We start from the raw sequence: 288,358 nt of genomic DNA on the forward strand, positions 1-288,358 counted from the left end.
GACTGCAGTGGCTGGCATGCTTTTTGAGGGCCATCACACCTTTGTGGTGCTCCATGACTGCTGCTAACTGGCTAAGGGGACTTGGACAATCATTTCACAGTGTAAGCCTCACTTGCGTCTTCAGCAAATTTGGGGAAATTAGGACAGGATGCATGTGACATCCAGCCTGCAGAGCACAGCACCAACAGCTCTACAAAGCTTTGGGCCACTCTGTGTTGCTCTTAACTCATGAGGGTGGGCCAGAGGAGGGCGGGTGAAGGATCAGGAAAGTCTTTCCTGTCGTCAGTCCATGGGAAGATAGGAGCCTACTCCCAGGGTCTGAGCCGGGTCTGTGTGACAAAGCTGGTTGACCCTGCGACAACCCCTGCCCCAACCCCATCCCCAGTTCTGTCCCTGACTCTGGTTTTCTCAGCGTGACCTAATGATTTTGTGTGTCAAGGACTGAGGATTATCAGCAACTTTTTGGTTTCCTTTTGATCACATTCTGCATAGGCGGCGGGTGGTGGCACTGGGAGCAGATGGGGAGAGACAGGGAGATAGTGGCCTGCATGCGGTCATTGGTGTGACCCTCTGTGCCTGACACGCAGTGGTCACTGGATGACTGTGAACATGGGTGACTGCCCTGATTTTAGCAGAACTGATATGGAGCCTGCTGGGAAACCTGGGTATGTTAGTGACAAGATACCTACTAAGGTTTTAGGTGACTTGCCCCAATGTCCAGTCCAGGGCCGACTGCAGCCCTGTGTGGGCCCTTTCCAGCTTCTCTGAGGCTGCTCCCTACACAGGCAGGCAAAATTGGCCACATAGCTTCACCTGCACCCCATGGGCATTTACCTCCCAACACTCTCCCGAAGGTGGTTTGTTACTCCTTTACGCCTCATTGCTGGAAGGTACTGGAGTGCTGTTTACCCACACCCTGGCCGGTCACACACAGGCTCCTGAGGCCACACACTGCCCCACAGCAGGCCCACCATAGGCCAGCACCACTGTTAGAACACAAGGAATCACTGAATAAGTGAATATTCTCTTACTACCCATGCCCTGGCCTTTTGCTTCTGTACCACCCACTCAACATTTCATTGAATTGTCTGTATTTTACTAAAATAGCGCCTTCTGTTTCGGCTGTGTCATCCCATTCATTATAAGCGGGTTTCACGGTTGGTACTCTGTTTTACTGGTCAACATTTGATTTACTACTTCCTATCTGTGTCTGTAGTGGTAATAACTGGCATTTGTTGATAGAAGCCTCTTCCAGGCACAGGCCTGCATGTGAGCCTCACGCTGTGCTTGAGGCAGGCAGGATAAGCATTTGAGGTATTTTACACATGTGAAAACTGAGGCTCACAGAAGTTAAGAGAGGATTTGAATTCAAGCCTGTGTTTGTTTGGGTGGAAAAAAAATAGAATTGTTCTAAGACAGTTTTTGGAATTGTATCCAGTGCTTATTCAGAAGGTTCTGGCTGGCTGGAACGGGTACCCCACTGAGTGGCTTGGTGGGGTAGTTATTAGGTTGGTGCAAAAGTAATCGCGGTTTTTGCAATTATTTTTAAGCTTATAAACCATAATTTTGCATCAACTTAATATAACACATTCAGTCCAGGGAACTGGGCTAGGAGTTTCCATCCCACAGACCCCCTGGGGCCATCACATTCTCCTGGTGGGTAATTTGTTAGAACTGTTGTTAACCCTTTAATAGACAGAGTTTCTGTCTCCAATGTCCAGGCCTCCTTTCATCTCCCCTTACCTTCCTCATCTATTACAAATGTCTCCAGAAGAGCTTATGGTGGATGGCAGCAGTGATTTTAATGGCTAATTGAAAAATCACGGGCTTTTAAAGCTCAGAAAGGCTTTCAGAAAGATTGATGATGGCCCATGGGCCCGGAGCTTGCCTGCCTTCTGCAGCTCTCCCCTCCTCCCCCGACCCCACCCCATGTCCTTGCCTGTGGGTTCAGTAATTGTCCCTTCTTTCCAGTTGTAAACTTTGGAGATAATAAAGCCTGGAATATTTTGAGCTTGCTTTTTTTTTCAAGGTGGAACTGTGACTGTAATTTATTCCACATCATGCATGGGAAATATACCTTCTTTCCCTAAGGGGTAAAGAGAGCCCTTTAAACAATGAAGTGTCATGGTGTGTACATGATGGTGATGTCATCAACACCCGATAAATACAATAAGATTTTACATTTGATGCAGTGCTTCTGCTCCCCCAAATCATTGAGCCATAGCACAAGTTGGTGCTTCTGAAATAAAGCCAATTTGAATGTGGCTGAAAATCAATTAAGGAGTGGGAAAGTGGAGCTTCCTTCCTAATTGTCACACTGTTATGGAGAGCACCCCAGGGTGTCCTCAATTTCCATAATGTCCTGGGAAGTAGTTCTGAGACTTGGAATTCCAACCAGCAGTAAAATTCCCCCAATCATCAGAATACCCGACATGTTTATCAATTTCTAATTTTGCTAAAGAAAAAGAACATTAGAAATATAATAAACAAGCCCAAACCAAAATCAGACCAACAAAATCCTACCTATAATCACTGCATCTTTCATAAAAGCAATAAAATTTCAACATCAAATATTTTAAAAGATTAGGGCCTTAATCTGTTAATAAACGAGTCTTTCAAATGGATTGCATTTGCATTATGAAAAACTCACCCAATTTTTCTTATGTTATCATACAAAACTTATTTTTCAAACTACTGACAAAGGAGGGACCAAAATATTTCATAGATTAAATATGTCTAGGTAAATGTAGGAAAAAAATGTCTACCAAAATTATAATATTGCTCTGTCTGGCAAGTGGAGCCAAAGGGATGATTTTTAATTTTTCTGCTTATGTGTGTATTCTAAAAGTTGTAAAAGGTATTTAATATTATTAATAGTAACAGAGTAACTTGCACTATATTAGGTCTTCAACCCAGAGGGGCGGCTATAATGGGATATTATTGCAAATGTCAGACTCACACCTCTAGTGTTTCATCCCTTAGTGGTAGGCAAGGTGGGTGGTCCCCTGCCATGTGGTCACTCCAGTGTCACATCTTTGTTTCTGTTTGTGCCTCTCCTGCTGCCACCACCACTGCTGCAGCCCCACTCTGTCCCTGGCTTCTGCTTCCTGAGGATTTCTTCTTGGCCTCTCAAGGTCCTGCTGCCTCACACTTTTGTCCATGAGGCTTTGCAACCTCCGCATCCTCTGCTGGGAGGCATGCCTCCTTCCATTCCAGCTCTAGTTTAACTTCCTGGAAAAGGAACGTTGGCTGGGCCTGCTGTGTATCGTGCCCATGTGTATATAGAGTTCGTTCAGGACCCCATGGAGACTGATTCCAGCCTGTTCATTGGCTGCTGTTGGGACTGATGCCTGGCTGTGGGCCAGCTAGCCATGTCTTGGGGCATGTGTCCTGTAGCAGGCACCTCACATGATTATGGACTTTATTGCTCTTAGATACCTGTAGTAAGTAACAATGTTGAACTTACCTGAGCCCTGTGCCCTGGGGAATACAGCCCTGGTTATGAAATCCCCTACCCTTTGGTGTTCCCGACAATGACTACCTACGAAAGACAACCCTGCTATCTCATAGTCTCAGATAGGACCCAGCTCCACCCTTCCTCTGTGAGTCCCATAACACTCGCCACGACTCTCTGATTTAGTCGCCTTCATAAGCCCCCTAAGTTTCTCATTAATGGATGTCCTTCCTACTACCATAGCCTGGATAAAATCACCACTTAATTCTTTGGTGCATCTCGTCTTTCACATAAGAATAATTTTTTCCATTTCTATTCCTGAGTAAACTAAAACTTGCTCCAAACCACAAGACAAAAATGGCTGGTGTTTGGTTCCAGGAGTAGCTGTGGAACCAAAAGCCGTGTCCACTTACTCGAGACCCTTGTCATTATGTCTGCCCTGGCAGGATGACTGAAGGCTTTTCCAAGGAATGGCTGTGAGGAGAGCAGTCCACATGTCCCAGCGATAGGGGTCCTCATGCTTCATAAACTCCAGAGGACCTTCTTTCCTCCATGTCTCTGAGTCTCTAGATTTTCAGAGAAAGCACTTGGGGATTGCCCAAAAGCATTGGGGTCATACACCATTCCTAGAATGAGTTCTGGAGTCCTGGCAAGAAGCTGGAAGTATTCGGATATGAAATGGGGAGCAGGCTTATTGTGAAAGTTACCAGTGATGGGTTGTGTGTCTGACACCATCTACGGAACTTGCCACAGTGATGCCTGAATGTGCTGGTCCCCATGACTGGGACCCAATGGAAGAAGCATTTGCATTTTTTGCTGGCTCCTTATGCTGGCTCTGGATTTTATGTACAGGCTACTAGTCTAGGAGACAATGTCCTGGAACTTGTGTGCACTGGATAGAAGAGATAGTGCAGCCCACCTCCACATGTGTCCCTGACAGGCGGTGCAGGCTCCGGCTGCTCTGTGAGCTCATGGGCTGGGACAACAGTGAATGCTCTGGCCTTTCTCCGCTTCAGCTGCCAAGTCAGAGGAGGTGCCTCTATATGGCACAAAGTCTTGCCCCCCAAATGTATTTTGTGATTCCTGAGTAGAATTTATTATATACATACAGTGTATATGATAAAAGTCTCCAAATTTGTTTCCTTTAATGACTTTTCCCTTTATTTTCAATATCAAAGTACCCCAGTGTCTATAAAGAACCAATAAGGAACTTTATGAATTAAGTTTTGCTGATGTCAACTTCCTTCCTGGAGGACGACTAGCCATTACTTCAGGAGAAGGTGGGGTGAATACCCATGCTGCCCCTGGCATCTTTGGCAGCTTCAGCCTGTCCAGCTTTTGTCACAGGGGACAGATGACACAGAGTGAGGGCAAGGAGCTGGCTCTGCATCACAGAACCCAGGTGTCAGACTGCACTTTATTCCTGTTTTTTTTTTTTTTTTTTACTACATACACACACCTCAGAATAGATAATTCTAGAACGTACTAATTTTCTGTTTTTGAAGTGTTTGAAGTTATTTCCATTTTATGGCCAGCAATCTTCTTGTTTTTATAACATGACACTGTGGTTTAATGTGAAAGTATAATGCATTATTTGTCTTGTTCTTTTGTTGTTTTTGGTTTATATTAGATGATGTAATACAGAATTGTACACCTGAAATCTATGTAATTTTACTAACAATTGTCACCCCAATAAATTTAATAAAATAAAATTAAAAAAAAAAAGAAAGTATAATGCATTATTTCAAGTCCACTTGAACCATACACACAAGCAGAGCATCAATGTTCCCAGAGTGCAAAATTAACAAGATTAATTCCTGCTGTTGCTTTTCCAAGGCTGCAGTCAGAATCTTAAGCGCTAGCTCCATTTATAATCTGCATTTAGAAGAAATAAAAATAATAAGCCACATCCTTTATTTCAAACATCCTGAGACTTTTTAAAAAAATGTAGTTACCCCAACAAATTCCTATTAAATAAGAAAATGGTGAGCGATGGAGTTTAAATTGTTAAATGATATGGTGGCAAAGAAAGCCAAATAGACACCTGCCAACCCTGCTGTTCTTTTCTTATAAAATCAGGGCCTCTGGAACTTCACTGCCTGGCACCCAATCCCTGTCCTGACACTTGTAAAATGTATGATTATGTTAGGTTATCTGTCTTAGTGTGTTTGGGCTCCTGTAACAGGATACCATAGACTGGGTAACTTATAAACAAAAGACATTCATTTCTCACAGGTCTGGAGGCTAGACATCTAAGATCAAGGTGCCAACAGATCCTGGATCTGGTGAGACCTCTTCCTGGTTCATAGACTGCCATCTTTTATGTCCTCGCATGGCAGAAGGGCAGAGGAGGGCTCTCCCGGTCTATGTCATAAGGCCACTACTCCCAGCAGAATGGCTCCACCCTCATGACCTTTTCACGTCCATAAAACCCTGCCTCCTAATAAATACATTACGTTGGGGGTTAGGTTACAGTATATGAAGTTTAGGGGGACATTCAGTGTATAGCACTAAGCAACCTGAATTCTGAGTTCCTTTGCTTTGAAATGGGGATGCCTACCATATAGACTTCTTGGGGGCGTGGGGTGGAGGGAGCGAGATTCTTTTTTTTTTGGGGGGGGAGCGAGATTCTAATGAGAAAATGTAGTGCCCTTGTCTAGAACAGCTTTGAACTTACTAAGGTTTGTGGTTCATGTTGTACCAATCAGTGTTTCTGCTCTTCCTGACCACAGGTACACTCAGGGTTTCCGCCTTGTTTTCCTGTGGTGAGCGCAGAGGACCCAGGCTTTCCACACTGGCCATTCTGCCCCGTCGCCTCCCCGCACTGTCCAGAACGTGGACCACGAGCACGGTTGCCCTCCCTGCACTCGCCTGGCCGGCTGCATCGTACCCGCAGCATGTCCTGGCCTGCATTTATTTCTGAGTTTGGTGCTGGACGACCAGGGCCCTGTGGTGAGTGTATGAGGAAGCATTCTCTCTCAGTGGTGGCATCACTTTACTACGTAGGAAAACGCTGGACGATTTAAAGCAAAATTCGACTTGCTGGTGGCATCATCGTTCGTGTCCTGATTTCCGGAGTTGTGGGGAGGTCCTTCAGGCCCTAGTTGGCATCCCTGGGCGGGCTGAGGGCAGCAAGGCTTCACAGAACACTCCACAAATAAGTGCAGGGAGACGAACGCTGCCGTGTTCTGGAGTCAGCGAGCCAACATCTGGGCCAGCGTGGAAACAGCCAAGTGTGAAGGCAGTGAGCTGTTCTCTGAGAGGGTCAACAAGAGACTCAAATTAATCCCAAAGTCAGAACGCTGCTTCCGGTCGGGGAGGACACCCAGGAAGCCATGAGCGGCTGAGAGCAGACGCAATAGAGCACCAGGGAGAGGTGCATGTGCACCTGGATCAGAGCCTCGTGCATCGCCTCTGCGGTTTAACCCTGTGCTGCCTGGACTCAGAGGGATGCTGTGGCTCTATTTCTGAGGCACTTCCGGAGACCTTGTTATGGACAGGACATGAGCCTTGCTCCGCAGAAGAGGCCAAGTGGGACATTCTGTGCACAACCTGAGCTCCTCCTGGTGTGTGGGCCACCTCCTAGAGCCTGGGCTGCTTCCGTATCTGATTCAGCTGGGAAACTCACAGGCTGCAGATAGACCTTCGTCATTTGGTGGGGGTACCTAAGGGCTCTAAGCCCACCTACGTATTAGTTTACATTCCATATTTTCACACAGGAGTTGCACTTTGTTACTTTTTTCAATTAAACATGAAATGCACAGTGTGAAAAGCTCATCACAATGACCCGTAAGTTGAACCTTCGTATAGCTGGCAGAGCCACCTTTCTGCAGGTAAGTAAGATCCCTGCATTTTACATTGGGGATCTGTAGAGCCAGAGAGATCAAATGACTTCAGTTCCAAGCAACACCTTCCACGGTTACGAGAAGCTTGACCTCAAGCCATTTGCCTTTGAAGTAATGGGATATGCTTACTCATCCATATGCATGACATCAGTCTATCAGAGTGGACATAAAAATGTGGATTCTGTTTCATCCTGCACATGCACGCGCACGCACACACACAAAGAGCTGCTGTATGAGTTTTCATGTTCTATGAAGTAGCTACCTCTGTGTTACTTTACCCCTCTGGAGGGTCAAGGTGGCTTTGTCACCACCATAAACTTGGTGCTAGTAGTTGGGCATACATGAAACAGTTTCCAGAACTAATTTGTGGTATTTGAAGTATTGCTGGAGTGCTTGTTCTTTGGACATTAATTCTGGCGATTCTGCTGCTGTCCTGTGACCAAGGTGTCTCTGAACAAGGACATGTTCTAGCTTTAAAAATCTCATCTGTTGACCTCTCTTGATAGATGTCCTATCAGGATGTGTGTGGTCACTGTGAAATTTTATCTGATTGTCAGGCACACTAAAGATTTCCTTTTATATATATATTTTTTTCTTTTTTTTAATCAAGGTGTTTGCAGTCAAGCCAGATCTTCCAGAATGGCCTTGAAATTCAGGGTATCTCTGTCATGCACTTGACAATTGATGTGAGCCATCTTGACATTTTTGAGCTTGAAAATTTCCCAGAAGGAGAGCAAAAGAGAAAGTTTTATAGCTACAGCGACCTTGAAGTAAAAAAAGTCACTTCACTTTCCTGCTCTAGATCTTACCATGTGCCGGTTTGAAACTCAAGAAAGAAAAGGCAGTGAAGCTGTGAAACTTGAATCCATCCTTGCCAGTCTCACCGGGCAGCTGTCACTTAGCAATGAGATGTGTTCTGTGCCTGTGGTAATTCACTAGACAACTGGGTGAGTGGTTAGCAAGGGTCTCAGGGGTTATAATATTTTCTTTTTAATTTTAAAAAAGTTTTTTGGTGGACTTTAAGCATAAACATGAGCCCAGAGCAACGTGTCATAAGATGTAAGCATAAGGGAAGAAAACATGCCTGGGGACCTCAGGCTGCCAAGTGAGGCACCAAGGGGGATGGAGAAGGTGGGAGGTTTAGGAAAATGTGGAACAGCTTGGAGCTGAGGTAGACAGTGTTTGTATGGGGCTTTAGGGGAACAAAAACATGAAAAAAAAGGGCTACATGAGACAGACAATATAATTATAGTATGAGTGGCCCAAGCAGCCTCTCACTTATCCACCAAATCAGCACATCGCACCAGGGTCCACACCTAGCATGTGTGTCCTCCCTGATTCTTCTCTGTTTCAGGCTGTTTCCTCATTTTCAGGCAGTTCTCCAGCCCCCAGACATCGGTGTGTACGGTGAAGGGGGAGCTGGCATGCTGAATCTGAGGAATCCAAGTAAAAATGAAAAACTTCCAAGAAGGAAGTGGTAACCTGACATGGTTTGAAAAACAGAGAAAATACCAATGGATAAAATACTTAAAAAAAAAATAAAAACAAAACAAAAACCCTTTCATTTATTTATTCAGTAAATACGTAATGACCACCTGGTCATCTCAGGGAAGGTGTTGGTGCTGAGGGTGCAGTCAGGAATAAAACGGGCACTGTGCCCTTTCAGACTCGTGCCTCAGCGGGAAGACAGAGAGATGAAATAGCCCCAAACATGCAACTGTGACGCATGGTTAAGAATTAGCTTTCTGTTCTTAGATTTCACAGTGAAAAGTGTTTCAACGTACAAGCACAAGTTTGTCATTTGCCTCTTTTTGATTAATTTATTCACTAATAAATATTGCGGGCTGCCATGTGCGGCACCATTCTGAGCTCCTGGCTGCTGCGGAGGAAAAGCCACGTTCCTGATCTCATCACTTAAAAACTAATTTGGAGATACAGATAATGACACTGGCAAGTACTTTAATACGTTCTTCTCAGTACCTCCAGTAATTAGGTAGGTGTCATGGTCCCTGTTTAGTGGATGTTCAAGCCGAGGTCAGGAAGCATAATGTGCCCAAGATCACAGTGTTACAAAATGAAAAGTCAGACTTTGAATCCAGCATGGTTCCAAAGATGGTTCTTTCCACAACACTGTGACCGATGAAGCAATCTAATGTGTAAGAATACACAATTTAATAAAAAGTAACCATTGGGCAGCTTTCATAGTGCTTCTGTCTTGAGAATGGGGTCTGGTTTGATGCTCCTGCTGAAGAGGGAGGGACCTCCTCACAGAGCCATACAAGACCGTCCTGGTGTCCCCTTGGCTCTCTGACTGACAGTCTTTCTTTGCGCTTAATACGATGGCTTGCCTTTTGTTCAGAATGTGGACAGCCCTGATAGTCCCTCCAGGCAGCAAGTCCTATCCTAGAAGCGTATCGTTTATGCTTATTGGCAGAATTAATATCGAGGAATGCAGTTTTCTTTCAGCCTTCTAAATTAACGCAGTAGTGATTCAGGTAAGAGGTGGGCTCAGGGGTGGACATGGACCCGGCAGAAGCTAGATCAGCTGGACACATAAACAGCCCAGGCAGAGATGGGGACAGGGTCGGGAACACAGAAAGCCACCACCTTGACATGATAATGCTGTGTGCCTTAAGCTTTTAAAATAGCTTTTACAGATAATATGTACTTTTGTCATCTCTGCAGTAATACTCTGAAGCACGTGAGGATAATCGCTATTCTCATTTTAAGTAGGAAGAAACTAGAACAGAAGACTAGGAACAGAGAGGATGGGTGACTTTCACAAGAATTACAGATCAGGTGCTTGTCAGAGCCCAAGGTTGTCATCACTGCTATTGTCTTTAATTTTACTTTTTGAAAGGAATTTCCCCCCTCAATATAACAGCAATATATACTCATGGCTGACAATTTTGAAAATGCCCAAAGCATCAAGAAATAACATCAACATGTAATTCCATTACTCGGAAGTAGATAACATTTTGGTATAAATTCTTCCAGCCTTTTTTCCTGTATGTACACACATTCATTTTCCAAATTAGGACTCAATTTAATAAGCTAAATTTTTCATTTAAACTGTGAATTTCTTACAGGTTCAAATGTTTTTTGTAATATCATTTGTAATATCTATGTATTATTGTTGATGGAGGTCAAACTTGATGTAAATAATCCCTTATGTTGGCAGTTCAGTTGTTTTCATGAGCATAGTTTATACATGTGTATTTTCATCAGAAGTTGACTTGGGAGAAAAGAGAACTGTTATCTTTCTAAAAATACTAAATTCTCCTTCCAAAAGTATCAGACATAGTTTTAATGAATTCTTTGATTGGGGCATAATTTATGTATTGTGACATGCACATGTTGTAAGTGTGCAGTTTGATGTTTGACAAATGCATTTATCCCCAACAAGTCACAGATGACTCTCACTGTCACAGAAGGTTGTCACAGGCCTTTTCTGAGTCCATCCTCAATTTCTCCAGCTGAAGCTGCTGACCTGACCTCTGTGAACATAGATCAGTATTGCCTATTCTAGAGTTTCTTATAAATTGAACTATGCACTTTTGGCATCTCGTTTTTTTCGTTTGTTTGTTTGTTTGTTTTTCTCTAAACATCATGTTTTTGATTCATCCTGTGGTTGGAGGTACCAGTTGATTCTTCTTTTATTGCTGAGTGGGAATCTTTTATATGTACATACCATGATTTGTTTGTCCATTCTCCTGTTGATGGACATTTCAGTTAGTTGTTTCCAACTTTGGGTCATAATAAATTAAGATTTTATAAACATCCTTATACAGGGATTTTGTTTGTTTGCTTGTGTATGCTTCGCTTTATTTTTTTTTTTAACATGTGTTTTAATGGGTAAATACCTAGCAGTAGAGAAGTTGGGTCCTAACATAGCTGCGTGTTTAACTTTATAGGAAACTCCCAGTTTTCCAATTATTGTACCAACAATGTGTGAAAATCCTAAGGTCCAATTCATGAAAACATTGGTTGTCAGTTTTTATAACTTTAGCCATTCGAAGGGATCTGTATGGGCATTTCTGTATGTCCTTTTTAGAACAATGTCTCTTCATGTCCTCTGCCCATTTTTTAGTTGGGTTGTTTGTTTCTTTGGAGTTGAGTTGAGTGAGTTTTTTATAAATTCATGATATTAACCCCTTATCAGATATATCATTGGCAAATATCTTTTCCCATTCAGTAGGATCCCTTTTTGTTTTATTGATGGTTTCCTTTGCTGTGAAAAAACTTTTTAGTTTGATGTAATACCACATGTTTATTTTTTTCTCTTACTTCCCTTGTGCGAGGGGATATATCAGTAAAAATCTTACTCCAGGTAATGTCTGTGAAGTTTCTTCCTATATTTTCTAATAGGAATTTTATGGTTTCAGATCATACATTTAAGTCTTTAAGCCATTATTAATTTATTTTTGTATATGGTATAAGGAGGTGGTCCAGTTTCATTTTTTTGCATGTGTCTGTCCAGGTTTCCCAGCACCATTTATTGAATAGACTGTCTTTACCCCACTGTACATTCTTGCTTCCATTGTCATAGATTAAATGGCCATATAGGCATGGATTTATTTCTGGACTCTCTATTCTGTTCCATTGATCTATGTGTCTGTTTTTATGCCAGTACCATGCTGTTTTGATTACTGTAGCCTTGTAGTATAATTTGATGTCAGGTATTGTTATACCTCCCACTTTGTTCTTATTTCTCAAGATTGCTGAGGCTATCCGGGGTCTTTTATGGTCCCATATAAATTTTAGGATTATATGTTCTATTTCTGTGAAAAACGTCCTTTGTAGTTTGATAGGAATTGCTTTGAATATGTATATTGCCTTAGGCAGTATGGACATTTTAACTATATTAATTCTTCCTATCCATGAACATGGTATGTGTTTCCATCTATTTGTATCTTCTTTCATTTCTTTCTTCAGTGTCTTATAATTTTCTGAGTACAGATCTTTTACTTCTTCGGTTAAATTTATTCCCAGGTATTTTATAGTCTTTGAAGCAATTGTAAATGGGATTGTTTTTTTAATTTCTCCTTCTGATGTTTTATTATTGGTATATACAAATGCAACTGATTTCTGAATATTAATTTTGTATCCTGCTACTTTACTAAATTCATATATCAGCTCTAATAGTTTCTTGGTGGAGTCTTTAGGGTTCTCTATATATAGTATCATGTCATCTGTATATAATGACAATTTTACTTCCTCCTTACCGATTTGGATGCCTTTTATTTCTTTTTCTTGTCTGATTGCTGTGGCCAGAACTTCCAGCACTATGTTGAATAGAAGGGGAGAAAGTGGGCAACCTTACCTTGTTCCTGATCTTAAGAGGAATGGTTTTAGCTTTTCCCCATTGGGTATGATGTTAGCTGTGGGTTTATCATATATGGCCATTATTATGTTGAGATATGATCCCTCTATTCCCACTTTCTTAAGGGTTTTTATCATAAATGGCTGCTGGATTTTATCAAATGCTTTTTCTGCATCTATTGATATGATCATGTGATTTTTATTTTTCATTTTGTTAATGTGGTGTATCACATTAATTGATTTGCAGATGTTGAACCACCCTTGCATACCAGGGATGAATTCCACTTGATCATGGTGTATGATCTTTTTGATGTATTGCTGAATTCTGTTCGCTAATATTTTGTTGAGGATTTTTGCATCTATGTTCATTAGAGATATTGGCCTGCAGTTTTCTTTTTTTGTGGTGTCTTTGTCTGATTTTGGGATCAGGGTGATAGTGGCTTCGTTAAAAGTGTTTGGGAGCTTTACCTCCTTCTGGATTTTTTGGAAGAGCTTGAGGAGAATAGGTGATAATTCTTTTTTGAACGTTTTGTAAAATTCACCTATAAAGCCATCTGGTCCAGGGCTTTTGTTTGTTGGGAGATTGTTGATTACTGATTCAATTTCCCTGGTGGTAATCAGTCTATTCAGGTTTTCTGTTTCTTCTTGAGTTAGCCTTGGAAAGTTGTATGCCTCTAGAATATTGTCCATTTCTTTCATATTGTCAAATTCGTTGGCATATAGTTGCTCATAGTAATTTCTTAAAATTTTTTGTATTTCTGCGGCGTCTGTTGTCACTTCTCCTCTTTCATTTCTGATTTTTTTAGTTTGGGTCCTCTCTCTCTCTCTCTCTTTTTTTTTTTTAATTTTATTTTATTAAATTTATTGGGGTGACAATTGTTAGTAAAATTACACAGATTTCAGGTGTACAATTCTGTATTACATCATCTATAAATCCCATTGTGTGTTCATCACCCAGAGTCAGTTCTCCTTCCATCACCATATATTCGATCCCCCTTACCCTCATCTCCCACCCCCCACCCCCTTACCCTCTGGCAACCACCAAACCATTGTCTGTGTCTATGAGTCTGGCTAAAGGTTTGTCGATTTTGTTTATCTTCTCTAAGAACCAACTCTTGGATTCATTGATCTTTTGTATTGTTTTTCTGGTTTCTATTTCATTTATTTCTGCTCTGATCTTTATTATCTCCTTCCTTGTACTCCCTTTGGGCTTATTTTGCTGTTCTTTTCCCAGATCCCTTAAGTGTGAAGATAAACTGTTGATTAGTGAATTTTCTTGTTTCTTTAGGTAGGCCTGCAATGCTATGAATTTCCCTCTTAGGACTGCTTTCGCGGCGTCCCATAGATTTTGGGTCATCGTGTTTTCATTTTCGTTTGTCTCAAGATATCTTTTGATTTCTTTCTTGATCTCCTGTTTGACCCATTCATTATTTAGTAACATGTTATTCAGCCTCCATGAATTGGTGTGTCTTCCAGTATTTTTCCTGTAGTTGATTTCTAATTTCATAGCACTGTGGTCAGAGAAGACAATTGGTATGATTTCAATTTTCTTAAATTTATCAAGACTTGTTTTGTGGCTTAACATATGGTCTATCTTGGAAAATGTTCCATGTGCGCTTGAGAAGAATGTGTATTCTGCAGCTTTGGGGTGAAATGCTCTGAAAATATCGATTAAATCCAAGTGGTCCAATGTGTCATTTAAGGCTGTTGTTTCCATATTGATTTTCTGTCTGGAAGACCTGTCCCTTGTTGTCAGAGGTGTGTTGAAGTCCCCTACTATGATAGTGTTACTGTTGATCTCTGTCTTTATGTCAGTCAATATCTGTTGTATATATTTAGGTGCTCCTATGTTGGGTGCATAGATGTTACTAAGGTTATGTCCTCTTGTTGGATCGATCCCTTTATTATTATATAGTGCCCATCTTTGTCTTTTAATATGTTCTTCATTTTAAAGTCTATTTTGTCAGATATAAGTATTGCAACTCCAGATTTTTTCTCATTTCCATTTGCATGAAATATCTTATTCCAACCCTTCACTTTCAGCCTGTGTGTTTTTTGATTTGAGGTGAGTCTCTTGTATACAGCATATACAAGGGTGTTGCTTTCTTATCCACTCAGCCACCCTATGTCTCTTGATTGGAGCATTTAATTCATTTCCATTTAAAGTGATTATTGATAGGTACATAGTTATTGCCATTTTTAAATTTGTAGTTAGATTGTTTTCATCTTTCTTCTATTTACAGAAGATCTTTTAGTATTTCTTGCAATGCTGGCTTGGTGGTAATAAATTCCTTTAGCTTATTCTTTTCTGGGAAGCTCTTTATCTCTCTATCAACTTTAAATGATAGTCTTGCTGGATAAAGCAATCTAGGTTGTAGGCCTTTGTTTTCCATCACTTTGAGTATCTCCTGCCACTCCCTCCTGGCCTTCAATATTTCTGCAGAAAAGTCGTTTGATAGTCTTATGGGAGTCCCCTTGTATGTAACCCTCTGTCTTTCTCTTGCTGCTTTTAGGATTCTCTCTTTGTCTTTAACCTTTGCCATTTTAACTATGATGTGTCTTAGTGTGGACGTGTTTGGGTTTATCCTGGTTGGAACTCTCTGCACTTCCGGGACTTGTATGTTGGTTTCCTTCATCAGGTTAGGGAAGTTTTCGGACATTATTACTTCAAATATGTTCTCAATCCCTTGCTCCCTTTCTTCACCTTCTGGTATTCCTATGATGTGCATATTGTTGCACTTGATGTTATCCCATAGGTCTCTTAAACCATCTTCATTGTTTTTTATTCTTTTTTCTTTCTGTTGTTCTGTTTGGGTGATCTCTGCTAACTTGTCTTCTAAGTCGCTGATTCGATCCTCTGCTTCATGTAACCTGCTGTTAATTCCTTCAAGTGAGTTCTTTATTTCAGTAATTGTGTTCTTTAGTTCTAACTGGTTGTTCATTATGATTTCTCTATCCTTCTTTATGTCGTCTCTAAGCTCCTTAAACATTCTTATCATCAGTGTTCTGAACTCTGTCTCTGATAGGTTGGTTACCTCTGTTTCATTTGGTTCCATTTCTGGAGGTTTCTTCTGTTCTTTTATTTGGGACATGTTTCTTTGTTTCCCCATTCTGGCTGACTCTCTGTGTTTGCTTCGATGTATTAGGTAGATCCCCTAGAGTTCTTAGTTCTTGCTGGGTTATCTTATGTAGTATGTGTCCTTTATATTTGACTTGCACTACTTCGTTCTTCTCCTCTGCGTGTGCTCCAAAGGTGATTCTTGTGTTGTGTATATTGTCCTGTTAAAGAAGATCTTTAATTGCTTTTGGCTTCTGAGTAGGTGGGGTTAACTCCTAGGCTGACTAGTTGTGAGACGTGGCTCTACCCACCGCAGGGTGTTCTGCTGCGTGAGGGTTGACGACTTAAATGTGGTTTGGCCTCTATGGGCTCTTGTGCCTGTAGAGAATTCCCTCTAGGTGTGTCACTTGTACGTCAATTCTGGTAGTACTCTTGGTTGGTCTGGATTTGGCCTCTGGGTATGTTGAATCTTGTGCCTCTTAAGCTGGGCCCTGGTAGGGCAATTTCAGAACAAAGCAAATCACCAAGCACAAAAACAACAATAACAACAACAAAGAAAAAAATCAAATACATTCACATGTAAAAACAACCGACAACCCACTCTCATCACAGGCAAAGATATCAAACATATAAAGACAAAACAAAACAAACAAACAAACAAAAGCAGCGCCAGTCTTGGCTTAAGCCCACCAAGTAATCTCCAGGTTGTCCTCTGCTGTACCAAACAGTCCTCTGTGTATTGTGCAGGCAGAGCCGGTGCCCAAAGTGACGTTGGGACTAAAGATTTAGATGAGTGGGGCTGAGGGGTCTGGATGGTAGTTTCTACTAAGTCAGTGCAGTTTCTGCCCTTGCCTGCACATATGCGCACTGAGAGTAGCACCACCAGCCCTGTGTCCAATTCTCCTGAGTCTTAGGGCACTTCTTCCGTGCGTGAGTGCGTGTGTGTGTGGGGGGGCAGGCGGGAGATTTCTGAGCTGCTGAACGCCCAGAGCTGTGTCTGCCGCCTACTGCTGATCCCTGGGAGTGTCTCCGCAGTTGTAATTGCCCTGCCCTAGGCAGGCCAGAAAGGGTGGAGGCTGGGGATGGAGGGGTCTTCTCTCTCCCAGCCCAGCCGTGTCACACTCTTCCCACAGGCCAGAAAAGGTGGTGGCTGGGGGTGGAGGAGTCTCTTCTCTCCTAGCCCAGCAAAAACCACACTCTTCCCAGCTTCTTCCCTGGGTCAGAGCTGCACGCCGGTCTTCCCAGAGCCTGAACACTAAGGCTCCTCTGTAATCTGACACTGCTCCTCAGTTCAGGGGCCAGTTTAAGTCTCTGGAAGGGCGGGGGTAGAATTGGAAGAGAAGGGGGGTGAGGGGCCCAGGTATGGAGTTTGTGTCCTTTGTCTGACCTAGGGCCCAGCTGGAGGTCTCAGCTGAGATTATTGCCTCAAATGCTGGATATGCTGCCCCCTCGGCAGGAGAGATCAGCTGTGAGATGCAGGGAAATATCCCATCTCCTGGCTTTTGTGTTCTCTGTTCCATCCTGGGATCCCCTGCATCTCTGCAGCTGCAGATGCTGGCGGCATTTCCACAGCCGCAGATGTGGGCCACGTCTCCACAGCCCAAGGTGCGGGCCGTGTCCCCACAGCCGCAGATGCGGGCTGCGTCTCTACTCCGCCTCCTTCCCTCTTTCCCTGCTTGCCCAATTTGCCCACCTTCAAGTAATCCTCATATGAGTCTCTTAGCTGTTCTGTGTGATGACCAGAGAGTCCTTTGATCTAGCCCATTTTTAATTGGGGGTATTTGTCTTTTAAATGAGTTGTCATAGTTCTTTTATGCATTTTAGATAAAAGTCCTTTGTTCTTTTTATTTGTTTTTTATTTATTTTTATCCCCCTATGCCTGTATCCTGCTTAGTTTTTTGCTTACTGATGTTTTTGAAGCAGATGAAGTCTGTTTTTGTCCTTAATGGTTAATGCTTTTTGTATTATAAGAGCGCATTGCCAACTAATAGTTGAAAATTCCTTTTTAAGAATATTTTTATTAATATATAATTGACATATATTAGTTTTAGGTGTACAACATCGTGATTCGATATTTGTATAGCGAAATGATCACAATAAATTTAACATTCATCACCACACATTGGAGGTGTGATAAAAAAGATGGTGCATTTTTAAATAAAAAAACATATTACGGTAAAAGATACATTGCTGTTCATCCCCCTCAAAATACTCCCCCTCGCTTTGAACACACTTATCCCATCATTCTTGCCACTTTCTGAAGCAGTTCTGGAAGTCCTCTTTCATGAGTGTCTTTAGTTGTGCTGTCATGGCTACCTCGATGGGTGTCCTGAATCGATTCAAAATGTTTAGCTTTCATGGTCATTTTGACTTAGGGAAAAGTAAGGAGTCACATGGTGCCAGATCTGGTGAATAGGGTAGATGAGGACACACTGTAATGTTTTTATTTGACAGAGATGCCGTACCTGAAGTGATGTGTGACATGGAGCGTTGTCATGATGGAGAATGACTTACCGCACACTTTAAAACATACCTCTCAACTGTAGCTCACACCCAATTGACTGCACTGAACAACTTGAAACTTGTCACAAACTATAACTAAGGTTCGACGTGCCACTTCCCGTATTGAAGATCCCTGCCTTTCCATTGGATGGCACTCGGCAGCAGCATTCACCATGTTTTGATCACAATGGAAAGTCTCCATGTCACACATCACTTCTGGTACAGCAATTTCTGACAATTAAAAACATTATGACGTGTCCTCAGTCACCTTAATCACCATGCAACTTCTGGCTCTTCCCCAAAGTCAAAATGACCATGAAAGATAAACGTTTTGAATCAATTCAGGACATCAAGGCAGCCATGAGAGCACAACTAAAGACACTCATGAAAGAGGATTTCCAGAACTGCTTCAGAAAGTGGCAAGAATGATGGGATAAGTGTGTTCAATGCGAGAGGGAGTATTTTGAGGGGTAATAATGGCAATGTGTCTTTTACTGTAATATATATATTTTTCTATTTAAACGTTCACCTTATTGTTTGATCAAAACTCATAATTACAATTTTCTTTCCTTGTGATGAGAACTTTGAAAAGCTACTCTCAGCAACTTTCAAATATGTGACACAGTATTATTAACTGTAGTCACCATGCTGTATATCACATACCCAAGACATACTTTATAACTGGAAGTTTGTGTCTTTTGATCCCCTTCATGCATTTTGTCCACTCCTACCCTTACCTCTGGCAACCACCAACCTGTTCTCTATATCTATGAGTTCAGTGAGATCATACAGTATATGTCTTTCTCTGTCTGACTTATTTCACTTAGCCTAATGCTCCCATGGTCCATCTGTGTTGTCACAAATGGTGAGATTTCACTCTTTTTATGGCTAAATTACATATATAAATTATATATATATAGATATGTCTATATATATCTCACATCTTCTTTATGTAGTCATTCATCGGTGGACACTTAGGTTGCTTCCATATCTAACTATTGCATATAATGCTGCAATGAACATGGGGTACATGTATTTTTTGAATTAGTGTTTTCATTTCCTTTGGATAAATACCCAGAAGTGGAATTACTGAGTCATATGGTAGTTCTATTTTTTAATTTTTGAGGAACAGCCATACTGTTTTTCATACTGGCTGCACCAATTCACAATAGCTCCAAAAGTGCACGAGGGTTCCCTTTTCTCTGCACCCTCGCCAACACTTGTCATATCTTGTCTTTCCTTTTTTAATTGTTTGTACTTGGCTTCTCTTGTTTTATTTATTTATTTATTTATTTATTTATTTATTTATTTTTATTTACTTACTTATTTATTTACTTATTTATTTAAAATTTATTGGGATGACAATGGTCAACAAAACTACATAGATTTCAAGTGTACAATTCTGTAATACATCATCTATATATTGCATTATGTGCTCACCATGCAGAGTCAGTTCTTCTTCCATCACCATATATTCGACTCTCTTTACCCTCATCCACCACCCCCTCTCCCCTTACCCTTGGGTAACCACTAAACTGTTGTCTGTGTCTATGAGTTTTTGTTTGTTTCTTTGTTTGTCTTGGTCCTTTGTTCCCTTCACTTTCATATCTCACATATGAGTGAAATCATATGGTTCTCAACTTCTTCTGTCTGACTTATTTTACTTAGCATAATAATCTCAAGATCCATCTATGTTGTCGCAAATGGCAGTATTTCATCTTTTCTTACGGAAGATTAGTATTCCATTCTGATTATATATATCACATCTTCTTGTCTTTTTGATGATGGCCTTTCTGACAGGTGTGAGGTGATATCTCATTGTGGTTTTAATTTGTGTTTCCCTGATGATTAGTGATGTTGAGCACCTTTTCATGTGCCTATTGGCCATGTGTACATCTTTGGAAAAATGTCTATTTAGTTCCATTACCCATTTTTCTAAATTAAAGTTTATTGGGTGACAATTATTAGTAAAGTTACATAGATTTCAGGTGTACAACTCTGTATTACATCATCTATAAATCCAATTGTGTGTTCACCACCCAGAATCAGTTCTCCTGCCATCACCATATATTTGATCCCCCTTACCCTCATCTCCCACCACCCCGTCTTACTCTCTGGTAACCACTCAACTATTGTCTGTGTCTATGAGTTTTTGTTTCTCATTTGTTTGTCTTGTTCTTTTGTTGTTTTTGGTTTATATACCACACATCAGTGAAATTATATGGTTCTCTGCTTTTTCTGTCTGACTTATTTCGCTTAGCATTATATTCTCAAGATCCATCCATGTTGTCACAAATGGTCCTATTTCATCTTTTCTTACCGCCGAATAGTATTCCATTGTGTATATATACCACAACTTCTTTATCCATTCATCTATCGAAGGACATTTTGGTTGTTTCCATGTCTTGGCCACCATAAATAAAACTGCAATGAACATTGGAGCACACGTGTCTTTATGGATAAATGTTTTCAGATTTTTTGGGTAGATACCCAGGAGAGGGATTGCTGAGTCAAATGGTAATTCTATTTTTAATTTTTTGAGGAACCTCCACACTGCCTTCCATAGCACCATTGCCCATTTTTTTAATCAATTTTTTGTTGTTGTTGTTTTTTGCTGTTGAGTCATATGAGGTCTGGCAATTAAGTTCGCAAACTCATCCTAGAAAAGGTGCTACATAGCTCATTGCCGAATATCACTCTGGTCACCTTCGAAGGACTCCCCTTGGGAAGCTATGCACTGATGCCAGTGCCTAGTCCACCCTTCAAAGCAATTTTGGAACTCTTTTTCTGGAATGGCCATCAGAGTTGTCATCATATTACCCTTGATATCCTGAGTGTCATCAAAATGCCTTCCTTTCAAGATTTCCTTTATCTTCAGTTAAAGAAAGAAGTCATTGGAGGCCAGATCAGGTGAGTAGGGAGGGTGTTCCAATGCAGTTATTTGTTTACTGGCTAAAAACTCCCTCACAGACAGTGCTGTGTGAGCTGGTGCATGGCTGTGATGCAAGAGCCATGAATTGTTGGCGAAAAGTTCAGGTCATCTAACTTTTACACACAGCCTCTTCAGCACTTCCAAATAGTAAACTTGGTTAACTCTTTGTCTAGTTGGTACAAATTCATAATGAATAATCCCTCTGATATCAAAAAAGGTTAGCAAAATTGGTGCAGCAAGTTTGCGAACTTAATTGTCAGACCTCATAAGGGTTCTTTGTATATTTTGGATATTAACCCCTTATCAGGTATATGATTTCCTAATATTTTCTCCCATTCAATAGATTGTCTTTTCATTTTGTTGATGGTTTCTTTTGCTGTGCAGGAGTTTTTTAGTTTGATGTAGTCCCACTTATTATTTTTGCTTTTGTTGTCTTTGCTTTTGGTGTGAAATCTAAAAATTTGTCACCAAGACTGATGTCAAGTTTACCTCTTATGTTTTCTTCTAGGTTTCAGGTCTTATGTTAAATATTGAATCCATTTTGAGTTAAGTTTTGTGGTTTCAGGTCTTATGTCAAGTATTGAATCCATTTTGAGTTAAATTTTAAGTGTGGTGTAAGAGACTGGTCCAAGTTTATGTTTTCTTCTATAAGTTTTGCAGCTGTAGCATCGACATTTAAGTACGTGGTCCATATTAACTTACTTCTTGTGTAAAATGTGAAGCATGGCCAGTGCTTCATCTTTTTCACATAGATACTCAGTTGTTCTAGCACCAATTGTTGGAATGACTTTTCTTTCTCCATCGAATTACTTCAGCATGTTTGTTGAAAATTAATTTACTGAGTGTGAGTCTATTTCAGGCCTCTCTGTCCTTTTCCAGAAATGTATTTGTTGATCCTTATCTCAATTCCGTATTGACTGGTTACTGTTGCTTTATAACAAGACTTGAAGTCAGAGAATGTATTTCTTTGAACTTGTGTTTTTTTTTCCCCAAATATGTTCTGGTTATTCTAATTTTCCTTTTTTTGGCATATCATATAAATTTTTACAAAGAACTTGTCAATTTCTGTAAAAGAGAAAGTAAAAGCTTGCTCGAATTTTGATGGAGAGTGTATCAAATCTGTAGGTGAATTTGAGAATTGTCATGTTAGCAATACTGAGAGGGTCTTCCAATTCCAAAACAGGTATAGCTCTCCATGTTTTTAAATCATTTGTTGCTAGCATGTAGAAATACCATTGATAGTTTTTGTATTTACCTTGTATGCTGCAACTTTATACTTACTCATTCTGGGAATACTTTTTTTTTTTTTTTTTTAAATAGACTTTTAAGGACTTTCTACATAGAGACTCACATTGCCTGTGAATAAAGACAGCTTTATTATTGTTATCCAGTCTTCATTTATTTTATTTCTTTTTTGCTTCATGCACTGAGATCTCCAGGACAATAATGAATAGAAGAGATGGGGCATTCTTGTCTCACTCCCAGCCCTACAGGAACAGAGTTCTGTGTTTTATTGTTAAGTATGATGTTAGTTGCTGTTTTACATAGATGCCCTTTTTGAGATTGAGGGAAATTCGTTCTATTCCTAGGTTACGGAAAGTTGTTATTAAGTCATGAATGGGTGTTGAATTTTGCCAAATGCTTTTTCTGCATGTATTTTGACAATTTTACAGCTTTTCTTTTATAGCCTGATATACCAATACTATCTTCTTAGCCTAAATTCACTTGATATATTGATATCATCATAATATACTATCATTTTAATATATTTCTTGGTTTAACTTAATTTGCTAATATTTTTGAGTCTATGTTCACTAAGTATAATGGTGTCTTTTGGGAGGAGAGGTAATCTTTTATTTGATTTTGGTATTAGAATAATGTCAGCTTCATAAGACAAGTCAAGAAGTGCTCCCTCCTTCCCAATTTTCTGAGTTTGTGCGACATTGGCTGATTTACTCTTTCACTGTTGGTGGATTTCATCAGTGAAGCTACTGGAGTCTTTATTTTGACTCTTTTTTGAAGAATGTTTTTGCTAAACATTTTTTGACCATTTTTTCTTTAATTGTTTTCCTATACCACCTCCCACTTCTCTTTTTCAGAGAACCCAATGGCACATGTGTTAATTAGGTCATTAGTGTCATTGTCCAGGACTGACGGAACAAAGAAGGGGGCTGTAGGTATCTGTCAGGGGCTCAGTGAGACTGTTCTGGGGATGGACAGAACACTGCAATCAACTTTTGCAGCTATTTCAAAGATGTGTTTCTGGGCCATCCAGACAAGGATCAAAGGATAAAAACGGGCACGTCCAAACGTGCTTCCCATGCTCTGCACCCGTGCTGTCCAGTCTCCCTGTAGGCCTCCCTTGGCAGAGCCTAGCTTGACGGAGCTGTAGTGGGCAAATAGGAAGCAGGCCTTGGAGAAGCTTAGCTCCGGCATCCAGACGGGCGTTTTGAGGCAGAGAGACAGCTGCTGAATAATGGGCATAATCGTCTTCCAATGCCGTCTCTATGGAGCAGCCATGGCAATCTTGGAAATCTATGATGTTTGCCATTGCACGTTGATAAAATGCAAGTCTTAGGTGGCCTGTTGGCACTCGAGGATCTGCCCCTGGTCACCTTCATAGTCTCACATCTGTTCCTTCTTTCCTTCCTTCATTGCATACCAGTGTTTTCTGCCCTGAAACCTGCACATGGGCTCTTCCGGGAGGTTCGGTTCTGTTCTTTACCTGCTAACTCATACTCAGCCTTCATTTTCTAATCAAATGAACTTCTTCACAGAGGTCTTTCTCATGCTCCTTGTGGACTGGGAGCCTGTCTTACAATCCACACAACTTGGCCTTCTGAGCACGTGACCAGGTGTAGTCTCACATTTCTGCACATTGTTCTCCATTTGGGTACCTTGCTGGACTTTCAGCCCATGCTGCTCTGTCCACCATTGGAAGCTGAGTGTCCAGCAGCGCTGACAGCAGTCGGTGTCAAATCATTGGTTCACGAGGGAGTTATTATCTTGGTTACTATTTATCCCCGTAAGATGTGCTTTAAAACATTCTAGTGTGAGTAGGAAGGATTAAACGAATGAGTGACTGGACAAGAGGCAGGAACAGCCCCTACATTTTGCTCAGGTCTGCCCTGCAGCTCCTTCCTTGCAAAAGTCCGCAGCCTCTCTGGTGACATCTGTGAAGCAAGCGTCTTCTAGTTTCTGGGAGAAACAGCTGCCACTTTGGTCGTTTGTTGGCATCTCCATCTGACCTGGTGACCCTCACAGCAGGTCATTTAGATGGATCAGCACACTGGCTTCTTTTCAGGAACCCACAGAAGACTTGGAATGGAGATAGTCCAGAAATGCACACTTGTCCACATTTCCCAGTCTCTGGAAATGTCTATTTTCAAGCAGCATCAGCTTGTTTTCACTCAGGAAAATTTCTACCTCGTTATTAGAGAGTTGGATGTATTCAGGTTCCCATCTCCTCACTGAGATGTCTTGAGGGAAAGGTACGGTTGTTTTCAATGTAGTACAAAATTTGAGACAGGAAATGTGCCTCTGATGTATAGACTCTGAACAAAATTTCCTTATCAGTTCGATTCAAATTTCACTTCTCAGAAAAAGGATTTTTAAGGATAGGTTAATGAAATTTGTCAGGCAAGTCCAAAGTAGACTTAATTTAAGCAAACACAAAGTGTTTCGTAACTGTTTTCTAAGCTTTATGATTAACTCCATGGTTCAGCAAAGTTGCTAACGGCTCCACTGCGAGCGACACATGTGCTGAGGCGGGGAGCCCCCGAGACCAGTGACACCAGTAAGCTGCTGTCGCCTCTGCAGAGAAAACATAGGTTCACACAGCTGAAGTCAGGGCTTCCATGGTGAGGGGACCCGGAAGAGGGGATGCAGGCCTGGCTGTCATGAAGCCGAAGCTGGCGGTGACCGTCTGGTCTTTGCCCTCGGAGGGTCAGGGAGACTCTCCTTCGGGCAAACAGCAGGCCCGGTGCTGACCTGCTCCTTCTTTTTCTCTCCAATAGGAAAAGGAGAATGTTCAGTCGAAGGGCATGTGAGCTGTGTTGTCCAAGTGGCGTGACTGCCAGGGTGGTGGTGTTTCTCTCCCTTCCTCCCCAAACCCAGAGGTGAGGCCTGAATTTCCTTAATTTTCAGCTCTTTAGATGAAAGCTTGGCTCACTGTTTCCATGACAATACCCAGTTGGAGACTAAGTAGGTCAAATCTTACCTATCAGGCCCATTTCCTATGAACAGGTTTTTCCTGTCACTTCCTCGGAATAAAATTTGGATCCACAAAACAGGTGAGTTCTCTGGGACTCTGGTTTGTGGAGGGGTAGAGGTTGGGACAGGTGGGAGGGTGGGAGGTGGAGCAGGCCTTTGAGACGACTTGTGGTGGAGCTGAGTAAGAGGGCTGCATGAGTGGTGGGAGTGGAGTTTGGAGGCACAGAATACCTGCTCCTTAATTTTTCAGTGTGGTTCTGTTCACAGGATATTACATTATTATTCTTTTAATGGACGTTAACATTTCTTACATAACACTGTCCCCAACTGAAACCCATTCACTTAGTTCTATGAAGGACGTGTTAGTTTAGCTCAAGTTTCAAGATCCTGGAAGTAAATCCACCAGCCAGTGCTCATAGCCTTGTGGAGGGGGCTGTGTGGAGGCCGCCCTCTCTTGCTCCTTCTCCGACTGTCCACCACGTTTTCTGTATCGCGCATGTGCTGCTCCTGATATCACCTGAACAAACTTGACAGGACCTTCGCAGCACTTGTATTTTTCCAAAGGAAAACTGAAGATGGATTTACTGTGGTCAGTTTCCCAAGTGCCCTTGAACAGCACGTCCACAGTCCATTCACTCCCTCAACAGCTCTTCCCAGGCCTGAGCAGGGCTGCAGGAGACCTGGGGGAGTAAGAGGCTGAGCCTGCCACCCCCAACACACACTCAGACACACACACACACACACACTGACACAGACACACATGCTCCACAGACACACACAGTCACGCTCCACAGATACACATCCACACAGACACACACACACAAACACTCACAGACACACATAGACAAACACTCAGGACCAGCAGCAGGGCCCAGACAGCGCATCCTGCAGTGCTGCCACGGTGGATACTTGTGGAGCTGAGACTGGGTGGAAGGTCATGGAGCTCAGTGGAGGGAGGGTGGCAAGAGGGCTGTTGGGAGTGGCCTTCTGCCTCCCGTGCTGTCTTTGCACCATCTGTATCCTCCCTCTGGTGGATCCATCTTTCTCAGGAGCAGGCACTGTAGGTGTGTGTGGGTAGGTGGGGCGGGGCGCTTCCTTTGCTCCATGTTTCACAGTTGCCCTAGGACCCCCGCCGTCAGGCACTTTGACATGTTACTGAGGCACAAAGAGGAGAGTGGCTCCAGCAGTTCCCTGAGCCCCACTGCCTGGAGGCCCACGCCATTGGGGTGTTATGTTCTCTGCTTCCGGAGCTGAGTGCCCTGAGAGGGGAGCATGTGCAGAGAAAACACAGCTTTGGGCTGGAGTGCTTTCCTGTGTTACCCTCAGCATGCCCCACCCCCACCCTGGTGCTAGGCCAGGTCACCCAGTTCACAGAGGGGGTGCAGCACACAGTGTAGCAGTCATTGGACATCCCCTTTCCCCCAAGCAGCCCCTGTGCTGTCTGAGACCATGGCTGTCCTTGGTCCCCGTGCTTGGACCCTCCCTGGAGCGCGGGAGGCCTGTCTCAGCCTAGACACCATGACAGCATGAAGACCCTCACCGTTCAGGGGGCTCCTGCCGCTTGCTGCAGCCCGGATCACCACCTGCGCTCTCTGGCTCCTGCTGTGAGCAGGTCCGTGGGTCCCAAGGCCTGAGCGCTCGGCCGCACTGTGCCTTTCACAGTTATGCACTCATTGAATTGCTGTTTAAAATACACATGCATTTTCCTGTTGTTTCCAGTTTCAAAAAATGCTTTCTAATATGATCCAAGTGCCTGGGTGCTCCCACTGGGGCCGCAGGTGAGCAGCGGGGAGGCTGGGACAGCTCTCAGCCACTTCCCTGTGCTGCTGAACCTTCCTGTTGTCACTTCCACATCGAAGACTCACTGTGGGCTCAAGTCCACACTGGACAGGAACCTCCCCCAGTGATGTCTGCATTGGCTTCTCTCTGGAACCCCTGCTCCTGGGCAATACCCGGGACACGGCAGTGGTGGCGGTGATGGTGGCGTCCCATGGTATAAGGAGCAGGCAGGCGGAGCCGCGTCTCGAGGGCCATGTGTGCCTGCAGCTAAGGCTCACAGCAGCACTGTTGTTAGGTCTGCTCAGGATGCACCGCTCAGGCACAGTGCCAGCTGCCTGCTTTAGGGCGTACGCTGGTGGGTGGGGGCACATGAAGAGGAAGCACCGCGCTGGTGGTGCCCGAGCGGCCCTGGACACGAGAGCAGATGTTGGGGCTCAGATGCTGTTTCTTCTGCTTCACTGTGCAATGGAGGTCGCCACCATCATGGGGCTGTGTGTGCTTTTACATGCCTGGCGTCCCCTGCCCCTGGCCATCCTGGCTGTCAGTGTCCCCAAAGCCTGGGGCACTGAGCGCGACTCATCCGTGCAGCGCCTTGTCTCCTACCCTTTGTTCTGATGGGGCCTTCCAGCTGCTGTGAGTGACACCAGGAGCTAACAGAGTTGAAGCAAATAGCACAAACTCTGCCAGTGATCTAATTCTAGCCTCAACCACCAACAACTGTTTAGAGAAAAGACGGATGAGCTCAGAATGGTCCCGGTCACTGTCCGGCAGTGGGCGTCTGATGCAGCAGAGCCATCTCCCCAGGGCTCTCCTCTCTGTGAGGCTCTCACACTTCCCAGGCCTTTCCCACGTGACTGTGGGACATGCACCCACCTACCTGGGGGCATGGATACTGGGACCCACTGCAAACCATTCAATGACTGGTTTCCCCCAAGTGTTCAGACCTGCTGTCCTTCATCTCCTCTCCTGCTTTTTCTTTTGAATTCCCAGCTGTCACCCTTTCTGGGGGCTCTTGGTTCCACCCTCCCCATGCCTCTTCCCAGAGTTCCACTCTCTCAAGGGGCAACCCTGCCAACCCCTGACCCGCCAGCCCCTGCCATGCCATCCCCTCACCCACCTCTGCAGGGCAGTGTTAGGCAACCTGCTGGCCATACACTCGCTGCCGCAGGACGTGTAGGCGGCTAGTCCTGTCAATAGGACGGATTTCAGGTTTTGTGTTCAGATGATCCGTCTAAAGTAGACTGTAAGTATCTCACTTCTAGTCATCTTGCTTCCTTCTTGAAGCAGGAAATATAATATTGACTATTAGTGGGTGGCAGTTTCACTACGTCAATAAGGCATTACTTCAGTAGTTAAATGGTGACATAATGAGTTGCATCCAGCATGTGCCGGGCTATCATATTCCACTGTGTCATTTGAAAACAGCATTTCTCTACTGTAAAAATTACAAGACATTAGAAAGCAGCAGTAGTCCTTCAGGTATCACGGCTCTCTGTGCATCACATCAGTATGGGGTAAAGTGCTCTCATTTTGGTTAGGGTACCTTAGCTGTAATGAACCCACTGGGACTGTTAGGGTGTGCCTGGCCTCTTGCGTTTAACCTACAGAGATGACCTCTGGGGACACTTCACCCCGTTCACATTGCAAGCTGCCAGCCACAGTGGACTCAGTGCTGTGAGCAAGTTCAGAATCACCACTATCATGTCATCTTAGGCTTGGAAACGGACTGTGTGGCCAAGGCCTGCCCCTGGGCGAGCAGGGACATTGCTGTTGTAGGGCCCACAACGGAGCATCACCCAGCAAGGTGCTCGTGCCCCAGGAGGGGAGGTGTTGCCCACGGACCACATGTGGTTCTGAGCACAGAATGTGCTGGTCCAAGCCGAGATGTGGAGCAGCGTGTGAGATGCACACCACATTTCAAAGAGAAGGTGTGGATGGAAGAGTGCAATTCTTGACTCTCATCAAGAATGTTTAAAATTGCTTCCACCTTTGGCTATATTAGGTGACATAAAGTACATTGCTAGACTTACTATCATCCACTTCTTTGTACTTTTTAAATGTGGCTACCAGAAAATTTGAAATTACACATGTGGCTTGTGTTTGTGTCTCACATTAGATTTCTAAGGCACAGTCCTGACGTGGAATCTAAGTAGTGGCCCTGAGTTGCACCCAGAGGCTCATTTTGTGCGGGAGGCAGAGGCAACTGGGAGAGAACTGGGCTGGGAACCAGGGCATCTCCGTGGAACCGAGCCTTCCCTCTGCACAGCCTGTCAAACGAGAGACTTAGTCTAGCGCTGGTTTCTATGTGTTGTCCAGCCCTATAGGAGTAGTTGTGACATGGTGCCTTGGCTTATTCCCAAGCACCTCCACCTTGGGGACCAAACTCTGCACCAGGGAACGGAAGCCTTCATTCTGGTTCTTTAGGCAAATCAGGCAAGTCGCTGGGGCGCAGATGTGTGCACCTTGTTATTCTTGGAGGGTACAGGGACATGTGCTGTGAGGGCCACTGTGTGAATTGGGGATCAAAGGGGACATAGCTTTTATCAGAACATCATGAGCAGAGTCTGGCAAATAGTTCACCCGTTTGAGGGGAACTTGCAGTTTGAGTGGAAAAATCCAATGGGTGCATCTGCTGTGCAGAGCTAAGGGGAGTTCTGTGGGGTCTTCTAGAGTCAAAACACCTCTCCCAAGACGCCTCCCCATTCTACACTCAAGTCTTATGTCTGGTTTTTGTCTGGTTGAACAAAAGTGGGGCCCCATAACCGTGAGTAAGAGGTTGTAAATCCCGCGTGGGTAAGCTCTGTGCATCCCTTAGGAAGGGAGCAGTGACGGCGACATTGCTCAGCTAGGCTGCTAGCATGGGAATGAGAAAGACACTGTTACTTCCTAGGCAGTGACAGCCACCCTGTTTGACCTCCAACTGGGCCTGTTCTTAGTGGCACAGCCTGATAGGATGTTGGCCGTATAAGAAAAGTAGACTAGAAAAACAAAAAGGAGAAGAAGGCACCGGGAACTGACGGGAGACAAACTTTTTAAAATATGATCAGGGAGGAAATATCAAGCGAATGGTTGAGTCATTGACAATGGAATGCATGAGCTGCTAATTGAAAGCTGCGACAGAGGAACAGGCGATACCAATACGATTTACTTGACCAAATTACTGTTATTACTGAGGAACAACGACGAAGAGTTACCCAACGTGCACACATTTAATTTTGGTGATTATTATTTACGCATGATTTATTACCCTCAGTGCAAAGCACAGCTGGAGGGATCACAGGGATGAGTCATGATTTCCTGAGGCCAAATTTTTGTTTTGCCAAAATGATGGTTTTATCGAATCCCGGGATGACAGTCTGCTCCTGATATGTCGCTAGAGCCAAACGCATTGGAGGAAATGCAGGGGTACTGAATTATAACTTTGTTTCTAATGAGCGGTTCAACCTTCCCTTTGTTCTTAAACAAGAAACTCTAACCAGAGATCTTGAAAAGGATACAAGTCTAAGACTTTCTTTAAGACAGTGGTTATGGACTACAAAGAGGACACAGTAACTCCATGTTACATTCAAATCACTTGAAATGATATAATTATAGCATTTCTATCATCCCTAGGCAGGCTGCTTTTCTAGGCCCACGGAGAAATGCACATAGCACATTCTCAAGCCTGCACAAAAGAATTTGTGTAATTGTTATATTCAGGGGGCAGTGGAGCAGAGAGGGTCACATCCTTGTCCCTGTGTGTAATTCTGTAACAGGCAACCCCAGTCCCCTTGCGGGAGACTCCCCCTGCCTGTTTTGGGTGGAGCTGGGCAGCAGTAGGCGACATACATGGAAACATATGTATTTAAATAAAATCCTCTTTTATGCAAAACTTTCAAAAAGGGCAAGCCTAGCATATATCAGATAATAAGTCAAAGCACCAGTAATTAGCAATAAACATGGATGGTCTGGTTGACACAAATTAAAAGTAGTAACTAGCCTCCCAAAAGGTCATGATCTCCAATCTCCTAGATTTCCACGTGTGCTTTGGCACCCGGAAGGGACACCCAACACTGGCTGGAGACACCTTTGCACACCTGTCTGCTGGACAGTCCACTCCATCTGGCATTCGGATTTTTTTTAAAACTTTTATTTATTTTAAGTGTGTTTTTCCAGGACCCATCAGCTCCAAGCCAAGTAGTTGTTTCAATCTAGTTGTGGAGGGTGCAGCTTACAGTGGCCCATGTGGGGATGGAACTGGCAACCTTGTTGTTAAGAGCCCCGCGCTCTAATCAACTGAGCTAACCGGCCGTGCCCTGACATTTGGATTTTAAATAGAAAGCCCCAACTCACAAGCACAGGGGACCAGAGGAACATTTGTAGGCTGTTCTTTCGCTATGAATGAAATGAGAAGACATCCTAGATGTGACGCAGAGACAATTTACATTATGGTCTTGAAAGAATTTTGAGGTCTCAGGATGAGTGCAATTTAAAAATTTGCAGAAAACTCTTGTTACCCCCATTCTACTGACCCCAAATCTCCAGGAACCTGACCTTTTTTTGTTCCTTGCTAATATAATTGCTGTTTATAGTGATATCTTTGAAATGCTACAAGATTCCAAAATGCTTTCTGAATACCCAAAGATACATTCAGAATGCATTCAGGAAAGTTTTACTATTAAGTATTTAAAATTACATTCTAGGTATTTGGACAGGCAAGGGATGGCATTAACTCTGTCAGTCAAAATTCAATGACTACAAACATGGTGGGAGAGTTTGTTCTCTGTAACAAAGACCCCCCTCCCATGTGTACACACTGTTCCATAAAGACAAGCACAAACATCCAATAGAGCAATATGGCATAGGCCAGAACTCTGTGTTGCCCTTGCTTCCTTTCTCTCCATCCTGACCCTAACAGACCGATTTTCTCTGTTCATTTTGGGATGGATGTTATTCAACAAAATCTTATATGGACACAGAAGACCTAATTAACACAAATTGTGTGTGTGTGTGTGTGTGTGTATATATATATATATATATATATATATATGGCATATGCAATATATATAAAATTGTATGTCTTATAGTTTATATATATGATACGTAAAATGTGAGAAATGGCATTGTTATCATTAAAAAGTAGGAATTCCATGTCTTGACATTTTCAGCCCCAGCACCTCCAAAGGCTCTTGCTGAGCATGTGTGTAAGGGACATGAACTGTGTATTACAGCTTATGATTCTTGAATGGAGAATGGCTTTTAGCTTATGAGTTTCTTTCAAGTAAATATGATTTTTCTTTGCTAAGAAAATTAAGTCTCGAAAATAAAGGGCTCTAAAGTGTGTTATAATTTTTAGATCTAAACTTTGAGTCTAAATTTTAAAATTTTAAGTTTATGTTTGACAGAGTATAAACATATAGACAGAAAATGGAGGGAAAAGAGAGGGGATACTGGTAGGGGGGTACTGGTTCTGGTAAGGGGGGTACTGGTTCTGGGGACTCTACCTTCAATTAGCACAGAGCACTCGACAAATATTGTTAATGGTCATATCCCATGGCCTCTCCCCCCCCCCCCCCCCAGCACTTGATAGTTCAAAGGACTTCAGGACAATGTGGAAGGAAGAAGAGGCTGCGAGGAGATGCAGTGCAGGCTCCCAACATGTCCGGGAGTACATGTTACTTGTACATTGCCGATTCTGTGGCAATGTCTTCCTGTCACTCATGCTGTAGGACTGGGTAAAGTACCCGGTGTGGCTACCATGAGACACACTGACCAGAGACGTCCATGCGCCCTTCCTCTCTCTGATCCTCTGTGTCCCTGTTGTCTGTGTAGAACGCTTCAACAACAACCACGTGGCAGCTTTGAGAAGCCCACCCCTGCTCCACACAGAAACACCCGTTCGCATTCCAGGTGCTTTAGGAGACACTGACTAGTCCAAATTCAGCTCACACACAGTCCCGTGTTGTCACAGGTGGGGTCTTCCCAGCCCTCCCTCCGTCCTCACCCCAGTGTCCTCAGTTAGCTCATGACCTTGCATTTTTGTATGCATTCATGTGTCCTTCTCTGTTCAAGAGGCTTTTTTGATGCTGATGGTGTTTCTAACAAATTATTTTGGTCTTCACGTCAGTCATTACACTGAAGACAGCGATTTGCACACGGTCGGCACTTAGTAAAGTTTCACTGCTTTTAAGTAATTGGAAATATTTGTAAGCCTCATTGCCAAGTTGTTTTATGAATTCCAGAATGAGAATAATGATTCCTGATGCTTTTCTATATCTCAGATCGCTCCTTAAACATTGACAGTCCCCACTATCCCCACCTAGGGCTTGTTGTAGTCTCATTCCATCTGCTGCGGGGTGCGGATGTGTGCTTCCACTTTAGACCTCCATCTGTTTTCTAGTGAGCCCCTATTCTGAGCCTTTGGCATCCCCTGTGTCCAGCTCTCCACCAGGCACCTCCACATGCGTTCCCCAGAGGCCATGTGTCCTCCACGGCTTAGAGACACATCCCGAACCCCAGATCTTCCTAAAGATGTTACCAAATACCCAAATAACTGCAGTTATTTTTCATTCTTTCTCTGTTTCTCCATCCCAAGAATTGTGGCTGTTATCTCTTAAATACCTCTTGAATCTATCCTTTCTTCTCTAGTCTCTATTATTCTGAATGCAGAATGAGTTACCAGCTTTCCATGGAAGACTCCTTAAAGTGCTGAAGATGAAGTCCATATTTCTCAGGCAGACATCCAGGACCCTTCATCACCGGTTCCCATCACTGCACTTATACACGCCCTTGTGTTCGGCTACTTTCATTCTTCTCTCTTTGAGCACAGCTTGCTCTTTTGTCTTCCTGTCTCTCACCTTGTAGAACATCCTTTCCACTTAAGTCCAATTGGCACAACTCTGCTCATACAAGATCCAGCTCAAGTAGTTCTGGGTGTGCGTATGTGTGTGAGCATGTGCATGTACATGTATGCACACATGTATGCATGTGCATGCATGTGAGTGTGCACACACATGTGCATGTGAGTGTGCCTCTGCATGTATGTGCACTGTGTATACATGTGCATGCATGTGAGTATGAGTACATGTGTGTGTGTGCTTGAGTAGTGCAGGAGAAAGGCATGGAGGAAAGACATCCCCCTGTTCACCTGTCGCCTGTGGAGGATGTCCTTCTCTGCTCTGGGGGCAGTTGGCTCTCCCTGCCATGGGGAGAGTGCTTCATGTGGACGTGAATGCGCGGTGAGTACGCGCCCAGCCTTGGACATCACATGTCTGATGCATTTGGACCTGCCTGTTTCTGTAATGAAAAAAACATGTTTCTTCTCAGGGATAATAACTTTTGACTTCCTGGACAGCTCTTTTGTTTTGTTTACTTTATCCTAAAGTATTCCATCCTTTAAAAATATTTCTCTCTTTTTATCTGTTTTATGGTATTAAATATACATCAGTGTGTTTATATTTAAAGATGGGAAATGTCAAAAACATTTTTATAGGATCTCTCTTTTAATCTTTGTTTAAAGGGCCAGGGATGTGTGGAAGGGCTTCTAGATTATGTTTAATTTTGTCCCTTTCTGAATAGGTTGATGAAGGAGCCCAAGCCTCTTGTGTTGGACAGATGTTCGGCGATCTGGTCATACTGTTTTGTAGTAGATGTAAATACAGCATCAGAATTCCTGGGCGGAGTTTTGGGTTGACATTTAAATTTTTAAATAGCATTCAACTTGAATGCTATGAAAGTTGGATGATGCTGTGTTCTGACACACGTTTTGTCTTTTGGCTTTGGCTATTGGAATGCAAGTTGCAACACTGCATTGCCGGACCCAGAATAACCAAGACTGAGTCAGAGGCACGGAGGGTGCACCCCAGAGCTGCTGAAGGTGCTTGATGAGTTAAATCCCCCCTTCCTGTGCCAAGTGGTGAAAATACTTCTATGTGTCCTGCGATTTGGTGACATGGATGAGAAATGCTCTTTGCTGTTGGGAACTTCAGACTGCTGCTGACACAAGCAATGACCACATGAAAAGTTTTTCAGTTGTTGACAGTATAAACAGACAAATACGGGAGAAATAGAAATTTTACCCTTAAAAGAGTTGAGAGTATATATATTTTTTTCATTTGGAGGTAATGAATCAAGCATGTCAGGGGGTTCAGTTTGTACAGAACTTATACCTTATAGTTATTTGTGTGTGTGTGTGTCGGAGGGGGAAGCGTTTATGGCAATTATTCTATGTCTTCATTCTATAGTTTTACTCTCTCACAAAAGCTTATTTAAAAAGGTAAAACCCTGTGATACTATATATCCCATGAATGCCAAAGTGACTGAGATGAAGTGATAGGATTTGTGATGTGTTAGGTTGGTACATATTGAGAGTCATTTAATCAACTAGGATACACAGATATGCCTACTAGACAGTCAAGTTAATATCAGCAAAAAAGCTAATTATCTGCTGTTAAAGTTACCTCATGCCTGTTGTAGGTGATGGATTTGTATATTTCTAAAAGGCTGAAAAAAATAAAAATAAAAATCATCACAGGTTACTTGGCTGTCATGCTGTCTGTTCCCTGGAGGGTAGAGGACATTTCTTCTATAAATATATTTCTTTTTAATTTTTCAATTACAGTTGACATTAAATATTATTCTATATTAGTTTCAGCTGTACAGCATAGTGGTTAGGCATTTATATAATTTAAGAAGTGATCTCCCCCAATTAGTCTAGTACCCACCTGGCACCATACATAGTTATTACCATATTATTGACTATATTACCTATTGTGTACTTTACATCCCCATGACTATTTTGTGACTACCAATTTGTACTTACTAATCCCTTCAACTTTTTTACCCAACCCCCAACCTCCCTCCTATCTAGCAACCATCAGTTTGTTCTCTACATCTATGAATCTATTTCTGTTTTCTTTGTTCTATTTTTGTTTTATTCTGTTCTCTAAATTCCACATATAAGTGGATCACATGGTATATGTCTTTCTCTGTCTGACTTATTTCACTCAGCATAGTACCCTCTAGACCTACCCATGTTGTCACAAATGGTAAGAGCCGTTCTTTTTTATGGCTGAGTTGTATTCCATTTATACATGTACCACCTTTTCTTAATCCAATTGTCTATTAATGGGCTCTTAGGCTGCTTCCGTGTCTTGGCCATTGTGAATAGCCCTGCAGTAAACTTAGGGGTACATATATCTTTTCAAGTTAGCGTTTTGGATTTCTTCGGATCAATACCCAGAAGTGGAATTGCTGGGTCATAGGTAGCTTTATTTTTAATTTCAAGTTTTCTTCTGTATTTCTGCCCAATTTCCTTGCACACTGTCAGAGCCATAATGCAGACAATAATGTTATTTGGATGGACACATTTGAATTCATTTTCTTAGTTGTATCATTTTCTCCTGTTCAGGTAAAATCCTCCAAGTGTTGTCATGATGCTCAAGGACAGCTGTCCAGCGTCATGTTCCCCCCTTCAAACCAATTTCTCTGTAATGCTTTCCAGTGAAGTTTCTCTTACCTGTGGTGTTTACTATGCTGAAGACAATGGAGAAAGGGCCCCTGTGACTACCATCCATGTATGCCTACTTTTGTATTTGTATTTCTCATCTCTAAATTTGGTTTGTCTTCAAAATTGAGATTGCAGTAGCTCTGACATGCTTGAACCAGAGCAAAGACATTGCTCATGCCTGGTAATTAATTAATTGTCCCCGAAGGCCAGTTGCACTTAATGGGCTATGCTGTCCTGTCCATCTCTGTAAACTAGTTCCAAAGCAAATTAGGAATCAGAGCTAAGGCCAGAAATAGATGGAATTACTCGCGCACTCATTATTTCAGCCCTGTACCCTCCTGCTCACCCTCAGCACCTTCTGTCCCTCTGCCATGATTGCTGCTGAGGCGCTGGGCAAGTGAGGAGGGAGGAGGCCATCTAGACCTCACTTCCTGTGTGTGCTCTTTGCAACGCCTATGGCTATGACATTGTGGGTATTACTGATGTGCTAAGTGAGACAGTGCCTGCTTCAATTCTTCCCTAACCCCAGGCAGGTCATACTGACTGGATGTTCCAAATCTCACCTACCTACACTCCAGTTGATTAGGATATTTTTTCAGCCTGCTGAATCCTACAAAAATTCACACTATTCGGTAAGATCACCCAATTCTTTTGAGTATGCACTAATTAGTAAACTGAAAAGAATATTCCTTAGGATTCAAAACAAATACCTTTATACCAGCCAGATATCTGAAATGACACATTCTCTTAAAATGTCAAAGATTGTGGGATGTTTTAAAACTAGTATAAAAAGGTCTACCTTTTAAGTCCATGGCTTGCAGTGTTGCGTAACCTCACAAATGTGAAAATGCACAACATTGGACCATCAAAGCCAGTGCCACCCATTTGTCCTGACAGAGTAGGCGGCCAGCACACAAGTCCACTTCTCTCTGATGCCTATATTGAGTGATGGATATCTCACTAGAACCCATAGCAGAGTAGCCACCACTCAGCCAGAGGCAAGAGCTTAGTATATGAAGAATCAGATTGGGCAAACCCTAACTCCAAAACAGCCATTCAAATGCCAACAAATGCTGACAACTGAGACTCAGGCTTGTGAGGGAGAATTTAGCACCAAGGGACATAAGAGTCCTTTAATGCTGGAGGTGTATTTGCTGTTTATGATCCAGAGAACTCACTTGTTTCTTTACAAGGTGGTACTGCTCATCTGCATCAAAGGATGACTCGTTGAAAACAAAAACAAGACGGTTTGAATTGCAAGCGACCCTTCCTACCACATACTTTACTGAGGTATGTAGATTAATTTTGTTTGCTTTGACTAGGGACTGTCACACCCCTCTGTCTAATTCCTTTTTCATTCTTTCAACCTAGTATTCACATCTCTAGGACAATCTGAACATGATACAGATGACTTAACTCTTGGCATTGGGCTATAATTCTAATTACTATGCACACACACATGCCTACCTCTTTTTCTTTCTTACTCTATAATTCTCTCGCACACAAATCATGCATATGTCAAAAAGATTGGAAGGAAATTGGCCAAAATAATTAAGAATAGTATGTTGCATTATAGTAATTTTTATTTTTTGTGTTTTCCTTTTTTTTAAAAAAGAAAATCTGTAATAAACATATGAGCTGTGATCAAAAGAGACAGTGAATGTTTAAATTCACAAAAATTTACAAAAATTATTACAGTAAAAGACACATTGCCATTATCCCTCTCAAAGTACTCTCCCTCACTTCGAACACACTTATCCCATCGTTCTTGCCGCTTTCTGAAGCAGTTCTGGAAGTCCTCTTTCATGAGTGTCTTTACTTCATCCTCCATCATGATAGCACTCCATGTCACACATTGCTTTCTGTCAAATAAAAACATTACAGTGTGTCCTCATCTACCTTAGTCACCAGATCTGGCACTGTGCTACTTCCAGCTCTTCCCCCAAATCAAAATGACCATGAAAGATAAACATTTTTGAATTGATTCAGGACATCAAGGCAGCCACAATAGCACAACTAAAGATACTCCTGAAAGAGAACTTTCAGAACTGCTTCAGAAAGTGGCAAGAACGGTGGGATAAGTGTGTTCGAAGTGAAAGGGAGTATTTTGAGGGAGATTAATGGCAATGTGTCTTTTACTGTAATATTTTTTAATTTAAACATTCACCGTATTTTTTGATCATGCCTCATAAATCAATTTATTATCAGAAAGCATTTTTGAAATGGTTCTGGGGAAGCAGAAATCCATAAATTGTAAGACTATATATATAAAGTAAAAAAGGCAAGATTTAAAGAAATATTATGTAAAAAAGATATCTGAATGATCAATAAGCACACAATATTGTGCTCGGTATCACAACATCAGGAAAATGCAAATTAAATCACAATGAGATACCACTTCCCACACAAGAAGTGGTCAAAATGAAAAGATCGAAGTTGACAAAAATATGAATCAACCAGAACTTGACACATTGCTTGTGGGATTGTGAAATGGTACAAGCTGTTTGGAAAATATCTATCTATCTATCATCTATCCATCTATCTACCTATATATCATCTATTTACGTCTATCTATCTACTACCATCAATCTATATCTATCTATTATCTGTCTATCTATCTACACATATCGATCTATCTTATCTATCATCTCTCTAGCTAGCTAATCTGTCTACTTACCAATCTACTTATCATCACTCTACATCTATCTGTCTACCTAGGTATCTATTATTTATCTATCTACTTATCTATAATAATGTACTCTATTTATCTATATTTATGTATGTACACCAGTTCTGACAAATAAGAATTAATGAGCAAGCATGGACTTAGAGAGATTTTTCCTACTGCTGACCTGTACTGCATAATACCACATGGCAAGCGTTTGGTAGGAGGCAGACCTCAGTATAATCACGCTCTGGCTACTTATTAGCTGTTTCCCTCAGTAAGTTACATGAACTTGCTCAATCATGGTGTTCTCACTCGTAAGTGGTGGTGTTAGTGCTCCCCTGCCAGGGCTGTCATAAGGAAGCAAGAATGTGCATGTCGGAACAGTGCTGGCTGCCACTGAGGTGGGGAAGAGCCACACCATACTTGTACTTCCTCTGCCGGGATATTCTGATCCTCCCTCTTTCTTAATTTCCTAGTGATTTTTTACTCATTAAATTGTGACTCAAATGTCCTTCCTTCTACTCTGCCTTCTGCCTGTTCCCAGGTTGAGTCAAGCTCAGTTTTCTCTTGCACACAAGTCTTGCACACTTTTCAGAACACAGATCACACCGTGTCATGATTGTCTGTTTTACCCACATTCCCATCAGGTGTGAGCTTCTGCACTTCAAGGATTGTGACATCTCTGCCCCAGGGCTTGCTCATTTTTGTAGAAGTGCAACCCATATTCGTAAAATTGAGTTAGATTCAGAGCTCTTACACGTGCTTCCTTGTATCAGCTGAGCCACTTGTGGCTCTCTGAGGTTGTCTTATGTTACCTAAGCTGTTTAATAGTCTAAGTTTTAGTCCTTCAGCAATTACAATCTATCCCACATATGGGAATAAGGGCCCTGATTAACAGATGCCATTGTCGCCTCCAAGCATTTCTGTTGTGATAAAATGTTATATGATAGTACATTAATCAATCATACTACAATTTTTTTCCTCAGTGAGAAATATACAAATTCATAATATATATTGTAAGAATTCAGGTAACTTCTGATACTTTCAATATTTATATTTGTAAAACTCTAAGTTATTATAAGAGGTAATATTTCCTTCAAGAGTTATTTTAAAAGGTGAGTTCAATATTGACAGCACTATACTCAATAGGGCAGAATCCCAAACCTGTGAGAGAAATTTTTCCACAGAGTTGAATCAGTTAGGGATTTTCGTTAGTTCTCAATTGGCTAGATAATTGTCATAAGCACACTACTGCTTCCTGATAATGGTGTTTGTCCTCTTGATTCTTTCTTATGGCCATGAAGTCTCAGAGAGTCCCTACAAAACCATTTCCTTGTGTTCCATTGTTTCCTATGCAGCACCTGGGTACTGCTGCCTGTGCTGAGCATGTGTCTCACAAGAGGGAGAAAAGCCCCTGCCTTTCATCAGAGGGTGCAGGTGGGGGTAGGTGGATGTCCCCGTGTGACATCCCGTTTCATTGTGTCATCGCCATGGTCCATCATGGGTGGATAGGAGGTTTACTGTGTCTTCCTTTAAGGAATTGAGAGTACAAGTTGTATACAACACTATGCTTTCTAATATTCTTCAAAAAAAGGGGAGAAAGACACTGGCTTACATATTGTGGATGAAGAAACTAAGACAGTGAAAGAAGGAACTAGTGGATACCAAATTCTGAGCATCATACAGAATTTGTGGAAAATGGGGCAATCCACCATATTGTCCAAAACACTGTGAAGTCGCATTAAAATTTTAGAAACCTATATTTTTAAGTAAACTTCATAAGCACCTTACTTGAAATGTTTATCATGAAAGTAAATATATGAATTTAAAAATGTCTATTACTAATCTGCATGGACAAGTCTATTGTATCTCTCTAGAGCCATACCCAGAGCAGACTGGGGATGATGTAACTGACACGAAACTCTTCACTAACGTGTTGGAAACCCCTAGGTCCCTCCATAGTTTAATCAAGACCTATTTCAAAGATGGCCTCATAGAATTCTGACCCTCAGCCTTTTCTTTGCTGAAGCAGAACTTCGCTCCCTCTGGGGATGGCATCAACGAAGTCATGTGGCGCCACCATCCCTGCACTGCTTTGGAAAGTCCTTACCCACGAGCATCAGATGATCAGCGTTTTCTTGTTTTATTGCTCACTGCTCAGACTGGGTTATGTGAAGACTGGCGTGTCAGGTCCCTGGGAAAGGGGAGCTGAGAGGCTTTGTAAACAGTGACTATGACGTTGTAATGTGAGAATTTAACAGAAGAGGATGAAAAGTTAGCTGTGACTTAGTAGACACAGTGGGCCCAGGAGATAGCCAGAGCTTGTGTCGGAGGTCCTGACATGAGGACGTCCTCTTTTCAGGTGCTTGCTCCAGGTCATCCCTTGGTTTCCAGAAGAGAAGAGATATTATCGCTCTGAACAGATGGAAAGCACACGACTACAATTAGAGAAGGGTGATTGCTTTTAATAAAAGGGTACATCAAGGTAATGTAGCTTTTAATATGAGGTTTACATTTCCTGATTCATTTCATTAGCCCCCCCACTGATTCAAACTTACCACAAAGGCACACTGTCCAAAGCAAGGAAGCCACTTCTCCACAGTAGGAGGCATGGTGTTCGCCATCCAGCCTGGGGATTATGTGTTATCTGCCTCAGTTACTGCCGCCATTCCAGCTAGAGGCCAAGAGGGTTTTTACTCTTCGTTTGGAATGGGGACAGGGCTTTGTCCCCCTGCTATGAGGCAGCTACCTTCCAGTTTAGGGCACCTACCCAGTGCGCTTTACCTTACACATAACAGCTGGTCTGAAGCACTCCCCCTTTGGTGGGCATCTTATGGTGTTGTGTAGTTCAGGATGCTGGAGGATGATTCAAGAGGTGGTGGCAACTCCCCTCCCCCTCAACAAGTCCTCATTAATCACTTCTAGAGTATTGGTAGGGCAGCCCCACAAGGCAGTTACACATCTGGACACTTGCGTTTTAGGGGACATTGTGCTCTTTTGTTTTCTCTGAGGGAACGAGGGAGGAGCAGTACTTGTGACAGTGAGGCTGGGCTGGTGGTGGCAGTGCCATGACCATAACATCAGGAATCTGCAGGCGGTGTGCAGCTACAGGGCCTCTGTGTGAAATGCTTTGCAAAGCACAGAAGTCTGCTCTGCTCATGTCACCTTCCCCTGTCCGTCACCTCATTTTCTGTCTCAGCAACATTCCTGTTAACCAAACAGCTACAGAAGACTCTAGAAGACTCCAGAAGATCTGGGAGAAGAGAAAACAAGAAGATTGAGTCTGACTTCTTTCCACGTTAACTAGTTGTCATGCTGAACACTTTGGAACAGCGTGAAAGGATGGGCTCTGGGACAGGCTGACTGCTCTGTGGGAGGAATGGCATGGACCCTGCTGTTCATAAGCCTGAGTGGCTGGGGAAGGAAGTTCAACACTGAAGGAACTCTGAGATGTCTGTTCCCCAAGGTGGAATAATCTCGAGTGCTCCAATCAGACAGGTTTTCTGGAAGAAAAGGGCTTCAGAGGGGGTGGCTTAACACTTGGAGGTTTGGGTCAGGCTTACGCCAAAGCTGAACCCAGGTGAACAGATCCCAAAAGTTCTGGCCAAATGGACATTTCCAGAACAGATGGATCAGTAAAGGGCAAATGAGTTGAATTTTCTGGAGGGAGCAGAGGACACAAAGACCAAGGCCCAGGACCCAAAAGGTGATGACAGTCCAGGTGCAGATCAATGGTGTAAGGGAAGCCAAATCTGACGTGCCGAGGCCGAGGGCTGTCAAATGACTGGAAGCCACTTGATTTGATAGTGGATTTGAAATGGTGCAGCTTTTAAATAAAAGAACACGTCATCCTCCAAAGTCACTTACTTTTCCTTTTGGGAGCACATTCAGAGTTTGATGAAACACTGTGGCAGCCGCTCTAGTGTTGGCCAAGGTGTGATTAAATGGCTTCTTCAGGTGGGTTTTGTCTCTATGAGCATCCAACTCATCTTAGCTGAGTTTCATGAATGCTCACTGTGCTGGGGTCTCCTCCTCTCACTCTCAGCAGAGCCCACTCTGCCTGTTCTGGTCACAGAGTGACTCCCATCCATCAGGGGACGGTGGCTGTCTGCTTTAAGGGACCCTGACAATAGAGTTTGGAACTAGAGCAGCTCAGCATTTGGTATCTGTGGTTCAGGGACTTTTTGGCAGATGTTTTGGGATCTTTCCACCTGGGTTCACACTCTAAAGCCTTTCCTTGAACACAGCTGTAAAATTCCACCTTCAGTTTTGCTGCCAGCTCAGAGACACTCAGCGTTTCCATTAGAAGTGGCCAGGTGAGTGCGTTTCAGCTACAAGCGCTCCATTTCCTCTGTCCTCAGCTCCTGCTGGAGTCAGAGTTCATGGAGTCTCACCTGTGGGCCACTGTGAGTTGCCATATCTGAGCAGGTAGGGTGGGTCTCTCTCAGAACTGGAGTGGCTTGATGCCCTATGGCTGAAACAATTCACATATAATAATTTAAAATTCCTGCTTGGTGTGAGGCCTCGTATAGAATGCAAAGACATTCAAACATGGCACTGCCCTACATTGCTGATGACCCTTGTGGAAGGCACTCCACTTACACTGAGAAAGATGACCATCTCGAGTGGTTATACTGAATGCCAAGTGAAGGGGAGCCACAGAAAGCTTCCTTGTTTTGTTGGAGGGGACGGTCGCGGTGGCTGGGATGTTTACAGAAAGAGGGAGGACGTGTAAAATGGGTAGCACAGTGATGTCTGAACAAATGGGGAGGGAGCGGAAGACAGTGCCCTCAGGGTCGGGCAGGAGCATTGTTGGAGATGGGGTCAGAAGCCCCTGTGGCTCAGTCTCTCCCCTAAGACATGAAGGCAAGTAGGAAGGGAGTGGCTCTCAGAGCCCTGGGACTCCACAGCACCTTCAGAATGGGGGGGCGGGGGCTACACAGGGGCGCAGTCTCAGGTCCAGCATTGGTCCTTGGGGCCATTCAGCCGAGAGAGCCCCTGAAAGTCCTCCAGCAGGTGAGGGACTGGAACACAGTGTCACACAGGACAGCTTGGAGTCAGGATGCCAGGTGGGTTCTGCTCAGAGACCTATTAGAAGGCCCGGGGGCCATAACTCCAGTACCAGCCACAGGGTTACAGCCTGACTGGTCTCCACAGACCTGTTTCCTTCACCCCTCCTCACAGATATTTGGGATTTTTTTGTTTGCTTGTTTGTTTTTTGGTCTGGGCTGAGCCCCTTCCCCAGGGGCTGCCCAGCAGGACCCCCAGGAGCTAAATGTACTCTCTCCAGGACTGGCATCCAGGGGAAGCCAGCACACCCTGGAAGGTAGAGATTCTGGGGATTAAAAAACAATTTTCCTTTTGAATCCACTATAGATAAGAAAATAAAATGGGATTTTAAAAATTCTACGAAGGTGAATAATGTGATAGAAATTTGACTACTAGCTTTAATTATGAAATGAAAGTCAGGCTTACTAATTATAAACTAGTCCATCCTTCACTGAATGTGAAGCAGTTTATTTTCTTATATGTATTTTTTTGCAAATTGATCAGATTTATTGTCATGTGCACTCATTTTTTAATTTTCATTTTTAAATGAAACATTATTTAGCTTTGCTTGAATTGTATTTATTTTTATAATTACCCTCCATTTATGGGAGCTGATCCTGTTTTCCGTTTTTCATAATGGTAGGAAATTGCCTTTTGAAGTACATTGAATTACTCGTAAACTAAACATTAGTCGAGTTAGGGAAAATTATTGAATACTAGAGCCTGGCAAGTAGCATATGGGTGTGCCAAAATTGTGACATGCTTAAATGACTGGTTTATGAAATATTGCTCACGAAGAACTAGCAGATGCTCTTCTCACTGTCTGCTATGGAAGATGGTGAAACTGACTGGGTCCTGTCCTTCCACCAGTAAGACTAGGTACGTATACTGAAAACGCAAGAAACCAGTAGTAAGGATCTGCTGACTCTCCTTGCTTTTATGGGTCTCACCACTCGTACCTGCTGTAAGCAACAAGGGGAGAGGGATGACATCTCATTGACGTTGATGTCTGTGGTCTATAGCACAAAGCCTGCACATACTGAGCACTTAGTGTGCTTTTGCTAAATGAATGAACCAGCAGCTTTGCATTGCATTGAGAATATCTCTAGAAGGATTAAATTTTTGTTTGCTTATTCTAGATATATTGGGACATAATTACATAGATGTGGCCAAGGTATCTAACTCTTCAGATATTTCAAAAGACTGAGACAACCTCTGCGCATTCAGCAAGGGTGGGCTTTGAATTCCCAGCTTCTAACATGCTGGAGTGTGTGTGAGGAACTGTGAATAAGGGCAAATTGAGCTATTGGCCAGTTCTTACATATCTAACATTTTCTTTCTTCTTGCAGAAGAAAAAGATTCTTGGAAAAGAGACATAGCTGGTTCTTAGTTACTACTGGAAAAATATCACACCAAGCCCTGGCCGAGAGCCACTATTTCCAGTGGAAATACTGACTTGTAGCACCAAGGCCTATTGTAAAATCTAGTGAAATGTGCATGAAAACCTTGTATCTGGTTTGAGATTTATCTCTGGTACCAAGTCCGTCTGTCTGTGTGTTTTACTCTGGATGGCTGTTCATCCAGGGGTGAGGGGCTACCTTGAAGGGAAAAGGATTTATTGGAAGCAAAGTTACAGAATGAAATTTTCTTTTGTTATCGCAATGGCTTATTTAAAAATCTTGCCTGAGCAAAGGATAAGGTAAGTTTGAACTTTATTGTAATGACTTTCAGGCAGTCGCTTTTTGGACGACATTGCCTTGCCTTTCTCACAATGAGATTCATTAAATTAGGCTTTGGTATAATACAAGTGACATATGGAGGATGCTCTAAGAAGCAACTTTGCAGAACCTATGTATTTGCTATTGTGATACTGTTAAGGACATGGTTTACTATTTCTCTGTGTTGCTTTGTGAAGCCCACAGTTAAAGTGAATGCTGGGAGAAACTTTATTCTCTTTGAGGAATCGGTTTGGTTTTTCTCTCCTGAAAAATTGCTTGGCGATTATGTTCTCTGTGTTCACTCACAGCTCCACTGCTATCAATATAGGGGCTGAAGGCTGTGTCAGGCAGGAGATCCTGCTCGCTGTGCCATTTGTTGTGCGGAGAGCCCTGCGGGGTCTGGTCCCACTCCCCATACAAGAACGCAGGATATGGTGAGGCCAAAAAGGAACACCCACGGAGCCATAGGTAGGGGAGTCATACCACTACGGTCTCACTGGAGGCTGGGTTCACTGGACGTGTGACCTGCTGTCCGTTTTCTCTGCAACCGACCGACGACTCTCCTCCGCTCTCCTCAGCTCTCCTCAGCTCTCCTTCGTAGCCGCAGCAGTTATATTAGTGGCCAATGGCTCAATGGCCACAGCTGACGGCCAATCAGCCACAGCTGACGGCCATCTACTACCTGAGCCAGCACCCCTCCACGTGAGGCCGAGAGCCTGTAAACTACTTTCTGGGGCTCTCACCCCCACACTCCACCCCTTGCCAACCCAGCCGCCGTCTTCTTGCTAGCCCCCATTCTTCTCTCTCCTTCTGCTAGTGTAGCCACAGCAGTTATATTAGTGGCCAATGGCTCACTGGTTACAGCTGACCGCCAACTAACCACAGCTGATGGCCATCCCATCACAGTTGCATAGAAGCAATTTCCTTTTCCTCTGGTACTGACACTATCCTGAGTTCTCCTGGTCCTGATTTCTTATTTTAATTGCTAGTATTTCTAGTTAGCTGCTACATATCTTTTGTGGGATGAAGAGAGACATCTGCTGTGCTTGAGTGTGGCACTCAATTCAAGAACATTTTTTTATTCTGGTAATGAACGTTGGAATCAGTTATGAAATGGATGTATTTCCCTGATTTAAATAATGGCATAGTATGCGTATTAATGACTGACTTGGTTGTGAGGCTGATAAGAGTCTGGAATACCCAGTCTAAATGTCAAGAAAACTGCTGTGAAGTACCTACCTGCCTCATCTAGAAAGCAAGCTTGGTGTGGGAGATGGTTCTAGCATTGGGTGGAAAGGTAGAGTTAGGAAATACTTTGGGACTTAGCATGCAAGCAAACATTTCCAGTGTCTGGGCTGAACAGGCACTTCCGGCCCGTTGTTCACGAGCAGGCATTTCTGGCCCCTGGAGCTGAGCAGGCACTTCCGGTGGTCGGAATACTACCTGCAGGCTGGAGCAGCTTCCAGCAGGAAGGCCAGGTGTGTGTGGTGGCGCTGATGTTCCTGCTGCCTTTGTTGGAAGCCGAAAGGCTCCAGGCCTTGTGGCTGTGACTGCTCTGCGGTGATCCTGCAGGAAGGCCAAAGCCCAGTAGAGCTCCTACAGCCCTAGCGAGGTGGAGGGGATGTAACAATGGCGCCACTGGTCCCTCCGGCTGGAGAGTTCCCGAGCTCCCTGTCTTCCCAGTTTCTCTATTCAGTCTCTGTGAGGACAGAGCCCCAGAAAGCAGTTTCCAGGCTCTCGGCCTCACATAGAAAGGTGCTGGCTCAGGTAGTAAATGGCCATCAACTGTGATTGCATGGCCATCAGCTGTGGCTAGTTGGCCGTCAGCTGTAACCATTGGCCACTAATATAACTGCTGTGGCTATGCTAGCAGAAAAAAATGGGGGCTAGCAAGAAGATGGTGGCTGGGCTAGCAAGAGCGGATTGCAGAGAGGCAGATGCCGCCAGAGAGAATATAGTGATATGACTCCCCTACTTATGGCTCTGTGGGTGTTCCTTTTTGGCCTCACCATATCCTGCGTTCTTATGAGGAGAGCGGGAGCAGAGACCCCGCCAGACGCCCCGCACGACAAATGGCATAGTCGGCAGGATATGGTGCCGGCCAAGGCTCTCCGAAAGGCAGTAGAGCAGTTTGTGTGTATGAACACTCAGTCTCAGGAAGACCAGGAGGAGCAACTGCCGGAGAGCTGGACCCCCGTGGAGGGGTGGGAGGACATGGACGGTTCTCCCACCAGCACAGGAAAAGCCATGCAGCTGCTGGAGAAATGGAGCCCTGTGGAGAGGTGGAAAGATGTAGATGGTTCCCCAACCAGCATAGGCTGGAGAAAGCAAAGGTCGTTGTGGCCCTGTGGGCCGGGAAGTTCCTACTCAGGAAGCCCGGATGTGGGACTTGTCCCAGGAGGAAACACTTGCTGAGTCCTCCATGGGAGATGTGGGTGAGGTCAAAGTCATCCCTCACCCCCAGGACAGCCCTGGCGAATGACTATGGACTATGGGGAATTGCCTTCCATTCCTAATTTAATGGACCGCTTGACTGTTTGTTTGGGAACATACCACCATGTAGTGGAACTGGGGGATATTTGCTTTTGTGTCTTGACTGGCCGCCATTGAGAATATGTAAGCACCTTGACTGTGAGTCACTGTTGTTCCAGCAGGGTACCTTGAGAGGCCCAGAGAGAGTGGCGGTGCCCTGAGAGCCCTGGCTGAGTCCAGGAAGTCTGGCTGAGCCCTGAGATGCCCTGGTTGTGCCCAGGAAGTCGGGCTGTTCCCAGAGAGAGTGGCAGTGCCCTGAGAAACCCTGGCTGTGTCCGGGGAAACTAGTGGTACCCTAAGAGGTCCAGGAAGTCTGGCCGTGCCCAGAAGTACTGGTGGTGCCCTGAGAAACCCTGGCTGTGCCCAGAGAGCCTAGCTGTGTCCAGGATATTGCATTCACCTCCAGGCTCCTCACACATGGCCCCTCGTGGAAGACGCTTGTTGCGTAGATTGTGAGGTGAGAGCCTGTAGGGGTGGAGTGTGGGGACAGAGCCAGGAGTGCTGTTTCCAGGCTCTCAGCGTCACATAGACAGGTGCTGGCTCAGGTAGTAAATGGCCATCAACTGTGATTGTATGGCCGTCAGCTATGGCTAGTTGGCCATCAGCTGTAACCAGTGAGCCATTGGCCACTAATATAACTGCTGTGGCTACGCTGGCAGAAAATGGGGGCTAGCAAGAAGATGGTGGCTGAGCGAGCAGGAGCGGATTGCAGAGAGGCGGATGCTGCCAGAGAGAATATAGTGGTATGACTCCCCTACTTATGACTCCGTGGGTGTTCCTTTTTGGCCTCACCATATCCTGCGTTCTTATGAGGAGAGCGGGAGCAGAGACCCCGCCAGACGCCCCGCACGACAGTCTTTCGTTTTTTGTTGTCAGAGCAGTTCATCCAGGGCTTGGTAGTCTCGGCAGGAGAACTCGCTACCCGCATACGTGTGTATTTGAGCTTGCTCGCCGGAGGGGACGAGGTCAGGGTTCTCCTATGCTGCCACCATCTTGACCTCCAATACCAAGTTATTCCATTTTTAATTATTTGAGGAACCTCCACACTGTTTTCCAGAGGGGCTGCACTATTTTAATTCCCACCAGCAGTGGACAAGGATTCAAAATTCTCTACATCCTTGCCAATACTTGTTATTTCCCAGTTTTTAAATAATAGCAATCTTAATGGATATGAAGTTGTATCCCATTGAAGTTTTGATTTGTCTTTTCTTAATGTCTAGTGATGCTGAGCATGTTTTCATTTGCTTTTGGCCATTTGTATATCTTTGGGGAAATGTCTACTCACATTCTTTATCCATTTTTGTATTGGTTTGTTTGGGTTTTTTGTTGCTGAGTTGTATGAGTTCTTCATATATTCTGGATATTAATCCCTTATCAGATATATGATTTGCAATTATCAATTATTTTCTCCCTTTCTTAGGTTGTCTTTTCATTTTTTTGAGAGTGTTTTTGGTGCATAAAAGTTTTTAGTTTTAATGAAATATAAATTATCTATTTTGTGCTTTGGTGTCATATTCAAGAAATCATTGAGAAATTCCATGTTATTAAACTTTTTTCCCCTATGTTTTATTCTGGGAGTTTTATAATTTTGGTTTTTACATTTAAGTCTTTGAGATTCATTTTGAGTGAATTTTTGTATATGGTATAAGGTAACAACTTAAAAAGATGTTCTCTGATATTTTGCCTCATGGAGAGCCACTCTGTGAGGTAGTGCTCAGTCCTTCTGGATATTTTTTACAGCTGAAAACAAGGGAGAACAGGAAGGTGAGTGGCTTGCCAAAATTTAAGCAAGAGTGGCTAGAGAAATTAGAATCCAGACCTTAGAATTCCATGTCACAATTTTCTCTTTTTGGGGTGTGGGCTAGTCTAGGGTTCCAAGATATAAGCATATTTTCAAGAATAGTAAATTGCTCTATGAATAACTGTGTCAGCACTTTGCATTAGGCATACTAAATAACTCTCTTCAGATTATGTTAGATCTGCTAATTCACATGCATTAGCTCAATTTTTCTATAATATTGTGCTTACTTCGCATGGTGATGTTCATGATGACTTTTATGCAAGTATCTTCCCCCTTCAACAAGTTGTTAAAAGCAGTTCACCAGAACAGACTTTCTATTCATCTTATAATTGAAAGCTGCTTAAATCTGTCTGCTTGATAGCTCAAGGATATTTCAAGGCACGTCAAACTCAGTGTTTCAAAATAAAACCCCAAGCTCATCTCCCAGGCTCAGTCCTCTCCCTTTAATAAATGGGAGCCCTCATGTGCAAGACACTGTCCTCTGGTCAATGAGGATATCACCTTCCACCCAGCCCCACAACTAGCATGCTGAGGGTCATCTCCAACACCTCCCTCTCCCTCATATCATCACCAATGCTCTTCATTTTTCTACTAAATATTTTTATATCTTCCCAGTTCTTTTCATTTCTACCCCTAACACAAAACCGCTCTGGTCTAAACTGCCATGGTCTCTCACCTGGACCAGGAAAATTGTCTCATAGCCTGCCAATAAAAAGTACTGATTGTATAGTGCAGTTAGATGAGTTTTGACAAATGTAACCACCCATGTAATCACCATGACAATGAAGGCATAGAACTTCTCCTTCATTCCGTACATCTTCCTAGTTCCCTTCTGCTGTTGTATCTCACAAAATTACTGACCTGCTTTATGTAACTGTACATTAGTTTGGCTTTTTAAGAATTCAATATAAATAAAATTATACAGACATACTTCCTGTTTCTGGCTTTTTGTGCTCAGCATCATGTTTTCTTGACATTCATCCATTTTGTGGTGTGTATCAGTAGTTCATTTCTTTATACTGCTGAGTAGTATTCCATTGCATGAATATAGTATAATTTGTAAAGCATATTCATTCACCTGTTTCAGATGTGTGGGTAGTTTCTAGTTGAGAGCTAGTGTGAATAAAGCTGCTAAGAACATTTGTGTAAAAGTCTTTGTGTGGGGAAATTATTTACTTTGCATGGGAAAATACTTAGGAGTTGGATTAATTGATTTTAAAAGAAATTGAAAAACTGTTTCCCAAAGTTGCTGTACCATTTACATTCCCACCAACAATGTACAGTATTTTGAGTCGATCTGTGTCCTCACCAATACTCAGTATTATTAATATTTATTTTTATTTTTTTATTTTTATTTTTATTTTTTTATTAAATTTATTGAGGTGACAATTGTTAGTAAAATTACATAGATTTCAGGTGTACAATTCTGTATTACATCATCTATAAATCCCATTGTGTGTTCATCACCCAGAGTCAGTTCTCCTTCCATCACCATATATTTGATCCCCCTTACCCTCATCTCCTGTGGTATATATACACAATGAAATACTATTCGGCGGTAAGAAAAGATGATATAGGAACATTTGTGACAACATGGATGGATCTTGAGAGTGTAATGCTGAGCGAAATAAGTCAGACAGAAAAAGCAGAGAACCATGTGATTTCACTGATATGTGGTATATAAACCAAAAGCAACAAAAGAACAAGACAAACAAATGAGTATTATTAATATTTTTAAAGTTTGGCTATTCTAGTGGATATATAGTGCTCTCTCATGGTTTAGTTTGCATATTCCTCACGATTAATGAAGTTGAACACTTTTTCATGAGCTTTTGGGCATTTGTACATTTATCATGAGTATCTTTTAGACTGCCCATTTTTAAAATTGGGTTATTTGTTTTCTTATTAAATTTTTCTGGAAATAAGTCCTTTGTCAGATACTTAAATTGCAAATATTCTCTCTGGCTTGTCTATTCATTTTCTTGATGGTGTCTTTTATAGAAAAAAATGTTTAATTTTGAACTTTGATGAATTTTTCTTATATAGTCAACTGCTTCTTTATCATATCAAACTAAACTTTGCCGATCCCAAGTTTGTAAAGATTTTTTTTTTTTTGCTGTTTTTTTTCCTAAAGATTTTTAGCTTTTGGGTTTAGTTCTATGGTTTATTTTGAGGTGTGTGTGTGTGTGTGTGTGTGTGTGTGTGTGTGTGTGTGTGTGTGTGTAATATAACGTAAGAAATTAGGTGCTTTTTTCTTTCTTTCTTTTCTTTTTTTTTTTTTGTTGCCATACAACTATCTATTTGTTCCAGCATCATTTGTGGAAAAGATTATTAGTTGTTCATTGAATTTCATTGACATCTTTATCAAAAATCAAATGTCCATATATATGTGTGGGTATTTTCTTGACTCTCTATCATGCTCATTGATGAATGTGTCTGTCCTTACCAGTGTCACTCTGTTTTGGTTATTATTGGTTATTATTGCTTTGTTATAAATCCTTATGTACGTATATAATTCCTCCAAATTTGTTTTCTTTTACACAGTTTTTTTTTTTTTTTTTTTTTGGTTCTTTTTGGTTGTTTGCATTTTGAAGATCCTGCTAGGATCCTGTTTGGGATGACATTGATTATCTGGATCAATTGGGGTGAATGGACATCTCGACAATACTGACTTCTAAACCTTGAGCATAGTATATCTCTCCATTTATTTAGGTCTTTAATCTCTCTCAGAATTTTTGTTGCTGTTTTCAGTGTCTTTTTTATATTTACTAAGTATATCTTAAATACATAATGGTTTTGAACATTATTTTGTTGCTAGGATGTAGAAATATAATGGACTTCAAAATATTGACTTTAATCTTGCATCCTTGCTAAATGTACTTATTTCAAATAATTTTTAGTAGTCTCCTTAGGATTTTTCTCCATCTCTAACCATGTCATCTGCAAATAACAAAGGCTTTACTTCTTCCTTTGAGATCTGAATTCCTTTTATTTCTCTTTCCTGTCCTGCTGGCTAGAACCTCCAGTACGAGAGTAGAGGTGTTGAGAGTGGAAATTCTTGTGTGTTCCTGATCTTAGGAGGAAGGTATTCAATCTTTCATCGCAAAGTATGATGCGAGCTATAGCTTTCTCATAGATGCCATTTTTGAGTTGAGGAAGTTTTTGCCGTTTTTACTTTTCTGAGAGGTTTTTTTTTTAAAAAATCATAAATGGGGTTAGATTTTGTTAAATGCCTTTTCTGCTCCAATTGTGATGCTAATACGGTTTTTCTTTGAATATGATGAGGTAAGTTGATGAACTTTGTAGATAATTTCTTTGAACATAGGATTCTGAGGAAAATAGCTTGACTACAGTTGTTCTAAATGAAAAATAATTTCTCCAACTTAAGCTTTATAAAAAAATTATTAGTATGTTGTCATTTCAGTGTTCCAGAGCCTTGAAACTGGCTAGGTGTGCATGCCAGCTCTAGCAGGTACTAGCTATATGACCATGAGCAAATCATTTAATTATTCTGAGCCTCTATTACATATGTATCTCGTATGATTTTTGTGAGACTTAAATGGGATAGTGCTTGTAACATGGGAACATTTACTGAGCGCTGACTGTGTTCTAGACACTGCTTTAAGCATTGCTTATAGATTATTTTTTCAATATGTACTGACCTGCAATAGTATAGGTGCTATTTGCATTTTCACCGATGAGGAACAAAGGCACATACATTCTGTAACTTGCCGAGTGTCCACAGCTGGCGAGGGATAGAAGAGGGAATGTACCCCACAAACTGGCTCCAGTGTCCGTTGTCATACCAAATACGATGGTTTCTCTGGGCCACACTACATACTACGTATTGCATTGTCTGCTACTTGTAAGTAATGTTAGCTATGGCTGCTGCTTTGCTGTCATCCACAAAGTAGATAATTTGATATTTTATACCACTTCATTATGGCATAATGAGCCTGGAGTATGGGGAAATATTTTTGCCAAAATTTTGCGTCAGGTTCTGAAAAGACCAGAACAATATTCTTTAAAATATCTTTTTTTTTAATTGAAGTTTATTGGGGTGACAATTGTTAGTAAAGTTACGTAGATTTCAGGTGTACAATTCTGTATTACATCATCTATAAATCCCATTGTGTGTTCACCACCCAGAGTCAGTTCTCCTTCCATCACCATATATTTGATCCCCTTTACCCTCACCTACCACCCCCCAGCCCCTTTACCCTCTGGTAACCACTAAACTATTGTCTTTGGAGAGAGCTAGGCTACAAAAACAGGTACATAATTAGTCCTATTTGTGAAGCTTGATTAAGTTAGGAATTTGTGAGGTAGTTTTGAAATAACTACATTCATTCAGTTGTCTACAAAGTCTGCAGACTTCCTCTGTGCTCACAAATTTCTGTGTTTAAAATATATTTTTGATTTTTGTAATAATCTACTTAAAATATATATTCATACTTAGAGAACTAATGATCGTTTTTAATTATTAGCATTAAGAGAGATGGTCTCTGAAGCGAGTTTTAAGGATGTTTCATTGCTTAATCAAAGAAACATCCAACTAACCCGAAACCGTTTTCACTACTTATTTCATATTACGTGATGTAATGTTGCATACTCTGACTTCTTCCTGACAGTCACAGGTCTTCCCAACTGTGCATGCAAAAGATGAAGTGTTCCTAGATATTTGAACTGTTAAGCCCTCTTGGGAAATAATTTTAAACCAATTTCTCATTTTATCAGAGTTTTACAGTCAGCAGAGCACACAGGCACAATGTTCTTTTGTGGACAATTCTATATTTCCATCTGTCTTTGTGTTTCTTTCAACTTCTGTTCATTTTCTACCTTTCTTCGAAAGTTATTATTAAAGTGTGTGTGCGCGGGCAATGGACAAATGCTACTTTGTTTCAAAGTTTTTCTGCTGCTAAATTTTTGCTATTTCATCATCCAGTTGATCTGAATTATCTACTGCTAAATTAAGTTTCTCTCAAGGGACTTATCTTTAAGATAGTATTTCTTTCAACTAATCTTTGTATCTCTTTTAGGTTCCTTTTTTTAAAGGAAACTGTTTTCCAGGCCAAAGGGTTTGGTATAGAGTGATTTTAATTTTTCTCTAATATAAGGATCATTTTGGCACAGATAAACAAAGATGAAAAAGAACCAGCTAATGGAATTCCAGCCATTAATTAATTCACATTTGAAAACCAAGTTTTCAGAATTCCTTCTTCTGTGTTAAATGACAACAGACCCACCTGTACCTTTACAGAAAGGCGAGGGTAAAGCCTGGCGGTGTAAAATGAGCCCTGTGTTGAGTCCATTCTCACTCCCCTCTGTCACCAACTAGTTGCGGAACGTGTTCAAAGCTCTGAACCTTTCCGAGCCTCAGTTTCTTAGTCTATTAATATATGATGTTTGACCACAATGTCCTGTAGATGTCTTGGAGACAGTGAATGCTAGCTCACCAGAATATTAAATCTAGGTCGCTGAAAAGACACTAGGTTTATTGTTTAGAAAAATGTTTGCTCTGATATGCCGAAACAGTGTGAGTGAATAAGGGCATGGTTTCAACCTCTAATAATGATTTTTATTGTTATAGGATATTTAAGTTGAACATTAATTTAATAGAGTATTTAACAGTATGCAGTGTTTTTAAAAAATCTCTAGGCTTTTTCTTTTAAATTTTATTTTATTAAATTTATTGGGGTGACAATTGTTAGTAAAATTACATAGATGGATCTTGAGAGAGTAATGCTGAGCGAAACAACTCTAGGCTTTTTCTAAAGCAATTTCAAACTTTTGTTTTTCCATCTCCTTTTTTTTTTCCATTTCAGGTGTACAAAGGAACCTAATAGTTAGACATTTACACCTCTTCACAAAGTGATAACCTCCTCCCCCACGCTACTACCCCTCTGCCATCTTTTATAACTTACAATACCATTGACTATCCTCCTTATGCTATACTTTACTTCCCGTGACTCTCTCTCTCTCTCTCTCTCTCTCTCTCTCTATATATATATATATATATATATATGTATGTATGTTTAATCATAGTTGACATACAATATTATTCTACTTTAGCTTCAGGTGTACAGCGCAGTGGTCAGGCATCTACACAATCTATGCACTGATCCCCCTGATAAGTCCAGTGCCCATCTGGCACCTTACATGATCTTTACAACATTGTTGATTATATTCCTCATACTGTATTTCACATCCCCATGACTGTATTGTATCTACTAATTTGCTCTTTCTAATCCCTTTACTTTCTCCCCATCCCCTCCCCCTTACCATCTAGCAAACAACACGTTTTTTTTTTCTATATCTCTGAGTCTATTTCTGTTTTGTTTGCTCATTTATTATGTTCTCTAGATTCTACATATAAGTGAGATCATACAGTATTAGTCTTTCTCAGTCTGACTTATTTCACTTAGCATAATATTCTCAAGGTCCACCCATGTTGTTGCAAATGGTAAGATTTCATTCTTTTTATAGCTGAGTAATACTCCATTGTATAAATGTCAAACTCTTTTTTTTTTTTTAGTAATTAAGAATGTCCAGTAGAAATAGAAATTTATGGGTAATATTTATGTGAGGAGAGTAGATTAGAAACCTACTCAATTTTCTTATTAAAATATATTTTAAATACACACGTTTATTGAGCAGGAAAAGACAAAATTCAGTGGTATGTGTTGTTGATCTTTCATTGTTATATGAATTAGGAGTGCCGTTATAGTGGATAGACGCTAGAAAAATGATGACTGGGTGAATATATATATATATATATATATATATATATATATATATATATATATATAGTCCTGTGAAGGTTATGTGGTTGTGTTAAAGAAGTTTTCCTAATTCATAACACTTTTGTAATTTGAGTAATGACAACTCATAGGGCACACCTTGTATTGGACAGGTAAGGAAAAGTCAATAGACCTAAAAACACCAGTGCCCATCTTCCTTGGGGATTTCAAGGAGGAAGAGAAAATGGACAACTGCTGAGATGACAATTACAGCAGAAGTGGGAGAGCCAGCTGAGCCTAATGTGACCTGGATGAGGGTCGCAGCCAGCTGGTGGCTGTTGTGTGCCTTCAGGGCACGTAGAGGACTTGAAATTGAAGCTGAGGTGCTTGGATAGTCGTCAGCCTTAGGAAAAGAAAATGACAGGAAGACATGGTTGCTTTATGAAACCAACATTTAAAATTTCATAGTAATGATGTGAGGTCATCAGTAGTTATCAAAACGATGATCTACAGATGTATTTCCTAATTGCCCATATATTTAGAGTGTAGAATATTGTTGGGTGTTTAAATGACTCGAACCTCTGACTTAGCTCTGCCATGGAATGACGCTGGGTTTGAACCCTCATGTAGCTGGTGCACATAGGTACACCAGCAAGCTAGGCATCCTCACATGGGGGTGTTGATGGGATCCCTGCTGAGATTGCAGCTGGGGTACACAGCAGCTGGTGCCCAAAATCCCCTTCAGATGTGACCGGACTGGAGGCAAGTCATTCGGCAGAAATGTGACCATTTTTGATGAGCTAAGATGCTAAGCCTGTACTTGAGGAGAACTGTTTTATAATTTATGAGTAGTGTTCCTACTTCTGCAATGCTTCTCCCCTCGCCCCATTTTTTTGATTCATTTACAATTTAGGTCTCTGTCCACAACACAAGGTCATATTCCTGATGATTTCTCTCGTCCTGTCTCTTATCTGCTCATGTCACTTTATCTGCTGTGTTTCCAAATCAGAAAATGACCACGATCCCTAGTCTTGCTTGGCAGTCTTCACATTTAGATTTCCCAGTGCTGGTGGAGGTGTTTATGATACCTCAGTGTCTGGAACAATCGAACTTCAGTTTGTATTTGCCTTGTCTGACTTCCTTCGCACCCCGTAGTTTTCATTCATTCTTTAGTGATTTATTCAGCACTCATCCTGGCAGCTATTTCCATGTTTTTGTAGTGCCTGTGCTTACCTCTTTTACTGCATCTGTCATACTATATGTTTCCCATACATATATGGGAAGGCAAAATAGTGCTGGGGTCCCACTATACCTGGTCTCTTGCAGCTTCATGGAACATACTAGGTACTCCATAAAACCTTTCTTCCCCTAAATTCACTAATAATGGTAAATCTGTTTTAAACTTAAGTTCTCGTGATATTATTTAATTTTTTTTAGTATAAAAATGTTAAATCACAGAGAAAAGTGTAGTAAATAAAACTATACTTCAGTAAATAGCGCTAAATAGTAATCAAACATAGGGTCTCTTCCACCAAGCTTTGTTAAGTCTAGTGTTTTACTACCTTCCTTATAGATTTTTTTACTATATCTTATAATTCCTGCAATTTTATTTAAAGGAAACATTATAGGTGTAGTTGAAGGCCCTGTATTCTCCTTCCCAATCCTATTTCTCTTCCTTGCTCCCCAAAGCATCTGAGTACATTTAGTATTCACATGTAGGTTTTTAGGGTTTTATTCTCTGTGAGTATATTTTTAAACAATACCCACTATTGTTTTGCATATTTGTAGATGTATAAAAATGGCGTGATATTCTCTGTATACTTTTGCAACTTTTGTATACTTTTGATTTCCTCAATCTATAGTATGATTTTGAAATAGTCCATGTTGATGGATTCATTTTAATTGCAGAATAACATTTCATTGAGTGAACAAATCCACAATGGATTAATCAATGCCTGTGGTGATGGGCATTTAGATAGGCTTCAATATGTTTGCTGTTGCAAACAGTGTGGCAATTAACATTCTCGTGCATGCCCCCATTTCATGTATGTCAGTGCAATTGCACGTGCACCTTCAATCCTGTTATTGCAAAAGTACTGTTCGAAAAAATCAAATCTGACACTTTTTGTCTTTTAAATGTCAAGTGAAGTCCATTTTTATTTACTGTAATTCCTCATATCTCGGGGGTGCCAAAAAATGTATACAAGTGGACACTTTGGTCAATATTGCTCAAGTAGTAGTTCGCTGTAATCAGAAGTGTCTGGATGCTGATGGTATCCACCTCTTATAATTGCAGAACTCAAACGTGATGTGTATTCATCTTTTGTTATTGGTATATATTGCGTATCACAATTTTAATACAGTTTTCCTTTCTTAAAATGTGTTTGCATTTTTCTGGCACCGTCTGTATATGGTTTCATCTCTGCTATCTAATCCTGGTTTTTTTCTATGCTTCCCCTCCACTCTTTTCCTGCTTGTGGCATTTTATCATTACCCTTACCTTCTCTCTATTAGTTGGAAGTTTTATATACATTATATTTCTATTCTTAAAATGTTAACATCTGTGCTTGAAATTCATCTAAAGTTAGTCAATCGCTGTATCATTTTAGGAAGACACTAAACAATCAAGGATCCTATAACACAAAAACTCTGGTGAGCCATATCTATCTTTCAGATTTTTTCCCCCTAGTATTTTAGTTCTCACTTAAAAAAAATCTATACCAAATAATGATAAATGAGATTCAACCATAAACTTGGTAAACTCCTCATTTCTTTTTGTATATCAGTCTTTTTTTTTTTTTGGTTTTTGTATATTCTTAAGTAGGTCTGTTAGTAGTGAAATGGTTTGGGTTTTGTTTATCTAAAATTGTCTTAGTCCTTATTCTCAAATAATTGCTTAGCTGGAAACAGAATCCTAGGTTATAGTTATTTCTCTCAGCACTTAAAAGACATCTTTCTGTCTTTTACTTCTGCTGTTGTAATGTTGGCTGTCAGCAAAATTGCCATTTCTTTGTAGATAGTCTGTTTTCTCTTTGATTACTTTTACAATGGTTTACATGTGCATTATAATGTGTCTAGTGTGAATTTATTTATCATGCTTTGATTCTTTCATGATTCCTTAAACTGAGAATTTATGATATTCTTTAGTTCTGGAAACATTTATCCATGTTCTCTTGGAATATTTTTTCTTTGCAATTCTCTTTTTCATCTCTACTTTGAGATATCTTCTGAGAAAACTGGACTTTGTAGACTCAGACTCACTTTATGTTTCTCTCATGTTGTTTTTAGTAAATATTAACATGCAAAATATAAAATATTTTTATATGAAGAATAGATGCAATACACATCCATGTACCTGCCACCTAGCTTAAGATATAAAGATGACTATTGTCTTTGAAAGTCCTCTTGAGCCTCTTATTAATCCTTCACCAAGCCAGGTAACTATTATCCTACAAAGTGTATATAGCATCCTCATACTTTTCTTGATAGTATTACCACAAATATTAATATCTTTAAACAAAGTATTACTTAATTTTTCTAGCTTTTGAACTTTATATACGTGGAATCATACCCTAGATATTCGGTGACTTGATTTTTATGCTCAACGTTAAGTGTAATCCATAATTTTAATTATGTAGCTGTAAGTTCTTTTGTGTTTTCTATTTCTGGCACTGTATTCTGTTCACTGATATACTTGTCTATTCTTTCATCAATATCACACTGTCTTTATTACTGTTGCTTTATAGTTAGTCTTGAAGTTGTATAGAGTCAGTCCTCCAACTTTGTTGTTCTTCAATAATGTGTTAGCTGTTCTGGGTCTTTTGCCTCCATATGAACTTTAGAATCAGTTTGTCAATATCCACAAAATAACTCACTGGGATTTTGATTGAGATTGCATTAAATCTATAGATCAAATTGGGAAGAACTGACATCTTGACAATATTGTCTTATTTATGAGCATGGAATATCTAGCACTCCTTTTATTTAGTTCCTTATTTTCAAAATTTCATTCATCAGAGTTTTATAGTTTTCCTCATTTAGATCTTGTACATATTTTGTTAGATATACCTGAGTATTTCATTTTTGGGGTGCTAATGTAACTGGTATTGTGTTTTTAATTTCAAATTCCACTTGTTCATTGCTGACATATGGAAAGTGATAGACTTTTGTATATGAACATTGTATCCTGTAACCTTGCTATAATTGCTATTAGTTCCAGGAGATTTTTTTTTTTCTTTTTTTTCTTCTTATTATTTTCTTGATTCTCTCAGGTATTCTACATAGATGATTACGTCATCTGAAAACAAAGACAGTTTTATTTTTTCCTTCCAATCTGTATAGCATTTATTCCCTTTTTGTTGTCTTATTGCATTAGTTAGAACTTCTGATAAGAAGTGGTGAGAGGGGCCATCCTTGCCTTGTATCTGATCTTGTGAGGTTAGCTGTGGGGTTTTTGTAGATAATCTTTACCACACTGTGGAAGTTAACCCCTGTTTCTAGTTTTGTAAGAGTTTTTCTCATGAGTGGGTATTGGATTTTGTCAAATGCTCTGTCTTGCATCTATTGATATGATCATGTGATTTTCCTTTTTTTAGCCTGTGGCTATGATGGATTATATTAATTGATTTTCAAATGTTGAACCAGCCTTGCTACCTGGGACAAATCCCACGTAGTCATAGTACATACTTCTTTTTATACATTGTTGGATTCAACTTGCTAATATTTTTGTTGAGGATTTTCACGTCTTTGTTCATGAGATATATTGGTTTGTAGTTTACTCTTCTTGTAATACCTTTGTCTGATTTTGATATTAGGATAATGCTGGCTTCATAGAATGATTTAGGAAGTATTCCTTCTGCTTATAGTCTTTGAAAGCTAGTGTAGAGAATTGGTATAATTTCTTCCTTAACTGTTGGAGAGAATTCACTAATGAGCCCATCCTTCCTGTTTTAGAAGGTTATTAATTACTGATTCAATTTCTTTAGTAGATACAAGCTTATTCAGCTTATATACTTCTTCCTGCGTGAGTTTTTTCAAATTGTGACTTTCAAGGAATTGGTCTATTTCATCTGCGTTATCAAATTTGTGGGCATAGAGTTGTTCATGATATTTCTGTATTATGCTTTTAATGTCCATAGGCTCTGTAGTGATGTCTTCTCTTTGATTTCTGACATTAGTAGTTTGTATCTACTCTCTTTTTTTTCTTGTTTGCTTGGGTAGAGTCTTGTTGATTTTTTTGTTGTTTTCTTCAAAGAACAGCTTTTGGTTTCATCGACTTTTTTCTATTGGTTTCCTTTTGTGTTTTCTGAATGGTAATCTTTTGTAGACAAATTTTAGTCTGCCTTTCTATTGCTATAGAGCATAAAGAAATGGAGCTTGAGAGTTTGCCAGCAGACAATTTAGCTTTTAAATAGAAGCTGAGGCCCTGAGAGTGCTGTGGCCCATGAGTCTGCTCATAGTGTGGAGAAGGGAAGCTCTATGCTGTTTCCATATGGACAATATGAAAACAAGTTATGTGGCATAATCAACTGCCCAACAGGGGTAGGCAACAAACAACGTACCTTATGGGTTAAAGTAGCAAACATTTATGACTCGCGTTTGGGTCACTTAGACTTGGGGGCCTAGGTTGCACCCCAGACTCTACCTGTCAGTTCAGAATAGCTCTGCCTATGTCTCACCTGAGCACCCAGGCTGTGGAGCTCCTCCTGATGGATCTCAGGCATACAGTGAGGGGTAACAGCAAGAGATGTATTCTGAAGGCTTTGGCTTGGAGCTCACACATGACTATTCCATTCCATTTCTACTGTCCAAAGAAGGCCACATTGCCATGCTCGTAGTGGGATGGGGGTACGAGAAAATAGTACAGTCTGCCACATATTGCTCTCGGAAGTGAACATTAACTCATTAACTATTCAGTGTTTGACTAGATTGTGGGTGTCTTGAAGGAAAGAGTCACAGTGTTACTCTGCACGTGATGGGCATGCAATGGATCTAGGGCATTTCATGTGATCTCCTCAGTTGAAATCAGAATCACAGCTAACTTGTCAGCCATGGCAAAATGCCTAGCAGGTCACTTGGTCTGCCTGCAGATGGGATAAGATGTTGAAGAGACAGTCCCTGGCCCCAAGGTGCTTGCTCATGCTCTGGTGAGGGAGAAAAATGCTAAGGGCGGTAATTAGGTCAGGACCGAGGTCTCTACCCCTCACTGCTTGATGTTTTGGAAATAGACTGTTACCAATAGTGGCTCTAAAGGCCTGTGGTAAGATGAGCAACCATAGGCACATTGTAATTGCTAAAGGCCAATGTGCTCACTGTGGGTGTCTTTATGATATGACTCCTAAGAGAGCTTAGGGGACACCTGCATTGTCGAAAACAGAGATTCTTCCTGGAGCTTCTTTCAGCACTCTGGTTTCTGGGGAACATTCTCCTTATACACGTACCTCTGAAATGAGAGGTGCTAGGAATTCACATCCTGGTCTTCCAGTTCATGAGTAGATGACAGCTCCACAGGCAACAGACAATGGAATCCAGAAGACCTGAACTTGAGCTATGTTCAGGAGAATTGTCCCTATGGCCTTGCCTCCAATCCGGGGACAGGGAGGACGGGCTGCTTTAGGGGTGGGGGGTGCTGTGAAGTGTATAAATATATTGACTAGTGTTGACTATTTGCCAAACACTCTGTCAGTGCCTCTGCATTTTCATAGTGTTGTACAAACATCAAATTCTTTACCCCTACAAATGACCCATAGGATACGTATTACTCTTCCCTTGTGAGAGATTTAGAGAGGATAAATGTCTTAGAAAGTTTGCCTCTGGAGGTTGGGCTCCTAACCATCACTTTTTCGTCCTTTTATTTAGTGTTTCTTAATTTTGGAGTGGTCCTAGACCTGTTTGAGAATCTGACATAAGCTTAAGACTCCCTCTTCTGAATAATGTGCAAACACAGATGCACAATTTGCAGAAAATGTCAAGGCATTCACTGATCTTCTAAAAACCATCCATTCATGGAAGATATGTTAGAGATCCCTGGTAAAAATCACACAGGCTGACCTAGATAGAGAAAAACTGTGTTCTGAGTAAGAGCTGAAGGATGGAATTTACTTAAAAACCAACCATAGCTTTATGGAAGAAAAGGTGAGGTCCCATGAGAGCAAGGTGGCCTCATTCTTTATAACCAAATGTATTAACAATGTAAATCACATCACTCACTCATGTACACATGTGCATGCATACATACATGCTTGCATTGCGTACGCTCCTGAGCCCACATTTTATGGACTGGCTGATTTTTAGAGTGAGTTTAGAGAGGGTTCTCACTCACCTTTGGATATAGAGACACTCAGGCACAAATGATCTCATTTTATTGGCGATGACAGACCACATGGCAAGGGTGGTAGACATAGGAGGAGGATATCCTGCTTGAGAAGATGGCAGGTCTTCCCCAATTGAAGCTGAGTGAGATCCATTCAGAAAATCTCCTCACAAGGCATATTGGCCAAATTTAAATTGGTCAGAGTCCCAGAAAGATTAATTAACCACAGGAACTGTGTCTTGGTTGAGGGAAGCAGAGCCCTTATTAATCTACTAATGGGGCATTTTCCTCAGTGAACAATGGGAGCTTGGACAGGCTCAGGGAAAAACAAAAGGACATTTTTCATTAAAATGTCATATGATCTTCTTTCCTAATATCTGTAATACTCCAGAAATTGTACCATCATCTTGAAGAGAACCAGCTTCAAGCTTTATGTGTCATTTATGAACAATGAATATTGTTTGACTTCAGTCTTGACAAGCTCGCTATGCAAAATCCATCTTGTTTTCTCTCTTTGGGTCATGTTTCATGTGGTTACCTGTCATAATTTGTATGGCAGTGACCACATTACTCTGATAGTGATGGACCACACTCCCACCAGGTAAAAGTTCAGTAGATGAGTGAGACAAATCAGCATTTTTGGGGGACTCCCCAGGTATTCTGGAAACAGACTTTTGATATTTGTGTCTTTAGTTGTCTGTGTCAAAGAAGGGGACTAAGCACTGTGACAGAGGTGAGCCAGGAGAAAGGGCAGTGCTATCCCATCGCACTCAGGCATGAGGTGGAGGAAGCAGTCAGTGGGTGGCTCATTTGTTCAGCCAGCTTGTACTCACAGTCCCCCTGTTACATGTCAGCCACCGTGCTGGGTCCCAGGGACAAAGCACTGAGATAAGACAGGGAGCTCTCTATCCTTCCTGGACTCGCATTAAACACACCAAGGTGCTTTACCTAGGTGGGCTGGTGGGAACAAAAGGGTGGAAAGTTAAGGAATTAATTATGTCACAGTGAGGGGAGAATTTTAATTCTGCATTTGTGACTGAAAAATTATTTGTGCAGTGGCTTCATTTCTGAGTTCTCTGCTGGGTGAGGGCATTTATTTTTCTGGGCCCCATGTCTCTCTGTGCCTGTGAATGAATGAATGTTGCTGCTCACAAATTGCGAGTGGACTTCCTGGCGCTCCCACCCCACGTCTTCCTTGCCCCGAGTGTGGCTGACCCAGGAAGTTCTCTGCCTGCTGCTTCCCCTGAAGACCCAAGGCCAGAACCAGTGGAAACAGCAGAAAGAAGCCACGTGACGTGTGACACAGCCAAACTTCCCCAAAGCCTCTTTAGCCTCTTCTGTCCCTTGGGCAGCTGCCTCTGGCTCCTGAACCTTCCTCGTTTCTGCCACAGGGTCTGCCTTCTGCTCCTCACTCCTCAGCCCTGCTCTGCTCTCACTACCTTTGCTTCCTGGCTGTCCACCCCATACACGGGCAGACCACAAGGTTCCCCAAAGCCTGGAACTGTCTCAAGGGCAGGGTGCACGATGGGCCTTCGGCCGAGATGCTTTCTCTGGTGCAGACACTATTTCCTGGGAGGCACTGGGAAATGTGGCGCCATTTTACACAAACTCCCTTCCAGCCTGCTGCTCCACCACCCCAGGTATTTACAAGGTTCCAAGGTGAAGTCGGGAGCTGAGGTACTCACCTGCCAGGCTTGGTCCCTTCCAGAGGCAGCCACACTGGTTTCCAGAGCATCTATTTTAGTGTGGGGTAGTGCTCTTCTCTAACTCTGACTTGTTTGTAAAATATGCCTCACATATTTTTCAAGGTCCCACACATACGCCCACTCAGCTACCCACCCACCCACAGGGGCTTGCCTTACACACACACACACACACACACACACACACACACACACACCCCACATACAAACCCGACTGCCCTGCCAGGAACCCAAGGAAGCAGTGCTTTGCACCCATCTGGGCCTAACCTGCCTACACTGTTTGCCTAAAATACTTGTGAGTATATATACAGCATGATGCAAAACTAAGTTTTGAAGCAAGTGTGGGGGCTCCAGGGCACTTCGCCATTTCCTCTTGTCCCTAAAGCTGTTAAACCAAATTAAAGGGCTGGAAGAACAAGAGGCCAGCTGTGCTTCAGCTGCAGCCTTACTTGTGACAAAGTGAAACGTGGGCACCAATAGATGGCTTGCTGTGTAGTCAAAAATAGGCTGATGATTGGTTGGCGTGCTCCAGGGGGAGGAGAGGGCAGGCCCTCTTATGCTGACCCCGCCCAGGTGGACCGGTGTGTCTGTCAGAGCAGATTCCAGGGGCCGGGTCCTTGCATTCTATTACATTGGGACAAGCTTGAATTCTTCTAAGTCTTTCTAAAATTGTCAGGCTTTTTTGTCTCTGTTTTGGTTTGTTTTTAAAATTTCCCCACAGTTTCCTGTTGTGCTGTCTCGTTGGCTGAGTTCAACTTTTCTGTTGGCTGTAATTACTGTGAGGCTTTTGACAAAAGTTGAAATACCTAAGTTGACATTAAAGGTGCATTACACTTGAATAAACCAGGAGACAGAATATCGCGCACTGTTTCGGAGTTGCCCCTGTGTTTTGTCTAGATTAACAAATTTAGACGGCTTTTGGTTTTTGCAGCATTAATAATGGCCAGGGCAATCTCTGGAACTTGTAAACACTGCTCGTGTATATTTGCTAAAGTGTGAGGTTGAATAAACATTACCTGATGGTTTGTGAAGCATTGGCCAGCAGGGAACCAAACTGTGCTTTGAAATGCGACTTTTCTCACTTGGAAGTTGGGGAGAGAGAGCAGGGGCAGGAGACTAAGAAGTGGCTACTTTAATCCTTGACTCTTTGGCAATCCACAGGTGACCATACACAGTTAACACAACCTCATGGTGCCTCAGTTTCTCTAAAACTACCACAGTCAGGTAGACCATTGACATTTCACACTCACTTATCCAGTTTGGAAGATGGTTGGAAGAAGGGCCAACCATGTGTTTCTCTCTGTAGCCAAGTGACATGAATGTCGGAGTTTTGACCTAGAAGGATCCACAGGCACCTAGTTCAGCATCATTTCCCAAATGGGGCATCTTGGGCCCAGAGAGCTGTGTGTGGTTGGGTAGGTTCTCTGCAGGACACGGGCAGAGGTGTGCTTTCTCAAGGCCTCTGCCACCTGTGCCTGTTGACTTTACTATCACGACCCTCTTTTGCCTGTTGGAAGCATGGACCATTTTCTTGGCAGGTAAAGACTGGCCTGGACATGGCACAGGGTCAGTGAAATGTTTGCCCATGAAGATACACGAAAATTTCAAGTCTAGATGGTGACTTAAAATTTAAACTTACGTAGAAACAAATGTTTAAATCATACAACTTAGTTTTTTTCTTAGAATCTTCTTCTTTCCACACGCCCTACAGTGTTGTTAATGCTTTATTCAGCAGACCGAGAGGCTGTCCCACTGCTGAGGTGGGAGATCACAACTGCAGTGGCAGTACCTGCTCGCCACGTGGCAGGATTTCACGGGACATGGTTTACTGTATGTGTCTCATTTAGTCCTCATGGCTCTTCTGTGAGGTAAGTATTATTATTGCTACTGTCTCACATGTAAGGAAACTAAGTTTTGAAGGGGTCACATAACTAGTGGTGTAACCAGAATTTTAACTTTGACCTGGAGATTCTGACAGCCCACGTCACTTGCCCTTGTCTCAGATTCAGTCACTAGATGCCATCATGCAAGTGTTCAGATCACCCAATACTAAAGGTGTTCTGTTCTGAAATAACTGAAATTGTCCTCTTACTTCTTCTCTGCTGTGTGAGATCCATGCAGGGAGGACTACGGGAGGCTTCTGGGGGACTCTGCTTCCTAACGTGGTGCTCCGTGTCACTCAGCCAATGGACGGGCACAGAGATGGGTGCTTGGCCTGAATGGAATGCTGCTGCAGAAGTGGCCTGGTCTGTTCCAGTTGCAACTCCTGGGCTAAAACAAAAGTTGTGATGAAATGGTTCACTGGTCATATGATCATTTAAGTAATGACCAATATCCAGGCTTGTTTCTTAGCATAATTCTAACTTTCAGTTCTCTAAGTATGGACAGGTTTTTCATGACACAACTCAGATGCCCCTTCTCCCAAGAAGCTTAGCCCGTTCTCTCTCGGTGGGAAATTATGCCTGTGCGGCCCTGCACGGCGGCCTCGGGCTGTGACCCTCATAGCCCTTGCTGTGTCTTGCTTGCATCATAGCCGCTGCCTGGTGATGACTTGATCAAAAGGAACGCAGATTTCACAGCCAGGCCATCTGGCCTCGAGGGGTTAACCTACCACATGGAACCACCTTCCTGTATTACTTCCTTTCCACAGATAAGGGAAGTAAAACATTCCTCTGAGAGTTGGTCTGAAGAGTAGGTGTAAAGTTGTTAGGTAGCAGTGTGACATGTGACAGAGGAGACATTCCAGTCATTGCTGGGTGTACTGAAACATATTCAGTAAATAGATCACAGGCGTGTGCTTCCTCAGAACAGAGGCCATTTATCTCACACTGTGTGACCCTCACACACGTTTTAGACACTTGACAACTGTTCCTAAAATGAAAAATACTAACATACATATATGTGTGTATAAATTTATGTTACTATATTAATAATATACTAGCACTGGAACCAAAGACATATATGTGTGTATATGTTAGACACATTGCTCTGTGGGATTCAGATTTCACCTGCTCTTTCTACCGTCCTCTAATCCCTGACCAGTTAATTATTTGAGGACTAATATTACCATGGTTTCATGATTTTGTTGATGGCAAGGTGGGGTAAAATCTTTACGTAAACTAAGAGCAAGAGCCAGGGCCCCTAATTTGGGGTCCAGCTCATCCCCGTGGCCCCTGGCGCTGCAGGTTGAATGCAAGCGTGTCACTAGTCACAGCAATGCCCCTCGACACAGCTTATTATTACTTACCCTCCAGCTCCTTATTTGTTCCTGTGTCACAGAGTCTGCCTGTCAAAGAAGGCTCAGAACCTGATCTCCCTGGCTGGCTGCGAGCACAAGGAACAATCCTCATTTGTTCACTGAGAAACAAGGCAGGTGACTGACCCGACTGGGGTCCCTGGGGAGTATAAACGCTGTGAGCGGTGGGGTGTTGGGGGCCAAAGGCCCCAACCAGGAAATGTCTCACACCTTCCCACTTCAGAGCACTTTGGCAGGCACCTAATTTTTCTGTCGTGCCTTTTGTTCTGGTGAGGTTTTATTTGTAGGGAAGATTATATGGACAGCACGAGCACCAAGCGTTTATTTAAAGGGCAATAACACCAGCTGCCATTTCTGTGTCAGCAAGATTGGCTCTCTAGGCCCTTCCCCTTCCGAATCTGACAAGGCAGAAGAAGATAACAGCCTACCGGGACTCCATGCACTGTTGAGGCGTCACTCCTAAATCTCAGGAATGTGGCCCAGCTCCTGTCTCTGCTGCTTGCCTTTGTTTTCTCATGGGCAGGATCCTGGGGCGGGGGGATGGGCGGGTGGGGGTAAGGATCTCACTGGGGGATCTCTTAGCATCCCTCCCTTCCGCCCTCAGAGCCCTGCTGTTTTAATTCTCATGCTGGTGCCCAGCACTTAAAGCACATGGAAAGTAAAGCTTTTAGACTGAAGTTGAAAGAAAACACCAGAAATGGCATTTGGAAGCAATGAAATACCGCTCTTGACAGATAAGAAGGGCAGCGCAGTGGTGTTGGCCGTAGATTTCACAAGCACAGTTCAGGGTTGCATGGGCCATTAGAAGCAAAACAGAAACCATAATTGCCTTTAATCTCTGTTCATCCTGCAAATCTGATTCAAAGGGAGATCTTGAGAGGGACGATCAAGGGAAAAATAGGCACGCATCTTTGGACAGTGCCAGATTTGACCTTCCATCTTTGAAGACTTGTTAAGAATAGAGATGGACCGGGGTGTGAGCTCTCCTTGGAGTGCCAGTGCTGGGTGACAGGGCTGCACAAGGCTTCACATCATTGCATGTGGTCAGTCACACCTGCGTCCACAGTTCCCTTCTGTGTGAAATCCTTCTGCTGGGTTTCTGGCTCAGACGCTGAGCAGGATGGTCATGACTACATGTGTGCTTTCACTTAACTTCATAAAAACCAGCCAGCTCTGCTTCAATTTCAGAGAAATGACTTGTATGCCTAAGGAGTTACAGGCTGGGAGTGGGAGCCCAGTTTAATCTGGTTGTAGTTGGCCCCAGGCAAAGTACCCCCGTAATTGATGGTTCTCTTCCTCAGTTTCCCCAGGAAGAAAGATGTTACCAATTTTCAGTTGCCTTACTCACATTAATCATATTTTTAAAATGTGACACAACTTTATGCAATGGGCCAGATTTTTAATGAAACAGATTTATTATTTTTTAGATAATAAAAAGCAATAGTTAGCAATTGACACTAGTCTGCATAGACTGGGATGTAAAGTATTCATACTGTGACCTACCCAGATTTCATGATCCCATGTAAGAATATTGTGGAACATGTACGACAACTGGGCTTTCCTTTAATATAACATATGCCTTGCACTGGGTCTGATATATTGTAATCTGCACTGGTGCCATATTAGGTAAACATTTTGCAATAGACTGACCATAATGCATCCAAGCCTATTTCTCTCCACGTGAACAGAAAGTTAGATTGAGATTATTGTAGGGCTGGGGTGAGCAAGACACTCCAGGAACTCGCCCCCTGGGCATATCCCCCTCCTCTGCCTCCTCTGCCCTACATTCTTTTCTAGATGAAGCTTTTCTTCTCCTGGTGACATTTCTTTTAAGCACAGCCCCACTTTTAAGCTGTTGATTCCTTCTGGTCATTACAACCAGATTCCTTTTCTCCCAGTAGGTTTAAATTAAGTGATGGGTTTTTTCCCCCCCAATTAAAAAAAAAAACAAAACAGATTGGGGTTGAATGTTGGTTTCAAAGGAAGTGAGAAGTTCTAATGAAAGGGGTTTCGCGGAGTCTTTCTGTCCTGGAAATCAGACGTCGTGAACAGAGAGGAGGAATGCTGTTCTCTAACTGTTTCTGATCCACTTGGTGTCAGAGGGAAAATCGTTTTCTGATCCTTTGTCTTGAGATTCGTTGGGCACGGGCACTCACATTCAGTTTGAGGCTTTGGTTACTGTCCTTCCCATTCTGGTGGAGGAGCACTGGGCAGTGTCACTCTCCAATGCCTCGCTGACCTGCAGCCCTGAAACCTTTGCATCTCAACCTCTGTAATGGGTAGGACATTACTCCACTTTGATCAGTTAAACTTTAAAGGGTGGTTTCTTCAGAAGATGTTGAAAGCTGCTTTGAGTTGAGTGATCTCATAACAAATACTAAGCTTCTATTTCTCATCAAATTTCCTCTTTGAGAAGCAAATGTAGGTGTTCATAATGTTCTTTTATTCAGATTGTCACACCAAACCAGAAAATCACCCCATTAGAAAAACAGAGCCCATCGGAATTACCATTCTCTTTATAAAGTTAAAAACTGTGCTCAGACTGTTGCTCCATGAGAAACTACGATTCTTTTTGTGATAGACTGAGACCTAAACTGTCACACTATTTCTTTAGGAACACAGGGCAGAAAGGGACTGGAAACTCCGTAAGACTCATTGAGAGTAGCTGGATGCTGTCATGGGATTTCTCAGATGGGGAAGGACCTAGTTTTTACTTGGTTAGTTTCAGAAAAATAATGAAAATATTTTCAAAATATGCTGTGATGAAGAACAAAAGCTTAGCTTTGTTATAATACAAATAATTATTTAACTTAAATAAATATGAGTTTAGAGAGAGCTGATGTAAGATAAAATAAACAATAAGAAAACACAGGCAAACACTTATCTGATCTCTATGGGAAAAGACTTTCTAAAATAGTAAGAAATAGAGGAATCATAAAAGATTAGAGTTGCTTGCACAAGACTTTAAAAGTCTTTATACATCTTTAAAATATCTATTAGATTTTTAAAAAATAATTAAAATATCTATTGATATGGGGCGGCCGGTTAGCTCAGTTGGTTAGAGCACTGTGCTCTTAACAACAAGGTTGCCGGTTGGATCCCCACATGGGCCACTGTGAGCTGCGCCCTCCACAACTAGATTGAAACAACTATTTGACTTGGAGCTGATGGGTCCTGGGAAAACACACATAAGATAAATAAAAGTTTAAAAAAGTAAAATAAAATATCTATTGGTAAAATTTAAAAAAATAGAAAAAGGAAAAGTACTTGCAATAACCCTAATGAAGAATGATTACTCTTCTTAATATATAAAGAACTCATGCAAAACAATAATTGGAGTGTATAGTCGGTAAGATTATACAAATAAAAAAAGGAAATGAAAATGTCAGATAAACAATAAATAGCATCCAACCACGTTAGTGATCAAAAAAGCAAAAATTTACAAAGCAATTCCCCTGATTAGTCTAGTACCCACGTGGCACTATGCTGTACACCTGAAATTAGTATGAAATATTATTGACTGTCAACTCTAATTGAAAAAATAATGAAGTAAAAAAATAAAAGGGGGATAATAAGAGTACCTATCCCCCAGGGTGGCTGTGAGGGTTAAAACAAAAAGCGCAAACATTTTAAAAGGAATTTCTGTATAGCTCTGATAGAATTGTAAACTGATGGTCTGTTGGAAAGACAGTTTAGCACTATGCAGTAGAAACTTTACAAGCAGTTTTATTTTATTCCATTGTGATGCTTTCATGCTAGCAGTAAATTAGAGAAAAATCATCATGTAAATTATTGTGGGTTTTAAGATATATAACTATATACTCATAAAATAATATTCATTGACACTTTAAAGAATAAAGAAAAATGCTTACGTTAATTATAAAAAGGAAGAATACACAATTATACATTCAGTGTGCTCAAATTATAAAATTCTGTTCACATTAAAAATGCATAAAAGTACCCCAAAATATAAAGGGAATTATTTCTGGGTTTTATGCTTTATACTTTTCTATATTTCCACTATTGTAAAGTATTTTAAATACTGTTTCTAGGAGCCAATCAATGACCCTAAGCTACTTTTACATGTACGTGCAAACTTTTATAGCTGAGTCTCAATTGTCCTATTTTCACCATGAAGATTATTAGTGTGTATGTGTATAAAATCACTCTATGTGTTATTAGTATTTATAGTCTGTATAGTATGTAATGATATGTATACTATAACATATAAACTTGTTAATATAGTAATATATTTATATATTAATACTCATTAATTTGCATATTGTATTAATAATATATTAATATGCGGATTTTATGTTATATATCAGATATAACATAAACATATCTAGCTATGTATACATTTTAGCTTATGTAAAATAACTGACTTCTGCCTTGCAAGATGGACCAATTACAGTTGAACTTAGAATTCTGAGTTATCTGAATGCATTCCACACTCTCTGCCCTTTACAGTAACAGGCACAAGTAGTTTTCTTAAACTAAGGTCAAGTTCAAGGGTTTCTGAAGTCTCTGAGGGCTCTTGTATGTAAGGCAGCACGACCACAGCAAATCTCCAGTGCAGTAGGTCCTTTGGACAGTGCCTTGGCATCCTTCCTAATAGAGTGTGACTTTTACAAGGTGTTAGAGTTACCGTGTAAATGAACATTGTCACTCATAACTTCAGTGTTCAGATTAACTAAATATGTTGCCTTAAAAAAAAAAAAAAAAGATTTCAGTTGATCTCTAAGAAAGGACAAACACATAGGAGAATCAAAGGGCTCTTTAAGATTTGTAAACCTAATATCAAAGAATTTAGAATTCTATCCCAGCCTTACAGGTGTCCCTTGCTTTGATCATTAATTAAAATGTGACTTCTATTCTCAGTGTCACTGTTGGAGGACTTGACAAAACAAAGTACGTCAGGTACCTGACAATTTCTTATAATGCCCTGAAAGACAGGTGTTCATTCCTGCAAAACCTTTGAAGCTAAAAATAAAATAAAACAAAATTTAAATTAAAGGATATTCCCAAGCACGTAGTAATCATCTTAAGACATGCTCTTCAGGGTCTTTTTCCTCCAAGATGATGGTGGTGCTGATCGGGGGATGGTTGGTGGTAAAGGCGGGTGAAGCCCGGCTGGAAAGGAATGCAGAAAATGGGTAAAGTAAACCCTTGGAAGTCATTTGAGATCAGTCGTCAGAGAATGTGTCTCAACGGTGTCATTATCAGATTAATATTTGAGTTCCAATCTAAGCTGGAATTATTTGAATAACAAAAATCAAAAGAAAAGTTTTCACAAACAGTTTTGCCTTGGAGCAAAAGAGACGTATTAGGGATAGGATTTTTGTGATTCTTTACCACACCTCTCAAATTCCTGTGAGTTTGGGTGCTCCATAAAGAATCACGGGCATCCTTACCTCCACGGCCCTGGTTTCTTTTATCCTGAGTCAAAACTGGAGAAAAACAAAATTCTTCTAATTTCATATGAGTTTCAGGTGAACTGCAAACTTCCTGGCAAAATAACCTGCAGAGTATTTCTAATCATTGTAAAGACATGATTTATTTGGTAGGTCTCTCTAAATTGAAAATGGGAAGAGATGCCTCCTCGGGCATAAAAGCCAACTTTTGTTTAACTGATTGCTTCTTTTTATCTCCTCATCAGCTTCTACTGGAGCCAGGGTGCTTGACTGTGCATTGGTTAATAAAATGGTTCTGAACTTCTGAGTCGCTTCCAAAGGAGAACCGTTAGCATCAGTCAGCAGGTGAACGCTTCCAGGGAAATGCAGACTGGACAGCTGTACACTGAGGGTGGGAAGAGAAGGTGGACTGTGGGATTCACTATGCTACGAAATGCTGAGCAGAACATAGTGGTGCCAGTGCTGGGGGAGGGGGAGGAGTTAAGAGAATTTCCAAAGAGGGGGTTTCCAGGATCCTTGAAGAAGGAAGGTGTCGTGCGGGACGGCCTGCGGGGTCTCTGCTCCCGCTCCCCACATAACGCAGGATATGGTGAGGCCAAAAAGGAACACCCACGGAGCCATAGGTAGGGGAGTCATACCACTTTATTCTCTCTGGCGGCACTATACTCTCACTGGAGGCTGGATACACACTGTCCGCAAACCGCCATCCACACTTGCCAGCCCAGCCGCCATCTTCTTGCTAGCCCCATCCTTCTTCTCTCCTTCTCTCCTCCTCGTAGCCACAGCAGTTATATTGTGGCCAATGGCTCACTGGTTACAGCTGACGGCCAACTAGCCACAGCTGATGGCCATGCAATCACAGTTGGCCATTTACTACCTGAGCCAACACCTTTCTATGTGAGGCCGAGAGCCTGGAAACTGCTTTTTGGGACTCTGCCCCCACACTCCACCCCTACAGGCTCTCGCCTCACAATCTACGCGACAAGCGTCTTCCGCGAGGGGACCTGTGCGAGGAGCCTGGGGGTGAATGCAATATCCTGGACACAGCCAGGCTCTCTGGGCACAGCCAGGGTTTCTCAGGGCACCACCAGTGCTTCTGGGCACGGCCAGACTTCCTGGACTTCTTAGGGTACCACCTGTCTTCCCGGACACAGCCAGGGTTTCTCAGGGCACCACCAGTACTCCTGGGCACTGCCAGACTTCCTGGACTTCTTAGGGTACCACCTGTCTTCCCGGACACAGCCAGGGTTTCTCAGGGCACCACCAGTACTCCTGGGCACAGCCAGACTTCCTGGACTTCTTAGGGTACCACCTGTCTTCCCGGACACAGCCAGGGTTTCTCAGGGCACCACCAGTACTCCTGGGCACAGCCAGACTTCCTGGACTTCTTAGGGTACCACCTGTCTTCCCGGACACAGCCAGGGTTTCTCAGGGCACCACCAGTACTCCTGGGCACAGCCAGACTTCCTGGACTTCTTAGGGTACCACTAGTTTCCCCGGGCACAGCTAGGATTTCTCAGGGCACTCCACTTTCTCTGGGAACAGCCCGACTTCCTGGGCACAGCCAGGGTACCTTCAGGGCTCAGCCAGACTTCCTGGACTCAGCCAGGGCTCTCAGGGCACTGCCACTCTCTCTGGGAACAGCCCGACTTCCTGGGCACAGCCAGGGTACCTTCAGGGCTCAGCCAAACTTCCTGGACTCAGCCAGGGCTCTACTCTCTCTGGGAACAGCCCGACCTCCTGGGCACAGCCAGGGTATCTTCAGGGCTCAGCCAGACTTCCTGGACTCAGCCAGGGCTCTCAGGGCACTGCCACTCTCTCTGTGCCTCTCAGGGTACCCTGCTGGAACAACAGCGACTCACAATCAAGGTGCTTACATATTCTCAATGGCGGCCAGTCAAGAGACAAAAGCAAATATCCCCCAGTTCCACTAACAACAGTTCCCAAACAAACAGTCAAGCGGTCCATTAAATTAGGGATGGAAGGCAATTCCCCATAGTCCATAGTCATTCACCAGGGCTGTCCTGGGAGTGAGGGACGACCGTGACCTCACCCTCATCTCCCGTGGAGGACTCAGCAAGCGTTACCTCCTGGGACTATAAGTCTTGCATCCGGGCTGCCTGAGCAGGAACTTCCCCGGCCCACAGGGCTGCAACGACCTTCGCTTTCTCCGGCCTGTGCTGGTTGGGGAACCATCCACATCTTTCCACCTCTCCACGGGGCTCCATCTCTGCAGCAGCTGCATGGCTTTTCCTGTGCTGGTGGGAGAACCGTCCACGTCCTCCCACCCCTCCACGGGGGTCCAGCTCTCTGGCAGCTGCTCCTCCTGGTCTTCCTCAGACTGAGTGTTCATACACACAAACTGCTCCACCGTCCTTTGGAGAGCTTTGGCCGGCACCATACCCTGCTCGCTGCGCCATTTGTCGTGCGGGACGGCCTGCGGGGTCTCTGCTCCCGCTCCCCACATAACGCAGGATATGGTGAGGCCAAAAAGGAACACCCACGGAGCCATAGGTAGGGGAGTCATACCACTTTATTCTCTCTGGCGGCACTATACTCTCACTGGAGGCTGGATACACACTGTCCGCAAACCGCCATCCACACTTGCCAGCCCAGCCGCCATCTTCTTGCTAGCCCCATCCTTCTTCTCTCCTTCTCTCCTCCTCGTAGCCACAGCAGTTATATTGTGGCCAATGGCTCACTGGTTACAGCTGACGGCCAACTAGCCACAGCTGATGGCCATGCAATCACAGTTGGCCATTTACTACCTGAGCCAACACCTTTCTATGTGAGGCCGAGAGCCTGGAAACTGCTTTTTGGGGCTCTGCCCCCACAGAAGGGTTCACTGGAGGGGAGGCTGGGAACATTGTAGGTCCAGGAGGCTGTCTGGGGTGAGGGGTGCTATTACCAAAGGAAACAATGAGGACCAGCTGTGTGGCAAAGAAGCGTGTAGTGTCCCCAGGGGCCTGGAGACAGCTGGAAGACTGAGGCAGAGAGGAACGGGCTTAACTGAGGGGAGCTAGCGTGGTATTAATATGGTCGGTAGTTGTGGTGAGAAAAATATTTTGGTCACAGCATAGGTCACGCAGTGACAGAACTGTGAAAAGCAGGATGGCAGAGACAGGACACGGGGTTTGTTCGGACCTCAGCTCGGCCACTAAAATCACATTGTAATGAATATAGACAGGGGGAGTTGTTCCCTGTAGGTGTATGAAATATTCTCATTTCATGAAAAAAATTACAGGTAACCCCGTATAACACGGTTGTTAGGTTCCTAAAAAATTATGTGTTATGCGAATCCGTGTTATACGAAACAAGGCACTAGTACAAAAAGGGGGTTAGCTTCCAAAAATTAAAATAAATACTATTACATTTTTATAATTAAAAGAAATATCTTTATTAAAGCAATTTTCACCAGAAGTATAACATATTAATATGTATTAATTAATGTTTTCTTCGTTATCACTACTAAGCACTATTAACTGAGGGCATTTTCTTTTTGACAAGATATCTTCATCCTTTGAACTTAATACTCCCGATGAAATGGATTTCAAATTCTAATAAATTTTAAAATTTTGCAGTCAAATCTGATACGACATCCATGCTCAAATGAAAAATTTCAAATGAGATGTCTTTTGCTCTTAAAAGCTCTTATTACCCTCCATGTTGTTCGGGGATTTCTCTAATTCTTACCCCGTGTTAGAGTGAAACTGTGTTATTGAAGTGCCGTGTTACACGAGGGGTTCCTATGATGTGTTTGTAAAGAAAAGAGACACTGTCAGGGAAAGAGTGCTGACAAGGAACTTCACAATATGCAGACAGGATTTTCCCATTTTAATTTTTTAAAAAAACCTGCCTCAGAGAAGAAGATAATAACCAGGCCAAGCAAGGGGTGCAGCCCAGTGCCCATGGGCACTTTGCTTTCTGAGCATTGAATTTCTGTCACCAGCTCTTGCCTTACTTTGGTTTACAGAATTGACTCTTTCGAATCAGTTATTTTACAGTTAAAGTGATTAAATTTATGTGGAGATCTTTCTAGAAGTTTTATCTCCCCAACTCTCTCCTCCCACTGTTTCCTTTAGTGCCTTGGCTGCATTTGAGGAACTGGGTTTGAGAGAAGCTCTGGGACACACATGATGCATCTCAGGTCCCCGGACCCTCTCACCCATCCGTGCTGCCACCTCGCCACCTTTGTGACCTCCAGAACCCACAGTCTTAGACCCATGGAGCTTCAGATGGAATGTTTCCGTCTGGCAGCCATTGGTCTCATCTGCATTATCCTATCTAATGTCCAGGTGTGTGGCCAAGACATTCTGGGGCTGGGGGCTGGAGAGGAAAGGTGTGCAGGTGCTCACCTAACCCGCTTGCGCAGGTTTCCAGTGAGTTTTCCCATCTTCCTGTTTTCTGGAAGATACCGAGTACGCTTGATCAGGAAGCCAGCACTGACTTGTTCACAGGAACACAGATGCCTCAGTGAGCTTTGGTTGGCAATCAGGCTTTGGCCTTGCCCACGGTCACAGCTCCGTCCTTTGTCAGAGATCAAGTACCATTCACTGTGCGCGCCTGTTTTTCTTTTGTAAGAGAAGCAGCCAACTGAATAACAATATTGATTATGTGGTGATAATAATATTTCATGATATTATTTACTGAGTGTTCTCTATGTATTAGGCACTATTCTGTAAATTGTGTATTATTTGCCTCACTTAAGTCTCCTAGCAATCCTATGAAATAGGTATATTATGCTCATTGATTACTAAGAGAATTAAGCTTCAAAATTTGCTTAAGTCCACACAACTAGAATGTGACAGGCATGAGATCACATTTCTTTGTCTTCAACCCAGTTTATGGTGAGGGGCGCACAATTTATGAAACATATTGCCTTGCTGTTTCAATATTGTTTTTTGCCCTCACCCCCACACCCTCCCAGCCCCCACTTTTTTTATTTTTTAAGCCATTGTTTCTCAGTATAGTTGTAGGCCGCAGCTCCCTGGCCCATGCTGATTTTATGAGCCTTGTGCTCCCCTCAGCTGAGGCAGTCGGTCACCAGTTGTTGGTCAGCCGCTCACAGCAGCTCACAGCAGCTCTCGTCGGCTGTTGGCTGCTCACGATGGTTGCCGGCCACTCACACCGGCTGCCTATCAGCGTGGCCACTGCCCGCTCATGGTAGCACACATCAGCACACAGCAGCCCATGGCAGCATACAGCAGTTCACACCGACCTCTGGCTGCTCACGGCAGCCCAGCTCCAGGGAGAGCCATTGTTCACAGTCTTAGCTGTAGAGGGCGCACCTCATGTGGGAATCGAGCTTAGGAGCCCAGTGTTCCAACCACCTGAGCCACCGGGCCACCCCTCTTTCAATATTTTTAAGAGGCACAAGCTATTGAAGCATATTAAACCTTCAGTAGTATTTTTTTGAGTGAATAAATGAAGTTTCAGTGCCATAATTTTAGACCAAAGACTGGCCTTGGCCATACTATCTTGGGCTGGGAAGTTCTTTAGAATTGTGTGTGAAACTCTCCACCTGGGGATGAGATCCATGGAAATGAAGCAGCGAGGATGTGTGAGCCATTCACTTTCTTTCTTCAGCATATTTTGACTTTTTATGCTAACTATTGAGTTGATTTTACTAAGCAGATGCCATTTTGAGCACCAGTGTCCTGGGGTGACAAAGATGTTACTGTTGAGACTGGATAGCTGGTCAGACTGCCAAGAAGAAATTTTTTGGATTCACTTGCTCTCATTCCCATCCCTGCTATACTTCAAATGTGATCACCAAAACTCTACCAAAGGGAAGTTCAGTGTGGCCCATGAAGTAATGTTGGAAAGTGGTTGGAAAATGATCACTGACAAAACATGGGATCTGAGTCCACTTATGGGTCCAATTAAAATCTAAGGGCATGGCTTAGGATTCTAGCTTCTGGCAACAAAGCTGTGTCTCCGGAGGAATTTAGAACTACGGTGTCCTGGTGGAGGGTCGTGACCTGTGAGCTCTGACTGCACAAGGTCAGCCTTCCTGTTGTGCAAGTGAGGAAGCAGGTCCTACGGAGGTGCTGGACCCCGTTCCTGTGGTGGCCAGGGCACTTCCAGTGCACTGGTATTTTCTCTTTTTTCCTCTTCCCTTTTCTCTACTTTCTTGTTTTGTTTGTTTCAGAAAAGGCAAGTTAGCCTGCTGGGGAGCTTTCTCCCAGCTGACTTTCCTCCCGGGTGACCCCAAGCAGCCCAAGACCCCCAGAATCAGGATGCATTGCTGCTCTCAGAACACAGAATTTGGTGTTTTTATGGGCTAGAGAGGTGGCAGTGATAGCACATAATGAATTTTCAGATGTCTGAATGGGCTTTTTGCTCCCCATTGGCAAGACCTAGCCCGGCAGTAGTGAAGGTACACAGAGGGTTTCCCATTATGGCTGCCAGAGCTTCCAGTGCATACAGGAAAGTACTAGAGCTTGCAGTTTTGTCACTGTTTTCTCCAGGTAGTAGAACATTTCTACATGTAGCACAAACTGCCGGACTGCTTGGCTTCCCTGTGGAGGTGCCACAATATGCATTTAGTAAGTCGAGACTGGGTGGGGTTTCTGAGGAGGGAAAGCATGCACACTATCCGGGCTGAACTCAGGTTGCCCTTAATTTGCTGATTTACAGGGTGATTAAATGCAACAAAAAGGGTGGATAGAAAACATTGCAACTAGCTAGGGAAAATGGTCTTCATTCGTTCCAGAATATTTCTGATTTTTATTGTCATTAACATCTAAACATTTCCATATAGATCATATGTTTTAACAAACAGCTTAAATACATTTTTTAAAAACTCTCACTTGTAAGTATTGACTAAGTAAATTTTACTCATTGTGGTAATGGTGAGAGAGCAACCTGGTTATGATCAAGTTGTCAGCATTTCATTCAAAAACACAAGTGGAGTGGAGTGGAGCCTTTCCCTTCCTTGCTCAGTCTCTCTCCTGATTGGCTTGTTCTTGCTCTAGAGGAAGAAATCTAAGACATATGGCTGCTTTCAGATTTTGAAAGGCCATATTCTGCATAGATTATTTTTCATCTTTACATCCAGAATTTTTTAATAGTTTGTATTAGTTGGAATGCCTGTGTAGTGATCATCAGATCACAGTCCTCAAATCTATTTCAGTCTAGGAATAAAAACGTCCAATAATACACTTAGTTTTTGAAGGCCTCCTAAAATAAAATTATGTGTTTTTAAAAAGTTTGGATTTGGTTTAAAAAAACACACACCAAGCAGCTCTCAAGTGTGATCATCAGAAATGTACCACCCCCAAACCACTGTCTGGTAGAGCCCTCTGGAGTCATGGTTGACTTGTTTTGGAGAGGTGGTCTTAAAGAAAAGAAGAATGTAGGGATACAGTGAGTTTGGTCTTTGAGTAATCTATTTTTTTTTTAATTGTAGGAATTTTGTTTAAAAATAAAAGAATTTTTTTAAAGGACATGACATAGCTCCTTCCTTGATCATCTGTCTCCATGTCATGTTATAAACATGTGCCATCACTCACTCATGTATTCAGTAAACAGTGGTGAGATGCTACATGGATTGGCCGCGGTGCTCTGCTTGAGGAGGGAGACATGGCAGGACGTGTTCCCGCTCGGAGTGAAAGCCAGAGAGGGAAGTGGGCTCTGTTCCTCGGTCAGCCCCTGAGCACAGTCAAGCCAGGAGGCTCAGCAGGGAGGCCATCCTTACACCAGGTGCAGGTGTGCCAGGCGGCAGGCGGGGTGGGGATGTGGCCCTACAGGATGCTTGTAGGGAACCTGCCCTTCTGTGGAGTCAGAGGACAGTTTGCTAAGGAGAGTCATCACAGCTGGTTTCTGAAGTGAGGTAAGGCAGGGGAGAGGGTGTCCGGGGCAGAGGGAGCACTATGACAACACCGTTAGGCCAGGTGACTGGGGTTAAGCCAGGACACAGGAGAAGCCCCATGTGCCCGGTGAGGCAAGAGGCCCAGAGGAACTTGTGATACTGGGCCCATGGACAGGCCTCCAGAGGCACTGAGGGCATGTAGTCTGCAAGTCTGCTTCAGCATCAGCTGTGACAGCAGCCGTGTCACCTCAGCAAGCAGACCAGGGCTCACGTCTCCATCTACACACAATACCTCCTGGGACTTGGCACCTCGTTCAAAGCTTTTTCTGAGCTTCACAACCATGCGCCCAGATCAGGTCGGCACTGAAGAAACACCAGCCTCCAACTGCTGGCGTGGAGTCCCCATGCTGTCACACTTTTCCAGCTGGTATGAATTTCAGTCATATTTTGGCCCATCTATGGTTCTTTTAGCAAACCAGGAGTTTGAAGATTGCTGAAGCTTTTATAGACAGGGTTGGAGAGAGTCCAGAAAAGATGCACATCTCATTTCAGGAGGTGGAAAGGCGGTAAACAAAAGTGGACATAAGTGTGGAAGTGTGAGTTTGTGAGAAACTGAAAGCTGCGAGAAGGGGGGTCGTTTCGGAAGTCTTTCCCGCAGTTGAGCAACAGCTCACATCAGAGCTGAGTTTAGTAATTATTTACATTGGACCAGTTGTTTGAAATGAAGGCTTCGGTTCATTTATGGAGGAGATAACAATTTTGGGAAGAATTGGAGTTAAGGCGTTAAATTTGAGTTTGTGAGTTAAGGCATTTCAGATGAAAACAGCACACCCAGATCTCAACATCATCTGCAGATAGTGTCTTATTTTACTCCCCTACCATCCCCACAGAGGAAATAAATAGAGCACGTTCTCTGGATCTTGGGGTTACATGCTAGGCATAATTAATATGTCTGCTGGATTTCCTGTGTGGGTGGCACTGTATAACAGTCCAGGAAAAATGTTTCTTTCAACACTGAGCATCATCAGTCATTCAGTTCAACTCCTTTGCACGTCATCAGCCTTTGGTTCACAGGCTTGTTTTTTTCAGTTTTAGTAGAACTGTTTTAGCATATTTGGGATGACATCATCCACAGGTGTCTTTATTAATTTTTCTAATCTGCAGTTACTAGTGAGACTTGCAATGTATAAATGTTTGTGACATGTAATGCTCTGTCCTCCACTAGGAGTCTACGAAGTAGATACTGATGCTCACTTTCACCTGTAAAGTTTGTGCTTTCATTTGAGTTTTCTTTGATTCAAACCAGAGTACCCTTACACCTCAGTTGGGATTTGATGGTATTTTCATTTTATTTACCTTTCTTTCTTTTATTTGGCTGACTAGAAGTCATTGATTCTCTGAATGTCTGGGCTATGGTGTAATATGCTTGTCACGAACTGCTAAAAGTGTGATGACGAACCTTGAAATAGGGCAAAGATGCTGTTTACCTGGACAGCTGAAATAAGTGACCTGGAAATAAGTAGAAAGAGTGTGCACTTAGGACAAGACCTACTTGACTGCAAATCCTGACCGTACCATTTATTGTCTGTTTGTCCTTAAGTGAGTCCTTAAACTGTTCTAAGTCTCAGTTTATTCAATGATAAGATGGATGTAATACCTGCCGTAAAGGTTGCTGTGAGGACTGGTGTAATATATATAATGGCTTCCCTGATCAGTGGTGTTACTGTTCCCTAATAGTAATGGCAAACTACACCAGGCATGCCCACATCACAGCTTCATCATCAGAGCTGTCACCTTCAGAAGAGGGTTAATATAATAAGCATGGTGGTAGAGTATTGCCGTGAATCCCAGAGACTGAACTTCAAGTTAAACAAAATCTGGAGTTGGAGAGCTACTGAAATAAATGCAAGATCTGGGATCAAAAGATGAAACTTTTGGGAGGATACATTTCAGCTGGATTCATGGAGAGTTCTTCTAATGAATAGATACCTTCTAGAATGAACTGAGCTGCCTCCTGAGGTACTCTGCTCCTGGTCTGAATGTGTCCAAGAAGAAGGCAGATGGGCATTGTTCAGTGCTGATGCCAAGGAGTTTTCCTTTGGGTGGGAATAGGACAGATATTCTTAAAATGGTTTATCTGACTCTAGATCCTATGCTTCTGTGGAGGGGATTGACATGTGGTGGTGTGGCATGGGAGGGTGGGAAGAACTTTGAGTCCAATGTCAGAAAGACTTTCTCATAAGGACATTTTTTCTCTTCCCAAACACTCAGTTCTGGTGAATACAGAAGAAAGAGTGTAGTAGCTGAGGTTTACTTAATTACTTTGCCATTTAGATTCACACATTCTGTAGAAATTATAAGGTCCAAAAAAGTTACCAAATCCAGCCTTTCATCCAATTCTAGAACTCCTAAAACCATTGTTAAAGGTGGTCACTGAGGTCATTTGATCCCTTCCAGGGGCAGGAAACTCACCTGTTACTTAACAAGCCTAGCCATAACGTCAGTATATAATTCTTAACTTTTTGCAAATTCAGTATATTTGGTGAAAATACATGAACTGTCTTATTCCTGAGGGATAAATCAGGTTCTGGACCTAGGATCCATATGGGACTTTGACAAACTCACCAACTTCGTGACCTCTTGGGAGACAGTTGGCTGGTCGTCCCCGAGGGAGACTCAGCAACAGGCCATGTCCCCACATTCATGACTTTTAGGTATCCATGCCATATTGTTATCTCCTTTTGAGTATTTTGTAAAGTACAGTTTGTACAGTGGTATTCTACACAAGAACTCCTTTTGTACACAGAGGGCTTTTTTTCCCAACATATATGAAGAATTTTAAGTGTAACTGCGCTAAATGTAATCTTGTTTGTTTTGGATCCATTATACTATTTATTTGAGCTCTGATTCTGTTACCTAGCCCAGAGTTTGATAAACTACAACCTGTGGACTAAACCTTAGCAGCTGCCTCTTTTCGTAAATGATTTTTTTTTTTGGAACAGAGCCACACACACTCTGATGGCTGCTTTTGCTCCATAATGGCAGAATTGAGTGCTCAGGACAGAGACTGTGGGCTGAAAATCCTAAAATGTTTACTGTGTGGTTTCTTACAGAACAAGTTTGCTAGTTACTGACTTAGCTTATTAGCTCTTTTTCCCAGCTGTGTATGATCTCAAAATCAGAAGAGTACTTCTAGGCTTCTGACTACGTTGTTTATAAAAATATTGAGTGTAACAGAGCCAGGCAGTACCAACATAAGATTTCTTAATCAAAGCATTATAGATGTAACCATCACTGTGCTTTCATTGTGGCAGAGACTGCAAGCACTACTCACTTTTATTCATGTTATCCATGCTTTCCTTGACTTCTTCTGCCTCCTGGCAGGCCTCATTTCCCAGCCTCCTTTTCAGCTAGATGTAGCCCTGAGACCAGGTTCTGGCCCAGGGAATGAGAATGGCAGTGATGGGGCCACTTCCAGGCATGATGCACAAACTCCCTTATGTTCAACCCTCTCTACCTCTTCTCATCCACTGACTTTGTGGAGAAGACTCTGGAGACCTCGTGGAAGCACAGCTGCATAGTGGGTGGAGCCTTGAGCATTGATCCCTCCTGTGAGGGAGAACTAGACCTGCACTCTATCTAGCCACTGAAAGTTGAAGGCTGTTTGCTTGAGGACGTAGATTCCTCTGACTAATGTCATAATCAACCCAGTTTTTATTGCTCTTGTGTACAGAATATGATACGAAACTTGCCAGATGTCTTTTTCAAAGTTAGATGAGTATGTTCACAATATTCCCTTAATCTAAGTTGAACATTCACAAATGTAAATACCATTTATAATAACTTTCCCTTAGTCAACTATTATAGCCTCCTAGTTAACCATTGTTTTTCTAACTTTTCACCAGTTAAATGTTAACTCCTCTATTCCTTAACTTTTTTCAATAATCAAGAGGATTGATAACATACTTATCATTCCCTTATTTTAAAATTTGAACATCTATGAGTTTTCTGAAATCTTTCTGCTGTCCATTTGTGATTGTCATCTGCCTCTTATTTCAATTATGTCTCTTGAATCTTTTGGGAAATGTCTGGAGAGTTGACTAAACCTGTTAAGTGGCCCCTTACTCTGCACATGTTCTTAACCTCTGTCTCTCGTCATGGTTTTAAATCCAGCAGACCTAGTTTAACCCATGAACACCAATAATCTCATGTAACCCAAAGCATGTATTATTCATCTTGGGCCTTCTTATATTTCTGTTTATGACTTCAGTAGAGAGAAATGGAAATTTCTCTATCCCTTCCTGTCTGTCTTCCTTCTGACTTTCAATAATTTTTATTATATGAAATCACAAAATTCTGATTGGTGAACGAACAGATAAACATTATTTTGTTAATGATTTTTACCATTTTTTTTTTACCATTCCAGGGAAGTTATAGAAAAAAAAAAAAAGAAGAAGAAAAGAAAAGAAAAACAAGCCTCTATAAACATATAAAATTACTTTGGGATTATTTCTCAAAAGTTGTTGAAAGCTTTCCTATAGTTGGATTTACTAAGCAACAGGGTATGAATTCAAACATAGGCAGGAACAATACTTCCCTGATTAAACACAAATGCTTTGAGATGTTACATGGTCCTCACCAGCACTTCCGCAAAGGTTGGCCGAGGAGCCTGCTGAGATGCAGCAGCTTTAGTCCACTCTGTGACTGAACATTGTCATGAGGAGGCTCCTGTGTGCCAGAACACTCTGTTCAAAGGGAAGACCTTGAAATTTCTCCCGTTGGCTGCAGGCACGTAAAAGACTGGGTGAGATGCCAGCTTTGATCTTCCAAAGTGTGGAGCTCATGGAAAAATTACCTTACGTTGAGTTCACATGTTTTACCAGATTGAAGTATCTGACACACAGCATGCTGAGGGAAGTGCGGATGGCAGGGTGTGGGGTACAACATGAATTCTCAATCACTTCACTTCTGATTAATTATGACTTGGTGGCAAATGAGTGACTGAACATTCACGAGAGGCAGCCTGATGTAGGGGGAGGAACGTGGGACACACACTCCAGCTGAGCTGCACCACCTGGCTGGTGCCTGTCTCCTAGTCTGTCTGGTGCGACTCAGAATCCAGTCTTGCCTTTGGGGATGTTATGAGGGTCCAGTGAGATAATGACTACTGAATCACTTTGAGGTCTTTGAATTTTAAATAGGTGAAATCACTTTTTCCTTTCTTTTAGGAAGAGAATTAAAAAAATAAATGACAAGTTTTTGTTTTCGTAGAAATGTTCAAAATATGGGGTTGAGATTCCACCTCCTTCTTCTACCAGATCTCACACTTCATTGATCTATTACATTGTTGTCCCAGTTGGTCATGCCAATCAATCCTATGCCTAGACTCCTGTCAGTCAAACCCTATAATCTAAATTCCTAATAACTTTCAAAGGATCAATTTTATGAATTTCCTAATGTTCAAAATGTTCAAAGTGGCTAAGTTGTCGGAAATCAATTTGGCAAGTTGTATTCTCCTCTTTCCTTCCAAACACTCAGATCACCTTTTATCTGCTGATACATCCTGCCATCACTTGACACTTTGAGGGTGCTTACGATTCCGGCAGACGCCTCAATGAGATCAAGATCAGAGGTTCAGTTTTCACACGTGATGGTTGATTTTCCCTACCTGAAACCCCCAACAGGCAGCTGTCTAGTTTGGAGGTGAATGCCTCTGCCAAGACCCCCTCAGGGGAAGAGGAGTGTGGGTGGAGTCGTGCCATCAGCTGGTGCACACTGAGCACTGTGAGGTCCCTTCCATCCTTTGACTTAGAGACTAGAGGTAGAGACAGGCATTCCTGAAGTATACTAGTGTGCTGAGTGTTGGAAAAGGAAAATAACCTATCCCAGGTTATATCCATCAATTATTTGAAAAATAGGTCATTGATATCTATATCATTTTCATATGGAAAAACCCACATACTATTATTATATTTACTATTCATAAAACATGGCTTCGTTTGTCTTCTCACAGCACTAAGAGTATTAATGTAAAGAGCAGGAATTTTGTGCTGTTCAGGGAAAGAGAGTAATCAGATACCAGTTAGCTCATTGTAACTGCTGCTCATCGTTCCTCTTCTTAAACGAAAAAGGACATCTGCCATAGCTGCTATTTTATTTTAGTCATCTTCAGCCATGGATGGTTGTGTTGAGACAATGCCAGACTGAACATCAATACCAGGTACCTGTCCTAGCAGAATCCAATGTCACACCTACAGCTAGAGTGTAACCTTACATCCTGGGTCATCCCAAGCACCACAAATAACTCTACACTTCATCTGAAGTAACATTATAATTTACACTGGGAGATTTCAGGCTCTGTAGCCTTGGCTAAATGAAAATTTTTGCAGCCAAACACATCAAACTCAACATATTTTACTGCTCCAATGGGATTGTTTTTTTTGAGAAAGCTGAACGTAATTAAATCTATTGATGGCATTTCGAATAAAATAAAAAAGTACCTGGAAAGGTAAGCTTATGAACATTTGGCTGTCAATCACGAAGATGCCAGTTTTGTGCTGAAAATGAAAGAAAAAAAATGAAAGGACTCCAGTGTGCTATGTGAATTAAACAAGAGGTCACAGAGGAAAGAGGGAACAATGAGGTCTTTTCTTTTAGAAAGTCACATTTATAAAGATATAAATTTAAAGTTGGAGAATTACTTCTGGCAAAAAATGAAAACCATCACAATTCAGATGTTTCCAGCTCTAGGATATAATCTACAGTCATGTCCTCTGAACTTTTGGAAATGTAGTGTGGCTATTTCAACTCCGACTTACCCCATGTGCTCTTATTGTCACCTGTGCTGTGGTGCCTGCTGGCTGCTCTTGGAAAGCAGTCATCACCTGCTCACACTTTGTTTGATCCACTGGTTGAAAAGGCAGTTGTTGTCCTGTGTTCAGACAACCATTGCAAATGTTTATGTGAATACAGGAAGGGAAGGCTGTCTTCATCCCCCAGTTCTTCAAAGGACTGGAGGAGCTTTCCACCTGGCTATTGGGTTTCTCTGACTTTTGTTTCATGCTTTGGTTCTCTTATTTTCTGTGGAATTGCCCCAGTATTTTGAGTCTTTCAGACAGGCTTATTTGATGTTTAAGACCAGTCACCAATCACTTCTGTGGTCTGGAGTGACGGTAGGGGTACCAGAGAGACCTTTACCACCCTCCAAATAACTCCCTACTAAGTCGGCCTTAATTTTCTAGGAGGCCCATGGTTCTTTAAGGAGCCTCCTGGAGCCTGATGTTTCCTGTGTCACATGAGTCCTAAGGACGGAAGACAAAGAAAGTGAGGGTGTTATTTGGAGTCTGTGAAGTTTGGTAATGAGGCTTCCAGGACAATTGACACATCCTGGATTCTTGGGAGGAGATTGTACTAGAAGGAGGTTTGAAAACAACTACAGGACTTCCGGAAAAATGGCGGAGTGAGGTGAGCCTCTGTAAAGCTCCCCTGGAATTTACAAAGAATCGAACAACAAAAACTCCACAAAGGACTCCCTGCACAGCAGACAAGCAACACGAAGAGGCCCACTACCGACTGAAATCACCTACAGGTGGGAGATTCGCGCGAGTGGAGGGAGGAGGAAAGGGAGAAGCGCGCGGAGACGGAGACGCGCGGGTGCAGGACTCAGACCCAGCTCAGTGCGCCGAGCTCGCTGCTTCCCGGAACTACCGCAGCTGCGGGAGAGGGAGGAACTCGGACTGCTAGGGCTCCGCCAGGGCTCCACAGGGCTGAGGGGACAGCATATAACACGGCTGAACCCAACGCTCACGGCAGAGACCTCGGAGAAAAGACTGAGGGAAAAAGGCTGAAAACGGTGGTTTAAGCCCGCACTGCCGAGCAGAGAACGGAGCCTTAGGCACTGAGACTAGCCGCCCCCTCCCTCCCCTCCCAGAGCTCGCCCCGCCCCCACCTGCCGGTGCTAGAAGCGAAACAATAGCAGTGTCAGATCAAAACAACAGAAAATTTGCTGTTTTGAGATCTGTGGACCGCAAACACAAATTCACAGCCCAACTAGTTCCAGCAAAGGGGAGAGAGCAGTGGAAGCAGGACCGGCTGTGGTGGTGGTCGCCGCCATTGCTCTGGGCCACCTCTCACAACTCACCCCGCCCCTGACCCCACCTATCTGGGCGGATCCCTGCAGGAGTAAACAGAACTGCTGAAATATACGGGCTCTGAATCAGCAGCTGGAAGAGCTTTCGAACATCAAAAGCTCTCCGCATACCCACCGGGACACTGCGCCCTGTGACCTAGACGAACTATTAACAGAGGAGAAGCCCGTCTCCCAGGGAATCCCCCCATTGCGTGAGAAGTTGGAATAGTGCAGAGAAAACATAGCACTACTGTGTGGGAGAAGAAAAATAAGTTGCAGTTGGAGAAATAATAAAACATTCTACCAACAAGTACTGGCAAACAAAAGAAAGACCGCTTTCTATCAACCTGTTGCAGAAGTCACTCCTGTAGATGTCTAGGAAGAGAAATAGTAAACCAGTAATCGCCATGAATAACCAAGGCAACAAGATAGCTCAGAAAGAAAGTGAAAAATCTCCAGAGAAGGCACTTAAAGATACAGAAATATGTGACTTAAATGACAGAGAATTCAAGATTGCAGTTCTGGAAAAACTCAACGAGATACAAGAAAACACAGATAGGCAGTTAAAGGAACTCAGAAACTCAATCAAAGAACAGCATGAACATTTTACGAAAGAGATTGAAATCTTAAAAAAGAACCAAATAGAATTTCTGGAGATTAAGAACTCAATAGAAGAAATTAAGAATGAAATAACCAGCTTAGGTAGTAGAGTTGACCAGATGGAGCAAAGAATCAGTGACATCGAAGATAGAAACCTGGAAATGACACAAATTGAAGAAGAAAGAGACTTGAGACTTAAAAGAAATGAAAGAAATAAAGTACAAGAACTTTCTGACTCCATCAGAAAGAGCAATATAAGAATAATGGGCATACCAGAAGGAGAAGAAAGAGAGAAGGAACAGAGAATATATTCAAACAAATTGTCGATGAGAACTTCCCAAATTTGTGGACAGAACTGGACCCTCGAATCCAAGAAGCAAATAGAACACCTAGTTACCTCAATCCCAACAGACCTTCTCCAAGGCACATTGTATTGAAGCTGTCTAAAATCAACGACAAAGAAAGAATCCTCAAGGCAGCCAGGGAAAAGAAGACGGTAACTTACAAAGGAAAGCCCATTAGATTATCATCAGATTTTTCAGCAGAAACTCTACAAGCCAGGAGGGAGTGGAACCAAATATTCAAACTATTGAAAGAGAGAAACCATGAGCCAAGAATAATATATCCAGCAAAGATATCCTTTAGATATGAAGGAGGAATAAATACCTTTCCAGACATACAGAAGCTGAGGGAATTTTCTAATACACCACCTGCACTACAAGAAATACTAAAGGAGGCCATTCGACCACCATCAACAGGGACAATTTGTGGGCAACAAAACTCAAAAAGGGGGAGAGTAAAGGCCTGAACCGGAATATGGGAATGGAGAAAGTAAGCATGCTGAAGAAAATGGAATACTCTAAATATCAAACTTTCTTTTACATAAACTTAAGGGTAACCACTCAAAATAAATCCAGAATTGAAATATATACTGAAATAAAAGAAGAAACAGAGGGAAACATCATAGAATACCACCACACAGAAATAATAGACAACAACAAAAAGGCAAAGAAACAATGGAGACACAACCTTACCAGAAAACTAAGGATAGAATGACAGGAAATCCTCACATATCAATAATCACCCTAAATGTAAATGGACTGAACTCACCAATAAAAAGGCACAGAGTAGCAGATTGGATCAAAAAACTAAACCCAACCATATGCTGTCTCCAAGAGACACATCTCAGCTACAAGGACAAGCATAGACTCAAAGTGAAAGGGTGGAAATTGACACTCCAAGCAAATGGTACCCAGAGAAAATCAGGTGTAGCCATAATGATATCAGATGAAACAGACTTCAAGGTGAAAAAGATAACAAGAGACAAAGATGGACATTTCATAATGGTGAAGGGACTGTACAACAAGAAGACATAACAGTCATCAATATTTATGCCCCCAATCAGGGAGCACTCAAATACACCAAGCAACTACTAACAGAACTAAAGGGAGAAATTGACCAAAACACAATTATACTAGGGGACTTAAATACATCATTGACAGCTATGGATAGATCATCCAAACAGAAAATAAATAACGAAATAGTAGCCCTAAATGACACATTAGATGAAATGGACATAATTGACATTTATAGAGCACTTCATCCTAAAACATCAGACTATACATTCTTTTCTAGTGTACATGGAACATTCTCAAGGATAGACCATATATTGGGACATAAAATCAGTCTCAACAAATTTAAGAAGATTGAAATCATACCATGCATATTCTCTGGTCACAAGGCTTTGAAATTGGATATCAACTGTAAAAAGAAAGCGGGGAAAAAACACAAATACATGGAGACTAAACAACATACTTTTAAAGAAGGACTGGGTCAAAGAAGAAATTAGAGGAGAGATCAAAAGATACATAGAAACAAATGACAATGAAAATACATCCTACCAAAATTTTTGGGATGCAGCGAAAGCAGTTTTAAGAGGGAAATTTATCTCATTACAGGCCTATCTCAAGAAACAAGAAAACTCCCAAATAAATAACCTCATGTTACACCTTAAAGAACTAGAAAAAGAAGAACAAGTAAAACCCAAGGTCAGCAGAAGAAAGGAAATAATAAAAATTAGAGCAGAACTAAATGAAATAGAGAACAAAAAGACAATAGAAAAAATTAATATGACAAAGAGCTGGTTCTTTGAAAAGATTAACAAAATTGACAAACCCTTGGCTAGACTTACTAAGATAAAAGAGAGAAGACACTGATTAACAAAATCAGAAACGTAAAAGGGGAAGTTATCACGGACACCACAGAAATACAAAGGATCATCCAAGAATACTATGAAGGACTATATGCCACCAAATTCAACAACCTAGAAGAAATGGACAAGTTCTTAGAAACATATAGCCTTCCAAGGCTGAACCATGAAGAACTGGAAAATCTAAACAGACCGATCACCAGTAACTAAATTGAATCAGTCATCCAAAACCTTCCCAAAAGCAAAAGTCCGGGACCAGATGGCTTCACTAGTGAATTCTACCAAACCTTCAAAGAGGATCTAATACCAATTCTGCACAAACTCTTCCAAAAATTGAAGAAGAGACAGTACTCCCTAACTCATTTTATGAGGCCAACATTACCCTGATACCAAAACCTGGTAAGGACAGCACAAAAAAGAAAACTACAGACCAATATCTCTAATGAATACCGATGCAAAAATCCTAAATAAAATTCTAGCAAATCGAATACAACAATGCATTAAAAAGATTATTCATCACGACCAAGTGGGGTTCATCCCGGGGCACAAGGATGGTTCAACATCCAAATCCATCAATGTGATACATCACATAAACAAAATAAAGGACAAAAATCATATGATTATATCAATTGATGCAGAAAAAGCATTTGACAAGATACAACATCCATTTATGATTAAAACACTTAATAAAATGGGTATAGAAGGAAAATACCTTAACATAATAAAGGCCATATATGACAAGCCCTCTGCTAATCTCATAATTAATGGAGAAAAACTGAAGCCCTTTGCTCTACGTTCAGGAACACGACAGGGATGTCCCCTATCACCTCTGCTTTTCAACATAGTGTTGGAAGTCCTTGCCAGAGCAATCAGGCAAGAGAAAGAAATAAAAGGCATCCAAATTGGGAATGAAGAAGTTAAATTATCACTCTTTGCAGATGACATGCTGCTATATATAGAAAACCCTAAAGACTCCAAAAAGCTATTAGAAACAATCAACGAATACAGTAAAGTTGCCGGCTACAAAATCAACGCACAAAAGTCCATTGCCTTCCTATATACTAACAATGAAATCTCAGAAAAAGAAATACAAAAAACAATTCCTTTTGCAATTGCAGCAAAAAGAATAAAATACCTAGGAATAAACTTAACCAAGGATGTGAAAGACCTATATGCTGAAAACTATAAGACATTTTTGAAAGAAATTGAAGAAGACACAAAGAAATGGAAAGACATTCCGTGCTCATGGATTGGAAGAATCAACATAGTTAAAATGGCCATATTACCCAAAGCAATATACAGATTCAATGCAATCCCCATCAAAATCCCAATGGCATATTTTAAAGAAATAGAACAAAAAATCATCAGATTTGTTTGGAACCACAAAAGACCCCGAATAGCCAAAGCAATCTTAAGAAAAAAGAACAGTAATGGAGGTATCACACTTCCTGACTTTGGCTTGTACTACAGGGCTACAATAATCAAAACAGCATGGTATTGGCAGAAAAACAGACACATAGACCAATGGAATAGAATTGAGAACCCAGAAATAAAACCACATAAATATGGACAGATAATTTTTGACAAAGAAGCTAAAAACATACAATGGAGCAAAGACAGCCTTTTCAATAAATGGTGCTGGGAGAATTGGATAGCCACGTGCAAAAGAATGAAACTGGACTGCTATTTGTCACCATGTACCAAAGTTAATTCAAAATGGATCAAAGACTTAAGCATAAGACCTGACACAATAAACTGCATAGAAGAAAACATAGGTACTAAACTTATGGACCTTGGGTTCAAAGAGCATTTTATGAACTTGACTCCAAAGGCAATGGAAGTAAAAGCTAAAATAAACGAATGGGACTATATGAAACTTAAAAGCTTCTGCACAGCAAAAGAAACCATTGACAAAATAAAGAGGCCACCAACTGAATGGGAGAAGATTTTTGCAAACAGTGCCTCCGATAAGGGGCTAGTATCCAGAATATACAAGGAACTCATGCAACTCAACAACAAAAAAACAAACAACCCAATTGAAAAATGGGCAGAGGACTTGAAGAGACATTTCTCCAAAGAGGACATACAAATGGCAAATAGACATATGAAAAATGCTCAACATCACTAATCATCAGAGAAATGCAAATCAAAACCACAATGAGATATCACCTCACCCCAGTCAGAATGGCTATCATCAACAAGACAAATAGTAACAAATGTTGGAGAGGCTGTGGAGAAAAAGGAACCCTCATACACTGTTGGTGGGAATGCAGACTGGTGCAGCCGTTATGGAAGGCAGTGTGGAGGTTCCTCAAAGAATTACGAATAGAATTGCCGTATGACCCAGCAATCCCTCTCCTGGGTATCTACCCAAAAAATCTGAAAACATTTAGAGATAAAGACACGTGTGCGCCAATGTTCATTGCAGCTTTGTTTCTGTTATTGTTTATACATTGAAATATATGTCACTATAGCCTATTTAGAAAAATGTATATTTAACTGTACAGATTTTAACAGTATAAATAACTTGAATCCTAATTTTAGTATTAATGGAATATGAAGTGAGTTGTACAAAATTTAAACAAATAATTGCTGAATGGATGTTTAATGCCTATGTATGTATTTAATTCCCTGGGAGTCATACTAGTTTCCAACATTTTCACCAGTAAAATCTGCTTTCATTAGTTTTTTCCTATTGATTCCAGATTCTAAAGATTTTTGCCTCCTGAATGGAGTATATTAAGTAATAATTTACCTCAGTAGTTTTCTGTTTTATCACAGACACATATAGTCAGTAATCATAGTTCTTGATCATCTTGAGCTCATTATTAGACTATAATCTGTTTGAGGGCAGGGACGATGTCTTTTCTTCTTTCTATTCTCAGGACTGAGCATCAGGGCTGACACATCAGAAATGCTTTCAGAAAGTTATGTGAGGAAGGGAGGGACCACATCTATGGTATCTCCATGCCCTCCTCCCTCAGCATCAGTCCCCCACCTTGGCTCAAGCCTTTGTCACCTCTCAGTGGACAACTGCAATGGCTGCAAGAGCCTCCACACCCGTCTCCTCACCATGGTGTCCCCACGATGCCAGCAACTTCACATGGTCACTGTCGTGATCCCCTTGAGATGTGCTGGGCTTCGCTGGTGCCCACAGCACTCTCCTTCACAGACTTACCTCTACCTCGGTCGCACTGAATGTCACTGCTCCCCCTGCGACCCTCCTGCCCTTTCATCCCTCAGTAGGAAACTGATCTCCGTCTCCTCTTTGTGGAGACGTCTCTTACCCACCATCATCTCACCCCAGGGCAGTCATTTCCGCCACTGTATTGTCACATTGTTTTGTTCACGTTGGGGTTTTCACTCTGACTGCCCTCTTCCCATGACTGTTCCTTTCACTAAAGCAAACACCTCAAGGGGAGGGAACAAATACTTTTCATCCATTTAGTTCCAGGCCTGATGTCTTGTACATAGTTTTTTTTGTTTTGTTTTTTTCCTGAAAAACATAAATGTTGGAGAGTAAACGTCCTTAGTTGATCAAGGGACGTACATGTGGAGAAGAAATCACTGATTTAGGTGGTCCACTAGGCTTGTCCTTAACTCACTAAGAGCTCAGCCCTTGTGTACTGGACACCCCTCTCTGCTGCTCCCAAGTGGGTCACAGAGGTTCTTTGGAGGAGAATGGAGGCTATTTTACTCATCAGCTTTGGTGAGGTGGTGTGACGAAAATAACTTCACACCAACATCTCACCTCCTCTCTGACTATAGTATTAGAAGTTTTAGCTGGACATCTGGCTACCCAGCTAAAACAACATTTTCTCATCTCTCTTACATCGCAGTTTGGCCACCGGCTCCAGGTTCTCACTGACAGGATGCGAACAGAAGCAATGTGGGCAGATTCCAAACCAGAAGGGCACATCTTCTCATCCTTATTTGTCTCTCCCTAGGCTGGGATGTTGCGAGGCAGAGCCACTGTCTGACCAAGATACAGGAGTCTCATGCACTGAGGACATTCAGAATAACAAAATAGAAATAGTCTGGGTCTCCTGCAATAATTCCGTGAAGAGGTGGCAGATGAACATTTGAACTAAAGCAGGGGTGATGACGCTCAGCACCCGGATGCTGTCTGTCTTTTCACTGTCGTTCTTGGACAGCTGACTGTGGGCTCCACCGTCTTGTTGAAGCCATTCTGTTTTGGGTCTTTGTTACAGCAGCCTAACATGTACCTACCTGATACCAGTGGGCTCATATGTTATTAAGTTTAATCACTAGGCAGTTTCAACAAATATATGTTGCTATGTGAAAAACTTCCAGCTTACTTCAGTGGTATAAAGAAAAAGTTTAAAAATTGTAATTTTAACCTTTTCCTTCATTTCCTATGATGCAACTCAGACCAGGTCGTAACATTTGACAAGGTTTTGCTAAATTTCCAGGATAACAGAAAGAGTAATTTATACAATGACTGCTATACAACTTGCTACTAGACGTGGTTCTTCTCAGCACAACTCGTGTCATGGTGGAGCTCAGCCTGCTTCCTGTGGCAGAGGCCAGCTCACTCCCCGCCCTTCACTCAGGGTGCTCAGAACATCTCCAGACTGGGGGCCCGAGAGAGAGTTTAAAACCGTCTTCCAGGCTAGAAGGGCCCTTGATGATTCTAATTCTCATCTCAGCATCATCTCTTTCCAGGGTGATGGGCACTGAGGTGACAGACACTGCCTCTAATGGAGCAGTGACTCCATATTCCTGGCCCAGATGACAGCCACACCAGGGGGCAGTAGTAAGAGCAGAGTCCTCTCCTCATTGCAACTGGATTTGATTTTTCCAATTTCACATGAATAAATGAGGATCAGAGGGTTTTAACAATTGTCTCCTGAATCACATGGCTTTTTAGCTCCAAAAGCAGGGTTTGAACCCAGTGTTTCCATTAGGCATTTCCAAAAGCCAGCCCAATCACTGGTCTGTGCCAGGCCGGTTGTCCAGAAGCTTTAGGGAGCTTGTTAAAATAGAGAGAAGCTTCCGATCCCGTTTGAAATGGGAGGTATCTTTTAAGTAGTTTTGGGGTGAGTCTTAAGGCTTTAAATTTTATTTTTAATAAACTCACCAGGTGATTCCAACATACAGCAATATTTGATGCCACTGTTTTGTGCCATACGGGGCATATTGTTCTCAGACTTTTTCACTTTGCCCTTTGCTCTCCCCCTCACCCCGCCAAAATGAACGATTCAAAATAAGAACAATCAGACTCAAAATAAAATGAAACTCAATACTTGTCTAGGCAATGCTTTGGAAATTAGCTATATGAACATATCACCACTTTAGCTCCAATCTCCACCAAAGTTTGAAGCGTGTCTTCCATCAGTGCTTCCATTACCGCTTACTGAGTGACACTTTGTGACCAGGTCTTCCGGGAACATCATACAAGAATAATCGTACCCTCAGATCGCCTGAGGTACGTACCCTCAGATCTGTGAGGGAGACCAGGTTACATGTGTGGAAAAATTCAAGAGTAATATTGAAAAAGTGAGTGTATAATAAATCCTGAGTTATTAGCAGCAGATACTTGGTGAGATAGAAACAGTGGGCAGTGAAAAATTACAGGAAAGGCAGAGGTTTCATAGAGCAGATAATGCCTGGATTAAGTCTGGAAGAACAAATTAAGTTTGGAAGTCAGAGGGAGGATGGAAAATCCATGTGGTGGGAATAGGAAAGGCAAAGGCACCTACTGTCATAAGCACCTGACAGGTCAAAGACTCTGTCATGTGTAACTGTCACTGCTCACCTGAGCCACTGAAATGTCAACTGGAATATAAGCAGGAACTCCAAGACTATCACCTGCAGATCAAAGTGTGTGTGAGGGGCTCCAGGGAGGTGGTGGGAGGCATTGTTGACGGATGACCTGGAGGGCTGAATCACCCTGAGACCTGAGGAAGGTGGTGCCAGCTACTGGGGTCCCTGCTAGGAGACGGCTGAGTGGGTAGGTGGAGGCAAGATCTCAGTGAGTGCTCCATGGCTGCGCTGGGACATGGTCCGGTCCTGGAGGGCTGCTGTGGTGACCCGAGGAGCAGCTCTGATGATTTTCCTAAACTTTGGGCTCAGTGACATGCTCCACCCTGCCCTCGGGTCAGGTTGGTTTTGGAACTGAAAATTTTATTTTATTCTTCTTTGAAAATAAACTTTACATCATTGATCCACCTCTCAAAAATGTTTGTGCTAAATTCCTGCTTCGAAGCCAGTGCCTGTGACTCAGATGGTGTGCATTTCAAAATTCTCCCAACATAATTTCACATAAAAAAGAAACATTTCACATTGGGCCAGCTCTCTTAAAACCAACTGCCTTGTATCCCTAGCATGTAGCTGGACTAATTCATGGTGTATATCTTCAAAGACTTGGATAATCATCTTTGTTTGCAAATTCCTTATTAACATAGAGATAAATGTTATCATAAATCGAACTTTTATATTATGAGCTAAATTTTTGGTCTTTAAAATTCATTTCTAGAATATTTGATAGCAGGACTGTAAAGGCTGCATGGCACTTTCCCAGTTGGACACAGTTCGAGATTTTTTTTTTTTGTCTCCCTTTTCTTTAAGCGAGATGATAAACACTTAATAAGAAGATGGAACTGATGGAAAGTAGCCAGAAGAGAATAGCAGTTTACCAATGGAATTCGACTTCAGATGCTGGGCTGGAAAGAAACCCTCATCTCCCACTCCTTTCTGCCTTTTGATGATGGTTTTAAAAACTGTGAAAACAGAGAAAGCCAAGTGTGTGGTCTTTGGAAATTTCGTAATAGTCTGTACAGGAGACAGAGGGGGCGGTTTGCTGGAAAAAATGATTAGCTTTTTCTTTACGATGACAGAAAATAGTTGCAATTCAAAAAGCCAAAGGTTCTGCAGCCCTCCTTTTTGGCAAATTGTTAGGTAATCACGTCTTCCACGTGGTGCTTTGAGTAAAGACCTTGGGAAGCCACACCCGGAGAGATGTCCGGGGGCAGAGCCCTTGTCACTGGGAAATGCATAGAATTAATAAGAGCAAGAGTAGAGGAAAAAACTGGTTTTTCTTTAGGCGAATCTGCTCGATTGCCCAGTGTGTTAACAAGCCGCTGCCTCTGTGTAATGAGCATCTGGGCTAAGCTTCATGCTCTGTAATAATAACTGTTGTTTATCAGGCCCACTGTAACTGAGATATCTCTCTATACACAACCTAGTATAAAAGTAGTTCTAATTAGCTAATTACCTTGTTTATACCAAGCAAGTGCTTTGACTTTTTAAAAAAGTTTTCCCAAGGAGGGTTTTCACCATGCTGTTTTGAGAGCTATGTGAGTGGTCTGGCCTGGAACTGGAGGTTTGAATGAGCTGTGCCACCAGGGACGTGCGTGGTCTCGGGCTCTTCCTGTGCCTCAGTGTCCCCACAGCCTGGAGTGTGGGGATGTGTGTGGAATGTGTGGGACTAATGCAGTCTTGCTGGGAAAGCTGTATCTTTGGGTCAGTTCAGAGTTCCTTTTGGAGCACAGTGCTAGCAAGGCCTGGGCTTGCGAAGCTGTGACCCACGTTCTTGACAACTCACAGTCGGGTGAAGGGCAGATGTTGGAATACTGTGTCACTCTGTGATGGCACACATTAAGCTAGAGTTCTGCAAATGGTGCCCTAGACAGTTGTGGTGTAGTCAGCTGACATGTGTTGACCCCTGCTTGTGTGCATAGCCTTGCAGGAGCTTAATGAATGAGGCCGATGGGGTCTTCCTGGTGATTGTCCCCGTTTCCTCAGGTCACGTGCACCCAGCTCAGTCTGCTCAGCCTCATCACAGAAAATGCTTCTTCTGTTGCAGAATCCCAACTGTTTATTCTTTTCATTCCCTGAACGTGGAAGACTTCCAAATTCAATCCCAACCCTTCTAAGACTCTGTAGGCTTGAACAAGGTCCTGAAAGTTAATTTTGCTGAAGTGTTGATGTTTACATGCATGTTATATGTATTGCTTACTCTCTGTAACCTCAGGACTCTGGTCTGATAATTTAGGCAAATTCCTCAGCAGCCCTAGAAATTGCAGGAAGTGAAATCACTTGTTCCTTAACCTCTCTAGGACCTAGCCATCTTCACACGTCGAGATGTTGGCTTGTCTTGCTATGATGGACAAGGAGAGGCATGCTGGTCAGGGTCAGAGGAGGAAGCCATCCTTACACCAACGTGCAGAGAGGGAGAGCGCTGTAACACAGGCCTGTCCTCACAAGCCAGTCCTCAGGCTCTGTCACCAAAATCCGTGTCCCTGCGCCCTCTTCAAAAGGGCAAAACAGAAAATGCCAGGTTTTGGAGTGAAAAGGGTTTACTGACCTGGGCACTCAAGTCCATCTTGCTTGCTGGGCCAGGCCAATGGTTTTTAAGGGCTTGTGGAAGCAGGTGTGTGGACGTACTAGCAGGTGAGTTTTAATTGTAGGAGCTGGGAGCTTGGCCATTTATGTAACAGGATGTCAGCACTGGCTCTTCCCAGACAGCGGGATCCCTCTGCTTCTGAGAGGTTCCTGTGTTCAAGTTTTGGTTTCGTGCGCGCGCATGCGCGCGCGCTTGAGTGTTGGGGTGGGGGACTTTAGTTGCAGGTGCAGCTGGAGGTCGCAGTTTTCTCCTGTGTGCATTCTTGGGCTGCATGACCTGCAAGGTTGGTCTGGTGTCTCTGAAAAACAACTCAGCACCTCATTAAACAGGGTGGATCACTTGGAGCCAGCTCTGCGGTCACAGAACTTTGTGTCTGAGTACATGCGAGGTCCTAGGTTATGGCCATAGTTCTGAAGAAATCATTGTGCCGCCGTATTAACCTGACACGTAGGCTGTGAAAAATATAGTACATTTGTTACTTGCCCCTCTCCCTTGGAAGGGCGAGTGAGGGAATGAGATGTGACCATCAGGTGACGGTTGTGGGCAGGGGTGCTGTGGCCACATTGGCCTGCATGGGGGTGGGAAGGTGCCTGGAGGAAAGGTGCACTGTCTTGGGAAGGACCCTTTTCCCCAACCACGTAGTCTGCTCTTAGCCAGCCTGCGTGTGGACCTCTTCCTCAGCAGAGCACACCTTTCTTCCCTGCAACTGCGTGACGTGTTTGGGCCTTTGAATTTTTCTTGCTGAACCTACCTTACTCTAGCTGGTGTTACAGTGACAGACTCTTGAAGCCATGGCCTCCACTTGCAGGTGGGCATAGTGTCAGTACCGTCCTCTTTGGCCCCTGCCGTTCCTCAGTGCAGTGCTTCTAAGAAGTCACCCAAAAATGTGCACTGAGTCAAGCCCTTGCCTGTGCCTGGTCATTCAGGAGCCAGGCAACACAGCAGAATTGACGGATTGGGACAAATCATGTCACCTCTCTCTTCCACAGTATTTTCATCAAATAAAAATGCATTGAAAATGAACATCAAAGGCGACTTCACAAGTGAAAAGTAACAACAAAAGGCTAACAGGTGCCCTAAAGTGCATGTTTGGAATAAAAGGGGGGCATCGTTCCGGTCCTGTGAGGGTACTGGTTTATGGGTCACTGTTAACACGCAGCACATCACCACACCCTTTCTCTAATCAGCTGTTCTTCATACCCCTCCGAACCATTTCACCCTCTTAACATCACTGTACCTCTGCCAGCACCACAGGGCTCTGGAGACCATGCATGTGATGCCACAGAGGCACACACATAACAGGGGCAGGGGACACAGCTGATGAGCAGACCTGGTGAGAGCACGGGGCCAGTGACAGTTGCCAGCACAGAGCCCACAGCCTGCAGCTCCACGTGTTCGCTGGACATGTAGTGTTCGCAGTGTGGACAAGCGCTTCACCAGAGGCAGGGCTCCCCAGCAGTCTGTCTGAGATTGGGTCACACTTATGCAGAACCCTGCAGCACGGACCCCTGCTTTTCTCTATGGTGAATCAGGCTCACCATCGGGAAGGACCCAATGCAGACATGTGTGTCCGTCTGCCTCATTGGTGTCTGCTCTCACACCAGTCGCAGTCTTCTAGTTTTGAAATTATAGGTTGCTCAAACTCTTTGCTTAAAAACAGTAAAAACATTCAGTTAATAGAAAAAAAGTCTGAAGCTGACTTGGCCATCACATCACGCTGGATGGCACAGGTGACTTGAAACTGAGTAGAGGTGGATAAGACATATTTCTGGCCCTAGCAACTGGTTTCCTGAAGTCCACTGAACAGTTTACTCTTCACTTTGCATCTGAGTACGTGCAAACCTACCTGTTCTCTCAGGTGATATGGCTTTTTCATGAGCAAAGCTCTAGTGCAGTTCGGGGATGGAAGGACGCTGCCGACACACTCCTGACGCAAGATGCAGGATTTGGGTGCAGTACACTGGGTTTGCGCAGCCTCACATTCCACATCCTCTGTCTTTGGAGCCACGTACCAATGTACTGCTCGTGGTTAAAGGTTTTATTCTTTTGGTCATTTTTAGCAGCACTCACCCTAGTCAAGATGGACAATTTCATGTGAAAGCATTTTTTATTTTATAAAATAGTTCTACAAAGCAGTTCTTTATACATTATTGTGCCCAGCGCCTTCTTTTTTGTTTTCTGAGGCTGAAATTGTTGACTCTTTTAGATTTGATGTTGAATTTTACTCTGTTCTCATGTTTTAATGGGGAGTAAACCAATGGTTAATTTTAATGACCTGCATTATATAAACCTAACTTTCAGTGAAAACAATTTTAAATGGACGCAAATTGCAGATGTGGTTTCTCCTCTCCCGGCCCCAGGAGGCACCATGGGCCTCTGGCTTGGTTTTCAGACACTGCCCGTTTGTGTTTGCTGTCAGCTTCCCTGAGTTGTGTGTGGTGATCCATCTCACACACCGATGGAAGGTGTTAGAAGTGGAAACACACTTACTCTGAGTTCCTGCCCTAAGCTCAGGTCCATGGACCCATTTTCTCTGTGGGAGAGTTGAACACTTTCCCCCCCCCAGGGTGTCTTTAATTGTAGGGGAATAGAAACTCCAGGCATTCACAAATAGCTCCATACATCATATCCTTGGTTTTGGATTCTCGAGGCTTCTTCCCACATCAGAGGACTGGCCACAGACCCAGAGCACTTGGACCTCACTGGGACTTTGGGAAGAGTGTTCAAAGGAGCACGATGCTGGGGGACAGGGTTGATGACAGACCAGGGAAGCAGCCGCATCAGCTTCCTCCTTACATTTTGTCAGCTCCTGTGCCTCCTTCTCCCCTTCCCCATCGTGGTACCTCCCTGAGTACCAGGTCCCAGCTGATCTCAGTTGTTGCCTCTTGATGCGGTCTTCCCCATGGCCCTTTATGCTAGAAATTAATGTTATCTGCTGCTCAGGGTACAAGTAGCATAGAAATGACTTCCAGGAACTAGGAAGAGACCAACTTGAATTTAGCTATGGGGTGCATTTGGGATACATTTGCAAATTATATGCAAGAAATAATTACATTTTTCCAATTTACTTAAAAATTTAGCCAAAATATGCTTTTGGATTATGCATTTAAAACACTTCTATTCTATTCTATTCTATTCTATTCTATTCTATTATTGTATTCTAATGCATTGAGAAAATGTTGTCTGTGGGGCACTAACTTGATTTCACAGCTCACCAATAGGCCACAGTACATAATTTGTACCCTGTAGAAGCTGTTCTTTCTCTGACTGTTTACTGCTAATTGACAGTTGAGGTTGAAACTCTTGATTGAACGAATTAGCTCTACAGATTATGGGGACACGACTGGTCACCTGTACTCCCAGCTCTCCTCTACCAGGAGGAGCAGTGAGAGCGCCACTAATGTGGGGAAGTTGTACAGTTAATATACATTTGTCCCATAATTTCTGCCAAGCACATAAGTGTAAGCAATCAGTAACGCTGTGGTAGGTTTATCTGAAGATTTCTGTAAGAGCTGTTTTCTAGCTCCACTGGAAAAGAGTTTTAGCAACCAAGGATGTTTTTGTGTATTCCTAATGAAGCATGAGGTGTCTGATAGCTGTCGGCAAAGTCCAAGTAGCACATTTTTTCTCTGGGGCCATTTTTTGATTGCTGTGTACAGTTGTACACAATATGTATAGCTTTGATGATACTTAAGCGGTAATGGAATAATAAAGGGGAAAATGTTGGATTAACTTTTACACTCCATTGGAACAAAGACCATCATCATCATCACTGTCATCATCATCTTCAGTCACTTACATTGGTCATCTCTTTATTATAGAAATTTGGCCCAATCTAAGATGACGTAAATGATTTTGAATGCCTCTAATTGTTGCCGTGAAGTTTATTCATAACTATAACTCACAAGCTTACGTTGATTTATTCCAAGTTTTTAAGCCACCCAGTGTATTACCAGTTAATTTTTTAAATGAATGCTGAAATCCAAGAAGAATTGTTTTTGTTACTTGTTTGATTTTTAATACTTTACTTGTCAGTTTTATGGCAAGCTGTGCATTTTCTTCCCTGATGTGCGCTTCTTGGCACACTAGGAGCCTTTTACATTCGATGGTGCCCGGAAACTCTGCTTCTTTAGGCTTATGCTCCCTTTGACAGCTTTCTTTTCTGGAAAACTTTACCCTGACACCACCTTTGCCCAGTGGTGCAGCTGCTGCCAGTCCCTGCAGATGCAGAGTCATGTGAATGCGAGGGCAATAACTCGGGGCTAGCCCAGGGGTAAAGACAGAATATTTGTCAGTTCCTATGGCACCAATCTCCAACCATTTGGTAGAGATGCAGGTCAATATACCGGGCAAGTCTCTGGGGGCCCCTGCTGGACACTTGGATTCCCCCGAGGAGGGGCTCTGTGGCGTGGGTGACCAGGAACATTCTGTGGTCTGGGGTCAGTGACTACTTACTAAGCAGCATGAAAATATTTCAGTATTTTAACACTCTGGTAGAACTATCCTAGTGTCTACTGGCTGCACGGACAGGCCTGGGTCAAGTCCATTGCAGTCACTGCTTCATTTCTGGAATCAATACAGGCAAGGACACCATTTGTGTCTACGTTTGCTAAATGCTAAACACTGCTGGGAAGTCTGTTAAGCCAACTCTGATCCTGGGATTAGTTTTTAGGTCTCCTCCCAAATGACATGGACTAATACGGCGATATGGCTGTTATTTTTCTGAGCTATATCCACGCTTAAGTAGAAAGAATGGACAAGCAAAGAAAACGTTAAAGTCTTTGACTTTCCACCTGACACTTGTTTCACTGATATGTTGATTCTGGGTGATGATAAGTCCAACTTCCTTCTACTTCTTTCAGTCTCGGTTATCTCAATATTGAAATGTAGTCATGGTGAACTCCATTGACAAGAGTATTTCTGCTGAACTGCAAACTTATTTTACCCAAATGGCTAGTTCATGTTGACATGGAGGCCATGCTTCTGACAGGATCATGGTCCTGTGTGTGAATCTGTATGTAGACCGGGTGCCTATAGGGAGGTGCCTGCTCATAGGATCAGGCAACCTTCCCAGAGATGATCGCAGAGTGCAGCCCCAGTGGGCAGTGAGCACAGCCCGCTGCCTCTGCTAACTTTCTCCTGTCAGCCTTGTTGCAGATGCGAGGCCAGCAGGGCTCTCCCTCAGCAGTGGCTGAGTCCTGGCTGCTTGGCCTGGAGAGCCGCCATTGCCGACATCCTCATTTGCCTACAACGTGCACTACCGGCTTGTGTGGCATCACCTCTGGAGGACATTGCCATGCAAAGCCAGACTGGGCACCCATCGCTGGCACCCAAATCAGACTTGGACAGTAGGATGAGAAGTGTGAGTCTAATGTGGGACATGTTTACAGAATAGCTACGCCTTTTGTTTTCTCACACAAATATTTATTATTGTTGTCTCTTAATATTGTTTTAAATGTTACATTATGGAGAATTTTCATCACAAAACTAGAGAGAAAAGATTAATGAACCCGGTATACCCATCCCCTCACCTTTTTTGTCAATAATGCACGAGTGGCCAACCTTGGTTTAGACCAGGGGTATCCAAACTGTAGCCCGCGGGCCAACTGCGGCCTGCAATCCATTTTTAATTGGCCCGCAGCAAATTCCAAAAATATATTTAGTTTACTTAAATAAACCAGGTGAGGCAATACGTACTTCACCTCGAGTGAGTGGCCCGGCTGTTTGTGTATTTTACCGCATATGGCCCTTGGTAAAAAACGTTGAAAAAAGTTTGGGCACCCCTGGTTTAGGCACTCCCCACCCACACAAACACATCTGACACTGATGTTTTCAAAAGAGCTGATTCTCTTTGGCACTGATGTGATACAGTGAGTCCATCACAGCGACAATCAGTGGAGGTGTTTCTGCCCCAAGCGGGGTTGTCACACAAGGGAGGCAGAGAAGGTGTGTCTCAGAGGGACAAAGAAAGAATGAATCATGAGTAAATCAAGATCATTCAAATCTTGCGTTGTAACAAGAACTTTCAAGTAGTGTTAACTGGGTTGAGTGAGAATTTGAGGGAAAAAGAGGATGGAGGAGTACAGTTGACTCTGGAAAAATAAAACGTTACCTGAAAAAGAAAAGAGAAAATGTATGGGATAGTACAAACTAAAAGAGGCAAGATGCTGGTGGAGGCAAAGAGGCTTAGAAGCCTGTGTCATCTGACGGGATGGTAGAGAGGGATGGTAGAGACAGCCAAAGGGTCAGGTAGCTGAAGGACGAGGCAGTGAGGGACCAGCTGTGCCTTCTCGATGGCGTTGATACTCAGAGGGGGGAGTGGTCCACCTGGCTGCAGTCAGCATGGTCAGGGCATGGAAGGTCTGTGAGAGGCCATGACAGCATGGCCTGTATTTGGAGGACCACTCCTGAATCCCAGTTCCAGTTCTGTCACTCATTGATCATGTAAATCTTGGGCATATGAACTTCTCTTAGCTTTAGTTTCCTCATCCAGTGTGCTCACAGTTGCACCTGCCTCCTGGGTTGTGAGCTAAAGCACGATGAGGTCTAAGTCACTGGTTGCCAATGTCATTACAGTCGTCCCCCCTTATCTGTGGTTTTGCTTTCCATGGTTTCAGTTACCCGTGGTCAACCTCAGTCCAAAAATATTAAATGGAAAATCCCCGATATAAACAATTCATGAGTGTTTTTTTATTTATTTATTTTTTATTAGTTTCAGGTGCACAAGACAAAGCAAAACTTAGACGTTTATCATTTATATCCCTCACACTGTGTGAACCCCCCTCCCCCATGCACTATCCCTCTGACATCACACAGAGCCATTACATTTCCTAATGCTGTACTCCGCTTCCTGTAACAATATACATACAAATATATAAATATACATACATATATATATGTAAAATTATAGTTGGCAATCATTATTGTTCAGCTTCAGGTGTACAGTGCAGTGATCAGGCATCTACATCATCCCTGAGGTGGTCTCCCAAATGGGACACATGTCCATCGGATACCCTACAAAATCTTTACAACATTGTTGATTACATCCCCAAATTAATTTTCAAAACCCCGTGGCCATCTTGTGGTTACTGACTGTTTTCTAATCCCCTCACCTTCCCCCTTATCCCCACCCCCCCACCCCCATCTAGCAACCCTCAGTTTTTCCTCCATGTTTCCAAAACTGTTTCTGACTAGTTCATTCATTCATTCTTTTCTTTAGATTCAGCATGTAAGTGAGATCATATGGTATTTGTCTTTCTCTATCTGACTTATTTCACTTAGCATAAAATTCATGAGTTTTAAATTGTGCTTTGTTCTGAGAAGCATGATGGACTCTCTTCACCATCTGCTCTGTCCCACTGGGGACGTGAATCACCCTTTGTCCAGGGTCTCCATACTGTCTGTAGACACTACCCATCCGTTAGTCACTTAGTAGCCATCTAGGTTATCAGAGCTACTGTTGGTTGAGGTATCGAGTGATTGTGTTCAAGTCACCCTTACTTTACTTCGTAATAGCCCCAAAGCATGAGAGTCATGGATGCTGGTGATTTGGACATGCAAGAGAGAAGCTATAAAGTGCTTCTTATAAGTGAAAGTTGAGTGCGGTTCAGTTAAGGTATTTTGAGAGAAACAGAGAGAGATGACATTCATATAACTTTTATAACAATACAGTTGACCCTTTGAATGACACGGTTTGAACTGTGCATGTCCCTTATACGTGAATTTTTTGCAATAAATACAGTAAATGTATTTCCTTAATGATTTTCTTAATGCTATTTCCTTTTCTCTAGCTTACTTTATTCTAAGAATACAGTATGTAATACGTATAACATACAATATATGTGTTAATCGATTATTTACATTATCAGTAAGGCTTCTGGTCAACTGTAGGCTGTTAGTTACTTTTGGGGGAGTCAAAAGTTATATGTAGATTTTCAACTGACGGGGGTGGGGAGTGTCAGTGTCCCTAACCCCTACCTTGTTCAAGGGACAACTGTATGTCACTATAATCATTCTATTTTATTATTAGTTATTGTTGCTAATCTCTTACTGTGCCTAATCTATCAATTAACCTTTATCACAGGTATGTATAGGAAAAAACATAGCATATATAGGGTACAGTAGTATCTGTGGATTCAGATACCCACTGGTGGTCTTAGAGAATATCCACCCTAGATAAGGGGGGGCTGACTGTACTGTGTTTGGCACAGTGGGATCTGTCACCTTGCCAGCCAGGAGGGGGACTGGGGACCAGTGGGAGCAGACCTCCTTTACAGCAGAGGCCGGGGCCTGGAATGCAGAATGCAGGGCGCCAGGATTCATAGGGATGATGGCTGAGCCACGTGCTAAAGAGAGTGTGGGAACCCAGTGCAGGGAGAGAAGACATGGGCTTTAATGGTACGAACTGAGGAACAGTTGGTTCACTGAGTGGAGCACATGGTCTGGGGGCACAGGCAGGAGGCAGCACTGATCTGAAGGGACCTGCCTGTCTGTCTCAGGGAAGAAGAAGCCATGGCTTCTGCACTGTGCTCTGACTCTCAGACCTTGTGAGTGCCCTGCTCTTCCTCCTGCAGACAGAAAAGATGGGAGAAGTGAAGGGCACCGTACACGGGTCACACAGCTGATGAAGTGAGGGGCCACATGGCAGCCTGGTTTCCACAGTCTAAGTCCTACTGTGTCCCTGGCCACACTGCCTGCTTTGCTTAGGGACAAAGCAGTACGATCTGAGCAACCACTGCTGCAAGGCAGCGGGCTGCTCACTTTGGGACAGAGAGGGTAAGAGTCCAGGCCTTGGGTCAGCTGCAGCGTTGTCCTTGTGTAAGGTGACTGAGCTTGTTACCCTGTCATCAACCTTGGAAGGTCAGGGAGTGACAGCACAGCATCCACCCTGTAGGGTCTGCTAAGCAAATGCCAAGCTTGTCTGTGGCACGAACACATTTTTAGTCAGAGAGCCCTCACGTCTGAGTTCTGGGAGCTGGGGCTGGCAGTAGGAGACATGCAGGTATGACAAGAGGGGCGTCAGACGTACGCAGAACTAACCACCTTTAATTGCCCTGAGCTCTGATATGTCTGGTGATGCCTCTCATTGCGTTTGTAAGGGGCTGGGACCTGAAGCCTCAATAACGTGGCCATCTTTAGAAATAGGTGTCCATCTTGGTTCCAGGACTTCACCAGTGCGCTTCCTAACTTTACTAAAGGCAGACTTTGGACATTTGTGCTTTGAAGAAAATGACTGAAGATCACAGAATTTATGCAAATCAGGTCAAGACCAATTGGGAGGCTGACTGACTTACTTTGACCTGGAAGAAAGGTCTCCTTTTGTGATGTTGTTTTCTATTATTTCTAGGTTATAACTGGAGTTGCATCTTCTCAAAGGCTTAACTTGCCTATTTTTGTTTTGTTAGTTTATAGCCTTTTTTAATTGTTCTTTTTTACTTCACAACAGAATCTTGAATTAGTCTAAACCTGAGAATTTATTTAAAATGAAGCTGGGGAGAAATGTCGCCTGGAGGTGAAAGGGGACAGTGGACAAAAAGTGAGCAGAAATGGCTTCTTTTGTCAGGTTTGCCGTGACTCAGACGAGATCCTGAGTGAATTACTTAACTTCTCTTTGCTTTAGCTGTCCCATTTGTAAAGCAGTTTTAATAATACTCGAACTGCTGCCTGTGGAACAATTTTTTCTCCTCAGAAGAAATGAAAGTAGGGTACATGATAAGGTAAAACTTTTGATTTGTACTAATGAGCCAAGGTCAGCCATGTATTTTCTTGGGCCAGCTTTCTGAATGAAATAGTTTGGTTTTCACAATCCCTTGGACTTACTAGCTGTGATGACCATGATAACTACGTGCCTCAGCAAAGCACTCATTTTCTCTGGTTTGCTGCCTCCCACTCCACTAAGCAACTAAACACGCACATGCTCATGCAGCGCCACACTTTTTTTTTTTTTTTTTTTTTTTTGGGTCTTGTCACATCAGATACACATTTCAAGAAATTACCTGAAGATTTGTTTCACCATTAACGTGACATTCTCAGCTGCACTCCAATAAAGGGGATACAAGCGGGGGACCCATCACAAGTCCTTTTCAAAGTCCTTTCAAAGTCCATGTATGTGGGTGTGAGCCCTCAGACCTGTCTGACGACTGTTAGAGTTAGTAACGATGTATTAACATGCTTTTGGTGCCAGCGTGTTCGGGAACACTCTGCAACTGCACATACAAACAGGAATGAGTTCACCTGCCACTGAAATGTGCCATTTTTGGACAAGACATGACAGCTGTTAACAACATATAGCAACACTCCTGAACAGCCAGGTCTGGATGACAGGGGCAAGCTTCATCCCCTGAGACCCTATAGGTGGCTTCTAGCTGAGTTGTGCTGAGTTGTGCTGAGCTGGGAAGAGGCTGGGACATTCGCTTCATGTTTCCCTAGGAGAGCCAGCCCCATTCTATTCAGGACTGGCTCATGGTCACCCGGACTGCACACTGATGGACGTGCCTCTGAAACATGGCTGATGGAGGAGATGGGCAACATGAAAGGGTGGCCTTGGATGAGAATCATGGTGACCTGACCTTGTAGCTGTCACTGGAACTGGAAACGGCCCCGAGTGATAGAACAGAAGATTGTCCAGTTCTTTACGGTTGCTGTCATCTGTGTTCTCTGACTTTAGAGATGCCGCAGTTCATCTCCTCAGAGTCTATGCTGAGCTTCATCTACTTACAGGTATCGCAGTACCTCAAATGAGACCTAGAAAAGGGTCTCTGTTGTGGACCACAGCTTCATGAGCAAGTCAGCTTCTCCTTTCGGCAGAAGGGGAACTCAGCTTACAGTGGATTCACCTTTCTTGGGTAGGCTGTAGTTTAGGGAAAAGCAACACTCACAACCATGTGTGACCCTAACCCTTCGGGTCTCCCAGTGCCGTGGGGTTATGGTCATGGTTCAAAGAGCAGAGTCAACACAACATACGAGACCCAGAGGATGCAGTGAGAGCAGCGCGCATAGGAGCCTAGAGCTGTGAACAAACACGTTAAAAATAAAGTCCTCAAATTAAAACCTAGCCGTACACCCTAAGGAACTAGGGAAAAAGAGCAGGTTAAACCTGAAGCCAGTAGAAGGAAGAAAATAAAGATCAGAGCGGAAATAAGTAAAATAGAGCCTAGACTCACAGAAGAGAAAAATCAGTGGAAGCAAAGCTATCCTTTGGGAAGAGAACAAAGTTATAGACCTTAGCTAGATGGACTAAAAAGAGGGCTCAGTGGCAGCAGGGACCTGTTCTTCACTGTAGGGGCTCGGTGGTGCCAGGCATTGTCTTCACTCACCAGGAACTGTCTAGACTAGGAACAGATCAAGGCCATTCCTGGGAGGCTGAGTGGACAGACCAAACATCCCAGGCAGTCTTACAGTGGACAAGAGCAAGCTGACTGGGCTGCATGGGGTTAAGTTGGTGTTCAGTACAGTTAGGCAGCACTGTTGGTACTGGGGTGATATCTGGAAGGACTGTGTGACCAGCGTCTTAGAGCACAGCATTTGTCGGTGGATTGTTACCTTTCCCTCCGGAATCAGTCCCCAAGCTCAACAGTTCTGTCTTCTCCAAATGCAGGATTCAGGTTGTTGTTCTAAGTCACCATGTCCTGGGGATAGCTCTCATTCTCCATGGAAAATTCCAAATTAAATGTCGGTGTTACTGATTTTAAATAATTTTGCCCATGGACAAATGTGCTTTTGTGCAGACGTTTTTAAGAGCTTTCTGAGCAATCACTAAGGTGCAACTTGTCCCTGCAGGGCTTCATGGCCATGAGCAGCTTTCCTCAGAGGGACCAAGGCCCCAGAAACAGCATCCCTGAGCCGACACTAGGGAGGTGCTGGCCTCTGTGGGTGCATCCAGTCGCGGGTGCTTTGCTGGAATTATCCTCGCTCATTCTCTCACCCTCACCACCTAGTTGTGAGTCCCAGCGCATTGTCTTCCATCTGCCCAGACATCCCTAGAGACCGGTGTCCCCATCTGACCCACGCCTATCCAGTTTCCCACAGGGCCAGCACCTGACCTGTCCACCACTGCACGGCGCTGCCTCTGCCAGAAGGTCCGTGCTGCCCACATGGTGGACACAGAGAAGCTGTAATCCAGGAAGGCCATCCTCTCTAGACCCATGTCCTATGTCCCAACCCATCCCCAACGCCAATAACTCAAGACACCAGGACTCCTGGTTTCCTGAACTGGCAGTCTTTGCCTGCCATACCCCCAGCCTCTGTCTGACCGCAGCCTCACTGCAGCTTCATGAGGGTCCTTGAGCCAGGACCAGCCAGCCAAGCTACTCCCGATTCCTACCCCATGGGCTGTGACCAATGCACATTGGCTGTTTTACGTGCACCATTTGGGGGAGGCATGTCACCGAATGTTGGGCTCCCCTCCTGCCTGGTGTGGGAAGCCAGGAGGGCTTACGCACTGTCAGTGGCCAGAACTGCGAGCACGGCCCCACTGGCACTGTTCCAACTCGTGTGCCAAACAGCCAATGGAGTCTCCTGGTGAAGGTATTCTGTCACCAAGGCCAGGCGTGGGCACGTGAGGGGCAGACACTGCACCGGCAGCCCCAGAACACGGGCAGAGGAGGCAGAAGGGGAGTGCTGGCGGGGTGCACTGCAGGGTGCTGCTGGCCTGTCCCTTCTCTCTGTCAGGAAGGGACAGCAGGGCAGAGAGGACAGTGAGTGTGCTCATGGCTACGTGGTCACAGGGGACCAAGCGGTCTACTCGCTCCACATCAGTGCAGCTGTCTGTGATGTCACCTCTGGAAGGGATACGGGAGGGACATAGCACAGTCTGATGGCAGCCTTCTGTCTGTGCCTGTCAGACCCACAGCCTGGTGCTACCATGTGGCCCGAGGTGAAGTGTCCTCGTTCCCTGGTCCCTTTTTCTGCTACAATGACCCCAAGTTAGTTCACTCAGAGGCTCAGCAGGTACCTGCTCAGTGTGGTGTTGGCATCTGCGCCTCTCCTTTGCTATGAAGACTTCTGTGCAGAGGGACATTTCACATGCCCTCCCTGACACCTTATGTGATGTGCTATCCCACATGAGACGTTATTATTGTGAGGCTGTCCCTAACTAGAAGGATGAGAGTCTGTACACTCATCCTGGAGATAAGGCCAGGGCCTCTGCAGATGGCACATGGGGACATTGAGAGAGTGAGGCAGGAAGTTGGGGTCCATCCAAGACTGTGATGAGGAAGCGAGAGATGTTGGGGTCTGACCTAAAGCTGTGGTGGGAAGAAACGGTATCTGCCAGCCACTGAGTCCCCTCCCAATACGCCTGAAGGAGACACCATGCAAAGCTCCTTGTCACTGACTCAGTGACCGTGTGTGGCATGTGTGGCTCGGTGTGCTGCTCTTCTTGGCGTCAGCAGGTGGGTCAGTGGGAGCTCCTGGCAGAGTGAGGTTACCTGCATAGTGATGACATGTCATGCATGCTTAGTAAGATAACAGACACCTGAGGTAAAAGGAGGGTAAGTACTTAAAACTGAGGCAACACACTTTCTTATGTCCTGTAGGTATTAACATTTAGTGGCCCAGACAAGCATCTTTAAAACCTTCTGTATTTGAGTCATTTATTACTAAACTTGTCTAGGCGGAAAAGAGTCACAACATCCCGCCTTCTGTTCAACCAAACCCACCTTAATGATCTCTCCTGGAAGTTATTTTCACACTCAATGTAGGAACAGTAGCAGGTATTTACTGTTTTCATCTTCAGAACACTTTATACTTACTCATTAGTAAAAGCACGCCTGCCACTTCCTTCCCAGCCTCACGGGGCTTGTTCCCTGTTGTCTTCCCCTTTTGGAACCATTCTGCCACCTCAAAGGCGGTGATGACCATCAGTGTTTAGCAAGGACTCTGCCGTGGTGACTGCCTGGTGACATTCGCTGTCATTCAGCCTCACAGAGACCCTCGGCAGTGAGATGGTTCAATCGGCAGGAGTCACACAGAATAATGAGCCATTCAAGTAAAAAGATACTCTATTTCTCTTTACTCAGTCATTTTTGTGGTTCCAAATTAGTCATGTCTAGAGACTACTTGCAAAACTGAAGCTATCCATTAGGTAGATGGACTGTATTTTGTGAAGTCCTTTGCTTTTTCTTTTTTTTTTTTTTTTTTAATTAAATTTATTGGGGTGACAATTGTTAGTAAAATTACATAGATTTCAGGTGAACAATTCTGTATTACATCATCTATAAATCCCATTGTGTGTTCACCACCCAGAGTCAGTTCTCCTTCCATCACCATATATTCGATCCCCCTTACCCTCATCTCCCACCCCCCACCCCCTGCCCCCGTTACCCTCTGGCAACCACTAAACTATTGTCCGTGTCTATGAGTTTCTGTTTCTCATTTGTTTGTCTTGTTCTTTTGTTGTTTTTGGTTTATATACCACATATCAGTGAAATCACATGGTTCTCTGCTTTTTCTGTCTGACTTGTTTCGCTCAGCATTACTCTCTCAAGATCCATCCATGTTGTCACAAATGTTCCTATATCATCTTTTCTTACTGCGAATAGTATTCCATTGTGTATATATACCACAACTTCTTTATCCATTCATCTATCGAAGGACATTTTGGTTGTTTCCATGTCTTGGCCACCGTAAACAAAGCTGCAATGAACATTGGAGCACACGTGTCTTTATCTCTAAATGTTTTCAGATTTTTGGGTAGATACCCAGAAGAGGGATTGCTGGGTCATATGGCAATTCTATTCGTAATTCTTTGAGAAACCTCCACACTGCCTTCCATAATGGCTGTACCAGTTTGCATTCCCACCAACAGTGTATGAGGGTTCCTTTTCTCCACAGCCTCTCCAACATTTGTTATTATTTGTCTTGTTGATGATAGCCATTCTGACTGGGGTGAGGTGATATCTCATTGTGGTTTTGATTTGCATTTCTCTGATGATTAGTGATGTTGAGCATTTTTTCATATGTCTATTTGCCATTTGTATGTCCTCTTTGGAGAAATGTCTCTTCAAGTCCTCTGCCCATTTTTCAATTGGGTTGTTTGTTTTTTTGTTGTTGAGTTGCATGAGTTCCTTGTATATTCTGGATACTAGCCCCTTATCGGAGGCACTGTTTGCAAAAATCTTCTCCCATTCAGTTGGTGGCCTCTTTATTTTGTCAATGGTTTCTTTTGCTGTGCAGAAGCTTTTAAGTTTCATATAGTCCCATTCATTTATTTTAGGTTTTACTTCCATTACCTTTAGAGTCAAGTTCATAAAATGCTCTTTGAACCCAAGGTCCATAAGTTTAGTACCTATGTTTTCTTCTATGCAGTTTATTGTGTCAGGTCTTATGCTTAAGTCTTTGATCCATTTTGAATTAACTTTGGTACATGGTGACAAATAGCAGTCCAGTTTCATTCTTTTGCACATGGCTATCCAATTCTCCCAGCACCATTTATTGAAGAGGCTGTCTTTGCTCCATTGTATGTTTTTAGCTTCTTTGTCAAAAATTATCTGTCCATATTTATGTGGTTTTATTTCTGGGTTCTCAATTCTATTCCATTGGTCTATGTGTCTGTTTTTCTGCCAATACCATGCTGTTTTGATTATTGTAGCCCTGTAGTACAAGCCAAAGTCAGGAAGTGTGATACCTCCATTATTGTTCTTTTTTCTTAAGATTGCTTTGGCTATTCGGGTCTTTTGTGGTTCCAAACAAATCTGATGATTTTTTGTTCTATTTCTTTAAAATATGCCATTGGGATTTTGATGGGGATTGCATTGAATCTGTATATTGCTTTGGGTAATATGGCCATTTTAACTATGTTGATTCTTCCAATCCATGAGCACGGAATGTCTTTCCATTTCTTTGTGTCTTCTTCAATTTCTTTCAAAAATGTCTTATAGTTTTCAGCATATAGGTCTTTCACATCCTTGGTTAAGTTTATTCCTAGGTATTTTATTCTTTTTGCTGCAATTGCAAAAGGAATTGTTTTTTGTATTTCTTTTTCTGAGATTTCATTGTTAGTATATAGGAAGGCAATGGACTTTTGTGCGTTGATTTTGTAGCCGGCAACTTTACTGTATTCGTTGATTGTTTCTAATAGCTTTTTGGTGGCGTCTTTCGGGTTTTCTATATATAGCATCATGTCATCTGCAAAGAGTGATAATTTAACTTCTTCATTCCCAATTTGGATGCCTTTTATTTCTTTCTCTTGCCTGATTGCTCTGGCAAGGACTTCCAACACTATATTGAAAAGCAGAGGTGATAGGGGACATCCCTGTCGTGTTCCTGAACGTAGAGCAAAGGGCTTCAGTTTTTCTCCATTAATTATGAGATTAGCAGAGGGCTTGTCATATATGGCCTTTATTATGTTAAGGTATTTTCCTTCTATACCCATTTTATTAAGTGTTTTAATCATAAATGGATGTTGTATCTTGTCAAATGCTTTTCCTGCATCAATTGATATAATCATATGATTTTTGTCCTTTATTTTGTTTATGTGATGTATCACATTGATGGATTTTCGTATGTTGAACCATCCTTGTGCCCCGGGGATGAACCCCACTTGGTCGTGATGAATAATCTTTTTAATGCATTGTTGTATTCGATTTGCTAGAATTTTATTTAGGATTTTTGCATCGGTATTCATTAGAGATATTGGTCTGTAGTTTTCTTTTTTTGTGCTGTCCTTACCAGGTTTTGGTATCAGGGTAATGTTGGCCTCGTAAAATGAGTTAGGGAGTACTGTCTCTTCTTCAATTTTTTGGAAGAGTTTGTGCAGAATTGGTATTAGATCCTCTTTGAAGGTTTGGTAGAATTCACTAGTGAAGCCATCTGGTCCCGGACTTTTGCTTTTGGGAAGGTTTTGGATGACTGATTCAATTTCGTTACTGGTGATCGGTCTGTTTAGATTTTCCAGTTCTTCATGGTTCAACCTTGGAAGGCTATATGTTTCTAAGAACTTGTCCATTTCTTCTAGGTTGTTGAATTTGGTGGCATATAGTCCTTCATAGTATTCTTGGATGATCCTTTGTATTTCTGTGGTGTCCGTGATAACTTCCCCTTTTACGTTTCTGATTTTGTTAATCAGTGTCTTCTCTCTTTTTATCTTAGTAAGTCTAGCCAAGGGTTTGTCAATTTTGTTAATCTTTTCAAAGAACCAGCTCTTTGTCATATTAATTTTTTCTATTGTCTTTTTGTTCTCTATTTCATTTAGTTCTGCTCTAATTTTTGTTATTTCCTTTCTTCTGCTGACCTTGGGTTTTACTTGTTCTTCTTTTTCTAGTTCTTTAAGGCGTAACATGAGGTTATTTATTTGGGAGTTTTCTTGTGTCTTGAGATAGGCCTGTAATGAGATAAATTTCCCTCTTTTTTTTTTTTTTTTTTTTTATTAAATTTATTGAGGTGACAGTTGTTAGTAAAATTACATAGATTTCAGGTGTACAATTCTGTATTACATCATCTATAAATCCCGTTGTGTGTTCATCACCCAGAGTCAGTTCTCCTTCCATCACCATATATTCGATCCCCCTTACCCTCATCTCCCACCCCCCACCCCCACCCCTTACCCTCTGGCAACCACCAAACCATTGTCTGTGTCTATGAGTTTCTGTTTCTCATTTGTTTGTCTTGTTCTTTTGTTGTTTTGGTTTATATACCACATATCAGTGAAATCACATGGTTCTCTGCTTTTTCTGTCTGACTTATTTCGCTCAGCATTACTCTCTCAAGATCCATCCATGTTGTCACAAATGTTCCTATATCATCTTTTCTTACTGCGAATAGTATTCCATTGTGTATATATACCACAACTTCTTCATCCATTCATCTATCGAAGGACATTTTGGTTGTTTCCATGTCTTGGCCACTGTAAACAAAGCTGCAATGAACATTGGAGCACACGTGTCTTTATCTCTAAATGTTTTCAGATTTTTGGGTAGATACCCAGGAGAGGGATTGCTGGGTCATATGGCAATTCTATTCGTAATTTTTGAGGAACCTCCACACCGCCTTCCATAACGGCTGCACCAGTCTGCATTCCCACCAACAGTGTATGAGGGTTCCTTTTTCTCCACAGCCTCTCCAACATTTGTTACTATTTGTCTTGTTGATGATAGCCATTCTGACTGGGGTGAGGTGATATCTCATTGTGGTTTTGATTTGCATTTCTCTGATGATTAGTGATGTTGAGCATTTTTCATATGTCTATTTGCCATTTGTATGTCCTCTTTGGAGAAATGTCTCTTCAAGTCCTCTGCCCATTTTTCAATTGGGTTGTTTGTTTTTTTGTTGTTGAGTTGCATGAGTTCCTTGTATATTCTGGATACTAGCCCCTTATCGGAGGCACTGTTTGCAAAAATCTTCTCCCATTCAGTTGGTGGCCTCTTTATTTTGTCAATGGTTTCTTTTGCTGTGCAGAAGCTTTTAAGTTTCATATAGTCCCATTCGTTTATTTTAGCTTTTACTTCCATTGCCTTTGAGTCAAGTTCATAAAATGCTCTTTGAACCCAAGGTCCATAAGTTTAGTACCTATGTTTTCTTCTATGCAGTTTATTGTGTCAGGTCTTATGCTTAAGTCTTTGATCCATTTTGAATTAATTTTGGTACATGGTGACAAATAGCAGTCCAGTTTCATTCTTTTGCACGTGGCTATCCAATTCTCCCAGCACCATTTATTGAAGAGGCTGTCTTTGCTCCATTGTATGTTTTTAGCTTCTTTGTCAAAAATTATCTGTCCATATTTATGTGGTTTTATTTCTGGGTTCTCAATTCTATTCCATTGGTCTATGTGTCTGTTTTTCTGCCAATACCATGCTGTTTTGATTATTGCAGCCCTGTAGTACAAGCCAAAGTCAGGAAGTGTGATACCTCCATTATTGTTCTTTTTTCTTAAGATTGCTTTGGCTATTCGGGGTCTTTTGTGGTTCCAAACGAATCTGATAATGTTTTGTTCCATTTCTTTAAAATATGCCATTGGGATTTTGATGGGGATTGCATTGAATCTGTATATTGCTTTGGGTAATATGGCCATTTTAACTATGTTGATTCTTCCAATCCATGAGCACGGAATGTCTTTCCATTTCTTCGTGTCTTCTATTTCTTTCAAAAAAAGGTCTTATAGTTTTCAGCATATAGGTCTTTCACATCCTTGGTTAAGTTTATTCCTAGGTATTTTGTTCTTTTTGCTGCAATTGCAAAAGGGATTGCTTTTGTATTTCTTTTTTCTGAGATTTCATTGTTGGTATATAGGAAGGCAATGGACTTTTGTGCATTGATTTTGTAGCCAGCAACTTTACTGTATTCGTTGATTGTTTCTAATAGCTTTTTGGTGGAGTCTTTAGGGTTTTCTATATATAGCATCATGTCATCTGCAAAGAGTGATAATTTAACTTCTTCATTCCCAATTTGGATGCCTTTGATTTCTTTCTCTTGCCTGATTGCTCTGGCAAGGACTTCCAACACGATGTTGAAAAGCAGAGGTGATAGGGGACATCCCTGTCGTGTTCCTGAACGTAGAGCAAAGGGCTTCAGTCTTTCTCCATTAATTATGAGATTAGCAGAGGGCTTGTCATATATGGCCTTCATTATGTTAAGGTATTTTCCTTCTATACCTATTTTATTAAGTGTTTTCATCATAAATGGATGTTGTATCTTGTCAAATGCCTTTTCTGCATCAATTGATATAATCATATGATTTTTGTCCTTTATTTTGTTTATGTGATGTATCACATTGATGGATTTGCGTATGTTGAATCATCCTTGTGCCCCGGGGATGAACCCCACTTGGTTGTGATGAATAATCTTTTTAATGCATTGTTGTACTTGATTTGCTAGAATTTTATTTAGGATTTTTGCATCGGTATTCATCAGAGATATTGGTCTGTACTTTTCTTTATTTGTTCTGTCCTTACCAGGTTTTGGTATCAGGGTAATGTTGGCCTCATAAAATGAGTTAGGAAGTACTGTCTCTTCTTCAATTTTTTGGAAGAGTTTGTGCAGAATTGGTATTAGATCCTCTTTGAAGGTTTGGTAGAATTCACTAGTGAAGCCATCTGGTCCCGGACTTTTGCTTTTGGGAAGGTTTTGGATGACTGATTCAATTTCGTTACTGGTGATCGGTCTGTTTAGATTTTCCAGTTCTTCATGGTTCAGCCTTGGAAGGCTATATGTTTCTAAGAACTTATCCATTTCTTCTAGGTTGTTGAATTTGGTGGCATATAGTCCTTCATAGTATTCTTGGATGATCCTTTGTATTTCTGTGGTGTCCGTGATAACTTCCCCTTTTACGTTTCTGATTTTGTTAATCAGTGTCTTCTCTCTTTTTATCTTAGTAAGTCTAGCCAAGGGTTTGTCAATTTTGTTAATCTTTTCAAAGAACCAGCTCTTTGTCACATTAATTTTTTCTATTGTCTTTTGTTCTCTATTTCATTTAGTTCTGCTCTAATTTTTGTTATTTCCTTTCTTCTGCTGACCTTGGGTTTTACTTGTTCTTCTTTTTCTAGTTCTTTAAGGTGTAACATGAGGTTATTTATTTGGGAGTTTTCTTGTTTCTTGAGATAGGCCTGTAATGAGATAAATTTCCTCTTAAAACTGCTTTCGCTGCATCCCAAAAATTTTGGTAGGATGTATTTTCATTGTCATTTGTTTCTATGTATCTTTTGATCTCTCCTCTAATTTCTTCTTTGACCCAGTCCTTCTTTAAAAGTATGTTGTTTAGTCTCCATGTATTTGTGTTTGTTTCCGCTTTCTTTTTACAGTTGATATCCAATTTCAAAGCCTTGTGATCAGAGAATATGCATGGTATGATTTCAATCTTCTTAAATTTGTTGAGACTGATTTTATGTCCCAATATATGGTCTATCCTTGAGAATGTTCCATGTACACTAGAAAAGAATGTATAGTCTGATGTTTTAGGATGAAGTGCTCTATAAATGTCAATTATGTCCATTTCATCTAATGTGTCATTTAGGGCTACTATTTCGTTATTTATTTTCTGTTTGGATGATCTATCCATAGCTGTCAATGATGTGTTTAAGTCCCCTAGTATAATTGTGTTTTGGTCAATTTCTCCCTTTAGTTCTGTTAGTAGTTGCTTGGTGTATTTCGGTGCTCCCTGATTGGGGGCATAAATATTGATGACTGTTATGTCTTCTTGTTGTACAGTCCCCTTCACCATTATGAAATGTCCATCTTTGTCTCTTATCTTTTTCACCTTGAAGTCTGTTTCATCTGATATCATTATGGCTACACCTGATTTTCTCTGGGTACCATTTGCTTGGAGTGTCAATTTCCACCCTTTCACTTTGAGTCTATGCTTGTCCTTGTAGCTGAGATGTGTCTCTTGGAGACAGCATATGGTTGGGTTTAGTTTTCTGATCCAATCTGCTACTCTGTGCCTTTTTATTGGTGAATTCAGTCCATTTACATTTAGGGTGATTATTGATATGTGAGGATTTCCTGTCATTCTATCCTTAGTTTTCTGGTAAGGCTGTGTCTCCATTGTTTCTTTGCCATTTTGTTGTTGTCTATTATTTCTGTGTGGTGGTATTCTATGATGTTTCCCTCTGTTTCTTCTTTTATTTCAGTATATATTTCAATTCTGGATTTATTTTGAGTGGTTACCCTTAAGTTTATGTAAAAGAAAGTTTGATATTTAGAGTATTCCATTTTCTTCAGCACTTACTTTCTCCATTCCCATATTCGGTTCAGGCCTTTACTCTCCTCCTTTTTGAGTTGTGGTTGCCACAAATTGTCCCTGTTGATGGTGGTCGAATAGCCTCCTTTAGTATTTCTTGTAGTGCAGGTCGTGTATTAGAAAATTCCCTCAGCTTCTGTATGTCTGGAAAGGTCTTTATTCCTCCTTCATATCTAAAGGATATCTTTGCTGGATATATTATTCTTGGCTCATGATTTCTCTCTTTTAATAGTTTGAATATTTGGTTCCACTTCCTCCTGGCTTGTAGAATTTCTGCTGAAAAATCTGATGATAATCTAATGGGCTTTCCTTTGTAAGTTACCGTCTTCTTTTCCCTGGCTGCCTTGAGGATTCTTTCTTTGTCGTTGATTTTAGACAGCTTCAATACAATGTGCCTTGGAGAAGGCCTGTTGGGATTGAGGTAACTAGGTGTTCTATTTGCTTCTTGGATTCGAGGGTCCAGTTCTGTCCACAAATTTGGGAAGTTCTCATCGACAATTTGTTTGAATATATTCTCTGTTCCCTTCTGTCTTTCTTCTCCTTCTGGTATGCCCATTATTCTTATATTGCTCTTTCTGATGGAGTCAGAAAGTTCTTGTAGAGTTCTTTCATTTCTTTTAAGTCTCAAGTCTCTTTCTTCTTCAATTTGTGTCATTTCCAGGTTTCTATCTTCGATGTCACTGATTCTTTGCTCCATCTGGTCAACTCTACTACCTAAGCTGGTTATTTCATTCTTAATTTCTTCTATTGAGTTCTTAATCTCCAGAAATTCTATTTGGTTCTTTTTTAAGATTTCAATCTCTTTCGTAAAATGTTCATGCTGTTCTTTGATTGAGTTTCTGAGTTCCTTTAACTGCCTATCTGTGTTTTCTTGTATCTCGTTGAGTTTTTCAGAACTGCAATCTTGAATTCTCTGTCATTTAAGTCACATATTTCTGTATCTTTAAGTGCCTTCTCTGGAGATTTTTCACTTTCTTTCTGAGCTATGTTGTTGCCTTGGTTATTCATGGCGATTACTGGTTTACTATTTCTCTTCCTAGACATCTACAGGAGTGACTTCTGCAACAGGTTGATAGGAAGCGGTCTTTCTTTTGTTTGCCAGTATTTGTTGGTAAAATGTTTTATTATTTCTCCAACTGCAACTTATTTTTCTTCTCCCACACAGTACTGCTATGTTTTCTCTGCACTATTCCAACTTCTCACGCAATGGGGGAATTCCCTGGGAGACGGGCTTCTCCTCTGTTAATAGTTCGTCTAGGTCACAGGGCGCAGTGTCCCGGTGGGTATGCGGAGAGCTTTTGATGTTCCAAAGCTCTTCCAGCTGCTGATTCAGAGCCCGTATATTTCAGCAGTTCTGTTTACTCCTGCAGGGATCCGCCCAGATAGGTGGGGTCAGGGGCGGGGTGAGTTGTGAGTGGTGGCCCAGAGCAATGGCGGCGACCACCACCACAGCCGGTCCTGCTTCCACTGCTCTCTCCCCTTTGCTGGAACTAGTTGGGCTGTGAATTTGTGTTTGCGGTCCACAGATCTCAAAACAGCAAATTTTCTGTTGTTTTGATCTGACACTGCTATTGTTTCGCTTCTAGCACCGGCAGGTGGGGGCGGGGCGAGCTCTGGGAGGGGAGGGAGGGGGCGGCTAGTCTCAGTGCCTAAGGCTCCGTTCTCTGCTCGGCAGTGCGGCTTAAACTACCGTTTTCAGCCTTTTTCCCTCAGTCTTTTCTCCGAGGTCTCTGCCGTGAGCGTTGGGTTCAGCCGTGTTATATGCTGCCCCCTCAGCCCTGTGGTGCCCTGGCAGAGCCCTAGCAGTCCGGGTTCTTCCCTCTCCCGCAGCTGCGGTAGTTCCGGGAAGCAGCGAGCTCGGCGCACTGAGCTGGGTCTGCGTCCTGCGCCCGCGCGGCTCTGTCTCCGCGCGCTTCTCCCTTTCCTCCTCCCCTGCTCGCGCGAATCTCCCACCTGTAGGTGATTTCAGTCGGTAGTGGGCCTCTTCGTCTTGCCTGTCTGCTGTGCAGGGAGTCCGTTGTGGAGTTTTTGTTGTTCGATTCTTTGTAAATTCCAGGGGAGCTTTACAGAGGCTCACCTCACTCCGCCATTTTTTCTCATGTCCGCTTTTTCTTTTTTTAAAAGTACTTTTTACTTCTTGAAATTTTCTGGGCAGTGGAAATGTTCTCCTCCTGTGCATTTATGTTGTGACTTGCTGGTCCCCTCACTTAAGGTCCCGTGACTCCATCAGGTTCCAATGATGACGCCGCCTGCCACAGGACTGCCATCCAAATGTGGTCCTTACAGCTCTGTCTCTGGAGCTGAACCCTACAGATCTCAAATGAAAGAAAGCATGATTCAAACATTCTCTCTCAGTGTGTTTCCATAGATTCAGACCCCTTACATGAATTCTGAGTTATTTTGATGAGTGATTATAAATATTTTTACCCTTCAGGACACGGGCCTGAATGTAAGCACTTCTGTTACTTTTCTTCGCATTGTGGGCAGGGGGCATTTGGAGGTAAGAGAGGCACTGACTCCAGGGCAGCAGCTGCAGGTCATGACACGTTTTCTTAAGCTTGAGAAAGGATGAGTGAACAGGTTGAACAAAGCCAGATTTGTTCTACCAAGAAGCCCCCGCAAAAGTCTTTAGAACATGGCAGAGAAACCAAGAGACAAGATCTAGAAAAGTTAGGGAAGATGCCCCTGGTATGAATCTCTCTTTTTTCCTTTTTCTTGGTAAAGTGAAGGGAGGAAATGTGAAGACCAGAGTGATTTGCTTCCTTTAGAAACACTGCTCAGAGGCCTGACTTCCTGGGACAAAATCTCCCCAGCTGTTTTCTTGGTGGTAATTCAACCCTGAATGTGAGAACTGAAACCCTTTTCCACTTTCTGAAGTTATCAAGAACTATTGTGCAAATCCCTGGGTCCCTGGCCATTTTTGAGTCATTATTTGCCTTTGTAACAACTGCCTCATAAATCAGAGCACTGGGTGTCCTCAGGCACTGGCACTGCGTGTGAGTGTCCCCATCTTGGAATCACTCAGAACCACCTAGGAGGGTCAGATGGCAAGGTGGTGAAATCAGCCAGAAGTGGCGTGAGTGGAAAGTCTGAGCCTGGCCCATGGGGTCACCTAGGCCCCAGTTCCCCCCTGAGGCCCCTCCTTTGTTTTCACTTCTGTTGTTCCAATAAGTCATGGTTCTTGGCCTGTGAGTGCTGACCTCTCCCATTTCGTCATCCAAACCACCACATCAAAGCCCAGGGAGGAAGCTCAACCTTGCTTGAGTGCGGCTTTGCCTCTCTTGGTTTTTTTAGGTAAGGAATCACCTGAGTTTTGCAAGGTGGTGACACAGTGAAAGTACAAGTGAAAGATTCACTTCAACAACCAGGGCTGTATTTTCTTGTAGGTAGGAGAGAGTATTTTTAAAATGTTTGAAAGTGCTTTCTTTTCCTCAAGTAAATGAGTTGATATTTTTGGCTAATTCTTTTGGGGTTATGGAGATAACCTAAAACTGAACCTCCTTTATCTGAGTATAGTTACTGGTGGTTGTCCATATGTAAGATGAGTTATCATCACCAACTATATAAAGAAAAATGTCTACTGTCACTTATATCCGTTATTTGCGATGTTTCTTCCTTAGTTCATGAAACTGACCTGTCAGTGGAAACTATGCTTCGTCTGAGGAATGTATGAGTGAGTGTTGTCACAATGAGCGTCGTCCTGCTTTTGGTCCATGTGGTGGAGATGTTGGCATTTGAGTCCATATGAAACATTTTCCCTGAGGTTCTCTCCTCAGGCATTTACTCGTCTGGAAAATGTTAGTGGGAAAACGTGAGCAGAACTTTGGAACCAGGCCTCTCTCCTTGGTGTTGACCAGGCAGGTTGCAGCTTTGCTGATCCTGCCTTCAGCCACAAAATGGGAAGAACACGTCCACTGTGCAGGACGGTGACGGTCTGAAAGATAGCATGTGCAGAGCCATGGAGCATTGATGTGGGACTTGCAGTGGGTCACCACAGCAGTGAGGTTGCCGCTGGCACGAATGCCTTTACCTTGTCCTCCACCATAACTCACTGCACTGCTCTTCTCCAGGACCAGAAGGAGCCCCTGAGCTCCTCCTGATCTGCAGCGTGGGCTGAGTCCTGTGACTTTAACATAGTCAAGGGGCCTTATAGATGGAATACTGAAAATAACGATTCCTTATGACTTGGGTCATGGAGATTTGGTGATCTGGTGTTGACTTGAAGACAGTGTGCTGTAATGTCATTGTTCAAATGGATTTGAAAGTCATTCCCTCTTCCAGAGGTGATTCATTTGCAACTGTAATTGGTAGTGTTGCCAGAGGAATTCCTGCATGGCTCCTGCAGACAACAGGCTGCATTTCTGTGTGTTGGGAAACAGTGAAGGTCAGCAGAGAATGTTAACAATGATAACCTTTCAGCATCCTCATCATTTTCACATCTGACATTTTCTTGGTGGTGGCTTCACTGGCAGTCTTCGTATCAGTTGACATTTACCTTCTGTGCTTTGTGGAGTAAGCTCTCCCTGCCAGGTCCTAACATCAAGCCCAGTACAAATTGATCACATCAAAAAATCAGAAAATCAATTCCCTTGTTCTCATTTCGATGAGGTAACAGTAAACATGGCTTAAAGCAATTAAATCACGGTGCTTGGGGACTGGGTCTTCTCAGATGGCGCATTTGTTTCAAGTGGGAGACACTTGGTCTTTATCTAATTCTGGGAAATTGACGAGGACTTGAGTAGGATGTGGCCTCATGGGGAGCAAAAGCATATGCCCGCCAGGTGTGGAGGCTCCAGGACACTGGGGTAAGGTGGGGGGGACAGGACTGCAGATGAACCAGCTCTGAAAAGGGACAGATGGCTCCAGAAAGACTCCAAAGTGCAACAGAAAGAATCATAAACTGGCTGGGAGGCGTACATTGATTTTAGACACTGAGAACTGGGCTCTGCGGTGACAGAGAAGGGCTACTGGTGGGGACACGGTGGGGGCACAGAGATTAGCCCTCTCCCTCACCGTCTCCCATGTGGCTCCCGGTGACTGAGATGAGGTGATTGCAGAGCAGACATTAGCAGTGGCAATGACTCAAGCAGAAGCATACCAGAAGGGCTCCAAGACCCCCCTTACAAAGAATGCAGCATTAAAGGCCTCGATAAGAAGTTCTTTCTAAATCCTTTGCAATGTAATTTCCAGGACTTCCAAGTTTCTAGAGTTAATATATTAAGAATCTATTTTCTGGTTTCTATAAATTGTTTATATTGTCAGAGGTTTAATAAATCTACCTATATTTTAAAGAGATTGGAGGACTGATGGATCTTGTACTCCCCACAGCATTGCTGTGGCCCTAATCTGTGCAGGAGCTGCACAGCAGCATCCAGAGGCCATTTAGAGTGGACAGAGCTGCAGGAAGTTTTGGATTTAAAAACAGACACTCCAACAGGCTGGCTCTTCTCTCACCAGCTTCTCAAGGGTGCACGTTCTGTAGCCCCAGAGTTGTTGGGGATCAAAGCTTTGGGTGCCACCCTGAAAGTCCCATTCCTGCTGGACTGGGGGACCTCAATGTCAGCTCAGGTAGCATCTCTGGCAGAGTTGAAATGTGTTTGAGGACACAGTAGGTGTGTCACTGAGTTGAGACAGATGACCATCTCACCAAAATTGTCCCTGTTTTGGAAGTAATTGCTAGCCTGACTCCATCCTAATTGACAGCATGAAAACCAAGGCCATGTGCATATGATGATTGAGTTGACTGTCCCTACCCCCACCTTCTAGAGGGTTCATGCAGCTTAGCGTGACTTGAGTGCATTAACTGAAGAGAGGGCATAGGAGACCCTCGTGTGCCTGATATATCATGAACAGATGCTCTCTGATATGTCACTGGAACCTTCTTAAAGGATTCATTTTCCCTGTAAAGGAACAAGAAAATTTTAATTATCTGATCGCTACCCCCCAATATCAGGTTAGTGAGTGGGAAAGCGCCATGTCCTTGTGGTCAGAGTGGGCCTGAGCCTTGACTTTATTTTTGTGAGGCACTTGGAGAAGTCCGTCTGGGACCCACAGCACATTACTTAGTACCACCGGCCCCACCATGGCCCCTGGTGCCCTGCCAGCTCTTTCCAGGCATTATCCTATTTAGTGCCTTTCTTTGCATAAATTAGACAGATGGAGATGGACCAGGCTAAGATATGAAACAAAGATTGATATAATAAATCAAATTTAAAAATAAAATACAGATTTTTTTTATTAAAGTTTATTGGGGTGACAATTGTTAGTAAAGTTACCAGGTTTCAGGTATACATATGCTTAGATGTTCTTTTTTGAGTACTCTCTATATGTCAGGCACTTGCCATGTGTGATATGTTAGTCATGTCACGACTGTCATCCCATTAAATGCTCACAGCAGCTCCATGAGGCATGTACTGACTGTGGCTGATAGTCGTCTGGTCACTGGTGGGCCTGGGACTGTCGTGGAGGTGGTGGTGGTAGGAGTCTAAGTAGAAGTCTGACTCTACATGCTGCTATCTTTTAGCAGATCTGTATTTCAGCTTCCTAGAGCTATGCTGAAGGACATCTTGTTCCTGGAGTAGCGAGGTAATAGGTGGCGAGTAATGAGGGCATTCACACTAATCATTCTGCAAGTTCAATACTGTCACAAAGACGTCAAGATTCCACCTTTCTGTGCACCGCAAGGCCTACCTTACACTCTCAGCTGTTGTTCTGGGGAGGGCATGCGCTCATTGCCATCAGAAGGTCACACCTGCTTCTTCGCAGCCTCCCTTGTCCACTTCCAACCCTGTTCCACTACGTCCTGGAATCACTGAAGACAGGCTCGGAATTTGAATTTTCTCTTTACTTTATCCCTACTGGCAATGAGGCCGACCAAAACTCCAGAATCCCACACATGGTGCTGAGTGCTCTGCCTTCCTAAGTGAGGGGTTCTGAATGGCGGAAAAACCGTGTTCATGCAGCTGCATACCTGTCTAATTTCTGCTGTGGTTTTCTTGCTGCTGTTGTTGCTGCTGCTGTTATTTTCCCTCCAAATACCGAAGCTAAGAGAGGTAAACCTTCAGGAGTGTGTCTCACTAAAGTGTTTGAGCTGCTCAGGCAGAAAAGAACCGACAAGTCCAAAAATGAACATGGGCAGTTTGAAACAGTGCATGCCTTCACCAAGATCTCATCTGCTCCCTTTTCCACAGAAACAACACGTCTCCAGAGTGTATACTATTGGAAAAGGGAAAACAAGACATTGACATGGCTGAAGCTTTAGGCCAATGATAATGTAGGAGAAAATTATCTTTTTAAGTAAGTGACTAGAGCTAAATAAAGTGATGCACTTTAGGTTCTTAGTTATAAAAATTGGCTTTTCTTTTGTTATCCTGACTGCTGAAGTAGTTTCCTAAGCTCCAAATCCTGTTGTGACCTGAGAAGGAATTATCTAAATGTTTGTCTCCCTCCTCTAGCATCCCATGGGCGAGTTTGGACACTTGCTCTCAGAGAACTCTTCCCCGTAAAGAGAAAGTGTCCCTGGTACCTTGGTACCATCGTACAGAAGGTACGATGAGAGAGGACAGGCGAGAGCATACAACTCATGGGCTTAAAAGGGAGGTGACTTGGACCAGCTCTCGGTCCCACTGAGGTGAGGTCAGACTCTCCAGGACTGAGGGCTGAAGGAGGCCAGTTATCAAATAGAACAGGGGCCCAGCTCCCATGAGTAGGACTGGATCCCAAAACTGATCCCAAGTTCACCAGAGATAAAGGGTCCAGCTGGGTCAAGGGACAGTACCTTGAAGACGAGTGATGTCACCAGCACACTGCTGGAGACCAACATGAGGTCAGAGGGAACCCTGCCTCCCAACATGAAGATATGCCAGACAGACTGATGCTCACACCTGTGTTCCATCTTAGGGATGAGCAGGAGGGAGTGTTGATAGATGGGCCATTGTAATTGAAGAGAGGCTAGGTATTGCTTAACAGGAATGTTTCAGGAGTCTGCTTCCAAGGCCAGGCATTGCCATGCATCACATCTTCCTGGGTTTCAATGCACAGTGGGTGAAATGTTGCACCTTCATCGTACCTGTTGACCCAATAGTGAGTCTCCAGCTGGCATAACAGCAGAGACTGAGTCCCCTTCTGGTCTGTCCACACTGTACGTGAGGGCCATCTTCTTTGTTCGCTGTACCTAAGTGGCTCATGACACTGTGGTCTGTTTACAGCTCCCATTGACATTAAAACGCAGTATGATGAATGAATCATCACCTCAAACAAATGTTGGGTAAACCAGAGTTCTAATTCAGAGAGCTTTCTGAGTAGTCGGGAAGCCCCTTTTGGTACTAATGGTTTTCTGCAGACCTCTGGTCCTTAATGACGGCCGTACTTAGTTCCTTCCTTTGTTTCGCTGACACTTGGTCCCCAGCACAATCATCTCAGACTTTACATGGAACATCCCTGCTTTTCTAGTGAGAAGAATGACTCACTGACATGAGGACTCACAAACACTGGTGTCACGACGTCCAGCCACCCTCCAATGAGCACTTGGTTCCATGGCTTTGCAGGGCTTGACCACCCTCCACCCTCCCATGGAGCTCAGCTCCTCTGAGCTGCAGTCAGGCTGAACTGGACAACTGAAAGCACAGGGGAGTTCGTCTCGCTTTCACTCAGCCCACGTCAGGGTGAGAGCTACAGCTTTGGGCTCCACATTAGAAATGATCTGAGCTGATCGGCTGGGAAGAAAGGCCTGGGGTACGGCCTCTGACTCCATTCTGTTACCGATAGTCCCTGAGGTCAACGTGCAGACAAGCAGTCAACTGTCACCATGCACAGGGTAGTCTCTTAACAGATATTCTGGAAAATATCGTTCAAGAAACACTGCTGTACAATGGAATTAATTTACATGGGTAACTTGTAGGACCCACATTTTTATTACTTTTTTCATGTCATAAAATTTCCATGACTTCAGCATCTGGGAAAGCCATCGAGGCGGACTGGGCATCCCATTAGACAGGCCTAAGGGGGGCAGATGGAAAGTCTGGACATGCAGTCAGACAGATGGGCTGTGCAGGTGGAACGTGAACTCGAGTGTTTCAAAGTTCATGACGCAGAACACAAAACCCTACAAAGCACGTTCCAATAAAGAGTTACACTGACAAACTGCATGGTGCCCTCTGCCTTACGAGGTTCCTGGCACTCGGCTGCCAGTCAGGACAGCACTCCCGCCTGATCGTCTGCACATGGCAGAGTTTTTCAGCTGTGCTTTCCCTTACCTGGGGCTGTTGGAGGTGGTCAGGCTATGAACACACAGACAGAAGGTCTGGCCTCCCTCTCTTTCTTTTTTAGCCAGTTGCTTGCCTCTCCTTGCCACTGTAATTTCCCCTTCTCCATTTAGACAGCAGTGCACTCACGGAAGGCCTTGCTGACCAGGCCAGCTGACCTGTACACTGGCCAGTCAGAAGCCTTCTGGTGTTTTCAAAAGGTGTCACTACATCCCACACATGTTGCCTTCTGTGAAAGAGGCCAAGCTGTCTGCCACTGTTATGGTTGGTGCAAGATGGGGCTAGAATTTGTGCCTGTCAACTGGTGCTGGGTGAGAGACCCCATCACTTGCTGGCTCTCAGGTGGTACAGAAGTCCACATGTTGTAGGAGAGAACCAACTTCTAAGTTACCCCAGTCGGTGGTGGTGGCCCCAGCAGCCATGGGGCAGGTCTTCCTTGTGGGGGAGGCAGCTCTGCACCTTATGACTTTTGATGTCAGACTGAAAAGGGAGAAGGTGGGGAGCTGTGATCGTGGCATCTAGTAGGCGAGGCTGTGTTGTGTGGTCCCTTCTGCTCCTCGTCCCAAACTAGCTGTGTGGGACCCAACATCAAACGTCCCACCAGGGCAGAGAGGACACACTGATGTCACACTTTGTCTCTAGCTGACCTCCAGAGTGGCTAAGGGTGAAATGGCTATGGGTGTGGGGTTTATTTGTTCATTGGTCAGGACTGGGAGGTCAGGGGAGGGTTCTCCCTCTTAACTTCCCAGGAGTCCACATTATGCTTCTCAGAACAGAAGCACTCAGCTGTGAGAGTGTTTGCTGGTTCCCTGGGGCTGGCGTGCAGGGCCTCCAAAACAGCCAGGTGTAAAGTACAATTCATGCAGTTGCCCGAGGTTTTAAATGTGTGGGTGTCACACGTACAGAATCTTCCAAAGGGTGATGTGAAACATACTGAACAGTCTAGGACAGAATTTGGTTCCATGAAAAATGGTGCTGGCTTTGCACCGCTAGGACTGCTGACACTGGTGACACCAGTGGACATCAGCCTTGCTTCCAAACGTGCACTGAAAGCTACTGCTACCCAAGTGATGGATTACAGCTCAGTTTCCAAATCATACCTTTAGAGCCAAAATCTATCAGCAAGCACTAACAGTGAAAGAGGGATAAAACATTTGCCTTACAAGTTTATTGTGAAAATAGTGCCCAACACCAAGTACCTGATAAACAGCAGCTGCTGCGACTATTACTCAGATTCTCCAGACTGGAACACAGTACCTCAGTTTTTCATTTCTCAGTTAGGTTTTATGTTTCTGTGTTGACAAGTATTTGCGATGTACCCAGCTTGTTTTGAACATTGAATGCATAAGAAACAATTTTAAGTTTCAGGTTGAGGACTGACAGATAAAACACAGAATACCCAGTTAAATTTGATTTCTGGATACACAACAGAAAATTGTCTGGTATAAGTAGGCTCAAAAGATTGCATGAGATGTACTTACACTAAAAGAGTAGTTGTTGTTTATCACCTGGAATCCACATCCCACTAGATTTCTATCTGCTGGATACGGCATCTCCAGCCGTGGTGCGTTCTGGCATGATTGACGTGTCCTTGGAAGGCATGCCGGTCAGCGTGAGGGCAGTGTCTGCTGTGAACTGGGCTGTGCTGCTTCATATTCACTAAGCCTCGGGGATTCTGCGCTGACTTTCTGTAAGTCATTCCACCTTACCCATGGCTAAGCACTCCAGAACCATGGCGAAGTTGTGGGGCCACGAGTGACTAGCTTCCATGAAGTCTGAACAAAAGAGCCAAACCTCATAGAGCTTGTTGATGAAAGTAGGTCAAGTGGCAGAGCTGGGGTTAACATTCAGGCTATTTTGAGTCCAAAATCTCTGTTCTGTATAGCCAGAGACAGATGTTTCAGAAATCTGAGATTAAGTGACCACGTGAGACAGAGAAAATGAGCTTATGTGATGTTCTTTGAAAAATGGAAGACTTGCAAGCAGTGATGGGTCTGATTATGCAGCTGTGTGATTATTGGTGACTTTTTACATCTTTTGAAAATAATTCTAGGTAACACTAGGATTATGTTAATTCTATTCTTAAGTTGGTGGCTAATATAAAAAAGCATTCCGGGTCACTCACACACACCCACACTTGCTCACTGGGGCAGTGTAGACAGGTCATTTACATCACGGACACATCTGTGGGTGTGGGAGGACACTAGAGGCTCCCGAGAAAACCCACACAGACATGGGGAGAACGTGCCGACTCCATAAACAGAGGCCCGGAACTGATTTTATTTCTTCTCATCAGCGTTATAACTAAATGTCGTCCTTCGAGGACCTGCTGTACAATTTGGATACGTGATGAGGCTGAGAGGTCACATAAATGAAAACTTGGTTTCCCGTAGCTAACTGCTTTTGCACTTAGATAATTGACAGTGGTGGAGGGTGCATGGCTGACATCTCACAGTTTTCACCTTCAGTGCACCTTCAGCATCCTGGTGAGGTATGTGATGCTGTCTTTCTAGAAGGAGAGGAGGGACTTTAAGTCCCAAACCTTCTAAGCTGACATCACCTCTGTGGTCCCTTCTTCATCCCTCCCTCCATCTCTAACTCTGGTGAGCACTCCTCCACCTTCATTACCTTGTTCCTCTGGAGAATTGTTCCATATTTGGAATAATCACAGCTGTTCCAAGTCTGGAACCCTAAAATTTTAGAAAACAAAGTCTCCTCAATTGCTGAGAAACCTTGTGTCTTCCCAGATGAAAGAAATGAGAAACCTTCATTTTCATGTCAATAAGTCCTTAGCTGGGTCTCAGGAAAGGATGGTGTATTTCTTTCTAAACTCTGGAAAGCCCCTGAGGCACCTTCTGAAAAGTGGATTGTTCAGAAGAGCACTGCGTGAGAGCAGTGGTTTCCACAGTGCAGGAAGTCACTTAAAACGTCCTTCTTCCTCTGTAGGCAAAAGCACAGGCTGTTTCCCACTTCTTGGGTTCTTGTCACCTCCTGTCATTAGAAAAAGTCTGTGTTTTCTTTGAATTCTGGTGATCACTCACATACCTAAACAGTTTCCAGCTGCTGCTGCCTGTGCAAGCCAAGAAAACTGAAACCTTACAGCACCAAACATGCACATGCACACACATGCACACACACTGACCACTTTAGCACATGTGCATGCACACACACGTGTGCACATGCACACATATTTGTCTGACATATGGAAACCCCAAGTTTTTCTCAGGCAAGGGGAGATCTCAGGTTATGGGCTTAGTTTAAAACATGAACAACTACTATTTGTTGTGTATTGTACAAAAGTTTTGAACAAAAGTTTTTATTGAACAAAAGTTTTTTTATTTTTAAATCATAAACTATCTTTCTTCCAACAGACTCCAGTGCTTTCATGTTTTCTCACATCACTGTCAGGCCAGCAGAGCAAACATTACCACTTTTACTTCATGGCGCGGATCTGGTGGCCCCTTGTCCCACAGCTGTGTCAGGCCAGGGGTTCCTTCGCCTTCCTTGAGAGACACGTTATGCCTTATCTGGGGAGATACCCAGAATCCCCTGTCCCCCCCACCTCACCCCCACTGTGATTGCAGAAATATAGGTCATTTATTGTCTGGAAAAGTTATAAAATGACAATCACCTATCAAATTCCAAGCTTCCTGCTTTTGATTCTGTCACAAAACCTAGCTATTTCAAAGTCGGAGCGTATTCAGTTTAAGGTTTCAGATACTGGAGTATTTCAGTCATCATGGAGATCTTCCGAAATTATGATGGGAACTATTTGAAAGGGGAAGGGCATGGAGGAGACGCCGTAGGCTCTGCATCGGCCCGCAGTTGACCCCACGGTACCGCTGCATTGAGCTCTGAACAGCTCACTTCTCTTTCCCCCTTGGAATTAGAGATTCATGATTGTGCTGACACACACAAACCATTTGACTGAATTCACTAAAAATAAAGGGGAAAAAACCCCCACAAAGAACAAACAGGACAGCTGAAATCTACTTAGCACTTGGATCACAGATAGCTAGTTTGGTGTGTTTTCCTGTTTCAGATACTCATTTCAATATTGTGAAGACCAATGACTTCAGTATAAAGTGATCCTGTGTCCCCATCTTCTTTCTCCACAAAATGCTTGTCATGAAAGGGAATTTAATTTTTAGCATGATTTAATCACGAAACCCTTGTATTATACCATTTTATGAGGGCTTATCGCCTACAAAAACCATTTCTGTTTCTTTAACACTGGAATGGGTGTTTTATTAAGTATCCTAAACAGTTTACAATTTGAAAAGAAAAACTTGTCCCTGATGCATCTCTGGGAGGGTTTTGCAGCTGTGGCTTGGTGTTGGCTATGGGCGGCTATGGCCAGAAGTCGCCAATATTGCAGATGCTGAGGGTGAACAACTGGGCTCTGCTTCCTTGTTTGTGGATGAGATGACGGAATATGGGAGGAAGGGGTAGATGGTGACAAGACTTCTCTCTTTTTCTTCCATTTTACCAAAGCCTTTCGGAGCATGCATTCCAATTTTTAGGGCAAGGATGGTGTCTGCTCACGGGGCACATGAGGAAGGCAGATGTGGTGTGACAAGAACTGGGAGGATGTTTGAAGAGCATGCATGCATGGAGCATCTGGAAGTTAGGGACGGGTAAGAAGCCTGTTCCACTTAGTACATCTGTATGAAGAAATATCCCAAACTAAGTGGCTTAAAAATAGTAGCAACAGCTCATGTTTGTGTCACTTGGCAATTGGTCACGTGCTTTGAAGGCTGGGGCTGAAATCAGCTGACACCTCGGTCACCACTGTTCCTGACGGTGACGTTGGCCGCCTGCTGGGCCTGAGCTGGGCGCTGGCCAGGACCCTCATGCAGGACTCGTGGCAGAGTGTGTACCTATGCACAGCATGGTGGCTGGTGCTCCTGGCAAGAATCCTGAGCCAGGAGGCTGGGTGGAAGCACGGCCACTTTTAATCCAGCCTGGAAGCCCCCTGCTACCCCCTCAGGTTCTGCTCTGAGTAGGCCGCAAAGTTCTGTGTGGTTCAAAGAGAACAGCTTGATCCTACCTCTTGATGGAAGTGAAAGTTCCTGGAGGAGCAAATGGCATCAGACGGGACCATGGTCACTGGAAAAACGCAGTTCTTTGGAAGGCCCATGAGAAGGAGCATCGAGGGGTTGCAGGGAGGATGGGCACACAGGCCGTTTCTATTGCCTGCTCCCTGAGGGGCCCTGAGACCATGATGTCACTTCTGTGGCGTCAAATGAAAATACAGTTCAGAATGCCTTAGTCCTATTGGACTTTTTTTGGGGGGCTGGGGGAAGGGGAACAGGACTTTATTGGGGAACAGTGTGTACTTCCAGGACTTTTTTTTTTTTTCCAAGTCAAGTTGTTGTACTTTCAATCTTAGCTGTGGAGGGTGCCATTCAGCTTCAAGTTGTTGTCCTTTCAGTCTTAGTTGTGGAGGGGAGGGTGCAGCTTAGCTCCAAGTCCAGTTGCCGTTGCTAGTTGCATGGGGCACAGCCCACCATCCCTTGGCAGGAGTCGAACCAGCAACCTCGTGGGTGAGAGGATGCGCTCCAACCAACTGAGCCATCTGGGAGCTCAGCAGCAGCTCAGCTCAAGGTGCCGTGTTCAATCTTAGTTGCAGGGGGCGGAGCCCACCATCCCTGCGGGAGTCGAGGAATTGAACTGGCAACCTTGTGGTTGAGAGCCCACTGGCCCATGTGGGAATCGAACCGACAGCCTTTAGAGTTAGGCGCATGGATCTCTAACCGCCAGAGCCACCAGGCCGGCCGCCTACTGGACATTTGATAACAAACTTTTTTAGGCATTATCTAATCTAAGTGCCCAGATGACTGTCTTGCGAAGTGGGAAAAACAGGGCTTAGACCCTCCCGTTGAAGTTAAAGGACTCTTCCAATCGCTCGGTGTCGGCAAATTTCAAAGCTGAAGCTCAAACTGACATCTTCAGAATTTACATCCATGTTCCTCATAGAACGGGTGGGAAAAACAAAAGCAAGTGAAAATTCAAAGGGGTGTGTCTGAGACTGACACGAGAAGGACGAAGGAGGGGGTGCACCGATCAGGTCAACAGTATTCAGAGTTAATTCGTTTTTGCTACTTAAAGTGTTTCGTGCTGAATGGTGATGTGTTTACAAACCCAGTGCTCATTTATTTAAAAGAGCTTCTCCAGGAGCCTACTATGCACCCAGGGCTAGGTACGTATTAGTATCAAGTGCATGATGGTTGCTTCCTAGACTTCATTAAACTCATTGAGAGAAAGAGACACATATAAAATCATGGGTTATGTAGTTTTTAATGCTACTGACAAAATGCTAGGTATTATATTAAGTTCCTTTTCCATAGCAAAACTTCATGAATGCTAGAAATGTGTTTGAAAATGATACCATTAGAGTGCTGCTTAATAGGTGTCATAAGTAATCTAGAAACTCTGAAGGATTTCAGAAAGACAGTAGATGGAAATGAATAGAGAGAAAAAATTAAAATAGATAAGATAGAAGCAACCTGCTTTATGGGTAAGATCCGTTCTAGAGGTAAATTTAAGGGCAGAGGAGTTTTATGAGATGATTGTCAGGGCAGTGGTTGATTTCAGCGTTTATCAGACATGGCAGCTGAGCTTGCCCTGCTTCCATTCCTGTGCTGAGTGTCTGGCAGAAGCAGCATCTTCTCTCACAATGAAGCCTGAAAATTAAATACCCTGGAGAATGGAGGAGAGGAGAACCAGGCTGCAGGACTTTGGGTCTCTCTGATGTCCACCTGAGAGAAATAAGGTGAAAGAAGAGAGAAGGAAATGTAAGAACTGACTCCAGCATTTGCCCAGAGCCATAATGGATGTGCTCTCCAAAAGGGGAATCCCCTCAGTGTCAGCCTGGTCCAGAGCAGCAAAGAAGGCATTAGAGGAACACCCCATCGCCAGGCTTCTCTAACTAAGTGAGCAGAGATTCTCATCGGGGCTGCAGTCGGAAGAAGCCTCAGCCACAAATATAAACAGACACCAAAATCACCAGTATTTGATTGTTTAAAAAAAGTTAGAACAGCATACAACACACACTCATGTGTGTGCACACACACATGCACACAAACGAAAGGGAATCCCCATGAAAACATAGTTGGTAAAGCCAACAGAAGAAAACGTGAACTATAACCGCAGAGAGTTTCATGGAGTCATCACATTCATTAAACTAACATGCTATATGAAAAATAGTGCCTTAGAAATTCAAAATATGGCCGTTTTAACCCCCCACCCCCATCCAACTCATTAGATATATTGAATGCAGAATAACAACTGAAGATCAGATTATCAAACTGGGCAGTTAAGGCTACAGATTATGCAGTACAAAAAGCTAGAGAGTTGCCATGTATGAGGAGGAACAAAGGTCAAAGATATGGAAGGTAATCTCAAAATTAAACACCCAGCTATGGGTTTCAGAAGAAGAGAAAAAATGGAGAATGAAGAGTAGAAAATTTCCTCAAACTGAGGAAGATGATGACTCTTGAGACTGAAAGGACCCCGGACAAATGAGATGAGCAAAATAAGACACACCTGGACGTAACCTAGGGAAATTACAAACACCGCACAAAAAATAACTTAAAATTATTCCACCAAGAAAAGTCTTTTAACTCAAAACTAAAGAGAATCTGACGAACATTAGACTTCTCAGAGTGTTACTGGAAAACAATGACTTATTAACTACGTGGTTAATTTTCATTCAAAGTTAAAGCTAAATAAAAATATTACTAACTAAGAAAAGTCTAATAAACCTTACTGACTGCAGAATTTTATAGCATAATTACTCAAGGAGATATGCGAATGTGATTTTTAAAAATTTAAGGAAAAGGGTGATATGAGCTATAGGAAAAGGCATGTAAAGAGGGATAAAAATGATAAATCTCTAATCATTACATTGTTTTGTGCACCTGAAACTAATAAAATAAATAAATAAATAAATAAATAAATAAATAAATAAATAAATGGTATATAATGTGAAAAACAAGGTTAAAGAGGGCAGAGAAAATATTTGAGAAAGTCTTGCAACATGAAAGAGAAAATGAGAATAAATAAAATGAAAATAATCACAGATTTATTAGAGAAAAAAAAGAAATCAGTGTGACTTGTAGCTGAGTTAAAATAACTGTTGAGGAACGAACAGAAAGAAAGGAAGCCCCTCCTTCAGCAAAAGTTCAGCAATTAAACCCTATGGCATTTCAACATGGGAAATGGTGGGAAACGGGGAGAGGAAGTGTGGGAAACTGCCCAAGTTCGTATCCTGTTTGGGGTATCTTATACACAGTAATTGTAGGAATTGACAGGGAAATCTGTCTTTTTGCAACAACTATTCAAAAATATAAATAAAATGCATATTCTAAAATACTAGGACAATTTTTTTGGGGAAAATCAGTCAATTAAATGAGAACCAAAAAGACAAAGAAAAAACTAATAAGAAAATGTGGTACATATAAAACAAGTGTCCACGTCCCTCACCCCCCATAAGTGTGGCAGGAAAATGCTCGCATGTGCGTAATCCCCTAAAAGTGAGCAGGTTTGTTAGAATAAGGTATCCTGTGCCAACGTCCTTTATTACTGTTGTATTTATTTGATACTATGTTTTTGGCTTATATCTTTGTTGATTGATAAAAGCAAAACTTAGGTTACCAATATTAATTGCTGTAAGGAATTCATTGTGTGAGTAAATCACATTTTATCCATTCATTATTTTAAAATGTTTTCACTCTTACAAACAAGAATTCAACAAACATGTTTTGTATTTTTGTGTGATGGGAATTATTCTGGGTGAATATAGGCAGTGGAATTACAGGGTCTGTGAAGATGAGCATCTCCAGTTTTATGAAGCATGGCCTAGCTGCTCTCCAGAATGGTAATCACTTGTTTAATTGATTGATATGTGAATTATAATTATAGAGGCATCAACGGGATGATACACATGCACTTCAGAACATGAGTCTAGGAGGGAGGAGGGAAGGAAAAGGTGGGGTCACTTTGGGCTGGATCTATGACATTTTGTTTTTAAAGGGATGTAAAGTTAAGTGATAAATTGTGACTTGTTAAATCTGGAAAGAGATACAGAGTGTGTTATGCTGTTTTCTCATCTTTGTTTATTTGAAACAGTTGATGATGACATACTTTAGAAATGAAAATTCCCTGTGCATTGGCTGGAGTAAGGGGGAGTCTAATGAGAAAAGTATCAAATTGAACTGACCATTGGAGGATGTGTGGTGAAAGCTTTACTGGGCGGTATGGGGAGAGGGGGCTTCTGGGTGGTCGAGGGCCCATGTGAGCAAATGGAGAGAGGCCCTGGTGCCCAACTGGTTGGCATTCAGATGGAAGGACCAGTTTGGGTAGGAGTGCTAGAAGTGTCCTGAAGTCTGCACTGAGCAGCCCTCTCCCCTGGGCTTTATCATGTGGGCAGTGGGCTTATGGGAGGTTTGGGGTGTTGAAAGAACAGAAGAAGCCACCTAAAGGATGAATTGAGGTGGAAAAGTGTCCTCAGCGGGCAGGCACTGCAGAGCATGCGATAACCCCAGCTATGCAGGGTGAGTCAGCAAGTATTCTGGGGACAGAAGCGCTTTGGTGAAAGAGAATGCACTGGATCTGGGACCTTCAGCATGTGAAAAGCATCTGTGCTTGGGCGACGCCAGTGAGAAGTGGGGAAGACTGCTGATGACTGGCACTGAGGACACAGGCTTGCATGCGTGCATTACTTGGCCTCACAACAGCTCATGTCAAACATGTGCAGCTGCGCTCAGGTTTAGTAACATGTATTTCTGGGCTCAAAACCAGTTCTGTGTCACTTCACAGGGAAGGGAACCTCCTGAGTGCCTGCCAGGGTGTGGCCGATGGGAAGCATAACCTGTCCAGTTAACTCGCTGGTGGCATAGAGTCTATTGCCATCCCCATTTACAGATGAAAAACATATGGCTTTAGAGATATTTTGTAACTGGTGGTCACTCAGTGTGCCTGAAGATGGGTTCCTGGTTAGGGTCCTGGCTCAGAAGTCCCCCTTTCTGGCTCAGCTCAGAGTGCTTGGTGACTGGTCGTCTCACCATCCTCGGCCTCAATTGATCACTGTCCCTGTGGTGTTGCTGTCCCAAGTGATGATGGGCTAACGGGCATGGCGCCTAGCTCAGGGAGCCATGTGAATGACTGAGTATGGCCACACAGCAATACAACCATGGTGGCAAGCCCCTCGGTGCATGGGGCCAGCCAGCAGTGCCCACACTGACACCCAGGTCCCGGGCCCCCAGCTCTGTGGCTTCCTCTTGTCACCTGCCCCTGGTTGCTATTCACACTCACGTCCCTGTCTGGTGTTTGAAAACCCTGCTGCTTCTCTCACCCTCCGAGGGTCCCTGTGCCCTGTGAGGGGACAGCGCTCTCTCGGCCCTGAACTGTGAGTGTCGGCTTTGTGCTCAGTCCAGAGGCAGCAACACAGTTTCGAGTTACTGTCACGTACTTTCCTCTTCAGAGGAATCCCCACTGCCTAATGGGACCACTGCAGAGAGACCTTAGTATTCTCTTCCGCCCCGTGTCCCCAGGTCAAGGCTTGTATCTTGTGAAGACGTTCTCAGGTGACATTCCTCGTCCCTGGGCTGAATGTTGAAGAAATTACTTACTGAGTTCTTATACAAATATGACTGTCTTAAGAATGTTCTCAAGCTGTTTTTAAAATTTGGCTTCATAATTATATAAAGAGGGACAATTCAGAGAGCATACTATGTCTGTGATGATACACCCCCAAAACTGGTTTTAAGGACTAGATACTTAAGTTTGCTGCTTTTCTGAACCCTGATGTGACCTGATGTCAGTTCTGAGTGTCTGTGTGTCCTGTGTGTGGGGAACCTGAATGAATGCAGTAAGTCTGTTGGTTTTGACAAATTCACACAGTTGTGTCAAGATACAGAACAATGCCCTTACCACCAAATGGCCTTGCCACCTCTTAGAAAGCCACTTCCCCCATCCCACTCCCTGGCATCACCAATCAAGTCTTCATGCCCATAATTTTATGTTTTCCACAATGTCATGTAATGGGGTCACATAGGACCTGGTCTTCGAGTCCACTATTTCACCCATATAGGAGGCATCTGAGACTCATTGTGCTGTGTGCACTCATGCATCCCTAGTCCTTTCTAATGGCCAGAGTCGCATGTCCTCAGTCCCAACTCATGGAATAATGCATCCTCAGTGCCGTCTCATGGCTGGGGTAGTGCATCCCCAGTGTCTTCTCATGTCCAGGGTAATGCGTCCTCAATCACTGCTCATGGATGGGGTCATATGTCCCCTGTCTCTTCTCAAGGCCAGGGTAATAGATCCTCAGTCCCTTCTCATGGCTGGGGTAATGTGTCTTCAAACCATTCTCATTCCTGGGATCACATGTCCTCACTCCCTTGTCGTGGCCAGCGTCAAGTGTCCTCTATCCCTTCTCATGGCTGTGGAACGCGTTCTTAGTCCCTAGTCATGGCCAGGGTAATACGTCTTCAGACCCTTCTCATGGCCAGGTCGTGCGTCCTCAGTCCCTTCTCATGTCTGGGGTTATACGCTCAGTTCCTTCTCATGGCCAGGGTCATACGTCACCAGTTCCTTATAATAGCTGGGGTAATGCATCCTCAGTCCCTTCTCATGACTGGGGTCGCATGTCCTCAGTCCCTTCTTATGCTGGGGTCGCATGACCTCAGCTTTTTCTCAGGGCTCGCATAACGCCTCTTCAGTTCCTTCTCATGGCAAGGGCTGCGCATCCTCAGTCCCTTGGCACTGCCTGGGTAATGCATCCTCAGTCCCTTTTAATGGCCGGGGTCACGTCTTTTCAGTCCCTTCTCCTGGCCAGGTTAATGAGTCCTCAGTCCCTTATCATGGCTGGGGTAAGGCATTTGAAGTTTCTTCTTAAGGCCCAGGTCACGTGTCCTCAATACTTCATCATGGCCAGGGTCGTGAGTCCTAGTTACTTCCAGTGGGTGGCCTTGCGCCTCCCAGTCCCTTTTCGTGGCCAAGGTCATGCATCCTTAGTCCCTTATAATGGCTGGGATCATGATCCTCCTCCCTTCTAATGGCCAGGGTCATCTGTCTTTAGTCCCATGTCATGGCCGGGGTCACACACCTCTGTCTCTTCTCATGGCTTGGGTCTCACGTCAAGCGTCGCTTCTCATGACAGGGGTAATGCATCCTCAATTCCTTCTCATGGCTGGGCTCATAAGACATCAGTCTATTCTCAGCATGGGTCACGTGTCCTCAGTGCCTTCTCATGGCTGGGTTATGCGACCTCAGAACTTCTCATGGCCGATGTTGCCCATCCTCAGTCCATTTTCATGGCAGGGGTCACATGTCCTCAGTCCTTTTGCATGGCCGGGATAATGCGTCCTGAATCCCTTCTCATGGCCAGGGTAAGAGTGCTCAGTCTTGAATGCATCCTGAATCCCTTCTCATGGCTGAGGTTACATGTCTCCAGTCCCTTCTATTAACCAGGGAATGAGTCCTCAGTCCCTTCACACGGCCAGGGTCGTGCAGTCTCAGTCCCTTCTCAGCAGAGTTGCATGTCCTTCATCCCTTCTCATGGCCAGTGTGGTGCGTCCTCAATCCCTTCTCATGGCCGGCATCACGTGTCCCCAGTCCCTCTCATCGCCAGGTAATGAGCCTCAATCCCTTCTCATGGCCGGGGTCATGTGTCGCCACTCCTTTCTCATGGCCGGGTAATGAGCCTCAGTCCCTTCTCATGGCCAGAGTGGTGCGTCTTCAGTCCTTTCTCATGGACCATGTAATGCGTCCTCAGTCCCTTCTCATGTTCAGGGATGCCTGTCCCCAGTCCCTTCCATGGCAGGCGTCATGCATCCCAAGGCCCATCTCATGGTTGGGTAATGTGCCCTCACTGGCTACTCATAGCCCAGGTTGCACGTCCTCAGTGCCTTCTCATGGCCAGTGTCAAGTATCCTTAGTCCCTTTTCAGCAGGGGTCACGTGACCCCAGTTTCTTCTCAGCAGGGTTTGCACGTCCTTTGTCTCTTCTCATGGCAGGGGTTGTGCATCCTCAATCACTTCTCGTGACTGGGGTAAAGAATCCTCAGTTCCTTCTCATGACTGCAGTAGCGTGTCCTCAGTCTCGTCTCATGGCCAGTGTAATGTGTCCTTATTTCCTTATCATGGAAAGGGTAGCGTGTCCGCAGTTTCTTATGGCCAGGGATGTCTGTCTTTAGTCCCTTCTATGATCAGGGTAGTGGGAGCCCTGTCCTTCTCATGGCCAGGGTAAGGCATCCTCACTCCCTTCTCATGGCTGGTGTCACATGTCCTCTGTCCCTTCTCTTGGACAGGATGGTGCTTTCTAAGTCCCTTCTCAGGGCAGGGTAATGCATCCTTAGTTTCTTATCAAGGTCGGGGTCGCGCATCTTCAGTCCCTTCTCATGGCTGTGTAATGCATTCTCAGTCCCTTATCATGGCTTGGGTCGCGCATCCTCAGTCCCTTTTAATGGCCAGGATAATGTATCCTCAGTCCCTTTTCATGGCTGGGGTTGTGTGTCCCCAGTCCCTTCTCTTAACCAGGGTAATGAGTCCTCAATCCCTTCTCATGGCTGGACAACATGTCCTCACTCCCTTCTCATGGCCAGGATCATGATCCTCAGTCCCTTCTAATGGCCAGGGTCATGTGTCCTCAGTCCCATATCATGGCTGGGGTCACGCACCTCTGTCTCTTCTCATGGCTTGGTTCTCATGTCAAGAGTCCCTTCTCATGGCAGGGGTAATACATTCTCAGTCCCTTCTCATGACCGGGGTCACAGGACCTCAGTCTATTCTCAGCAGGGGTCACACGTCCTCAGTGCCTTCTCATGGCCTAGTAACACATCCTCAGTGCCTTCTCATGGCCAGGGTCACGTGTCCCAGTCCCTTCTCATGGCGGGGTATGCAACCTATCTTCTCATGACTGAGGTCGCATGTCCTCAGTCCATTTGCATGGCAGGGGTCGCGAGTCCTCAGACTCTTTTCATGGCCAGGGTAATTCGTGTCCCCAGTCCCTTCTCTTAACCAGGGTAATGCATCCTCAGTCTCTTCTCATGGCAAGGGATGCCTGTTCCCAGTCCCTTTTCATGGCCAGGGTCACACATCCTCAGTCTCTTCTCATGGCAGCGGTCATGTATCCTCAGTCCCTTCTCAAGCAAGGGTAAGTAGTCCTCAGTCCCTTCTCATGGCCGGGGTCGTGGGACCCCAGTCCCTTCTCATGGCTGGGGTAGCACATTCTCAGTCTTTTCTCATGGCCGGGGTAACACATTCTAAGTTTGATCTCAATACCCGTGTCATGTGTCCGCAGTACCTCCTCATGGCCTGGATCTGGTGTTCCCAGTTTTTTCTCATGGCAGATGTTGCGCATCTGCAGTCCTTTCTCACATAAGCATAATGCGTTCTCAGTCCCATTTCATGGCCAGGTAACGCATACTCAGTCCCTTATCATGGCAGGGGTCATGTGTCCTCAGTCCCTCCTCTGGCTGGGGTTGTGGGCCCTCAGTCCCTTCTCATGGCCATAGTAAAGTGTCCTAAGTTCCTTTTCATGGTGGGTGTAACGTCTTCTCAGTCACTTCTCATGGCCGGGGTCATGCTTCCTCAGTCATTTCTCATGGCTCAATTAATGCATTTTCAATTCCTTCTCATGACAAGGATCACGCGTCTAGACTCCGTTCTCATGGCAGGGGTAATGCATCCTCAGTCCCTTCTCATGGCCAGGGTTATGCGTGCTTAGTCACTTCTTATGGCCGGGTAACACGTCATCAGTGCCTTCTTATCTTTAGGGTCACATGTCCTTTGTCCCTTTTCAGCAGGGTTCGCATGTCCTCAGTCGTTTCTCATGGCCCGGGTGTGCATCCTCAGTCCCTTCTCATTGCCGGTGTCACATTTCCCCAGTCCCTACCCATGGCTGGGGCGTGTGTCCTCAGTCCCTCCTCATGGCCGTGGTTGCGAGTCTTTATTCCCTTCTCATGGCCGGGGTAAAGCATCTTAAGTTCCTTCTCATGGCTGGGGGCGCACATCTTCAGTCCCTAGTCATGGCTGGGTAACGTGTTCTCAGTCTCTTCTCATGGCTGGAAATGCATTCTCAGTCACTTATCATGGCATGAGTAGCGGGTCTTCATTCCTTTCTCATGGCCAAGGTACGCATTCTAAGTTTCATCTGAATGCCCGGGTTGCATGTCCTCAGTACTTCCTCATGGCCAGGATCTGGTATTTCTAGTTCCTTCTCATGGCAGAGGTTGCATGTTTCAGTCCTTTCTCCTAGCAGGCGTTGCTTGTCATCAGTCCCTTCTCATGTCCAAGGTAATGCATCCTCAGTCCTTTTGCATGGCTGGGGTAAAGTGTCCTAAGTTCCTGCTCATGGCAGGCATGGTGGATCCTTAGTCCCATCTCATGGTCAGGGTCGTTCATCATAAGTCCCTTCTCAGGGTAGGTAATGCATCCTTAGTTTCTTATCATGGCCAGTGTCATGTCTTCAGTCCCTTCTCATGGCCATGTAACGTGTTTCCAGTCCCTTTTCATGACTGAAAACATTTTCTCAGTTCCTTATCATGGCAGAGCCTATGGGACTTCAGTCCCTTATCATGGCTGGAGTAAAGCATCCTAAGTCTCTTCTCATGGCCAGCGTCACGCGTCCTCAGTCCCTTCTCATGGCAGGGTTGTGTGTCCTAAGTCTGTTCTTAAGCCGATGGTCGCGGGACTTGAGTACATTCACATGGCCAGCGTAATGCATCCTCAGTGTCTTCTCATGGGTAGGGCCACGTGTCCTCAGTCCTTTTTCATGCCCCAGAATGCCTGTCCCCATCCCGTCCATGGCTGGGGTAGTGTCCCAAGTCCCTTGTCCTGGCCGGGTAACGTGTACTCATTCCCTTCTAATGGCCGGGTCATGCACCTCAGCCCCTTCTCATGGCCCCGGGTCGCTCATCCTAAGTCCCTTCTCAGGGCTGGCTGATGCTTCCTTAGTTTCTTATCATGGCCGGAGTCGCATGTCCCCAGTCCTTTCTATTCACCAGGGTAATTAGTCCTCAGTCCCTTCTCATGGCTGGGTTTGCATGTCCTCAGTCCCTTTTATTGGTTACGGTCACGCGTGCTCAGTCTCTTCTCCTGGCTGGGGCTGCGTGTCTTCAGTCCCTTCTCAACTCTGTGGTGGTGTCCTCAGTCCCTTCTCATGGCCTGGGTCATGTTTCCCAGTCCCATCTCATGGCCAGGGTTTCACGTCCCCAGTTCATTCTCATTGTTAGAGCCCCATGTCCTCAGTCCCTTCTCACGGCTGGGGTAATACGTTCCAAGTTCCTTTTCATGGCTGGGGTTCATGTCGTCAGTCCCTTTTCATATTCGGGGTAATGTGTCCTCAATCCCTTTTCATGGCCATGGTCGCATGTCCCAAGTCACATCTCATGGCTGGGGTCACATGTCCCAAGTTTCTTCTCATGGCCGGGGTCACGGGTCTTCAGTCCCTTCTCCTGGCTGGGGTAACTCGTCCTCAGTCCCTTCTCGTGGCTGGGGTAATGCGTTCCCAGTTCATTCTCATGGATGGGGTTGCTCATCCCCAATTTTTTCTTACGGCTGGGGTCGCGTTACTTCAGTGTCTTCTCATGGTTGGGGTAATGTGTCCTCAGTCCCTTGTCATTTCTGGGGTCACGCTTCCTCAGTCCCTTCTCATGGCCAGGGTTGTGTTTCCTCAGTCCCTCCTCAAGGTTGGGTCACATGTCCCCAGTCCTTCTCATGGCTGGAGTAATGTGTCCAAAGTCACTTCTCATCGCCGGAATCGCGTGTCCTCAGTCCCTCCTCCTCTCCATGGTAATGCATCCTCAGTCCCATCTCATGGCTGGGGTCTCACGTCCCCACTTCATTCTAATGGTCAGAGTCATGTGTCCTCTGTCCATCTCATGCCTGGGGTTGTGGGTCCTCAGTCCTTTCTCATGGTCTTGGTTGCATGTCCTCAATCCTCTCTCATCTTTAAGATAATGTGTCCTCAGTCTCTTCTCATGGCCTGGGCTGCACTTCCCAAGTCCCATTTCATGGCCAGAGTCTCACGTCCCCAGTCCCTTCTCATGCAGGGTCATGCGTCCTTGGTCTCTTCTTATCCCTGCTGTCATGTGTCTTCAGTCTTTTCTCTTGGCCTTGGTCGTGTGTCCCTAGTCTTTTCTTTTGGCCAGTGTCGTGGGTCCTCAGTCTTTTCTCATGGCTAGGATTGCAAGTCCCCATTCTCTTTTGGTCGTTGCTTCCTGGCCATTCCTGGTTTCAGAATGTTTGCATCTGGCTGCAGCACACACTACATGCAGGTTTCTTTGTGAATTTGACTTTTACTAATGTCACAGGTTATCTGGGTGGCATCCCCACAGCCTTGTGCTCTGTTCATAACATTTTTCTAGCTTTCTTCCCTGTTTTGTTTCTCATAATCTATTTTCAAGTTCACTCATTTCTCATCATTTCCATTCTGCTATTGAACCCATCCAACGAGCTGTTAGTTTAGAATTTTTCAGTTTTCATAGTTTCTATTTCCCTGTTAACCATTTTTGGTTAACCAAAAAAAATGGTTAACCATTTTTTTCCCATTCATTTCAACGTTATTCACTTTTACCTCATAAAGATGATTATAATAGCTGCTTTAGCATCTTTGATAATTTCAAATCTGTGCATCTGTTGATTCTCTCGTCCCCTGGGAGCTTGTCAGATTTTCCTGGTTTTTGGGTGCTGAGTAATTTTGGGAGGGTTATTGGGCATTTGAATATTGCGTTGTAAAACTCAGGGTGCTTTAAAACCCTCTAGAGTTTGTTGACTTATCTGAACATTTTTTTGTGTGTAGAATTAAATGTAACCACATGTGAGCCAATAATAATACCAAAAGAAGCCTTTTGACTGAAGACAGCATCTCTTGACCAGGGCTGCCCAGTAGAACGTCTGTGAGGATGGGCTGTGCTTGGTCTGTGTCACCCAGCGCTGTAGCCACTAGTCACAGGTGGGGCACTTGAAATGTGGCTATTGTGATGGAAGAATTGAATTTTTAATTTCATTGACTTTTAAGTAATTAAAAATTTTTTCTTGACGTGCCATAATTTAAGGTGAAATGCTCTCTAACATCAGGTATTTTATTTACACTAAAATTATGAAGCTGTAAGAGAGGGACCGAAGTCTGCATGTATTTATTATGTGTATTCACAGTGCGTGAGAGGAGGTGCGTCTAGCTCCCAGCAATCATGTCCATTCTGTGGAATTTGGGAAAGCATAACCACAGGCACCTGTTCCACATACCAGGGAGAGCCCACCCTCTTCTTGTCTGTTTCCACAAACTGGCTTTAAACCTGAAAAATTCAGGCTTACCTGAGAATGTGGATAGTCACAGACTGACTGATAGTTGCTTTTATTTAGGAATGCTCTCATTTCGATATTTAATTCTCAATTTTTATTTTGCATTGTACTTGAATTTTTTGGAATTTCACACTTTAAAATTTTCTCCTTTGGTAGGATCTGTAGATTTAAAAATATTTTGATCTGTACGTGGTTTGCTTCTCCCTTTTTTTTTTTTTTTTGACTTTGTCTTTTGCATTAGTTTCAGGTGTATAATATAGTGATTTGACACTTATATGCCCTATGCAGTGATCCCCCCCATAAATCTAGTACCCACCTGGCACTATACATGTTTATTACCATATCATTGACTATATTCTCTATGCTGTACTTTACATCCTGTGACTTTCCTGTGACTACCAATTTGTACTTCTTAATGCCTTCACCTTTTTCACCCTGTCCCCCAACCCCTTCCCATCTGGCAACCATCAGTTTGTTCTCTGTATTTATGAGTCTGTTTCTGTTTTGTTTGTTTCTTTTGTTTTTTGAGATTCCACATATAACCAAAGTCATATCTTCTATACGGGGACAATGTGAAGGAAGAAAGTCTCCTAAGCTGAGAAAGTTCAGTTACAGAGGGAACAGATTCTTCAAACTTGGACATTTTTGAGAGCAGAAGTGGCCTTTTAGTCATTGTGTTGGAACAGCAAGAAAGCCGGGACACCTGGTCTCCCAGTCCAGAGAGGATGTGACAGGTCTGTAACAGCAGCAATGATAGAGAATGCCATTTCTTGAAATTCCCATGTACTAAGCACTATGATCAGTACACATGTCATTGCCGTTACACCTGAGCAGCCCTGTGACATGGGACAGTGAGGCTTTCTGAGGCGCCCATAGCTGTCAAAGGACCTGTGAGATTTAAATGCATTGAAATGCAAAGCCAGTGCTTCTTCCAGTGTGCCTTGTCATAATGACAACAGGCGAGTGTCCCAAGTCCCCCAGATCCAGGACAGGGGCCCTCTAGAAACATGGAAGGGGAAGTTGTTGGGCAGTTAGGGAAAATGACATTTTATAGAATGGCTAGTCAGCCTCCAAAAGGCACTGTGACGAGAAGTGACGTAAGATGAAAATGTGAACAAGACCAAGAAGAGCTGAACACCATAAAGATCTGGGTCAGTGACAAAGACTCAGAGGCCAGGGACGTTGGCTGAGACCAGACAAGCTTCATGTGCCCATGTCATGAACAACAGCCATGATGTCTTCCCCAGTAGCTGGGCCATTGGCCATCAGTCCCCATGCGGATTTTTCATGTTTGTTTGCATTTGATAAGTAATGAAGTCCTAAACCATGTTGACAGACTCAGACTTGGAATCACTTCATTACACCAGTTTCCAAGTGTCCACCTGTCACCATCACATCATTCATTCAGGACACTCGCTGTGTTCTGTGAGCTTTTACAGGCTAGTGATGTAAAAAAAAATTGAATTTTCAACACTAAGTATCTGCTAGGTAAGAGCAGCTGCATGGAGGGAGATCATCTCTGGGACCATCCTGTGGAACTCCATCCAAACTCACTTTATGTCTGACTAAGCAGGTTTGGTCTCAACGTTCAATGCATTTCTTTTGCTGCTGATTGTGTCTACGTGCATATGTGTGGATAAACATGAGAAGCTGGCAAGGGACTTGTGTGGCTAGGCTGCTTCTGTGAAGGTCAGTATTTACTCAGCCGTCTTGCCTCAGTCTGGATAGTGGGGACGCTACACGTGGAGACAATCCCTATCGCAAATTATAAACAGCATCTAACACTTACTGTAGTGTGACGGAGCTAATGGTACCTCAGTAAATGCTCCTGGGAGATGATTACCTGCCAATCTCTGTTCTGTGGCCATCGACACAGACTCAACTGGAGTGATTCACGACCTCTGTAATGCAGCACTCGGGAGAAGGAAGGGATGGGAATGTGTATTTTACGATACAATTTCATGTAGCCACATAGCTGTCAATTTTTCCCTTTTCTAAGAGTAATATGGCCCAAAGGAGTAATTTCACAGAGTCACAGAACTCTTCTTTATTTTTAAATAAAAATGTTTTCTTTTCCAATAGATAAGAAAACTCACTGGCTTCAGGTTATGTGAGGTGAGGAAATCAGAGAGGCCATTCTATTTAAAAGGATTAGAATGTGTGCAATGAAAATAGGTGGAGAGCCCAGGTTTCGTCGGCACTGCCATCCGGTGTATGATATCAGTAAGTGGGGGTGATTAAGATTGCTTTTTGGAGGACTGAAAAAATAACATTCTCATCATTGTCCTCAGACCATTGGATATTCTGCTTATTTTCTACCTCCTATTTCTAATTTCCAAAGACATTTTCTCCCTCAAATATAGTGGTCAGTGTGTAAAGGATTCCCTAAGTCTCACAAGTAAAACTGTTTTTCAGATTATCCTAATAATTGTTATTACCACTTTAAAGGTATTTCCACCTATATACTGTGACTTTACAACAGGGACCCTCAGAATTATTGAACTTGTGACTTTGAGTCTCTATCCCTAATGAAATATTAGGTCAGTTGACTCAGAGGAGGAGAATTCCAATTGGAACCTTCAGTAACTATAGGCAAGATAAAAACAGAAGTAAAAGGAAAAAAAACTCGGTAAACCTATAACCATAGAAAAAACTCCAAGTGTCTTGTGTTGGTATTTCAGTGTAGTAGAAAATATTGCTAAGTTGAGAAAGAAGACAAACATCAGTCAAAATAGACCTAAAAAGCAGAAAACTGTAAAATGTTTAGCAACATAAGGGATTAAATACAGGGGCTTCTCTGTTTAAGCAATAGTAACAACAGCATAACTTGGCACTAGATAAACATGTGCGTTATGTCGCAGACCAAAGCAGCAATGGTTGCTATGACTACATATGCTACTTATTTACTGAAATGAAACTTGATTTTTGAAGATACTGGTATGAAAAATAAGAATGACTTTGTGTAATTGGAAAATCGAATTTAGGAAAGAAGCTAAGGAGCCTTGATTCAATTCCTTTCTGTGATTTTACACGTCTTCTGTGTATGAGAGAGGTCTCACTTCCTTCTTTTGCACGTGGTCATTCAACTGTCCCAGCACCATTTGTTGGTGAGACTTTACCCATCGAATGTCCTTGGCACTATTATGGAAAATCAGTTGGCCATAGTGTTTGAGTTTATTTCTGAAACTCTTGGTTCTATTCATTCTTTGTATGTCTATGCTTATGCCAATACCATACTGTTCTGATTACTGTAGTTTATAATAAGTTTTGAAATTGGGAAGTATGAGTTCTCTTACTTTATTTTGCTTTTCCATATTGTTTTGACTATTTGGGGACTTCTGTGATTCTACATGAAATTGACAACCAGGTTTTCCTTTTTTGCAAAGAAGGCTGGCCGTTGGGATTTTGGTAAGGATATAGCATTGAATGTATACATTGTTTTGGGTGGTATCACCATTTTAACAATAACTATTGCCATATTAGCAATATTCAGTCTTCCACTCCATGAACATGGGAAGTCTCTCAATTTGTGTACGTCATCTTCAGTTTCTTTCAGCAATGTGTTGTAGTTTTTAGTGAACAAGTGTTTTTTATCTCCTTGGTTAAATTTATTCCTAGGTATTTTATTCTTTGGATGCTATTATAAATGGAATTGCTTTATTTATTTTCTTTTTGGATTATTTATTCCTGGTGTACAGGAAACTTGTTTTTTTGTGTGTGTTTATCTTGTACCCTGCAACTTTGCTAAATTCATTTATTTTCTTCAGTCATTTTTTTGTGTGTGGACTTTTGGAATTTTCTGTATACAGGGTTGGTCATCTGTGAATAGAGTTAGCTTTACTTTATCCTTTCCAATTTGTGCATCTTCTATTTTTTTCTTGCCTAATTGCTCTGGCTAGGAGTTCCTGTGCAATTATGAATAGCCGTGGTGAAAGCAGGCATCCTTGTCTTGTTCTTGATTCAGGGAGGAAATTTTCAGTCTTTTGTCATTGAGTTTGATGGCAGCTGATGTTTTCTCCTAAATGTCCTTTATCATGTTGAGAAGTTTTTTTCTATTCCTGGTTTGCTGAGTGTTTTTGTCATAAAAGGTGTTGAATATTGTTAAATGCTTTTTCTATATCTGTTGAGATAATCATTCTATTAGTGTGTATTACATTGATTTTCTTATGTTGAATCACCCTGGCATTCCTGAGATAAATTTGGGAAGCTTCTATCAACTATTTTTTCCAATATTTCTTTGCCCCTTTCTGTCTCTCTTGTCTTTCTGGGACACCCATAATGTGTATGTTGGTATACTTAATAACATGCTGTAAGACCCTAAGGCTCTGTTCATTGTTTTTTAAATCCTTCTCCTCAGACTGGATAATTTAAATTAAACTATTTTTCAGTTCACTACTTCTTTCTTCTGCATATTTGAATCTGCTGTTGAATATCTCTAGTAAATTTTTTGTTTGAGCTGTTTTATTTTGGGCTCTAGAAATTTTATTTCATTCTCTTTTATAATTTATATAACTTATTATTGTTAGTACTGACTCATTCATGTGAGGTGTGATCAAAAAATATGGTGAACACATAATGTGATGTATAGATGATGTATTATAGAATTGTATAACTGAAATCTGTGTAACTTTACTAACAATTGTCACCCCAATAAACTTTAAATTAAAAAAAATATAATGAAAGTTTAAATAAAAAAAATATTACAGTAAAAGACACATTGTCATCAATCCCTCTCAAAATACACCCCCTCGCTTTGAACTCACTTATCCCATCATTTTTGCCACTTTCTGAAGCAGTTCTGGAAGTCCTATGTCATGTCTTTAGTTGTACGGTCATGGCTGCCTCAATGTCTTAAATCATTTTGACTTTGGGGAAGAGGCAAAAGTCACATGGTGCCAAATCCAGTGAATGAGGTGGATGAGGACACACTGTCATGTTTTTACTTGACAGAAATTGCCGTATACCAGAAGTGATGTGTGACATGGAGCATTGTCATGATGGAAAATGACTTACAGCACACTTTAAAACACACCTTCTCTCAACTGTAGCTCACACCCAACTGACTGCACCAAACAAGTTGAAACTTGTCACACACTGATACTAAGGTTTGACGTGCCACTTCCCGTATTGAAGATCCCTGCCTTTCTGTCGGATGACACTCAGCAGCAGCTTTCACCGTATTTTGTGATCATAATGGAAAGGCTCCATGTCACATATCGCTTCTGGTATGGCAATTTCTGTCAAATAAAAACATTATGGTGTGTCCTCATCCATCTTATTCACTGGATCTGGCACCATGCAACTTCTGGCTCTTCCCCAAAGTCAAAATGAGTCAGGACATTGAAGCAGCCACAACAGCACTCTTAAAGACTCTGACGCAAGAGGACTTCCAGAACTGCTTCAGAAAGTGGTAAGAACAATGGGATAAGTGTGTCCAAAGCCAGTGGGAGTATTTTGAGGGGGATTAATGACAATGTGTCTTTTACTGTAATAATTTTTTTTATTTGAACATCTACCATATGGTTTGATCACACTTCATACTTTGTTCTCCTGATATCCTTCAGTTCTTTCTTTGTAGTTTCTTTCAGTTCTTTGAGTATGTTTCATACAGTTCATTTAAAGTCTTTGTCTAGTATGTCTGATCTTTGGGATGGCTTTGTTCATTTCTCCTGTTTCTGTGAATGAGCTGTACTTTCTTGCTTTTTTATATGCTTTGTAATTTTTTTTGTTGAGAATCCAATGTTTTGAATATTGTAATGTGGAACTCTAGATCTCAGATTCTACTACCTCTCAGGGGTTGCTGTTGTTACTTGATGAATGCTGTAGCTGTCCCTTTGTTTAGTGACTTTTCCAAACTATTTTTTCAAAGACTACATTCCTTGTCATATGTGGTCCCTGGAGTGTCTATTGTGTTATCTCTGCAGTCAGCCAGTGACCTCACGAAGATTTTCTTAAATGCCTGGGTCCAATAAAAAAAAAAAAAAAAGAACAATGAAAAAAATGTATGTGTCTCTCTAAATTTCCTCTGACCAATGTGGTCCTCAGTCAGTGGAGACTGATATAATGGCCAGCCTCTGTACTGGCCCCTCAGCTCTCAAAAGCAAAGATTAAAATAGACAATTCCTTAAGCTTTATGAGGTCCAGTTTCTTCATCTGTAAAATGGTATAATAATTGTACATATAACTCATGGAGTTGTTTGGAAGATTAAATGAGGTAATATATATAATATTTGTTTTTGCATAGTCACCACATAAGCACTCTCTAAATCATAGCTGTCAGGAAATGGTGGACTTAACACTTTTGTAAACACTTTGCATACTTGCTTTAGATCTTTTTTCTTTTGAGAAATTTGATGTTAGTAATACAACTAAAGCCCTCCTCCATCACAATTTTTCTCTCTCTTCCTTCCTCCTCCCTCTCCAAAAGTAATTAAAAGTTGGTGTATATCTTCCCTGTGTATGCTTCTATAAACATATATTTATCCATAAAGAATATATAGTATCACCTCTGTATTAAATGGCATCAACTTTTTTGAAAAAAAAAAAATAGACAATTCCTGTTTTTGGAGGACAAAATCCCTCTTGCTTCAATTGGCACCAGCTAGCCACACCAGCATCGTGGGTGCTATTCCCATGGCTACCTGCCACAGGGCTTGGGGATAGGGATAAGGTTGGCAGTCACTAAGTGAAATACAAAATTTCAATAAATTTTTCTGCCTTTTTCATCAACCACTTCTCTGGATGTTACAAGTGTTCGTTTCATCTCTAGAATTCCACAGTAGTTGCTTTGGACACTTCTTGCCAACTTAGTAGTTTTTAGTGGAAAGATAAATTCCTGGAGCTTCCTTCTCAAGCAGCTTTTGTTATGTAACTCCTCTCTTACTTTCATGGGACTCTTGATGAAGAATAATCCAAAGCAATGCTTAGCAACTTAACCATAATCACTGTGTAAAGTCCTGGTGGAAATGGCACACCCAGTAATTTTCCCACTTAGTTGCTGTGAACCATAGAGGAACAAGTGGGAACCTGGAAGTTATATCAGGGTTTTAAAACAGCCCATGTGGATACACCACTTCTTTGTACTTTAGGACCTCCTGGGCCAGTAGAGAAATATGGTTTGAAGGCTATTGTGAAAATGTGGGTAGTGTGTTTTTTTTCCAGTTACATTAAATTTCCGAGGAAAACACCATTATTTAAGAACATTACATAGTGTGTGAAGAAAGGAAAAAAAAAAAACTACTGGGGGAAACAATCTCCTATTCTTGGGTAATAGGTTTGGAGTAAATCTACAATATGAGAAACATGCCATAAGGGACATCACTTAGAACAGCCCAACCGAGGTGCCCTGGAAGCTCTGGAAAGTACACATGATGAAAGGTGTGAAGCTTTCCTATTCCAGAGGAGCACTATTCTCTCCTGGGGCACATGTCCTAGTCACAAGCTTCTAGTGAGGAGGACATACTATCACACAAATGAAATTACAATCATCTCAAGTAAAACATGCCCATTTCTGGGAACTTCTCTTTAAAATAACCTCAAAAATGGATTCATTTGTGATGTTCATCAAATTTTCTAAGTTTTTAGTAAAATAAATATTAAAATAATATATTTTTAGTACACAATACTTATGTCTATCCACAAAATAAACTGCTGTTTTTATTTTCTGGTTATTAACAGGGCTTAGAGAGGTCAATTCCTGATCTAGGTCTAATAGAAAATGAATTTAAAATCTTATTAAAATGGGGAAAATTAGAGTTAATTGAATTGAACACTCTCATTTTATATTGAGACATAAAAATGCTAATTGAATAAGAATCCAATTTCATGTTTTATTAAGTAAGAACAACTTACTTCTTCAGTCATTCTGGTTTCATTATGAAGTATATTGTACATTCTAATGTATTAAAATCTAAATGATTTGTATAAAATTCCTATAAGTTGGAAATCACTCCTAAATGTAGTTCTTTCTTCCCAATAAATGTGTGTATGTTTAGATCTTACAAACTCTTTGGCACAGTCACAGCATATGCAGTAGATTATAATTTCAAAGCAATAACAGTAATAAGCATAAGAGAAGGCAGGAGAATAATGGTAGATTTAGGTTTTGCTGGTACATGCAAGGTCATTTTCTGAGATATTTTAAATAACATAGAAGCTCACTGTGGAGAAACAAACCAATGATTTTGTTAAATTTTGTAACCTAGTCAGCACTTTAGAGGGAAGAAATTTTGATAAAAACCATGTTGTATAAAATTTGGCTCCTGTATTCATTAAATCTTTTGATAGCAAGTATTTCACTTAAGAAGGAATATTTCTGAGGCAGTTATACACCTCACATGTGTGTCTTGATTTATTTCATGGACTGAAACATTTTATGTAACTTGATAAAAATTACATTAACTACAGAGAATTAAAAATATTATAATACAAAAATGCATTTCAGGTATGTGTAAAGTTTATGACTCAGCCTGTGCCATTTGGAATGTTTACAAAATTTTATGAAGAGATAATTATATAGATCAATACAGATATGTAGAAATTTACATGCATATACATACACACACACATGCATGTTTTAAATTTTCTTTGCACAGAATGGGGGAAATGTGAAATGTTAACTTTACTTAAAGAAAATCATAATTATTCCGTGGCTCTTGACAGCTCTGTAAAGACCTTGTTGGGCAGGGGGGCTGAGGTTAAGCCATGATGCGATATGAGTACTTGCTTCATGCCCGGTGGCTCTCGTGGTGCTCGCGGGGCGGGAGATGGGGATTCTCAGCTTGGATACTGATTTTCTATATATTGCGGATGGATTTCGTTCTCACTTTAAACATGCTGGGCAGGACACAGACTTGGTGTTGACAGGTCCATGGAGCTCACTGCAGCTCATTCTCTGAGAGCTGCCCCTTTGCTTTTTCCTCTGAGAGGTCACTGATTCCTGGAGCTGCCCCAGGAGCTGTCAACTTTAGGTAGGCTGTGCACTTCTGAAGCCTTTCTCTCCCTTGGATTTGCAGTTTCTTAAAGAGTCTGTGAATTTTCCATTCTTTGCATCATGTTGGTGTCCCAGATGGCCCCCAGTCTGAGCACAGCAGCCTCGCGGGGACCTCTTCTCGGGGACAAGTGTGCCTGAGGGACCAGGTAGCCACATGGATAGGACTTCCTTGTTGATCAATTGTGAGATCCAATGAACACACAAAATATTCCAGTGCTTTCAGGAAAACTTATGGGGGGAGGCTGACCAATGAGACCAGATTGTCTAATCCAGTTAGAACCAGGGGAAGTTCCTTCCTCATTGTCATATGGTTTACTTCTAAACATACCATGGTGTGACTTTCCCTTGCTCTGATGTGGCTTAAGGACATATTTTCAATACATTCACTATGAGGTGCCAAAAGATCACTAAGGCAGTTTGTGGAATGTGTTTTCTTTAGAGCTTCCTGGGCTCAGTATGGAGCAATTTTGTGTGAGGTGACTTGGAGATCCTAAGTGAGGCCTTTTTCTAAGAACTTTTATAGAGTGATAAGTGGATTTCTTTTTTTTTTAATTAAATTTATTGGGGTGACAATTGTTAGTAAAATTACATAGATTTCAGGTGTACAATTCTGTATTACATCATCTATAAATCCCATTGTGTGTTCATCACCCAGAGTCAGTTCTCCTTCCATCACCATATATTCGATCCCCCTTACCCTCATCTCCCACCCCCCGCCCGCCTTACCCTCTGGCAACCACTAAACTATTGTCTGTGTCTATGAGTTTCTGTTTCTCATTTGTTTGTCTTGTTCTTTTGTTGTTTTTGTTTTATATACCACATATCAGTGAAATCACATGGTTCTCTGCTTTTTCTGTCTGACTTGTTTCGCTCAGCATTACTCTCTCAAGATCCATCCATGTTGTCACAAATTGTTCCTATATCATCTTTTCTTACTGCCGAATAGTATTCCACTGTGTATATATACCACAACTTCTTTATCCATTCATCTATCGAAGGACATTTTGGTTGTTTCCATGTCTTGGCCACCGTAAACAAAGCTGCAATGAACATTGGAGCACACGTGTCTTTATCTCTAAATGTTTTCAGATTTTTTTGGTAGATACCCAGGAGAGGGATTGCTGATAAGTGGATTTCAGTAGAGAGTCAAACCACAAAGGGAGCTCAGGACAGGTTGTAGAGTAATGAGATGGAGTAAAAGCTGCCTGCTCTGCTGTTCCTCTCCCCCATGTTGTGGCTCTACCTTTTCTTGGTTTCATTCTCTGTTTTCTCTTTGCTCCTCTTTCTCCCTTTGGCTCCCTTTCTTCCTTTCACAAATTAAAGTGTAGCCTGTTTCTCCTGAGTCCTTTCCCGAAGCATTTGTGTTGCATTCAGGTATTTATTTCTTTTATAAATCAACAAAAAATTCTGATATAATTTGTTGAATGTAACTAAAAAGAACATGCAAAAATCATGCTTAAAAAAGAGCAGTACTTTCTACTTCATCAGAGAATCTAACAATTCATCCATCCATGGACACTTAGGTTGTTTGCATATTTTAGCTATTATGAATAGTGCTGTGGTGAACATGGGATGTAGATATCTTTTTGAATTAGTGTTTTCATATTCTTCAGGAAAATACTCAAAAGTGGGATTGCTGGGCCATAAGGTAGTTCTATTTTTAATTTTTTGAGGAACTTACAAGCCATTTTCTATAGTGGCTGCACCAATTTACAATCTCACCAAAAGAGCATGAGGGTTCCCTTTCCTCCACATCCTTGCCAACACTAGTTGTTTGTTGATTTATTGATAATTGCCATCTCACAGGTATGAGGTGATAGCTCACTGTGATTTTGATTTGCATTTCCTTGATGATTAGTGACATTGAGCATTTTTTTCATGTACCTGTTGGCCTTTTGTATGTCCTCTTTGGAGAAATGTCTATTTGGGTCCTCTACCCATTTTTAAATCAAGTTTGTTGTTGAGTTGTATGAGTTCTTTATGTGTTTTGGACATTAACCCCTTATTGGAAATGTCATTTACAAATATCTTCTTCCATCCAGTTGGTTGCCATCATACTCCCTTATTTCTCAGTATACTACAAAGCTATGGTAACCCAAACAGTGTGGTATTGGCAGGAAAACAGACACATAGACCAATGGAACAGAATTGAGAGCCCAGACATAAACCCACACATACATGGGCAGCTAGTTTATGACAAAGGAGCCAACAATATACAATGGAGAAAGGAATCTGTTCAATAAATGGTGTTGGGAAAACTGGACAGCCACATACAAAAGAATGAAACTAGACTGCTGTCTTACACCATGCACAAAATAACTCAAAGTGGTTTACAGACTTGAATGTAAGGCCTGAAACAATAAAATATGTAGAAGAAAACTTAGACACTAAGCTTCTGGGTTTTGGTCTTAGTGATGTTTTTGTAAATTTGACTCCAAAGGCAAGGGAACAAAAACAAAAATAAACAAATGGAATTACTCAAACTAAAAATCTTATGCACAGCGAAGAAAACCATCAACAGAACAAGAATCGGGTAATTTTTATGAACCATATAACAATAGTGTTTATGAAGTAGTTTCACAAAGGTAACTCAGCCAAAAGCCAGGATCTAGAGCTAAAGAAGAAGAGGTGTTTGGGGCGTTGGTCAGCCCCCATCTCCCTGCCCCAGAAGATGCTCACTGACTCAAAAGTCTAGCCGTGCTTCAGAAGACAGAAGTCAGAACCTGGGATGGGTGATACATTTTAAATTTCTTTTTCATTCAGGGGCTACGAGGTCATACAAGCTGGGTCCCTGCTTGGGACTAAGTAGCATTGATGACGTATGAGTTTTTGAATGATGCCCCAGTGAGATGAATCCTGAGGTAAGTCATCACGAGGAACTCATTAGTCTTGATAAATAAGCCATTTTACTGGTTCCTGTCTTATTTTCCCGAAGCAAATAGCTTAGTTATTTTTGCTCATTATCAGTGTTCATCGCAGGGACACGAACACATTTTTGATTCATTCTTCAGCCTGTGTCACCTTGTAATATGTGCATCTCATTACATGTGTCACAGTTATACACTTACATTATGTGTCTTTTTCATGCCATGAAAAATGAATGGTACGTTAATAAATATGTTGCCTGGTAGCAATTTTAAAGCAAATATTAATGTGAAATGGATACTATAATGACAAAACAAAAATCTCCAAAACCGGCATTGAAGCCCTGCGTCATGACCAGAAAACAGGGTACCTGGGAGATTTCTGGTGGTGGGGCTGTGGGGTGTAATAGTAGGAGCCAGTTTTGTGATGGAGGTGAATGCAGCATGCTGACCATTCCTGTAAGGATGCTATATGTGGTCTGAGGTGGCTGCTCCCCTCACCGCAGGCCAGTGTGGGACACCCAGTTGACTGCTGTAGGCCTCAGGGGTCAGCAGGTGCATTCACGCTCGTTTTCCTGAAATCCGTGTGTCATCGCCCAAAGGCTTTCAGGTTGTGTAAACTCTGCTGAACCATGTCGTGTTCTCAGGAGCAAACACAGAAAGACCATTCAGTTAGCTAATGACATTCATCAAATGCTTGTTTTGTAGGGCCCCATGCCAGGCCCTAAGAACTACCTACGACCACAGAGATATCCTGTGGTTCCTGAGAGCCAGGCTCCAGATTTAGTTCCACGGCAAAAACTATAGGAGGAAAATAGGCTAATAATGCAGTTTCTGTGCTTAGATTTATTTTCAGAATCAAATGTTATTTATTTTCTCTTGACAAATTGGGCCTGTCTCTTGCAGACTCCGGTCGGCAGGACAGTGATCAGGACTTGACTCCTGGAGAGTGAAGAGCAGCTGGGAGAACGAGCCTGGGGAAGAGAAGACATATGCAGTCAGTACAGGTGTCTTAGGCGTCTGAGAAGCTGTCGGACAGACAATGGTTTGGTGGTTGCCAGAGGGTAAGGGGGGTGGGGGGTGGGGGTTGGGAGATGAGGGTAAGGGGGATCGAATATATGGTGATGGAAGGAGAACTGACTCTGGGTGATGAACACACAATGGGATTTATAGATGATGTAATACAGAATTGTACACCTGAAATCTATGTAATTTTACTAATAATTGTCACCCCAATAAATTTAATAATAAAAAAAGAAGCTGTCGGGTGGGAAAGGATGAGACCGACTCTGGAAGCAGGCATGCGCATCGAGGATGCTTCCAGGAAGCAGCTCGGGTGGAAGGACATCCCTGAACATGTGAGTTGTGCATAAACCGGTGATGAGTTCTAAAACATCACAAGTGTATTCAGGAGGAATTTGTGCACCAGTTGACTCAGGGACATTTGGGTTGTATGATTCTTGGATATAAAAATTCCGCTTTACACAGAATCAGTTTTGTTTATCACAGTCAGTCACAATAGCAAAGCAGATATCCTGACATTCAAATGTAAGTGTGGCTCCCAGGACCCCTGGGACCGGGTCTCTGCTGATCTCCACACATGCCCAATATAATACTCCCTCTCTCTCCAGCAGTCTGCCTTCCTGCTGACAGCAGACTCCTGTTTTGGGCTCAGAGCTCTCACACATGCTGGTCCCTCTGCCCACACTCCCTTCCTTGCAACTGTCCTTGCGTTAACTGTACATCTCCATGTAAACGTCTCTCTTTCCTAAGAAAGCCATCCTTGACACAGAGGGTCCACTCCCCGGTCAGAGGTCTGCAGGGTACTGTGCACAGCTGACCTCGAACATGGGTTTGGACTTAGAAGGGCCATTTATTTGAAGATATTTTCTAATAAGTATGCACAGTACTGTAGATGTATTTTGTCTCCCTGTGATTTTCTTAATGACAACTTCTTTGCTGTAGCTTACTTTCTTGTAACAATATAGTTTACAATACATATAACATACAAAGTTGTGTTAATTGACTGTTTATGTTATCGGTAAGGCTACTAGTTATGTGTAAAACAGTTACACGTGGCTCTCTGACTGCATGGGGTAGGTGCTCCAGTCCCGCGTTGTTCACAGGTCACCTGTCCTTCCTTCTGTAAGAATCCTCACATGCTTGAGCAGGACTTGTTCACTGTCTGTCTTTCCTACAGAATTTGGATCTTTACAAGAGTGAAACGTCTCTGGTCCGTGGCCGTGTCATCACTTTCTTAGCACAGTCTGAACACAAGGTTTCTGATTAAACATATTTGCTGGATGAATGCCATCCAGGGTGTTTGAAAATGCTTGTGTATATTGACATGGGGTTTACTTTTAAATTTTCAAGAACTCCTGCATTTTGTGTGTTACCACAGTGTATCCAAGAGGGTAAGATAAGCTGTGAAAATTTAGGAATTGGAAAGCCTTCAAATATTTTGAGTTTTGTGTCTTGACAATGTTGCAAGGTTTCTTTCACATGGCGATGCCTTCAGGTCCATGAAAGAGCTGTCCCCACACTTTGCACAACTCTTCACCACATAGGAACGCCAATGTGGGTCAGAACTGCCAGGTTTGGGCAGAGCAAGCCTACGAGGAAAGGACGTGCTAATGGTGAGAAAATGTGGTAAAGAGAAAAGGCAAAAAATTGTTTTGCACACAATTTTACTTGGTTTACTTTTCCGATGAAGTGAGGATTTAGGGTTACTACCCCACCTGCCCTCGCTCCTCACCCCAAACTCTAGTGACCTGTTAACGCTGTCCCCGCCCCCACAGCCCCCATCTGGCTGTGCCGACTGTCCCCATGAAGGTGCAAGCCCGTGGTTGGTGGCTACACAGAGGAAGCACACAGCCCATTCTGTGTGTGATTTCAGGGTTACCACGCACAGAGGCCTTTAGGGGCCGCTTGTCCAGGGAAGAGCTGGCAATGCAGCTATGACCTCTCCTGTAGCAGCTGCCACTGTCCTGGGAACGTCAGACTCAACCAGTGGCTTTATTGGTGAAATGAGAAGAAGAAAGCACATGCACCACCACAGCACATCAGGGTCCCCACAGGACATGTGGGTCCATTTTCTGTGCGGACTGGGTTTGAGTTATTTTTTTCCAGGACTGAAGAAGTGTCTCTGATGAGCCCTCCCTACGTGCAGCTGGTCATGTTCAAGCCAGCGACATTCCCTGAGAACCGGGGATATGAGGATCTTGGGTTCAGAGGCACAGCCAGTCTGGGCCTCATTGCACTTTGGGGACACATGACCAAAGACTTGTGACCTCAGTTCCATGAGTGAGATCCTCGGGACAACAGAGCCAGCAGGTGTGTGTCTTTAAGTCATATAACAGAACAGTAAATCCTGTGGTTGCCTTTTATTTTAAAGCAGCTACTGGAACACTGGAGGGGCAGCTTCTGGGTGACATTGTGGTGGGAGGACAAGTGTGAGGAACGTGGGTGCTGCACAGCAGCCCCAATGACGATGGCCATGTAGGGACTTCCTTAAAAAAGCCTTTGGATCCTAGAATTTGAGGAGCATGTCCATAAAGTCAGATGAGGGGAATAAATGAAAATTGATCAGGCGGAGCTTGTTAAAATATTGTCCTTAACAGAATAGGACAGGACCTAGCTTCTGAAGGAGCAGTGGTTCCTTTGCTGGCACCCTTCCCGGGATGACCTCAGCTGGCTGGGCACAGGGTGTGGCTGCATTGTTCTCTAGGTGACCCTGGCTGTGTGCATGTGTGTGTACCCCTGAAGAAGCCCGTGGCCACTGGCCTGAGCCCTGCGGGAATACGGATCCTCGGCTGTGGGCTGTCAGGCCTAGATTTGAAAAGGAAAAAAGAGACAAAACACCCCGTCAAGCCAGGATTCAGCAGCCAGAGCTGAGGGAGCAAATTGGCCCCATGACTGGTTCTGTCTCTCAGTCTCTCAGCAAAAACAGCAAAAGTAACTAACCTCAAAGCTGGAAGGCAGCTGCGTCCAGCGCTGCGCCCGCCCTGTTGAGAGCCATGTGTCTGTGGTCCTGCCACATCACTTCGTCTGCAGGACGGGGAGGTAACCGAGGGTCCGCTGAAGCAGGAAGGGAAGGTCACACTCTGCGTCCCATGCTGGCCCTGCTGGATGCTGGGTGGGATCCGTGCCCTGGGCCTTATACAGTCTCAAGGACAGCTGATGGCGCTGGCAGAAAGCCATGTGCCACTGGAGAAGGACGTGCATCTCTTCATCATCTTTGCTAAATCTCATGCACGTTTTCAGTGTTGTAAAGGCTGGAAAGACCTGCGTGCCATTGACCTTCCATTGTGACTAGAAGAACAGTGAGTAAACCAGACAGTTGCTCTCCTCGTGGGCAAGCTGGACTTCCAGATCGTGTCAGATGGTCCCCTGGAGGGTGACTCACATCCCAGATTGTACCTCGGGCAGGGACTCTTGTATATCAGGGCGGGAACAACGAGAAGGGAGGCGAGAGCTTTCCCCGCAAATCCAGCTTTCTGCCAGAGAGCGCACATCAGGCCTGAACATCTGGGCAGAAACGACTCACATGCTTGGAAGAGCGAGAATGGGGAAGAGGAGACTACTGGGAGAAGGCTGAAGAAGGCAATGTTTTTCAGAATGTGGCACAAGTCCTCTGTGGTGATCTCACCTGAAGCAAGAAAACTAAAGCAGATCTTTATCATGTTAACACAAATTTGTGTGCCCTTCAGCAATCAAGAAAAAAGTTTTTAAAAATGTGGGCTGCAATCCTTATCTTTCATATGACCCCGAGTGTGTGACCTGAAACCTGCATATTTTATTTTCTCAGCGTTTAAATGTAAATTCCGTTATGAATCTGCTGTCTACCCCAATGGGCTCTGTGACGGTTAGGAAGGTCGGATCATAGCTCTGCCCTCTTTACCGCACGGGGTGAGTGTGGCCCCTCAGGATAGGGTTCTCCTTGGAGGAAGGCTGCTGGGCTGCTGCTGACTGAGGCCACCAGATTCAGTGACGTGACCTGGCCAGGCAGTCATGGGCCCAGGCGTGGTGAGAGGGAGCCTGTGGCTTCAGGTCCCTGTAGTCGTTCCACAAACTTGTAGGTAGAGACTTTGTAGGGCTGTGCGTTTGGAGTGTCCCATCCCCATAAATTGCCTCTATCAGGTCCCACTCCCACTGAATGCCCTGAGCACTGCCCTTCTGTGAGGTCACATCCATAGCTCTTGCTCCTCCATCGGTCCTGGGCTCAGTGGGGCCTGTCGCCTGCCGGGGCTTCATTCTCTGCCTTTAGCTCAGGTGTTCTGCTGCAGCCTCAGGGCCTCACTTATGTGTCAGCTGAGACCCAGGAGTTCCAACATCAGATACATTCATGAGTTGCTTGTCAGTGACCTGCACGTGCCAGGTCCTGTGCTGGAAGCAAAAGGCCAAGCCAAACGTTAACATACGCAGTGACACGGCAGCTTCAGCGTCGTTTCAGGGGCATGAGCTTTGGACAAGGAAAGGCCAAGTTTGGTCATTTTGAAGATGTCTGAACTTAGACAAGTTATGGAACTTCTCAAAACCTCAAGGTAGTCACCATGTAAAAGGGGATAATAACATTACAGTCCTAAAGGCATTGCAAGAATTAAATATAAGGTGTGAAAGGCACATAAACAATGCATGCACACAGCTGAGATCAGTAAATATTAGTGGTTAGGAAAAATGGGGAAAGGAAGCGTGTAGTGCTAAGGCTGCTCTGGGGGTTGCGGTGACTTCACAAGGTCAGAGGGGTGGAAATCTTTGCTCAGGGATGAGAAGCAGCTAGGCAGTGGGAGAGGAAGGGTGTCCCCTCTCATGGTGAGGGCATGGAGAAGAAGTGGCCCATGACAGTTGGTGAATTCTAAGCATGGCACTGAGCACAGAGTCTGTGGGTGGGTGAGGACAAGTGGAGGCAGAGTGGGTGTCACGTCACCAACCATGTCATGTGTTGGGGGAGTCTCCACTTTGTCCTGGAGCTGTGGGAACCCGGGGGAGGGTTTAGGCAGGACAGTGGCACGATCAGATCTGTACTGTAGACAGAGCACATTGGCGGCTGACTGACATACGCTGTGGTCGTCCAGGCTCCTGGCAGCGAGACTTCTCAGGGGCAGCTGCAGTAGTCTGGGCAGAGGTGACCAGGGTCCTGGGGATGGAGAGAAGGGCAGGGCTGTGAGTAGAGACAATGAGGTGGAATCTGCAGGATGCAGTAAGTCGATGTCAGCGAAACAAGAAGAGTCTGGGGTGCCTACCAGCTGTGCTGTGGGTGAGGGGACGGATGGGGGCGCCATCCAGTGAGATGCAGAAGATGAAACAGAAACACATTTTGATAACGGGACCAGTTTGGGACCTAATGAATTTTCTGTTAGATTAATTGTGGGACTGACATCAAATGGCAGCAGAGGCTTTTCTTCCAGAGGTAAGGAACCAAGTCCAGTAGACGACAAGTGGCCCAGTGGGTGAGAAGAGCCACAGGAAAACCTGGGAACAATGGACATTTAAGATGCAAATCATGATGTGTTCAAGTGGACAAGTCATGGTGTCCACAAGAGAATCAGGAAAGCTTGGTGTCACGGAAGGTGACCAGGGAAGAGATTCACACCATCACTCAGCCATGTCCAGTTAGAGAAGAGGCAGCTGACCCTGGGGCTGGACATGCAGGCTTGAAGCAGAGTTGAAAAGAGCCTGGGGCATGAGGCAGGGTGGGGCTCCATATTTCCCAGCCTTGAAAGGGAGGGGGAGAGAATGCAATTCAGAGGGATTTGAATGTGAAGAAAGTTTTTACTTCATTTTTAGAGCACGTGTGTGTGTTTGTGTGTATATATGTGTGCATGTGAGTGTGAGTGCGTGTGTATGTGTGTGTGTGCGCATGTGTGCGTGCGCATGTGTGTGTGTGTGTGTGTGTGTGTGTGTGTGGAGAAAGCCAGGAGAAGTCGGAAGATGGAAGATAAAGTGGGCATGAGTGATGGAGTCCTACGCTTAAGGAGGTGGGATGGACAGGATGGGTCTCAGAGCACAAGTGATGGAAGCATCCCTGGAAAGAAGGGTGACTTTTCCACTGAGTCAAAGAGGATGAGGAAAGACCGTACATAACTAAGTTCTAAGAATTCTTGCTGGATCCACGTATTTGCTGTAAATCTCTATGTAGAAGTCTTTGTGTGGATGTAGGCTGTCATTTCTCTTGGATAGTACTTAGTAGGAGTGGAATGGCTGCCATATATAGCACAGGTGTGCTTTGCTTATGAAGGAACTATCAAACTGACTTTCCGAGTCTGGTGGGTTGTGCTGTGTCACTTTGCACCTCTGTGTGTGAGAGTTCCGGTCACTCTGTGTCCTCACCAGCACTCAGTGTGGACAGTCTCTTTTATTTTATCAGGTCTAGTTGGTGCGTAATGACAACTGATGATTTAAATGAGCCTTTCCCTCATGACTGAGGATGCTGACCATCTTTTCATATGCTTCTTTGTATCCCTGTGTCTTTTTGGTGAGATGCCTAAATATTTTCCATTTTTTATTGTTTGTCTTCTTATTAAGTATGAGTTCTTTAAGCATTCTTACTGAAAGTCCTTTGTCAGATACATGTTTGCAAATACTTTCACCCAGTCGGTGGCTTGTTTCTTCGTATTCTTAACAGCGTCCTTGGAAGAATAAACATGTTTAACTTGGCAGAAGTTCTCTCCCAGCCATTCGTTTACTTAGTCGCTCAGTTGCAGTGTCGTCACTCATCATGGCTCACCCCGGCCCCATGGTGATGGCTGTGCCTGCTGGGGTGTAATGCTCGGGCCCGCGTCCTTGGTTTTTAGTCCTACACATACCATTTGTTTCCCCAGTTACTCAGATCAGCACTTTCCCCAAGGGGGTTTCATGTGTTTGTAATATAGTCACGTGCCCCTGTCAGGTTGCAGTCTTCCTGTGAGTCCCAACCTCCAAAATAATTTTTTTACAATCTGCCTGCTTTACAGTTCACTGTCTGTGCCGTAAAATGCTGTGGGTTTGAGTGAATGTGTAATGTCTTGTGTCTACCACACAGTATGGCTTCCCCACCCGACAAGCACCCTGTGCTTCACTGTCCCCCCCTCCTGCTCCCGACAGTCACTGGCCTCTTCACTCTTCCTACAGTCCTGTCTTTTCCAGAATGCTGTGTAGCTGGGATCGTATCATGTGCAGCCTTTGAAGACTAGCTTCTTTTACTTGCCAACATCCATGCCCTCTCCTGGCTGGAAGCTCATTTTGTTTTACCACTGAATCCCTTGCTTCCCGTTCTGTCAGTCATGAATCAAATTGTCTTATGTATTCATGTCAGGGCTTCCTTTTCTTTGTGGCAATAAGTTTGGGTAAATACCGACTCAGTTGGGTAAATACCCAGGTGTGTGATTGCTTCGTTGTGTGGTGAAAGTGTGTTGAGCTTCGTCAGAAACTGCAGACTGTCTGCCCAGCGGCTGCACCATGAGCAGTAGGGATATTCATAATGCCTTGTCAACACGTGCTGGTGTCAACTTTTTTTGCTTTTCAGTGATTCTAATAGGGGTGCAGTGGGATCTCAGTATAGTTTGGGTTTGCATTTCCCTGAGGACTGGTGACATTGAGCCTATGTTCATATGCTTATTGCATGTTTGTGTATCTTTTCTGATGAGGTGGCTGTTCAGAGCTTTAGCCTAGTCTTCAATTGAGTTGTTTGCTTTCCTAATGTCAAGTTCTAAGAGTTCACTATATGTTTTGGATACAAGTCTTTTATCAGATATGTGTTTTTAAGTGTGTACTCTGAGTCTGTGACTTGGGTTTTTATTCTCTTAAGTGTCCTTTGCAAAGGAATTTTTAACTTTAATAAAGTTCAACTTGTCTATTTTTTCCTGTCATAGCTTGTGCTTTTGTCATATCCAAAAACTCATTGCTACACCCGAGGTCACCTAGATTTTCTCCTTTGTGACCTTCTAGCAGTTTTGTAGTTTTGCATTTTATATTCAAATCTATGATCCATTTTCAGCTAATTTTTACTGAAGGTATAAGGTCTGTGCATAGATACAGATTTTTTGCATATGAACGTCTAATATTTACAGAACCGTTTCCATAAAGATAATCCTTTAGCCATTGAACTGCCTTTCCTCCTTTATAAACAGGTCTGTGTCTGTTCTGTTGTCAGTGCCACTCTGTCCTGTTTGTCACAGCCTGCTAGTCTGTCTTGATATAAGGCAGCACCAATCCTCAACTTTATCCCTCTTCAGTATGTTTGCTATTCTGGGTTTGTGCTTTGCCATAACAAATTTAGTCAATTTGTTGATTTCCACAAAATAGCTTGCTGGATTTGGTTGGAATTGCATTGAATTACAGCTCCAGGTGCAAAGGGCTGACACCTTGACAGTACTGAGTGTCCCTGTCCACATATGTGGAATGTTTCTCTGTTTACTTAGAAGTTCTTTGATTTCTTTCATCAGAATTTTTCTGTGTATAGACCCTGTGCATAGTTTGTTAGATTTATATCTAAGCATCTGTGGGTTTTTTGATGCTAATGTAAATTATATTGTGTTTTTAATTTCAAATTCCATTATTCCTTACTAGTATTGGGAAATCAATTTGCTTTTGTGTATTAACCTTGCATCCTATGACCTTGCTGTACTCTAGGAGGTTTTCTTTTTTTCAGATTTTTGGGATTTTCTACATAGACACTTATGTGCCCTATGAACAGAAAAAGATTTATTTCTTCCTTCCCAGTCTGTGTACTTTTTGTTTCTCTTGTCATCTTATTACATAGCTAGGGCTTCCAGGATGGCATGGAAAAAGAGTGGGGAGAGGGGACATCTTTTGCTCTGTTCCCCATCTTAAGAGCAAAGCATCTATTTATGATGATTAAGTGTGATGTTAACTGAGTCTTTTGTAGATTCTTTTTTTTTTTTTTTTTTTTTTTTTACCAAGTCAGGGACGCTCCCTCTATTCCTAGTTTGCAGAGAAGTTTTATCATGAACGGGTGCTGTGTTTTGTCAAATGCTTTTTCTGCGCCTATTGATAAGACCTTTCTTCTTTAGTCCATTGACATGATGGCTTACATGAAATGATTTTTGTAATGTTGAATCCACCTTCAATACCTGAAACAAATCTCACTTTGTCATGGTGTGTAATCCTTTTTCTGTACCTGAAAATGAGTCTTAGTTGCTTGCATGTCACTTCACTTCTATTTTAAAGTCACTTCTGGACCCCTCGGGAGTTAATTGCTTCCTACTTTGGGATTCACACACAATTTGGTTTCTACCTTCATTATAGTACTTGTGATATATTGTTTTGTGTGTGTCAGGCTCTTTAACCAACACTGTGAGCATCTGAGAACATAACTGTTTTTTTTAAAAATTCTTTCTCTTTGTACCTGTAGCCCCCAAAGTATTCCCATTTAACAATAGTTTTCCTCATTTTTCTTTTCTTTTTTTAAATTTATTTTTTTAAATTTATTGGGGTGACAATTGTTAGTAAAATTACATAGATTTCAGGTGTACAATTCTGTATTACATCATCTATAAATCCCATTGTGTGTTCACTACCCAGAGTCAGTTGACACATGTAAGTATTCATAAAACTGTTGGAAGCAAAAAAATCAAGTTCCAAACATGGAGCGTGTTCCCAAGTCAGTCAGTGAAACACCGAAATAGTTTGGTGATGTAAGCTGAGTGCTGATGGTAACATATAGAAAGGATCCCATTTATTTTTAATGACATTTTAAATTAATAAGCTGGTAGACGTTATCAGTAAGGCGGCTACAGATTGCTGACCTCTGGACCCCTCAGGGCTGGCAGCAGCAGAGAGGGTAGGACTGAGACTTTATCACTCGTCTGGGCCTCCAGAGATATGGGCCCGATGCAGCCGCCGCTCTGCAATCGTGCTGACACTGCACGAGGCGTCTGGTGGCTTCAAAGGCCCTGTCAGGGCTCTGATGGAGCCTCTCCGATCCTGCTTCCAGCCTGTCCTTCTATCTCAGTGGAGGGCAGTGACGGGTGAAGGCGTTTTGTGTAATTGCTATTGGGTTGGCGAAGCCTAGAATGAGCAGCAGCATCTCACGTCTGTGCACTGAAGCAGAGCAGGGATAACAAACAGAAGGAACCATCTTCCTTAAGTTCCTATGGAATCATAACAAGAAAGAAGGTCCAGTTTAGGCCTCTTTCATTCTCCTTTACTGCAAGTCACGAATTTGAGGCCTCTGAGCATTCCCACTCTCAAAGGAAGACGTCCTTTGTAAAGTGTTTATCCCAGCCAAGGACCATGGCCACATCTCCATGTTCCTTACTGTATGTGTGGCTGTCGAGATCTTGCTGTTCTCACTGGGGACACTTCACAGCAACCATGGGTGAGCCGTTGGTGCTCCAAAAGTGAGGCCGTCATGGTGGGCGTCAGTGTTCATCCGCTGACTGGTGGGAGCCTTCTCTAGTGTGCGTCGCTGCAGAGGACATCAGAACCAGCTGGGACTGCGGGGCTTTGCTGAGCAGTGCTCCCCTTGTCTTAAGGAAACACTGCCATTGCCTGGAGGCACCAGGTTGTTCCTTCCTGCAAAGTCAGCGTACTCTTGCCTGCCCCCTGAGTAAACTCATTTTCTAACCACAGTACTGGTACTCTCCCTTCAAAACTTCAGACAAACGTAATTACTTTCAAAGATAACAAAATGGTGTAGAACACTTTTGCAAGCATTTCTGCTTATGATTATTTCAAGATTCTCATGAAGTGGAGATTCAGAAAATGAAGTACAACACTGTGATTTTCCGTCTCCATTAGGGGTAGAACCTCAGCTCCCTGTCTCACAACAGGGACAAGCCCCGCCGGGAACTGAGCACCCTGAGTGGCAGCCGCCGTGCTAAGACTTTGCAGGTGTTACCTCGCAGTGGTGAGGTATCTCCAGAGGTGCTTCCTACACGTCAGAGCGCCAAGGCCTAGAGATAGGGCAGAGCTCTGCCGGTGGTCCTGTAGCACACCATGCAGCTGCATCAAACCTAGCAACCGTCAATCAGACCTTGGACGATGTGACGACACCTCTGTCACTCAGCCAGGGCTGTTCTGTGAGCACGGTCACTGCATTCGGCTGCACAGTGGGTGTTGGGCTCAGCCATCGGCCTCCTGGCTGCACTCCTCAGGCTGCCGGCCACGGCACGACAAAGTGTCATCGGGGAGGACCATCCAGTGGGAACACTTTTTCCTTTGCGGTTTGTTCGAGGGGTGCCTTTTCTGCTGCGTGCAGAGATGGTGAGCCTGCAGGGTCCCTTATGTCCATGGCTACCTTGGGACACTTGCTCTGCTGTCTCAGCCAAGCCACCTGGACAGCGGGTCCAGCATGGCCAGGGCTTCGGACGGAGAACTTCCAAGTTAGTTTATCGCTTTGTCCATGGAGGAAAAGAGCCATTTTCACTGGAAATAGCGATCTCTTTACTCCAGCCAGATGGACCTTAGTATCTACCGTGTTTCCCCGAAAATAAGACCTAGCTGGACAATCAGCTGTAATACGTCTTTTGGAGCAAAAATTAATATGCGATCTGGTCTTATTTTATTATAAAACCCGGTCTTATATAAAATAAAACCGGGTCTTATATTAATTTTTGCTCCAAAAGACGCATTAGAGCTGATTGTCCAACTAGGTCTTATTTTTGGGGAAACAAGTAGGTGTGAGGGTGTGTGCTTTTATAAAGAAACTTCAGACCAACTTACTTCTGATAAAAAAACAAAAAACAAAAAACTGACATTTACTAAGCAGTGAAAGTATCAGGCTATAAGCTGAACTTTCCTAGAACCGATACTGGATGTTTCTGGTGAAGCTCAGTTCAGTGCCTGACAGATACCAAGAAAGTCCATAAAACTTCGAAGACCTATAAACAAGTCAAGTTAACTGCTGCAAACACCCTAATGTGCCCCTTGTGCTTCAGCTTTCCCATGTTTACTGAGAACTAAAACCCACCCTGCACACAGTTGAGCCACTTGGGTGTGAATGGGGAAATTCTGGGGTTCTAATGGGATGCAGAATTGCCATGGTCCTAGCTTGGCACGGGAGGTCCTTCTTTTTGGTCAAGGTGATAGAAACTGAGGACAGCCCTTGTCTGGAGGGTGACTTCAGTGTTCTCTAAAGAAAGAATGTCACGGTGGGTGACATCAAGGAAAGACCGGGAACTCTGGCCAGCTGCTACTCTGTGTGCTCGCTTTAGCCTCGTAAGCTTCTCATTTCTTACAGAAACGGAAAAATGTTACCCACACAGGAGTGATGTCTGTAGCGGAAAGCATAACTTTGGGTTTATTGACGTGGGTTGTTTAAGGCTTAGGTATTGTGTCAGCATACTCACTATAGGTGTTCAGAGTACAATTCATGTCTCGTTTTCAGAAGGAGACCAATTCAACTTTACACATTCTCCGCCCCCCCCCCCCCCAAGTCTCTGGGGCTACAGAAAACTGTCAGAGACCTCAGCTCTGGTTCAATTGCTCCATTTTCATTGGCTTGACAGAAAATACATCAGTCCTGTGTCCAACTCACAAAATTTAGACCCAGAAGGAAAAATAAATTCCTTGTGAGGTCATCCCTCTAGTGTGAACACTATCTGGTAGACTCCTTGAGCCACTAAAATGGCAAAGACCTTGGATGTTGGCCCAGCTGTGGGAGAGAATGGGAGAGGCAGGAATGGGGGGGAATGTTGCAGAGGAGCCCTGGGCCCGAGCAGGAAGCAGAAGAGATGGCGGTGCTGCATACTGGTTACCACCACTTATGTGGGAGCCGAGAGAAGCCAATTGGCATGTGTGTCTGTGTTGGGGGAGGGGCAGCCAATAAAAATCTCAGAGAAAATAAAATGCTTACTCATTTCTTTACAAGTACTGAGTAAAAAAAGTGTCAGGAAGTCTGAGAATATAGCTATTTGCCTTTTGTTTCGAAAAGCAGGAGCAGAGCTGGTTGTTTGTCAGCTGTATTTGTAGAAGACCTGGGTGGGAGCGTGTATCTGCAAACTCAAGCTTGTTCCTCCTTCTTCGGTGCTCGGCACACCCTCTGTCGGCATTCCCAGTCAGCAGTCTGATCACTGACCTTTACGGCCATAGGGACATTTGAGCAGCTCAACGGTCAGCTACAGGATCAAAGGACACTTGCTGCAGTTCTTTCCTTTCAGAAAGATTCGTTAGCTATCTGAATGTGTGAAGAGGTCCAGCATCTCTTCAGTCCGGACCCTGTGAGCTTGAGATTCGTTTTCCAGTAGGTTCTTTTCAGGCGTTTGAGTATATTGAGAACATATCTCCATGTTTATTTTATTTTTTCATTTTCCTGAAAAAGCAACTTGATACCTTTGTATTTCTCTCTGGATAAAATCATGGGAAATGATTTTATGTTGCTTGACAGAGTGCATTGTTGACCTTCTTAGCACAGCGAGTGTGCCGAGGGACGCATTCCGGAGGGCTCACAGCTATCGGACACCCCGTGGTCTCTTAAAATATGGGTGAGGGCTGCTGTTAGCATCAAAACATCTCTGTTCTCCCCAGAGCAGTAGATATTGGGTTACTGCCTGTTAGTTTGATTGATATAGTTTAAACAGTTACTTTAAATAAAAATGCACATAAAACAGAGCCCACTTTGGATCACCTTTGATCTGGAAGTGGTGCCAAAAGGCATAGATTTTACTGGGAACTTACTTGTTCTCTATCAACTTGGTTGGCTATTCACATATTTTTTAAAAAGACAAATATTTTCTTCATCCCTTGAGATTAACAGAAAGTTCCATGGAGGTGTTTCAGTGTAAGTTTCTTTTTAAAGCCTCTTCTGTCTCGCCAGAATCTCCAACACCTGCACAACATCTCTGTCGCCTATTTCAGCTGAATCCCTAATCAAAGCCCAAGTCCACAAGAGATCACTAAATGAGCCCAGGCAGCCAGGTTCTGTGGGCATTGCCATCATCAGGGGAAAGTCTCGGTTGTTTTAAGTTAGGTCTGGTACGTTCCAGGAGTCCCAAATTGGAAGGGTTGGCTGGGTCTGTATTTCTAATTTTTCCTTGCTGAGAACTCCCATAAAAATTCATATCTTTGAAGATGGAAAAAAACAATAATTTTCAGGCCTGGATTATGTCCTGGATTTGTTCCTGAGAGTACAAGCATTTCTCTGCCCATACTTGGGAAAATTAGGCTGATAAGGGCGTATTCAAAAAATTCTATGCTGTATAGCTATTTAAAAATTGTATCAATCTAGAAGTTTTACGTATACAGAGCTAAGTTATATGTACAAGGCTAAAAGGATTTATCAACTCATGTTCACATATGCATGAGTCTGAAGAACTGGTCTTTTGTCCAGAAAAATACTTGACTGGTCATTCAGGGAGACCCATTGGGCTTTGGGACAGTCCACAGACAGACAGGACATGGACGGCATGTGTTCAAAGAACTGAACACATGTCGAGTAAGTCAGACTCATGTGTAAACACATGAGTAGTTTTTGCTACCCTGGCATGCAGATTTTTGTGTATTAAAGTCTTCGGTAACTTGGGCTTTTCACCTGGTGTAAATCAAGCAAACGGGGCTCAGTCCCATCTCATGGAGACTTCCCACTCAAGGTGCAGGGAGAAGACATTTCTTACCCAACCACAGGGTAAACATTGCCTTGTGGGCTGTGAGTCTGTCTGGTCACTTTAATGCACGCAGACAGGTTTCGACGAGCAGGCGAAAAAAGACTACTTTCCACGGAAATGAATTCTACTGTGAGAGTTCTTAAGTTCACGAACATGGTCACATTCACCTTTCTCTGGGATATTTACAATGTGGTTGTGCATCTGTGTTCAATTAGATTGGAAATTTTTTTTGCTACTATAACAGATTTCAAAATGCAGGGTGCTAGTCATTTTTATTTCAAACTGATTTTAGACATCAATTCAGTCTTTTATTACCAGGGTAGTTCACTCTATTGTTTTTTTTTTTTTGCTCCCTTCTGTGTGGATAGATGTAATTATTTTCATTAAATATGATAGATATAATGTGTTAAATGGTTTTTATAAAGTTGGCATAAAATGGGTCCTTCTTTGGGGAAGAAAATATGTCATATACACACACACACAGAGAAAACATTTTGAACTTTCAACCCACACTGGGCCTATGAAGAATTCTGTGGAAATGTAATGGTGTAACATTTAGTTACAGCTCTTTAAGTAAATTATTCACTGATTTCTGCAGTGCAACAGGAAGCTGGCATTGTGGGATCAAATCATGGTTTAAATGGAAGGCTTCTGAATGAATTACATTCTAGATAAACACCAACCACATTGATGAACTTCCTCATGTGCTACTTGGTAAGGTTATAAAAAATAGTTCAAAGTCAACTGCATATATTGAACTATGGAACTGAATCGGTCACTTTGATGATTGCTCAAGTAAATCCCCAAAACAAAATACTTTAATTATTAAATAATTGAATTTTTTTATTTTTTTTTATTTTTATTAAATTTATTGAGGTGACAATTGTTAGTAAAATTACATAGATTTCAGGTGTACAATTCTGTATTACATCATCTATAAATTTTCAAAGGGGTCTTGGTGAATAATTCAGACATTTTCCTCAAATTTACAGTCATTTCTTGAGTGGCATCCAGGAGGCATTCAACCGTTCTGTTGACCTAATTGCCCATCTTTGACTGATTTCATGCCTTTGAGGTGGCTCTCCGTGTGGGAGAGCTCTCAGCCTGGAGAGTCTAACCTTGGAGGTCAGAGGTCGGAGGTAGGAGGTCAGAGACAGAGCTTGCTCTCTGTGCTTTCTTTAAAGCTCCCAGGAAACTTGAACACACAGCCATGGGTTGAGCCCCTATTGCACTGCATTTGTGGTTGTTCTAATCGGTGTCTCCAATCAGCTCTGTGATGATGAGGACACTGTCCAGGACCGCCCGTGCCCCTCGTCCGAGGCTGGTCGTCACTAGCAGTCTGTAAGAGTTGGATGGACGAGTTCCTGTGCTGAGTTTTCTAAGACAACTGCAATGAGTGTCAGAGCTACACGACTTGCAGGAAAATAGCTCAGAAATTAAGCAGGGCCACTGAAAAGTACAAACAGCCTGAACTCAACAAAACATGAAGGCAAATCTTGTGAAAGGTCCAACCCAAGTGGTCTCAGTAGGGAGTGCAGGGGGGCTCTAAGAGGTCCAGAAGCTGCTGGAAGGGCAATTACCATCCAAAGTCAGAGACCAGGGAGGATACAAGGACAATGGGACCACGTGTGCTGTGCAGCTCAGAGGAGGAGATGGTGGCCTGAGGGTCCATATCCAGGCTTAAAGGAACCAAGGTCCCAGATCTAACGAATGACCAAGAACAGCTCCGGCAAGAGGCCTGAAGATGCTTTCTCTCAGCTTCTAATCCAAACAACTTCAGGTGCCCTCCACACTGAACCAGGCAAGCCACAGTTTGTCTAGAATGACAAGCTTTGTGCTAGGCATGGTTTGTGTTCATTTGCTCTGCTTTTGTGGATTTGAGCTCCCCTGAGGCCTAGAGAGGTTACATTACTTACCTAAGCTGACATGGTTTGGATGTGGCCCAATGGCATTTGGAGGGTGGATGACGATGGAAACACAAAGACAACGCTGACGTTATGGGTCCATGTCACCTCCCATCACATGAGGAGACAGCAGAGACGCTCCCAGGGCTCCTCTCCCACCTGTCCAATCACAGACTCATATTTTCAGAAAGAATTCTCTGAAGCACAAAGCTGTGAGCACTCATTTATCAGCCTAGAAACCTGTTTCTTTTAACAACTGCATTAAAATAGTGGTTGAATTACGGTTCCCCCCACCTAAAGGGCATTTTCCACAAACGTCCTTATAATTAGCAGTAGGTTAGCCCTTATGTCGTGCGGGAGACCCTGCTCACTGCACCATTTTTCAGGCGGGGTGGCCTGCAGGGTCTCTGCTCCCGCTCCCCACACAAGAACGCAGGATATGGTGAGGCCAAAAAGGAACACCCACGGAGCCATAGGTAGGGGAGTCATAACACTATGGTCTCACTGGAGGCTGGGCCCACCGGACGCCGACCTGCTGTCCACTCCTCCGCCAACCGACCGACGACTCTCCTCCACTCTCCTCGACTTGTTCCTCTACTCTCTTCCGCTCTCCTCGGCTCCTCGGCAATCCTCGGCTCTCCTCCGTAGCCGCAGCAGTTATACCAGCGGCCAATCGGCTAACCGGCCACAGCCGACGGCCAATCAGCCACAGCCGGCGGCCATCTACCACCCGAGCCAGTACCCCCCCTACGCGAGGCCGAGAGCCTGTAAACTACTCTCTGGGGCTCTGTCCCCACACCTTAGAAATCCTCGACTTTTAGCAAATGCTTTAGTGCCATGTAAGCAAAACATAAGGGGGAAGAGTAATTCCTTGTCAAAAAATTAAATTTGCTCTCTGGCTTTGTGCAGACTGAGCCTGAAATTACGGGATTCGTCCTGTGCCCTCTGGTATGTTTCACATTCTGGCACAGCTGGCATTCTCCTACTCCTCCTCCCAGTTATTCTCCCATTGCCCAATTGTCCCTCTCCTGTCCTGTGTGTTACATGTCTAGTTTTCCGACGGCCTTTGGGACAGCTGTAGGTTTTTATACAACTCACCTGAGTCTTTCCTACTTTTCGGCTTTGTTTTCTTTAAACCCACACTAGCCGCAGATTGAGTTTCCCGTCATAGATCAGTGTATAGGTGATGGTTCGCCACCTGGTGCAGCCCCACCCTGCTCTTAGACTTCCAGTGAGAGGCTGTGCCTGCACTCGGTCCCACGTCTGCACTCTGCTTCTGGCACCAGAGTCGTTGCTCTGTTTCCATGTGCATGTCATCGTGGCCATGAAAACTCTTTCTGATTTACAGTTATATTTACTTTATGTGCTGTAGTTTTTAGTACATCTTCTGTTTTGGAATTAATTACTTGACAATTTAATGATCAGTTCTTAACAATATAGAAAGAAATCATCCTGAACTAGAATCTTACAAAGGTGAAATCCATGACGTAATATTTTAGTGACATTTGGCAAGAGAACCCAGAGATGCGGAACAGCCCCTCTCATCACATGCCCACCATCCAACCAGGTCCTTGTACAGAGAATAAGGCAAATAAATTTAGCTTCCCACATTAGCAATGACTTCTGCTGCAAACACTGCACATTGTAGTGGCCGAGAGAAGCTCCATGGGGAACTCTGCTGAATGGGCAGGAGCTGTGCACAGCGACAGCCTGGCCTCTAGCTTTTCAGTCCAGCATGTGGGAAGGCATGCACCTGCCTGTGGGAGAAGCGGGGCGGCCGTTGGCAAGACGCTTTGGCCCAGTGGGAACATGGGAGTGGCTGAGAAGACTCGTAGACTCTTCTCAGCTGAGGGGGATTTGGGAACCAGGGTATTGCTTCCCAGGCCTGTCCCATTTGGCCATGTTGGAGAAGACAACTTTGAAAAAGGAGAAAGACGCACCAGGCTCCTTGGAGGAATGAATCAAGTGCAAGACTGGAAATGAAGACCAGCTGGGTATCTTGCTTCCTTGTGGGAACAGCTCTGCCCAGACTTTGTACATGTTCATCGAAACACACGCACAGGCACAGAGAGAGAGGGGGGGAGAGAGACAGAGACAGAGAGGAAAAGGGAGAGGGAGAGGGAGGGAGAGGGAGAGAGAGAGAGAGAGGACAATAAAACGAGTTGGTCGGTCTTCTCCTAAGGGCAGTAGAACTGACCCCTCTGACACCTGGGAAAACCACCCACTGCTAGAGGCTTCATCTTGGGGTGGAATGGGGGCTTGTACTGAGAGGCATGCTGAGCAGGGCCCGAGAAAGGCCAGGAGGCTTCGCTGCCTCACCACAGACAGCACAAGTCACAGCCCCGCTCAGTGGAGAGCAGTGTGCAAGGCACGTAGCTGTGGACTTCCTCTGTCGCTGCACTCTCTGTGCCATGGACATATTTGCCAGTCCTGAGAGCCCGAGGTGCCTTCCACAGAGCTGTGCTTCTCAGGGCCTGGGACATGGCAGAGGGTTGCAAAGAAACAGTCTTCTACCCAGGGAGCCAGGTTGAGAATTGGTGTCAAACAGGGCTGTGCATAAATCAGGGTCCCTGCAGGAATTGGTGGCATACCCGAGACTGGGTAAACTTTGAGGATTATTTGACGAAATGTAGTCACAAAGTGCATGCAGGTGTAGGGAACCCATGTGGACTCAAATGGCAGAGAAAGAGCAGGGAAGGTGGACAGGGCTTGAGAGCAAACCTTGAGGAGGCCACTTAGGCTTGGGTGGCCCTGCGGTGACCCTCCTGGGAGGGAGCCGGGAACACAGGAACCTGCCTGTCCCTCCGCTCCCTGTCTGCACGCTGGGCTGACTTAAAAATGCAAACCAGTTTAGGCCTTAGCAGGAGCAAGTCTTAGCAGTCCTGCAGCCCCACCTGGACCTGTCCTGTGTCTTGTGTCCTGTTAACCTGGAGTGCCATCAACAGGTGACACATGCAGGTAGGTGAGTTACTATGCACAGGTGATAGTGGCAGGATGTTCGTTTACCACAGCTCAGCCATCATATTTATTGGCAAATGTTTAAAAATACTTTAAACCATATGTGGAATTAGAGTAATGGACCCCCCCGCCTTTTGCTAGAATAATTTTTCTTTTGTGATTGATTTAAAAAACAGCATGCACAAATCAATGTCTCAGGAAGTCTGGTTACTGGAAGGCCAGCTGGCAGGACGTCATGTGTGTGCTGATGGGAACCCCCTCCCGAGTTTCAGCTCCAGAAACAGTCAATTCACCAGATTCTTTGGGAGCAGTGATGTGGCCTTTGAAAATGTGGGTGGAGTGCATGGGAAGTATTTGAGAAGTCATTTGTCCTAATTGTTTGTATTGTTATTCTACAGATTGCACAAAACTATTTAACAGGGGGAAAGGACAGTATTATCTCCCCCTGAAGACACACTGAAAAGGGTGCCCAGTGTCAGGTGGCTTTCCTGTGACATCAGAGGGGGAAGAAGTTCTGCCCTGTGAGCTAGTGGTCCCGCAGGGTGGCCTGTGGCGGTCACCTCAGTTGGATGCTCTGGGGACTGGGCCAGCATCACTGGAAGGTGATTTGCTGCAGGTCACAGGAGTTCTGGGAACTCATCACTGGGTGTTCCCCTCCAGTTCCCACTGCTGGCTGGGTGTCTGTGTCCATACATCATCACTCTGCTTTAAGCTCACAAAGTTTTGCTTCCTTAGGAGCAAACTTAGTGCCTCCAGTGATATACTGAGCTTTTTTCCATAGCATTTTTTCTTTGTTTTATTTTGAAAGCACAAAGCAGTCTCCAAAACTGGTCCCCAACACCAAGGGTGGGACAGTGAGTCCCCTGTGACACTGACCTCCACAAACACCCAGGCAGTGCTGACTGGCTTGGATGCCCTGTGTTGTGCCTCATTGGCTGCAGAAGGCATTTGCAGGCGGGGTTGTTTGCAAAACATTTCATTTCCCCTTCTCTCTCTCTCTCTCTCTCTCTCTCTCTCTCTCTCTCTCTCTCTCTCTTTTGCTGTCTCTCACTCTCCTTCCTTCCCTTCCTCCTTTCCTTTCTTTCTTTTCTTTCCTTTTTCAGGCAGTGATTCTCGGCAGAAGAATTTTTTTTTTTTTAATGAATCCTCAAAGGGCGGACAGAGATGAAACGGGAGGAACGGCTGAATATTTCTGCTGGTGTTTTGAGCAGAACAGCCCTGAAGTGCTCTGTTTATTAACATGGAGGAGAGTAGTCTGTGTGAGGCTCACATTGGAACCACTCCCCCGGTCACTCCTCAGAGGTCTGCATGGATTAGCCAGGCTGCCAGGGGCCCATCTGTTAGCAATACAGCTCTAGCCACAAGCTCAGCTGTCGTGACAGCCACACCGAGCCAGTCTTTCAGACACAACTTGTTAAAAGGCACTGCGCCCACCTCCCTCCCCCCCAGACCCCCTGGCGGTCACTGCATTATGTCGCCCTCTGACTGGCACGATTTTCTCAGCGTTCCACACTGAGCAGCTGGGTCATGTGGCCTTTGGGTGAGTGTTGACAGTCTCTCAAAGGCCAGGGTTGTTCAGGGCCACGTTTGGAGTAGTGTCCCACCTGACTGAACTCAGGCTGCACAGCCCACCTCAGGCACTCTGGTGTCCTCCAGGGCCCGGTCTTCACGTCTAGGATCAGCTGATTCCTTCTAGATGATGGCTGTCCACAACGACGCTCCTGGAGCAGGGTCCTCACCCGCAGGCCAGTGGCCTCCCACCCGGCTTTCCCATTCTGAGGAGCGTGGGCTGTAAAGGCAAGTGTGGGCTGATTTCAGCTCCTCTATGCAGTCGGACTTGAGAAGGGGAAGCAAAGCTTAGCTGATCCCATGGACACACTGGGTCCCCTGCCATGTGCATTTCCTTTTGGCATATATATTTGAAATCTTCAGAGGTCGAATGCACTGGTCAAATGACCCCTGAGGATGGCTCTGTTATCTAAAAGAAACTCCATATGCTCCGTGCTGGACACGTGACTTCAGTGTCAGCTGTAAAATGGGCCCAGGGAGGAAACATGAAGCGATGACGAAACGTGTGTGTTTCTGAACTGCCTGCCCTTTGGAAGGGAAGGGGAGGCATCCTTGCTGACTGTGGAGCCAGCGCCCGAGGCCGCACACCTGCATGGTGAGGGCTGCACCAGCATGTGTCCAAAGCACCGCGGCGCCTGATCCTCTGGGGCCTCGTGAGCAGCAGCCCGACTTCTGCACCAGCTGTGGTTCTGTAGAAACAGGTCCACACCCACCACTCCTCAGTAGCAGCCGGATGAGCCAGTGGGTAAATGAAGAGTCACTGTGACGACACTGCTCAAGGATAAACTTGGAAAGAGAATAATGAGACTGTGATCATGACCCTCACACGGGGTGAAACCGACACGCTGAAATGTGAGTGAACAGTTTAATTAATGGAAAAACAGTGAGATACTATTGCAACTGGTTCAAAAAAGAACTCAGAGAACCACCTTTGCAGCACATAAGAAATGAATTACAAATGGACATCTGTGTGCAGGGGCTGAAATGGAGGTCCGAGCAGCAAAGGCAAGGGGCAGCGCCCACACCGACCGCGTCTGCTTGACCTCAGAGCTGCCGCATGGCCGGAGACAGCAAAGCCGTGCCTTAGCGTGTGGGGGACCCATGTGCACAGTGGCTGGTGGCAGTGTTGGGCCCCGTACCATAGCCCGTCAGTGGTGACGCTGCTCACAGAGCACAAGCGGTGACCTGGCCAGGGGTTGTGACAGCACATGCAGTCCTTCAGCTACGTGGCGGTCCCTGCACTTTCTACTCAGGGTGGGGACATTCAGTACCTGGCTTCACCTAGGACTGTCTTGAGCCGTGGGTGATGAGGCCATAGGCTGAGCAGAGGAGGCAGTGACATGAAGCAGCTGTGACATTTGCTGTGCAGTGTAAGCATGGCTGTCTCCGAAGGTGTGATCGCTTGGTACCAGGACACAGGACACTGGCACGCCCATGTGACCTGTGGTTCCAGGCCCTGGGCACCTGCTCTGCCCTGTCAGATAGGAGGGGCCAGTCTCAGCCCTTGGAATGGAGAGTAAGACGCCCACGTAGCGAGGGAATGGGGTCACCCCATCTGCCTGCCCCCACCTGGTTCCCGCAGCTGCCAGGGCTTAAAGGCTGGCTGCTTGCCAGCCAGTCTCTCCTCACTTGCTCTGTCCTGTTCGGGCCCTTTACCTGCCTACTCGTTGAGACCAAATGCCAGCCTGGACATGGGAGGGGACACAATGGGGGGCCACATGATAGATAGGACAATGAGAGTCTGCCTGCCCCCATTCTGTATGAAAGAGAGAAAAGACTTGCATGTGACCCCTGTGAACAGAAATGCTGTGGGGGAACAGCCACGAGAAAGGCACCTACTCAAGGCACTGAGTGCATCTGAGCTAAAGTCGGGGCCAGAGGCAGTGGGTTCCCAGAACACTGCTGTCATGTGCTTCAAATAAAATCCAGGGAAGCTCCAAAGGAGACCGTCCACCTCTTTCCTGAGATTCAGAGCCCCTGTCAGAAAGGAGGCCAGCTGTTGTCTCGCAAAGGTGGTCCTTTTTAAGTTGGTCTTGCACGTCGCTGGCTCTGAGGCTGGTGTTGCAGCCTTTGTCCCATGCCGTCTGGCCCTGCCCTCTGAGGCCTGGTTCTCCCCACGGCCTGGGAGCTGACTATGGGCTTCTGCATTGCTGGGGAGGCTGCAGCCTGAGCTGTGACTCATGCCATTATTTTTGATGTCCATGAAGGTACAGCAAACGTGGCTGTTTTGTCCAAAAGCCAAAATCTAGGAAACATTTGCCACATAAGTATAAGGAAGTTAATGCTGCTACTACGTAAAAGAGCCCATAAAATCAATAAAATACAAACAGAGCTGAGAGTGGACTAAAGCTGTGTGTCTTGGGCCCAGACTGCCCAGAGCAGGGGGATGGGAGGGGTAGGTTGGGGCCTGTCTGTGTGGGGTCTTGGGGGCATGTTCAGGATTCCGACTTGACGGCACACTCAGTGCAGGGGCAAAGAGTGATGCGTCTGGAGGGGCCAAGGCAGTGGTTGCAGGACGTGGCATTTCCCAAGTCTCTTTCTGGCTGCAGAGCAGGTCGAAGAGGCTGGGCCCACCACCTGTGTTGGTGACATCAGCAGGGTCCAGGGCAAAGACAATGGTAGCTGCAGAAAGCCTGGAGGTTGTGATATTGAAAGGAAATCAACAGGATTCACTAATTTTCGGTGGAAAAACTGTTGGATGCTTGGTCCGGATGTGGGGATGAGAGTGCGGGAAGTTACAGGAGAGCTCCCATGGTGCAGCCAGTGGGACCACAAGCCACACTGGACCGGGAGCAGGGCTGGCACTGGGTGGCAGCAAGAGTCCTGAGCTCGGTGTGGTCTGTGTTGAACTAGATGTCACTGTGCAGTCAGCTGGTAAAGGACAGAGGACGGGGCTGAGCTTCAGGTCGGGCATGGTGGAGAAAGTGCACTGGGCCTGGCGCTTGATGTTCTAGAAGATAAACTTGTAAACAGCTCAGTGAAGGAGCCACCAGAGAGGGAGCAGCCAGAGTCAGCATGTCATAGAAAGTGGATGGGCACAGGGTGCTGTGAATTGCTAACCTGTGTTCTGGGCTCAGCCATACGGAGCTTGTTGTAACCTTTGTAACATCGCTCTGTTATGGCTACGAGGGCAGGGGCCAGACTGCTGGGAGGTAAAGATGACCAACACAGAGAGGCTCGCGGGACGAGGAGGGAGGCACAGAGGAGGGACCGCGAGGGCAGGCAAAGCCGTTGTCATGTGAAGGTCAGCGGAACATGTGGGCATAGGTGACTGACCCCGAGGGAGAGGAGACACGGCTTCTGAGTGACAGGAGGAAAAGAAGCCGCAGTGGGTGCAGTAGGAACAGAATCATCAGCTGCAGGCGGTGGGGGTTCCCACGCGATGTCTCGGTAGAGCAGGCGTCAGGTGACTGCTGCTGTAAGCATGGCCTCGGGGCCAGAGCCAGGGGTGGGCAGAGAGCCCCTTGTATGGAGTGGGCCATGGGCTGCAGACGAGACAGACATGAGTAGACAAGGGGCTCCAGGAGGCAAAATGTTGTAGTGTCTGCTCCAGAATCTCATCTGCATTGGTTCACAGGGGCCCTGGGCACCATGGCTGTGACATGGGACATCCCAGACCCTGTGTTCATTGGGCAGAGCGCCTGACACTAAGTAATACGGATGGGGCGGCTGACACAGGGGGGATGTTTGTCCGAGGCCCTCCTGTGGCAAGGATGGTTCCCCCAGGCCTCTGTCTGAGGCGCGAGGTGGCGTTTTCTCCCTGTGTTCCTGTGGGTACCCGTTCCTGGGGTCCTCTCCTCTCATCAGGGCACCTCATTCAACTTCAGTAGCTCTTTCAAGGCAGGAGCTCCAAATATATTCATGTTGGGGTCTGGGCTTCCACAGGAAGTTTGGGGACATAATTCAGCACTTAACATGTAGATGAAGAAAAATTTTTCCTTTTGAAAAGAGGCAATGCCTAACTTGCTAACTTTGAAATTTTCTTTAAAGGTTCAGGTGAGTCCTTGCTTTTTAAAACAATAAAATTGTTTTGTTACCGCCTTCACCCCTGCAGTCTGACGTGTACCTCACACCTTATGTACAGCTTTCTTTCTTTCTCACCTATTTTAGTACCAAACACTGCACGGACACTTTGCATGCTTTGCTTTCAGTCCAAAAAGCATTCTGTGTGAAGAGAAGGCAAGCAAAGTCCATCCAGTTTTTTCTCGAGTGGGCCCGGGGAGATGACAGTTTTTCCTGCTGCCCTGAGAATTTTCTTGAACAAGTTTGCTCTGTAAGGCTTTCAAAAGGAGCCGGAATAAAACTCTTGACAACAACCAGGCTTGCGGTAAACACAGGTTAAAAAAAAGAATATCAATATTTTTTACTGTAAGAGTGAGATAGTTCCACCATTGTTTTTCTGAGGAAATTTTCAAAATATTTACTTCATCGTAGAAGATGCTGACAACGTGAGTGGTGCAAATCTTTCTTCAAAGATTGGAGTGTGTCCTTCCCCCTTCCTCCGTCCGAAGCTCTCCAGATTACTCCAAGCTATGAGTACATGTCACTCATCACTCTTGCTGTTCAGAGGTAAACATCTGACGATGCCTCACATGAGGCTTGTCTGTGAGATACAAAGCCTTGAAAAACAGTAGGTAAAACGGAGTAGGAACGTTTCATTTCCTTGTGCAAATTGGCCCAGAGAATGGGAGTCCAAGCCTGGGAGGGGCCGTGACAGCCATGGGGAACTCATGTGTCTGCCTCATAAAAACATGCTTCTCAAAGGCTCAGATGGCTGCAAGCACCCCAGCCATTTCATCTGAATTCCAGTCAGAAGACTGAGTGAAGGAATGAGGAATGTCAGTTTGTCTCACTGAGGGGCCTAGAGCCTAGAGGTTCCGCCCACGCCCACTTATGCATCATTGGCAAGAATTTGCCACTCGGTCCCTGGGAGCCTGAAGAGTGTGACCCTTTTGTGGGATGTGGTGCTGTCTGGAGTACGTTCAGAGCTCTGTGTTGAGGAGGCGAGTGGGAGGTCAGTGCAGGGACGATCACCTCCAATTCCTGGCACAGCAGGCGCAGGCCATGGCTGCTCATCGGGCACAGAGCTGGTGGCTGTGCTGTGCAACCCCTGCTCTGGGCAGCCAGGCCTGTGCTGCACACAACAGTGACCAAGAGCAGCAAGTCCAGAACACTCATGCGTGTGTTGGGCAGGTTTGTAAAGCATTCTCATAGCCCTTATGTCACTTGGTTCTCATGATGATGTTCTGAGGTGACCCGGACAGTCCTAGCTATTGTGTGAATTGTCTAAAGTGATATAACCCATAAGAGGCGAGGCTCACATTCTAGGATCTGCCTGAAAACTCTGTGCCTGCTGCCTGGCATCCCTGACTATACCTGGCACTCGCACAGCTGTGTCACAGGGCCCCAGGGTCCTTGACCAGTCCCTTGGTGTCACCTTCCTGATTCCCCCCTCCACAATCCAGGACTGCCTTCCACCCCACCTGCGTGGCAGACTCAGGGCACTGGCTCTGTGCTGTCCTAAAGGTGTGTCCAAACAGTTGCTCTCCACTCCTGCTGCCTTCAGGGTCACGCCCACCTCTGTGCAAACCCGACACTTCACACCTGCACTCACAGGTCTCTAGCAGGTTTGAGTGCTGTCTGTCTACTTTGCTGTCCTTTTCATCTCTGCTCTTGGGTCTGCCCCTGCCCAACCCCGCTGACCCTTCAGAGCTCGGGCTGGCCCCTGCGCCCATGGTCTGGCCAGTGCCACAGTGTTCACAGCTCTGCACCACATTTTCTGCTTCTCGTCCAGGTCACCAGCTAAACAGCTGAACCCCGGGGCAATGTGTTTAGCGTGTCCTTTGATTCTGATGCTATGGCACCTGTGCCTTGGTGCCCGTGTGGGGCCTGTGCCCCTCTCCCCGGGTGAACCAGGTCCCAGGGATAGGCAGGACTAGCCTGTGAGCCTACCTTTCACAGCCCGCCCCGGCACCTCCTGCACTGGTGGCACACTCGGGCCACGGTCCCTGCCCTGACCACCCAGGGCCAGCTTATGCTACTCGGGGCCCCTGCAGTCACTCTCACTGGCCTGCTCACCAGCCTCAGGGGTCCTTCCCACAGAAACAGCAATAAAGGGACTGGACCTGTCGGCCCCACACCCTCTGCCCTGACCAACCCAATCCCTCTCCATGTGGCCCGCCGTGATATGGCCTGCTCTCTCCCCCTGGGGACCCTTTGGAACCACCATCTGTTCCATAGCCATCATCTCCTGATCAGTTGGTCTCACTGTGCTGGATAATAATAATAAAACCTACATTCTAAGCCAGAGCAGGACTGTGCCTCACTCATGGTGACCTTAAGCCCACATGTCACTGGACACGTAGTAGATGATTAGCATGTCTTGTTGGGGACCGAGGAAGGGTGACCTGCTCAGAGGGGGAGGACCCAGGAAGGGTTCCCAAGGGCATCACTTGAAAGGATGAATAGATTTCACCAGGTGCACGGGGAGGTGTCCCAGCAGGACCAAGACTTGTCCCCTCAGCCTGCTGGCTCAGCTGTCCCCACCTCCCCCAAGTGTCAGCACATCAGTGGTACCTTAGCTTCTAAGTCACCTTTCCAGGAAGTCCCACCCACTCGAACCATGGAAACGTGCCCAACTCTGGATTTTCACGACATTCCATACTTCCCTTAGTGCCAGGGACACTTCCTTATTTTGTATTATGGTGACTGTCTGTGTCCCCTCCCTGGACTGCTAGTTGTGTAGCAGGAAGGGTGCCGTCTCCCTTTGCTCACTGTGCCATCTCCATCCTCAGCAAAATGTTCCTTTTAGTGCAGGTTCCATTAACATCCATTGGGTAGAGGAGGGCAGGGATGAACTGCAGAAACACAGAGTACGTTGGAGTGGCTGAGCCGCTTGGCACCAGGTGGGACACGACAGCAGGTGCCCTGGGCCTGCTGGATGACTATGCTCCAGGTTCACAGTTCCGCAGCCATGGTGCAGGGGCAAAGATTTAGGTGAGAGGAGACAGGACGGTTGGTGAGCATGAGGAGAAGAGACAGGTAAGGGGTGGCGGCTGGGGAAGACGTCTGGATGTGAGTGGGCACCTCGGACCTCTGGGAGCACAGGTGGACCTGCTGCCACATCCCTCCTTTCCAGCCTCAGCTCTGTGGCCGTGCCAGGGTCAAAAACTGCACAGATTTCTTGGTCCTACGATGGGAGACCTAGTTTCAGGGTTCAGTCATCTCCGTTTTTGGTTCACAGCAATTTCTCATGACCTCTCCTTTTTTTTTTTTTTTTTAGCCAGAGAAGACGCATGGGAGAGAAATAGAGTACTTTCCAGGAAAGGTTAGCATGTTCAAGAAAAACACATAAGAGTAAAATGGAGATCTGTATTGTCACTGAGCTGCTGAACTGATGCTTGTTGTGAGGCTGTAGGAGACCCACCGTGTGCACACACATGGCTTTACAAAGCTCCTGTTAGGAGGCTGTAAGACAGGCAGTGTGAAAGGAGAAAACGCAGTCCTGATTCTTCCATCTGTGATTTAAAAATAACGACAAAGAAAACTTAAAGGGCAGAGTCTTGAATTCTTAAATGGCTCATTAAACACACACACATTCCAAGCCACTGCACTTTGCACGACGAAAGGTGGCGTGTCACAACTTCTCCTGCTAACAGTCCCGTGTTATCTCTTAACCGGGATGGATTTAATAACTGAGAGACTAAGAGTCATTGAGATGTGAGGACCCTTTGGCGCCCTCGAGTTATGGTACAAAACGTGAGGAAATACCTTTGAGGACCATGGCTTGGTGACTCCCATGAGTGACCCAACGTCAGAACCGGGATGTGCGGCCTCCTGCAATGACAGGCATTCTAGTTTCCTGGGGCCCATTTGAGGGGGCGGGAGGCTTTAATCAGTCGTCTCTATTATCACACTCACTTTAGAGGCCGAGTTGAAAGCAGGTGCCCGAGAAAGACCCCAATGTTTCCATGGGGACCGGTGGCTGGCTGTCCACAGCCAGGGCTTGGCCAATTCTCCCACTGGATTGCCTCCTCACCTTTGACTTTGTGTCACAACAGAGCTGTGGAGTCCAAGAATTCAGTGATGATCTTGGAACACATTTGTAGGCACCGTCCTTCTCAGGGAGCTCTCTGGAGGTTGGGGAAGTCCTGGGGGCCTTCCTGTAGGCTCAGGATGTGACCTTCTGTGTCCCTGTGATGGGCAGCCTTGAGGGGCAAGGGGCTGGGGGTGTGCCGCACTGCTCTGCCCAGGACCTGGGAGCAGCTGTCAGCAGAGTGGCCTTCCCATCATGATTATTAGAGGCTCTTCCTGACACACCGAGAAAAACACTTCAAAGCCCTGTCTGCCCTCGGCAGAGCTTGTCAAGTGGAGTGAACTTCCTGTGCCCTCTGTGAGGCTGCTCCAAGTTAATTTGCTTTTTCCTCCTGTTGGTAGAGACCCACCCTCCCGTACCCCAACAAACCTCACCAGCAGTCCCCTCAGTGGATTTTGGATTTATGGAAACAAGCTCTGCTGTCCGGCAGATGTCACCTATACATGCCGCACTGAGACTGGACAGTGTCACTGCCAGTTCCTCATGCCGCCCTTGTCCCCTCGGTCCCCAGCATGTCCTTTGACACTTTGAGGAAAAGAACACATTTCCACACATGCACATTAAAAAGGGAGCTTGTGACCCTCAGAAACTCCACCAGCAGAATGTGCGCAGAGTGAAAACCCCACCCAGGATCCCGCACTGCTAACTGCTCCACAGCTCTAGTGATTGTTCCCTTCTTCCTGCTTCTCTAATTTTCCTCTGAGGAAAGTGTATTTAGACCACTTGAAAAGAAGGCACCTGAAAATTCTCTGGCCCGTTGCAGCCTGGGGTCCTTTCTGCTGAGATAGGTCTGGTGACAGGGCCTTAGCTGAGGGTGAGATGTTGCTTCCAGCGTGTGTCCGCTGAGCCTGGCCGGAGTCCCCAGCTGCCTCACCAGGCCCCAGACGCCCTTGCTGGGCAGCGTTTGTTAGAAAGAAAGGGAATTCCCTGAGTGCAGGGGATGCACATGTGATAGAAACAGTGGTTCTCTCCATGTGGCTACCATACATGCAGCTTTTCAGCTTGAGATGGCATGAGCATTTTCTGCGGTTACGTGATGCTGCCCACTTAAATAATGTTTGCGACCATCTCAAACTCCTGCTGGAATATCTGAAACTCATCAGGTGAGGGGGTCAGGACTGGAAAATTCTTGCATGTGTCTGAGCTGGACATTCAGACGTGCAAGTGTGTCGCATAAAAGAAAGGCACCTCACAGGAGGCCTGGCTCCAGGGGGACCAGCGGCCAGAAGGGGCCCCCATCTGGAAGGCTGTGGTGTCAGGTGACCCTGCTCTGAGCAGACCCCCTCTGGGCCTGTGCACACTGGGGAAGGAAGGAGTTGTGTTAAACCAAGGGCTCCTGCAGTGGGACGTGCAAACACAGAAAACCTAGAAAGCCAGTGCTCAAGGGCAATGTGAGTCTGCCAGCCGGGCTGCCAGGGACCCTGCTGAAAACTGTGGTGGGGACAGTGCAGAAGCGGGGGCCCTGCAGCTGCCCAGAGGGCAGAGTGCACACGGAGAGGATTCTGGGGAAAGTAGCTGTCCCCAGGGTTCTACAGAAGTTTGTAGCTGTGACTGAATGGGGGCAGGGCCCAGGAGAGGTCTGTCAGTGGGTACAGGAGACCACCCTTGGTGGTGTCACTGTGTCTGGGGAACGAGGGTTTAAAATGAGCCGTGAGCCAGTGCTAAATCAAAGTGGCTTTTGTGATGCCAGGGACCCCTACCCTGATGTTGGAGCAGATGAGATGCACCTCTGAGCTCTGGGAAGATGCTGGAAGGGTGAGAGGGCCTCAGTGGGCAGAAGGCCACTGGGTATGTGGGTGTCACATTGGGTCACATTGGTGGTTTCCATGAGATAATTAGGGATGAGGGGCGTTGGAGTTTTCTCACACAGAAATGTTTTGAGCCGACCATTTAGACACTGGTTTTTAGAAGAGGATTTGTGGTGAGAAGTAAGAGTAAAATTTGAAGCTGTGGACTCCAGCTGGGAGCACCAGGACTGCAAGTGCCCTGGAAGAGAGAGTCTTCTGAAGACTTGGGGATTTGAACCGCTTGGTGTCTGGGTCGGACCACAGAGGGACAGTTCTATAAGAAAACATCAGCTTGGTTTTCCTTGACTTAACCTGAAGGATTTGGGAATCAGGCCATTTTTACAAGCTTAATTTTAGGCTCACTCATTTCTATTGAGAATATTTCTCCCTGCCAGGATTTCCAATTTCTAAGCTAGTGACGCACTCTTTTTCCTAATATGCCTCTTACTTTGTGCTCAACTTAGTACACACTTTGCCTATGTTATTTTCGTGTGTATTGGGTTGCAACTGTCTTAATGAGATTTAAATGGAAATCCTGCTACCCAGGGTAGGCGTCATATTGGACCCACATGGCTGAGGCAGGTATCCAACCAGTGGGCTCCGTGGCTGTCACAGCTGTAGTGGCCTCCTAATTGCTTGTGATGTGGGGCTGCCTTTTGATCTTGACCATGTTCTCCTAATTATTTAATCTTTGACAACATGAAAACATGTTTAACCACATACCACGAGTAGAAATCCTGCATGACTTTTCTCCCAAGGCCTAGTTCAGACTGCATACCCTGAATACTAACAGTGGCTGAGACAAAAAAAAAAAAAAAAAGGTGTGTTTCCTACACTGCATTGAAGGGGAATTGAGGGATGAGGGTGGGCGGGAGGAAGACCCCACGGCCTCCCCCAGGGTCCACTTCTGCTCATGCGTTTCCTGTTAGTTCTGAATCGCTCCTGGCATCATGAGCTCTCCACCAGCGGCCCCAGTGTGACAATGGCTGGTGGGTCTCCCAGACTGGGGAAGGCAGGCAGAGAGCTCACAGAAAGACAGACCAAGACACAAGAAATCAGCCCTGCGGCTTTATACCTGTGATTGTCTTTCCCATTTGGGAATAGTTATATTTTATTTCATTTAGTTCACGTGTGAATTGAATGTCAATCGACTTCAAGCTGCTTGTTGGTAGGGTCCTTACTATTTCATCTATTTATCACCTGTGCTTAGTAAGTGTTTGCTTAGTGAATGAATGAATGAGCAACTTAACAATGAATGAATGAATATTAAATTACGTGTGTCTTTCAGGACTTAGGTAATGGCATGTGTGTAAATACGGAGGCCTCCCAGTGAGAAATTCAGAAGAAATTCTGCATCTTTTCTTAATTGTATCGAAAGCGTCTTCACATGAAGATCTCAATCCTGGGACTCGCCAAGGAGCATGGTGGCTGGATTGTGTGGTGAGAGTATGCTAGTGTTTCAGAAACTGCCAAACTGTCCTCCAGAGGGGCCTGCACCCCCATCAGCAGTGACTGAGAGTTCCTGTGGCTCCACGTCCTCGCCAGCGTTTGTTGCTGTTGGTGTTCGGATTTTGATGAGTCTAGTAGGAGTGTACTTATATCTCACTATTGATTGATCTGCATTTTCCTGATGATATATGGCAAGGAGCATCTTTTCATGTGCTTATTTGCATCTCTGTGTGTTCTTTGGTGAGGTGTCTGTAAAGGCCTTTGGCCCATTTTTTAATTGGTTGTTTCCTTATTGTTGAATTTTTAGAGTTCTTTGCATATTTTGGGTAATAGTCTTTTCTCAGAAATATCTTCTGTAAACATTTTCTCCCAGTCTGCAGCTTATCTCATTCTCTTGACATTATCTTTCACAGAGCAGAGTTTTTAATTTTTTTTTAAATTTTATTTTATTAAATTTATTGGGTGACAATTGTTAGTAAAATCACATAGATTTCAGGTGTACAATTCTGTATTACATCATCTATAAATCCCATTGTGTGTTCATTACCCAGAGTCAGTTCTCCTTCCATCACCATATATTCGATCCCCCTTACCCTCATCTCCCACCTCCCACCCCCCACCCCCCACCCCCCTTACCCTCTGGCAACCACTAAACTATTGTCTGTGTCTATGAGTTTCTGTTTCTCATTTGTTTGTCTTGTTCTTTTGTTGTTTTTGGTTTATATACCACATATCAGTGAAATCACATGGTTCTCTGCTCTTTCTGTCTGACTTGTTTCGCTCAGCATTACTCTCTCAAGATCCATCCATGTTGTCACAAATGTTCCTATATCATCTTTTCTTACTGCCGAATAGTATTCCATTGTGTATATATACCACAACTTCTTTATCCATTCATCTATCGAAGGACATTTTGGTTGTTTCCATGTCTTGGCCACCGTAAACAAAGCTGCAATGAACATTGGAGCACACGTGTCTTTATCTCTAAATGTTTTCAGATTTTTGGGTAGATACCCAGGAGAGGGATTGCTGGGTCATATGGCAATTCTATTCGTAATTTTTGAGGAACCTCCACACTGCCTTCCATAACGGCTGCACCAGTCTGCATTCCCACCAACAGTGTATGAGGGTTCCTTTTTCTCCACAGCCTCTCCAACATTTGTTACTATTTGTCTTGTTGATGATAGCCATTCTGACTGGGGTGAGGTGATATCTCATTGTGGTTTTGATTTGCATTTCTCTGATGATTAGTGATGTTGAGCATTGTTTCATATGTCTATTTGCCATTTGTATGTCCTCTTTGGAGAAATGTCTCTTCAAGTCCTCTGCCCATTTTTCAATTGGGTTGTTTGTTTTTTTGTTGTTGAGTTGCATGAGTTCCTTGTATATTCTGGATACTAGCCCCTTATCGGAGGCACTGTTTGCAAAAATCTTCTTCCATTCTGTTGGTGGCCTCTTTATTTTGTCAATGGTTTCTTTTGCTGTGCAGAAGCTTTTAAGTTTCATATAGTCCCATTCGTTTATTTTAGCTTTTACTTCCATTGCCTTTGGAGTCAAGTTCATAAAATGCTCTTTGAACCCAAGGTCCATAAGTTTAGTACCTATGTTTTCTTCTATGCAGTTTATTGTGTCAGGTCTTATGCTTAAGTCTTTGATCCATTTTGAATTAACTTTGGTACATGGTGACAAATAGCAGTCCAGTTTCATTCTTTTGCACGTGGCTATCCAATTCTCCCAGCACCATTTATTGAAGAGGCTGTCTTTGCTCCATTGTATGTTTTTAGCTTCTTTGTCAAAAATTATCTGTCCATATTTATGTGGTTTTATTTCTGGGTTCTCAATTCTATTCCATTGGTCTATGTGTCTGTTTTTCTGCCAATACCATGCTGTTTTGATTATTGTAGCCCTGTAGTACAAGCCAAAGTCAGGAAGTGTGATACCTCCATTATTGTTCTTTTTCTTAAGATTGCTTTGGCTATTCGGGGTCTTTTGTGGTTCCAAACAAATCTGATGATTTTTTGTTCTATTTCTTTAAAATATGCCATTGGGATTTTGATGGGGATTGCATTGAATCTGTATGTTGCTTTGGGTAATATGGCCATTTTAACTATGTTGATTCTTCCAATCCATGAGCACGGAATGCCTTTCCATTTCTTTGTGTCTTCTTCAATTTCTTTCAAAAAAGTCTTATAGTTTTCAGCATATAGGTCTTTCACATCCTTGGTTAAGTTTATTCCTAGGTGTTTTATTCTTTTTGCTGCAATTGCAAAAGGAATTGCTTTTTGTATTTCTTTTTCTGAGATTTCATTGTTAGTATATAGGAAGGCAATGGACATTTGTGCGTTGTTTTTGTAGCCGGCAACTTTACTCTATTGGTTGATTGTTTCTAATAGCTTTTTGGTGGAGTCTTTAGGGTTTTCTATATATAGCATCATGTAATCTGCAAAGAGTGATAATTTAACTTCTTCATTCCCAATTTGGATGCCTTTTATTTCCTTCTCTTGCCTGATTGCTCCGGCAAGGTCTTCCAACACTATGTTGAAAAGAAGAGGTGATAGGGGACATCCCTGTCGTGTTCTTGAACGTAGACCAAAGGGCTTCAGTTTTTCTCCATTAATTATGAGATTATCAGAGGGCTTGTCATATATGGCCTTTATTATGTTAAGGTATTTTCCTTCTATACCCATTTTATTAAGTGTTTTAATCATAAATGGATGTTGTATCTTGTCAAATGCTTTTTCTGCATCAATTGATATAATCATATGATTTTTGTCCTTTATTTTGTTTATGTGATGTATCACATTGATGGATTTGCGTATGTTGAACCATCCTTGTGCCCCGGGGATGAACCCCACTTGGTCGTGATGAATAATCTTTTTAATGCATTGTTGTATTCGATTTGCTAGAATTTTATTTAGGATTTTTGCATCGGTATTCATCAGAGATATTGGTCTGTAGTTTTCTTTTTTGTGCTGTCCTTACCAGGTTTTGGTATCAGGGTAATGTTGGCCTCATAAAATGAGTTAGGGAGTACTGTCTCTTCTTCAATTTTTGGAAGAGTTTGTGCAGAATTGGTATTAGATCCTCTTTGAAGGTTTGGTAGAATTCACTAGTGAAGCCATCTGGTCCCGGACTTTTGCTTTTGGGAAGGTTTTGGATGACTGATTCAATTTACACTGGTGATCGGTCTGTTTAGATTTTCCAGTTCTTCATGGTTCAGCCTTGGAAGGCTATATGTTTCTAAGAACTTGTCCATTTCTTCTAGGTTGTTGAATTTGGTGGCATATAGTCCTTCATAGTATTCTTGGATGATCCTTTGTATTTCTGTGGTGTCCGTGATAACTTCCCTTTTACGTTTCTGATTTTGTTAATCAGTGTCTTCTCTCTTTTTATCTTAGTAAGTCTAGCCAAGGGTTTGTCAATTTTGTTAATCTTTTCAAAGAACCAGCTCTTTGTCACATTAATGTTTTCTATTGTCTTTTTGTTCTCTATTTCATTTAGTTCTGCTCTAATTTTTGTTATTTCCTTTCTTCTGCTGACCTTAGGTTTTACTTGTTCTTCTTTTTCTAGTTCTTTAAGGTGTAACGTGAGGTTATTTATTTGGGAGTTTTCTTGTTTCTTGAGATAGGCCTGTAATGAGATAAATTTCCCTCTTAAAACTGCTTTCGCTGCATCACAAAAATGTTGGTAGGATGTATTTTCATTGTCATTTGTTTCTATGTATCTTTTGATCTCTCCTCTAACTTCTTCTTTGACCCAGTCGTTCTTTAAAAGTATGTTGTTTAATCTCCATGTATTTGTGTTTTTTCCCGCTTTCTTTTTACAGTTGATATCCAATTTCAAAGCCTTGTGATCAGAGAATATGCATGGTATGATTTCAATCTTCTTAAATTTGTTGAGACTGATTTTATGTCCCAATATATGGTCTATCCTTGAGAATGTTCCATGTACACTAGAAAAGAATGTATAGTCTGATGTTTTAGGATGAAGTGCTCTATAAATGTCAATTATGTCCATTTCATCTAATGTGTCATTTAGGGCTACTATTTCGTTATTTATTTTCTGTTTGGATGATCTATCCATAGCTGTCAATGATGTATTTAAGTCCCCTAGTATAATTGTGTTTTGGTCAATTTCTCCCTTTAGTTCTGTTAGTAGTTGCTTGGTGTATTTTGGTGCTCCCTGATTGGGGGCATAAATATTGATGACTGTTATATCTTCTTGTTGCACAGTTCCCTTCACCATTATGAAATGTCCATCTTTGTCTCTTGTTATCTTTTTCACCTTGAAGTCTGTTTCATCTGATATCATTATGGCTACACCTGATTTTCTCTGGGTACCATTTGCTTGGAGTGTCAATTTCCACCCTTTCACTTTGAGTCTATGCTTGTCCTTGTAGCTGAGATGTGTCTCTTGGAGACAGCATATGGTTGGGTTTAGTCTTTTGATCCAATCTGCTACTCTGTGCCTTTTTATTGGTGAGTTCAGTCCATTTACATTTAGGGTGATTATTGATATGTGAGGATTTCCTGTCATTCTATCTTTAGTTTTCTGGTAAGGCTGTGTCTCCATTGTTTCTTTGCCTTTTTGTTGTTGTCTATTATTTCTGTGTGGTGGTATTCTATGATGTTTCCCTCTGTTTCTTCTTTTATTTCAGTATATATTTCAATTCTGGATTTATTTTGAGTGGTTACCCTTAAGTTTATGTAAAAGAAAGTTTGATATTTAGAGTATTCCATTTTCTTCAGCACGCTTACTTTCTCCATTCCCATATTCCAATTCAGGCATTTACTGTCCCCCTTTTTGAGTTTTGGATGCCATAAATTGTCCCTGTTGATGGTGGTCGAATAGCCTCCTTTAGTATTTCTTGTAGTGCAGGTCATGTATTAGAAAATTCCCTCAGCTTCTGTATGTCTGGAAAGGTCTTTATTCCTCCTTCATATCTAAAGGGTATTTTTGCTGGATATATTATTCTTGGCTCATGATTTCTCTCTTTCAATAGTTTGAATATTTGGTTCTACTCCCTACTGGCTTGTAGAGTTTCTGCTGAAAAATCTGATGATAATCTAAGGGGCTTTCCTTCGTAAGTTACCGTCTTCTTTTCCCTGGCTGCCTTGAGGATTCTTTCTTTGTCGTTGATTTTAGACAGCTTCAATACAATGTGCCTTGGAGAAGGCCTGTTGGGATTGAGGTAACTAGGTGTTCTATTTGCTTCTTGGATTCGAGGGTCCAGTTCTGTCCACAAGTTTGAGAAGTTCTCATTGACAATTTGTTTGAATATATTCTCTGTTTCCTTCTCTCTTTCTTCTCCTTCTGGTATGCCCATTATTCTTATATTGCTGTTTCTGATGGAGTCAGAAAGTTCTTGTAGAGTTCTTTCATTTCTTTTAAGTCTGAAGTCTCTTTCTTCTTCCATCTGTGTAATTTCCAGGTTTCTATCTTCGATGTCACTGATTCTTTCCTCCATCTGGTCAACTCTACTACCTAAGCTGGTTATTTCGTTCTTAATTTCTTCTATTGAGTTCTTAATCTCCAGAAATTCTATTTGGTTCTTTTTTAAAATTTCAATCTCTTTCGTAAAATGCTCATGCTGTTCTTTGATTGAGTTTCTGCGTTCCTTTAACTGCCTATCTGTGTTTTCTTGTATCTCGTTGAGTTTTTTCAGAACTGCAATCTTGAATTCTCTGTCAATTAAGTCACATATTTCTGTATCTTTAAGTGCCTTCTCTGGAGATTTTTCACTTTCTTTCTGAGCTATCTTGTTGCCTTGGTTATTCATGGCGATTACTGGTTTACTATTTCTCTTCCTAGACATCTACAGGAGTGACTTCTGCAACAGGTTGATAGGAAGAAGTCGTTCTTTTGTTTTCCAGTACTTGTTGGTAGAATGTTTTATTATTTCTCCAACTGCAATTTATTTTTCTTCTCCCACCCGGTAGTGCTATGTTTTCTCTGCACTATTCCTGCTTCTCACACAATTGGGGGATTCACTGGGAGACGGGCTTCTCCTCTGTTAATAGTTCGCATAGGTCAGAGGTCGCAGTGTCCCGGTGGGTATGCGGAGAGCTTCTGAAGTTCCAAAGCTCTTCAGGCACCAGATTCAGAGCCCGTGTGTTTCAGCAGTTCTGTTTACTGCTGTAGGTGATTTCAGTCGGTAGTGGGCCTCTTCGTCTTGCCTGTCTGCTGTGCAGGGAGTCCTTTGTGGAGTATTTGTTGTTCGATTCTTTGTAAATTCCAGGGGAGCTTTACAGAGGCTCACCTCATGCCACCATTTTTCCAGAAATCTCCTCAGAAGTTTTTAATTTTAATGCAGTTCATCTTACTGATGCTTTCTTTCTTGGATCATGCCTTTTGTATTATACCTGAAAAGCCATTGCCAAACACTGGGACAGCCAGATTTTCTCCTGTGTCATCTTCTAGGAGTTCTGTAGTTTTGACTTAATTTCTATTAAGGTTGTGAGGTCTGTGTCTGCATCATTCTTTTGCAGGTGGATGTCCTGTTATTGTAGCTCCGTTTGTTGAAAAGACCGTCTTTGCTCCATTATGTGACCTTTGCTCCATTGTCAAAGGTCACTTGAATGTGTTTAAGGGGGTCTCTTTCTGGGCTCTCTCTGTTCCGTGGGTCTGTGAGTCCTTCCACCAGTGCCCCACTTTCTTGGTCACTGAAACTTTGTGGTAAGTTTTGAAATCAACAAGTGTGAGTCCTCTTACTTTGTTCTTCTCCTTCGATATTATGTCCCCTAGTTGTTTTTTTTAACCTTACCTTTGACATGAAACAGAGATATAGGGAAACATGCCTTTGAATCATCTGAGATCAAGTTCATTCCAGGACATTTTAATTTCAGGAGTATTTTTCTAGAAATAGACAAAGAAATGGAGTAAGGCTAAGGGAAGATTTATGTGCATTTTTTCCCTTTTTGTAAGTCCAGCTTCCATTTGTCACACAAGCCCAGATTACCTGAAAATCAGGTAATACTTGAAAATCAGGAATGATGCGTTCACATATAGATGGAAAGTTATTTTCTTAGAAATTCAAGGAGCAAAATCAGCTGTCAATGAGCTTTCAGTAGGAAAGTAAAAGATTGCTAAGAATGTGAGTGTGACAGAGTGTTTCTAATAATATTTGAACACTATTTGCAACACCTGTTCTAAACTAAGCAGAACATTACATGAAACATTTGGAGCAGTGTCATTCTGCCCTCATTGTCTGTGTTATCACAGAAGTACAGAACATATACATGTCCATATCAGTACGGATACATTGTCAGATTGATCACACTCCAAAGCTCTATGATCAAAAAGTTCTTAAGTAATTGCAGTCCCTGACATAATCCCCTTCTCAGTTTTAAGGCCCCCCCGACCACTGCACGAGCGCCTCCTGAAGCCAGCCCTCTGTGTGGACCGGGAACACTACCCAGCAGCCATGGCAGAAGGCTCTCATTTCAAAACAAAAGCAGTATTTGGGTTTGCTGCCTGCACAACTGTACTTTCACACAAGAGGCTTAGTTTCAGGCACATCATTCTTTTATTCAAAAGTTAAGAGTAGGGGCAAGGGTCTGTACTGATTTTATGGTTCAATTTTCAAAAAGTGTAAGCTGTGAGGAAGAGACTATTCTGACTCCTTTAAAGAGTTTCCACTCAGGGTTATGGATTCTCATCACTTTAGAAGGATGTACTTCACAGTAATGATTTGTTCTGGGTGGAATCACATAGGACCCAATACATGGGTCCCACCCACTCAATGCAAATACCCAAATCTAAATAAGACACCCAGAAGCACAGAGATCAACTTCATCAACTTGAAGTTGGGCCAGTGTGACCCACCCCTCTGTCGTGGAGCTCTGCCTGCCCTGTTCTAATGAACCCCTTCTTCACGTTTCTTCTTCTCAACAGAGAGTGTGTTGGAAATAAAGTCCAAGCCATACTTCAAAGAAGTGAGCTTTGATGGGAGTTACAAAGCCACTTTTGGACTGTCATCATGCGGCGGGAGGTGTAATCTTGCAAAGCCTGGAGGTCAGGCTGTGACGACATGGCCCACAGGAACACATGCTGAGGACAACGCCCCCCCCCCCCCCCCCCCCGTGCTCTCAGGATGTGGACAGGCAATCCGGTAGAAGTTGGGCATCCTGCAGCATTCCAGCACCACGCTTAGGTACCAAACAGTGACTGTGCCTCTGAACACTGTGTTTGCAGCCCAGGAGCCAAGAGCTTGTTAGCAGCAGGGCGTGTCCCAGCCAGGGGAAGCTGAGGTGCACAGACAGAATATTACAACTCCGGGCAGCAAATGAAGGACTGTAAATAGTGTTGAGTTCTGGAGTCACTGCAGAATCCTGGCAAAGGTGGCACACAATCGTAGTCAGAGGGTGGGACATCCTGCCAGCCAGGCAGAAGGGACAGGCAGCTCATATGCTGCAGGAAGGTGGGTGGTAACTGTCCCCTCAGTCATTCATTGCTTTGTTAGCGGTTGTCACTAACATGCTGCTTGCTTTTATTATTGATATTCCTGAAAATCAGGTGGCTGGCTTCCTTGGGATGTCAAAACAGTAAAAATGGCAAACATGGTCTTGGGGTTAGGATCTGCTCTTGATTATGCTGGGGTCACACTTTGCTTTCCCAAACTTTCAGGAAGAAATTCTTTTTCTTGCTGCACAGACCACATCTATGGGACCATGGGACCTTGGGACTGGCTTGATGCAGCTGCCTCAGAAGAGAGGAAAACCTGTTCTCTCTGATGAGAGGGCACGTGCGGTGAGGGTGTAGGTCCGGACCGCTGTCCAATGTCAGGTGGGGTGCGTGACTCCTGTACAGAAGGTAATGTCTCTGACGTGCTGGCACTGTGCGTCCTGAAGAGCAGGGAAGACGGGGGACGCACTTTTACATTTGAGACATAAAACCTTCTGTGCGGCCCTCTATGGTATCAAACCAAATCATGCTAAGCTTTTGGTAAACATTCACCAGGTGACAAATGGAGCAGTTTGATGGCAGTCAGGAAATGCAATGCAGAACCCAACCTTGGAGAACCACAGAGCCTCAGACAGAATGTCACTACTGGTTTGAGTACAGATGGTTTTCACGCTGCAGGGCCAGCAGGCTTGGGGCTGGTGTCTCTGAACTGCAGGCTCCTTCACCATCCTTTGTTTTGTCCTCCACTTGTTCCTAGGAGACCCAGGGGACAGGGCATAGAACCCCAGCAGCTGTTTGTTCCCACCCTGTTCTACTGATTTTTCTCAGCCCAGGTCTGGAGACCACCTTGAGGGGTGACAGGGTAATTCAATTCCTAACCCTGGCCACTCTTGGTTTCTCAGTAGAGACAGCCCACAGGCACCAATTAGGGGACACAAGAGGCCAGAGGAAATAGGAGTTTGCTACTGTGTTGCATGTGTGTGTGTTGACATTTAGTTTGAACTTCAACCTGGCCTGTGCTCCTCTGGGAGCTTTTAAAAAGAAATAAACTCCGTCTCATTACCATCAGATACAATGATGGGGAAATGGGCTGGAAAAATCCTGAATCTTTTCTGAGCCGTATTTTGCGCTTACAAAGAGAAGGGAAAATTCTTTACCGCTGTGCCATGTAGCTATTATGTTTAACAATCTAATTAGAAAGGACGGTAAGCCTGTCCCCATTGTAAAGGCTACGACAGTGCACAGAGCAAACCTAATTAGACAGCTGTCCTCTACAGATCTGAGCTGCCCTCCGGCCGGCTTCTAATAAACGGACCGCCAGCCCAGCCCCTCCCCACGGTCCCAGGAGGCGCGTTTTGTCCATAAACTGGGCCAGATGACAGTGGCAGTGCATGCGGGCCCCATCCTGCAGCAGCCAGCGGCTTACCTGCTTGCGGGACTCCTGGGCTCTGACATGTGCTGGTCCTCCGTTCCCACCCCACTGAGTGGTGATCTGGATGGTCAGGCTGACCTTTGGGCAGGTCGGACCTACGCTAATACTTGACAATAAATCAGGACCGTTGCTTTCACTTCTATGAATGTTACTTTCTGCACACCACGGACTTATTTAACCTGAAACAGACCCAAACCGCCATGGAGCTGCATGCTTGCCGTGCTTTTGTTCCTCTCTCGGATGCTTGAATTAAGGCGCCCTGTGTTGGGCGGACTGCGCACTGCATGTTAGTCATCTGTTTAGTGTTTGGCGTGTCCCACAAGCAGTTGTGATTATTCACACATCTATCAATTAAAAGGAGAATGAGTAAGGGAACTACTAAGTGGGCTGAGGGACCATGTGACCACTTGAGATAAGAAGATACAGGAATCAGGGTGCCAGGAGACCATCTCCCATCCCTTCTCCTGATGGGAGCTGAGCATATGAAAAAATGCTCTTGTCATCACTTGCATCCAAAAGCAGAAATTTGATGTGAAAGGTAGAGCAATGTTGTCTGAGTTGATAGGATTGAGACTGTGTCAAGGTTTCCATTTTTAAAGCTCTGTTTTCATCATGTAATGACTTGATGAAAAACATCCACCTTGTGTGGAAACTGGGTCTTATCAGATCAGAAAACCCAAAAGATTTTTTTTTAAATTAAATTTATTGAGGTGACAATTGTCAGCAAAATTACATAGATTTCAGGTGTACAATTCTGTATTACATCATCTATAAATCCCATTGTGTGTTCATCACCCAGAGTCAGTTCTCCCTCCATCACCATGTATTCAATCCCCCTTACCCTCATCTCCCACCCCCCACCCCCCAAAAGATCTTTAAATTCGGGAGAAGGAAAGGAATACATTCTGTCTATCAGCAAGGTAGATAACAGGAGAGGCTGCTGTTGTTTTCCTCAGTATTTCCAGGGCCCAAGTATTTCTCATGTCACCCTATTTATTCTCAAAACCATGTCACAAGAACCCTGAAACAAATTTATTTTATATGTGAGGAACTGAGTGCTTACATAGTCTTGCAAACTTACCCCAAATAGTTTTACCACCTGCAGTCATGGCAAAAGTGGAAATTATTGAATAATAGTCATTTGCTTGCTTATGAATTATCAATCTTCTGTAGCCTTTTAACTAGGGAGAGTTAAGGGTTGAAACTATCATGAAAGTCGGGTTATAAAATTTAGATTTATGTAACATTTTCAGAAAATAGAAGTTTGCTTTTGCAAAGGTGTCCACGTTGGACAGTTCCCCAAAGAGCCGGTAGACTGACAGCGCATGAGCTGATGTGCGTATGAGATGGAGATGCTGGCACATCGGACCCTGGTTAAATGGCGGGAACCAGGTACTCTTCTGTAGTTGGCAGGGTCGGTGTGTTCAGGGCCACATTCCCAACAGCATTCTTACAGAAAAACACGGGTGAGAGGGCAAACCATGGAGGAAACTGAGGGCTAGTGTCATCAGCAAATCGATGATACCGCTCTGGCAAAGCAGGTGGCAAAATGTCTACTTAGCCCAGTAAAAATTTTCTGAACATCTATTCTGTGGAACCAGAGAACGTGTACAAACTTATCTGTGGCTTCCAGGAATTTATAATGTAATTAGGGAGCTAGACACTGAAACATGAACATATAACAATTATTTAGAGCAGCCAGCTTTATGGGGTAGCAATACTTATATTAGACAAAATAGACTTTAAAACAAATGCTATAAAGAGAGACAAAGAAGGGCATTTCATAGTGATAAAGGGATCAATCCAACAAGAGGACATAACCCTAGTAAGCATCTATAACCAACATAGGAGCACCTAAATATGTAAAGGAAATATGGACCAATATAAGGGAGAGATTGACAGTAACACAATCACAGTAGGGGATCTTAACACCCCACTGACACCAATGGACAGATCTTCCAGGCCAAAAATCAATAAAGAAACAGCTGATTTAAATGACACACTAAGACAGATGGATTTAATGGATATTTTTAGAGCATTTCACCCCAAAGCAACAGAATATACATTCTTTTCCAGGATAAAACACGTTAGACCACAAAACAATTCTCAATAAATTGAAGAAGGTTGAAATCATATTGAGCATCTTCTCTGACCACAGTGCTATGAAACTAGAAATCAAATACAAGAAAAAAAACCCAAAAAAACAACAACTGAAAAACACACAAACACATGGAGGCTAAATAACATGCTACTAAATAATGAATGAATCAACAATGAGATCAAGGAAGAAATCAAAAGACACCTTGAGACAAATGAAAATGACAACGCTATGACTCAAAATCTATGGGATACTTAGAAAGCAGTCCTAAGAGGGAAATTCACAGCAATACAGACCTACCTGAAGAAAGAAGAAAAATCTCAAATAAACAATCTAAACTTGTACCTAAAGGAACTAGAAAGAGAATAACAAACAAAGCCCAAAATGAGTAGAAGGAAGGAAAAAATAAAGGTCAGCGTGAAAACAAATGAAATAGAGTACTAAAAAAACAAAACAAAACAAAAAAAACAAAAAAAAAAAATCAATGAAACCAAGAGCTGGTTCTTTGAAAAGAGAAATGGAATAAATCTTTACTTAGACTCTTCAAGAAAGAAAAGACAGACCCAAATAAATAAAGTCAGAAATTAAAGATAAATGACAACCAATACCACAGAACTACAAAGGATTATAAGAAAATACTACAAACAATTATATGCCAAGAAATTGGACAACCTGGAAGAAATGGATAAATACCTACAATGTACAAGGCTGAATCAGGAAGAAACAGAAAATTGAACAGACTAAGAATTAGTAAAAAAAATATGAGGAAAAAACTACAACAACAACAACAACAAAAACAAAAAGTCCTGGACCAAATGGCTTCACAGATGAATTCTACCAAACATTCAAAACAAATTAAAGCCTAGCTTTCTCAAACTATTCCAAAAAATTTAAAAGAGGGAAAGCTCCCAAACTTATTTTATGAGGCCAGCATTACCCTAATACCAAAACCGGACAAAGACACTCCAAAAACAGATAATTATAGGCCGATATCCCTGATGAACATAGATGCAAAAATCCTCAACATACAACCCAGCAATCCCACTTCTGGGTATTTATTTATAGGAAGGAAATCCAAAGCACTAATTTGAAAGGACATATACACCCCTATGTTCACTGCAACATTATTTACAATGGCGAAGACATGGAAGCAACCTACATGTCCTTTGTTGGATGAGTGGATAAAGAAGAGGTGGCACATATATACAATGGAATACTACTTAGCCATAAGAAAGAATGAAATTTTGCCATTCACCAACAACATGGATGGACCTGGAGGGTATTATGCTAAGTGAAATAAGTCAGACCCTGAAAGACAAATACCATATGATCTCACTTATATGTGGGATCTAAAGAACAAAATAAACAAAACCGAAACAAACTCATAGATACAGAGAACATTTTGGTGGTTGTCAGCTGGGAGTAGGGTTAGGGGGCAGGTGGAAAAGGTGAAGGGATTAAGAAGTACAAATTGGTAGTTACAAAATAGTTATGGGGATGTATAGTAAAGCATAGGAAATATAGCCAATAATATGGTAATAACTATGTATAATGCCAGGAGGGTACTGGACTTATCAGGGGGGATCATTTTTTAAATTATATAAATGTCTAACCACTATGCTGCACACCTGAAACTAATATAAACTAATATAAACTAATATTGAATGTCAACTGTAACTGAAAGATAGAAAATTAAAAAGACAATACTGTATAAAAAGTGGAATAGCCAGGTTTATCATAATTGGGAAAGTAGAGTATGCTGTATCCTGTTCAATATGGCAATAGGCAATATGTTTTACAAGATTTTACAATATTTTTTTTTTTACATAAATAAAGCTATGAGCAGTATCTTCATCAAACTGGCAGGCTGTTGAAGGCGTAGTCGTAACAGCATGAAGAACGACCTACGAGTAGGATGACATGCTGGAATGATGTCTGTGGCCGCGCAGAATGGGAACACAAGTGAAGCCAGAACCACAAGTCCCAGAGCACAGACGCTGGGCTGCGAAATGGAGACCCTCTCCTGGTGGACCTCCTGGGTAAGACTGTGGGGCAGGCACAGGAGGGCCCACTGCCAGGGGCAGCCGCTGTGTCCCAGGGATGCAGCTGTGCATGGAGCCCCTTGCGTCATGAGCCAGCACATTCATCTCCTGGCCAGTCCCCATGGCCCCCTTGTAGGGCGGATGCCACCGTTATTCTAAGACCAGATAACTGAGGCTACATGTCCCAGGGCCCGCAGGGGGCAGAAAAGACAGGAAGGGGACTGGCCACCACGTCTCTGCCGCTATTTACTTATTTTTACCTATGCTGGCTGCCTTTGCAGGGTGTGGTGTGACTTCCATGCCAGAATACGGGACATGCACTTGCGTCTGCTGGAGGAAGGCAGTCACAGGAGCACGTACACCATTGGTGGTGCCCGATGGCCTTGAACAAAGCACTGGCACACACTTCTTTGTGTCTCTGTTTCCCCATCTCTAAACGGAGGACATGTGCAGTACTGACCCCCCTCACAGAAAGCTTTCGGAACAGCACTGGCTCACTTTGGGGACTGCACTCACATTGCTGCTGCTGTGCTCACATCAGGTCTGTCCTGGAATCCTGGGCCCCAAGCTAGCAGATGATTTGTCCTACAGGAGCTGGCCAGAGAGCAGAGATAGAGCTGGAAACCACACACCTGCAGAAGGGCACTGAGTCTGTGCCACCAGTCATTTGATTTTGCTGTAAGTTTGTAGGACAAAAGGAAGTTTTCTTTGCTGGGTGACATCTCCGTGAATCAGGGCAGCAGACAACTCCAGGAGCCACGAGGGCTGCAGCCGCGGCCGGCGTTGGAGGATGTTCCAGGGCCTGTGCTTGCACAGCACGTGCATCCCTGTGGTCAGTGTTCTCCACACAAGCATGCAAAGCAGGGCTCTGACTGCTTATGAACTGAGGAGGCCTCCTCACAGGTTGAGTCTGGTGACTACCTCCAGGTCACAAGTGGTGAAGCGACTGGCCTGGCAGCATATTCATTTGTTCAAAAATAGATTCAGTGTCCACGGTGTTCTAAGCATTGTCCTGGACACTTGACGAAGGGACGCCCAGCTTGTCACCCTGATGGGGCTGGCATTCCAGCCACCAGATGGGACCTGGGCCCAGTCAACACTGTCCAAGCTTGAGACGTCACACCCGGGGAATGTGTGAGCTAAGTGAGAGCACAAGTGCAAAGGCTGGACCTTCCAAGTCCCCGACCTGTGTCCTGTGGTTAATACCTGCTAAACTGTGATACACTCAGCTAACTAGTCAGTCACCAATTACCTTTATGCACCATGTATCATTTAACTGAAGAGCAAAGCTTACAGGTGAGAACCAGTGTGCTTCTCACGTAAAGAAACAGGCTCAGAAATACTGGGTGACTAGAGCTATACCTGGGAGTTCAAGTTCAGCGCAGTGTGCGTTACAAAGGGACAGTACCCCAAAGAGAAATTGAGGGGAGGGCACATGTGACATTCTCTCTATTGCAATTTCCCTTTGATGACTAATCCGACTCCCTGACAGGTTGTTCAGGCTGAGCCTACCTTCCTGGACCACTGCCCTTTGGTACCTACACATTCAATAGTCTCAGAGGTCCCCAAGTCCCACTGCACGTGAGACTCACACCCTCTCTGCATGGAGCGGGGTGGGCACCGGTGTCAAAGCTCATAGTGTTGGGAACCACACTCATGCGGGACCTGCAGGGTCTAGGGGGTTATGGAGAGAATTCAGGTGAGGGTAACAGGGAGAGGTGTGGGGTGTATGACCTCTACAGCCACCCCAATCCTCACATACTATGTGGTGCTGCTGAGACCCCTCTTCTTGGTCATGATGGGAAGATGCTGTGCTAGTCCTTCTCTCTGGGCTCCTGCTTCTTTAGCAGCCCCAGGTGGGAGAAGCAAGAATTTAGGCCGAATAGGGTACCCTTGATGTCCAGACGCAAGGTGCTGGAGTTGAGGGACTGTCTTTCTATTCCAACAGATGGAATGAGGTGGGAATGGGGACCGTTCTTTCACGGGGCCTCCTCAGTGGGTGTGTACCCTGGGACAGTTGTCCAGTAGCCAGAGCTCACCCGATGGTGGGGATGCTTAGGCATAGACTCCTGCAGCTGTAGGGCTGTCCGGGCATTCGGGCCGTTTTGTGCTCACTACAGCTCGACACCCAGATCCTGCCCGGGATCCAGAAGCCTCACGCAAAATGGAAGGTGACATTCAGGCAGTGTGAGCCTGAGCTGAGACCGCCAGCTGGCGAGATGCATGGATGTAGGTTGTGGGTAGTCTCCTTCCCAGCTCTGAGCATGTCATGGTTCTGGGGAGACCTCTGAGAAACGTGCTTCAGGAGCTGAAATTCTGTCTTTGTTTTTAAAGCTTGACTGTCACTTCTGCTGCTGGGGCACAGGAAGCATCCCTCGGCAGCACTGCACCCCAGAGGCTGGTATGCAGATGGACAACAGCCACCCCTCTGGTCCACTCTTCAGTCTGTTTCCAAACCAATGCTTAGCCAAGTTAGACACATTTATTTTACTTTCTTAAATAGCTGATTCTTTTTCATTGATCTTGGGACTCAGCTCTGCTCTGACTGCTTTATGTTGATAATAATGTAGCATTTTAAAGCAGGCTCGTTTGCGCATGTGGACATAGCCATAAAACCCATGAGTTACAGTAAGGATATATATGCCTGTCCAATATAACTGTGGCACCGTCCAGAAAATGCCACCCTCGTCTCCACTGTAACTGGTCCCCTCACATCACGGGATGACAGAGTGGAAACACCTTGAAGGCCCTGGTCACAGACCCTCACCACATGTCTGGGCCCATTGCACAGACAGTGTTTACATGTTAGCTTTTATCGTCAAAATTGTTTACATGAAAACGGTCACAAAAATCACCTCTATAGGAAATTTTTAAAAATCCCTTTAGTTTGGAAGGTCTTCATAGAATAAAAATGAATTATTAGTTCTCGAAGTCCAGATGAGAGCTTTTTGTTTCACATGTTCCTACAGGGCTCATTCCAGGATATGCAAGTGGGTGTCATCTGCAACCCAAACACGGGTTACCTGGTTGCTATACAATTTCCTCAGTGTCATTCGAAAAAGAATTGCAAATATATGACTAATAGAACTGGGGAAAATCCCACTGTGAAGACTGTCTTGGTCAGTGTGGACCTGGGAAATGTGCAGAGAGGCCACGTGGTCTCAGAGGCCACCTCCGTCCCTGTCACTGTGGGCATGCAGACTCCTGCCCCATGGGACCTTGAATGTCTCTCTCCCTAGCACCGCGTTGTCTGGAGAACCACTCTAGTTAACATGAAATGTAATTACGTTGAAATACTGAGGGGAGAAGAGCATCTAAAATAATGTGCAAGTATAGAGGCTGGGAAGGCTGTCCTCCTCTCAGGATGCACACGCCATCTCCGCGGCTGGCAGCAGGGCACTGGGCCTGGCATGAAGGATGAAACGGATTCATTCATGCAGTGAGGGTGAGTGCTAGGGAGTGTCCTCACCTCGTGAAAGAAGTTGTCTCGCAGACTTCAGAAATAATGAGCAGGAGAGGAGCTGGCAGGCTGACTGGGGTCTCGCAGAGCACACAGGCGACGGCTGCAGAAACGGGGCCTGTCACGGAGGACGAGCACTGACGGAGGAGCAGGTGGCTTATAATTGATGCTTAGGTGTGCCGAACCCCTTTTGACAGGGTCCCTCCAAGAATCCTAACTTATGTCTCAGTGGACACTTTGGTGTGCTTGACTCAACTGTCCCCCATTCTTCCTGTTTTCTTAAACTTTTTACCTGTGGGTAGGGATTGTAGGAGATACTGGGAAGAGATGCGCCTTATTTCTTGGCCTTTGCAAACCTTAGGTGAGCCACGTCTCTCATCGTTCTCTACTGCAGCTCCGGTCACAAAATCCCAGAACAAAATGTTCTGGAACCCCAGGGGAGCATTTGTGCTGTGAAAGCTGGGAGGAGCCCAGAGGGAGGTGCTGTGAACGAAATGTTCTAACCCCCAGTGTGATGAATTTGAAGAGGGCTCTGGGAGATATCTAGGGTCATATTTGGTCATGAGAATATGGAATTAATACCTTATAAGAAGAGGAGGACACAGAGCTTGCTGTCTCTGCCATATGAGGGCACAGAAGAAGGTGACCATCTGCAGTCCGGGAAAGGGGCCCTTAACATACCCCAACTCGCCTGTGTTTTGACGTCAGACTTCCAGCATTAAGAACTGAGAGAAGTAAGTGTCTGCTGTTTAAGCTGCTCAGTCCATGGTGTTCGGTCATAGCCACCTGAACGGACTCAGACAGGAGGTGAGTGGGTGGAGAGGATGCTGAGCCCTCCTGTGATTCCCAGGTGGTGCAGGCTCCAGGGTGAACCAGGTGGCTCCCCAACTCTGAGCCATCCTCTCTACTGTAGAGCAGCGTGTCCCTGATTGTAATGTGCGCATGTCACCTGAGGGTCTTCTAATATGCAGATTCTGTTCCTGTAGGTCCAAGGTGAAGACCTGGTTCTGTGTTTTTAACACTCTCCCAGGTAATAGTGGTGCCACAGGACCTTGGACCTCTCTGGAACTGGAGCCAGTGGAAGTGAATGGAGACGTCAGCTCTGGTTTAGTTCTGATGTCAGATCATCGCCCCGTCCCACTGCAAAGATTCATGCAGCATCTTGCTTGTGCAAGCCAATGGCTTCGGTGCTAACACTTGTAACTATCTGGAGTAGGGTGCTGGCTTCTCAGTGAGACTTACAGATGATGAGATGACATACTTTCTAACTGTGTCCTGGACTCACCATTACATTGTCTCACACACACACCCTCCAGGGCAACTGTCAGGAGGCTGCGTGATGTGGACTGAGCTTAGTGATTACGTCCACAGTGTATACCTGTGCAGGTGGGACCTACAGTCACAGGGCCAGCCTGGAGTGCTGAAGACCAGTGTCTACTCTACTAGAACCTAGTAACTTTCAAAGCTGTTAATCACTTGACTACATAACACATGCATAGCCAGTTTATTTTTAAAAATGCATGTGGTATCCTTAATTAAATGTTGGATTGATTATATTATTGTGGTTATATTATTCCTGACAGGGGCCTTTGATGAAAAAAAAACCAAACAAACAAGCAAATAAACAATGAAAGAGACAGAAATACAAGGGATCCCATGGGGCCTGCTCTTCTCTCATGTCGCATGAATGAGGACAGCACTAGTGCTAATGAGCCCAGGAAAGAATTCTAGACACAAGTGCCCTGCGGATACAGCCTGGGGCTGCTTGGCTGGTACCCCCTCAGGACTGGGCTGTCAGTGTGGCTTGCTTTCCAGGTCCGGGTGCCTACTGGCCCCTCTGACCCTGCCCAGCATTGAAGTCCCTTCAGCAATGTCCTGAAGGGATTTTGAGACCACGCCCAAGCTCTCAGGTACACAGAAGTCAGTAAGTAACATACCCTGAGCACTTGCCACTAGCTGGCACACCTTGTCTGATGGTTATGGAGCAAAATGTAGTGCCATTGGGCAGAGACAGAGGGTCCCGTGACACATGGATGTGTCAGCTTCAGAACCACCAGCCACCTGGAGGTAAGCAGGAGCACTCATTCAAACCTGCAATGCTGCCTTTCCCGATCTGGCACACACAGACCTACTTCTGTTTAAAATGTCATTACAATGAACCAGCACTTGAAAAATCTCCACAACTTTGACAAAATTAGAACAAGTGATATAAAAATAAAAGGTCAGAAGAACCCCGTATGACAGAGCTCAGCTGGCCTGGTATGGATTTCTCCAAAGGCCTCCTTTGGTCACCACCAAAGCCAAGTCCATATGTCAAAGCTGTTTAAGATACGGATCAGTTTTAATGAATGCGACCTCAGCTTTCCAAGGTGTTTAGATCTGGGAGCACTTAGAGTACATCTGTTATTATTTTGGTTTGCTGAATTTCTTATATGGTTTCATTTCAAGGGGGGACTGTTTTAGGGAATACAAAGGTAAACGCTCATCACCATGTTGTAGTTGAATTTTTTAGGATTAGTTATTTCTCTAGTTCTCACCATCTGATTGTTAACTTGCCTTCTAGTAGTAATTTTACATTGAAATTTTTCTTCAGAATTCAGACCTGAGCTCTCTGTGATAAAAATCTAGTGCCAAATTGTCTCTCAGTGGCTTAATTAGTATTGGGTTTATCATCCTATCAAGCCCCACATTTAAAAAAGTAATCTATTATCTACATGTGTACTAGTTACTCTTTGAGAGACTTCACAGTGACCTGGCCCTACCACTTGGGAGCATATACTTTGAAAGTCATAGGAAGGAAACAGAATCAGGCTACCATTAAACATGTGGATGGGCTAAATAAAAAATGGAGAATACAATAAAAGAGGGAGTAAACCAAGGCTTGAAGTGAAGGCAGAAGTGGTACTCATCTCCCCTGTTTTCTCTCATCTATTTCTACCACTTAACTATCTGCCCTTCTCTCTCTCTCCTCATCAGCCCATCCATCCATTCATTCATCCTTCATGTATCCATTTATCATCCATCCACCCAATATCCCTCCATCATCCATCCATCCATCCATCCATCCATCCATCCATCCATCCATCCTTCCATCATCCATCTGTCCATCATCCATCCATCCATCATCCATCCATCCATTATCCATCCATCCATGTGTACAAAAATGTCCAAAGAATAGAAAACAGTTGGTTGGGTTTTGTAATATTTAATAAGCTTTATAGCCTCAGGTGTTGTTGTTATGTCTCTGCCAGATTTTGATTGACAGAGTCTAAGTATCTACCTATAGCAATATCTGATCTGGACAGGTTCTTTCACTAGGTACTGTATAACAAACCCAGAGTAGCTAACTGAAGAATTAGCCAAGGAAACAAATAGCATAACTTTCTGTTAACAGGGGTATAATTGGGGTGGGGGGTTACTAATATTGATCTGTTTAGCCTTACCAAACAAATTGTGAGAACCCTTACTCAGGTTTTGTTATGGAGTTAGTCTTTCTTCTAATTTGCTTCTTGGGTGATCTAATTTCTAGAACACTTCCATACTACTTTAAAATGTGAGCCCACTCTTACTTTTATTATTTGTTAAAGCATACAATTACATTCTTATCTGGATTGGACATCACCTGCATGCTAAATTTTGAAAGTAGCTGTCTGTTTTATCTAGGCTAATACTTCACTTAAAAACATATATTTGTCATTGTTTAAAAGTTAATTTAAATCATTTTATTTAGAACTAAATGGTCAATTATGACATGCTATCTAGTTTCTAAATTTTTCTCTTTATAAAGTTATTTGAGAAAGCATGACCATGTTCGGGTTCAAACATACAAAAACAGCAACCGTGAACAAACAAGCTGTCACTTCCCAACACACACTTCTGGTGCCTGCACAAAATTGGTATTTAAATATCAATATTGAAAATTTTAATATTTAAGATAACTGTAAGCCAACCCCCCACACACAAAAATTGGGGGCCTGATAAAAGATTTCCCAATTCAAAAACTGTTTCTCTTCATTCCCAATGTAATTAGGCTTTACAAGTACAGCTTTTGATGGCACCACAATTCAAGTCATCTCTACAAACCCAAATTCCTTATAAACACAAAACTCTGGCCTTTATCTAATGCTCCCGGCTTGTAGTATCCTTCCACTGACCTTCACAACAGCCTTAAAAGGAAGCCACATTTGCCTTTATACCCACTTTACAACTGAGGCTACTGAGGTTTGTATAAAGTCACTCGAGGTCATACAGTGAGCGAGTGAGGACCAGAACCCCAACATCTGCCTTTGCTTCTGACATTCCTTTTATTATAGCCCAGAAGAGAAACAGCATATGGAATTTCTCTGCAGCCATTACCTAGAATTCCTCAGTTATTCTAAATTATACAGAGACCAGCCTATCACAGCTTAATCGTTTTAAGGTCTGTATCAAATTCTGGAATAACTCTGTCTGACTGCTAGAATCAAGGCTTCGTTTTGGCCACTCTTTATAGAAGCTTAAGACACTGAATTACGTATTTTAGTGTTACAGGAAAAGGTTTGTTCCGGAGGATCTGTTTCTTTTAACAACTAAGGATTAGAGTGTGGTAATTTATGCTTTGGTGCATAGAAAGTTTATTTTCTGTCCTAGTGCCCTGCCTTTCACAGCCAGCCACCTGAGTGTCTGGGGGAGCTGTGTGGGTGTTTTGAAGTTGTGGGTTGGCCCTCTGTACAGACACCGGCCTAACTGGAGCAAGCACGTATTTGTAGCAGATCTAATGCACTTATTTTCTCGTCATAAAAAGCTACAGGTTTTTGAATACTTGGTTCTTTTTATTACATAGTTTCAGAATCCTCACCAGGCATCACTGTGGTTTGTAGGACCACAGGTTTTTATTCATTTCTCATTTACACAAACTTTTGGGCAAAGCTATTAATAAGTATCCATGATTTCCATGAGGCCATTTTTAGGTCTTCAACTCTTATATTTCTCCATAGCCATATAACAGTTAGAAAGTTAGAAATAACTATTGCTTTTCTTTTCCGTGTGTCTGGTCCTTGTGGAGAGAGGATGTGCCGACACTAGGGTATAATTACCCCTCTCCCGGCTTGCCTACAGTGTGGTCAGCCTCTGTAGAGTTCCAGCAGGTCCCATAGGCTGTGGTATTTTATTTCTGAATGGACCAGCACTTGTTTTGTTGCATGATGTAATTCATTTTCATTACCATGCAAACGTGTTTCTTAGTTTTCAGTTTCTTGTCCTCATTCCCAACACGTTTTCTTGTTCTCCCTCCCGCGTTCTACCTCGGTGTTGATCTTCCTTGCCTCATTCGAGGCTTTCCATGCAAACTAGGTGGGTTTCCTGTGCAGACACCAGTGCACCCTCTCCTTCTAAGCCATTACTCAGAGCGGCCAACCTACTTACAGCCGAGGATTGCATAGAGTCAGCTTTGGGCTGGTGGTGTCAGGGGGGCCCTTCCCAAGCGCTGTTTCTCGTCAACTGGACCACCCTAAGCCATTAAGCCCCTGTAATAGTTTTGCTAATTTGATTTCCTGCACATAAACAACCTTGGCTGTGCTTTGAAGTTCTCAAGAAAGGTATGAGGAGTTTCAAATTGCAATAATTCAACTCCAAGCATAAGGCTAATTCATCTTTTTTTTTTTTTTTAATAAATCAGTTAAACAGAAGTTAATTAAAGTGTAAACAATGGGCCACATTGTGGCTGTCTGGGCAGAGGAACCTCTGGAATGCTCTGTGTAATGGATATCACCTGACTGCATGCGGCAGGGTGGGCTGGGGCAGGATCACCTTACTGAACTCCTTCCCTTCTCCCCAGCACAGAAAACACAGACAACCAACCACACAAGGTTTAGAGCTGGGAGCTGGGCCATGGCTTTCTGAACCCAAACTTCCCAAGGAGGCTCTTTGGGGCGGCAGAAGGGGCAGATTCTACAGCCGCTCTGCAGAGGGTGTCCTGTGGGGAGAGACCGAAGGTTAGGGTCTGCAAAGGCCACAGCTGCTCTTGGCACCACTGCTAGGGGCACACAGGACTGAGCCAGCAACACGGAGAGGAATGGGCAACCCCTGGCTGAGAGCTACAGGGGAGGGGACATGTGACCCAGGTCGCCTCACCCCCCGCGTGGTTTTTGGGGCAGACCCTGTCATCTCTGGTCTTGGGAGAACACAAAGAGCAGCTATGATGGGAGGGGCTAAGGTCCCCACTGGGGGGCAGCTGGCCTCTGTCCGCAGTGCCTGGGCACTGGGCTCCAGTTTTCTGTTAGATCAGGTGGGGTGAGGAGATGAAGTCTTTTTCTTAAGAAAAGTCCAAAGAATAGTAAAGTGATGTGACGTATGGCCACCTGTCACATTTAATAAGCAAGTGCAGTGTCAGAGCTGCCCCCTGACCACCCTACAGCCCTGCTCCTGCATGTGTGTGCATGCGTGTACATGTAAGCACATGTGTATATCCGCAGGTGAGTGCATGTGTGTGGATCTGATGGTGGGAAGTGGAAGTGGGGAGAAAAGAGGACAGGGCGGTCCCAGAACCAACACAGAGCAACAGGAGGTCCCCGTGTGCAGTGAGCTAAGAGGTTCCAAGAAGTCTTCCTTGCAACACAATCCCCGGCAGATTGTCCAAAAAAATCTTAATTTCCCTTTTCACTGCCAGAATTTCTATCATTAATGATCCAAGTTTAGAGAAAACAAGATTCTCTTTTAACAGGCAGGTATTCCTTTTAAATGTCTACAAGCCATTGATATCTTAGAACCAATTAGTCTAAAGAAAAGCTTCTTTATTCCATCAGGCTAAAAATGTCAGCCTAATGGAGAAAATAAGGTTGCATAGTTTTTCAAGCGTAAACTCTGGACTCCTACATTCTTCAGGAGTAAGAATAGTTTTAAAGTACTTTTTATATTCCAAACTTATTTGCAGATCTAAAAGCGTATCCATAAAGCAAGTGTTTTTTGAAAGATTTATGCTTAGCTACAACATCTGCGGCTGGAAGAAGGTAGGACCACATTTTATTATGTCCTGTCATGTCCCAAGTATGTCACCAATAGTATATTACTTATTTACTCATCCCAGTAACTGCAGCAGGTCAATGGCATCAGTATCACTATACAGATGAAGGGGGTATGTTTTGAAGCTGGTGTGCGGACAGCCAGGACACCAGCTCATGATCCTGGCCCTGGCTGGGGCCCGGAACCCAGCTGAGACTCAGTGCACAGCTTGCTCAGTGGACACTTAAAAATCTAAATGTAGGCCATGCTTTAGAAGAGCACTGGTTCTTCTAGACAACACTTGTAAGATAAGGGAGTGCTTTCTTCTCACTTCCTTTTTCTCCATCTCCCAACTGCGAGCTAAGATTAATGTAGAACCATATGGAATTATGGAAAGATAACTGAGAAGTACGTCTCTGGCTGATTTCACCAATGGTTCACCTAACAGTTCAGGAACAGAAGCAAAACTTGCCACGTCTCCCTCACACCTTTCAGTTGCAAACTTCATCTATAGACTCCCTTGCCCCCTCAGGAGTTGTCACTTGAATGTATACCTGCAGGGGTCACAAGATATGGTTGTGAACAAGCCCAGTGTGGTTCCTGCCCACACAGAGCTGACACTGCAGGATAGGGCAATAAACAAATAAAAGAGAGCATCACAGGACAGCATGGTGCCAGGGAGCTAGTGTGCGGGGGCGGGGCCGTCAGCATGCAGGATGCAGGACAGTTCTGGGATAAGCCTGCCACCCACTTGCCTGCCACCCGCTCAGCTCTGCCACTGAGTTGCACTGTCATATTGGGCAAGTTCCTTAACGCATTTGTGCCTCAGTTTTCTCATCTGTAAGTCAGGGATGATGATACTCACGCACCCACAGATTTATTCTGAGTTCAGTGAGTCACTGTGTGAAGGTCACAGTGTGGTGCATGGCGTGATGGCTCCTGAGGGAAGGAGGCCTGCAGGTGACCTGCAGGTGACCTGCAGGGGTGCAGGCCAGGTGCAGGGAAGGGTGCTGGGGCAGCAGATTGCTCGGAGGCCGCGTCCCAGAGCAGTTTGAAGACGTGTTTTTACATAAGAGGACTTTAAAAAATTATATAAAGTTTACATATGTATGTATCAAAGTTTTATCATATTGAAAAGTAGTGAAAATTAAAAAAAAATGTCCAAATCAATGTCATATGGGTCGTTTAGGCTGTTTCTTAACCACTCATTATTAGTCACCTACTGCACCAGGATACCTGGCAGACTAGCAGGACCGCCCCAAAGCAAATGCCCAGACCGAGGATTTCTGAGCTACTAGTCTTCTTTTATCTTTTTCTCTCTGTCCATGGGCGTATTCTAAGCTGCCCCCTTGTTACATCCCTTATATGCCTAATTGAAGCAGTTTAGAGCCCCCCTGATATTCTGCTCTAATCTGCTAAGAGATGAGGAAGCATGTGACTCCATTCGTATTCTAATGTCAGAGCAAGTCTCTGAACTCCGGAGGGTTTGGGGACTGTACACGGGCTTCTCAGTTCTGCGGCATCTGCTTCTCTCACTCAGAAGCACTGTTTTCTTCCTTGAGGGCTCTCTTTTAGGTTCTGATGCCTCTAGAATAATGGCTTTCATTTAATTGAAATATTACTGTGCAGATTCCATGCTTTATGGCACTTAAAGGACCCTGGGGTGATTGGTTAACATCTCTAACGGAATAAGCAGAGTCTTGAATTAGAAAGTTGCATTTCCCTCTTGAGAATCATAGAATTTTAGAGCTGAATGTAAGTGGGAGTTATCAAGTTCCATTCCCTTCATCCCATCTGAAAAAGCCAATGTCAAAAAAGGGACAGGCAACTTATTTGAGGTCACACAGTATCAACGTGCTAACATGACCATGACCTTTAGTGTCAGGCTTTTCTGCCTCCCTGGAGTTGCTTGAGCAGCGGTTCCCACAGGCCAGGACCACAATGGTCCCTGGACTCCTGGGCTGCCTTCTCCATCCCACCTTCCCTGTCTCTGAAACAGAAGATAAAGCAAAAGAAGGAAAAATAGTCTGTGGGTTTGGAGTTTAAATAAACAGGGAGGCTAACCAAAAGGCTGGTTTCAATAGGTGGGAGGTAGAAGGGATTCCTACAGCTGGAAGCAATTACCTAGAACTAAAAAAGGGATCCCCGCACTCCAAGTCCCACACAACTTGCAGACACCAAAGGAGGCTTTTGTTGAAGTAGACAAACCCTCACACTGGCCCAGGACTAACAGGGACAGCCCCTGTCAGCACAACTTTTGGGATGAGAGCATGGCTTTTCTTTTCTTTTTTTTTTTTCTTTTTTTCTTTTTTCTGGTTGCTACTGTAGTTACTGCAATTGTGACAGTTCCCAGAGGAGGTGTTAACTCTCCTCCTAAGGTCAGACGGTGCCGAGTCTCAGCAGCAGGGACTTGGAACGAGCATTCAGATCAGTGGGATGCTGGTCAACAACCAGCTCCAAAAAATGGAAAGAATCAGCAGCCCTAATAGTAGCATCTGCCAATTCGCATGGTCTGATTCTCCACCATGGCTGATTTTAAGCGACAGACATGAAATCACTTGTCCACTGATAGTGAAGTTGGGTAGAAGAACTAACAATCAGTCAGCCAGCTCAGGACTCTACTGTTGACCATGTGAGAATGACCGGAAATGCTCATGTGTCATTGTGGACAAGGAGAAACTGGCCATGAACCTGTGTACACAGTAAACCTTTACTCTATCTCCTATCTATCTATCTATCTATCTATCTATCTATCTATCTATCTATCTATCTATCTATCTGTCATTTATCTACCTTCCTATCATCTCTCTGTCATTATCCATCCATCTGTCAATCTATCCATCCACACATCCACCCATCCATCCATCCATCCATCCATCCATCCATCCATCCATCCATCCATCCATCCATCCATCCACTCACCTATTTACCTACGTACCTACTTCAACCTCACTGTCCTTGGTTGTAAAATTAAGTGTAGGACTAGATAATCAGTAAGGCAAGTTTCAGTTCTAATTTTCTGTGATTGTATTCACAACATGTTATTTCATGGAAACACTTGATTCCTGGCTTAACCCAGGAAGTTTGCTGTATTTTTAATGGTGCCCATGCCTTCCTTTGTCTTCAGACCACTAATCACCTCTTAGAATAATAGCTCTTTGCTTGTAATTTGTGTCTTTTCCCCAGAAGCCGAGCTGCAGAGGGCAGGGCTTTGTTTTGGTCACTGCTGAACCCTGGCACCTACAACAGGGCCTGGCTCATGGTAGGTGCCTGGGACGTGTACTGAATGACATAATCCAGACACTTCCTGGTCACCTTACGGAAAGTGAGGCTGTAAGAATGGAGTGATTTTCCTGGCAGCACCTTTGTGGCAGAACAGAACGCAGCACCTAAATCTTGCAATTCAGGTTTCTCCCCTAAAACATGTGGCTCACCTCATAAAACCTGAAGCCTGAGAAGAGGCCCAAGTGTTTCTAGGTCGCAAACCACAACCTGCAGAGATCAGGGACCTGCTGGCCTTGCTTGGCCACTCACCTGGCAGCCTCCCCTTTCTACTCTGGTCTCCTCAGGGAAGGTGGGAACACAACCAGGTTACCCTGAGGTTCACATGTGTCTCCGTGGGGATGGAATTGTGTGTGTGGGGGGGTCTGTTGTTTCTACTGCAGGGACTCTTCTCCTGAGCTCCCACTATTAGCAGAAGACCTACTTTCAGTCCCCTGTTCACTTCAGCAAATACTGGTATCAGGTACTTCTTCAGGTGCTGGTGAGATAAAGGTGAACAGGTCCCTGACCTCAAGGAGCAGGCAGTCTTCTGGGGCCACTGACAAAGGAGAATGACAATAGTGCGGTGAGTGTGATGCAAAAGAACATTCCAAACCTGTGGGGTCCAGTGGAGGGACCTCACACAGACAGTGACAGAGGCTCTTTAAAAGAGGCCAATTGGGTAATCTCTCTGTTCCATGGTTTTCTCATGTCCAAAATGAGTAGTATTTGTGAGAATGGAGTTCTTTACCCATCTAAGGAAGGTTCTACAAAAGCCAAAGTTCCATATGAATGTTTCATCACCTTTCTTCTTCTTCTAGACACTGTAGTCAAATGCTATACCACATGGCCCTGAATATCAGATGCCACTTGGTGACTTGTAAGCACATCTGATGGCTGTGTCAACAGACAGTTGCCCTAAGTTAACTCAGCAGCAACTCCTTATTTGTGTCCTGAATGGAAAAATGGCAGGACTCATTAAAACATCTAAGCTTGATTAAAAAAAATTTCTAGATGGACACACAACTGACTGAATCAGCAAACTTTTCAGTCACCATTAAATCACTGTAAGCGTGGGGTACTATAAGAATTTACTGATTTTATAAATTACTGATGGCTCGCAGGTCCACAGCCTTACATAAATGACGTCTGGCTGCAGAGAAAACTCGCTGTGGATCAGCATGGACTTTCATTAAACTGTAGCATTAGGCATCAAACACCCAGAGTTATGGTCACCAAGGAGCTGTGTCTCCCAATTGTTTTCAGCCCTTTGAACTACAATGCAAATCCACCAAAAAAAATCAGCGAAACTCACAGTGGTTTTGGGCTTCAGGAGTCCTAAGTCACCTCAGGTAATGGGTGGTAGAATGGGTTTTGTGTCAGCCCATGGATAATGGGTGGAAGTTACACCCCGAGTGATGGCTGCCCGTGTTTTACCTGTTGACAATTGAATGGGAAGGAACACAGCTACATTACTTATCTCACTTAATGAATGTTATCATGTGGAAAAGAGAAATCAGCAATGCCGAGATCAAACATACCAAGCTCCTTTTGAACACACAATGCCCCATTCATATAAATCTTAACCCTTGACGTCTCCCCCATTTGCACAGGCACAGCCAGCCTGGCGGACAGGCTTTCTTCTCAGGGTGCTGGTGTCACAATTTCAGAAGACCAGGAGCCTGAATTCCAGTGGTTTCCTAATTAAAGTGTTAATTGAGAACTAGAGCAGAAGTGGACTATTTGAAGTTTGAGTTCCCGCCTTCCCTTCCCAGCTCCCCAGCCTCCTTTGATGAGAGGTTAGAAGTGGCCCAGTGGTGACCCCAGGCCAGGAGGCCCAAAAAGGAACAGATTGCAATCTGCTTAATTAGGCTGCAGTGTCTTACTCTCACACCTTCAGTTGGAACTTTGTTTCTACCTGAGGCTGTTTCTGTGTGAAGTTGTCAACAGTTTTAAAGAGAGGGTTTTAAAGCTGCTAGAGGAATTTCCAGGTTTCAAATGGCTCCCAGGAGTCGGTCCCCCTGTTCTTGGTGTTCCTTGGTTTACATCTTCTGCTTTCTCTGCCTTGCTGGCCCTCCATCACAGAGAAGTGACTGCCTTCAGTGGAGACCAAGGGGCCCTGGGGAGGCCCAGCTGAGAGAAGCCACTCAGGTGAGGTCTGTGCCCTGTGGTTTTATTGATTTCCTCAGTGGCTCCTTGGTTATGTTCTGTTCCTCCCCCACCCCTAATCCTGCTGCCCCCCTCCCCCACACTCAGAATTGCCAAGCCTGGGAGTCTCATGCAGCTCCTCTTTGGTTAAGGTGGTCTGAGCAGCAGGTGGTTCCACCTTGTTTCTCCCTCTGAGGCCTTGAAAATATCTTTGGACACCTTCCTGCTTTGTCCTTACAGGCACATTAGAACTGCACCAGGAGTTGGCCTTAATGCAAGAGTGCAACAGCATTTGAATAAACCTTAAAAAAATCGGTTGTTGGCAAATTATTTAGCTTTAATTTCTCAAGGTTTTAACAAACACTGTGCTTGAATTGTGATAACCAAGGTAGGTAGAACTGCTTTCATCTCCAAATATGAGAAATTTGATACATGTCAGAAAGCCAAGCAGTGATTTAGGGGTTTTCTCTATTTCTGAGGCAATAGCTTGAGAAAAAGTGTGTGTGTGTGTGTGAGTGTGAGCACACTGGTGTTCTGATTTTATAGTTCTGTGGCCCTCACTGTCACTGCCCTTTGCGTGAGGGCTTTGAAATGCTGTAAACAAGACTCAGTGCCTAGGGCGGGAGGGGGTCTGAGAGGCCACCTGGGGGACCTTCCTGCTTTCACAATATCAAAGCCACAACTGAATTTTCCATTTGCTCCATTCCCAGGAGAGGACGGAGCACAGGATGGGGTCACCACAATGGCCCTGCTTTATCTCCATGCCTTCTCAAAGGACTTCAAGGTGGGAGGGCAGATTTACAGAGCTTGGTACCCCTGCATTAAAATGTGGACATTCCAAGTCAGTTGTGAGGAGTGAGGCCCTAGCATTCTTATAAACCAATTCACACTACATTGTGAAACTCAAATGGAAAATGGCTTCTCCTTACAGAAGTTTGGGCACACTGAAAACAAGAATTAATTTATGAGTTTTATTAGGCTATATTTAGAATTCTGCCATTTGAAAACCAGGCTCAGGGCACAGTGGATACACATATATAAAACATCCTACTTGAAAACAGTGCTGCTTCCCCTGCCTTCCTGTCTCCTCCTGCCACCCAGCAGTCCTGGGGTCTTGCCCTCTGCACAGTGACGGAACACAGGCAGAACACTGGCTCATGCTTTGCTGTCCCCCATCAGCTGTGTGGACCCTGAGAAGGAACCCAACTGTCAGAAAGGACTGCCAGTTGTCACAAGGGGCCTGCCTTGCTCTCTGGCTTCAGGGAAAAGCCACAGAGTAAGCAACCAACCAACCTCCTTCCTGACTGCAGTCCTGCCACCAACCTTTGTAAAGGAGCTCCTGGGATAGAAATCAACCAATGGCCTGAGACCTGCTCTGGCCAATCAGGGCTGTATAACTATATCATTATTTGCATCTTCACCAACCAATTAGAGTGGCTGCATTCTGACTAATCAGAACAATGCTATTTGGACCAAATTGTGCAAACTTGGAGTCCTTATTTGCTTAGAAACAGACCAATCAGGGACAGGGGCGGGCAGACTCACCTCTGTCTCAAGGAGGCCCACTTCCTGTTTCCATGAAGATGACCTTTCCCGGGTCTCACCTGGTCTCACCTGGATTTGTAGGAGCCGGAGCCCAAACTGCCTTGTCTGCACTTCCTTATGACCCAGGCGTTTTCACTGAATAAAGTCTTTTCCCTCACGGTACCCCAACCTGGGGACTCCTGTTGGCCTTAACTGCAGATGACGACCTTCTGTTGACAACTGTCAGTTCTCTGAGCACAGTGTCCATGAAGGTAGATCTCTGGCAGTTCTTAGTCCATTCCTCAATTCCTAGGATTCATAGAGGCATTTAATCGTCGTATGGGAGAAAGAAGCATGGTGACCCTGAGGGATGTGTGTGTGTGTGTGTGTGTGTGTGTGTGTGTATAAACCCCTCCACACACATATAGATGTAGTATTCATATAATAAATTCTTAAGGGGGCAGCTATTGCTATCTAGAATGCTCTCTGGTTCAGATCACCCCTGTTTGTATGGACCTACTGTATTGTAGATAAAATTCTACTTGGGGGATGTGTAGGTAAGAAGACCATCCTTACCCTCTATGAAGTTATGGTTTAGGGGGATAATCAGATCCTTGGTCAACTTTTCCTTGGCTTTCAAGGAAAGGAAAATAAATGAGGGATTTCAAACAGAATATTCCTGAAAATCACTTCTTAAAGAATGATAATCTTGTGGGATAGGCTATAGCAGGATTCTAGCTTCACTAGAATTTATAAATTTAAAGCCACAAGAATACTCTGTTACACTGCCTTCCAGGATTATCATAACGGAAAGGCAACCTGTCAATCTTCAAGAACACTTGTTTCTTCATAAAATTATGTGTGAGAATTATAAATTAGCAAATCTGTCTAGAGGATACATTCTACTTTTTTTTTTTGTACTTACAAGTGCTCGTGGTTTAGGCGATGAGTTAGCAAGGCTGCCATGTACAGCTGCACAGGTTTTGCACTGCACAAATCTCTGGACCACTGTTCATATCGGTGCTAATGGAAATAGTACCTTCTGGGCACATGCTGCACAGCCATCAGTGGTGGCATTGTTTTCATCACCTATCATTTATATGGGTAGTGTGGAGATAGAGCCAGGAGAGCAGTTACCAGGCTCTCTGCCTCACATGGAAAGGTGCTGGCTAAGGTAGTGGATGGCCATAGGCTGTGATTGGTTGGCCATCGGCTGTAACTGGTTGGCCAATTGGCCACTGATATAACTGCTGTGACTGTGTTGGTTGGTGGATTGGTTGGCAGGCAGAAAAGTGGGCGGAAGATTGCGGATCGTGTAGATCCTACTTCGTGTGTCTCGCCCGTCCGCCAGAGAGAATATAGTGGTATGACTCCCTTATCTATGGCTCTGTGGGTGTTCCTTTTTGGCCTCACCATATCCTGTGTTCTTATGTGGGGAGCGGGAGCTGAGACCCCATGTGACACCTTCCATGACAGCAGAGACCGTAGGTTTTAGACTATCTCCTAACAAATGAACATGCCATTTGCCTGTGGCTAGCAGACCATGGCAACCCCACAGTTGGTTTTATCTTCCTGCCCTGAGTTAATGTCCGAGATTGGCCAATCAACCGGTTACTAAAGGCTGCTGTTATGAGCCTTACTTTGTGTGTCACCTGTGTCTTCGTCATTTTCCATGTGCTCCTTCAGACTTTTTCTCAGCCTGCCTTCATACCCAGGTGCCTAGACCCTCAGACTGTGTTGCCTGTGTTCTATTGTCCTCTGGCTGCTGGGTGGACTTGGTCAGAAATAGGAAAAATGTCTAAGAGATACACTGTGAGTAGTATGTTTATTTCCCATTGTGGGTATTACTGGGTTCAAGGAACCAATTTTCCCGATTTCCCTACCAACTTTTCTTGGGATTCAGGAATGGGAAAGAAAAACAATTTTCTGAGAATGGGTGGGAATTCCTGCCTAGACACCCTCGTCAGAAGGAAGCACTGGCAGGCAACTGTCGAGCAGGAGGAGTTGGGGCGAGTCATGACTACTGCTGTGTCCTGCCAGGCTGTGGTTTTGGCACAGGCGCCTTCTCAGGCTGTCACTACAGTTCCCATGGGGCAGCTGCTCCAGGGCTACTGCTCTTGTGAGAATCCAGCTACACTTCCTTCTCCCTCCTCCCTTACAGACCTGGGCGGCAGTGGTTTCCCATTGTCATTGTCCCTGTGTCCTTCACCAGCCTTTAATGTCTTCTGTGCAAATGCTTCTTGGTCACCCCTTAGAGTTGTGTATGTTCTGTCCCCAAATCGTGACTGATACAGTCCGCTCTTCCGTTTGCTTCCTCTTAACCATCTACATCCTTGATGTTGACGCCGCCCGGATCAAATCTCATGTCGTCACTTCCTCTTTGGCATTCTGGCTCTTGTTTCTTGACCTCAGAAATAGCTCTCTACCCTATTCACTCTCCTTATCCCACCATGGCTAGTTTCTAGGACCTCTCATCCCCACTGCTGAGCTGTCAGCATGCCTGATTACAAGGCCTGCTCAGCTCATCCATCAGTGTTTGGGTGCTTCACCTGAGCCTTTTACTACAGAGACAACCCCGAAAGGAGGGGTTGTGGAGACCCTCTGCGTCCCCCATGCACTTGGATGGACGCTTTGCATGTTACTGCTGCTCAGCGTGTTTCTGCTGCATTAAGTAGCACAGGGGCACACTGTACGCAAACCTGGAGCGCCTGAGGTGTAACTTTAAAAACTATTGGTTCAGGTGAGCATACCCGATTTAATTATCTGCACCTGCTTTCATTTAACAATATGTCTTTGAGAGCTGTCTGCATCAAGGGAATTTTCTGAAATATTTTATATATATTTTTGAAAATTTATCTTTAAAATAAAAACAATTAGCATACAGAAAATGCTGCGAAAAATATGAGACTGTTACCCAATTTTAAGTATAAACATTTTGCCATTGTTTTGCTCATATTTGTTTTTTGGTAATTAGGGGCAGGACAGGTGCAGTCCTCCTCTGCCCTTCCCCTGCCTTTCTTTCCTTCCTCCCTCTCCAGATATCATCATTATTCTGTAATCGGTGGTATCTTTCTCACCCGTGATTTTATACTAATATTACCTATGAATGTGCCCAGAAACAATATTATATGTTATTTTTGTGTTTAAAATCATTACAAACTCTGTTGTAAACTCCTAACATTTAAAAATTTTTTATTGGATAATAATTTAAAATTTTAAAGAAAAGGAGCACCCCTTGATGATTATTGATACCTCAGGCCCTTCTCTGCCCTCCTTCCTCCCTCCTCCATCTCATCCCTCTCTCTCTGCCATCTCTTTGGTCTTTATTTTCTCCTTTAATGCTCTCCATTGGTTTAACTGGATTTACACTATTCCTGTTGAATAAGACTTCCCCCGTCCTTTTAGTAGTCACCTTCAAAGCCTTAATATGCACACGGCTCAAAGTCTCAGCATCTTGATATTGTTGTCTAGTATTATTGTTCCTGCTGAAAATGCCTTTAATTTGGTCATTTGTAGGGTGAGGTGCAGGGTTTATGTTGCCGACTTTTTCTTTTACCGAAGGAACTACATTTGTCACTGCGGGCCGCTGTATGTCCCCTCCCCTTTGCGGTCCGCCTGTTGGGGAGGTAGCACCCACCTGGCTGGTGAGTTCCCAAGGGTACAGCTTCCCCTGCACCTTTTCCTGGTGGCCTGGCTGCCTGGCTGGGGTCTCTCTGGTCCTCTGCTCTGTCCACTGTACATGAGAAGCAGTGCCTATGTGAGTAGGATTCTGGGCTTCAGTCTGAGGGAGCCCATTGTTGACACCATCTTACTTTCTCAAATAACAGCTTTTTAGTAATGAAAGGAATATTTGACCTCCAACTGCCTGCTCTTTTGTGTTAACCATAACACAAAAAGTTATGGGGTGTGGATGTGCATGCGATTTTTGAGCTTCCTCAAACCCCACTTAATTATTTGTGTTATTATTATTGCTAATTAGAGTAACATTTTTCTATATGAACATGGTTGTTTTGTATTATTATTGTTGTTGTTATTGTTATTATGCTATTTTTGCTTCTTGACTCAATACTTTCTTCTATGATCAATTTTCTATCTTACTGAAATGTACCCTTGAATCTCTTAAATGTTCTTAATCTATATTCTCTTCTAAGATTACTTTATTATCTCGAGTTCCTACGATGTTAGTTCTTTTATTTGGTATTTTGTTCTTTAGTTTTGTATGTGTTTCATTTCTTTTTTTGATATGTAACTTTTTGTTGGGAGGTCATCCAAAGTGGGGATTGTTTTTCTAAAAGAGTTGCATGTGTATAATGCATGTTGAAGGAGTATATATGAAGCAGTTTTGCATTTATTTTTATCTTGGCCTAGAGGTTTCTTAACTTTTATGTTATTTTCTCATATTGTAGTTCTCGTTACATAGAGAGGAAACATACATGTTGTTGCCCCCAACACACTCAGCTCATGTCTGGGGTTTTATCCCTTTCTTCCAACTAATCTCCAGCCAGATGGGAAGTGCCCTATGATCTTCCCTGGTGAGTGCAGGGAACTGCTCACCAACCTTTTCATGGATCAGGGAGCCCTCCCAACATAGGCCCTCAAGCCCACAGCCTTGGCTTGTGCCACGGCTCCAGAGGTTTTGCTTGAAAGGTTTTGCCCCATTGATGCAAATGTCAACCCAGTGAGAAAGGCATCTAGTGCCCTAGTGTTATCGTAAAATGGTTTCGACCTTTTGGGCCCCATAGTAGGACCACATCTGAGAAACACTGGGCTGGCAGACTGGGGAAAGGCATCACAGGCAGAACTATAGCTGTGAAATGGCAAGGATGTGACAACTGGGCAGCTCTGTATGGCTGGGACATTGGCAGCGCAGGGAGGTGTGTTTATGCTGAGGACCAGGGGTGAGAAGAAGACAAACACGGAAAGCAGGCAGAGGTCAGGCTATACAGGATCTTACATGTTACATAAGGAAAAGGAAGAGGAACCTCTGGGATGTTTTAGGTAGAGGTGCTCTAATGGGGCTGCATTTTAGAACTCACTCACCAGAGGCTGTCATGATGGAGGAGGGCACAACATGTGAGAACCTCTGCTCCGCTGGGAATCTGTCATAACTGTCTAAAGCTGACATGACAGGATGGGAGTTAGGAAGAAAGAACAGGGCAGAGGTCTAAAGATTGAGGGAGTTTGCTGTGTGGTCAGTTCATAAGTAGCACCATGGGTCAGTAGGCTGACTAGAATTATGAAATCATTCGTGCACAACTAATTTTGTGACCTCATGTATATTGTTTTTGATTCATTAATAGCCTGAGTTGGAGCTGAACCTATTTGATTTTGTGGCTAGAATACATTGATTTCTGTCCACATAACTGTTTACATTATTTGGGTAATTTCCTGTGCCTTAGGGAGTATCAGTGAGGGGCACACTTTATTCTTTGTGGCTTATGTCACATGTGCAGAATTCTTGATCTCTGGCCCTGATCTTTATAACCCTCTCTAAGTGTATGCCAAGAAATGTAACCAAAGGCCTTTATGGTCTAGGAATTTCATTCCTTTCATTATGTCATACTAGAGCCCATAATCACAAAATATCTTTGAAATCACTAACTTGTGAATTAAGAATTTACTGTGAAGTTGAAATCTAAGTTCCTTCCACTCACATAAAGCAAACAGTATTATGAATGACACTGGGATTTTATTTCTTATGTTTGTTTCTGACCTTTGATTGTAGCTTTAGGCTTATTAAATAATATACATATATAAATGCATAATATAATTGAGGCTTCAGTTTCTTGAGAACACATAAAAATAAGGGCAGCTGTGAGACGGCTCCGTGGCTGTTCCAGTTGTCACTTTCAACCACGCAAGTTGCCCTTGGTATTTTTCCACCATATGCTGAGGTTAAGGGTTCAAGTCTTGAACTTCTCTGATCACAAAGTTGTGTAGCTGGTTTATTTCTGATCGCTTTCACGTAAACATGATTTGATACATTGGACGATGTCATAATCATTTTATCACTCTGCATATAGAAACAGCCGGGCATAGAGAGCACTTTCTTTCACTCTTTTTTTTTTAATCAAAACAACAAAATTTTATTGTCTCACATATCTGGAGGCCAGGAATCCAAAATCACATTGTTCGCTTGGCTTCACTCTTTCTAGAAGGTCTAGGGAAGAATCTGTTCCTTGCCTTGTTTTGGTGTCTCCAAGCATTCCTTGCTGTTTCTTGGCTTGTGACTGCATTGCTTCAACGTCTGCCTGTGTCTTCCTATCATTTCCTCCTCAACTGTGTCTTCTTTTCTGTGTGTCTCAACAATCCTGCTACAATTCTTTTCTTTTTTTTTAAATTAAAGTTTATTGCAGTAACAATTATTAGTAAAGTTACATAGATTTCAGATGTACAATTCTGTATTACATCAACTATCAATCCCATTGTGTGTTCACCACCCACAGTCAGTTCTCCTTCCATCACCATATATTTGATCCACTTTACCCTCATCTACCAGCCCCCAACCCCTTACCCTCTGGTAACCATTAAACTATTGTCTGTGTCTATGAGTTTTTGTTTCTCATTTGCTTGTCTTGTTCTTTTGTTGTTTTTGGTTTATATACCACATATCAGTGAAATCATATGGTTCTCTGCTTTTTCTGTCTGACTTATTTCGCTTAGCACCATACTCTCGAGATCCATCCATGTTGTCACAAATGTTCCTATATCATCTTTTCTTACCGCTGAATAGTATTCCATTGTGTATATATACCACAACTTCTTTATCCATTCATCTATCGAAGGACATTTTGGTTGTTTCCATGTCTTGGCCACAGTAAACAAAGCTGCAATGAACATTGGAGCACCTGTATCTTTATGTATAAATATTTTCAGATTTTTGGGGTAGATACCCAGGAGAGGGATTGCTGGGTCACATGGTAATTCTATTCGTAATTTTTTGAGGAACCTCCACACTGCCTTCCATAAGGGCTGCACCAGTCTGCATTCCCACCAACAGTGTATGAGGGTTCCTTTTTCTCCACAGCCTCTCCAACACTTGTTACTATTTGTCTTGTTGATGATAGCCATTCTCACTGGGGTGAGGTGATATCTCATTGTGGTTTTGATTTGCATTTCTCTGATGATTAGCGATGTTGAGCATTTTTTCATATGTTTATTTGCCATTTGTATGTCCTCTTTGTTGAAATGTCTCTTCAGGTCCTCTTTGGGTTGTTTGTTTTTTTGTTGTTGAGTTGCATGAGTTCCTTGTATATTTTGGATATTAGCCCCTTATCGGAGGCACTGTTTGCAAAAATCTTCTCCCATTCAGTTGGTTGCCTCTTTATTTTGTTGATGGTTTCTTTTGCTGTGCAGAAGCTTTTAAGTTTCATAAAGTCCCATTCATTTAATTTAGCTTTTACTTCCATTGCATTTGGAGTCAAATTCATAAAATGCTCTTTGAACCCAAGGTCCATAAGTTTAGTACCTATGTTTTCTTCTATACAGTTTATTGTGTCAGGTTTTATGCTTAAGTCTTCGATCCATTTTGAATTAATTTTGGTACATGGTGACAAATAGCAGTCCAGTTTCTTTCTTTTGCACGTGGCTATCCAATTCTCCCAGCACCATTTATTGAAGAGGCTGTCATTCCTCCATTGTATGTTTTTAGCTTCTTTGTCAAAAATTATCTGTCCATATTTATGTGGTTTTATTTCTGGGTTCTCAATTCTATTCCAGTGGTCTATGTGTCTGTTTTTCTGCCAATACCATGCTGTTTTGATTATTGTAGCCCTGTAGTACAAGCTAAAGTCAGGGAGTGTGATACTTCCCGTATTGTTCTTTTTTCTTAAGATTGCTTTGGCTATTCGGGGTCTATTGTGGTTCCAAACAAATCTGATGATTTTTTGTTCTATTTCTTTAAAAAATGCCATTGGGATTTTGATGGGGATTGCGTTAAATCTGTATATTGCTTTGGGTAATATGGCCATTTTAACTATGTCGATTCTTCCAATCCATGTGCATGGAATGTCTTTCCATGTTTTTGTGTCTTGTTCAATTTCTTTCAAAACTATCTTATAATTTTCAGCATATAGGTCCTTCACATTCTTGGTTAAGTTTATTCCTAGGTATTTTATTCTTTTTGCTGCAATTGCAAAAGGAATTGTTTTTTGTATGTTTTTTTCTGAGATATCATTGTTAGTGTATAGGAATGCAATGGACTTTTGTACGTTGATTTTGTATCCAGCCACTTTACTGTATTCGTTGATTGTTTCTAATAGCTTTTCAGTGGAGTCTTTAGGGTTTTCTATATATAGCATCATGTCAACTGCAAAGAGTGACAATTTAACATCTTCATTCCCAATTTGGATGCTTTTTATTTCTTTCTCTTGCCTGATTGCTCCGGCAAGGACTTCCAACACTATGTTGAAAAGCAGAGGTGATGGGGACAGCCCCGTCATGTTCCTGAACATAGAGCCAAGGGCTTCAGTTTTTCACCATTAATTATGAGATTAGCAGAGGGCTTGTCATATATGGCCTTTATTATGTTAAGGTATTTTCCTTCTATACCTATTTTATTAAGTGTTTTAATCATAAATGGATGTTGTATCTTGTCAAATGCTTTTTCTGCATCAATTGATATAATCATATGATTTTTGTCCTTTATTTTGTTTATGTGATGTATCACATTGATGGATTTGCGGATGTTGAACCATCCTTGTGCCCCGGGGATGAACCCCACTTGGTCATGATGAATAATCTTTTTAATGCATTGTTGTATTCGATTTGCTAGAATTTTATTTAGGATTTTTGCATCTGTATTCATCAGAGATATTGGTCTGTAGTTTTCTTTTTTTGTGCTGTCCTTACCAGGTTTTGGTATCAGGGTAATGTTGGCCTCATAAAATGAGTTAGGGAGTACTGTCTCTTCTTCAATTTTTGGAAGCATTTGAGCAGTATTGGTATTAGATCCTCTTTGAAGGTTTGGTAGAATTCATTAGTGAAGCCATCTGGTCCCGGACTTTTGCTTTTGGGAAGGTTTTGGATGACTGATTCAATTTCGTTACTGGTGATCAGTCTGTTTAGATTTTCCAGTTCTTCATGGATCAGCCTTGGAAGGCTATATGTTTCTAAAAACTTCTCCATTTCTTCTAGGTTATTGAATTTGGTGGCATATAGTCCTTCATAGTATTCTTGGATGATCCTTTGTATTTCTGTGGTGTCTGCGATAACTTCCCCTTTTTTGTTTCTGATTTTGTTAGTTACTGTCTTCTCTCTTTCTATCTTAGTGAGTCTAGCCAAGGGTTTGTCAATTTTGTTAATCTTTTCAAAGAACCAGCTCTTTGTCACATTAATTTTTTTCTATTGTCTTTTTGTTCTCTATTTCATTTAGTTCTGCTCTAATTTTTATTATTTCCTTTCTTCTGCTGACAATGGGTTTCACTTGTTCTTTTTCTAGTTCTTTAAGGTGTAACATGAGTTTATTTATTTGGGATTTTTCTTGTTTCTTGAGATAGGCCTGTAATGATATAAGTTTCCCTCTTAAAACTGCTTTTGCTGCATCCCAAAAATTTTGGTAGGATGTATTTTCATTGTCATTTTTTTCTATGTATCTTTTGATCTCTCCTCTAACTTCTTCTTTGACCCAGTCATTCTTTAAAAGTATGTTGTTTAATCTCCAAGTAGTTGGGGTTTTTACTGCTTTCTTTTTGAAGTTGATATCCAATTTCAAAGCCTTGTGTTCAGAGAACATGCTTGGTATGATTTAAGTCTTCTTAAATTTGCTGAGGTTAGTTTTACGTCCCAGTATATGTTCTATCCATGTATACTAGAAAAAAATATATAGTCTGATGTATAATGTTCCATGTATACTAGAAAATAATGTATAGTATGATGTTTTAGGATGAAGTGCTCTATAAATGTTAATGATGTCCCTTTCATCTAATGTGTCATTTAGGGCTGCTGTTTCATTATTTATTTTCTATTTGGATGATCTATCCATAGCTGTCAATGATGTATTTAGGTCCCCTAGTATAATTGTGTTTAGGTCAATTTCTCCCTTTAGTTCTATTAGTAGTTGCATGGTATATTTCGGTGCTCCTTGATTGGGGGCATAAATATTGACGACTATTATGTCTTCTTGTTGTATAGTCCCCTTTACCATTATGAAATGTCCATCTTTGTCTCTTGTTCCCTTTTTCACCCTGATTTCTGTTTCATCTGATATCATTATGGCTACACCTGATTTTCTCTGGGTAGCATTTGCTGGGAGTGTCAATTTCCACCCTTTCACTTTGAGTCTATGCTTGTCCTTGTAGTTGAGATGTGTCTCTTGGAGACAGCATATGTTTGGGTATAGTTTTTTGATCCAATCTGCTACTGTGTGCCTTTTTATTGGTGAGTTCAGTCCATTTACATTTAGGGTGATTATTGATATGTGAGGATTTCCTGTCATTCTATCTTTAGTTTTCTGGTAAGGCTGTGTCTCCATTGTTTCTTTGCCTTTTTGTTGTTGTCCATTATTTCTGTGTGGTGGTATTCTATGACGTTTCCCTCTGTTTCTCCTTTTATTACAGTATATATTTCAGTTCTGGATATTTTTGAGTGGTTTCCCTTAAGTTTATGTAAAAGAAAGTTTGATATTTAGAGTATTCCATTTTCTTCAGCATGCTTACTTTCTCCATTCCCATATACCGGTTCAGACCTTTACTCTCCCCCTTTTTATATTTTAGTTGCCAGAAATTGTTTCCATTGATGGTGGTCGAATAACCTCCTTTAATATTTCTTGTAGTGCATGTCATGTATTAGAAAATTCCCTCAGCTTCTGTATGTTTGAAAAGGTCTTTATTCCTCCTTCATATCCAAAGGATATCTTTGCTGGATATATTATTCTTGGCTCATAATTTCTCTCTTTCAATAGTTTGAATATTTGGTTCCACTCCTTCCTGGCTTGTAGACTTTCTGCTGAGAAATCTGATGATAATCTAATTGGCTTTCCTTTATAGGTTACCATCTTCTTTTCCCTGGCTGCCTTGAGGATTCTGTCTTTGTCATCGATTTTAGACAGCTTCAGTACAATATGCCTTGGAGAGACCCTGTTTTGGTGAGGTAATTAGGTATTCTATTTGCTTCTTGGATTCAAGGATCCAGTTCTTTCCACAAGTTTGGGAAGTTCTCACCGACTATTTGTTTGAATATACTCTCTATTCCCTTCTCTCTTTATTCTCCTTCTGATATCTCCATTATTCTTATGTTGCTCTTTCTGATGGAGTCAGAAAGTTCTTGTAGAGTTCTTTCATTTCTTTGAAGTCTCAAGTCTCTTTCTTCTTCTGTTCATGTCATTTCCATATTTCTCTCCTATATGTCACTGATTCTTTCCTCCATCTGGTCAACTCTACTACCTAAGCTGGCTATTTCATTCTTCATTTTTTCTATTGAGTTCTTAATCTCCAGAAATTCTATTTGGTTCTTTTTTAAAATTTCAATCTCTTTCGTAAAATGCTCATGTTGTTCTTTGATTGTGTTTCTGAGTTCATTAAACTGCCTTTCTGTGTTTTCTTGCATCTCGTTGAGTTTTTTCAGAACTGCAATCTTAAATTCTCTGTCATTTAAGTCAGATATTTCCATATCTTTAAATTCCTTTTTCTGGAGACTTTTCACTTTCTTTCTGAGCTATCTTGTTGCCTTGGTTATTCATGGCAATTACTGATTTATTATTTCTCTTCCTAGACATCTACAGGAGTGACTTCTGCAACAGGTTGATAGGAAGAGGTCTTTCTTTTGTTTTCCAGTACTTGTTGGTAGAATGTTTAATTTTCTCACCGACTGCAGCCTTTTTTTCTCTCTCACACGGTAGTGCTATGTTTTCTCTGCACTATTCCAGCTTCTCACACAATGGGGGGATTCCCTGGGAGACGGGCTTCTCCTCTGTTAACAGTTCGCCTGGTCATAGGGCACCATGTCCCTGTGGGGATGCAGAGGGCTTTTGAATTTCCAAAGCTCTTCCTGCACCAGATTTAGGGCCCATATGTTTCAGCAGTTCTGTTTACTCCTGCAGGGATCCGCCCATATAGGTGGGGCCAGGGGCGGAGTGGGTTGTGAGGGGTGGCCCAGAGCAATGGCGGCGACCACCACCACAGCCGGTCCTGCTTCCACAGCTCCCTCTCCTTTGCTGGAACTAGTTGGGCTGCAAATCTGTGTCTGCGGCCCACAGTTCTCAGAACAGCAAATATTCTCTTCTTTTGATCTGACACTGCTACTGTTCCGCTTCTAGCACTGGGCATGTGGGGCAGGGCGAGCTCTGGGAGGGGAGGGAGGGGGCGGCTAGTCTCAGTGCCTAAGGCTCCGTTCTCTGCTCGGCAGTGCGGGCTTAAACCACCGTTTTCAGCCTTCTTCCCTCAGTCTTTGCTCTGAGGTCTCTGCCATGAGTGTTGGTTTCAGCCGTGTTATATGGTGTCCCCTCAGCCCTGTGGGCCATAAGCGGAGCCCTAGCAGTCCGAGTTCTTCCCTGTCTCACAGCTACGGTAGTTCCGGGATGCAGCGAGCTTGGAGCACTGGGCTAGGTCTGCGTCCTGCACCGCTGAGGCCCCGTCTCCGCACTTCTCCTTTCCCTCCTCCCCTGCTCACGCAATTTCCCCACTTTTAAGTAAATTCAGTAGTGAGCCTCTTTGTCCTGCCTGTCTGCTGTGCAGGGAGTCTTTTGTGGAGTTATAGTTGTTCAATTTATTGTAAATTCCAGGGGAGATTTCCAGAGGTTCACCTCACGCAGCCATTTTGATGACACACTCTCTTCTTTCACTCTTAGTATCGCTGTTGACCCTTTATGCTGTTCCTAGGGTATGAGTAAATTGATAGAATCCTATGCCGAAAGCTGCATCCTTACCTTCAAATGTCCTTTAGAAAGAACCTGTCTTGACACTTAGAGAAAATCAAATTTCTTGATTTCCCCAAACACTAGTGTTTTTATTCAACTTTTTACTCCCTCAACATAGAAAAATGGTTTTTGTTAGAGAGGAAATGGTCATCTGTGCAGTCCCCACATATTCACTGTGTGTTAACTCTGGGCCGTGCTGTGCATACTTCCAGGAAACAAGCATGAATAAATTATGGCTCCTGCCTGTGGGAACTTAGTGTCTAATGGAGAGGGAGAGCTCTCTCTAATTAACTGTAGTGTGGCAAGGACTCCAGGGAGGTAGGAAAAAGGGGAGGTGAAAACAAAGGTGAGGACTAACAGTAAAATGATGACTACAAATGATATCAAGGTAGATTGTGAGTCACAGGTATGTCGTGAAATCTTAAATTATATTAGGTAAGGACTCCAGATACTGTTATCATTTGATAATAAATGGGGGTGTTGGCCTTGGTATATATGGTATAATGTTGATGTTAATAGTAATAAGGGTAAAACTAATAGTGGGAATATCCTATGTACCAAGTACTTGTAGGATGTTTTATGGATGTATCATGTTTGCTCCTAGAAATAAAACCATGTGTCAGGGAAACAGTAGAGACTGTGGAGCATAAGATTGATGTGGGACCAGACACCGTAGGCTCAGATCTGGCTCTGTCCCAATCACTATGTGACCATATGCAGGGTGCCTGACAGCTCCATGTCTCTGTTGTTTTCCATGGGGAGAACACTGATGATGTATTCAGAGGGTAGTTCTGAGGAAATTGAATTAATCTACATAGTGCAGTGTCTTAATGTTTTTTAACAGTGGGGAAAACCCTGGTTTTGATAGTTTGTATAACTGCACATACCACAGGCAAGTTTAGTGACAGAGCTGAGAGTCAGCCCAGATCTGTAGGCTGCAAAGCCTGAATTCTTTTTAGACTGTATTGGACATACTGTAACAATAGTCTTTAATACAGTGTGACTTGTAATACAGTCACACAGCCTGTAAATGTTAGAAACTTCCCATCTCAACTACCGTGATATCTAGATATCATTTTAGATTACAACTTTGCCAATCAGTTTAGCTTTAGTTAAAAGACATAATTGTATGTGGTATTAAAAGTTGGCATGTCTAAATCATCCCATTAGCTGATATCAGATTAGATTTAGAAAACTTTATGTTGCGATTGAGATGTGTAAACACAACCCACTCACACATACAGAGTTCTCTTTCCTTCCAGCTGCCTAAGTGATGCTCTCTTTAGTTTTATTAGTTTGGGAACAATTTGGCGAATGTGATATTACAACTGAATACTGGAACTAATATTTAAGTAATGCTGAAATAGCAAAACAAAACACAAGTCTCTGTGCTTTTCTCCTTGCTGTCATCATTAACTGGAGCATGTTAGTAAGAGAGCTTGGCAGCCAGGCTGGGATGGCCAGGACAGCAGCCATGGGGAGGTGCTTCCTGCGGCAAAACTTATGAAATCACATCCTGCCCTATACACCCCTTCCTCCAGGAATTCTGTTCTTTCCTTCTACTGTGCAACCTCAGCTTTGGGGAAAGGGTCAGCTTTCACTTCATCACATGCCACCACAACTGTCTGCCATGATGGATGGTGTACATTTATTCTCATTCTTTTTCTGTTTTCTTGTGCTAGCTCACTCCATGAATACTCTGACAGAGGGTGAGCATACCTCAGAGACCCATGAAAGGAAAGAATGGATGGAAGGCTGAATGAGTGAGTGAATGAAGAAAATCAACTCCATGTTACATTTTTCCTGTGGAACTGGACCTAAACTTCTCCGAAGTCCATGATGACTGAAGGGCTCTAGCTCACATAAAGGCCATATTAGAAATGCACACCCTGCCTCCTCTGCCTCTTCAGCATTGATGCTGCTGAAATGGAAGGGAGGGCATGACTGGATGGTGACAGTTGTGGTGACTGAATCCATGTCACCACTGGGAGCTAAGTGCCCTAACACTTCGTCTCTAACACTTCGTCTTGGTTGGTTTTCTGTTCTCAATTTCACTGATTTCTGCTCTCATCTTTATTATCTTCTCCCTTCTGCTATATTTGGGTTTATTTTGGGTGCCTTTTGCTAGGTTCTTGGTGGAGGTACCTGCAGCTTTTTCTCCTAACTAATCCATACATTTCACACTGTGAGGTTTTCTCCCTACACTGCTCTGCATCCCTAAATCTTATTTTCAAGCACTTCAGTGTATTTCTTAATTGCACTTAAGTGAGAACGGCCATCATCAGCAAGATAAATAATAACAAGTGTTGGAGAGGCTGTTTGTTTGTTTTTTATTGTAAATTTATTGAGGTTTGTTTAATAGCCCAGGAAATGGTCTGTCGTGGTGTCTGTTCTGTGAGTGCTTGTAAAGAAGGTGTCTGCATGGAGTCATAGAGTATCCAATAAATGTTGGTCATGTCCAAAAGGTTAATGTGTTGCTGAGTTTTCATAGATATTTGCTGATTTTCTCTCTAGTTGTTCTGTCAGTTGTTGAAGCTCCAACTTTAATCATGAGCTTGTCTATTTCTCCCTTCAGTTCTGTCAGTATTTTTTTTTTTTTTTACTTATTTTGCAGCTCTATTGTCTGGTGCATACAAATTTAGGATTCCTATGACTGATTATGTAATGTCCTTCTCTGTCTCTGGTAATTACTATTCCTGCTTCCATTACTATGAATGATTGTATGATATATTTTCCTCATCCTTTTACTTTCAGTCTAGCCATGTCGTTATATTTGAATTGGGTTTCTCATAGACAAAGTATAGTCATGTTTTCCAATTCACTCTGTCCATCTCTGTCATTGAATCACTGTATTTGAATCATTTATATTTAATGTAGTTACTGATATGATAAGGCTTAAGTCTGGCATTTGTTTTCTCTTTGTTCCCACTGTTTTTACCATCTGTTTTCTTTTGTATGTCTTCCTGTGGGCTACCTGAACATTTTTTAGAATTCCATTTTGATTTTTCTGTAGTGTTTTTGAGAATATCTCTTTATTTTATTTTATTTTATTTTTTTTATTAAATTTATTAGGGTGACATTTGTTAGTAAAATTACATAGATTTCAGGTGTACAATTCTGTATTACATCATCTATAAATCCCATTGTGTGTTCATCACCCAGAGTCAGTTCTCCTTCCATCACCATATATTCGATCACCCTTACCCTCATCTCCCACCCCCCAACCCCCACTTTGTATAGCTTTTTTGGTAGTTGCTGTAGTATTACATTATATGTATTTAACATATCACAGCCTATTGGTGTTGACATTTTATAATGGCAAGTGAACTGCAGAAACCTTTTTCTTTACTTTCCCTCATTTATATTTCAATTGCTTTACAGATATTTAAAACCACATCAGAAAGTGCTATAATTTTTTCTTTAACCCTCAAACATAATTTAGAAACTCAAGAGAAGAAATAAAATATATTTTCCCATATTTTTACTCTTGTTTTTTCTTTCTTCCCAATGTTTCAAGATTCCTTCTCTTACAACTTTTTTGTTTAGAGAACTTCCTTTAAGCATTTTAAAAAAGTAGATCTGTGAATGACAAACTTTATTAGTATATATATATATATGCATTATACTAATATATATATAAGTATATATATGTGCATATATATATATTAGTATATATATATATATATATATATATATATATATATATATATATATGCAAATATAGAATTTGCAGTTGACAGTTCTCTTTTAGTCCTTGAAAAATGTTGTGTTGCATTATTTTGGCCTTCATGATTTCTGGCGGAAAAGTCCACTGTCATTCAAATTATATTTCCCTATAGGTAATGTATTATTTCTCTCTTGCTTTTTAAAAGATTTTTTATTTGTCTTTAGTTTTCAGAAATTTGACTATACTGTATTTTGGGTGGATTTCTTTGAGCTTATCCTGTTTATTATTCTCTTACATTCTTGAATCTGTAGGTTTAAAGTCTTTTGCCAAATTTGGGGAGCTGCAGCCATTGTTTTATTGAATACTATTTTTTTTTTTGAAATTTCCAAAAGACTTTATTTAAATAAAGAGCATGATACTCAAACTCATATCTGATGCTAGAAAATCCATGGCACACACCCAAGCATGAACAGTATTATATATAAAATATATAAGACATTTTTGGCATAGTTGCAAAGCTTCTTCAGCAGATTAGCCAGAAGACTCCATAGACATTTCATAATATTTGCGCTGACCACCAGAGAGCTACTGGGCTGAATACAGGGCATTTGCATGTTCCCTGGAGGAGAGCTGAAAAATGAATTAGGGAGAGAATGCAGATAGGAAGAGGTAAGACTCATAGCAAATGCTCCTATGAGAGTCTTGGGCTATTGGCTATGGTTCCCGACACACTTTGGAGGGAAAGATGGAATTGACGGGCATCCTGCAACAGGACACATTGTTACACTAGCCTATGGGGGGCACCATGTAAAAGGTGATACTCAAAAATGTCTTTCCCTTGCTTATATATTTTATCTTTATTGAATATATATTTTTTTTAATTAAATTTATTGGGGTGACAATTGTTAGTAAAATTACATAGATTTCAGGTGTACAATTCTGTATTACATCATCTATAAATCCCATTGTGTGTTCATCACCCAGAGTCATTTCTTCCATCACCATATATTCGATCCCCCTTACCCTCACCTCCCCCCCCACCCCCCTTACCCTCTGGCAACCACTAAACTATTGTCCGTGTCTATGAGTTTCTGTTTCTCATTTGTTTGTCTTGTTCTTTTGTTGTTTTTGGTTTATATACCACATATCAGTGAAATCACATGGTTCTCTGCTTTTTCTGTCTGACTTGTTTCGCTCAGCATTACTCTCTCAAGATCCATCCATGTTGTCACAAATGTTCCTATATCATCTTTTCTCACTGCCGAATAGTATTCCATTGTGTATATGTACCACAACTTCTTTATCCATTCATCTATCGAAGGACATTTTGGTTGTTTCCATGTCTTGGCCACCGTAAACAAAGCTGCAATGAACATTGGAGCACACGTGTCTTTATCTCTAAATGTTTTCAGATTTTTTGGGTAGATACCCAGAAGAGGGATTGCTGGGTCATACGGCAATTCTATTTGTAATTCTTTGAGAAACCTCCACACTGCCTTCCATAACGGCTGCACCAGTCTGCATTCCCACCAACAGTGTATGAGGGTTCCTTTTTCTCCACAGCCTCTCCAACATTTGTTATTGTTTGTCTTGTTGATGATAGCCATTCTGACTGGGGCGAGGTGATATCTCATTGTGGTTTTGATTTGCATTTCTCTGATGATTAGTGATGTTGAGCATTTTTTCATATGTTTATTTGCCATTTGTATGTCCTCTTTGGAGAAATGTCTCTTCAAGTCCTCTGCCCATTTTTCAATTGGGTTGTTTGTTTTTTTGTTGTTGAGTTGCATGAGTTCCTTGTATATTCTGGATACTAGCCCCTTATCGGAGGCACTGTTTGCAAAAATCTTCTCGCATTCAGTTGGTGGCCTCTTTATTTTGTCAATGGTTTCTTTTGCTGTGCAGAAGCTTTTAAGTTTCATATAGTCCCATTCGTTTATTTTAGCTTTTACTTCCATTGCCTTTGGAGTCAAGTTCATAAAATGCTCTTTGAACCCAAGGTCCATAAGTTTAGTACCTATGTTTTCTTCTATGCAGTTTATTGTGTCAGGTCTTATGCTTAAGTCTTTGATCCATTTTGAATTAACTTTGGTACATGGTGACAAATAGCAGTCCAGTTTCATTCTTTTGCACGTGACTATCCAATTCTCCCAGCACCATTTATTGAAGAGGCTGTCTTTGCTCCATTGTATGTTTTAAGCTTCTTTGTCAAAAATTATCTGTCCATATTTATGTGGTTTTATTTCTGGGTTCTCAATTCTATTCCATTGGTCTATGTGTCTGTTTTTCTGCCAATACCATGCTGTTTTGATTATTGTGGCCCTGTAGTACAGGCCAAAGTCAGGAAGTGTGATACCTCCATTATAGTTCTTTTTTCTTAAGATTGCTTTGGCTATTCGTGGTCTTTTGTGGTTCCAAACAAATCTGATGATTTTTTGTTCTATTTCTTTAAAATATGCCATTGGGATTTTGATGGGGATTGCATTGAATCTGTATATTGCTTTGGGTAATATGGCCATTTTAACTATGTTGATTCTTCCAATCCATGAGCACGGAATGTCTTTCCATTTCTTTGTGTCTTCTTCAATTTCTTTCAAAAATGTCTTATAGTTTTCAGCATATAGGTCTTTCACATCCTTGGTTAAGTTTATTCCTAGGTATTTTATTCTTTTTGCTGCAATTGCAAAAGGAATTGTTTTTTGTATTTCTTTTTCTGAGATTTCATTGTTAGTATATAGGAAGGCAATGGACTTTTGTGCGTTGATTTTGTAGCCAGCAACTTTACTGTATTCGTTGATTGTTTCTAATAGCTTTTTGGTGGAGTCTTTAGGGTTTTCTATATATAGCATCATGTCATCTGCAAAGAGTGATAATTTAACTTCTTCATTCCCAATTTGATTGCCTTTTATTTCTTTCTCTTGCCTGATTGCTCTGGCAAGGACTTCCAACACTATGTTGAAAAGCAGAGGTGATAGGGGACATCCCTGTCGTGTTCCTGAACGTAGAGCAAAGGGCTTCAGTTTTTCTCCATTAATTATGAGATTAGCAGAGGGCTTGTCATATATGGCCTTTATTATGTTAAGGTATTTTCCTTCTATACCCATTTTATTAAGTGTTTTAATCATAAATGGATGTTGTATCTTGTCAAATGCTTTTTCTGCATCAATTGATATAATCATATGATTTTTGTCCTTTATTTTGTTTATGTGATGTATCACATTGATGGATTTTCGTATGTTGAACCATCCTTGTGCCCCGGGGATGAACCCCACTTGGTCGTGATGAATAATCTTTTTAATGCATTGTTGTATTCGATTTGCTAGAATTTTATTTAGGATTTTTGCATCGGTATTCATTAGAGATATTGGTCTGTAGTTTTCTTTTTTTGTGCTGTCCTTACCAGGTTTTGGTATCAGGGTAATGTTGGCCTCATAAAATGAGTTAGGGAGTACTGTTTCTTCTTCAATTTTTGGAAGAGTTTGTGCAGAATTGGTATTAGATCCTCTTTGAAGGTTTGGTAGAATTCACTAGTGAAGCCATCTGGTCCCGGACTTTTGCTTTTGGGAAGGTTTTGGATGACTGATTCAATTTCGTTACTGGTGATCGGTCTGTTTAGATTTTCCAGTTCTTCATGGTTCAGCCTTGAAGGCTATATGTTTCTAAGAACTTGTCCATTTCTTCTAGGTTGTTGAATTTGGTGGCATATAGTCCTTCATAGTATTCTTGGATGATCCTTTGTATTTCTGTGGTGTCCGTGATAACTTCCCTTTTACGTTTCTGATTTTGTTAATCAGTGTCTTCTCTCTTTTTATCTTAGTAAGTCTAGCCAAGGGTTTGTCAATTTTGTTAATCTTTTCAAAGAACCAGCTCTTTGTCACATTAATTTTTTCTATTGTCTTTTTGTTCTCTATTTCATTTAGTTCTGCTCTAATTTTTATTATTTCCTTTCTTCTGCTGACCTTGGGTTTTACTTGTTCTTCTTTTTCTAGTTCTTTAAGGTGTAACATGAGGTTATTTATTTGGGAGTTTTCTTGTTTCTTGAGATAGGCCTGTAATGAGATAAATTTCCCTCTTAAAACTGCTTTCGCTGCATCCCAAAAATTTTGGTAGGATGTATTTTCATTGTCATTTGTTTCTATGTATCTTTTGATCTCTCCTCTAATTTCTTCTTTGACCCAGTCCTTCTTTAAAAGTATGTTGTTTAATCTCCATGTATTTGTGTTTTTACCCCGCTTTCTTTTTACAGTTGATATTCAATTTCAAAGCCTTGTGATCAGAGAATATGCATGGTATGATTTCAATCTTCTTAAATTTGTTGAGACTGATTTTATGTCCCAATATATGGTCTATCCTTGAGAATGTTCCGTGTACACTAGAAAAGAATGTATAGTCTGATGTTTTAGGATGAAGTGCTCTATAAATGTCAATTATGTCCATTTCATCTAATGTGTCATTTAGGGCTACTATTTCGTTATTTATTTTCTGTTTGGATGATCTATCCATAGCTGTCAATGATGTATTTAAGTCCCCTAGTATAATTGTGTTTTGGTCAATTTCTCCCTTTAGTTCTGTTAGTAGTTGCTTGGTGTATTTGGTGCTCCCTTATTGGTGACTGTTATGTCTTCTTGTTGTACAGTCCCCTTCACCATTATGAAATGTCCATCTTTGTCTCTTGTTATCTTTTTCACCTTGAAGTCTGTTTCATCTGATATCATTATGGCTACACCTGATTTTCTCTGGGTACCATTTGCTTGGAGTGTCAATTTCCACCCTTTCACTTTGAGTCTATGCTTGTCCTTGTAGCTGAGATGTGTCTCTTGGAGACAGCATATGGTTGGGTTTACTTTTTTGATCCAATCTGCTACTCTGTGCCTTTTTATTGGTGAGTTCAGTCCATTTACATTCAGGGTGATTATCGATATGTGAGGATTTCCTGTCATTCTAGCTTTACTTTTCTGGTAAGGCTGTGTTTCCATTGTTTCTTTGCTTTTTGTTGTTGTCTATTATTTCTGTGTGGTGGTATTCTATGATGTTTCCTCTGTTTCTTCTTTTATTTCAGTATATATTTCAATTCTGGATTTATTTTGAGTGGTTACCCTTAAGTTTATGTAAAAGAAAGTTTGATATTTAGAGTATTCCATTTTCTTCAGCACGCTTACTTTCTCCATTCCCATATTCCGTTCAGGCCTTTACTCTCCCCTTTTTGAGTTTTGGTTACCACAAATTGTCCCTGTTGATGGTGGTCGAATAGCCTCCTTTAGTATTTCTTGTAGTGCAGGTCGTGTATTAGAAAATTCCCTCAGCTTCTGTATGTCTGGAAAGGTCTTTATTCCTCCTTCATATCTAAAGGATATCTTTGCTGGATATATTATTCTTGGCTCATGATTTCTCTCTTTCAATAGTTTGAATATTTGGTTCCACTCCCTCCTGGCTTGTAGAGTTTCTGCTGAAAAATCTGGTGATAATCTAATGGGCTTTCCTTTGTAAGTTACCGTCTTCTTTTCCCTGGCTGCCTTGAGGATTCTTTCTTTGTCGTTGATTTTAGACAGCTTCAATACAATGTGCCTTGGAGAAGGCCTGTTGGGATTGAGGTAACTAGGTGTTCTATTTGCTTCTTGGATTCGAGGGTCCAGTTCTGTCCACAAATTTGGGAAGTTCTCATCGACAATTTGTTTGAATATATTCTCTGTTGCCTTCTCTCTTTCTTCTCCTTCTGGTATGCCCATTATTCTTATATTGCTCTTTCTGATGGAGTCAGAAAGTTCTTGTAGAGTTCTTTCATTTCTTTTAAGTCTCAAGTCTCTTTCTTCTTCTATCTGTGTCATTTCCAGGTTTCTATCTTCGATGTCACTGATTCTTTCCTCCATCTGGTCAACTCTACTACCTAAGCTGGTTATTTCATTCTTAATTTCTTCTATTGAGTTCTTAATCTCCAGAAATTCTATTTGGTTCTTTTTAAGATTTCAATCTCTTTCGTAAAATGCTCATGCTGTTCTTTGATTGAGTTTCTGAGTTCATTTAACTGCCTATCTGTGTTTTCTTGTATCTCGTTGAGTTTTTTCAGAACTGCAATCTTGAATTCTCTGTCATTTAAGTCACATATTTCTGTATCTTTAAGTGCCTTCTCTGGAGATTTTTCACTTTCTTTCTGAGCTATCTTGTTGCCTTGGTTATTCATGGCAATTACTGGTTTACTATTTCTCTTCCTAGACATCTACAGGAGTGACTTCTGCAACAGGTTGATAGAAAGCGGTCTTTCTTTTGTTTGCCAGTACTTGTTGGTAGAATGTTTTATTATTTCTCCAACTGCAACTTATTTGTCTTCTCCCACACGGTAGTGCTGTTTTCTCTGCACTATTCCAATTTCTCACACAATGGGGGATTCCCTGGGAGACGGGCTTCTCCTCTATTTATAGTTCGTCTAGGTCACAGGGCGCAGTGTCCCGGGGGTTATGCGGAGAGCTTTTGATGTTCCAAAGCTCTTCCAGCTCCTGATTCAGAGCCCGTATGTTTCAGCAGTTCTGTTTACTCCTGCAGGGATCCGCCCAGATAGGTGGGGTCAGAGGCGGGGTGAGTTGTGAGAGGTGGCCCAGAGCAATGGCGGCGACCACCACCACAGCCGATCCTGCTTCCACAGCTCTCTCCCCTTTGCTGGAACTAGTTGGGCTGTGAATTTGTGTCTGCGGTACACAGTTCTCAAAACAGCAAATTTTCTGTTGTTTTGATCTGACACTGCTACTGTTTCGCTTCTAGCACCGGGCAGGTGGGGGCGGGGCGAGCTCTGGGAGGGGAGGGAGGGGGCGGCTAGTCTCAGTGCCTAAGGCTCCGTTCTCTGCTCGGCAGTGCGGCTTAAACTACCGTTTTCAGCCTTTTTCCCTCAGTCTTTTCTCCGAGGTCTCTGCGGTGAGCGTTGGGTTCAGCCGTGTTATATGCTGTCCCCTCAGCCCCGTGGGCCACAAGGGCAGCCCTAGCAGTCCGAGTTCTTCCCTCTCCCTCAGCTGCGGTAGTTCCGGGAAGCAGCGAGCTCGGCGCACTGAGCGAGGTCTGCGTCCTGCGCCCGCGCGGCTCTGTCTCCGCTCACTTCTCCCTTTCCTCCTCCCTCCACTCGCACGAATCTCCCACCTGTAGGTGATTTCAGTCGGTAGTGGGCCTCTTCGTCTTGCCTGTCTGCTGTGCAGGGAGTCCTTTGTGGAGTTTTTGTTGTTCGATTCTTTGTAAATTCCATGGGAGCTTTACAGAGGCTCTCCTCACTCCGCCATTTTTCCGGAAGTCCTATTGAATATTTTTAAACTTCACTCTTTTCCCCCTTTCCTTCCAAGATTTCAATGACAAGAATGTTAGATCTTTTACTATAATCTCATAGGTTCTTAATGCTCTGTTCATTTTTTTCAGTTTGTTTTCTCTATATCCTTAATATCAGATAATTTATGTTGTTCCATCTTCTAGCTCATTGATTTTTCTGTTTTTTCATTCTGCTACTGAGCTCACCCACTGGAGTTTTATTTCTGTTATTGTACTTTTCAGTTCTGCAAGTTCCATTTGGTTCTTCTTATATCTTTCTATTATTTGCTGAGAATTTTTTTTTCAGTTGTTTCCAGTGTGTTCATAATAGCTCATTGAAACATTTTTATGATGGCTCTTTAAAATCTTCATAGACTGTGTAGATGCCTGACCATTATGCTAGATACCTGAAGCTGAAGTAGAATAATACCGAATGTCATTGAATGTCAACTATTTATATACACACACGTGTGTGTGTGTGAGTGTGTGTGTGTGTATTGTCACAGGATGTAAAGTACAGCATAGGGAATATAGTCAGTGGTATTGTAATAACTATGTACAATGTCAGAGGGGTAGTAGATCAGAGGGTTATCACTTTGTGAGGGGTGTGAATGTCTGTTACACTGTCTTTGTACACCGGAAACTAATAAACAATTTTTTAAAATCTTCGTCAGATTTAAAAATCTTTGTCATCTTTGTGTTAACATTTATTGATTGCCTTTGATTGAAGCTGAGATTTTCCTTGTTCTTTGTCTGGTGTGTGATATTTAATTGAAACCAGGACACTTTAGGTATTATTTTATAAGACTGAGTACCTTATTTAAACCTGTTTTAGCTGGTTTTCTCTGACATCTTCTGGCAGGAAAATGGGGAGTAGGTTGCCTCAATACTGCCAGGTGGCAGCAGACACCCAGTCCCTTGGCCTCCATTGATACCCAAGGTGGTGAGGACTCCTTGTCCCTGCTAGGAAGTGCTGGGGGTCCTGGCTCCTCAGTAGATCTCTGGAAGAGGGGGACAGGAACACCTCATTTATGCTCCCACGTGACCTCCACTGACACCAGGGAAGTCGCCTCATGATCACTGAGTGATGGTGAAAGATCTGACTGTCCCCTAGGCTTCCTGTGACCTCACCACAGTGAGTGCCTCATCACTGCTGGGTCAGGGTGGAAGTCCAGGTTCCCCACTAACCTGCTGTGGGGCCTCATTACCACTTGGCAGGTAAGAAAGTCCCAGCCTCCTACTCTGCCTTCTCTGATGTCACCCCCGGGGGGGGGGGGTTGGTGCTTCATTTTAGCCCAGAAGAAGTGGAAGGCTAGGTTTCTCATGTCGTCGTTTCTGGCATAGATAGTGGGAGGTGGTGGGGTGCTGGGGGGAAGCATGGGTTTTCCTTAGGATGGAGTAAAGCAGTTACTGTCTAAAAATGTCATGCCGTGATTAGCAGCTCCATTACTGGTTCATGGGAGAGAGAGAGCAGGCCATGGTGCCAATCCACTGGTGCTTCTGAATCTGAGAGCCTGGGGTCTCAGCCCACACCTGGATGACTGGACCTCAGCTCAGTTTCCTGCACAGGAAGACTAAGTTAAAAATTGAATCCACGCAGAAAAGAGTTCCTTCACTTTTGGAAGCATGAACTTCCTAATTCTTCCTGTGTGATGTTATTGGAAATTCTCCCCGATTGTAGCAGTTTAACATTTAACCTGTTGATCATTCCGAGCCCACAGCCACAGAGACTAAATTAATGAGTTGTTAATTTGTTATAATGCTATCTCCACCAGAGTACTCTGGAGAAAACGCTGGCTGATACAGGCTGGCAAGTGCTTTTAGGTCGTCAAAAAATAAAGGCAAATTGGAGAAATATGATGAAAATAAAAGACATTATGTTTGAGAGAAGTTCAGGAAGTGATAAAATAATGAGGTGAAATAAAAGTGGAACATACTCATTTGAAATTTATTACTTTATATGTAACAAAGGCATCTTTGCTTTTGATTTAAATTTGTATTTTCCTTCCCCAGACTGAACTTTCTAGATCTAAGATGATGGATTCCTCACCTGCAGGGAACAACCCTAACCAGGCTCAGCTATGTTCGTGTCCCCATACGTTAGATTTAATGTTAAATACCATACACAATGACAATAATAAGATACAACAACGTCGACATAGCCAGTCTCCAAACCATGATGCAAGGTTTATGTAAAACACTTAGCTGATAATTTCTGGAGAATGACTAGTAGCAGTAGACTTGAAAGTGGTAGAGGGTTTATTGTATGAAAACGGCAAGTGGAAGAAACATGAACAGCAGAAATAATCTAATGACACCTGGAATAAGGTGTAGAAGTATTGGGGTATATTAGCAAATGAACAACAAATATTCTTCTCCCCATGTTGTGTCTTCCAGTAATAACACCAAAGGCACACATACACGCATACAGGTACACACATGTACATGTACGCACACATGCAACACATGTACACATGCACACACATACCCTCAGACACACACACATGCACTGAAAGGTTCAAAGAATAACTGGTTTCTAACAACTTAAACCCAAGCTGTGTGTCCTTCCAGCAGCTGAGACGAAGTGTGATGAAAACAGGCATGGGGGTGAGAGATTTTAAAGCTCCCTCAGTCTCTTTATCTGAGAGACCTTGGGTGTCCAGGCTGTTTCCGAGGCAGTGTGCTGGAGAAAGTGCCCAGTTACTATTTGGACCACACCAGGCCTTCCTTGTCAGTCTTTCTCCTGTCCTGGCCATCCCAGGATACACTTGCCAGTGCTGGGCTTTTGCTTTCTCATAGTTTGGTAAATATGCCTTTTAAATATCCTCTTTTCTTTAATTTTCTTTCATTTTTCCTCCAGTTTTTGTCTTTGTTTGTCTGATTTTCTGGGCAGCAGGCCCAGCCTGGCTTATATTTCTTTTTGTGTCTACAGTCTTTTCAAAATGACTCCTTCCTTTATAATTATTATTCTCATTCATTTGATTTTCTCTTCAGGGAGTAGAGTGATGTGTAAAAGGGGCTGCCCAGCTGACCCTTCAGGGTGAATGTCTCCTCTGTATCTTTGAAAATACCATTTATGACATTGGTAGTTGGGGTTCAGTGCCTGCCTCATGAGTTTTATGACCTTTGTTTGGGCCAGTGCTGACTCCATCACTGTGCTCAACTGGGTCAGTGTGGACTGTCCATGGGCCCTGCGTGTCTGCATGTGTGTGGTTGTGCCTCTGGGGCTGGGGACAGTGTGCAGTGCAGCGTGGACACGCAGGATGCTCCACTGCACTTGGCCGTGTTTGTTTTCAAATGTCATTTCCAATCAAATCTAACATTTATAACTGGATGCCCCTCACGGCTTTCTGGGCCACAGTTTAAGTGCCCAAGAATAAACATGTCAGCTCTAAATGGAAGATTATGGCAGCAACCGAGACAGATTGCCATCTCATCAGCTGCTTGAAAATTAAAATTTCCTTCTGTGGTTAGACTTACAGTTCTGTTCTGGGCTGTGAAGAAAGCAGGTTTTCATGGGTTGGATGGGATAGCAATTAAAAGATATTAAAAATACACAAGATACCTTGTCTGTCAGTACAAGATAGCCTCAAAGAGTACCAATTTGAGCCAAAATGCTTTTCAAGAAATTTCTCCCAAACCACCATAATCTAGTGATTCTAGAATCTAAGGAGATTAAGCTGAGGGTGGGACGTGTATTATCTAGATAAATGCATAAGGACATGCGTTTTAAAGATGTCCAGTTGCAAAGAGAAAATAAATTTCATTTTATATTTGAAAGCAGAGTATTTATCATAGATAACTACACCCTACCTACTGACATATGCTCTAAGTTTATGCAGTGAAGTAGCACAGTGTCAGGAGTAATTTACCAGTGTCTTTAGTAGGTATGAACTTAATACACATTTCATATGTAAGAAGCCAGCAGAAGCTGTCAACTTGCCAAATGAAGGCGTGTCCCACTGAGTCGGGTTAATATTGTCAAGTGAATACAATGAAATATTACTTCTCTGATGACGGCATACTGTGATTCCATCAGAGGCTTCCCTGTGAAACGTTACTCACCAGGGCGCTTTCCTTGATTATTATAAAATATATTGACTCCTGCCCTTTGCTCTAGCCAATTGAAAAAAGATGTTTTCACTCACATTCAATGGATTGTTTATCGTGGAACGCTAGCCTTAGTTCTCTCCTAAGTTTGGGCTTCGTCGGTGAAATTAAAGAATTTTCTGGATTCTCTCACAATTAATACAGTAGGTGTTTATTCCTTTAAAAATCAATCTGTGGCACTGGGGGTGGTGATGTTGACCAGAACTGTCATGAATGTTTCATCATGTCCTCATGCTTTAATCTGAGACCAGGAGACCACTAGCTGTTGACCTAGAAAGGCAGGTCAGTGGTCACGTCTGTAGCCTGTATGGGTTTCCCTATTTGGCAGTTGGGTCCTATTGGGTTTCAAACCCAGCTGCTTCTCACAGACAGAGTGCTCGGAGCCATGGCACGTGCAGGAGTTAAGTAGGTGTTGCCTCACTGTTTTCCTCATAAACAGGCCGCAGAGATGAAGATGCCTGGGTCAGACAAGGTAGAGAACAAAACCATGATGATTACACGAAGTCAATGACTTTCTTCAAGGAGCACTTAGCTTGTGAAATGGTTGTTTAAAAAGTGGTGCTTCCATATATTAAGTCTGAATTGTCCTTAGACGAGTAGCATGAAATTATGTCTATCTTTTCTTTAATGTAATGTCTATAGTCATCCAAACAAAATGAAGTAAAGCATTGAATTGTTATCTGTACAGTTCAAGTCACTAAAATATCTTTGTCATAATATTACAATAGACAAATTTGGGAGATTATCTTCAGAATGGGTCTACTTCTCATTTTGTTTTATTTTTGCATAATGCATAGGACATGATGTTTATAGCAAAATAAAAAAGACAGTATTATTTAACATAGATTATAAAATTGACAGTAAAAACTGCATCAAGATTGGTTGCAAGAAATATTGATAAGATTTAATAGTCCTCCATTGGTCACCAATTAAACATTGCTGGTGTTACTCTACCTAGAAAAATTTGGACTTTGATTTCTATAGTCTCTACAGATCTAAACTTTGAGTTTATTGCTCTGTTTTCTTTAAATTTAATTATCAATACTGTATTTACAGATACTTTTTACTGTTCTGTGGCAGCTATGCATACACTAATCGCTTTTACCCCATGCTTACTACAAAAATAAAATTCACTGACGGCTGTCTAATGATCTATATCTGACAGTCCCCTAGTTACGGTAAATTTCATATCTACTGACATTACTTTGAGAAAACCGATTTGTAGCCCCACTCCCATCCCAGGAGAATGTCCTTACTGTCTCTGTGATGTCTAGCAGATACCGAGACATGGGTCAACTGGTTAGCACATGTTGGGTTATAAAGAAAATTGGTCTGAAACAGCTCAAATTCACAAATAAGCCACACCAAGCATAGTATTTTATTTATTAGGATCTTAACAAACATGAACACTTGTGTTATAATTCTCTTCACAACGGGCTTGGCACAGCATGGATTTCTTCCTTCTCGTGGCCTTTAACTCTGAAGCCCCAACTGGTACAGGAGCAGACCACTGGCAGCCCCTGGCCTACCTGGTGACGACGGACCATGCCCAAGACCTGGACCGTAGCCAGCAGACCATGGACTGTTGAGTGGGTTATCTGTCTTGTGCATAGAAGCTGTTTCTCCAGTGACTGGTTTGAGGCCTTTCTTCTTCAATGACATCCGGAGGAAAGCTGTAGACATTAGAGTTAGGAGGAGGACTGTTGGGTCCCTGCTGTGTCCTCACAGAGCATGCTGGCCACTGTGCTCCCACGATTAGGATCTGACATTTCTTGAGTGCTCACTTTGGGTGACTTGCAGGTGCTCTGTATTCAAAATGGAAATGGCAAGGACCAGTGGTCATTGCTCCTCAGAGGGAAATGGGTGGTGCTCTTAGTACAGAGATGAGGGAATCTGAGTACAGGTGACACAGGGGTTCCTGAATAATAGTGGGAGAGAGGTGGGCAATCCATTGGGGTGCTGTAACAAAATATCACCCACCAAGTAGTTTATAGACAACGCCAATTTATTTCTCACAGTCTGGGAGCTAGGAGTCTAATATCAAAGCACCAGTGTGGCCACATCTGGGGAGAGGCTCTTCCTGGTTTACAGCTGGCACCTTCTCTCAGTGTCCTCACATGGCTGAAGAGGCCTGCACGTCCTTTGATTCCCAGCTGTGTCCCTCCAGCATCTGCACTTGTGGTCACAAGCCCGTCTTCCCTCTGCTCATGTGTGTCTGCATCCAAGTCTCTCTTTTCATAAGGATTAGGTCACTGGATTAAGGTCCACCATAATCCAGGATGACCTCATCTTAACTAATTCCCTCTGCAACGACCTGAGTTCTATATAAGGTCACATTCATAGGAACCAGGGCTCAGGACTTCAACATGTCTTTTAAAGGAACACCATTGAACTTGCAAAATGGACACTAAAAAATTATAAGAGATTAGGCAAAGTATGCTTATTTGTAGGCAAAAGTGAGAGGGGAAAGAAATAGTCCCGCTGTCTGACGTCCTGCACGTTAGAAAAGGGAGGGTTTGCTCCGTTGGGCCATTTCAAAAGCTAGACTGACTGCGACATGTAACCCTTTAACATGTGGCTTCCGAGGCTGCCGGGTATGGAGCATAGAGTGTACATGTAGGAACACAGATACAGCTGGGCATTTCATCCGCAGGCAGATGGTGGCAGAGATGGCTAGCAGTGCACAGTGTCAGGCTCCCGCCCACAATGGGAAAGTGTGACTTCGTAGAGGTGGGGAAGGAAGGGGTGTGTCACCTCCTCCTGGTTAATGAGGGGCTGTGCCCACTTTATGCTCTCTTCTTTCTCCATCTTCTGACTAGATGTCCAAATTTGGGTTCAACATTTTGAATAGGGTAGCACTCCTGTCAGCCTGGATCTCTTAGTAACTGGATGGAAAAATCGACTTGTATTTTGTGAAGCCACTCAGATGTCAGAGTTTATCTGTTATAGCAATAGAAAGTTTTACCTTAACCAGCGTGTAAGATGGTCCTTAATTTATTTGAAATATCCTCAATGGATAGGCATCTTAGATGCTTTTAGGTTTCTACTGTTAAAGCAATATTTATCTATGCTGTTTTATACATATATATATATATATATATATTATATTTTAAATGCATTATTTTATTTAATTCTCACAACAATGCTATAAGGTCAGCAAAATTATTTCACTTATTTTACATATGAAGAAACTGAAGTACAAGGAAGGTAAATACCCACTCAAGGTCAGACAGATAATTCTTTTTTTTTTCTTTCTTTTCTTTTTTTTTTTTTTTTTTTTTTTTTAGGTAAAGTACCCTAACTTTTATGACAAAGGTCTGAAGTTGGCATTTGCAATTTGGGGTTGCCCAAAATTTCTTTTTTTTTTTTTTAATTTTATTTATTTATTTTATTAGTTTCAGGTGCACAAGACAAAGCAAAACTTAGACGTTTATCATTTATATCCCTCACACTGTATGAACCCCCCTCCCCCCATCCACTATCCCTATGCTGTTTTATATTTATCCCAGCTTATTTCTTTAGGACACATTCCTAAATGTGAAATTGGGGAGTTATGTGAAGCTATCAGTATCTGTTGGCTTCCAGAAAGTATATTCCCATTTATAGTTACTTCTATCATAAGCGTATTTTCATATTATTGCCAACATACTTTGCAAAAATTTGCTAAAATGATGGAAAAAAAAACTTGTATCTGAAGTAAACTTTTAAATGCAGCCTGTATGTGCTGTCATCACTCTGTTCCCTTCCATTCACTACTGAACCTGTTACAATCCAGCTTCCACTCTGTTGAGTAAAGGAAAATGCATTTCTTGATAGTCTCTAATGACTTCCTAGCTATCAAGCCAAATGGATATATGCAATTCTTCATTTTACCTAAATTTTTATAACACTTCAAAAAATTAAACAAACGTTTTCTTCCTTGTTTCTCCCTTTTTTCTTGGCTTCTGGTTTTGTGACCTCATTGTTATTATTACAATTATCATTACTCAATGTCTGTGCCCACCCCTTCTGAGTTCCTTTCTGTGTCTTCTTTCTTTGCCCAGCTCCTGCCCAGCTTCCCCCATTCAGATGATGTTTCATAGAATTGCAGTTTTGCATATGCTTTTTTTATAGGATAGAAGTGCATTCTTTTATGATGGAGGTGCTCATGTTCTGTCATTGTCCTTGGTCATCACATGTTCTGCCTCCACTCATGTCCGCAAACCTGCCTCTGCGTACTGGTGGCTCTCATAGCTACGAGGTCAGTTGACCTGCAGAGCCTGTGTCAGGCTGCTGCAGGGTAATTCCTACCTGGGTAACCTATAGGGACTTCAAACTAAACAAAATGGAATTCATTACTTCTTTCTTCTTCAAACCTTTGCTTTCTTCCTTATTTCCTATATAAATTGGTAGGTCCACTATTCACTCATTCCCCTAGACTGTTGGAGCCATTCAATCTTCCTAAATATCTAACTTCCATTGAGTTACCCATATTTTTCATCAACATCGTGTAACACAAGCTTAAGTAGGCATCGCTGAGAGTATAACATCCGTTTGAGTTTCCCTCTTTTTCAGTTCTCCATGTTGTCCCATAACAGCATTCTCTAACAAGCCTCACAGTGGTCCTTCTAAAAGATGGAATGATAACGTCATTGCCCATTCTAATAATGTTCTTTCCCATTAGCATGCAGGATAAAGCCAAATACCCTTCACCAAAGGAAGGTTCTGTCTCGGTGTAGAACTTCATCCCGCAATGCACAGAATCCATAGTCCAGGAATGTAAATTTCCTAAGTTTCCGCCATTCAGATGATGTTTCATAGAATTGCAGTTTTGCATATGCTTTTTTTATAGGATAGAAGTGCATTCTTTTGTGATTATTATGCTGCTGCTGCTGCTGATGATGCGTCCTGAACTCATTCAACAAAACTCACTGGTCAGTTGTACTGGGAAGGATTCCTTGACACGATTCTCCTCTGTATTAATTCTGTCTTTGCTTCTATGATTGCCTGAATCACACATTATTATTATTATTATTATTATTATTATTATTATTATTTTCAAGCTGCTTGTCACTTCGTCTCTCCCATTAGACTCTGAGCGAAGGCCTTGTACCTAAAGAACATAGCACAGCTTTGCCATATAGTCATGCTGTATGTTTGTTGAAGTAACAAAAGCTCTCGTCAAAAAGATTAAAAGATCAACACACTGATACATAGAACTTCCTTTCCATTGTAGGTCTCATCAATTTTTTGTGAATCTAGGTTTTGTCCCAATTCCTAGACCGGAATAATTTATTAGGAAGTGTACATGTAAAGAGAAAGTAGAACCAGGTTGGTCGATTTTACTGTCAGGTACTTAGTGTGATCTGTCCGTGGCAGGCAGGCGGGAAGCAAGGGAATAGAATGATGAGCATCACACAGTCCATCAAAATGCAACATTTGTGGGGGAAACTGTGTCACACAGAGTTTAATTAACGTGCCTAAATCACCCATGTGGTAGGTGATTAAGCCAGGATTAAAGCTCAAGCAGTTAGATTCTAGAGCTTTGCTCTTAGCTGGTCCACTACACTGCCATTGTATAGGGGGGAAGAGGGCAGGCATTGTGCTCGGAAGGCTGTCAGCAAGCCAGAAGGAGAATGTAAACTTGGAATGGGATACAGGTCTGAGGGACATCTTTGAGAGAAGATGGCAAAGCATAGAGTGATGGAAGTCACTTCTGAGACCATGACTTCCGTCTCTCCTCGCTTTTCCCTGTGGTTGCTTAGTGGGGAGGGATTCTGGCATGCTGCTAATGGTGACCTTGGGCCACCAGCCTGTGATGGCCAGTCTGTCTACAATCATTGAGACAGCCTGCAAGCTGATTGTGCCCCATATGAACCCTGAGATCACTGTGGCCTTAGCTGACACCTTGGTCACAGCCTGTGAGAAGCACCAAGTAGAGGACCCGTTTATGTCATGTCCAGTCTCCTGAGCACACAAACTGTGAGATGACAAGTGTGTGTTCTTTGGGCTACTGATTTGTTACACAGCAAGTGATCACTAATACAGGGAATAAGAAAATGACACATATTTTATGCTGACATTTCTGAAGCTTAACTGAAATTTGTGACTATTAATGAAATTTGTGACTATTAATGAGGGAAATTCTTAGTGATAATGTTTGGATACCTTTTAATATAGGTATGTTAAAATACCATATTTTAACTTTCATTGGCATATTTGATGCACCAACAATGTTTTTTTTTTCTTTTTTTTATTATTGGAGAATATTGGGGAACAGTGTGTTTTTCCAGGATGTCAAGTCATTGTTTTTCTCAATCTAGTCGTGGGGGGCACATCTCACTGGCCATGTGGGAATCAAACTGAATTGAACCGGTGACCTTGGTGTTATGAACATTGCACTCCAACCATTGAGCCAACCGGTCGCCCACCGGTGGCTCAGCTGCCAGCTCAAGCCATTGTTTTCAATCTAGTTGTGGAGGGCATAGTTCACTGGCTCATATGGGAATTGAAACTGCAACCTTGTTAAGTGCCCAAGCTCTAACCAACTGAGCCATCCGGCTGCCTCCCAATGTTTTTCTTAAATATGTTTATTCATTCCTGGTATATTTAAGTATGCAAAAATTATAAATGCATACCTAAATTATCAAGAAATGATATAAATTTTGATTAATCATAAAGTAATTAGAATATGTGGTTAAATTAAACCTCAATTATTTAATAGATACCTATAATTAATCAATGCAATATCCCTTACCTTGTATTAACATTTCCTGTGTAACAAAAATGCCCCGAATTCCTCAGATATTCGCAGCATAAGTCCTTCTGACAAAAATGTATCATATAATTTTACATACACAACAACATGCCCATGGCTGCATTTCCCAGTTAATTGTCTCTGTATGTGACTTAATTTAAGTAGTTGTCTTCTTTAATTCATTATCTTAATGCTCTCACCTCTTTCTATGTATTCTAAATTACCCTTAGGATGAAATAGAACACTTTAATTCTAAGGATAGAAAAACATTACTTCTGAGCAATTTTTCAGTCGTAGGTCAATAATTTTGATGGCTGGTGCTCCATATTCTTGCCTTATCCAGCAGTGTGGGTGTAGGCGTCCTCGCAGCTCAGAGAGCCCCAACGAGGTATTAAACAGCCCTGGTGGCACAGACAAGCGTCATTAAGGAGAGCAGGAACCAGGCATGGTTCACTGTGAGCCACAGCTGATAAGGAAGTCTGGTTCCCTGAGAGGCATAAATCACATTCACAGATTAAACTCATTTTCTAGGGCCTAAAAGAGCTTTGCTAGATCCAATCATTAAATTTTCAGTTAATCATTTTCATATGTGGAAAAAAATGATGTTTCCTACAGAGATGTACTGGTCATCCCTACTCTGGAGAAATTTACTGCATTATATTGCTGAGGCTTAACAGAGATTTAAGTTTCATGTGGGGTATATACTGAAGATAAAATTTAATGGTGCATTGAACCACAAAGGTGGGTTGTCATTGTAAGTCATATAGAAAAGCTGTAAGTGAGGAGACCTGCTGTCTTCTCACTGAAAGAAAAATATAAAAAAAACCAAAAAACAAATTTAAAATAATACTTTGTACCATAAATCTTTATTTCTATGTGCTTTTGCCTGTCGCCAAAAACCACAGATCTTTCATTTACTCTGTGATGTGTTGATTGTAAGTCTATATTAAACACAAAAAAATGACAATAGTCAAATGGTGTCCTAGTAACCTAGGATTTAAATACATTTTTTTCTTTTTGTACTTTACAACACAAAATACAAGCAGAAGGGTTTCAATGATTTAGTGATTTTTCCCTAAGATTTCATCCTTAAAACAAATCTACAGACATCCTTTATGTCTCACAGAAATATATTTTTTCCCTTCTTCTGGCACCAACATCACCCAGCTTTTTTATGTCATTTGCTATGTGCCCTTTGTGTCTATTGTCTGCATCAGAATTTTCAGTCCTATGTTTTATTCCCTTAGATAATTTTCAGGCAATTGTTAAGAACATGACCAAACAGAATGTCCTACAGTTGTGAAGACAGCCACCTCTGTGCTGTCTGAAGTGATGGCCACCTGTCACTTGAAATGTGACTAGTGTAAATGAGATACTGAGTTTTTTATTTCATTAAACTTGAATTACTTAAAATTTACATAGTCCCATGTGGCTACAGTATTGGGCAGTGCAGTATAGATAACCAAGTGATGACATGCTTATTTCAAATGTATTGTTCCTCTCAGGATAAAATTCATTGTGACCCTTAGCATTTTGTTTGTTTTACTTCGCTTTATTGAGTACTTATTACATTCTAGGCACTGTGCAAAGCTCATCAACACAACTACTTTGTTATTCCTATTATTTTTATTTATTTCTGATCTCTAACTGGCTACTGAGTCTTGTGGCAAACTAACTGACCTGAGTGCCAGAGACACCTGTCCTTGAAGCGCCCACGTGGAACACTGGGCTTCCTCCAGAAACTCGCCCTCAGCGGCTGGAGTTTGCTGTAGTCAGTCAGATGTGCACAGGCTCTCAGCACAGACAGTAGAACTGTCCATGGGCTTCAGTGGAGAGTTTGTTAATAAAAGGACCCTTTTGGCTTTCTTTTTCATATTTTCCCAGCATTCTGAGATTTTATATTAAAGGGGTTAGATATTCTTGTAATGGAATAAGAACCTCATATGGTAATGCCTATGACATTTTCATAGATTCTCTGAAAACCAAATCCTAAGTTTCTAAATACAAGAAGATGCTGTTGAAAGCGTTTTCCTGGAAAATATTCAGGTATTGTAATAACAACTACATCAATTTTTCAGAACATTTCTGCCTGATTGGATTAAGATCAAATTTATTAAAATATGTCTGAACCAATTAAGTAAATTGTGATATAATGTAAAGTAGAAAACACCCACCAATGATAATAATTTCTCTCAACATTTAACATCTGTGGTTAACTTGAAGCAGATGCTGTAAGGCCCGGCCCACTGTTTTATATTTACATGTGACAACATGTTTTGATGTTTGCTTTTTAATTGTAACATCATGTAATGCAGCTTTTTAAAAACACATGTGTGGTAAGTGTCAAAACCTGAGTTAAAATTTTATTTCCAAAACACTGTAACATTTCCAGTGATCCTATCTTTTTCCATACACTTGACAGGAATTAACAGATTTAGATGGCTGAGAATGGAGTTGTCGGCTTTGTGCCGTAGTTCACGAATACACACATGTTGCTTGTGCTGTTTCCCATAGAATAGAAGGTGAATCAACATTGCATATTTATTCTTATTCCCAGAGGAAAGTTCTCAGGAGGTGAGACCAGTGGTGTCTCACCTCTCAGTGCCAGTCCTGTGACTGACAAATGAGGAGATGAGCTCTGATAAAAGCTGGGGACTCTTACCATTGGAGAGCAAGTAGGAGAATTGGGAGAACCCCCAATTTTTCTTCTTCTTCTTCTTCTTCTTCTTCTTCTTCTTCTTCTTCTTCTTCTTCTTCTTCGTCGTCGTCGTCGTCGTCGTCGTCGTCGTCATCGTCGTCGTCGTCTTCTAAAAGTGCATGGAGGAAGAAGAGAAAAAATTTAGAAAGAACTTCTATTAAGAAAAGTATTTATTAAGATATATATCTGAATAAAATTAACTAAAATATAATGACTTTCTTGAGATAAAATTGAATGACAGGCATATTTGGGAGCATGAAAGAACAAACAGGTTATTAACATACTCTTTAAAGCTTATAGCATAAATGTTTGCACAGAAACCATAATTCAATAGCATTAGTGGAAACAGAATAAAGGAAACACATGCACATCAAATTTGGTGCCTCGTGACCCCAGCTATTTCTAGACTTTCTATAAATATTTGCTGCTGACATGCTCAGGTGTGCCACAGTACGGACGCCCTTTGTCTTAGCACCCCCTGACTGAGCTTAATACTTTGCTTGACACGTGGTATTTATTGCTCAGTAAATATATTTTCTTCTGTCTCCGTTTACTTTTTCTCTCCTCCCCTACTCCCCTGCCCTTAGCCCAATGTATCAGTTCTATTTATGTGAGGAATTAGTTCAGCATAAAGTTTGCAATATGGCTATTGAATCGGCTTGGTATGGGGTAATTTGGGGGATATCAGTGTGCCTTTGAAACAAAATAAATTCTGAATGCCTGCCCCATTGCTTTTCTTATTTTTCTTTTTTTTTAAATTAAAATTTATTGGGGTGACAATGGTTAGTAAAATTACATGGGTTTCAAGTGTACATTCTGTAACACATCATCTATATATCACATTGTGTGCTCACCACCCAGAGTCTGTTTTCCTTCCATCACCATATATTTGATCCCCTCTACGGTCATCTACCACCACTCCCTGCTTACTGTCTGGTAACCACTAAACTATTGTCTGTGTCTACAAGTTTTTTTTCTTTATTTGTATGTTTTGTTCCTTTGTTGCTTTCAGTTTTATGTCCCACACATCAGTGAAATCATATGGTTCTCGACTTTTTCTGTCTGACTTATTTCACTTAACATAATAATCTCAAGATCCATCCATGTTGTCACAATTGGCACTATTTCATCTTATCTTATGGCAGAGTAGTATTCATTCTATTATACACGAGATCTGATAATAAAGTTTGCGACTTGCCATCGTGAGCTTACATTGGCAGCACTGTACAAATAGCTGGGTAAGGTTTTGTAACCTTGGTATATCAGTGTCTCATAGCTGTGTTCATGTCAACATGTGGTGGTGTCTTGCTGAGTGGCATTCATTATTGTGTGTTTTTGTGTGCCATCATGAGAATGTCTGAGCTTGAATTAGAGCAATGAACAAACATTGAATTTTTTGTTAAATTGGCAAGAGTAGAAGTGAAATCAGGGATAAGTTAGTCCAAGTTTATGGGGATAATGCCATGAAGAAAACAGCAGTGTACAAATGGATTAAATGTTTTTCTGAGGGGAGAGAATACGTAACTGATGAAGAGAGGTCAGGGCAGCCAATCACAAACAGAACTGATGAAAACATTGCAAAAATTTGTCGAATTGTGTGTCAAAATCGTCGAATGACTGTGAGAAGCACAGCAGAGCAAGTAAACATCGACAGAGAAACAGTTAGGAAAATCTTAACTGAAAATCTTGGCATGAGAAAGGTGTGTGCAAAAATGGTCCTGAAGGAGCTCACCAATGAACAAAAGCAAAGGAGAGTCAAAGTTTGCCAAGACCTTTTGGAGAGGCAAGACGATGTTTTGGGCCGTGTTACCACTGATGATGAAACATGGATGTACCAATACGACCGTGAAATAAAGCGTCAAAGTGCACAGTGGAAGTCAGCCAGTTCTCCACAACCAAAAATGTTCGGTCAGTCCAAATCAAGAATCAAATTGATGTTGCTAACCTTTTTTGATATCAGAAAGATTATTCATTATGAACTTGTACCAACTGGACAAACAGTTAACCAAGTTCACTATTTGGAAGTGCTGAAAAGCTTGAGTGAAAAAGTTAGATGAAAATGACCTGAACTTTTTGTCAGCAATTCATGGATCTTGCATCACGACAATGCACCAGCTCACACGGCACTGTCTATGAGGGAGTTTGTAGCCAGGAAACAAATTGAAACACCCTCCCTACTCACCTGATCTGACCCTCCAATGACTTCTTTCTTTACCTGAAGATAAAGGAAATACAGAAAGGAAGACATTTTTATGATATTCAGGACATAAAGGATAATACGACGACAGCTCTGATGGCCATTCCAGAAAAAGAGTTCCAAAATTGCTTTGAAGTGTGGACTAGGCACTGGCATCAGTGCATAGCTTCCCAACGGGTGTACTTCGAAGGTGACTGTAGTGATATTCAGCAATGAGGTATGTGGCATTTTTTCTAGGATGAATTCACGAACTTAATTGCAGACTTCATATACCCCATCTTCTTTATCCAATCATCTGTTGAAGAACACTTGTTGTTTTCCATGTCTTGGCCACTTAAAAACTATCCCACTATAGAGGTAGTGGTCTCAACTTGTTGCATTCTGATCTCACTGGAATAAATATAAAAGAGTTGAAAAGGCAGAATCTCTTTATGTCTCTAGAGACTTCTGTGTTTCCTTTATCTCCCGGAAGAACCAGGAGTAACTCGGGCATTGAACACCATCTTTCACTTGGAGTTGAAACCTTAGATTGTTCAAGCATTTTGCTTCTATGAGACGCCTTTGGAAGATGGCCTTTTGATGGCACCAGGGAGAAAGAGTATCTGGGTGACTTCTAGAATGCTTTCGACGTGTCTCTGAAAGCTGAGGATGATGGATCCTGTTTTCTTCGGGGAAGGTTTTGTCATCTAGCATCTTGCGGCTTAAAAGTGTACCACAGAGACCAGCAACACTGGCCACACCTGGGTCAGAAATGCAGAATTTCAGGTCCCTCCTCAGACCTACAAAACTGGCCTCCACATTTTAACAAAATCCTCATGTAATTTATACTCACATTAAAATTGGAGAAGCACCAATTTGACATTTGCTCCTCTGGGTGTGTTCATTGTGTTTGCTTGCCTACTTGTGATAAATTAGGGGGAATTTTCTTGGCCTGTTTGAATGAGCCTCCCTTTTAATGGATGGAGGAAGAAATCAAATATTACTGTGCACTTCCTATAGCCTCCCGATAGACCTGGAGTTGGAACTCAACTCTGACAAAGCTCTTCCTCACAGTACGTTAGCTCTTATACGGAAAGTGCAAGCATGCAGAACTCAGACAACCTAGAAGACATAACCAAAGCACGGGTGTGGGGCAGGAGGCTGGTTACAGGGTCCCTCCATCCTGTCTTGTAAACACACTCATGCTTCATTGTCATCCTAGAAGACCCTCAGAACTGACACTGGAATATCTAGAGATTTTCCTGTAGATTTTTCTTACAGCATTTTTAAAATGAGGCCCCCAAAATCTTAAGACCCAAAGGAATGAAAGTGTAACTGGGAGATTCTGGGCACCATAGTGGGTTGAACTTTGGAGTGAGGAACCTAGTCTAAAAACATACTAGGAAGGTGTCTGTTGATTTGTAAAACCTATTTAAATTTCCCCCAATTGTATTCTTTGTCAAAGATATAAGGGCAAGCTGCCATATCCATGACACTTGGAGTCTACTTTTTCCTTCTGTATACCATCTTGTAAGATTCCCACCAACATAAAGCTAGGGTGTACCCAAATTTGTCATGTAGTTGGTGCCCCCTGCTGGAATGGGGCTGCTAGGTTTCCATCTCTGGGGGCATCTGCCCACACAGCCTGCCGGAATCTGGGTACATCATTGAATTAACTGCTCAGCTCAGTTCTCCGACACGTGAGAGTGGGCCAACAATCCTAAATTTCTTGTTGAAAGGCAGAATTAATTAGGGATGACAAAATACTTTATGAAAACTGGGTACTGAATAGTCATCAGTGGTTGAACATGTCCCTATGGCAGCAGAATGGATTGTATCTCAATATTAATCCTCACTTCTCTCAAAGTGGAAATGCATACGTACACCTCGCACATCGTAGCTGATGTCACGTCGGCTAAAGACTGTCTGATAGCTGCTCTAGCACGCGGGAATGGTGACCAAGTATTTCCGACAGAGAGGACAGAGTAACTCAAGTCAGAAAGGACATCTGTGTTTAACAGATCGATGCTTTGGAAATCTCCTGATGTGTAATATTTTATTGATAAGGGAGCTTCATCCCACACAATGGGGAGAATGTCGTTAGAGTCCCAAAGAAGCAGTTCCACTTGAAGAAGGAGGAGAGTACGAACTTGGAGATGGCCTTTGAGCACAAGGAAAAGGAAAAGTTGCCTCTCTTTCTGGACAAGTAGCTGATGGGAAAAAGAGAAGAGGAAAAATGACAGTGAAAAGTCCATGGGTCTTCACTTTTTCTTTCTTGGACTAGAATCCCAGTGGGGAGGGGACCTTTGCAGACAGAGGTAGGGCCGGAATCCAGGAACACCAGGAGGGTGGATGCAGCAGGGGGCCTGCTTATCTCCAGGAGAAGCTGTGCTCATGTGTGCACCAGCGTGATGGGGCATCAGCAGAAGTCTTGCGGCCTCCTGGTCCCTGTTGCCTGTGTGTGATGTGCCAGAGTTGAACAAAACCTGCAGAAAGTGGTGAAGGAGCCAATAGTCCTGGGCTCGAGACCAAGGGTGAAGCCACTAATACTTCAGGATGTGGAGCAGGTGGCTGGGACCATGGTTTTCCATAAGGAGAGCCGTCACAATGCCTGAGAGTCACAGCACCAACACAGTGCAGAGGCTGTGGCCTGGGCAGTAGACCAGACCACCCCCCACAGCAGACACTGGGGAAGTGGCAGGTTGTGGGGCCTGCTCTCTGGCCTCTCACGCCACAGCGAGCCTGCAAAACATCCACCCAAATGCCCATATGTTGTCTGTCTGGGGGCAGGAGAGGTATAGAACCCTGAGAATTTTCCAAAGGAAGTATTTAAATTATTGGATCAGACTAAATTCACTAGACTGGGATGTTAGATCAGCCTGAGAAATAAAGAAGCTGCCTTTGTCGTCACACACCCACTTTAGTGTGTGCTCTATGACCCTTCCACAGAGCTCAAAAATTGTACCAAAAATGCCAAAGTTCCTCTAAAGGCCCCATTATTTAAGTATTATCAAAGACAGAAGCACTGCATTTTCCTGAAGGCTACACTTCAGAAAGCCTTACGAAGGACCTGGCCTGAGTACACAGATGGCAGATGAGTTTAATGGGTTTTTGTAAGACACAGAGGTGAAGAGTCCCTTCTATGTGACGTCATGTAAATACAATGATTATGGGATGTCATGTCTACAGAAGGGATATGCCCTTACAGGGAAAAGGAATGGGGGTGGAGAATTTTAGTTAGCTGTTTAATAGGAAATAAAACATTTTAAAACATAAATCTATAATGATTAAAAGGGGCACAAGTACTGTTTAGCAAATCAATGAGACAGAAGAGAAAGTCTAGAAATAAAATCTGACTATTTTTTGTACATTTCTTATTAAATTTATTTTGAGATATTTTATTTTTGTGACGATATTATAGATTGGGTCTTCTCTTCCTATATATATATTCAATACAAAAGCAAATATTCACTTTTAAAGGTGATGGAATTGTTCTGTATCTTGATTATTGTTGTAGCTTCACAAGAAAAAAACATATATATATATATATATATATATATATATATATATATATATACACACATATATATATCAGAACTTGTCAAATATGTGCAATTTATTGCACTTAAATTATGCTTCACTGAAATTGATTTTAAAAATAAATAAAAATTAAATTGGAAAACAAAAAGCAAATATTTGTTTAACACAAAAAATTAAAAATTTTAAAGAGCAAAGACTATGAATATCATAAAATCCATAAAATATTATTCGTTAATTGCATAGCACACTTTTACAACTTTTTTCCCTCCTAATTTTTGACGTTTTATCCTTTGCCTTGCCATAGGACAATAGTTTTGAAAAACCAGTTTCTATAGAGAAAATAGGGGGGAAAAAGTAACTCAGCTTTTTTCCTAGCATAGTGTGCTGAAGTAAATTAGAAAAGTTGTTTTTAGCTTCACAACATCCATGTGAATCTAAAAGGATTGTTGTCAAATTTGGGTAAAGATTGTTCCCCTGACTTGCGTAACCTGGGTTCAAGTTTTTTCAATATGTGAGCCGTAAGAGTTCAAGTCATTCAGTCATGGAGGTGGTGTATTGGGGAGTTTTCACTTATTGTCAATGTCAGCAAGAAATTTAAATCTTTCCCAGCATGTGCACAGCATTTACTCTCTTTTATTAAATGGATTGTTATACAGTCAAAACAGCTATTTTTTATTTCTTTTTGAAGTTTGTCTCTTCCTCTAAGTGAGTTACAGTTTTTGGTATGAGCTGAATGTTTTGTTTTTGCTGTTGTTATAATTCGCTACTTAATGGCAGAATAATTTCTGTTGATTTCATTGTTAATCTTTTGTCACTTTTGTACTTCATCAATTTTTCTGAATTTTCTCTCAAATTCTTTATATAACAAATTTAAAGGTGACAAAAGAAGTTACCAGAATGGTCTTTTAAAAAACGACTTTCAGATCATAGTTCCTCAACTTAAGATCCTTTAATGCTTCCCATTTTAATTGGTATTAAATTGGCACTACTGGCCCTGTGTCCCCTTGCCTGCCTCTCTCAGGTCTCACCTCCCACTGTCACTGCTTCTTGTGCGTTGAGCTCCAGCCCCTCGAACTTTTTTCTATCCTTGAATACCCTGAGCATGGTCAACATCATGAAGTCCCACCTGGGACTTTCTTAAGATCTTGATGTTAAGGACGCTTTCTCATGTTTATGTACCTGTTGAGTGAACTTTTCCTGAGCACTCTTTCTAAAGAGACAATCCCTTTCCATCATGATTTCATGAAATGTTTTATTTTCCTAATGGCACCAAAGGAGGGTGTCTAAACTTCTCTTCCTCATCTATGCATTTGATAGTATGTTTGGCTGTTTATTGGGTGTCGCTCTGGCTGGACAGCCAGTGTTTGGAAGACAAGACCCCATCCGCTCACTGGCTCTCGATGGGGCCATGATCGGTGCCAGGAACAGGAGCGGCAGCCGATGGCAGCTATGAATGATGTGTATGTTTTGAAGGGACTCGTTGGCCCAAGCAAGCTTGAATGATACTTCACAGAGAACCCTTTTGAGATTTACATTGAATATTAATATTTTGATAATTCTGAGACTTTCTGCAATAATGAGAGCTGCATCATTTTATTTAACCCAGAGTTTTGCAAATTTATTTAACCCCACTTTTTGGGGATAAACATATCACCAACAAACACCTTGGTGATGTTCACACCAACTGTTGTGGTGGGAGGACTTCTGACACTAAAGGAAGTTGGTGCTCTTCTGTGAAGCCAGCTCCTGGGGACTCGGGCTAGACCGACCTTGGAGAGGACCCTCATAGCTCTCCTGTGCTCACTCAGTCACTCAACAAGCATTTCCTGCATCCTACTCTGGACCCACCATGACCTGATGCCTCAGAAGGACAGTGACAGGCACAGTTGTCACTATGCAGACCGTGTATAGCCTAAGCCCCCTCAACGCAGGGTGAGGAGCGCCTTGCCCTGTGGGGACAGGTGGCAGAGCACCTAAGCCTGTCCTGGGGTCTGGCAGGGCTTCCATGAGGAAGAGCCATCTAAGCTGAGACCTGCAGGCCAAACAGATATGCAGGCACAGAGCTGGGGGAGGGCTCGGGCGCTGGGCAGGACACTGAGCTGACTCAGGGACAAGGGCTGACAAGTGAGGGCACAGAGCAGGGCACCCAAGTCCGTACCCAAGTCCTGGATTCAGCCACTGACCTACTAAACTGAGTGCACATTCTTTGAGGGTGATTTATTTCAACTTCATGTTTCTAGAACCTACCACATCTCTTGGCACTTAGTAAACATTTGGGAAAGCTTTGCGACATGCATGAATTAAAACAAGAGGAAGGCCAGAAGGACCTTTCAGTGACTTTGCCAGTGGAGAAGCAGCTGCTGTGGGGCGCTGAGACCCATGGCTCCTTCATGCACAGCTCATAGTAGCTGCTTTCTGTGAGTGCCAGGAAAGAAGTCACGGCAGTGACAGCAACCACAGGCCTCTCGGAGCGGCAGCCAGCACTAGGCTCAGGAAAAGGGAGCAGCTCCCCGACACGTTGGGAACAGCTCTTTAGCCTCTGAGTAATTCTAAGTGTCAGAGTCATTTAACTGTGGGCCATGTGAGAAAAGTGGTAAATGGTGAAAGTGCAAAAGCAGAGAGAAAGTGGATGCTGCAGACGTGCCTCCACTCATCAGTGGCCAGTACGTACTGTCTGGCCTGCCCCTCTCCCCTCAAGGGCTTCTGCTGCTCTTACTTAATAAACACAGGGAGAAATGTGGCGCTGGGCGAGCAACTGCAGCACCTTCACATTCTGCTTGCCCGTTAGATCAGGCATCCGTCCCACCTGAGTCAATGGACGCATTACGAAAACTGTGCTAGTGACAGGCTCTCACTCTCCTGGCCAGGTCATTTTGGGTAGCTCACCACGTCTCCTTTGTCCCAGGCCCAGGGATTTCTTATGCTCCGAGAATTCACATGAAGGACATTATAAAAATGTTCTGTGACTTCTTTTCTCAGAGCTTGAAATTAAGGAAATATTTTAACATTTTATTATCTCGTTTGGGGGATGATGTCCATGTAAGTGATCAGACTTTTCTAAGGGGAAGAAAAATACAGGTTTTGTTGGGGTAAGGGAGCAGTAAAGAAAGAGCTTATTTCTTGTGAAACTGATTCTGTGAGTGAATGAAGTAAGGATGGTGGTTTTGAATAGAACATCTGATTTTTCCTCTCCTTTGCCAGGTCTTTACCAGGTGGTTAGAACACATCCTCTTATGTTTTGCAGCATTTTCTTTGCTGCTCAATTCTTGGCTCAAACAAGAAGAGCTGTCTGTCCTTCCTGAGCGATTTGTAGGGCAAAGGGTGTGATTGAACAGAAAGGCCCTGGGCAGCTGGTGGGAGCTGGTCCCTTGACGCGTCAGGAAAGGAGGCTCCTAGAACTGCCCACAGTGTCTGTGCCTCCCTTGGCTCTTGTCCCCGGCATCTTTGATAGCTGGAAAGAGGGATGCTGTAGGATGTTCCACAAATCCTTTTTGAGCAGGTGTGGCCCAGGCACCCATGGTTGACCTTGGGACCTTGACGGGCAGTTGGAGTGCTATAGCTGTGAGGTCACACATTGTGCCACGGATGTAATTCTGCCAAACTTCCCGTCCTTATAATCTCTGTCTGCTTATTAAAGGTCTTGGTATGTTGTCTTTGCTTTGAGGCAGGTGATGCAGTTTGATAGAGCGTGACATACGGCGGGAAGCCCACCCCCGCTTTACCTGACCACCCAGGGGTGGCACTCACTCTTCAGGTCCATAAGGCATTGTTTCTGATTTGTACATTTCTGTGTAACATATTTGGGGCTGGTTTTCCTCTGGTGGGTCTAGAACAAGAAAATGAGTGTTGCTCACACTTAACTGCATCCTCCAAGTTCCAGATCTTTAAGCTTCTGTTAGTTATTTAACACTTGCAATGTGAGCTGCTTGAGTTCCACATATTACACTATCCATTGTCTCTAAAATCTTAATGTTTTAATAAGATCAATCTATTATAATATTCAAATATGTTGTGGGCTCAAGAGCAAGGAGAATATCTCATTCGTTACTGAATACTTAATATTTAGAATGAAATCTTATGTTGGATATGGCTCAATAAACAGTTGTTGTTTAGTCTGTGACTTAGCTTAGATTCCCCCTGAATTAAGCCCTGAGACAAGGATCTGAAGCATATATTTTTGGGGAGTGCCAGGGTCATGATAAGAGGAGTAGGAAGTGACATAGAGAAGGGAAGGCGGCCAAGAACCCTGAGGTGTACACAGAACACAGGCCTGGAAATTCTCTTACCCAGGAAGCAACTAAATATCAACCTCTGGAAGTGGATGAAGTTCCGCTCCGTGTCACTGCCAGCCTGCCTTGCTGTGACCAGAGTGACCTTCCACAGCTCAGGATCTAAATGCACTCAGACACAGAGATGCAGACAGAAACAGCGGGAAGCCCACCTGCCATGACAGTCATCGGCCGTCTCAGGGGTATGAGTGAGGCACTGCCACTGTCTGCTCAAGTTAACTTTTAGTACGTGAAAGCATTCCTAATTATTCTAATTCCTCTGGACATAATTTTAAGGATGCCAATCACATTTTTGTCACAGTCATTTCAGTAATACAAGATAAATAATATTTACACAAAGTCCAAATTATTTTTTTCTTTTTTTTTTTCTTGCTCACACTTTTGGTGTCGTATCTAAAAATGCATTGCCACAGCCAGCTCATGAATATTTGCCTCTGTTTTCTTCTAAGGTTTTTATGGTTTTAGCTCTTATATTTAAGTTGTTGATTGATTTTGACTTAAATTTCATGTGTGCTGTGAGATTAGGGTCCAAGTTCATGTTTTTGCAAGTGACTATCCATTGTTCCAGCATCACTACTTGAAGAGACTCTTCTGTCCCCATGGAATGGTCTAGGCATCCACATGAAAAATCAGTTGGCTGTGATGAATGATTGGTTCCTGAATTTCCAGTTTGATTCCGTTGGTCTAGATGTCTGTCTTTGTGCCAGCACCACACTGTTTTGATCACTATAGTTTTGCAGTAAGTTTTTACATTAGGAAGAGTGAGTCCTTCCATTTTGTTCTTCTTTTCAAGCTTGTTTTCACTTTTTGGGACCCCTTGTAATTCCATATGAAGTCGATGAGCTGATTTACCATTTCTGAAAAAAAGACCACGATAAGGGATTTTAATAAGGACTAACTGCGTCTGTAGACCCCCTTAGGCAGTATCGCCATCTTTACAATAGTGTGTGTTCTAATCCATGAATGTCGGATGCTGTCCATGTATTTGGGTCTTTAATTTCTTCCATCAGTATTTTGTGGCTTCACTGTACAAGTCGTTCACCTACTTAGGTGGTAATTGCTGGTGCACAGAAACATTGATATTACCATGCAGACCCTGTCACCTGCAATTAGCTGAATCATTTCTTAGCTTTTGTGTGGATGCTTTGGGATTTTCTATACACAGGATCATAGCATTATCAATAAAGATAGTTTTACTTCTTCCTTTCCAGTTTGCATACTGTTTATTATTTTTCTCTTGCCTAATTTATCTGACTAACACCCCAGTGCAGTGTTGAATAGCACTGATGAAGGCAGGACTGCTTGTCTTACTCCTGACATTAGGGGAAAGCTGCCCTTTTCCACCACAAGTTTGGTGTTGGCTGTGTATTTGTCATAATACTTTTTATTATGCTGAGGAAGTTCCCCTCTACTCCTCATTTCTGAGTGTCTATTATGAAAAACATTTGTTTTTGTGAAATGCTTTTTCTGCATTTCTGTCAAGTGAGATCATCATGTGATTTTTTCCCCTTCATTCTATTAATGCCATTTATAACATTGATTGATTTTCTTATGTAAAAATACCTTTGCATTCCATACTTTTCTTAAATCAAAGGACAGTATCAGGAAAGTGAAAAGATAGCTTCGGGAATGGGAGAAAATATTTGCAAATCATATATCTAAAAAGGGTCTAGTATCCAGAAACTCTTACAACTCAACAACAAAAAACAATGTAATTAAGAAATAGGCAAAGGACAGCAATAGACCTTTCTCCGCAGAAGATATACAAATGGCTAACAAGCACTTGCAAAAATGCTCAGTATCACTCGTCAATAGAAAACTGCAAATCAAAATGACAATGAAATACAACTTTGCACCTATGAGGATGACTAGAATTTATGGGAAAAGAAAAAAACAGAAAATAGCAAGTGTTGATTAAGATGTGGAAAACATGGAGACTTTGTGCATTGCTGGCTGGAATGTAAAATGGTAAGCCACTGTGCAGAAGAATTCCGTGTTTATTTACAACCTTACACATAGAGTTGCCAAATGACCCAGAAATTTCACTCCTAGGAATATACCCAAGAGAAGTGAGCACAGGTACTCAAATAGATACTTATACCTGAACATTCATATGAGCACTATTCACAATAACCAACAGGTGGAAATAGCCCAGAAGTCCATCACTACATGAATGGGTAACAAATAGGAGTATATGCACACAGTGGAATGTTATTCAGCACTACAAGGAATGAAGCACAGGCACTTGCTACACAATGGGGTTGGAGCTCAGAGGTATCACACTGAGTGAAAGCACTTCAACAAAAAGGTCACGTATTGTATGACTCCATTTATATGAAATATCCAGAACAGGTGAATTCATAAAAACAGGAAGCAGACTGGTGGCTTCCAGGAGCTAGGAGTTGGGGGAGTGAGGTTAATTGCTTAATTGAATACAGGGTTTCATTTTGGAGCACTGAAAACATTTTAAAGCTAGAAGAAGGTGGTGGTTGAGCAACATTGTGAATGCATTAAATGCCCCAAAATCATTCCCTTTAAAATGGTTGCTTTTATGTTGTGTGAATTTCACTTCAATAAAAATTTAAATAAGTATTTATTAAAATTATTTGTCATCTTACTCTGACATCTCATGTATCATGAGTTTTACACGAGGTCAGACAACTAAGTTTGTGAACTCATTCTAGAAAAAGTGCTACATACCTCATTGCTGAATATCACTACGGTCACCTTCGAAGCACTCCCCTTGGGAAGCTATGCACTGACACCAGTACCTAATCCACCCTTCAAAGCAATTTTGGAACTCTTTTTCTGGAATGACCATCAGAGCTGTCATTGTATTACCCTTGATGTCCAGAATGTCATCAAAATGTCTTCCTTTCCGTATTTCCTTTATTTTCAGGTAAAGAAAGAAGTCATTGGGGACCAGATCAGGTGAGTAGGGAGGATGTTCCAATACAGTTACTTGTTTACTGGCTAAAAACTCCCTCACAGACAGTGCTGTGTGAGCTGGTGCATTGTCATGATGCAAGAGCCATGAATTGATGAACAGTTCAGGTCGTTTTCCACGCAGCCTTTTCAGCACTTCTGAATAGTTAACTTGATTAACTGTTTGTCCAGTTGGTACAAATTCATAATGAATAATCCCTCTGATATCAAAAAAGGTTAGCAATATCATTGAAAATAAGTTCACGAACTTAATTGTCAGACCTCGTTTTTGTTGCCTTTGGAAATTATCATCTTGAATATAGCTGAAGTTCTGGGTGAATTTGAGTAAACTATTATTTTTCACATAGTTTTTGTATCTATTTTTGTTACTATTATTTTAGGAACAAAATAAATGGGTGTATTGAATAGACAGCTTTGCTAATCAGAATGCCATATAGACACCAGACTGAAAAAAACAAACAAAAAACAAACATATTTTTATATCAGCTCTTATGGCAAAGTACTCAATCACATTTTAGAAGAATATTTTCCCCTGTATTAAGATTTTGAGAGGCATTCTGATGATCTTTCTTTAATTAAGTGTAGAGCAAAGTTTGGTTTAGAATGGAGCTTGTAGTCCGCCCCTGGGGGAAGTCAGATGGTTGACATTGTCCTTCTGGCCTGTTGGGCATATGATGCTTTCTGAAACTGAGAGAGAGAAAAAGAACAGGGATAAAAAATTGGATGGGTTTTCTGAAAATATCATTTAAATGTTACTATCATTAGTAACATTAGTAGCATTTTACTTACTCAGTGATGACTTTCCACTCAAACGTATTTACTTACACCTGGTGTTAACATCAAAAATATAGTTAGGAATAGGGTGTTTAAGTGAATTCGGTTGATGAGTAGGCTGAACTATCCAGCTTAGTCCACGCACATCTGTTGTGATGAACAGACGGAAGACTTGGGGGTGGCCGTAGGCCCACCTGGGAAAAAGTGGTGAATAACACAGTGACTGTTCAGGAGGAAGCTGCCAGCCTCGTATTCATCAAAAGCCAGCTGTCCAAATGCCTCTCTGCTGTGAAACTTAGGGTGTTTGATCTTCTTGGCTGAAACCACTAGAGGAACCAAGGGAAAGGTGGGTCACCCAACAGTGTGTGTGCAACATGATGTTTCCAGGTCTGTGCACCCCATGAAGCTGTGCTGACTTGAAAGCATTCCCTGTGCTCGTTATATGGAAGGAAGAATGATGTTTCTATGAATCAAGCTCCAGTGATTGGAGCTGTGTTTGTGGGTTTCAACTTGGCAGAAATGCTTTTAATAACATTTTGATATTTCACCTTGGTGTTGTGGATTCCTGGCCCCCATTAGTTCAGTTTCCTGCTCTGTACAAGTGACTGAGGTAGTGATGTCAGGTTTCATCAGTCCCCTCATTTACTCTTACAGCTGAAGAGTGATAGCTAAGGACAATGCAGTATCATCACCCATGTTAATAGTCTACATAGGATTTCATATTTGAATTGGGGCTTTTAAACACATACTTTTGTGAGTATGTATGTTATATATAAACTTAAAAGAAAATTTAGGAGACACAGAAATCACTTATAGGGGAAAATTAGAATTAACCATTACCCAGAGATAACAACTGGTTAAAATGTGAGACAATTTCACTCCAGTCTTTTCTGTACATATATTACCAACTTGCATTCATGCTTATGTGTAGTTTTGCACATCACTTTGTATTTAAAAGATATTGAGAATATTTTTGCATACCACTTGCAAATTGCTAATGTATTAGCTTTCTTGTTTTTATCTTTAGTTTCTGTCTTCGTGTATATAGAATGTATTTCATTTTCTTATAGCTTCTCTAATGATGCACAAAGTCCATGATGAGCTTTCTTTTAATTGAGATACACTTAACATATAACATTATATTAGCTTTCGATCATGATGGGCTCCTGTTTGTACTAGAGATTTTCTTTAAGCTTTTCAAAAAATATTCTTAACAACTTTAGTATTGTCAACCAATAAAACAGAGCATTTTGAGCTCTTTCTGTGTAAGAAAACTAAATGAACAGCCTTTTGCTTCCATACTCTGTTTTCTTCAACATCTTAGTCTTTGTTGTTTAAAATCTAGGATTTTAGGTAAAACATATTTCAGTGGAATTATTTTTATTTTATATTCTAATTTGTTTATTATCTTCTTTAGAATAATTAATGGCATATGCTTTGTACCAACATTCATTTTCATTTTATTCCATGCAAAGCTTTTGATTTCAAATGTTCAGCACTGGTTCACAGTCTCATTTTGAAATTTGTTTCTGTGTCACCTGAAGAGCATCTTTAATTCTATTTTTACTCATAGATTTTTTAAATTAATAAACTATATTTCAGTGCAGTTTTACAGTCACAGAGAAACTGAGCAGAAGGTATAGAGGGTTTCCCCATCTCTCTGTCCACACTATTAACATCCCGACCGGATGAGACACTTGTTACAATCGATTAACCTGCATTGACGCTTCATCGCCATCCACAGTCCATGGTTCACATTAGGGACCACCCTCAGTGTTGTACTTCCGTGGGTTTGGACAAATGTCTAATGACATTTAATCACTCTTGTAGTATCACACAGACTGGTTTCACTGTCTGGTTATCCCTCCTCCCTCGTAACCCCTGGCAATTACTAATCCTTTTACTGTCTCCATAGTTTTGCCTTTTCCAGAATGATATACAGTCAGAATCACTCAGTGTGTAGCCTTCCCAGACTGGCTTTCACTTAGAACAAGGTTTCTGAATGTCTCTTCATGGTTTGACAGCTCATTTCTTTTTAATGCTGAATATTATTCCACTGTCTGAATGGACCACAGTTCATTTAAACTCACCTACTGAAGGACATCTAGGTTGCTTCCAAGTTTGGGCAATCATGAATAAAGCTGCTGTAACATCCATGAGCAGGCTTTTGTGTGGACATGACTTTTCAGTTTATTTAGGGGAATACTAAGGAGCACAATTGCTGGATCATATGGTAAGAAAATGTTTAGTTTGTAAGAAACTGCCAAACTGTCTTCTAAAGTATCTGTACCATTTTGCATTCGCGAGTTCTTGTGGCTCCACATCCCCGCAAGCATTTGGTGCGTTGGCGTTTGGATTTTGATGAGTCTAATAGGGGTATACTGTTGCTTTGATTTTCAGTTTCCTGATGACATATGACAAGGAGCATCTTTTCATGTGCTTATTTGCATCTGTATGTCTTCTTTGGTGAGGATTTTGTAAAGGCCTTTGGCCCATTTTTTAATCAGGTTGTTTGTGTTCTTATTATTGAATCTTAAGGATTCTTTGTATCTTTCAGATAACAGTTCTTTAGCAGACATGTCTTTGGTAAAATGTTTTCTCAGTGGCTATTCTTCTCATTCTCTTGACATTGTCTTTTGCAGAGCGGAAGTTTTTAATTTTAATGAAATCCAGCTTATCAATTATGTCTTTTATGGTTCATGCCTTTAGTGTTGCATCTAAAATGCCATAGCCATACCGAATGTCATCAAGGTTTTCTATGTTATCTTCCAGGAGGTTTTACAGTTTTGCGTTATACATTTAGGTGTGTGACCCATTTTTAGTCAATTTTTGTGAAGAGTGTGAGGTCTCTGTCCATCTCTCTTTTGCATATGGATGTCCTGTTATTCCAGCTCCATTTGTTGAAAAGATCGTCTTTGGTCCATTGTGTTGCCTTTGCTTCTTTGTCAAAGATCAGTTGAATATATTTATGTGGGTCTATTCCTGTGCTCTCTATTCTGCTCCATTGATCGATTTGTCTATTTTTCTACCAATGCCACACTGCCTTGATTTCTATAACTTTATAGTTAGTCTTGAAGTTGGATGTGTCAGTTCTCCAACTATGTTCTGCTTTAACATTGTGTTGGCTATTCTGGGTCTTTGGCCTCCTTATAAACTTTAGAATCAGTTTGCCAATATCCACAAACTAACTTTCTGGGATTTTGACTGGGTTTGCACGTAATCAATAGATTGCATTGGAAAGAACTGACATCTTGACATTATTGAGTCTTCCTCTCTGTACACATAGCATACATCTCCAGTTATTTAGTTCTTGATTTTGTTCATCAGAGATTTGTAGTTTTTCTCATACAGATCTTGTACTGATTTTGTTAGATTTATACCTAAGTATATTATTTTGGGGGGTTGCAAATGTAAATGGCAATGTTTTTTTAAATTTCAAATTCAGTTTGATCATTATTGACATATAGAAAAGTGATTGATTTTGTTAGCCTTGCATATTGAAAAATTGCTATAATTGCTTATTAGTTCCAAAAGGTTTTTGTTTGTTTGTTTGTTTTGTAGATTTTCTTTATCAAGCTGAGGAAGTTCCCCTCAATTCCTAGTACACTGAGAGTTTTTACCATGAGTGGGTGCAGGATATTGTCCAGTGCCTTTTCTGCATCAATTGAGATGATCATGTGATTTTTTTTTTAGTTTGTTGGTATAATGGATTACATTAATTGATTTTTTAATGTTGAACCAGACTTATATACCTGGGATAAATCCACTTAATTGGGTTGTACAATTCTTTTTCATTCATTATTGGATTGGATTTGCTAATTTTTTTGAGGATTTTTGGAAGTATATTCATGAGGTATATTGGTCTTTAGTTTTCTTTTCTGTAATGTCTATCTGGTTTTGGTATTACGGTAATGCTGTCCTCACATAATGTTTTAGGAAATATTCCCTCTGTTTTTATTCTCTGAAAAAGATTGTAGGGGATCATTACAATTTCTTCTTAAATGATTGGTAGCATTCACTAGTGAATCCATCTGAGCCTGGAGCTTTCAGTTTTAGAATATAATTTATTATTGATTCCATGTCTTTAATAGATAGAGGCTTATTCAGGTTGTCTGTTTCTTCTTGTATGAATTTTCACAGGTTTTATCTCTCAAGAAATTCGTTCATTTCATTTGGTTGTCAAATTTCTGGGCAAAGAGGTGTTTATATTTTTTTATTATCCTTTAAATGTCCGTGGTATATGCAACATTGTCCCATATTTTATATCTAATATTAGTAGATGGCATTCTCTCTTTTTTTTTCTTTGTAGTCTGGCTAGATGCTTGTCTATTTCTTTGATCTTTTTTTTTAATTTATTGGGGTGACAACTGTTAGTAACATTACATAGATTTCAGGTGTACAATTCTGTATTACATCATCTATAAATCCCATTGTGTGTTCAGCACCTAGAGTCAGTTCTCCTTCCATCACCATATATTTGATCCCCCTTACCCTCATCTCCCGCCCCCCAACCCCCTTAACCACTGGTAACCACTAAACTATTGTCTGTGTCTATGAGTTTCTGTTTCTCATTTGTTTGTCTTGTTCTTTGTTGTTTTTGGTTTATATACCACATATCAGTGAAATCACATGGTTCTCTGCTTTCTCTGTCTGACTTATTTCGCTCAGCATTACTCTCTCAAGATCCATCCATGTTGTCACAAATGTTCCTATATCATCTATTCTTACCGCTGAATAGTATTCTGTTGTGTATATATACCACAACTTCTTTATCCATTCATCTATCGAAGGACATTTTGGTTGTTTCCATGTCTGGCCACCGTAAACAAAGCTGCAATGAACATTGGAGCACACGTGTCTTTATCTCTAAATGTTTTCAGATTTTTGGGTAGATACCCAGGAGAGGGATTGCTGGGTCACATGGCAATTCGATTCGTAATTTTTTGAGGAACCTCCACACTGCCTTCCATAACGGCTGCACCAGTCTGCATTCCCACCAACAGTGTATGAGGGTTCCTTTTTCTCAACAGCCTCTCCAACACTTGTTACTATTTGTCTTGTTGATGATCGCCATTCTGACTGGAGTGAGGTGATATCTCATTGTGGTTTTGATTTGCATTTCTCTGATGATTAGTGATGTTGAGTATTTTTTCATATGTCTATTTGCCATTTGTTTGTCCTCTTTGGAGAAATGTCTCTTCAAGTCCTCTGCCCATTTTTCAATTGGGTTGTTTGTTTTTTTGTTGTTGAGTTGCATGAGTTCCTTGTATATTCTGGCTATTAGCCCTTATTGGAGGCACTGTTTGCAAAAATCTTCTCGCATTCAGTTGGTGGCCTCTTTATTTTGTTGATGGTTTCTTTTCCTATGCAGAAGCTTTTAAGTTTCATATAGTCCCATTCGTTTATTTTAGCTTTTACTTCCATTGCCTTTGGAGTCAAATTCATAAAATGCTCTTTGAACCCAAGGTCCATAAGTTTAGTACCTATGTTTTCTTCTATGCAGTTTATTGTGTCAGGTCTTATGCTTAAGTCTTTGATCCATTTTGAATTAACTTCGGTACATGGTGACAAATAGCAGTCCAGTTTCATTCTTTTGCACGTGGCTATCCAATTCTCCCAGCACCATTTATTGAAGAGGCTGTCTTTGCTCCATTGTATGTTTTTAGCTTCTTTGTCAAAAATTATCTGTCCATATTTATGTGGTTTTATTTCTGGGTTCTCAATTCTATTCCATTGGTCTATGTGTCTGTTTTTCTGCCAATACCATGCTGTTTACATTATTGTAGCCCTGTAGTACAAGCCAAAGTCAGGAAGTGTGATACCTCCATTATTGTTCTTTTTCCTAAAGATTGCTTTGGCTATTCGGGGTCTTTTGTGGTTCCAAACAAATCTGATGATTTTTTGTTCTATTTCTTTAAAATATGCCATTGGGATTTTTGAGGAGTGCATTGAATTTGTATGTTGCTTTGGGTAATATGGCCATTTTAACTATGTTGATTCTTCCAATCCATGAGCACGGAATGTCTTTCCATTCTTTGTGTCTTCTTCAATTTCTTTCAAAAATGTCTTATAGTTTTCAGCATATAGGTCTTTCACATCCTTGGTTAAGTTTATGCCTAGGTATTTTATTCTTTTTGCTGCAATTACAAAAGGAATTGTTTTTTTGCATTTCTTTTTCTAAGATTTCATTGTTAGTATAAAGGAAAGCAATGGACTTTTGTACGTTGATTCTGTAGCCAGCCACTTTACTGTATTCGTTGATTGTTTCTAATAGCTTTTTGGTGGAGTCTTTAGGGTTTTCTATATATAGCACCATGTCATCTGCAAAGAGTGATAATTTAACTTCTTCATTCCCAATTTGGATGCCTTTTATTTCTTTCTCTTGCCTGATTGCTCTGGCAATGACTTTCAACACTATGTTGAAAAGCAGAGGTGATAGGGGACATCCCTGTCGTGTTCCTGAACGTAGAGTAAAGGGCTTCAGTTTTTCACCATTAATTATGAGATTAGCAGAGGGCTTGTCATATATGGCCTTTATTATGTTAAGGTATTTTCCTTCTATACCTGTTTTATTAAGTGTTTTAATCATAAATGGATGTTGTGTCTTGTCAAATGCTTTTTCTGCATCAATTGATATAATCATATGATTTTTGTCCTTTATTTTGTTTATGTGATGTATCACATTGATGGATTTGCGTATGTTGAACCATCCTTCTGCCCCGGGATGAACCCCACTTGGTCGTGATGAATAATCTTTTTAATGCATTGTTGTATTCGATTTGCTAGAATTTTATTTAGGATTTTTGCATCTGTATTCATCAGAGATATTGGTCTGTAGTTTTCTTTTTTGTGCTGTCCTTACCAGGTTTTGGTATCAGGGTAATGTTGGCCTCATAAAATGAGTTAGGGAGTACTGTCTCTTCTTCAAATTTTTGGAAGAGTTTGTGCAGTATTGGTATTAGATCCTCTTTGAAGGTTTGGTAGAATTCACTAGTGAAGCCATCTGGTCCCGGACTTTTGCTTTTGGGAAGGTTTTGGATGACTGATTCAATTTCGTTACTGGTGATCGGTCTGTTTAGATTTTCCAGTTCTTCATGGTTCAGCCTTGGAAGGCTATATGTTTCTAAGAACTTGTCCATTTCTTCTAGGTTGTTGAATTTGGTGGCATATAGTCCTTCAGAGTATTCTTGGATGATCCTTTGTATTTCTGTGGTGTCCGTGATAACTTCCCCTTTTTCATTTCTGATTTTGTTAATTAGTGTCTTCTCTTTTTTTATCTTAATAAGTCTAGCCAAGGGTTTGTCAATTTTGTTAATCTTTTCAAAGAACCAGCTCTTTGTCACATTAATTTTTTCTATTGTCTTTTTGTTCTCTATTTCATTTAGTTCTGCTCTAATTTTTGTTATTTCCTTTCTTCTGCTGACCTTGGGTTTTACTTGTTCTTCTTTTTCTAGTTCTTTAAGGTGTAACATGAGGTTATTTATTTGGGAGTATTCTTGTTTCCTGAGATATACCTGTAATGATATAAATTTCCCTCTTAAAACTGCTTTCGCTGCATCCCAAAAATTTTGGTAGGATGTATTTTCATTGTCATTTGTTTCTATGTATCTTTTGAGCTGTCCTCTAACTTCTTCTTTGACCCGGTCGTTCTTTAAAAGTATGTTGTTTAATCTCCATGTATTTGTGTTTTTTCCCGCTTTATTTTTGCAGTTGATATCCAATTTCAAAGCCTTGTGATCAGAGAATATGCTTGATAGGATTTCAGTCTTCTTAAATTTGCTTAGACTGATTTTATGCCCCAATATATGGTCTATCCTTGAGAATGTTCCATGTACACTAGAAAAGAATGTATAGTCTGATGTTTTAGGATGAAGTGCTCTATAAATGTCAATTATGTCCATTTCATCTAATGTGTCATTTAGGGCTACTATTTCGTTATTTATTTTCTGTTTGGATGATCTATCCATAGCTGTCAATGATGTATTTAAGTCCCCTAGTATAATTGTGTTTTGGTCAATTTCTCCCTTTAGTTCTGTTAGTAGTTGCTTGGTATATTTCGGTGCTCCCTGATTGGGGCATAAATATTGATGACTGTTATGTCTTCTTGTTGTACAGTCCCCTTCACCATTATGAAATGTCCATCTTTGTCTCTTGTTATCTTTTTCACCTTGAAGTCTGTTTCATCTGATATCATTATGGCTACACCTGATTTTCTCTGGGTACCATTTGCTTGGAGTGTCAATTTCCACCCTTTCACTTTGAGTCTATGCTTGTCCTTGTAGCTGAGATGTGTCTCTTGGAGACAGCATATGGTTGGGTTTATTTTTTGATCCAATCTGCTATTCTGTGCCTTTTTATTGGTGAGTTCAGTCCATTTACATTTAGGGTGATTATTGATATGTGAGGATTTCCTGTCATTCTATCTTTAGTTTTCTGGTAAGGCTGTGTCTCCATTGTTTCTTTGTATTTTTGTAGTTGTTTATTATTTCTGTGTGGTGGATTCTATGATGTTTCCCTCCGTTTCTTTTATTACAGTATATATTTCAGTTCTGGATTTTTTTTTCAGTTGTTACCATTAAGTTTATATAAAAGAAAGTTTGATATTTAGAGTATTCCATTTTATTCAGCATGCTTACTTTCTCCATTCCCATATTCTGGTGCAGGCCTTTACTCTCCCCCTTTTTGAGTTTTGGTTTCCACAGATTGTCCCTTTTGATGGTGGTCGAATAGCATCCTTTAGTATTTCTTGTTTGCAGGTCATGTATTAGAAAATTCCCTCAGCTTCTGTATGTCTGGAAAGGTCTTTATTCCTCCTTCAAATCTAAAGGATAGCTTTGCTGGATATATTATTCTTGGCTCATGATTTTTCTCTATCAGTAGTTTGAATATTTGGTTCCACTCCCTCCAGGCTTGTAGAGTTTCTGCTGAAAAACTGATGATAATCTAATGGGTTTTCCTTTGTATGTTACCGTCTTCTTTTCCCTGGCTGCCTTGAGATTCTTTTTTGTTGTTGATTTAGACAGCTTCAGTACAATGTGCCTTGGAGAAGACCTGTTGGGATTGAGGTAATTAAGTGTTCTATTTGCTTCTTGGATTCGAGGGTCCAGTTCTGTCCACTAGTTTGGGTAGTTCTCATTGACAATTTGTTTGAATATATTCTCTGTTCCCCTTCTCTCTTTCTTCTCTTTCTGGTATGCCCATTATTCTTATATTGCTCTTTCTGATGGAGTCAGAAAGTTCTTGTAGAGTTCTTTCATTTCTTTTAAGTCTCAAGTCTCTTTCTTCTTCCATCTGTGTCATTTTCAGGTTTCTATCTTCGATGTCAGTGATTCTTTCCTCCATCTGGTCAACTCTACTACCTAAGCTGGCTATTTCATTCTTAATTTCTTCTATTGAGTTCTTAAATCCAGAAATTCTATTTGGTTCTTTTTTAAAATTTCAATCTTGTTCGTAAAATGCTCATGATCTTCTTTGATTGTGTTTCTGAGTTCATTAAACTGCCTTTCTGTGTTTTCTTGCATCTCGTTGAGTTTTTTCAGAACTGCAATCTTAAATTCTCTGTCATTTAAGTCAGATATTTCCATATCTTTAAATTCCTTTTTTGCTTTTAATTTGACATACTTTATTTTTACTCTT

At 42.8% G+C, this 288,358-nt stretch overlaps 1 long non-coding RNA gene across 10 annotated transcripts; it reads left to right on the plus strand.

Annotated features, from left to right (window-relative positions):
• The first annotated feature begins 24,835 nt into the window (after positions 1–24,835).
• On the plus strand, positions 24,836–164,056 carry LOC109438844 (uncharacterized). 10 transcript variants are annotated; one of them, XR_012495642.1, is made up of 6 exons: positions 24,836–24,973; positions 25,130–25,231; positions 25,359–25,405; positions 37,785–37,881; positions 162,902–162,999; positions 163,909–164,056. It is a non-coding gene; the product is annotated as an uncharacterized LOC109438844 (long non-coding RNA). The 10 variants fall into 10 exon arrangements; XR_012495635.1 differs by having other exon boundaries at positions 25,130–25,405; XR_012495637.1 differs by lacking the exons at positions 162,902–162,999; positions 163,909–164,056 and adding an exon at positions 41,622–42,017 and having other exon boundaries at positions 25,130–25,405.
• The last annotated feature ends 124,302 nt before the right edge of the window (positions 164,057–288,358 follow it).

The sequence above is a fragment of the Rhinolophus sinicus genome, linkage group LG04 (assembly GCF_036562045.2).
Source record: "Rhinolophus sinicus isolate RSC01 linkage group LG04, ASM3656204v1, whole genome shotgun sequence".
Lineage (NCBI taxonomy): Eukaryota > Metazoa > Chordata > Mammalia > Chiroptera > Rhinolophidae > Rhinolophus > Rhinolophus sinicus.